The sequence below is a fragment of the Amblyomma americanum genome, chromosome 6, assembly GCF_052857255.1.
Source record: "Amblyomma americanum isolate KBUSLIRL-KWMA chromosome 6, ASM5285725v1, whole genome shotgun sequence".
Taxonomy (NCBI): Eukaryota; Metazoa; Arthropoda; class Arachnida; order Ixodida; family Ixodidae; genus Amblyomma; species Amblyomma americanum.
Window position 1 is genome coordinate 131,050,553 of NC_135502.1, and position 243,793 is coordinate 131,294,345.

Sequence of the window (243,793 nt, forward strand, 5' to 3'; positions counted from 1 at the left end):
GAAAGCTCTATCGCTTTTCGCAGTGACGCTGCCTCGAGTCGGGCCTCCTTTTCTGCAGGAGCTTCTCGCGAAGATGGTGGCTGAGAGAGATATTTCGGGCAGCCGGGAAACACACTCGGGACAGCAGCTGGCTTCAGGCGGACACGCTGCAGCGGAACTTCGATAACGTTTCCAGTGTTCTCGTCCGTGTACGTTGCAAACCTGACGAAGTCACTCGTTTGAAAGTGTTTTTCACACACCTAAAAACAAAGTAAAACCACAAGTCCATTAGGTTTGGGCGACAGGCTTACAAAATTCGGCAAGCGAAATAACTGGGAAATAAAACTCCGCAAGCGAAGTAATAAGAAAGTGAAGAAAAAGTCCCCTCTCCGAAGCAAGCCATAAAAAAAATGTCGTGTGAAGCACAAAACCAAGGAAAAGGAGCAGCGCAAAAGCATGCAACCACAAGAGAAGAAAGGACAAGACACGGCACAAAACGCGAAAACAGCGCTCGTGTCTTGTCCTTTCTTGCGTGGTTGCATGCTTTGGCGCTGCTCCTTTTCCTTGGTTCAAAATGCACTAACTAGGCTAAAAAGAAGTTTTACTGAACCAAAAAGTTTAAGGCAAGCATCCTGAAAAACAGCACCAAAAGCGACGCTTACCACAGTGTGCTTGGTTGGCACAAAATCTTCGCGAGAAATAGCCTTTGTCCATGCTGCCCTTTGAGTCTCGTCGGCAGGAAACTTGTAGACGCGGACATTCGGACCACCATCATAATTTGATCTGCAGCCTGGGGCGCAGCAGCAGCCAGGCATTTCAGAACTGAGGCTACGCAGGTTCAAACACGCAAACGAAGCCTCTGCAGATGAAAAAGCTTGCACAGTTCTTGAGCTCTTCCGTGAAAACGCGACACATTCACGTCAGCTAGCACCATGACCATGTGCGTACTGGTTGTCTCAGTGTTCCCAACCAACTTTGGATGCGGACTGGCATTAGCTTTCAAGCGCAAGTAGAGTTTGATATTAAACACTGTTAAAGCCGCAGATGACAGCAAGGATGCAAGGCTAAACACGACATTTATTTTTGCAATATTTCAAACTATAAACTCGTTAATCTAAGCGTGGCAAAAATAAGAAAAGAGCTTTCTTGAGTTTTATTTGAAGCGACAAGAAAATAGCGAAGTTCGAGCCAAGCCAGGATAATTCCAACAGAAAAATTCTGTTCCCTCGATCGGATTTGGAATTATCCTGGCTTGGGTCAAACTTGGCTATTTTATTGTCAGGTAATTCCAAATCCGATCGAGGGAACAGAATTTTTCGACGCGCCGCGGTGGCTCAGTGGTTAGGGCGCTCGACTACTGATCCGGAGTTCCCGGGTTCGAATCCGACCGCGGCGGCTGCGTTTTTATGGAGGAAAAACGCTAAGGCGCCTGTGTGCTGTGCGATGTCAGTGCACGTTAAAGATCCCCAGGTGGTCGAAATTATTCCGGAGCCCTCCACTACGGCACCTCCTTCTTCCTTTCTTCTTTCACTCCCTCCCTTATCCCTTCCCCAACGGCGCGGTTCAGGTGTCCAACGATATATGAGACAGATACTGCGCTATTTCCTTTCCCCAAACAACCAATTATTAGTATTAACAGAATTTTTCCGCTTTGTCAGTTTTCTCCCAGATGGCGCCCCGTCAACCTGCTGCGCGCTGCATCTCTTAGCAGTGACGTAGACGTTTGGCAAGGAGGTCATGCGGGGGACTTCTAAAGTTATTTAGGTGGTATTGGCTCAACTCGCGCGGTCGCCGCGCGGCCGCGACCAGCCAGGCTAACTCCCGCTCCTCCCGCTAGGGGCGCTGCAGCCGAGCACGTGGTCTGACGTCATGACAGCAGAGGAGAGACGGGGCTCAACCAACACCCTCTAAATACTTTCTTCAGGCCTCTCCAGGCCCTCCTTTCCACACGCGCTACGTCACGCCAAGTGTCCGGTCAGGCTGCTCACCAAGCGCGGCTCCGCTCCGCTCGGTTGTCTCCCTCGATGTGCTCGCGCTTGCCCGGGCAAGCACAGACACGAACGCAGTCTTGCAGTGAGCGTCTAGCTGCTGCTTGAGTCTTTCAGCCTGGCGTTGGGTGCATTTCCGTTCGCTCCTCGCACGGCTGTGTCTGTTTCGTGTGGCCGTTTTTTGTGTGGCGTGCGTACCTGTGCTAGCGCACGAATGGGAAACTGATTGCCTGCCGTGTAGCGAGTGCAACTTCGTGAAACATGGGCCGGTGCTGTGTTCCCGGGTGCCGCGGGAACTACCAGAATGGTCCCAAAGTACGTGTTTATTGCTTCCCAAGAGACGAAGTACGAAGAAAAGCCTGGTTGCGAGCCATTCCACGGAAGGATTTCACACCTACAGAGCATTCGAGGGTAAGACTCTGAAATATTGCTTAATAGGCGCTGGTAATTATCTTAGTTGTGAGCTGTCGCTCCCGGAAAGGCATGCTGTCTTTGTAGGCAATGATATCACTTCTTACACTTATGTATGAATTGTCCAGGAAGCATTTAGTTCTGTGGATGTGCATAAGGCTTGTGTAAAAGCTGTGTAAATATGTAAAAGCTGTTCACTATTCAGACTCTTTTTACTTAGTGTTTTAGGCAATGGAGAGTCATGGCGAATGGCCTTGCTTCATTTTCTCGTGCAGGTGTGTGAACTGCACTTCCACGCAGGCGACTTCATTACGACGTTGTCACACCAAGATGAACTGACAGGGAAAATAATAGAGGTGAAGCGTGACAGGCTACAGTTGAAGATTGATGCTGCGCCTTCTGTTTTTCCAAACTGCCCAAAATACTTGTCCTCAACGCCTGGACGGAGTGAATCGCCAGAGACGAAAAAAGCAAGAAGGGAAAACGCTGCTTTGCAGGAGGCTATGAGGAAGTCACTTCAGTCTAATGAGCTTGAACAGAAAAGAAACAAAGTTTCATCTTACGAGGAGTTCAAATCTAAGTTGCCTGGAATCTGCAACACGAAATTCTGGACCGTTTCTGTCGATGAGCAGTGCGTTAGGTTCCTTCTCATCGAGAATGATCCTTCACCTAATGTGAAATGCGCCTTGGTAGTTCTCCCTGATCTGTCACTTTCTGTTTTCTTGAATGGAGTGAAGCTTCTGTCGCTTCCTTCAGGCAGGATTCTGCCAGCTCAAGTATGCGACACCTCCAGCCTGTCCTTGCTGCTAGAAGAACTCGAGATAGGCTTGCATAATATACCTGAGGTGACGAAAGAGTCGAAACATACTAAAGTATTGCAGTTTGTCGGTTCACTGCTTGCAGACCTCATTGAGGACAGTGATACGACGAAAGAACAGTCTTCTTTGCTGAAATTTCTGGTTGAGCAGATAGAGCTTCTCCTCGCGAAACAGCATGTGTATAGCGCAGAGCTGCTGGTATTCGCCAGTATTTTGAATTCAATTTCTCCTCACGCATATCACTTCACAAGAGCTGCATCAAGAATCATTCTGCCCCATCCTTCCACACTGCGCCGTGTTTGCTCAAATTACAAAGCTGACCCTCTTGTGGAGCAAAATCAACCGCACTGTCTCTCCTACATCCGAGAACGAGTCAAATCAATGAAAGACCACGAGAAGACAGTGACCCTGATGATCGATGAGATCCACATAAAACCATACTTCGACTACAAAGGGGGCACAATAGTAGGATCGTCGGTTCATTCAACGGAACCAGCAACAACAGCCCATGTGTTCATGGTACAATCACTCCTTTCTGCAAACAAGGACGTCATTCACATATTACCTGTGAGCAAACTGAGCGCAGAAATTTTGCACGAGCATGCTAAGAACATAATCATTAATGTTGAGAAAATGGGGCTCAAAATTATCGCTGTGATAACGGACAACAATGCTCTGAACCGCAAGATGATGTCGTTATTTGCTACAAGTCCTCAGGTGAGCATTGTCTATCCCCATCCAGCCGATAACGCTCGCCCTCTTTTCTACGTGGTCGATCCTGTGCATCTCTTGAAGTGCATTAGGAACAATTGGATTAACCAGAAAAACCCTGGAACATGCCTCTATTTCCCTGAAATGGACTTGAGTGGAGCAATGCCCGAAGGGCCTCCTCGTATGAAAGCTGCTTCTTTCGCAGCTGTGCGGCAGCTTTATTCTTCAGAGAAGACGTCGCTTGTGAAGGCTGCTTACAGACTGAACGCAAAAGCCGTGAATCCAACCTCAATGGAGCGGCAAAATGTAAAGCTCGCTCTCGACGTCATTAATCAGTTTGTTTCAAATGCCCTCAGGACACATGGTTCCGCGTTCAAGATTCCTCAAGCTGAGTCGACTGCTCTTTTCATTGACGTTATCCTCACATGGTGGCAAATAGTCAATGTTAAGACCCCTTGCAAAGGCCAGAGGCTAAGGGACAGCATGCAAGACCCTGTAAGGTCTGTTGATGACACACAGTTAGCTTTCCTGAGCGGCGTTGTGGACTGGTTGGACGCTTGGGCAAGAATAAACATCACCAGTGGCTCGCTGACGAAAGAGACTCACAGTGCTTTGCGACTGACATGCTATTCTCTGGTAGAACTCTCGCGCTACTGCTTAGAAGAACTTCACTTCAAGTACGTACTGCTGGGCAAATTTCAGACGGATGCGCTAGAAGACCGGTTCGGCCGTTACCGCCAGCTGGCAGGATCACAGTACCACATTTCCGTGCGTCAGCTCTACGAATGTGAGAAGAAGCTTCGTCTTCAAAAACTTTTGACATTTCCACGCGAGGAAACAGAGTTTGAAGACGTAAGTGAGGATCTTGTCCCATGCAACTTTTCTGTGGCTGTCAGCGACGACGATATTACACACGCCCACTCTGACATGGATGCTATTGTCTACATTGCAGGATACGCTGCTCATGCTGCTTTAAAGAAGCTTTCATGTTCTGCTTGCTTCAGCACATTGGTGATTGAAAATCGAGAGATCGAAGCGGAAAATACTGCCATGATAGCTAACCTGTCGAGAGGAGGGCTGAAGTTTCCCCAGCCATGCACAGTTCACATGGTACTGATGACTAAACTAGTTGCAGAGAAGTTGTCTTTTGGAGCAACCGCGGAAGATTTTCTCTCCTGTAGAAATCAACGTGGTGTCGTGATTTCACAGACGATTTCCCTCCTGGACGAACACGACATTGAGACATGTGAAAATGGCCACACTGCACAAACTCTCCTGCGCTTGGTAGTACGCGTTGCAACCAACGTTGTTCTAAACAACTTTTGCAAACTAAGAAATGATGCCATACAAGACAATGCGCAGCAGAAGGCCGCAGCCCGGAAAGCAGCAACGCTTAAGAAGAAGTAAGTTTTATTCCCAAGCAATAAAAATGCTTTGCGCACACTTCATTGCTGGTGTCTCGTCGTTTTTTATTGTAAGGGTCAGATTAGCTGTACAAATACTCAACAGCGCAACATTATTGTGAGTGTCATTATTGCTGTGTGTGAAAGCTTTAAGCAAAACACAATACAGAATAAAACTAACACAATGCGCAGTAGACGGTGTTTTTTTTTTCAATGTTCACGAACTTCTACTTTAACAACTAGATATACGCATGTGCGGTCTGTGCGGATGGATTTTACCGCACGGCAGACATCATGTACGTGATAGAACCTAATAATTAGATGATTAATTGAAATTAACTAATCAATTTTTTATTATAATGACCAATAATGCGAAATTGGCGGCCGTATGCTAAATTGTTTATTATAAAAAACTGTATTAGCAGCTCGAACTTTCTTGACAATAAGGTGTTCTGCAATAAAAAAAATATATAAAGCAGATAAAATGATAGCCTAAGGCGCGCACAAACTAGCGAATTTCTTTTCTGCAGCAACGACAAAAATGAAAATGAAGGAATCACTTATAAGGCAGCTACGTACGGCAGTACCCGAATAGTGCAGACGGGCGCGGCGCGCTGAAATCGCGGAGCGCGGGGCCTGCACGGTCCCTTGGCGTGACGTCACGCGGCCGGTGGGGAGGCCTTAGCATTGAGAGGGTGTTGGCTCAACTCGCGCGGCCGCGACCACTAAGGCTAACTCCCGCTCCTCCCGCTAGGGGCGCTGCAGCCAAGCACGTGGTCTGACGTCACGACAGCTGAGGAGAGACGGGGCTCAACTCGCGCGGCCGCGACCACCAAGGGTAACTCCCGCTCCTCCCGCTAGGGGCGCTGCAGCCGAGCACGTGGTCTGACGTCACGCCAGCTGTGGAGAAACGGGGGTCAACTCGCGCGGTCGCCGCCACCAAGGCTAACTCCCGCTCCTCCCGCTAGGGGGCGATTGTCGTCGCGGTATTGTACAAAAGAGCCCCGCTCCTCACGCCGAGGCAGTCATACAGCATTACCAAGCACAAACCAAGTGTATCCAAGCATTACTAAGTATAACGAAGTGTCACCAGGCTATACCCTTTCACAAATCTATTATGCTTCGCATCCTAGGCTTAACCTTAGCTAAGCCAGGCCATTTTTTTTTCGTCGGCATCGTTCTGCTACGTTTTGCAGCGAACTTAGCATCGTTCGTAAGCATTCAGTTGAGACCGCTAACACCTGAGATGTCGCGGGTCCTTCACTGCGGTTTCAGGTCTGTCGACGGTCTCGACGGATACTTTCGGCCATCGATACTGCGTAAAGGACGCCGCTTGTTTGAAAGCGGCCATGTGTATGGTGTCCGCGAAGTGGAAGGAACTTAAATATCTGCAAAATGTTTTTCACAACAGAGCAAGCACGTGTACAGCGTTAGTCTCAAGGTAAGTAACACGTGGCCTAGCTGTACGTATGTGTGATATTAGCTTGCATTTAAACAAGGCTCGAGATAATCATTTGCAATCTCTTGCTGACGTTCAACATTTGTTACGACTTCATCTGTGTTTACTGGGTTTCGCGCTTTTTGTTACCGTCCTTTTCCGCCGATTTCAATTCACAGCTGACGATGCAGCCCCGAAAGATAGAAAGCGGCGAGTGCGCTTGTCGGTACGGCAGCATGGGCAACTACAAGCACTGCGCCGCAGTTGCTTTTTATTTATATGACTTTGACCCGCAATCTTGCACGAGTGCGCCACAGGCATGGGGCAAGCCGGCAGGGAAGCCGCTGCTAAATGATAAGGCCAGCATCGCAGAACTGTTCGGAGGTATGATCAACTTTGTTTTATGTTGTTACATTTTGCATATGCTACCGTTTTAGGGGACAGCACTGCTTGCATGAATCTGATGTAACCTTTTGCCTTCCTTGCAAAACCTAGTTATCTATTATTGCATCTGCTCTATCGCGTTTCTAGCTATCAGTTTTTATGTGGTTCTGCATTCAACCCAGAGTATCCATTACATTTTTATTGCCTAATATGTAGTGAATTTCGTCATTCTTGTTCCCAGACTACAACAGCCCCTTTGTAGGGAACAGAAAGCCTGCAGAACTCTCTCCATCTTATGCCTGGGAGTACTTTCCGGGCATCATTTCGCCGTTCACAGACACTCTGGCAGAGATGGCTAAGAGTAAGTTTGACTTAGTCACCATCGAAGCCGAAAAAAAGGCCAGGCAGTTGTTGCAGCTGCAAAAATTATGCAGCTGCTTCCAGCACCTAGCACGGCTTTGCACGAGCTGCAAGTATCGGGCACATACCCAAAGCAAACTATTAAGCCCAAAGGCCACATAGAGAGGATGACTCAGCAAGAGAAAACATTTTATGATGAAAATATTGCCTGTGGGTCAATGTCTGACCTGTGTGTGGGGACCATGGGCCAATCAAGCTGTGTCAGGTATGGAAACAGTGACAGCAGACATCGTTGCTCATCTGTTAAATAGGTACATGGGTACTTCATGCCTCTGATATGTATGTGAACTCTAATTTAGGTGGCACAAAGAAAAAGGGTTCAGAATCAGCAGCACCACTGGGCACACAGTACTGCATGCACGACGGATGCCTGACGAAGTTGCAAGCGCCATCTTGCATACGAGGCCATTTTCCTCCGAGGCTACAGCATATGGTACGTATGCAGTTGTGTATTTTTTCTTGCGGAATACAGAGCAGAACATTATAATGAGAGAAGCCATTCACCGATCCTTGCAATGGCTCCAATCGCCTTTGCTTCCTGCTTTAACTGCTGTATATTCAATGCAACACATTGACAAAGCTTGCAAACAATATTTTTATTTTATTTTCTCACATACAGGACTGCGCACAGAACCGCTGGCTCGGACGAAGTTTGAGAGTCAACAAGGTGTTGAAGTTGTGGAGGTGAGTGTGTATCTGTCCAGCCTTTACACTGTGCAATTATGGTTTAGAGAAAAAAGCACTGCCAAAGCTGAAAAAGCCTGAATATTGACAGTTGTTTGGAACTGCGCATTTCAGCATGGAACAGACATTTGTTTTTATTTGATGACTGAAAAGATATTCTTGTCCACGCCACTGAAATAAAACATACTTTGAGTAGCTGCCCTGCATTAAACTTTGAAGAGATTGATAGACCAGTGTCTTATTTGGCCTTAATTATGGAAGCCATTGACAAGCTAGATATTGCTCAAGCATCTGTTCTGTCTGACTGTAACATAACTGCTAACTATTTCAGATGGGTCTGGTCATCCACCCCGACCAGCCTTGGCTGCGTGGCAGCCCTGATGGCATATTTTCCTTGGATGGAGAAACGTGCCTCCTAGAGATAAAGTGTCCCCATAAATGCAAAGGTAGTGATATGTTTAGCAGCTCAGGGGAGAGCATCCTCGATTATATTCAAGGTACTTGCAAGGAGCCAAGACTGAAGAAGTCCCACAAATATTATACTCAAGTGCAAATTTTAATGTACCTTCTAAATGTAAAGAAATGCTTTTTTTTGTGTACTCCAAGAAAGAAGATGTAACAGTACATGTCGGCAGAGATGACTGCTTTCTACAAGAGGCAATACCAGGCCTTGAAAAGTTTTATTTCAGCTTCCTTCTGCCTGCTGCAGCCAAATAAAATGTTTACTGAGATTTCCTTGTAGTGCCAGGCTTCACTGCACCTCCCTGATGAAATAATTCAAGTTCTTTCTTTTATGCGACCGGAAAAGAAACCAATCATCTTCAGCACTGCAACTAATGAGAGTCAAAATGGCAAATGACACTACTGTAAAAAACCAAATTTGAAGAGCATAATTTAATTTATGAGCAAGGCTTATTATAATCCTCAGGCTCGTACTCATCACATGAAAGGAAGGCATGTCATATTGCATTCAAAAGCTACAGAAAAGTTCTTAGTGGCTAAAATTCTTCTGGTCGTCAACCGTGATGTCCCTCATAGCTTAAGTTGCTTCAGGATATTAAACATCACCAACTAAACAAAACAAATATTCCAATGTGAATACCCGTGGCAGACAAGCAGCAAAAAAATCCGTAACAACATGAAAAAAACATGAACAAATGTTGGGACGCTCAGTCCACTAGCAAACATTTCAACAAGATGACCTTTTCAACCTCGGGCAGCACAGATCAAGCCTGGTCTATGTGAGCCGCTGTGGGGCTCAGTGGCTATGGCACTCAGCTGCTGACCCGAAAGATGCGAGTTCGATCCTGGCCGTGGCGGTTGCATTTTGATGAAGGCGAAATGTTAAAGGCCCATGTACTGTACGGTGTCAGTACACATTAAAGAACCCCGAGTGGTCAAAAGTTTCCAGAGCCCTCCACTATGGTGTCCCTGATAGCCTGAGTCGATCGCTTTGGGCACACGCAGAACCCTAAAAACCAAACTAAATAAAGTCCTCTTGTTGAAGCAATGGCTAGTGGACTGATGCCTCTGAAGTGTATGGCTCGTGATGTGGACACTGCAGATGGCTGTGGATGCTCTTTGCGTTTAATTATCGGTAGCTGGAGGAGGTTAGCTAGCACGCAGCAGATATGAAAAACATCAGTCATGCATGGCATGAGCTCAGTTGGTATTTTGTTATTCAAGATATTATATATCTTAATTCTCTGAATCATTCTCTCGACATGTATCCTCACTTGAGCAATATTGTATGTGTCCCTAACTTCTTCTGGCATAAACTGAGAGCCATGGAGAAAGGGGGGCATGACAAGAACAACATTTTGATTCCCTAGAACTGGTTGTATGCCTGGGAAACCCTTGTCAGCTAGAATTGTATCCCCAGGCTGCACAAGGTCAAGGAAACCAGAATCTACTGTGATGTGGGCATCAGACAGTCTACCACCGTAAGCTTTAGAGCAAAAACAAATCATGCATCCCGGTGTTATTCCCACTAAAAAACTTTACAGTGTATGCCCCTTTATAGTTCGAATAGAGAACTCTCTCCTGCTGCACAGTTGCTGGCTGCTCTGTACGAATTTCTGTGCAGTCAATGATCATTGTGCATCCTGGATAGTGAGCTTTAAAACTTTCTGGCATCATGGCCTTGATCACATTTGAAGGGGGGCGAAAAATCCATTTTGTCGTTGCTACAGCAAGCGTCTTTAAAACACTTTTGAAGTGACGGGATGCTGATGTTTCACTGACAGTGAACAGGACAGCAAGTGAAGAATAGGTAATCCCGAGCTTTAACTTCATCAAGAACAACAGAAGCCTATTCTCGGAGGTCACATCACATTTTCTTTCCGATGAAGCGGACAACATGCTCAACAGCATTGCAAAGACTGTTGTGCTGACACTGCACAAATCCTGCAATGCATTTGTAGACTTCGTAACACTGTCATAGCCAGAAAAGTAGCTGGTTCTGTGGTCAGGGCCACAGTGCCTACTACTAACCTCTGGCTTGTGCTGAATGCTGCTGTCACACGACTCAAGATGGGTCACTTGGGTTGACGCACCAGATTCATTCACAAGGCACACGAACACTGAAAAGTTCTTTCTTGACATGCTTGGGTCTTCAGTTTGCGTTCCCTGTGTAAAATTGAAAAAAAAAGGCAGACATGCTGAGTTACAGTGGAAAGCTAATATTAATCGCTAATAATGTGCACAGTTACTGACAGTAGATGAACATTTTAAGCATGCAACTAAGAAACACATTTTTTTGCAGTAAGTGTTACACAGAATGAAAAGGGGAACAAGCAAGATAGAGTAATAACAGAGCTAACTTACTGCTTGTGCTACACACAGATGCACTGCTTAAAATGGGATGTTACAAAAGCACCACATTTTGCTGTAAAATTCCACACATTAAACTCAAATGCTTACCACCGAGGTTGCTGCAATCTTAAGCTCAGTAGCAACAGCTGACAGCAGTTCCAAATTAGAGCTTCCCTCCTGCAACTGGTCTGAGATAGTTGAGATATCAGCTGTGGCAAGGAAGTTGGTATTGCTGGCTTCTGCTGCATCAGATGAGTTGGTCGAAACACGGACGGGTACAGCAGATGACACCGTGGCAACAAATGATAAAGCCCCAACAGGTGTTGACATAGAATGCCGCTGTTTCCACCTGCACATTTAACAGAATTTAATGTTACTGATTCATATGAAAAACCTGACCACTGTGTTGGCCACATTTACAAGCATATGCTCATTTATTTGGCAGGGCCAAATGTTCCACGCTAAACGGGAAAGGAAATAGAGTATTGTTGTGTACCAAATTTCTCTGCAAATCAAAGCTCATGCAGTAACACAGCACATGAAAGGTTACCTTTTAAATCTAGCCACTTGACCAGTAGGCGAAGTGGGCCGCTTGTTGTAGACCTTTGGAAATAAGGTGGGCAAATAACCTGGGTGATTCTCAATTGTGCTTTTTTCTCCATTTACAAAATGTTTGGAGCACACCCTTGAGTCACGACTGGGCTGCCATGCTGAAGAATCTTCCGAACTGAAATAAGTAAAATATGAGCAATTTCATCCGTGGTGCTTTATGATGACGCTGTGTCAATCAACGAAAACGAGTGGTTAAAAAAAATTGGCTGCGCATACAGTTATTCGTCTAGGCTTTAATACCTTACGCGCTTTACGCATTTTCTTTCTTGCTTGGATGTCGCTACATTTTTTTCGTGTTTAAGAATAAACCACACATTCTGCACAAATGCTACAGTTCCGGTTAAACAGCATGAATGAAAAAGTAAGCCGCGGATAAGAAACGCGGGCGACTGCACTGGACCCTGTATTTATCTCGGCCGCAAACGCCAACCGTGTGCACCATGAAGAAAGAGCATGTAGTATCAGGTAAAATGATACTTGATCAAAACAAAGGATCGATAACATCAAACATGCATTTTTGCTAAGCACTTAAGGTGAGCACGTCTCGAGTAGCCGGGTCACCTTTCACAAAAACATCAACAAGCACACAAGCATGAGCAGAGAGAGTAGAACACATGGGGTAAAACATGATGTCTGCGAATCCGACAAGTTATTCAACTACAAACCGTTAAAAAATAACCAAACAGAATCAACTGCGACGTCGAGGCGATTGCCTCGGGCCAAATCCCGACTGCCGCTGAACAAGGAATGATTGGCGTCCTTGAACGTTTTCGTGAAACGAGGCGATTTCTGCTCACAGATAGATTTCACTTACTTCACTCGTCGCACGGCGACAATCCATTTCTGCCTCCGTGTCTTCTCCCACGGCTTCGAAGGGAAGCTGTAAAGCTTCAGTCCTGGCGTGCCTTCACGACTGTGACAGTCTTTGACGCAGCAATATCTGCGTCCACTTTTTTTCTTTGCGACTGTGGAGTCACTGCACGATTGCGATGACGCCATTGGGCCATAAACTCCAGAAAAGGGAACGCGAAAGACAAAAGTCAGGCAAATGCCGAAAACGTCCACGCTAACACAACGGCAGCAATGCGAGGAATGAGCGAGCGATCAGGAAGGCGCGCCTAGAAGCTTATTTCTTCAGCCGCTAGACGGCGCGACCTGCTCGTCAAACTTAGGGAGCCTACATACATGCCGCCTGCCGCCTGGCTTACCGGTAGGGGGCGCGACATGTAGGCTCCCTAGTCAAACTGCATTGCAGGGTGCCTATGGGCGGCTCCGTGCGCTGCAGATTGGCGCGCGCGAGTGGCGCCACCTGGTTAACAGCGGGGGCGAAAGGCGGACGCAGCCAACGCAGCTCTCTGGTTCAGTTTGCAGTGAGCGAGTCGAGCGGTGAGGTGTTTCGTCCAAAGGCGAAAACAAACTTGGATAATTATGGGTGCTCTACCTACTGCTGTGTTTACCCAATGTCATGACGGCTATAAAAACACTGCAGCCAAGGTACCGAATATATTTAAACGCTTTTCTTGGACATCGTGCATGCTAGCTCACGCACAGAGGGTATGCTGCAAATGAGTGCACTGTGGAATTAAATTCATGAGAGTGAACTGGGAAAGGGTTTACATTGACTGGGGTGTTTCGAACGTGACATCACTGGTAGGAGCTGCTTTGTCTTTATGTAGAGCGAAGGAATGCGGTCAGTGAGTCACAAGAAATGGTCTACGGTGAAGTTTTTGGAGCTAGCATCTGAAGTTTAAGTCTTCGTTTGTATGCTCATCTATGGTTCAGGGTGTCAATTTTGTTTCTAGTTTTTTTTTTCGTGCGTGTGTGTATGCAGTGGGAGCGACGTCGTACTTCTGAGAGTGCTTATGTCGTTTTTCACATTGTTTCACCTAAGCATTTGTGTATTTATTTGCATCATTTTATTTCCTTCAGTGGTTTAAAATTTTGTATCTTTATTTGTTGCATTTATGAGATCTCAAATCCTGTTCTAGACGAATAAACAGAAAAATAGAGAGTGGTTCAAATTTCTATATATATATATATATATATATATATATATATATATATATATATATATATATATATATATTGGATTTCACAACATCATTAAACCCTTAATTTCGGGAATTAATCTTTTGATTTTAATTAGGTTTATCGTCCCAATGCAACGAAGACTATAGGGGGCGCCACAGTAGGAGGTTCCAGATAATTGCAACCACTTGGAGTTCTTTAACGTGCACTGACATCGCGCAGTACGCGGGCCTCTAGAATTCTGCCTTCACCGAAATGCGACCGCCGCAACCAGGTTCGAACACGAGTCATTTTGGTCAGCAGCTGAGCACCATAACCACTGAGCCACCGCGGCGGCCTTTCTATAGTTAAGTATTTACCAAAAGAGCAATACGACCAAAATAATTCATGTAATTGGTGTCTTCATGAAATTCCTGAAATGAAAGTCCTGTGGAAGATACTTAGCAAGAAACCCATCGTCTTTTTGTATGCTTAGAGCTATGCTTCTCTGAGAGGAATACACAAAGTAAAGAAGTGTCGATCCTGCAGGATGTAGAGTACTATCATCTGATATATATGTGTAGTAAGTTTGTGTTTTTCGCATTTCTAGCCGACCATTCACGTAGTCGATGTCGCAGTGGATGTAAATTACATAGCTGATTTCATTATTTGGGTCAGAGCCTTGTTTCTCAAACTGTAAAGGTACTTAATTAATCTCAATAAGCTCAACTGCACTGCCAGATATTGCAGTGCCGTCGAGACTGCAACACAATCATGGTTGCTCGGAATCGGTGATCAGCCCAACCTGAAAGCAATTGAAACGAAATGCAGCAGTGGTGGCGTCAAAGCTTTCAATGCGTTGAAATCCGCAGAGAAGAAGGCGTTGACTTAGAATGGCATCGCGGTCAGTGCTCGTCTGCTATGCGGCTGGGCTGGCGCGAACGCATCGGGCATGGAGGAAGGCGCAGGGCCACCACGGCCAGTCTGGAAAGGGCGCGCGCGCTCTCCCTTCGAGAGACCGGCCGTGACTGAGCGTCCGGTTAACGCGGCGAGTGCCACGAGGTGGCGCTGACGATGTGGTCGCTGCTGGCGCCACCATACCAGCGCACGGAGCCCATATCAAACTGCGGTAAGTATCTTCGTTTCCTCTGTAAGTGTAAAAGGTCCGTGTAGAGTATTGAAAATACATTTAGCGCAACAGTTCGGCGGCCTAGTGGTTAAAACATCCGACCCCTATGCCGTAGGCGCGCAGTTCGGTCGCCAGTGCCGCCGGGTACCCACTATTATACAATGGGTACAGATGTACAGAGAGCCTTTCCCCCTGGTCTGGTGGTGGGCTTTTCTGCATTAATCTGCTTGGAAAATGTGCCTTTGACTGCACCTTGTGCAAAGAAGAATGCTCTGTCTCGTGGGGCTATTTCATCAATGGTTTCATAGCGTCTACACAGTGCAGTCACTTATAGGTCCCCTAACGACAGCGGACGTAATCTAGCTAACAAGTTAAAGCCACGCAACAGCAAATATTGCTGCATTTTGTGGTGCCGTGCAGTGGTACGTGCGGACGGAATTCTAGCAGCAGGTACATTCTCGGCTGTGCACTATGAAAAAGAAAAGTTCGCCGCTGTTGCAGCTGTGTCCAAAATGAATAGCAACTGCCACTCTGTGACAACGAACCAAAACTGAAACAAACATAACTGCTTGGATTTGAGGTGTAATGGTTAAGAAAAACAGCCAGCTACCAATACACCATCACACATGTTTTAATGTTCTGTAGAGGTATCCACACATACCGTTAACATAAGAAGTGACATTCAACAGCGAGAGTGGGTGGGAGGGGTTAGTGCCAAAAAGGAATGGAGGCTTTGGTAGAGGTGGAACTGCAGGACCAGTAATTGCTGTTTGATGGGACTAAAATAGCAGTCGTGTTCCATCTGAGCTGAATTCTAGGCACTTAGTGCATATATATATATATATATATATATATATATATATATATATATATATATATATATATATATATATATATATATATATATATATATATATATATATATATATATATATATATATAATTCAGAGAAAGAGACTTCTTGGCACGGTCAGCAGTAGTGAATAAACAGAGACCAACGTTTGAAAACAATGTAATTTGACGTTTCGGCCTTGGAACGGTCTTCATCAGAAGGATTCTGATGAAGGCCGTTCCACGGCCGAAACGTCAAATTACATTGTTTTCGAACGTTGGTCTCTGTTTATTCACTATATATATAAAATCTTGAAAGCGTTGAGTTCCACTTGGAGGCCAACTATCATCCACCATTGGAGATGTGAAGCAACTCTGATGAAGTACGCTCCAAAGTTCTTCGTTGCCAACAGAGATCACATAAAAAAGGCAAAGGAGTTTCACGTCAATGTACTCGAACATTGGCAACTGACGAATAAGCGCAGTCTTCGAAAGTTGGGGCTCCTCTCGGTGGTCTCCGGGGCACATCGCTATTGCAAAACAGTGTCAGGAGAACCAAGGGGCATGAAAAATTGGCTCCTTCTGCACTGCTCGTGCAGAAGTGTAGTGCCTGCATTTCAGAGATGCAACTTTGAAATAATAAAGCTAGTGAGGCAGAAGGGCAGCACTGACATTGACAAGATGCAGCTTTGAAAATGACTTCAATACCTCAGCTGGCATAAATAATATGCACACGCCGTCAGGTCGACAGGCCACAACTTTCACTTGTGCAATCAATGTCCCTTGAATGCTTCTTGTAGTGAAGCATTTAAGAAGTAAGCTTCTCTCCAATCAGAATAAACCTAGCATTTCAAGGCCCTTTGGACTTTAATAGCATCGTGATATCTCCATTATGCGGCTGAAACGAAAATCTTTGACCCTGAAGACTTTTCACAGACGCTGTACACAACAAGACTGCTTCATTCAGTCACAGAAACCACCCACAATAGTTCTGCTGTAATAGCGCATCGCAGTGTATTGCAGTCATGCTTTCTGGATTTTGCTTGTTGGCATAACAAACCACATATTTTGCCTCTACAGATGCATCGCATGCGTGAAGGTGACCATGAACATTTCCTAAAGTTTTTCCGGATGACGAAGTGCTGAGATTTCTTTTGCCAGACCTCACACGGCAGCATGTTGTGAGAGAGCTCCTGGAGCCAGGCGAGCGACTGGCAATAGCACTGAGGTTTGTAAAGCTTGAGTTCTACATTCTGAGAAGAAGCATTTCAACACATAGTTGTGTGATAGTTTGGCTAAATAAGGCTTGTAATGGTCCTCTCAAAAAAATAAAAAAATGAAAAGGCGACAGAGACCAGAGCAGCTGTTGCTTACAGCTGAAACCAATTAAGGCAAACGAAACAGTGCTAAATGCTCAAAAACCTATTCTGAAAATGCGAAGAAAAAAAATAAGTCAGATAAAAGCAATAAGTCACAACTGGTGAAACCAGAACAAAAACAAAATGGTTAAAACGTGGCCTAAAGAGTAGGGAACCCCCAGCAATGCAGATGCATGGCACAGGAAGGCTGGGTTGTAGCACCCAAGGACTTAAAAAGAAAAGAAAGCAAGCAAATGCAGCCAAGGACAGTCCGAATGTGACAAAAGTGAACTGAAAAAGAACAAAATAAAGCTAGTGAAGAGTGTCACTACAGTTAAACGGTAAAGTAACAGAAGCAATGCAGTAGAACAAATGAGACACGGGCAAAATTTGAATGCATGGAGGTGCTAAACCTGTAATCTAGCATTGCTAGAATCTAGGACCTTCACATCATGAAATGACTTTCCCTGCCATACCTCTACAAAAACTGCATATAAAACTGAGACACTGGTAGAATAATCGAAAATACATGAAAAACGGAGGCGCAAGGCAAGGTTACGTCATGTGTTGATCCTTTTGCTCTGTTTTCTAGCTATCTGGCTTCAGGGCAAGATATTTGCAATGTTGCTCTTGCGTTCCGCGTGGGCATCGAGACAACACAGTGGTGCATCCACGAAACATGTCGGGCCATTTGGGAACAACTGAAAGATCATTTCATGCAGGTGAGGTAGTCCTTTGCAATATTCTTCCACTCTGCTATGAGAGTTGGTGCTGGTTGTCTCTCAGAGGTGTACCCTTTCATGTGGCAGTTTTTCATGTTGAGAGCTTATAGCAGCTTTTCAACAGGCTTCATAGTCCCCTCGGGATTTTTAGGATTCGTCATGAAGTAGTGCTCTTGCACTGAAAGGAACTTAACAGGCGAAATATTACAAAAAAAATCGAATTCCACATGTCTGCCATTGGATGTTGGCTTTTGGTCATGTAACATTTTGCAGGGTTGCCGCTGTCTATCTCACTCAAACTGCTGCTGACTGCTTCCAGACACCTACAAAGGTGCAGTGGGAAGGAATTGCCAGGGATTTTGCCCTGCGATGCAGTTTCCGAACTGCTTGGGAGTGGTTGACGGCAAGCACGTGGCCATCGTCTGCCCTCCAAACTCCTGGAGCAAGTTTTACAACTACAAGGTGAAATTGTGCATGTTCTGTACACTACTTCCATTTAGATATGTTATGAAATGTCATGTCTAAATGAACTGGCATTGACTACGTGATTCTTGTATACACATTTGGAGCAACACATAATTGGACAAGTCATACTTCAAGTCATACCCTAAAAGTAGTTCACATTCAGTGAACATTACAGTAATGCTAGAGAGCCTGAACACTTGAATGCCCAACAGCATCTAATATGGTTTCGCGGCGGACGCACTATTTCCATAGGCTTCACAGCATCGCCTGCTATTTGTGAAATGGCATACAGTAAACGGGTGTCTCTTGTGTGCAAAGTTGTTAACATGGCAAACAGGGGAACCAACCAAACCATTCTCGCATGTCTCTTATAATGAGATTTTACTGTACCATGCTGTATAGCACGCAGTCATGCCTTGTCATTGTCACACTGAACATTTCAGACTAGGTGTGCTGCCACCTGTGCTAATTGTCTGATACACTTTTCATTTCAGGGCACATACTCTGTTGTGCTCATGGCTGTCGTCGACAGTGAATGCAAGTATATCCTTGTGGATGTCGGTGCTGAAGGCCGGCTTAGCGATGGTGGCACACTGAAAAAAAGTGACTTCGGGTGTGACCTTAGCGAGGGACGCCTGGACATTCCAAGAATTGGAAGACTGCCTGGGACGCAAGAGACTACGCCCTTCGCTTTCGTGGGCGACGAAGCCTTCAAGCTTCAAGTTGACTTTATGCGCCCTTATCCATCTAGTCAGCTAAACAATCAGAAGAGAATCTTCAACTGCCGGTTAAGCAGAGCACGGTATGATGTGGCATTATTTATTCACGGTTGCCAAGTTGTCGGTGCAAGAAGGTGGTAGAACACAGGCTTAATTCAAAACAGAGAATATGAAAATAACTGCAACAAATGTTGGAATTATACTGACATTGAAATAATGCAAGCTTTGTCAATACACTTTATATTCACAACACGGAAATGCCAGCTTGAATAAATGGAAAGCTCAATGTAAGCAGGTCTGGACAAATTGAATTCCATTGTATCTGTATCCCCATGCATGTGTTCATTAATAAACGCTCTGGATATGCCACAACCTTTGTTCATTGATTGTTATCGTTTTTTTCGCCAGACGCTGTGCTGAGAATTCCTTCGGAATTACAGCGGCCAGGTGGCGCATCGTACTGCGCACTATCCATCTGCACCCGAGTAATGTGGACTACATTGTCAAGGCTGCCTGCTTCCTCCACAACTTCCTGACTATCCGAAATCCACAGTCGCAGACCTTGACAGACAGGGAAGACATGTCTGGGAATGTTGTGGAAGAGTACTGGCGGCGAGGCAAGCAATGGGTGTTGGGGGAGAGCTGTGTGAAGCTTCAGTACTTCCCACTGGCTCCGACACGTGCACGAAACCACCACACTGATGCTGCTGCGGCCAGGGAGCAGTTTGCTGCGTACTTCTGCAGCAAGGCTGGTGAAGTTCCCTGGCAGTGGCAGCAGCCAGGAATATCAAAGGAGGCAGTTGAGCAGGGTGCAAGACCAGTAGTGTCATCCTAGACAGTGAGGGTAAGGTACTCTAGTGCTTAAGAGAAATGCATAGGAACTTCTTACTACGTTAGCTTTGGCCATGCATGAAGCTGTTTGCGGCCCTATGTATTCAGGAACGAAGACGACAGCACTGCACTGACAGGAAAGATGTACAGTCAGGCCCGCTTATAACGGCCACTGGTATAATGAACGCTCACGGCAAACAAGAGTGGGGCTACTGTAAAATTATGTATTTGGGTAATGGCGCTGTGTCTCAGATAAAACGCACAACCTTGGTAAGTGCTAGACTCACAGCGTCGAGAGTGAAATTTGTGCACACCGGCAATTTTGTGAGGCTTGCGCAACAGATTGACGCCTCTTTACGCATAATGTGCTTAGGCAATCAAAAGCCCGGCCTCTGTGGTGCCTGTTACAAATTCTTTCCTTGGGGTAAAGGAATTGTCTATACTCGTGAATCTCATAGCCTGTGTCAGGCACATAACCAAGCAGATGTTCCTGACCAAAATCTCTCGCGCATTGCAATTTCACATTGTGGCATAAATGTTACTATTTTGGTGTCACATTTTAAGCATATTCTAGAGCCAAAAGAAAGATGTCAAACAGTGCAACTTCATTCAAAAGTAAATTCATTAAAAACTTGTAGCAGCTTGACGCGCAGGTCAATCTGCTGATTCTTGTTCACGCGCTTCATCCTTCTGGCCATTGAAAGACAGAAGTGGTCGTACTCATCATGTCCGTCACAGGTCTGCAGTGCATCTGCGAGTTTTCTGACGTGTTCAGCCAGAGCATCATCAGCACATTCTCTTCTCCTTTTTCACTTGTTCTGTGTAGGCGCTGATGACTGCAGCACTGGTGCCTCTTGTTCCAGCAAGCCAACAGGTGCCTGGAGGGATGGCACCGACAGGCTCAACGCAGGTGACTCGTGGCGTGATGGCAGTGGCTCGTCAGTCAACACCTCGTGCACGAGAGACGCCTGCGATGCGCAGTCCAGGTGCCACTCCTCCAACTCAATGATGGTCTCTGATGGCTCTGGGGCACTGTTGTGCTGGTACGCCGGCGTACTGCTTGCCCCTGGCACGCCGTTTGGACCTGGCTCCCTGAATTGCTGCCTGTAGTTTCCTGAGGTTCTGTATTTGAGAGTGCACCATGAAGTTGCGTGTTTCAAGTCACTGTTTGCAAGAATGTTTCGATATATGCTTAACGAGTCTTTTTAATTCCATTCATCATGTTGACGTCATGCAATGATCTTTGCAGAACGGACTGAACCTATTCTGGCTCATGACAGCTGTACATACTGTAGCATCCTCATATGCTGTTCCCTCTTGTGTCTTGCATACCATTTTTGGAGCATACTGTCTTGTATATCCTAGCTTGATTTTTATCTTGTAAAGTCCTATATACATTATTGTGAAATCTTTATACTGCTCTAAGCTATTTGCCTACTTATGTGCCCAAATTTTTTGTTTTGTGCACTGCACCGCTTCATCTTTTGGCTGCTTTTGCTATGCATTACTACTACTTATCTCTTCATGAAGACTACCATAATAGTAGTATAAAGGTGACAAAGTGTTTGTGCTACCCTCTGAGGTTTTGGTGTGCAGTTAATGCAACAAAAGTGCGGCCATTTTTCAACTTCTTGGTTGCAGGAAGACGTTCCTGTCAACTGGAAGTTATATGAAACAAAATCTGACACATGTGAGTTACATATGCATAGTGGCGACCCAAAGAACTATATATGTGGAGTTGGTGCACATTGTATGGAAAATAAAATATGCAGGTTCATTGATTTCACTTAGTAGTCTCACACATTAAGCATATTATGCAGCTCCTTGGCTTGTCTATACAGTATCTGCATAGCTGCAGGAAATCTGCACTTTAACATAGCATTTCTGTCTGATTGATTAAGCAGTGAGTGTTTGAGTGAATAATGGCGAACAGCTGGTAACATTGTCTATGATCCTTAGCTTAGAAATGTGAGGGTTCAGGCTAGTGGGTAATTCACGTGCCGTTTCATAGCGCGAAACAAGGAAGGAAAGAGCACTTGTGCCTTGTCTCTTGTTTGGTTTACAACTCCTCGCCACGGAATCTCGCGTAGATCTTAGCCGCGACAGTTCACATGATAAAAAAATGGATTTTATCTGCAAAGCACATTGCAAACAGTGGTGTTCCTTTTGTCCCCATAAAGCGTCCAATTTTCTTAGATGAATATGCATAAACATGGAACCTTCATGAGGCCCTTTGGGTGCACACAGCATGTTGAGCATTTGTGTTGGAGTCGCATATTAGATGTGTTAAATGCTTCCAGTCAATGCAAAGCGGTGTTATTTTCTTTCAGTGCGCAATATATTTTGTATGTTACAGTGCCATTTGCTGTGTTTCTTTGTCTTAACTCATATGCTACTTCTTCATTTTAACACTATTTCACTGTGAGGGCTTTGTATTTGAAGTGTACAGGCAAGTAAGGCTGAAGGTGTTGATCTTATTTCTGGGCATGCTGCTTTGTGATATTTTGAACGTGATCTAAACTTACTGCTTAAGCAGCCAAGAGTCAAGCTGTGATCATTGCATCATAAAAGTGTCGTTGCGGATTCCAAATTGTCACATTTTCTTCATTAATAATGGAGCTGATATGCCCTCAAACCTATTTTCAGCACTTCTGTGTGGCTGAACGTATCCACACGGCCTGCCACGTGCATTTCATGGCGAGGGAACTGTTTCAATATAATTGGTTGGCATGTTAATTCCCACAACCACATAATAGCTACAAATAAGAAATGAAATCTGTGCATTTATTTCCGCCACCTGGTATTCTTGATCACGAACTGGAATCTGGCAACAGGGTATCTTTTTAAATAGAATGGCATGAGCTGCAGGTATGTCTTTACAAGCATCTACAAGGGTGAGATAGGACTGCAGTGAAAATGTCCAAACGGGATTCTTTATTGTCCCAGTTCAAATGGTTTATTGGTCCATTCCTTGTAGCTGCTGGAACCAGTAACTGCTGATAGCGCGAACATTTACTTGGATAAACCATCCGTGTAATATGTCCTTAGATTTCATCCCTTTCTGACAAGTTACAAAATGTTTTAGAGTTGCTTAATGACAATAAACACACTTCAAAAATGCAGAACAACAGAAACAACCTACACTAAAATGTGTTGCCCTGCAGGACCACGCAAATCTGCCTATAGTGAGAACACGCAGCTTTGATCGTAACAATTGAGTGCCAACAAGGCGAACAACATAGCACGGCAATACACATAAGTTATATGAAAAATATACACTCACATTGGTTGAAACTTACTATGTGCTCATGCTTATATACTCCCTCATTAAGGGCATCCCACAGGTGTTAGTGGGGAACAGCTAGTTAATGAGCATAGTTTTCTCATTAAATTTCAGCACTATTTTTGCAATGTGTAGCAGAAAACCTCGAAGAGGTTTTTATGAAAACTTTTGTGCGTTGAGGAACACCATTACAACATATACAACAAAAAAAAGTTGTAAATCCGACAACAAAAAGTTCAGTACGAGCCAGTAGATCTCACTTCAAAACCAGAAGCTCCCAGCAGGGACCATTTCAACCAGCAGCAAACCAGAGGCTTCCTTTTGGGACCAGTAGAATGAAGCCAAAAAATAGTTGGTGCCCTACAGGGGCTATTTCAACCAGCAGCAAACCAGAAGGCTTCCTTCTGGAACCAGATGAAACCATTAGAAAACAATCAAATTAACAGATTTTCACCTGGGGATGAAAATAATACCTCATATAAGTTATAAAAAAACACACGGAAAGGAAGAATTCATCCAATAACAGTAGCAAAAAATTCCACCTGTCATGTTGTAAACTTCCAACACTCTCGAGGCTGAAATAAATGCCGAGATTTCATTTTTAATGTGTGGATGTCAGTGGCATTCAATTTGCATGAAAAGCCCAGTAAGCAACACAAGATGCTTGTTTAAAATTCCTGTTTAAGAATACACATTACTGAGCAATTAAGACAGCATATGAAGTCTGCGTACTTTTAAAGTGCCTGATTTTCATACACCTATCGTTAGCTCCCGCCAGTGTCACGGCGGCTCGGCGTTCTGCTTGCTCAGCGGCGCAAGCAGCTGCAGGGTGGTTGTGTCGGGCGCATTTGCACACTTTGAGTTGGATTTATGACCTGGAGCAATTGCCAACAGCACGCTCAGCTGCAGCTTTGCCACAGAATATGCCGCATTTTCTTGCAACAAGTCCTGCATAAAGAACACGTTCGCTTCGGATGTAATCGCATCAGGTCAAATAGCGCTTGCTTCACGCATGCAGCGTTCCCGCCACGGCAAACGACGGCACTGCTTGTGTTCCTTAAAGCGAACAGCTCGTTATGGGAATAAAAATATTGATTAACTTACGGCCTGGTGACCATCGTACCTCTCAGGAACAACAGCTGCTCGTAATGTGCCCACACGAAGTCCGTGGGCTCGATGTCGTCCGCGCCAGCGCCGCTCTTCCGCCCCAACTGACGTGCCATGTACAGGCGGCGGAATATGTCGCGCAGCGATTTCCAGCGCTTTTGTACAAGGTCCACGCTTTCTGCACAATTGTAACGCGAAAAGTTTCAAGCACATTTCAACCATGAAGTGCTCATCATTATCCAAGTGTATGCCTACCTGGTGCTCCCGGTAGTACATCCTCCGCCACTTCACTCCTTAGTGCTGCTTTCACGTTCTTATTTTTATGCAGCCTGTCGCTTGCCAGCCAAAGCGAGCGCCGCCTCTGTACAGCAGCAATGAGTAGTTCGTTATTTATAACCTCAGACATTGCCGCAGCCATAGGTGAACCAAGCGAAAACGAGGAAACGGCGCGAAAAAGTCCGTACCGGATGTTGGGAGAGCTGCGCTCTCATTGGTGCACGTCGGTCAGAAACCGACGAGCCTCTTCCGGCGAGCGCGCGCCGGGGCGCAAATATCTGACATTGCCAGATATATGCGTCCCGCTCGCACCTCGCGCATGCGCAGACCGGTTTTCCAGACGCTCGTGCGCTTAGGCGCTTCGCGTGTACGCCTCGGAATTGTCCATCGAGTTGGGGCTTTACCTTTACCCGCCCCTGCGCGCTTAACCGCTAACCAACATATTCGGTGGCGGCATCTGTGGGAGCCACTGAAACCCCCGCACGCTCACTTAATAATAAAAAGAACCCTGTGTCGAGGCTGGGAACCGTACCGGGGCCTTTAGCGTTTGAGGCGGAGACGCTACCACTCCGCCACGAAGGGTTTCTTTTATTTATTGCCGACTTCAGCACGCCATTTACAAACCAATCCGCGCGAACAACACAATACAGATGCTAAAACTACGTCACCCGCACTTGCGGTCACGTAAACACATTAAAATTCGCGCATGTATAACAAAGCTTCCATTCTCGGAAGCCACTCAGGCACTGGGTCTTGTATATTGTGGCCTTCAATAACTCTTCCAACAGATTCACGAAAATGCTCTCTTTTCGGCCTCGCGTCAATGTCCACATGTCTTCCTGCCATCCTGGATCGCCAATTACTGTGCAGGCCCACTATCGTGATCATGTCGAAAGAAACCCCGTCTTCATTGTCAACAGGCAAAAATCTGATTCCGAAAGCATCCGCCGGTTTTTTTTTTAATCGTGCGTTGTAGAATGTCCCAAAAGAAAAAGGCTTCCCAACAATCTAAAAAGACGTGTTCAATAGTTTCCGGCTTTCGGCATATGAAACAATGATTTCCCCAAGGTACAAAAAACCCTTCTCTTCTAGATACGTCTTGACTTCAAGACTGTTCTAATGGAGCTTAAAAAAGAAACTTAACTCCACCTGGTACAGCCACGCTTTTCACTCGTTTTAGAACTATCTGCCGTGAACCTGCACAGTACAACGACCTGTACAATGGGAATGGAAGAAAGACATCACACAGGTCCTTAAAAGTTTCTTTATCGATAGAGCTGACACATATTCTATAGAAAATCGCACTTGCAAGACGCGACATGCCATGTACACCTCTCTAAGGAAGCCGAAAATGCCCCCTTGCATAGCCGCCGAACTAACAACTAAACTTGGCAAGACCCTACCCAACGTAACATGACACACAGTTCGCAGAAAGGGGTCATTCGTGCCCCGAAAAAACAAATAGATTCGCCAACTGGCGCAGATACCAATGCGCCAAACCTGCTCCCCCAGAGCGGACACGATGAAACAGATTGGTTCGCCGTGTCCGCTCCCAAGTGCTTTTTCATACAAAAACCGCAAAAACCCGGTGCAACCTCTGCACATCGACTCAAGAACAATGAATTGCTTGCATAACATACCAAAGCTTGGTTACAAAAACTTTGTTACATATTATGGCACGCAAGAAAATAGACCAACTGAACCCTTTTAGTCTGCCGGCTTTCTCACGCGCTTCAGCAACTTCGCGTTTCCAGTACGGCACACTGTCGTGATAATCCTCCAGCGGCACTCCTGAATACTTTACTGGGGTTACTGTCCAAGGCAAGTTCAAGAAAATTGTTGGAATTGTGGGCCAGTCGCCGTGCGAGAACCCCAAACATTTAATACAGTTACCAGCGCTCCCACTCACAGAACAATAGTTTTTCACAGTTTCAACCACAACACGAACGCTCTCGTAGTCAGCACAAAATACGGCAGTGTCATCTGCATACGCGAGGACGCGGAGCTCCGTCGCATGTAGACAAAAAAAATGAACACTGCTGCTTTGAATTATGCCCAAACAAAAGGGTTCAATATGCAAACAAAATAGCAATGGTGACAGGGGGCAACCTCGACGCACAGAGCGTTGCACTCGGATGCGCGTACCCACACCCTTATTCACTATCAACCGCATCGTGCATCCCCTGTACGCCATTGCTATGCCCTGAAAAATGACTGATCCGACATTCACGTGCTCTAACAGAGAGAACAAGAGGTCAGGTGGCACCCTGTCAAAGGCTTTCTCTAGATCAAACTAGAGCATTGCGATGCTTGCATGCATGGCGTCGCAACACTCGAGCACAGACCGAGCTGTGTGGATGTTGGTATATATGGTGCGACCTTTAATACCACATATCTGATGTGGCCCTACTAATTCTTGCATAACAGTTTGGAGTCGTTCAGCCAGTATTTTCATGAAGATTTTATAATCTACATTTGTCAGTGATATTGGTCGGTAAGCGGTAACTTGTCGCAGTCTAGTTTCATCGTCGCTTTTTGGTATTAAAATTGTGTGCACTGTTAGAAATGACGGGCGAAGCACATCCTTGTCATAAGCCTCGTTAAACAACGTAGCCAAAACTTGCGCAAAATCATTCTCGAATGCCTTATAGAGCGATGCTACTATAGCCCATCTGGTCCTGGAGACTTTCCAGGGTTGAGATCTTGTATGGCTTTCCGCCCTTCTGTTGAAATAGCCACATCTAACCGTTCTTTCGTTTCATCACTAAGCTTCCGCATTAAGGACAGGAAGTGTGTTTTAAGGTCTTCTGTTCTTACTTTCGTGTAACCAAAAATCCCGCTATAGTATTCATAAAAGGCCCTCACTATATTTGCTTTATCGCAGTAAATTACACCGTTCCATTCTATTTTCAGTATGTCGTTCTTGTAGGCATGACTCTTTTCCAAGCCGAGAGCACGTTTCGTGGACATTTCGTCCGCTATCAGGCGTTGTGCCCTCGCCCTCACGATCGCTCCTTGATACCGCACCGTCTATTGCCTCTAGTTTCCGCTTAACGGAGCTAATTTTTTCGATGCATGCTCATGGCTGCTTGCCCTGTTGCGCTGTCAAAAACGTCAAGGCATCTCTAAGCATGTTTTCCTTCACTCTTTGTTTTTGCTTTATATCGCACGATCTTTCAATAGCTGTCATTTTCATTGACTGCTTAAACATTTTCCACTTCACTCCTAGAAGTTCATTGTCCTCTATTTGCAGTTCGCGTATCACAGACGCTGCACGTTCCATAAAGATAACTTTCTGCAGCTTTTCATTAAGTTTCAAGTTTTCCCACACGAATTTGCTTTTCGTTCCTTTTCTTTTCCCTACATGGAAGACAACAATACAATAGTCATTAAACGGCACTGATTGTGCGAGGTATTCGCCGCAGAATGGTATCAGTTCGGCAGTTATGTACGCCCAATCCAAACGTGCGTGACTCGTTCCCTAGAATTGGGTAAAACGAACGCCAGAACCACACCCGAGACAATCGCCCCCATCTTCGAGATGACAGCGATCTGTTACGTCACTAAAACAGGCAGTACTCGCATCTCTATAGGAAGCCGAACTGGTCTTGTCGCGTGCCATGCTTACGCAGTTGAAATCACGAAGACAGACGACCAGACGGTCTGTATCACAATAGTTTCCAACGGTCTCAAAAAGTTTTCGCTTCTCTTCTACGTTAGTGTGCGCGTAAATACGGATGGCGCGCCATTCAAAACCAGCAAATGTCATGTCACAGAGAATACAACGGCTGAAGGTGCAAGTCTAAACTCTTTCCACAGTCGCTCCCAGAGACTGGCGGATGAAAAGCATGCACCCTGCCGATGTACCCACCGCATGAGACACGCAAACATCGTATCGGCTGCTGAACGGACGCACCATACTGTCGGTCTGGTCTTGACTGTCGATTTTGGTTTCTTGTACCGCTACAATATCCAATTCCAGCTCAGTCACGAGTCGTAACAGCTGATTTTGCTTCCTCCTGGATGAAAGACCTATGACATTGAGCGTGACTACGACGAGGTGTCTTTCAAAAGCCGCCATCGCTTAGCAAGACCAGGCCACCAGTACGGCGCTTAACTTTGTATGCACAACGTCGCGCCGTGTAGTGTCGTCCCGCAGTTATTAAGACTTTGAGTTGACGCGAGGAAACAACGACGATCGTTGCCCGCTGGTGACACGCTGTTTTTTCGCCTCGCCGGCGTCCCGCGGGCTTTGTAGCAGACGTTGCCTTTGCTGCGGGCTCATTGCATCGACGTCGTCACGGCGCCGTTTAGCAGCAGCAGGGTCGACCCCCATGGATTCCCCGTTGCCTTTTCAGCGGGGCTTGGGATATCCTGCGGTTGCTCGGTAACCTTGTTCATGACTGCCGCCTCGGGTGGGCTGAGCGTTGATTCAGCAGTTGGTGGCGTGTCGTTTTCCTTGTCGTCGCGCTTCAATGCAACCGTTAGGGTCTCGACCACTGGGTTGGAGGCGGCCTGCTCAGTTTCATCCTCGTCCATATGCAGCTCACTGTTTTCGCCAAGTGTTCCTCGCCCAGCCGCGCGGGCGTACGACTTCGTGCATTCAGCCTCTTCGCGCCCGTACGCGTGGCACTGGCTACACTTGGGCACCTTGCAGTCACGCCTAATGTGGCCTGCGTTGCGGCAGCGGAGACTATCGGCGCACGCCCAGGCACGACGACTAACACTGCCCCGCTTCCGGTACGCATCTGATGGGGTAGGCGCTCGAGGCTTGCACCTTCTCGAAGGTTCAGCCGCACAGCTCGAGTAGTCGAGTCAGCACTTTCAAACCCGCCGGTCTTCCATCTATCGCTCGAGACTTTCACTTCGCCCTACTAAGTGAACGCCCGCCTCAGAGTTTCGTTGCTCACGTTGAAGGCTCACCGGTGCACCTTCAGCCGCACTTCGTGCCTGTCAAGGCCAAAAGCCACGCAAGTCTTCCCTTTAACAGTGATATGCCCGGCGTCGAGCAGCTTTTTCTTGGCCTCCTCTCTGCGGAAGTTTACTAACCAGACGTGCGACATCTGGTATGCTCCGATACCACCCACCTGTTCGATGACGCCGGCTTCTTTCATCGGCTGGTGGAAATCTTCCATCTTGTAAGGCCTTCCAGCGGTGTCGCAGTGAAGAACAGCCATTGTTTTCAGTCCTTCTCTGGTAGGCAGGGGCGGCAGAACAGTCCAAAAACGATATTCCGCGGCCAGGATCGGCCGTTACCACAGCTCGCGAAGAGCCAGCCATCCTGCGTCCTTTCACGACCGTGGCCGGAAGCAGAATGACTCCGCCACGAAGGCTCTTTTTCTTTCTTTATTGCATGGAAATAGTGCAAAAAAGAAAAGTCTAAGCACGCTTATGCCACTAAACACCAGGCCACCATACCCCTGCATGGCTCCTCCTTCCAAAACATCAAAAGTCTGGGAGGCACACACATGCATCCAGATAAGGGAGCCAGCTAGGCGGCTCTTCCAGGCCAGCATATATTCCCCGCACCAAAGCGCATTGCTCACGTAACAAAGATTTCGACGACTGTGGTGATTCGGCGCGGCGGTCCATCACGCGGCTCTTCCAGAGACTAAATAGTCCCAGAAACATAGATCATATGACCCAACACAGTTTTTCTCCACAGACAAAAAAAACGGGTACTGTAGGGTGTGATGTCAATCTCCTTCTTAATTGTTCGTTGTAATATATCCCAGAAGAACACAGCATCAATGCACAGAACAAAACAATGGTATATTGTCTCTGGTGTACTGCACAGGCGGCAGTTCATCGACCATGGCGCAAGCATCTCCTTAGCATGAAGCCATGCCTTCACAGGCAGAGTAGACGTGTGTAGTTTAAAGAAGAATATTTTTTCAGCAGAAGAAATGCACATTCGCCTAACACGTTTTAAAACACTGATGCCAAGGAACTCCATAAAAGGTTGCCGACGCCACGACGGCTCAAGGTTTAATCACGAATAAAGGCGCATCTAGTGAATGCACTCTTCCGATCCAGAAGTCGCCGCGCTTTTCCTACGTATATCCTGGCCTAACAGTACTAGGTCATCAGTTATTTTTTGTTACTACCCAGGTACTAGCGCACTGAAGATAAATTCCAACTGTGCAGTGCGTGGGCGCCACGCTGTCCGCATTTTTTTATCGCACCTGTACATTTTCCTAAACCTCTGAAGCTCGTCAGCATTCATGCATGAGAGAAAAGGCGCAAGACTGCGCAAACACATTTGTAGGCAGGCCAACGCGTGCAAAGCACGTTCAGAACTGGACTTTTTCAGGAGAAAATGCGCTAGAGAAAGCGCGCTACTCGCGCAGCTACTCAAAGGGAGGGGTGACCGGTCTGCCCGGTCATTTGTGGGGAGTCGGCCGGAGAGGGCGCTTTTCACTCGCGCTACTCGCGCTTCCAGCACCCAACCTGCGCTGCCCAGGATACTATACCCCGGGGGGCGCGCCTAAATCTGGCACCCAGCGCCACCTGGTCCCAAAATGAGTAATCACATAGCAGGATGGAGCAGACGAGCCACTGGAGTGTGGTTGGCTTGGTCATTTGCTCCTCGGCTTTCTGTTGCATTCGTAGACTTCTGGCTGAGCCTTACTGCTCCGAAGAGCAAGAGCTTTCCGAGATTAGTTTAGCGACATGGCCTGATCGCCGCAGCTTTTTGCCAACGTCGATACCGGCCCTGCTGTAACTGCATTGCGGGAAGCATGCCAGTGTTGATGCTGCTCTAGGGGTTGCGATTTAACACTCCTGTTTAGCATTTTTTTTGCACCGGTTTTCCTGTGAACGGCGGAAGCATTTGCACAGCTAATTATTTTCACGCCGCTAAAGAATTCTCAAGCAAAACATATTTCATGCCAATGCTCGTGGTTAGCATCCAAGTGTGGCAAAGTGGTTGTTTGGGCATGTTAGCGAGACATTCCAAAAACTTGAGGCGGACAAACAGACGAGTGTAAAGAAAGAAGACCTGACACACACGACCGCTCGTGGGTGTCACATCTTTCTTCGTTCTCGCCTCTTTGCGTGCTTCAAGTTTTTGGAGTCCAAGTGTGCTTCCGCGCTCTAGACGCCCTACACACAGTAAACCTGTTTAACATTAGTTTTTTCTGCTTTCGAAAAACTGCGCCAGTATTTTAACAAGACAGAAATCTATCCACTTTAGTTGCACTTCGCGTGTCGCAATTTATAATACATGCGGCATTTTGCGGGAGTGAACCAGTGTAAGCATAGCTGAGCGTGAAGAAAGCGTCTGTCCTGGCTCCTAAATATACATGCGTACTACAATATAGCTTATGATCGTGTATGACCGCCTTTACGTGGGTGTCATGGAGGTTCCCACTCTTAACGCTTCCGAGATCACCAGCACGCGTGATTCCCGCAGGTGCATCATATATATCATGCATCTTCAAAGCTTGTTTTGGGGGCACTGCAGTCACGACACCGCTAAAACACCGATGCCATAATTCATTACGGCGGTAATTTGTGGCACGTTCCAACATGCCGCACAATGTATGGTACACATAGCCTAGGAAACACGCTACCCCGTCTTTTAAATAAGTTTCATGCTGCAAATGTTCACGTGTCCCGAGTATGCCGCAAATATATAAAGTGTATACGTGCTACATTTTAGATTGTAACATGCATATTTCACTGCTTCTTTCAAATTCTTTTCATGAAATGGCGTTCTTGAAGTAACCTCAAACGAGCTTTGTTTGCGATATTTTCTTTCTGTTCTTTTGTTTGTTATTATTGCTGTTTCATCCGCTATCTTTATTGCGTATGTTGCTCTTCATATGTTGTCTCGGTGCCTTGCTAGGCACGTCCGGTGGTTTGCAGACGTAGAAACGCACGGAAGTGACCACATCCCCACATATATTATTGTTCCTGGTCTCGCTGGATGCAGATCTGCCAAACATTTGCAACGAATATACTGGTCTATTTTTAAAACCTTTACGGAAGAAGCATGCAGAGAAGACATTGCAACATGCATTGAAGAGCGCATCATGGAGGCTATGAAACACGCGAGATGCTTCTTCACTCCAATGCCAAAGTACACAGACGTCGATGTGGAGCTGCAGCGCCTCCGATCACTTCGACGAAGAGCCGAGAGAAGATACAGGCGCACAAATTCGCTGCACAACCTAAGGGATGCGAGGCGCACACAGAAGAAAATTCAGTGCAGAATTCAAATCTTGCAGGCTTACTGTTGGAAATAATTCTGTGAATCACTGGATCCTCGAAAGCCTTTCTCACACATCTGGAGTGTGGTGCGTGGTTTGCGAACATCTCCTTAGCAGCTACAACCATTCAAGTCTCTCGCACTTCACCAAGGACGTAGTGAAGCGGAGATTGGTGAAGGTTTTTGCGCAAGGATAGCATGTCCCAGGAATCAATCCACAACTCTGAATTGCTGCGAAGTACCTAAATCTAGGGATTCACGAATGGACCTTCTTTTCTCCATGGAAGAACTAGACGCCGCCTTGGCCGGTTGCAGACGGTCTTCATCGCCGGGGCCCGATGGAGTAACATACTCTGCACTTTCAAACCTTGGTCACGAGGCTCGATGTGTTCTTTTAGACCACTTCAACTCATCACGGTGTGTGGGTACAGTTCCGAACGTGTGGAAATCAAGTCATCTGGTTCCAGTCCTTAAACCTGGAAAATCGACTCTTGACCTAGCATCGTACCTCCCAATAGCATTGGTTAGTTGCGTGGGCAAACTCATGGAAAGGATGGTTCCAACGCGAATTGAGTGGTATCTGGAGCGCTATCAAATATACCCAAATGTAATGTCCGGGTTTCGGCGGGGACGTTCTTGTACTGATAGCATGATTGACCTGGTTTCATCAGTTCAACATCAGAAACATCTGAAGCGCTTGACCGCGGCGTTGTTTCTGGATGTTAAAGGGGCGTATAACGTCACTCATCAAGCTATTTTGGACTATCTGGAAGCTGCATTCTTGCGGCCTACCTCCGCCTGCAAGGCCTGGAGATTTCTACTGAAAAATGTTCCGTTGTTGCCTTTACACGCAAGAGCATGTCCCATTACCCCGTATGCATAAATGGGTCAACAATACCCTTCGAAAGAACCCATAGCTTCCTCGGAGTAATCATCGATCTTAATCTAACATGGAGCCGACATGTCTCGTACATGAAAAGGCGACTGACATCGGTCGTTCACGCTCTCTCCTTTCTCGGAGGGAAGTCGTGGGGAGCATCAGTGCACTCGATGCTCCAGCTGTACACCGCATTACTCATGGGATTCCTTCGGTACAGTATCCCTGCGCTAGGAAACTTGAGGAAAACAAACATACGGTGCCTGCAAAGTGTTCAGGCTCAAGTTCTGCGGACCTGCCTAGGACTGCCAAAATGCGCGTCTACAGCCGCAACAGTACTCATCGCTCAGGAGAATCGAGTGACTGCCTATATCACAATCGGAGCCTTGAGAGCGCATATTCGTCACCTCTCTCGGATTCCCACGCACCATCTTGCCAGTTTTCCTGCTAACCGGCCGAGCACATCGTTTGCGAAAATTATTGATGCCCATCGCGACTTCCTACCAACCCAATTTACACCAGCCTCTAGACCGTCTTCTCCATTATGGAGTCTGCATCAACCTTGTGTGCTCCGTTCCATACCGGGCATCAAAAAGAAGGCTGATTTATCGACGGCAGCACTAAAACAGACAACTCTAGAATATTTGCATGAGAAACATGGACAGCGACTGCACGTATACACCGACGGCTCACTGACCCCTTCCAGTTCCTCGGGCTCCGTAGTCATCCCCGTAAGGGCCATAGTTGAGAAAACATCACACCGGACTTCATCGACTGGTGCAGAACTTACTGCTATTCGTGTCTCCATTGAGCATGCCAGTGAAGAACACCCCAGCAATGGTCTGTTTTCACCGATTCAAAGGCAACCCTCCAAGCGTTACAATCTGCTCTTCGTCATGGGTCCCATGAACAACTTGTCGCCGAAATCCGAGAGCTCCACCACACAGCCATCAACAATGGGCACGATATTGTTTATCAATGGCTTCCAGTAGACAGTGGCATCGCAGGCAACCACCGCGCGGACGAGGCCTCGCGAACTGCTCACCATGATGGTGATTGTGTGTCCATCCCCATCTCGAGAGCCGACGCAGCGGGTAGGCTTAGACCACTGTCGCGGGACATCACGCTTGCCGCGTGGAATTCAGGTCAGTTCTCGCATTCGCGTTTAAGAACCTCAGACCCAGATCTGAAGCTTCGGCTTCCATCCGGCCTACCACGACGTGAAGCAACTTTGTTGTGTCGCCTGTGGCTTGATGTAGCTTTCGCCAAGCGCTACTCCTTCTTAAATAGGTATGGCTGACAGCCCTGCATGTGCCATCTGCGGGTGTGATGAGACTATAGCCCACATTCTTTGTGAATGCCCTGCCTACAGCGCCGATAAACAGTCTCTCTGCCGTGCACTGGAGCATCTCGACCTGCGCCCACTGACGGAAACGAATATTCTCGGCCACTGGCCGCGGCGGTCATCGGCGGTGAAGGCCTCCAAGGCACTGCTCCGCTTTTTGAGGACTTCTGGCCCGCACGATATATATATTAGGCTGTGACTTTACATAGTGACTTTAATTTCCTGGAACTGTATTTTCTCCTTCATGTTTTTCTCCCCTTACCCCTTTCCCCCCGTGCAGGGTAGCAAACCGCCTATTCGTCTGGTTAACCTCTCTGCCTTTCCTCCTCCTCCTTGCTCTTCACGTTGCCTGCTGCCCTGTGTGTAGGGGCCGAGGGGCACGTCAAGCCACATCTTACTGGCTTTTTCCCCTCGACCCTCTCCATGTGTACATACAAACTAAAGAATTGAATTGAAGTACACGTTCGTTCCGCTATATATACTCCGACAACAACGGGCACCCATCCGGGGACAGTTGTGTACCGAATTTGGTAGGCAAAAAACCCCCTATGGGTAGTGGTATAGAAATAAAACCACAATTAAATAATAGATAAACATTGCATACACGCAATTACTAATTGAAGCGTAACCATATCGCACCGCAAGCCGAGCTCTAGGCCCACCTTGACCCCCAAACCAAGCAAATTCCGTTTGGGACGTATCCTGAGGGAGTGCAACTCGACAGTAGATAGATGTGCATCGAAATTTCTCTGACAGATGGAGCTAGACGGCGATCGTTCCGCTAGGCGGCGTGCGTACGCGTAGCCGAGCATGGTGGCAATGCACCCAGTTTCAAAGGGTGTTTATTACATTCCGTTTCTCGAAACTAGCGGCGCGTTCTTCTTCGCTTTCTTTATCTAGTAAACCAAACAGCTAACGCTCGTTACTTCAACGTCTTCCAGACGGTGGCGGCCTTTTTTGAAAATTCAGAATGTCTTGGCTATCCCGAAGGCCTAGTGCTTCGCGGATTCCTGTGGCGGCATCGTGCACTGAGGGTTGGAGGGTCTTACACTGGATAAGAATATGCTCCATCGTTTCCCTGTCTTGCATGCAGCCACATCAACTGTCGACCCTAATCCGCTCATGTCTGCCGTTAAAACGAACGGGATCGCAGCGCCCTTCGGTGTACTCCGCGACAGATGGAAACTTTCCGCCAGACAGACGAGTACCACCGCATGGAGACAGCATCATAACCACTGAGCCATCGCAGCGGCCCTTCTTTGAGCAGAGACACGCATTTTTGTGCAAGGCAATGCATAGACAAGTGTCGCTTCTTCTTTTATGCTCACGAGTGTGAATACTGATGCTAACAGCCTCACCCGAGATATCTGCACGCGGGCGGCCGTGGAATAAAATTTATCCGGGTCGAAGGACCCGCTCATCACGTACACGGAAATCACGGCTGGATACAGAAATGATAGACTAGACCTCCCACCTCCAGATCCATCTCTTACACCTAAGGAATGCAGAGACTGGAGATTACAAACCAACCGATTCTTTCCACCTTATATATATATACGGGGAGGGGGGAACCTCCAAAGTTCTGCACCAAATGCGGGATAACAGCTAATCCGGATCATCTGATTTGGAAATGCCCCGATTCTCCCGGGCATATTGATGGAATCACAGAGAAGGAAACCTGGGATGCTCTCCTCCTGACTCCTGAGCAGCAAGCTCGAGCAATCCGCCTGGCACGGGACGCTTTGCGAAAGACGTCTCCCCGGGGGCTCCTTCTCCCTTGGAGGACCCCTAGGGTATGATCGAGGAAGCGGAGGGGGCTCTACATCGACGGCAATAAAGTTACCTTGAACTTGAAAGCATAGAATTCGTAAATTCATTTTTTTTTCTGAGGAAAGAATATGGCGCAGTATTTCTCATCGTAGTGGACACGTCAACCGCGCCATAAAAAAAATATGAAAATGTAAATAGGTTTGGGGGAAAGGAAATGACGCAGTATAGTACGGGATACATGCGATGTTTTTTCGACGATGTTCGTCCGGCAGAAAACGTCATGGCGGCGCGACGCCCCGTGGGCCGGAGATACATGGAGCGAATAAGCGGCAGCCCGCCGCCGCGTATAGCCTGGACTCCATGTGCGCGAAAGAGCGAGCGACGCGACAAGGCGGCACGGCGACGCTCGCTCCGTCGCATGTGGGCAACCTCCATGCAAGCGAAGGCGGCAGGCGACGCGAACCCGCGACGTGCGCAGCGGACTCAAGCTTAGAAACACGCCCGTAACCTGTTCTCTCTCAAAATTTTGCGAGTGTGCCTCATAGTCAGGGCCAAAGGAATATTTCCTCTACGGCAGCGGTGTAGCGGCAGTGGAGATAGCCAACGGCGTGCTTACGGAGACGTAGTCACATCACGGGTTCACGGGGGAGGTGTGCTTTCGTTCGGTGCCTGTGCACTCCGGCTTAGTAAAAACACTACCATAAACTGTCACCGCAATCTGATTGTACGTGAGCAAACTATAACATACCAGTGAGAATGCGCGCCGCGAGTGTTTCTGCACAGTTGGAGTGCAGCGGCACGGTGGATCGAACGCCGGTACCCGCGGCTCGACACGCATCTTGCCCTGAAGTACGCCCGCTCGCGTGGCCCGCTCCAAATGCTGTTAGCCCTCCGCACCCAACAAGTAGATTGTTTTCATTATTTAAAACATGCGGGTCTGCCTCAGCTACAAAACCAAATATTTTCTCGACGGTGGGGCCCCGCCGCGGTGGCTCAGTGTTTAGGGCGCTGCGTTTTTATGGAGGAAAAACGCTAAGGCACCCGTGTGCTGTGCGATGTCAGTGCACGTTAAAGATCCCCAGGTGGTCGAAATTATTCCGGAGCCCTCCACTACGGCACCTCTCTCTTCCTTTCTCCTTTCACTCCCTCCTTTACCCTTCCCTTACGGCGCGGTTCAGGTATCCAACGATATATGAGACAGATACTGCGCCATTTCCTTTCCCCCCAAAACCAATTATTATTATTCTCGACGGTGGCGATGACCAAGACGACGGGCAGGTTTCGTGAGATTTACCCGTGAGAAACCGTAGACAAACCGGAAGGGGCTTTGGGGGGCTCTGATTGGCCAGTCGCGTGGGGGACATCCGGGGGACGAGCGAAATTTTCTGTGGGTGCAGATCCGAGCGACACGGCATGCGACAAGCCTGGACTCCATGTACGCGAACGCGAAGGCGACGGCGACGCCGTCGCGCTAAGCAAAATGCATGTGTCGCTTGCCGTGTCGCTCGGATCTGCACACACAGAGAATTTCGCTCGTCGCCCGGAAGTCCCCCACGCGACTGGCCAATCAGAGCCCCCCCAAAGCCGTTTCCGGTTTGTCCACGGTTTCTCACGGGTACATCTCACGAAACCCGCCCGTCGTCTTGGTCATCGCCACCGTCGATAAAATATTTGGTTTTGTAGCTGAGAGGCAGACCCGCATGATTTAAATAATTAAAACAATCTACTTGTTGAGTGCGGAGGGCTAACAGCATTTGGAGCAGGCTACGCGAGCGGGCGTACTGCAGGGAGAGATGCGTGTCGAGCCGCGGGTACCGGCGCTCGATCCACCGTGCCGCTGCGCTCCAACTGTGCAGTAACACTCGCGGCGCGCATTCTTACTGGTAAATTATAGTTTGCTCACTTACAATCAAACTGCGGTGACAGTTTATGGGAGTGTTTTTACTAAGCCGGAGTGCACAGGCACCGAACGAAAGCACACCTCCCCCTTGAACCCGTAATGTGACTTCGTCTCCGCAAGCACGCCTTTGGCTATCTCCACTGCCGCTACACCGCTGCCGTAGAGGAAATATTCCTTTGGCCCTGACTATGAGGCACACTCACAAAATTTTAAGACAGAGAACAGGTTACGGGCGTGTTTCTAAGCTTGAGTGCGCAAAGCACGGAGTCCGCTGCGCACGTCGCGGGTTCGCGTCGCCTGCCGCCTTCGCTTGCATGGAGGTTGCCCACAAGCGACGGAGCGAACGCCAGCCGTCGCCGCCGCCTTCGCGTTCGCGTGAGTTTTCGCGTACATACCATTGAGCGAGGAGCTCTTTGAGAGCAGCGACGCTGACTCCTCTGTTAGAATAACGAAATTGTTCATTTAGACACCACTGTACTGATTGCAGCACGCGTGCATAAATATCTACAAGGTTTGGCGTGCTCAAATGCATGCGGTCGCGTACCTTTCGATGCACGCTCAGCCGTGGCTACTAGAGTCACTAAATAAAGACTTTATTTAGTGACTCTAGTGGCTACAATCGGCTGCGGTTTTCTTCGGCACCTTCGCCTCAGGGAGGAAAGACGGGCATTTCGATCCAAGATTCGGTCGTGTTCTCCAAAAGAAGCGACCTTTTATGTCTGGTGAAGCGTTTATTTCCACGATAATAACATTTCCGGGCAATAAACAACAGTGCTCGTCGGCCATCGCGGCCATGTTGGCGAGGGCGGCGGCGGAGGCAGCCAAACCGGAAGAGCGGGCTTTCTGCGCTGCTATTGGCTTGCTCCGGCTGCCGCTTCCGGTCTCGCCGGACCAGATCGGCGGCGGCGAGCGTTTTTTTTTCCAGGACGGGCGTCAAATGCGCACCGACGGGCGAAAATCGCCGGCAAAAGCGCTCCATGTTCCCGGGTTCGAACCCGACCGCGGCGGCTGCGTTTTTATGGAGGAAAAACGCTAAGGCGCCCGTGTGCTGTGCGATGTCAGTGCACGTTAAAGATCCCCAGGTGGTCGAAATTATTCTGGAGCCCTCCACTACGGCACCTCTTCTTCCTTTCTTCTTTCACTCCCTCCTTTATCCCTTCCCTTACGGCGCGGTTCAGGTGTCCAACGATATATGAGACAGATACGGCGCCATTTCCTTTCCCCAAAAAACCAATTATATATATAAGCGCTCCATGTATCCCGGGCTTTTCACATATGGGCGGACACGAGAACCGCGCCGTAAGGGAAGGGATAAAGGAGGGAGTGAAAGAAGAAAGAGGTTCCGTATTGAAAGGCTCTGGAATAATTTCGACCACCTGGGGATCTTTAACGTACACAGACATCGCAAAGCACACGGACCCCTTTGCGTTTCGCCACCATCGAAACGCTGCCGCAGCGGTCGGTTTCGAACCCGGGTACGCCGCATCAGTAGCCCAGCGCCCTAACCCCTGAGCCACCGCGGCGGATTGCAAAAATTGAAAATTTCCTTTCCCAAAAACCAATTATTATTATTATTATTATTATTATTGTTGTTGTTGTTTTTGGCGAAAGGATTTAAAATTGGTTTTTGGGGAAATGAAGTGAAATGGTTATGGAGGCAAAACGCTAAGGCGTCCGTGTGCTGTGCGATGTCAGTGCACGTTAAAGATCCCCAGGTGGTCGAAATTATTCCCGAGCTCTCCACTACGGCACCTCTTTCTTCCTTTTTTCTTTCACTCCCTTTTTTATCCCTTCCCTTACGGCGCGGTTCAGGTGTCCAACGATATGTGAGACAGATACTGCGCCATTTCCATTGGCGCAGTATCTGTCTCACATATCGGCGAACACCTGAACCGCGCCGTAAGGGGAGGGATAAAGGAGGGAGTGAAAAAAGGAAGAGGTGCCGTATTGGAGGGCTCCGGAATAATTTCGAGCGGCAGGTGTGGTCAGGTTCGAACCCGGGAACTCCAGCCGAGCGCCCTGATCATGCACTGAGCCACGTACCCGCAGAGGGTCGCATGGAAATAATAATTAATAATTGGTTTTGGGGGAAAGGAAATGGCGCAGTATCTCTCTCATATATCGTTGGACACCTGAACCGCGCCGTAAGGGAAGGGATAAAGTAGGGAGTGAAAGAAGAAAGGAAGAATGAGGTGCCGTAGCGGAGGGCTCCGGAATAATTTCGACCACCCGGGGATCTTTAACCTGCACTGACATCGCACAGCACACGGGCGCCTTAGCGTTTTTCCTCCATCGTTGGGTTAGGTTAGGTTAGGTTAGGATTCCGCAAATTTTATATTCTGCCAAGACATGGGGGTACCTTACCAGGGACGGTTTGAAAGGAAACTCGGCTCCTAGTTTGTTAATGGACGTTACGTTCACAGCGGGCCTGACATACATTTCAGTGCATTTTGATGACCCATTTACTCTACATTTTGTGACATTCCGTGTATGCTACGAGGATCCACGTTCGACGGCGCGGCGTAGACGGAGACCCGTGACAGCGGCATCATCAATTACCCAGCCATGCTCTACAGTTGTGACGACCAGAAAAACCGGACCCGCCGCCGCCCCGGGGAAACAGGCTTTATCCTCCCCAATTTCCGGGCCACTGGGACAACATTCTTTCCCTCCCCCCCCTTTTGTCGTGGGCTATCGCCGGGAAGGCACCCACAGCTTCCCAGAAGGGCCGTGACGGACACCTGTCATGGCGGACAGGCAGTACTCGCCAAGAATGTGGAAAGACAGGCGCTAGTGAATTAGCTCCGAAGAGAGAGCCTGTGTATACTCTCACTTGAGAGAGAGTGGTGGCGTTTTTGTTGTTTATTTAGTTTGTATTGTTAACAGACTCTGGGTTCGAGGCTAAGCCCAACCCAAGGGGGTTGTCCCCATCTCGCATGTTATTTTGGATTGGAGAATTGATGCTTTGGGCGGGCCACTGGAAATGACCGCCCTTAGTCCTTTGTTAATCAAGTGCTTAAAAGCACATGTAAACGGATGCAGTCCAGTCTGAGCTGGGGCTCCATGCTTAGCATGTAATGTGATGCTACTTAGGCACTAACCTGCCCGGTCGATGAGTAAAGTAGTGCAAAGTTTGTTCTGTTGAAAAATTATGCTCTGCTGTCATCATCTACAAGCTCGCCTCCTGTTCATCTTCCAAGCCGAACGACACTAGAGGAAGGGTTTGGGAACCATCCTCGAAGAAACGGACGACTATTGAAATTCTACTGCATACACGCAAGCCGAGCAGGACGACATCGTACGCGAAGAGGGCCTTCAGCGCCGAAGCCCGACGGCGTGCAGCTTCTGCCAGCAACCGCTCGAGCCCAACTCCGGAGCCACTCCATCGCCCCCATGAAGTCGTCGGCACGTAAGCTCGGACGCCCCAGCCTCTGATGTATAATCCTAATCATGTGTAATTATTGAATATACCTGTTTGTTTAAACTGAGCCATACGGTGTCTCTTTGCCTCTCCGTCCCGTGTGGACCTGCGCATTATGGGGGTCATCACACTGGTGTCAGAAGTGGGGTCTCAAAAGCAAATGTCCTCTGAATGCTGTGACATTCATGACTTCAAAATTGTAATCAAAAGGGAATCACGGGACTGATTGTGGGACTTTTACCCCCATTTGAGAGGCTTGAGGCACTGGAGGGCTTGAAAAAAAAAATGACTGTATCTGAGGGAGCTCCCACTCCACAGCCGTCGCTCGGAGCAAGCATGCTGGCATTAGGAAGCGTCATTCCGACGTTTACGGGAGATAAGACAGGGGTTCCAATCTGCGATTTCTTTTCCATGCTAGAAGAGATTGGGAAAGTGGGGGGATGGTCCGATGCTCAAATGCTGGGAATGGCGAGGTGTAAGATGGCAGGAGCTGCTCATGATTTTGCATGGCGAGACGAAAAAGTAAAATCCACAAAATCATTTGCGGAATTTAAGAAGCTCGCGTTTGAGCATTTTGACACTGAACCACGTCACGTGCGAGTACAGAGGTTCCGTGACGCCGGACAGATGGTAGGGGAGGACGTGCGAACGTTTGCGTCGCGGCTTCAGCGCTTAGCGCGCGATACGTTAAGCAGGGAGGAGGAAGGAGACCAGCTTAAGAAGAAATACGCGGAGGATATACTTAAAGAGGAAATGACCGCTTTGTTCGTGGCTGGTCTGCAAGACCCCGTGCGCCGGTTCGTGCTCTCGCGCAAGCCGAGCAATTTCGACCAAGCCGTGGAGGCCGCATTGGATGAGGAACAAAATGAGGCGTTAACAACAGCCGCAGCGAGAGTACGCGTCATAGAGAGAGCGGTGCTCAACCCTGAGGTTGCTCTCTTGACAGAGCGGTTAGATCGCTTAGAACAGCTGCTATCTCAGCAGGTAGAATGCCAGGTTGAAGCGCGCGCTCAACAGCGCCCATTCGCTGGAAACCGGAGACCGCCACAAAGCTACAGGCGCGGTATGCGAGATTTTGAAGAAATCGTATGCTTCGCTTGCCAGGGTCGCGGACACATCGCCAGGTTCTGCCAAAACGTGCGCCGTGGGGAGCCACAAAGAGAAGCAGGCGAGACACGCCCTAAGCAAGCCTACAGCGGGGCTCCAGATACCGAGTCAAAAAACTAGTTAGTCCTCCCCAGCCTGAGGAGCGTGGGGAGGGAGCAGTAGATGATGAGGTGGTGGTAGTTTGTGTGGCCGACGAGGCATGCCCTGTTGTGCGTTGCAAGTTAAATGGTTGTTGTATGGAATTGTTGATAGATACGGGGTCAAAGGTGACATTGCTTAAGGAGAGCAGTTTTAACACGCTTCGAAGGAAGGGGGACCGCGAGGTGTTGGAAGCGTCTGGTGGTATGGCAACCAAATTTGTAGGCATAACGGGGGATCCTCTTGGCATAAGTGGACTCTACCGGTTACACTTCTCTCTCGGCGGAATTGCATTGGAGCACCCCTGCTACGTATGCCCGGACACGGTGTCTCTGCCAAACGGAGTGTCAGGTATATTAGGGCAGGATTTTTTGAGAAAAGGGAAGGTAGTAGTCTCATTCTCTGAGGAAGAGGTTAATGCGGGCGGCTCAAAAGTTCCGTTTCTGAACAGGAGAGGGGCTGAGATTCGCATTACCGATATTGACACCCGTCAAACAGTGGGATCATTGGAGAAGGTATAATCGCGGGTTGCCGTCCGGCTGGTCGAGGAGGCGGTCGTCCTTCCTTGGTCGGAGCACATTTTGTACGCGTTTGTGCCTTCAGATGTAGAGAGCGGCGCCGTGGGAGTGCTTGAGCCGGTCGACTCTCTAAGCAATGGCCTGAAGGCAGCCGCGTGCCTCGTGACAGTTAATGACGCCCACAGAGTGCCCCTACGAGTGGTTAACTGTAGCCAGCAGCCACTGAGCCTTCCCAAGAACAAAACATTGGCTTTCTTCACCTCTGCGATAGAGCAACGTGAGCCCACCGATACGGTACTCGCAACTGTAGAGCATGCTAGTCCTTCGGCTGCTCCAAAGGTGTCGTTCGATCTTTCTCACGTAAAATCCAGGGAGAGGGAGGCTCTGGCTGGTTTGCTGAACGACAACTCGGAAGTATTCGCCGCGTCCAACCTGGATTTGGGCTGCTGTGGCGTTATAAAGCACAGGATAGAAACCGGCACTTCATCGCCCGTTTACCAGCGTGCGTACAGGATTCCTTACTCCCAACGTGAGGAGATGGAGCGGCAGGTGCAGGACCTGATTGATCGCGGCATTGTCGAACACTCAAAGTCACCCTGGGGAGCACCAGCACTATTGGTGGAAAAGCCAGATGGCTCGTATCGATTGGTAGTGGACTACCGCAAACTAAATGCCGTAACTCGCATCGATCCATACCCCATCCCCAATATACAGGAGACGCTTTCTCAGCTGGGCTCTGCCAGGTACTTCACGGTAGTGGACATGGCGGCGGGATTCTGGCAGATAGCAATGGATCCGGCAGATGCCGAGAAAACGGCATTCAACACGCCCTCAGGGCACTATGAATGGAAAAGAATGCCGATGGGTCTGGCCAACAGCCCTGCTGTCTGGCAGAGAACCGCTGATGTTATCCTGGCAGGTCTTCTGGGGAGGCTGTGCTTCGTGTATATGGATGACATTATCATATACAGTGACAGTTTTGATAACCATTTGCGCGATATTGAGCAGGTTTTGGTACGACTAAGAGCAGCGGGTCTCAAGCTGAAGCCCTCTAAGTGCCAATTCCTCAAAAACGAGGTGAAATACCTCGGGCACGTTGTTTCAGCTGACGGCGTGCGACCGGACCCTGAGAAACTAAGGTGTGTCTCGGATTTTCCATCCCCGACTAGCGTCCGCCAGGTCCGGCAGTTTCTCGGCCTGATCGGTTACTACCGAAGGCACATAGAGGAGTTCGCCAAGCTCGCTAAGCCGCTCACCGCCTTAACAGCCAAAAATGTCGCCTTTCGCTGGGACGAAAACGCGGAGAATGCTTTTGGGGCCCTGAAAAGGAAGCTAATGAGTGCACCGCTGTTGCGCCACCCGGATTTTAATTTGCCCTTCGTTATGGCCACAGATGCGTCAAAGTTCGCAGTTGGTGCCGTGCTATCTCAGGTTATCGAGGGCAAAGAACATCCCGTTGCTTTTGCTAGCCGACAGCTGAGCCCCACAGAGCAAAAGTACGGAGCTACGGAAAGGGAGTGCCTCGCCGTTGTCTGGGCAGTAAAGCACTTCAGATGCTACCTTTACGGCCGCAAATTCAAGCTAGTCACAGACTGCCATCCTCTGAAATGGGTGATGAGTGTCAGGGACCCTAGCTCGCGACTCGCTAGATGGAATCTACACCTGCAGGAATACTGCTTTGAAGTTGAGCACAAGTCAGGAAAGACACATCTGAATGCTGATGCACTCAGCCGCACAGCTGCCGTGGCAGCTATAGATGAGTTTGTCCCCGTAGTCGACCCCGCCGAATTACGCACAGAGCAGTGCAAAGATCCTGACCTGAAGCGAATAATCGAAAGCTTAGAGGGCGCACCGTCTAACCCCGAACAGCTAGGTTATTTCATTGACAAAGACGGCACCCTGTGTCGGCGCACGAGGCCAACCAGGAAAGGGAGACCAGAGAAAACCGCTTGGGAGAGAGTCGTCATACCTCGGTCGTGGACAGAAAGGGTTCTTCGCGCGTTTCACGATGCGCCATGCGCCGGTCATTTTGGCGTAGCGAAGACACGCAGGCGTGTGGAGCGTTTGTACTTTTGGAGTGGCATGCGACAGGATGTTAGAGACTACTGTGCGAAGTGTCATTCCTGTCTCGAAAGAAAAACACCCAAGGGACGAAGACCAGCTCCAATTCAGCCGTTCCCTGAGGTTTCGGCTCCCTTCGAGCGGACAGGTATGGACATAATGGGCCCATTGCCCACGACCACTTCCGGAAACAAGTACATTTTAGTATTTGTCGACCACCTTTCAAAATACGCGGAAGCGGTAGCACTCCCAGATCAGAAGGCAGACACGGTTGCAAGAGCATTTGTCGAACAGATCGTGCTCCGACATGGACCCCCGAGGCAACTCTTGACAGATCGGGGAACGAACTTCGTGTCGCAGCTAATGAGGAGAGTTTGCGAGCTGCTTAAGATCGCTAAGAAGCAGACAACACCGTACCATCCGGCTTGCAACGGCGCGGTGGAGCGACTGAACCAAACCGTGGCCGGGTTCCTGTCGCATTTTGTTTCGCGCGACCAGCGGGACTGGGACTTGTGGCTCCCGTATGCAATGTTTGCCTACAATTCCGCAGCACACGAGAGCACGGGCGAATCGCCATTCTTTCTTCTCTACGGCCGAGACCCGGACCAGCCTAGTGAAGTGCCAGAGGGCCCCCGTCGTGTCCCATACGCTTCACTGGACGACTATAAGGTTGAGCTAGAATCGCGCTTGCAAGTGGCGAGGGACATCGCAAAGGAGTCCTTAAAGAAAGCGGCGAAGCGCAGGAAGGAGGTGCACGATCGCAGTGCTAGAGACGCGCCGTTTGATGTGGGGGACAGCGTGTACATTGAAAACTGCCAAAGGCAGATTGGGGTAGCTCGTAAGTTCCAGACGAAGTGGAGAGGACCGTGCGAGGTTGTCGAGAAGCTTTCTCCGGTAAACTTCAGAGTCCGAGACGTGAACCGGCGTTTGATAAGGATACACGCAAATCGCCTCAAGTCGGCACCGGTTCAGTATTCACGAAATGAGGAAAGGGAAAGCGCGGATTTTGATGGGGACAGAAGTGAAGCGGAGCGCGCAGATAGTTCGCAAGAAACGCCCTCTCCTGCATCTGTTCGGCAGGCGCCAGAGGTGACGGCCAGAATGCCACCGGATTTACTTCATGCATTGCTAGAAGAAGAAGCGCGCGAGGTTGCCGCGCAGATAACGCCAGGAGAGGCTCCTGCCACGAGCCCTCGCGAGTCCCAAAGCAGACAAAGGGGCACAGACTTACTTAGTATGACTCATGAAGGCCGATATCCGCTGCGAAATCGGAAAGCTAAGTCGGACTAATGGCGTAAACAGAGCGGAGTTTTGAACTGGTTAGAATTGTGTAATGCCACAGCTCATAACATTGCTATGTGCTTATGTGTTAAGTTATCGGAGTTGGTAGTTAAACCTTTCTGTCATTAAGTAACACCTTCACAGGAGAGCATGCGGAGCGCATGCAGAACCTGCCCTACTTCCTTTCGTTATCTATATTTTTGTCTGTGCCGTGATCGTGCTAGAAGTGGGAGCTCCTTTGTAACTGTGGTAAATTTATTTCGTCCAGTTTGGACTAGAAAGGAGAGGCTTGGGTGCTGAGTTTCATGTTTATCTGTAAAAGAAGATCAGTGCTGCCCCTGGAGACGCCAGTATTGACAGCGGAGGCATATGGTGTTGTGCAGTGGTGTTGAGTGCAGCGAAAAGTGTTTTGTCGGACGCACTGTGCGAGGCGATTCAGAAAGACAAGGGGAGCTGCGTGGACTCAAATGTTCGGAGAACATTCTTCTGGAGGGTGAGCGAGTGTGACATTCCGTGTATGCTACGAGGATCCACGTTCGACGGCGCGGCGTAGACGGAGACCCGTGTCAGCGGCATCATCAATTACCCAGCCATGCTCTACAGTTGTGACGACCAGAAAAACCGGACCCGCCGCCGCCCCGGGGAAACAGGCTTTATCCTCCCCAATTTCCGGGCCACTGGGACAACATTCTTTCCCTCCCCCCCCTTTTGTCGTGGGCTATCGCCGGGAAGGCACCCACAGCTTCCCAGAAGGGCCGTGACGGACACCTGTCATGGCGGACAGGCAGTACTCGCCAAGAATGTGGAAAGACAGGCGCTAGTGAATTAGCTCCGAAGAGAGAGCCTGTGTATACTCTCACTTGAGAGAGAGTGGTGGCGTTTTTGTTGTTTATTTAGTTTGTATTGTTAACAGACTCTGGGTTCGAGGCTAAGCCCAACCCAAGGGGGTTGTCCCCATCTCGCATGTTATTTTGGATTGGAGAATTGATGCTTTGGGCGGGCCACTGGAAATGACCGCCCTTAGTCCTTTGTTAATCAAGTGCTTAAAAGCACATGTAAACGGATGCAGTCCAGTCTGAGCTGGGGCTCCATGCTTAGCATGTAATGTGATGCTACTTAGGCACTAACCTGCCCGGTCGATGAGTAAAGTAGTGCAAAGTTTGTTCTGTTGAAAAATTATGCTCTGCTGTCATCATCTACAAGCTCGCCTCCTGTTCATCTTCCAAGCCGAACGACACTAGAGGAAGGGTTTGGGAACCATCCTCGAAGAAACGGACGACTATTGAAATTCTACTGCATACACGCAAGCCGAGCAGGACGACATCGTACGCGAAGAGGGCCTTCAGCGCCGAAGCCCGACGGCGTGCAGCTTCTGCCAGCAACCGCTCGAGCCCAACTCCGGAGCCACTCCATCGCCCCCATGAAGTCGTCGGCACGTAAGCTCGGACGCCCCAGCCTCTGATGTATAATCCTAATCATGTGTAATTATTGAATATACCTGTTTGTTTAAACTGAGCCATACGGTGTCTCTTTGCCTCTCCGTCCCGTGTGGACCTGCGCATTATGGTGGTCATCACAATTTCAATTACTTTTCCAATGGTCATGATTACGTATTTGGAGCTGCAGTTGCATATTCGCCAAAGAGTGCCATTCAGACAGCTGCTCGTTCGATTGCCATGAAATAAAGTGCAAGCTTTAGTCGCCTTTGACGGCCGCCAATTTGAGTAATTATGATGATGCAACACTGAAGTTGTACAATTATACCTACACCCCCCCGCCAAATTTGTTCTAATAATAATAATAATAATAATAATTGGTTTTTTGGGGAAAGGAAATGGCGCAGTATCTGTCTCACATATCTTTGGACACCTGAACCGCGCCGTAAGGGAAGGGATAAAGGAGGGAGTGAAAGAAGAAAGGAAGAGAGAGGTGCCGTAGTGGAGGGCTCCGGAATAATTTCGACCACCTGGGGATCTTTAACGTGCACTGACATCGCACAGCACACGGGCGCCTTAGCGTTTTTCCTCAATAAAAACGCAGCCGCCGCGGTCGGCTTCGAGCCCGGGAACTCCGGATCAGTAGTCGAGCGCCCTAACCACTGAGCCACCGCGGCGGGGCAACCAAATTTGTTCTCGAGTGCAAGCATTTCGCATGGCTTAGCTCGCATATGCTTTGCAGTTGTCGGCTTCCAGCCGTCTCGCTTGATCCGCAGTGTGAACTTCGACCTTTTTCTGTGCGTGCTACCTCGAGAAAAGCGAAAAGTCGCTGTCCTATGCTAGTGTTCGCAGAACAACGGAGAACGCTATAGCCCCTCATAGCTTGACCTCCGAGTGCTGCATCACGAACAACACAAGCTCACTTCAAGCAGCCGGATCTGTGGTGCCATGAGCGCAGCAGGCCCCATCTGCTTAATATTTCCCGTTGTGAACAACGTGCCGTCAAATGGGCATGGCCTGATGAGCAAAATTTCCCACTTTCGCCTTGGTTTTGCATGCTTCAAGCATTCCTCGCCGCCGTCTTTTCAGCAAAGTGGAGCTTTAGGCCAGTTGGTAAATCATGATTTGCAGGCAGCCTTAGGGCCGTTGTACGATCGTTTCGGAGCGCCTTCCGCCTCGTCCGCTTCGGGAGCGGTCCGCCAGTTTTCGGCCGCCAGGCGGACGTGAGGCGGAAAGGTGTTGTACGATCACTTTGGCGCTTGCGAGCGAGGCGGATGGTCCCAGCATGCCGATTGGCGCGCCGGGCATATCCGTCTGTCCAATAGCCTTCTCCGGCTGGTGGCAACCTAGCCGGCGCGAGCGCACCGCCAGCATCGCTCCACGCGCCGAAACGGGCTCCCGCATCCCAAGGGGCAGATCGGTATGCGCCCGACTACCTTCTCCCTTGCCTCCTTTCCTGCCCCCCTCTCCAAACCCTGATATCCCTGCACACTGCGCTCCCCCCCTTCCCTACCTACTTCCCGTACGAGCGCCCCCCCCCCCCAAATAATAACCTCTTTTCGTGGTCACGTGGTACTTTTTTCCGTTCCTCGGCGACCTGCACCTAGGCCTAGTAGGCTGCGCTTCGGCATCGCCATGGTGTGCGTGTTGAAGTTCCTGCTTTTGTCGGCGGCTCTCGTCAGCGACCCTTGTGTAGAGATTTTGCGCACTACGAGACGAAAAATGCAATGCTCTGGTTTCAGGCATGCACGTTAGGCAGAAACAGAACTTTGTTCCAGTGCAAAGTGGAGAATCTGTGAATGCTAATGACCACAACCATTTCAGCCGATCCAAGCAAAAAAGAAATGGGTTCAATTTATATCTGGTGTCAGCCTCAACTGATCCAGAGTTGCGTCAATACTGCAGGGCTCGCAGGAATGAGTGCAGACTGGTATTGCACAGCCAACCGCCACGCAACAGTGCATAGCACATTTCAAGGCATTAAAAAAGCCTTGTAACTGTTGTTTGATAACATGTGCAGGAATAGTGCTGTCATGACCATGAAACAGATGGGATCGGATAAGTGTTGCAGGCAACTTATATAAGTGAGGAATGTTCAATTATGAATTTACTGATGAGCAAATAAATTTCTGCTCGTGGAAAATGCGAGGAGGGCTAAGAAAATCCCGGAACATACTACATTGCCGACACAAGTTCTTGCAGGCCAACCAGGGTTATCATCACCCTGCAGGCAAATAATCGTGTTCATAGGCAGTCACAAACAAATGAAGGCAGCATATGAACATGCAAATGTGCATTGATTACATCTCTTGAAGGCTTCGATAATGCCTCATCAAATAAACTAATGCAGCTGATAGCATTAAGCGCTGCTGCTCAACAACTGCTCGGCACTGACAAAATCATGTTAGCAAACAGGCCTCCAACAAAAGCATAGAGACAGCTTAATTCACTTTGGTACCTTTGTTTGACGTGTGGCACACACACACACACACACACGTACAAAATGACGGTGCCCCCGAACTGACATTTGCACTGCGCACCGATTTTTTTTCACACAGGCTACATAATGCCGCTGGCACACTGTCTCAACCTGCGCACCCATGATCATAAAACGTACCACTGTATCGTGCACCAAGACGCACAAGACTGGCGACGCTGCTGTTGTCGCAGCAGAAAACACTGCGACGGCCGTGCAGCCAAGATCGTGTCAAGTCGCACACGCAGCAGTTTGCTATGTAGCAGAGACAACGTCGTGGGCTCGCCTCGGTCACGATCACTGCAGCCATCGCAACGGAAGCGACCAGCTGCACAGCTCCAAGTTCATTTCAACATTCGGAAAACGGCGGGCGTCGCGAGTTTTTCGCAGATGAACATATCGCTGATTTGACGGGAAAGCACTCGCACCGACCATAATCACTTTCACTACGCGGACACTTGTCGCTATGCTGTGAAACTTGCGCACGTACAGGAAAATAACTCGCAGCAGAAATTCAAAACGCTTGCCACAACCACAAACAGCTCGAAATAAACACTTCGTGACACCGCCATTGCACAGGTCTTGTGTCGGTTTGCAGAGCCGCAGCAGGAATTACAAACGCATGCAAAAACCAAAAACAGCTCGAAATAAACACTTCGTGACACCGCCACTGCACAGGTTTGCATCGGTTTGAAGAGGCGCTCTGTCAACTCCGTCAACGTAGATGATTACAGAATTCAACTAGTGGAACTATCGCTCGCCACTGCTGAACGCGGCGAAGTTTGCAGTCGCTCTGAACACTGGTAATATCAAGATGTGTACAATATAATATGCTTCGCGACATCGCTGCCACTGCCCAGGCCGCGCTCCCCAGTTCAGTCGACGGATGGCCATCTTGCCCCGGCAGGCCGGGGCAGAGCAGAACCGAGGCGGAGGGAGGAGGGGCTCGGACGTCACTGACGTCACGGGAAAAGCAGCCAATAGCTGCAATCCGGTCCCCGGCCGGATGCGCTCGTCCGCCAGAAAGTTGAAGTTCACCAACTTTCCATCCGTTCGCCGAACGAGGCGGATCCGCCAGCTCCGCTCCCGAAGCGGACGAGGCGGAAGGCGCTCCGAAACGATCGTACAACGGCCCTTAGTGCGAGGCACGGTGTAAGAAGTAGCTTAGGTGAGAGGGCGGCGGCGCGGGGCGCACGGCGGAAAGGCTCTGCTTCTAGAGAGCGCCTACAGATGGCGCGAGCAACTACGCCCCTTTGGCCCGGCCTCCCGCACGCCCCGTCAATGCGAAAACTGCGCCCCGCTCATGGTGCAAGAAGCACTTTGCTGAGGGCATCGGCATTTTCCGTTTTAACACAGTGCTTTCAAAGAACTTCGAGCTGTTTGTGCTTAATATGAGGTCTGCTCGTTTAACCCTGTTCATACTTAGTTGTGGGGTGCCGACAGAGTCCGACGCCCTGATTATAAACCGCGCGCAGTAAGAAATAAATCTGGCCGAGGAACGGTTTGGTTCAGTTTTGCGGGAGGCTGGATATAAATCATTACCATTCCTTAACAACAAAAGCCGAGGCCTGAGCAATTCGTTCGTATTGACAGGATGTTATAGGGTTATGGAACAGCTACTGTTGCGGCCGTGCTTGCTGTCGCAAACACGTAATGATACAAGCTAACACCGTTTTTTTTTCATTATGCATGTAGTATTTTAATCAACCTTATTTGGCGTCGCTAGCTAAAAAGCCACCGGCATTATTTCTTTGCTATTCCCCGCATATGTAGCATAGCATCGCATCAAAACACTTTTTTTCCACGGCATTTATTTACTGAATTTTAGAATTTTCAGGCAAGAAAGCATGTAATACAAAACGTCAATACAAATAACATGCTCTATAAAAGAAGCGAATGAAACGCGAATAAGCAAGAAAAGGCATGTTCAGTTCGTTGAAGCGGTCCTGCTTACACAAGCTTAGACATTTTGCGCAAGTCTTGGCTCTTCTTTTCATGCTTGTTCTTCAGTTGCCTGCAGTACTGACGCATGCGTAGGCATATGTAGTAATGTAGCAACTTGGCAAGCATTTCTTCTTTGTGCGTACCACAAGGAAACGTGAAGTGGAAATTCTCTAGCACGGCATCAGTAGTTTTGTCGTATGCATCCCTGTCATCTGCGTACTTAGCGAACCTTTCCTCAGTGTATTTGAACAAGTCAAAGAGGTGCATATTTGGATGCGTGAGCCAGCCCCTGGTTTTGCAGTTCACGAGATCGGCTTCGGGCACATTTGCGAGACCTTTCTGTCCTTCAAGAGCACCCTTGCAAACGGAGCAGGTTGTAACATTGCGAAGTTTTCTCGACACAAACCCTGTAACGTAGTAGACAATGCAGTCAACTACAGTTGCATCTGTGTCAGGGTCGTCGAAATCGAAGACATCGTCGCACTCCCAGTTTCCATCATCGATGAGCCCGTCAAGTCTTTGCTTCAGTTCATGCAACTTTCCCGCATGTTGCGCAGCTGAGCCCTTATATATTTCTCTGATGTCAGCCAAAGTCACAACAGCTGCTTGCCTTTTATCAAGCACCGTACAATTCCCAAACTTCGGCGGTTTTACCAAAGAATATAAGCTGAGCATGCGGTACAGCTGTAGGAAGGTGGGAAACGTCGGGTGCTCATTCTGCCCACCAGCTTGCCTGATTATGCCAAAGAAGCGCTCCAGCGGGTCTTGGTTCATCTTTGCCGTCAATACATACTTGAAGCCGCAGTTCTTCAGCAGGTGAATTGACAGCTCCCGCACAGATTGCAATGTTACGCGTAGGCCTTCGGCAGTTGACTGCGTCAGAAAGAGGTCCTTGTGGATTTCACCGCTCACGACCTGTTGCTCCCACGAGTCCAGCCACTCGGATGCAGATTCCAGGACACCAAAATCCTTGCACTCCAGTTTTAAACCTTCTGCCGGAAAGCGCCGGTTTAAAGCGTCAAACAAGTCATTTAAAAAAAGCGTGAATTCGACCGTCGGCTCCACATTGGTTAGACGAGGCGCACCTCTCTTTGCATAAAAAAGAATTCCTTTAGCCACAGAGTTGCTGAATATCTGCGTAGCAAGCTTTACCCTCATCCTGAGCATCTTGGAAGGGTTTATGTGGCTGTATGTTATTTTGGGACATACTTTGAGCTCTGTTTTGTTCTTGCTGTCTGCAACGAACAAGGCATCATAGCAGGACCACCTTATCAGCTTCCCGTCTCTTTTGAGAACCTTCTTGTCTAGTAGCCTGTTTCTGATGCACTTGAAAAGATGAGGTGTATCAGACAGTACGTACACATTTCTAGAACTGTCCATTGGGTGCTCAAAAGAATTACGAACGTGACCAAGAGAACCAGTGATACCGAGCTGCTTCCACATCGCTCGGTTGGTGGAAGCACCGTCACACACTACTCCGTCGACGAACAAGCCGGTGTTTTCTAGGTGTACGATACATTGGATCAGGAGTTGAGAAAGCAGCGTCCCCTTAGTTGGTCCTTTCGACGCAAATACGGCTACTGGCTGTAAGTATGTTTCACCAAACGGTGCAAAAGCAAATACGAGGCCATGATCTGCGATTTCATTGCTTTGATTATTTTTTTCTCCATGATCAACAAGACCGGTGTACGTCATTGTCTGCGAGTTGACGGCCACTTCTTTTCTTACTTGAATTTCGTCCAAGATAAGGATTCCCCTCCGCTGGAAAGCGGTCTTTGCGGCAACCTTTATCTTGAGGGCTTTGAAGAAGTTCTCATCAAAACCGCACTTCTGGCCAACCATGCTAATATATTTTCTCACGGTGGTGACGCACGGCAAAGGCAATATGTCATTGTTCCGTAAAAAAGAGTAGGTGGCCGGGCTCCGTATATGCAGCAAGAGGCACAACAGGATCCAGTCGTCCGTGTACCGTCTGCTTGATTTTGATGCGCACTTAGCCGCTGCTATACATTCTTCTAACAAAAGCAGCTGTGCTGGCGGTATATCAAGTCCCTTCAGTTTCTCCTTGATATCTTGTTCCTGCAAATCTGTTAGCTGCTTCATCGCCGCCTGCAACTGCCCCAGTAGAAGCTTGTTGCGCTTTGCCAGTCGTGCTCTTGAACGCTGAAGGGCTGACCTTGCACGTCGCAAAGCAGAAAGCTTCTGTTGCTGGACAGGCCCCACCGACAACCTGAAACGCTTGAAAGGTATTTGCTGCTTGGCTCGGGCAGCTCGGCGATCAGCATGTATCCTTAGGGTGTCAGCAAGGCCAGAACACAGACGACAGATGGCACCCCGAGATGTCACCAAAAGGCATTTGTTGTGTCTCCAGTTTTTTTTAGAGTCCACAAAAGCACATTCAGGGGACACATCAGGGAAGTCCTTCAAACTAGGTCCTCCCCCACAGACATCTGTGTTGTCAACAACTTTCAGCATGGTTTGAACTTCAAGGGGTGACGTGGCGACGGGACTTATGCCCACTGCAGTAGGGTCGATCAACTTGTCGAATATGTAGACTTGCACGGTCATGTCGCTTTTGATGTGCACCGCCTTCCTGTTAAACAGTACCGACGATCCGTCGCTGGTCCTATGCGCTACCGCGGCGTCAATAAACACGACGTCCCTCACTCCTGCTACATTGATGAGATGCGCTGCCCATGAAGGCTGCGGTAGGCTAATGCAAGATACTCCAATGAAAAGCTGCTCGAACGATGAGTGAGATGAGTCATTCTCACTGGATTTTGCAACACAAGCGTTGTCGTCAGAAGATGTTTCCATACTGTCCGCTGGAAAAACATCTATGTTGCTAGCTGACATCAGCGCGCTGCTGCTGTCACTGTTCCGGTCACTCACAAAAGCAGCCACAGGAAGCGCTAGCCGTTTCACATGCTTTCGAGGGCTTTTGATCTTTTTCGAGAGGTAGCTTGGAGCGCCTTCGAAAAGTGATGGCACAGCGTCTTTTGAAAGGCCCGCTCTTCTTGTTCCAGACATCAACACATGACCGTCGATTTCCGCAGACCATGTCTTCTGGATAAAATGAGAAGCGAAATGCTTTTCACAAACACGGTCCGTCCTTTGGAGTACGCGGTCTTTACGAGGTATAGCCCGTCTCCATGCTTCAAGTCTTGCTTCATCGTTTGGCGGCTTGAAAAGCGAGTACTTTTCTTTGCAAGACTTGTAACCAGTGTTACAAAACGGTACAAAGCACTTTCCCATTGTGCAGGCTCATGAAATAGTCCGAAGGTTCAGACGTACCTGACGGCCAAGTGAAAAATGCGTTGAGAAAACACGGTGGGCAGCAACCACGTGGCCACGCTGCACGTGGCAGCAACACAGCGGTAACCAGCCAATGATGTAGGCGCGCGCGAAGACGGCGCGCGGGGGTCTCAGCGGGCGCTAGGGTGCCTCGATGTGCGCCCGCTCTCCGTTTAGGGTGAGGACAACCGCGTCGTCTGCTAGCGCGGCAGCCATTTTCTTGCATCCGAGGGTCGCGAGGCGCGCGTTTGCTGCGTGACGCGCCTAGATAGAGATGGCCCCACTTGCAGTGGGAGCTTGAATTGGACATTACCTTTGGTAATCAATCCTTTTCTAGTTTGGATGAAGAGTAAGAGTGAAGATTCGTTGATGCTTTCGCTACTTCGAGACGATTAGCGAAATTATGGCGGGTATCTGTGCTTTGGTTGGGCAACTGCTCGCCGTCGTTGTCATACCTGCGCCGTGAACTTGCTGTCATTGCGCTTGTGCGTGGATATAGCGGAAAGAAAGTGAAGTACGCCAAATGAACAGCTGCATATTCAAGTACGAACGCATGGCATGCTTACGTCCATTTGCAGTATTATCCAATGGTGGCAAACTGTGTCATGCATACACTATGCAATTAAAACATAAAGACAGGCCCACGCAAGAACGATTATTTAATACCTTAAAGCACAGATACAATATCTACAAAATAATTACGAACGACGATTCACTGCAAGTATAACGCAGCTTATGATTCTTGCGCTTAAGTTTCTCTCGCCCTTATGTGCATGCGCGCGAAAAGTTCACACTCATTGCAGCGTCTTTAAGGAAGCCTGACACCAGCACAAGTTTTGCTTCCGTGACCACCAGCACGTGTGGCTGGGTAGTGACGTAAATGGATGCGTAGCCGCAGTCGTGGGTAGGTGGCTATCAGCATTTTGCTTATTGCTTCCTTGTGATTTGCGCATGTGTTCAGGCACGGGCGGTCTACCTTCGTAAAGTATTTTGTGAGAGATTTCAGCGGGGACTTCATCGTGTGTTTTTTGTTCTTACACCATGCGACAGCGCCTGTGAAGTATTCCTCATAGTTCTTGAGAGTGCGGATCACTTCACTGCTCAGATAAATCAAGTTCCGTCCATCACTCACATACTCCTTGAGAACTGTGAAAGCGACATATTCATTGCTTACAGTTCCGATGAGGGCATCCTTGCACTGGGAGCAAGATACGGACATTAAGATGCTTTTCAGTATGAAGCCTCCAAGGTAATATAAAATGGAACATTCCGTTGACGTCAGCTCTTCAATGAACAAAATCTCAGAGTCGTCTATTTCTTCAGGCAAATTTTCTGAGCACTGCTTCTTTGCTTGAGAAAGGAGGTCGACGAGGTACTCTGGATGATCAAGCTCATAGCTTGTTGTTCGCGGTGTATGCAGAAACTGGCTCACACTCAAAAGCCTCATATCGCAATTTAAATCATACGCCGTCGGCACCGGCTTCATTAGGCGTACAACCGAAAAAAAGATTTTCGAGGCAGTCTTGAAGCAGCCTGCTTGTTAAGAAAAACTCGTAGCGTTCACTGCCCAGGAAAACTTCTTGGAGGCGAAGAACAACTGTCGTGGAAATAAGCAGGCCAGCTTGGGATGGTTTCCATTGAGAGGTGGCGCCCATGTTCATCCCTTGTATTGTTTCTGCTGCCAGGCGCAAGGTTTTCAGAGCAGAGTAATATTTCTCCATGTTTCGGTGGCTTAAAGCTAAAGTGGGATGGCGTGATGACATGAGGGCATACCACTTTGATAACAGATCCAAGAACAACGCTGTTGTTTCGGCAGATGGGTCAAGCAGGCCTTCTTTCACCAAATAGCCGGTGCAGCTTCTCTGAACAATTGAAGAGCTACTCCAACCTTCATTTTTGTAAAGTGGCCGGAGCTGAAATGACTCTCCGATAGGACAGGGGCTACTTTAAGTTCCCTCTCTGCGTCATAGTCCACCACTGCCTGGACATGCTCCAGTTTCACGTTAGGTGATGAAAGGTTGTTTTCGAGCACGATGGCATCGCTCAGTGCAAAGACTTTGGAGCTTAAAAGTTGCCCTCGTAGGTTTTTAAACACATGTGCTGCATCAGCAGTGAAAAAAAGCTCTTTACCGTCCAAACGTGTATGCGGTATTGAGCACACTGTGGTAGAATTTCTGTGGCTCGAAAATCCTAATTCTCGCCACATTGCTCGATTCGCTGATCCCATGTCACATGTGACAGCACGGACTCTGAGGGAGATCTGGCCACAGCGGTGGACGATGTCGAGTACATAGTCTTTGAGCAGGGCACCTTCCACGTGATTGCCAGTGAATTCATAGCCGATGACCTGCTTCCACTGCTGATTGATTCCTCCCAACACGAATACCAAAGCGTGATTGGCGGGCTCATCAGGCTTCGAAGGAAGTGTTATACTTCCAAGGAGGGCATCTTCACCTCGGTACAGTTCAAACGCTGTAGCAATTTCCATCTCGTCTAGAAACAGCACGCAGTCTTTTTCCACGTTTTCTATAGTTTCAGCCTTACACTTCATGACGTCAAAAACTTTTTGAAGAATTCCTGGAAGGAACTTCAGTCCCTAGATCCTCTGTGCTAACGTTCTGCTGGACGAAAGAGGGCAACCCAACTTCCTCAATGTCTCATATCCGGTCGTTCCGAAAGCAAACTTAATTTGCAACCCTTGCTTAACCATCTCCGCAGACCACATGTGACCCTGGGTGCTATTTTTAGAAATAGCGTAAATTTGGTCTGCATTCAAGAACCGTGTATTTTTTGCGAAATTATCACCCTTGCTTTCATGCTTTTGAACTTGCTTTTTGAGCTTTTGGATTGTGTTCTTAGCAATTGTGTGATGTTCTTGAAGCGTGGCGTATTTTCTTTCCATGTCTAACAACTGCTTTTTCAACTCAGCAGAATCCGTTTGTGTCTCACTAGCTGTGGGTGTTTCGTCTGTCGAGCTTGGACTTCCGACGTTCAAAGATTCTACATCTGAGCTGTTGACTTGGAGGTTGACCGATGACGTATCCTGTGATACCATGTGAGTTGACTCGGCGAGGAAATCTGCCTCTGATGCGGTGTAGAATCCTTCAGCGGGGTTGTTCACCTCCTTATTGACGGATGTGGGCACAGGCTGCGTTCTGTCTCTAGGTGATTTTCGCTTCCTTGGAGCAACTGGAAGCAGAAAGATGTACAAACCAATGATCAAACTGAGCGTTAAGCAACGGGAAAATGCAGTAATCACGGAATATGGAAAATCAAGACAAAGAGCAAAGCGAAAACAAGGCGTGACCAGCGTCTCGGCATTTTTTTTTAGTTTTTAGTTTTCCACACGACAAAATATAAGGGTTGGGGCCAAAAGGTGCACATAGGTACTTTACTTGTTCTCCTCTCCCTGAATTATTTTGTGTCGCCTTGATTAATTACATTTGTATTAAATAAAGAAGGCGACCGAGTCTGTCTTTTCAAGTGGAAATGGGTGAAGTGGGTGTTTGAGATGAAGGTTGTTGCGTGAGCCGATCGACAGTAGAATTGAATAAGTGGAAGGTTTCTTCTCCATAAGAACTTGAGAAGCAGAATGGATACATACATACATGAGCACATAACGTGTTAAAGGCGAAATAAGTCACCCATGCCGGGCCAGCGGCTCAAATGCCATTCAAATGTTTCCGAGCGACCACCACTTTGTTAGCAACGAATGTATGCACTTATACAGAATCAGGCAGTGAATCGAATGGGAAACACCTACCCTTGAATGGGAAAACCGTTTGTACTGCATTCGGCTTCAGCTTCTTCCATCCATCTACCCGGTTTTGTTCAAAACAGGATTCTTCAAAGTGAGCCTGGACCAAAAAAAATGTGTTGCTAATTTAAATGCTTTATTCCCCGGCAAATAAGATTAAATTACGATAAATAAAGAAAATCAAACAAACGCACATCATCACTCATATAGGCTCATATCCGCACACATGCACAAAATAGAGATTACTTCACACTCATTTTTTTTTGTTTTCATTTCCATGAGCTCCTTCCGTGACATATGATAAACTAGAATAAATGTCTTGAATAACATAGTGCGAACAAAAGTATAAAAGATCTGAATTTGATGCAACGCGGAGAAACACAAGCTTAACCCGTCGTATGCTTTTTTGCACTCCGAGATTCACTTTTCGCACTGCTATATGCGCCTGTCAAATTAAGCGGGCAGCGATGGCTTTTTGTGAAGGAAGCGTGATGCACTGCTGTTCAAGCTTCGTGGCCGAGAAAGATCGTAATACTTTTGCAAGGCTGGGCCTTATTTCGTGATGCGAAGTGAAATGAACGGAGGCGTAAATGCGCCGGAGGTTCCATATCGCCCCAAGCTCTAATTAAGAGACTACGTCCGTTTGCAGCGATCAAATATCAAAAGGCTGAAAAAGCATGATATGGAGCCTCCGACAGGAACACAGAATCGCACGTCTGGTTATCAGAAAGAGTCACACAGACAAGCTGACATAAGCCCCAAAATAAATTCAGCCCTGCAGAGAAGTCCGGTACTTACGCTGCATATGCAGGAGTAGTTCGTCGGCTGCCACTTGTCCCGCTTCACTTTCACAGTTCATAGAAGTCGTTTTTGGTCTCCAGGAAACGAAAACATCCTCCAGCCATTTTTAGCGCTGTTAGTGCACTGGGGAACGCAGCACCCAGGCATTCTGCAAAGAGACTGTATGAAGAATGCCGCTTTCCGTGTCTAGCGTGGGAGTCAGCGGGACGGCGGGAGCGGAATGCAAGAAAATGGCGGCGGCGCCTCCCGCAAGAAAATGGCTGCCGCGCTAGCAGACGACGCGGTTGTCCTCACCCTAAACGGAGAGCGGGCGCACATCGAGGCACCCTAGCGGGCGCAAGTTGCTAGCGCCCTCTCTTGACGCGTGGAGAAAGGAGAACTCCACGCCTTCTCCTCCGCTTCGCGCACAGCCCGCGCCGCTCAGTCACCTAAGCTGGTGCGAGGCAAACGAGGACAAGTGAGGGACACAGGACGAGTGCTAACTTTGCTTCCGTTTCTTTCAGTTGCAAGCAGCGCTCGTCCGGCGTCCCTCTCTTGTCCTCGTTTGTCTTGCGCTAAGCCCACCGGCAAGTCAGCCTATATTTATACTTCGCACCTTGTGCACCGAGGACGCTGTCAAAAGTCACATGTTTCGTCAACCATGACCATGCACACGTGCCAATGACGTAGGCTGGGAAGCTTTAATCGTTCCGCAGTGAGTTTTTTGTTCGGCACATCGACACATGGCCAACGCTCTGCGCCTTCAGATAAAATGACTTGGCTGCCAGGCCACATCAAAATTTGTCGAACACTAAGGATGTTTCCAGGTAAGATAGCTGTATTGTTTAGGCGCTCTCGCTGATAATCGAATATGTGAAGCTCTCGTCACTGCATTTTGTTATTTATTTTATCTGTACACCATGAAAAAATTAAACTCCTCCCCCACTTCCTATACATCTTTGCGCCAGCTCACTACGAAAATATCCGGGCGTTGTACCTACCTTCTGCTTGATGCTTATGGATTTTTTTATGGCGCAAGGGCATCTATGGAAAGAGCGCCATGACACAAGGGATTTTCGACTTCTCAGGGTGTGGTCAAAGACCCATTTCCCAAGCTAGCACTTCACCCTAAATAAGCCGAGCACTAGACCAGAGTAAAGCTTGTACCCATTAGCTTAATTCGATTCAGAGCTGGTTCACGGCACCAGTCCTGAAAAAGTGTCGCTGGTGCCAGCGCAGTGCAGGACCAGTTCTGTGGTGCATGTGCAGCGCATCAGCAGCGCCGCACCTTATATGCGACCATTTTCGATCGAGCGCGTGCAAGCAGCTCTTGTCGTCTGCTCGCCGTGGAGGTGTTCAGTGGTGCAGTTCTCGTGTGTGTTTTTTGTGTGCGGTCGCTTTCGTGCATAACGAGACTTGCGTCGTCCATGGAGTTGGCCATGGTCGACGATGGGGACATCACATAGTTCCTTGTTATGGATCGAGTAGTTCTACTTTTGCGACAGTGAAAACCAGGAAACGGACTCCGTGCTGTCCTTGCTGCAACTCACTTGTGTAGACCGATTGCAGCCGAATTCCGAAGTACTGTAAAAGCGCGGTTGCAATTGCTACTTCAATATCGAATTCATGAGGCTCTTCAGACTATCTAGAGAGTCGTTCGAAGAACTTTCGGCTCACTTCAAGGCCCTGCATATTTTCCGGCGCCTATAGAAGGCCGCCCACAAATTACCGTCGAGAGCCCGCCTCGCTCATTTAGCGCTTTATAAGCAGTTTAAAAGCTACCTCGCTGTTTTGCGTGAGCCCCGGCATCCCCGTAGCCGCAGCAGAATTAATGTCCAGGAAGCGCTCGGCGAACCAGCAGCATCTGGCTAGCGCAGCAGGCAGAGGTACCGGCGCCGGCAAAAAACGCCCGCGATTCGCCCTGTGCGCATTTTTCCAACAGCCGACACACCATTGTTGCGCCGTCTCAAAAAAAAAAAAATGTTTCGTGTGAACTCGCACGCACACGGACGGCTTAGCTATCTGTTACAAGTAGCAGGTACAACAAAAAACAGAAAGTTACCTTTTGTCGCGTATATTTCAGCGTCATTTTCTCGCAAAATGACATAGGACCAGTCGACGACAGCGAAGACCTCCCTCAATTCACCTTCAATACTTACGAGCATGGTAGCGTCGTCTGCTCAAAGCCGTCTGCATGTGCGCAACTTTCCTGCACCTCCTTCGCGGACAGTGCCAAGGTTCCTTGCACCACAGCGACACCACGGCTGCACCCAAATCCATCGCAGACAGTGGTGCAGGGGCGCTTTGAATCGAGGGATTTGGTGCAGCGCACCGTGAACCGGTGCCGGAGGTGCAGTGAACCACGGCTGAATCGAACAAACCTATTGTTTCACCGTACCCGGCGGCACTGGGGATCGAACCCCGCACCTCCCGCGTGCGAGGCGGACGCTCGATCGACTAGGCCACCGCTGCGATACCTTCAGCGCGTCAGTATATAAGCAAAAGAAGTCATGCCTGCGTGGTGCAAACTGCGCCCTCATCCTGAAAGCGGAGGTGAGTGGGCATCCAGGCACCCTAATACTCCGTAGAATCACTGGACTCTGATACTCTGCAACATTTTCTTTTTTTTTTTGGCAATGAAGCGGCAGTTGAAACATGGCCCATCTTCCTACGCAGAGGAATATAGTCCCCACTTACAGTTATGAGTTTTTCCTTGAAAACATAACATATTGTGAATAGTTGAAAGACATATTTTAACAGAACTGTTAACTCTCAGCATTGAAAGCCAGAAAGATCCCAGCTTCCTTGATTGTAACAAATTTTTTGCCCTGGGTTCTCCTTTATCAGTAAAATAGTTTTCCTAGATGGCTTAATCTGTAACCATGTACAAGAAAAAGAACCTGCTTCAAGAGGCTTCACTGCAGAATTTGATGCTCATATGTAGTTTGGTTTGGCTTACGGGGGTTTAACGTCCCAAAGCGACTGAGGCTATGAGGGACGCCATTGTGAAGGTCTCCGGAAATTTCGACCACCTGGGGTTCTTTAACGTGCACTGACATCGCACAGTACACGAGCCTCTAGAATTTCGCCTCCATCGAAATTCGACCGGAAAGCCAAAGAATAGCATGACATGACCGATGATGATAATACGATTTCATGCCTGTCTCTTGCCACTGCCCACTTCGTAGTCTCTAGTTGCAACTATATTGCTAAAAATTGTTCAAAATTTAGTTCAAAATCACTTTTTATTCAGTATTTTATAGCGAGAGCTACACTTGGCTACCACTCGAGCATTCGCCGTGGTCCGGAGAGGAAAGTTGTGCGCATGCGCGGCGGCCGGAGAGGAGCAGCAGATGCGCCGCGCGTGATGTCAGAGCTTCGCCGCCGCCGAGCCCCGACTCCACGACGGCGTCACGCATGATGTCACGTTGAAGAGCGGTTGTGCAGATGCGCGACAACGAGAGAGGAGCAGCCGGCCGGCCTGCGCCGCTGGGGCCGCGCATGACAAACGAGGATGCCACGTACGTGCTAGCTATGTGCATAACTGCGCATGCACAGCTGCGTGTATAAAATGCAGAGGTGGCACTGCAGCTGTATCACAGTTGTTTCACATGGGTGACGAGAAGGAGAGTCCGGCGACTGTTCAGTGGCGGTATCGACAGATGAATTTCTCGCTACGTATAACCTGGCATAGCTGAGCGCTGCGATACCTTCAGCGTGTCAGTATATAAGCAAAAGGAGTCGTGCCTACGTGGTACAAACTGCGCCCCCATCCTGAAAGCGGAGGTGAGTGGGCATCCAGGCACCCTAATACTACGTAGAGTCACTGGACTGTACGTAGCACAGCAGTGCTGCTTTTGACACAGCAACACTTCAGAGCAGTGCTTTTGAGCAATATCTGGCCAAGCAGATATGTCACTCAAACTTTTGTACGCATTACTGATTATCAGCACAACACATTCTGATAAACCTTCTAATTATTTTGTGTTATTAAATCTGTATTGATTAAAATGAGACAACCTATATTCTCTATCAGTGCTCCCATCAATTAGAAAAGTGTGAAAAACAGTGTCTCAAACTAGCAAACAATCATGCAAACAGTCCTCCTCCAACCTGAATTGTATAGTGCAGCATTTCCCGTGCAGCTCTGATGCGCCCATGTAGCTCCGATTTGCAGACAATGCCATATGTGAAAATGTTTGTAAGGTCTCGTGGCCTCGTTGCCCAAAAATAGTGTCGCTACAAGCCTGAGGCGATGACAGCCTGGGTAAGTATTGCTCAGTCAGATGCGCACAGTTTTGGAGTTCTCAGCAGTTCTGGTCTTTTCAATTTCTCACCAAAAGGCGTCTGGCTGCTATTGCGCAGACGCATTTTTCCCTTCTCTTTTATCCCCCTGGTTTTCGCGCATTCGTCATATGTTGCTCATACTCTGTGTGATGAAGCGTCTTCACAAGTGAAGTCGCTCCACTACTTCCGCATTGCCCTATGAAGGAGGCCGCGAAGGCATTAACCATTCTGCAGCAGCTCTGTTTTGACATCCCCGACAGTGTGTATGCAGTAAAGAGTCCAACAGAACTGTGAAAAATTATTGTTGCCACGCATTTTCATCTCAAAAGCAGAACACCGAGGTTTTCACCAAACATGTTTTTCATGATATGCAAACAGTTTATTGAAGTTTTTAATTGGGTCATTCATTAATTAAGACATTTTCCCCGGTCCCTTGACGTCCAAAATAACGAGGTTTTTTGGATAAATAAACAGAGGCATAAACTTACGAGCACCTCATATTTAAAATTTGAAGACATCATGTGTGGGTCAATAAGAATGACAGGAGCTATGCACAGCCAAGGTGCACAGAAGGTGACGATAACAAAATCTTTAGTGAAAAAGACACTTGAAAGAGCTGGAGGACCAACTGTGTGGTGTTTTCTGGCAATAATGTGAGGCAGGAGTCTACAAAAATGCATTTTTATTGATGACAGCAGTCTACTAATTCAAACACACTCCACTGCACAGAACACTGCCTGTTATGTGACACTGATACATGCAGCCTCATAAAATCGAAGCCAAAACCAAAACAAGAATGACCCTTCCTTGCACACAAATGGCCGCTATAAAGAAATTATGCAACCTCTACAATTTTCTGCATAAAATTGTCTACCCTGGAAAATTCATATTGCCCCCAGCTGTCATACTCCACACCATGAGCATGGCACAAAAATCTGCTTCTGCATGAAATACATTACTTCAATAATCATGACAACATTATGCATCACTCACTTCATACAGGTGATGACCCTCAGCCATCTCTCATAGCTTAAAAACATATAAAGCACTTTACTTACTCTGACTGCATGACATTCTGTACCACTGAAAATATATAATCTAAGTCGGTACAAACTTGGCACATTTTCCTCCACACAGTATCGCCTGAAAAACCCTATCACAGGCCCGCAGCTGACAATAAGGTTCCAATGCCTATGCGCTTTGAGCTCTGTGGCGCCAATAAAATGTAAACGAAATGGTGCAACATGTGAACTACATAAATTGCACCACTATTCGTCGGCCACACACATCACACAGTTGACTGGCCACATATGCTTTTCAGGGAAATATACGTTTCTTTTTTAAATAAATATATCTCTCTTCATATCACTTGGTCAAAAAGATTGGGTTCCGGCTAGAAAATAAACTTCCACATGTGGTGCACCAGTAGTAAAAGGGCATCAGATCATTCGATTTACTCAATTTGACTCGTGAGCTTGCAAATGATCTATGAACAAATCATTTCAGTAAAAACATAAAAGCTCAATAAAATGGTAGACACAACAGATTGCTAGTTGTATATATAAGCTAAAAATGTATGAACTAGGAATGCAATACAAAAAAAAAGCATGCTTGCATAATGCATTCAGCACATGAAACACAAAAAGAACGCCCTTCCACAGCTTCCCGTAAATGCAAGCACCCAGCTTAGAGGATTGTTGAAATGAAACAACGTGGTCACATACAGTCGTTTACATGTAACTAGAGTGCTCTAACAGCGTGCTGTTATGCATTTATGACAATCGCTGCAGTATGACGGGACCAATACAGCTTTCAAAGACATAAGGAGTTAAACACGACCCATGAGAAGGTGCATGCATCATAAAGGTTGGTTTTGAGCCCTGGGCCACTCAGAAATGACACAAGTGTACTTCTCGGCGCGTCGTTCAAACGCCCTAGGCAGGTATGCGTACAACTGTACAAAATAAATCTCGTCAAGTTGAAGATTTTGACTCAGAAGAGCAGTCTTCCTGCCATGCCACTGCTGCCGAGTGAAACAATGATATGTAAAATAAAAAAAAACAACAAAATTATACACTCCTTACAGTACTTTATGCCTAATTTCAAGGCAGCTGCTAAAGATTGACGTTACTATTTGGGATTCAAAAACATTTTGAGAAAAAAAAAACAAGCAAAACAAACGGCACACATGCGGAAGGCATTAACTGTTTCTGCATGCCATCTACAGCATGCACTTGGTCGCTTTTGCTGCTTGTCAGGTCATGGCAAGACGCCATTGTTCTTCCACTGCAACACTTGACACAGCAGAAAGGTTAGAATCAATTCCCTGAGCCAGTCTTCCGGCTGATGAATGGATGAACGTGGCCCAAATTATGAGCAAGAACTAAGAGAAAGAGAAGACTCATATAACCTGAATACCTTTAGTATATGACTTCTTAAATATTAACCCTGCAATGCCCAGATGAATAAAAATGTGAAATTCCAGAAATGCAATGCATTTGGTCATTTAAAGGTTCCCAGATTGTAGGAATATAAAAGATGACCGCAGCAGGGACCGTGTGATTGAGTATCCACCTCACATGCGGGAGGTGCGGGGTTCGATCCCCAGTGCCGCCGGGTACCCACCGGTGATACAATGGGTACAAGCTTTCCCCTGGTCTGGTGCTCGGCTTATTTAGGGTGAAATGCTTGGGGAATGGGTCTTTGACCCCACCTTGAGAAGTCGAAAATACCTTGTGTCATGGCGCTCTTTGGCCATAGATGCCCTTGCGCCATAAAAATCCATAATCATCATCATCAGGAATATAAAAGATGATTAGTACATTAATTGATGAAGAAAAGTAATTCCTGATTTCTAAAGAGCAAAAGTTGGCACACACACAGTAGTAAACACTGCAAAGGGTACGGAAATATTATGACAATTTAATCATCTGATAATAATTTAGCAGCATGCCTGTTAAAGGTTAAAGTCACATCACCAGGACAGTAACCCATCCACGCAGGTCATCACACAGCACGTTTTATAGTCATGCCATTTCATTCTGCAACTGTGCTTTGAGAAAGATGCTGAAAACTGAGGTCTGCATAATGCGGTAACAATTTAATATATTTAATATATTCCTTTGCATGCTTCGAAGAAAGCAAGTGATGCCAGCCATGTCTGCACTGTGAATGATGCACTAAGCATTGCAGGGTTAACGCTCATTCATGTCTCAAATAAAGCTACACCTATGCTATAAAGGGTGCTGCAGTGGGAAGGATTCTAATTAATTCTTAGTACTCACTGTTCTTCAGCAGGCACCAGCATCACAAAGAGAACAGAGCAGAGGAAATATGCAGACAATGGAAAGAAATAACATGATGCGCTTCACGCTTTCATTTTCCTTGTCTCTGTGTATTTCCTGCGCTGCACCTGCTTTAGATGCTTTGGCATTTGGCAGCCAAGCCCAAGATCGCAGGATTGAATCCCAGCCACGGTGGCTGCATTTGCAACAACACCCACATGCTGCCCAATGTCAGTGCGAATTAAAAAACTCCAAGTAGTCGAAATTAATCCGGAGCACTCCATTACGATGTCCCATGGGCAGCACTGGGGTGTTAGGCCCTATATATGCAACCTTTCTCGCATTGAGTTCAATTTTTAAGCACAAGCTACCAACTGGCCGACAAAGTTTACCTTCAACACTAAGAGCTCAGAATGACAATCGGTACACTTGAGCTCCACAAAAAAAAAAAAATTGTATGCTCAGAAGGGCGCCACAGCTGCTGAATCACATCATGTTACACTTCGTGATCTCTAGCCAGTGGTGAAGACCAAAGCCACTTCTAAGACTGGGCTGATCGTTCAGTACATTGCAATTTTAAGCCACCAGCTGTTTCTGCAGTCAAACCTCGCTGTAACGAAAATGGTTTACAGTGAAATACTGGATATAATAGAAGCATAGCTGTTCCCCCTTAAAAGGAACAAAAGAAGTCCATGTACCTGATATCTGGGTTTTAAGAAGTAAAATTTTTGTACAAAAGGATATAATGAACCACAAATGAGCCATACTGGCCATTCTGCACTGAGCATGTATCAATCTGTTAGGGTACGCGCAAAATATTTTCAAAACCTTTCCCGTCTCTGTTGTGCCCACATACAGCGCTTCTCCCAGCTACTTGTCAGCTTCAGTGGGTCTAAATTTTAATGCCGGCGTGCAAGCCCACCTCCAAAACTTGAGTATGCAATTTTCTCTGTTCACGAAATCAGGATGCAGCAAAACACGTATCAGAAAACAATGTTGCTTTTTCTTGGGCGTGAACGCTATTACAGGCGCTACAGTATCGGGGCGGTATCACTGCCATACGTCCTGCGCATATCATAGGAATAGAGAGACGGAGAAACATTTTGCGCAGAACTGCAGGCAGCACATTGCCACGTTCTGCGTGCCATAATCTTCTTATCATCGCTAGCAGCTGTCGACACGCAATCAGCTGCCGTTTCGCAGCAACGTTAGCGAGACGGGAGTGCCAGGAGTTAGCGAAAGCACGGCGCCCTTTCCACTTTGTTTCGTACAGCGGCCGCCACATTTCGCTGCCAGTAGGGTTCGAGGCTATCGAGCACGCGCTCCTGTGTTCCTGCTCATATTGCTCACGATAGTACAGAACACTCTCCTGCATTGCTACCAAAGACATGAACGCAAGAAACGCGACTGTGAGTAGTGAGCTGTGGATTCGTGGCTGTAAACAAATTTTGTCAGCCATAAAGAGATCTGCATGAATGCATTTCTTGTGCTTCCACACGCGGATTTTATTGGTTATGGATAATACAAAGTTTTGGATGATATGAATATATTTCGAGAGCCCGTGAGATTCGAATCTTCGAGATTCTACTATTTGGCTCTGTTGGGGTTGCTTAGTACATATGCCCAAGGCTCACTTGGAGGAATAATGTTGTTGTTAAGGGCACAAAATGCCTTCTGAATTTTCGGCCACGTCTTCTAGGTGCCGAAATCAACACAGTCTGTGGTAAAAGTGGGCACGCGGCAGTGATTCCATCGCGAGAATTTGCTTCAGATGCCCAGCTGCGCTGGTCACACAGTGCCACCATACACTGGTTGCAAACTAAACGCCAGCTATGTTGTCTTCGGTTTGCACAGCACAAGGTAAGCTTGTTGGCATGTAACAGTTGCAGTGAAGGTTACGTATGGCTACGACGAAGCAATGGCCATAATGAATAAATAGCTGGGTCCCTTCCACTTCGTCATAATGAGGTTCAACTGCATCATGAACCGACAAGTTCATGCAATAGCGAGGATTTTCCAATCATGCACCTACCCCAAAAACAAGCACCATGAGTCAGACATTTCAAACTCTAAGCAAAAACTGCAGCACTGTCGCTAAAGCACACATAGTAGCTCACTTGGCATGGTGTTTTAGAAACACCAGCACGGACACGATCTGGAATGGCTTCAGCACCAGCTGAATGGTGCCACCACTGATGGGGAGCTCAGAGCCCTCGTCCTCGAGTGCATTGCAAGTGACTGCCCGGGCAACGGGCAGGAACGTGGTGACGGCCACTGCCGCTTCTCCGCTGTATGCCTCATAGAGCCGGAGTACAAGAGCATCGGGACGACGCTCGGCTCGCTTCACTGTCTCCAGTATCACCGCTGGACAGGACACCTGTTGGGAAAGGCACTCATGGCATACACTGAAACCTCATTATAGTGAACAGGTAAAAAATCTTAAAAGAGTTCAATATGGCAGAAATTTGTAACAAACATTTCACCACTTATTCATGCTGGAGAAGCAAAATTTACTCAGTGAAAGAATGGCAACTGGGAGGGGCCTTTCCCTTAACTTTAGGACCTTTTTGAAGCCACTTGCGGTGCTTGCAAATGCCACAAAAAATCGAGCAGCAGACGCCAGTCAGTTCCGCAAAGCACTGCAGCACGCAGAGGTGTCAGGCCCAATGCCAGCTAGGGTAGCTTTGTTGCATTAGAGCAGTGTAGTGTAATAACTGGACACCAGGATGAAAGCTATAACCATTTTCACCACCTACACTCCGTGAAAGTCGACGTGAGCAAAGGATGGCTGCTGGAAAGCTACAAAAATCGACCATGTCACTGGTTTAGGGGCACTATCAAAGGATGCGGGAGGCACAAACGGATGCTGACCACCTGGCTAAAGGCTTTTCTCACCGCTATATTTTCTGTGGCGATGTTGGCAAATGCAAGAAGTGTGAAGTGTGGTGCTAACGCTTGCCGCACCACCACTAGTCACCCATGTAGTGAGGCAAAGCCTGCCACCTGTCACCCGAGCGGGCATAGCTTGGCGCTTGTCAGTTCGAAATATCCGTTTTATAGGAAGTCACATTCGATATATAAAGCAAGAAATGCATGCTTTTGTTGAAAACAATAAGGAACAGTTCGATACTGCCAATGATTCTTAATACCCGTGTTGTTTATAAAGAGGTTTGACTGTATTGTATATTGAATGACCTGAAAAACAACACACCGATTAAGTTACCGTATGTTGTCTACAGAGGAGAGGAGAGGACAGAGGAGGTTACTGAGAATGGAATCAGGACAATGCCAGAAGACAGGCTTTTGGACGGAGTACTCAACTACAAATCACACTCACATCCTCAATGAAATTACCAACAAATCCCCCAGATATGGCACAATGTTTTACAGGGCCTTCACAGGCTACACAAAGCATTTGATTCCATGGAAAGGGCAGCAGTCATGAAGGCACTATGAACCAAGGCATTGAGGATTCACAGGTAAATTTGCTAGAAGAAACTCCGCTGATAAATTTGCTACAAAGATTGCACAGTGACCTTAGAGGAGCAATGCAACACCCATCAAAAGAAGCAGGCCGGGAGACAAGATCTTCGCATTACTATTCTCTGCATGTATACAGGCGGTATTGAGAGAGTTAAAGCAAGAATATTAATGAGCCATATGTCAGCAACCACTGATCTGCTGACAGTTTTTTAGTGGTAAGCAGGTCAGTGGATGCATTGGACCAACTAATCAAAGAACTTTATCAATAAAGTGCTATAGTAGGCCCAAAAATTTACCTCAGCAAACCAAAGTAACTTTCAACATTTGCAAAAGAGCAACAGTTTGCGATAGGCAATATGGGACTAGCGAAGAAATACATAATATCTAAGCCAGGTAATCAAAGCAGATCCAGATCATGAAGAAATTCGCAGGCAAATAAGAATGAGCTGATTTGGATTTGACTATCCTTCTAAACCCCAAGAAGCAGCTTATGAATATAATGCAATCCACTTATAACAATATTGAGAAACCCAGAAAATCGGATTGTTATAACTGATTATCATTATATCTGGACCGGCAAAAAAAAAAGCAAGAACACACCCACGTATTCCCATGTGCATGTAGGTATTACCCCATGCATGTAGCCGCTGTGCCACCACCACCCCCTCCAGAGCTCCCATCAAAAGATAAACACCCTGCGATGTTATCGGCGCACAGCATCTTGGCGCACTGCCAAGAACTGCGCTGCAGACAGTGTGAAACAGGACAACGCACAAGAAAAGCGAGCACTTAAAAAAAAAGTAAATTCTCAACCATTTCAGGAGCAAGCTGCATTTGTGTGAAAGCTCCCCCCCCCCCCCCCCCCCCTCAAGCGATTGTGCTGACGATAGCGCTTGGTACCCAAGGCCGTACGTAACACGCCCTCATGGATTTCGCTATGCCGGTCAGTCTGTTTGCGAAGTTTTTACATCATTCGCTTCAAAGTATTTTATTTGTTATCAAAGTTTCAGAAAAATTTTTGTGGTAAACGCCATCCAGGCAGCCAGAATCCTATCGTTGTATCTGTTATTTCGCCGATAATTGTATCGTTATATACAGTTTATTTTTACAAAGGGGCAATGGGAGAATTGATAAATCTAAAGAATTTGATCGTTATATCTGGTATTGTTATAAGTGGATTACACTGTATCCCTGAAAAAGAAGCCACAAGAATGATGTAGGTATCCTTCCAGTATTCACCCATAATAGTGCCAAAACTTTGAGGCTATGCAAAAGACATGACATTAGGCTAAGATCTTTACAGAGAATGATGAAAAGAAAATGATGAAAAGAAAGAAATAGGAGGCATTAGGAAGGCACTGTGGATTACACGGCAAATGTTAGTTCAAAATATTTATCTGAAAGAGAAAGAAATGGACAGGAATAGAACCATTACTGTGCACAACTAAAAACAGGGGTGATCAGATGGAACGATCCGAAGTGCAATAGAAAGAGCTAGGGCAGAACATATTGTTTTTAGGAGGGTGATGGTTCGGGCCAATGGGTAATTCACATGATGTTCCACAGCACGGAACAACGAATGCTCCGTGCTTATTTTGACACTCATAGGGTTTATAAAGGTACAAACAAGGTGCAAGAGGGGAAACACACGAAAAGTTATCAGGCTGACAGTATGAAATCTCAAAATCAAAAAAGCAAACTAAACCAAATGCAACCAAAAGACAGCCTAAAGACTGGTGTGCACATTTCACAAGTTCACACACTGCTCTGCATCCAAATAGGTAATGTCTTTCCTTGATAGTGGTAAGAAGGGCCTGCTCACACAATTTTCAATCCCAGCCTTCTCCATTGCAAAGGCTTTTTTATTTCCATTTTTGCCTATCACCAGGCATTCCTCGAAGCTAGGTTTGCAGCTGTGAAAACGGCAATGATGTAGGTGCACAAATATAATTTTGAATACGAATGAAATACACCTAAACCTTGATTTAATGAAGTCGGTAAAATTGGCAGTGTAGTTCGTAACAGTGAAATTTTGCTACAACGAAATTCGTCTCCTAGAATGCTTAGAATCCGCCAAAAATGCACTGCAGATAACTGGCCGGAAAAACCTTTATTTGCAGTGAGAGTGATCCTTCTGCCCTTTCTCTGCCAGAAGCAACAGCGGTACGCACGTCTTGATTATGTTAAGCTCGCGAGCCACCTCAGCACGTACCTCGTGGGTGACAGGAACAACGCATTTGTCTTGAGTTTTGATTTTGCTGTCATCCTAATCCTCTTGTATGTGCCCTGAGCAGACTGTCGACATGACAACATGCTCCGCCGCCGCCACCACTGCGAGTCCCAGAGTCCCACTGTCTGCCCCCCCCCCCCCCCCTACACTGCTTTCTTGCTCAATGTCGGCGAGTGCAAGAAGAGTGTCCTCCGTTCACCAAACAATGAAATGAAATTTCACTCCTCGTATTTTCTGCCATAAGCGCGAGTGTGTGTCTGCACATACACGTATCATCTGAGTGAGAAGCGAGGTTGTCAGGTGTGAAGTGCGTGACTGGCTCCACAGCTGACGGATGTGCCAATGGCACTGACCTTTCCAGTCCTCTTAACAAACTTTGGGGATCTGTAAAATGCGATAAAGCACCGATTTTAGGTGCAATGACAAGCGCCACGTGCTGACGTGGCAGACTGCCAAGGCTAAGCAGGCGCTCGTGCCAGCCTTGCCCGTACTACCTCAGATGGCGCAGCCGGCGGTGCACTCGCCGCTATGATTGTCGTATTTGCATCTGCCTACGCGCTCTGTATGTGAAAGCTGGGTGGCGCCCGTATTACCTACACGTTCCACTCCTGACACAATTTTTCCTTGCATTCATTTCCAGCCAGCCATGATATCTCGTTACACTGAAAGTGTTGCATAATAACTTTGTTATATTTAAGCTAAAAATACACGGTGTTCTATGGAAGCGAAGTTATGAAAACTGGAATACTTTGTTACATTGAGGATTTCATTACATTAAAGTTCTTTACATAAAGGTTTAAATGTACGTTTATTATTCGGTTCATATTAGATTCGAGAAAATGCTATTCATGAATTTTCGAATACTTGAAAATTTCCAAACATTTGGCAGCGATTGAATACTGCGATGACTTTCATAAATATTGGTGAGGCAAAACCACAGTATCTGTGCAAATTATTCAAAGAGAGAGTTCAAAGTCTCAGGAAAGCATTACACAGGCATCCAATTCGCTTTCTTCTCCACTGTTTATCGCGTGGGCCAGTCGCATTCGGACGGTTACAGGCTCAGACCTCGTCCTAAATTTCGCAAGTGGGCTTTTTCACAGTATCACATGGAATGAAAACAAGATGGCTGACTACCCACTTAAAGCAATCGCAAAGCGAAAGCACGTGGTTTTTTTGTTTGATCCTTCCAAAATGTGCCACATACATGCCAGCCATCATTCATGGCACTCGATCGTCCTATTGATTGCCTTCACAATTCTTCTAGGGCAAGTTCCGCCGCCACGTTTTGGTTAACTATGATATGCGGGAAAGCCCACCCGTGGAATTTCGCATGAGGCTGAGTCGAGGTGTCACCAGCAGGGTAAGCGATTGAGTGAAAATCCTGCATATTGGATTGTGCATTGTAACCTGCGCACGTCTGAAGTATGCACTAAGGCAGGCTTAACGACGATAGGAAGGCCCCTGTCCATAGCTAAAAAAATAGCCTGCCTGTGTAGTTTTGGTGTCTAAGATTCGCTGTTAGCCCGCAGTGGCGATGGCTATCGGCCATGCATTCGCAGCCGCCTAGACCCAGCTGCCCGCCCCTTTCAGGCACCAACTGACACATTGTTATAATTACTTTTTCTTTCTAGAAGTAGCCTCGCCGTTACGATGCCAATGTGCGTTTCGCTCACTTCCGCATTGTTCTTCCAGCTCGCCAAGACTGCGTGCTCGTCACAGACTGTTTGTGCGATGGGAGGCTGCATCGCATTTTTGCATTTTCAGCAGTCTTATTTTTTTCTGGTGGGTTGGGGCATTTAATAATTCGACCTTTGACAATTGGGAAATTTCTACCGAACCCTTGAAGTCCCAAATAATGAGATTTTACTACTTAGTTGCCAGCCGTGTCAATTCATGAATTTCATTTTGTTGCTAGTTTTGCATGACTACATTATTTCTGTTATGCTGTATGAGCAAGCAGTATATATTTCCGTGCATATAATGTTTTTTATTTTGTCTGTCTGTATAATATCAGTTGCAAAGTCTCTGACCTATTCTGAAAATATTAAGGACAACAACGTTTGCTTGTTTATCTTTTTGTGAAATTTTTTTCATGCTGATCTGATATTCAATTCGATATTTAAAGGCATTTTTTTCTTCATGTTCACATTCGATTCATATTAAAAATTTCAATACATTTAAATACCCCTAATTATTTTATAGCAGTCTGGATTAACATATGAATTAACTTTCAAACTTTTGATAAAACAGTGCAGTACTAACGTTAATGAAATGTAAACACGACACCAAGGAACAACAATGTCAAAACAAAACAAAAATATATAGCCCAAGCCACTGCTATCAACATCAAACAGTTTAATGAGGGCCGTTAGGTTACAATGCAAGTTCAGGTTGTCTTTGCAAACTGGAGAACGACCAGTGCCTGAGCTTAATTTCGATCACCTTTAATGCTTCCTCACTGCGAGGTACAACAGTTAAATATGATCACAGAAAAGTATGCTCATAAAGAACCGTACAGTAACATTTCACAACATGCTTGTTCACTGTTTCTCACTCTCTAAAATTCAGTGTGCAATAATCTGCACAAACAAGTTTAATGCGCCTCGATTCAAGAGGCTAAAATGGATGTCCAATAACCTGCAATGAAAGTGGCTGATCTGACACACTACAACTGCTTCTTTTCAACAACGGCATCTAACAGTCCACTACTACCAGCCATTCCGCCAATACGCAGTGTAGGCAAGGCGCTGTTATTCTTTCTTTTTCTAGCCCTCTCTAACTTATGTCCACTACTGCCTCACACCAGGTTATTCATTTATTTTTGGAATGTGTGAGTAAAGTCAGGTTGGAATGAAACGTGACCACACATATGCCATACTTTTATACCTTGCAGCGAGATATTTCCTTACAAATGGATTATGAATATGTACTTTTGTAGACCCTTTACTAAGACACATGAATCAGGCCAGATGCATAGGTACTTCAGATGAAAGTACATGGGTAAAACATTTTGTTTTGTTCACAGGCGCTGTTCGCGTTTCAGTCCTGCCTGACTGTACATAAGCAGAGTGCCAGTTGGTTGGTTTGTTGGGTACTGCAGAGCATAATCAGCTAAGGGTGTCATGCACCAAACATTAAAATTTGTGCTGTTGAGCTAAAGGACTGAAAGTCTTGAAAGGTTACAATTTAAAATACTTCTTTCTTTTAGGGACTTAAGGATACATGAGAGGTCTACAACTGCTTTATGCCCCAAAAGTAAGCTAGGGTGAAAGCGAATATGTGTTGGGACAACTTGAAATGCTTTCTTTTGGGCTGCTCAAGTTTTGCGCATGAGAAAAGAATGTGGTTTACTGCAAGCTCTTCTTCTCATGCTTTGCACAGATGTTTGTTCTGCTTCGCGAATACAGAGATGAGCATAAGGTGAGTGTTTACACCGTGAAGATAACATAAAATAGCTTCTGTAAAATGTTCTTGGTGTTTGGCATGACTTCCAATCTCCTACCAGTGTTTTCACAAGGTGCAGTTTTTCGTACTTCATTTATTCAACATGACCTGCCAATTACCGCATATGATCGTGTACAATCCGCAATTTTTTAACTCAAATTTTCTCAGGTGCGGTTTATGAAAGAATCAGGCCTATAGCTGCCCATTAACACATTGTGGTGCCCCTGCGATTACTGTGCCAGATAATTAGAAAGCTGGCGATAGATACGAGCATTTTATTTTACCATTCATCGCTGCTTTCATGCTAATCGCTATCGGGCGAGCTAAGCTTGTTGGCACATTCACCGCTTGCAGACGAGCTCGCCTCATTGGCGTGCTCCCAAAGCTGGTCATCCTCTGTGCCGTCCATGGTGTTTTCAGCCCCGTGGCTCAAAACCTCTTTGAGATGGCGTCCGCTGGCAACGAACGCCACGCGTGCAGAATTCAAGTGCACACTTGCTGGAGAGACGCTCAGTGTAGCACCGCCGAAATTCCGTCCTGAATGGCCGGTGAACGCAAACATCAAGCGGCTGCAGCACGCTTGTCGAGCCACCAGGAATTACGGCCAAGTCCGTTCGGCAGTCTGCTAGCCGAGTCTTCACTTTGTCTGTTAGGTGCCCTCTAAAGTTGTCGAGCACAAGAACGGCTTTGCGGCGCAGTACACCTCCTCGTCGGTTCTGCCACACTGTTTTCAGCCAGCCTATGACCAATTCATCAAACATCGAACCTTTTTCTTGCACCCGGACTTCGATACCCAGGGGGAACTTCTCTCTTGGCAGAGTCTTTCTCTTAAAGACATCGTAGGGTGGAAGCTTCCTTCCATCAGCAGTGATGCAAAGCATCGCTGTGCACCTTTGCTGTTCAGCACCAGTAGCGCGTACAGAGACACTTTTTGCCCCTTTGGCTTCCACCGCGCAATTTTCACGGGTATCGAACTAAACAGGGGTCTGATCAGCATTGCCTATCTATGAGAGGTCGTACTCATGCTCCCTCAGAAGTGCGTTGTCAAAGTGATGAAACTTCATTATTTGGTCCTCGTATTCGGCTGGCAGCTTCTGGCACAATGTTGTTCAACGGTGGATGGAAAGTTGGCGCCGTTTCATAAAACGAAGCCACCCTTGACTGGCTTTGAAGCCCGCAGGTCGAATATTCATGTGCTGAGTGATAGCGATTGATTGCTTTCATGCGGATGATTTCCGCAGACACCGCGAAGCTGTTGACACCATGAAGCCGTTGCTTCTAGTAGTGCAAATGTACTCGAAGAGGTCCTCTTCAAGTTTTAGGTACTTATACTGTTTCCCACGGAAAGCCTTCCGGTTCAGGTCGTCTCGGTGAGGTCTTGCATTTGCATACAACAGCAGCGAACACCCTTTTTGTCGATATCAAACTTGCACCCAGCCTCCTGTTTACCATGTTCCTCAGCGTAATTTTGCCACTTGAAGTTTGGAGCCTGCAGTGTAGGACTCTCTGTGCTTGCCCATTGCTTTTTGTTTGCATTCAAAAGCACGCAGCCTGCTACATGAGGGCACACACAACTCAACAGATTCCGCAAGCAGTCCACACACTTCCAAACAAAGCACCGGATAACACAGACCAAGTGGCGCTGGGCAAGCCATCGTGAAAACCGGAAACAGAAAGCCGTAGAAACGTCATGTTGCGCAACAATGGTAATAGATGTGGTGTGGGAAAAACTAACTGGCACCATCTTGTAGCACTCTGTCAGACTAGGTGCGCTTTTGGTGCGTTTAGTTTTTTTTTTTAATTTGTGCAGCTGAAAGTGGGGAGTGCGGGCTATACACGAGGGCGGATTATACACAAGTATATACGGTAAGTTTCAGCTCACTGTGCACTAACTTCATGCATTCCTATTAAGGTGATGTTCACTTTCTTGCAACTCACCTGGAACCAAGAGCCCGTCTCCATCAGTGACTTTTGTGAGCTGAGGACTCCGGAAGGCTTTGACTCTGCATTGCAGACAACCATTCTGAGTGGAGAGCCCAGTTCATACGCCTGCTGTACTACCCCTGCTTCCTGGAAGGTTCCTGGAACAGTAAAAAGGCAGGCCAATATGTCTGATGCTCGCTCTTGCCTAAAGGTTATTCAAAGTATTTGCCTTGGCATGAAACTTTGTAAGGCTTGTTTTTCCTCCTATATTTCTTGTTTATGATTGCACACCCATGATATCATTTTCAGCTTGCATGCAAAATGCGTGCTGACTAAATGCAATCAGATTACCCTGGAAGTATAATAGTAATAAAATGAAACAACTTCTATTGTGCTTGGCACTGTTTGTGGCATTGCACGTGCCATCTTTTAACAGAGCATCATTCTGATCCCGTTAACTGCCAAGTGCACGTGTCACTACATCACCACTGCTGAGCTTTTTTTCAAAAGAAATTTGCCCGATAAAGAGAGTTTGTTGTTAAGGGTGCCTGCATTGCTGCCTGAGTGCTGCTGTCATGGCTTCATGACAGTATCATTTGATTTCATATTATGAACAGTGTGGAACACAGCCTCTATAAACATTCCATGCTACGAGATTTGCAAATCTACAACAGATGCTAATGTTGCAAACAGAATTATGCACAGCCTTTCTCTTACCCACACCCTTTCTATCGAATGTGAAGATTTTGAAACAAAACCAGTTGGCACTCATGCCTTTGAAAATGTGACAGGACAGAACCCCATATCAACGTGTGAATGTTTCCCCAAATGAGTCAGTCAGCAATGCGGCACAAAATATATCCTTAGTGTCCCTGCCATGCTTCCATAATTCCAAGTTTTTTACCTCAAGAACAGATTGTACAGTCAATCGTGGATATACTGAACTTGAAGGGAATCAATAAGAAGTATGATATATCGGTAATTCAGTACATAAAACATTGCAGTACATAAGATTACCTGCAACCTAGAAGCAATAATACAGTACAACCACGCTAGTGATGCAATTTTTGTAGTGGTGTACCACTTGGCAGCGTATTGGCACTGTTCGTGTCAATGAGCTTAGTTTAGCCTACTTCACACTGAAGCCACAGCGGATGATGCTTCGGAACTAGCCACTGTTTATCACAAGAGGTCTTTCCTGTTACTGGTGCACTATAAACAGAATAATCTTCCATCAAAATTACAGTACTTTTGGTTTCTGCAATGCGTTAGGCAATGAAGCAAGTGTGCGACACCGAGCACTAGCCACTGCTAGCCATCAGTCAGAAAGTTTGGCCTCACCGCATGACAGGCAATGTGCCGAATGCCTGCTTCCCAGCATGATGGCAATGTCAGGTTAAAAATGAGTATGAGAGACCAAAGGCTACCTTCAGACAAACCCCACCAAATCGCTAGCTGCCAGCATGTGTCGATGATTGCTGTGCAGCCGACCCGGCTTCACATGCAAGAACTGAGGTAGTGGCGCTTTCCTTCGGCCACGCGTACCAAGTGATGACAAAGAAGGGGGCGTGAGGTGCAAGGCACGAGATGCCAGCTTGGCGTGGCATTTGACAATAAAATCAGCCATGTTGGGTTAGCGCTATATGGCTTGGCTGCATCTTCAAAATCTTTCATTGCACTGACTTTGGCAGTGTAAGGCCGCGCTTCATCAACGCGCATATTTTTTTTTATTCCCTTAGCTTGTGGTCACTGCGGGCCTCCGGTTTACGCTCCCTCCTCCTCCTCCTCCCCCCCCCCCCCCCCCCCCCACCCCCGCAAGCAGCGGCAAAGACGCAGGAGGCACTGGCTGCTTGACAGCACCGCTGTGAAGGCCGAGGACACCTGGCGCCAAGAAAGTATGCGAGGCGCGAACAATGAGCACGTGGTGCTGCTTGGCCTTAGACAGCATTCCCACGGCGGCAGAATGCGAACCACCTCGCAATCCGCGATGGGCCTTTTTTTTCTTTTTTTTGGCATTCTCGATGGCACCGAAGTGTCGCGGTTCTCCGCCGTCTGACATTCCTGCGGCGAGCCAGTGGGTCAGTGGTACCGCCAATTAGCTAAAAAAAAACACTTCATCCTTTGAGAGGCGATGCGCGGGTGCGGCAGGGAAAGGGAAAGCATCAAGCTCTAAGGCCGAGAACTCCCCTCGGGGAGAGGGTTTTCAAAATGTTTTCTGTATGCGTTTATTTTTCTTTATAGCCAAGCCCCGGGCTCGAAGTTGGGTCCAACCTTCAGGGGCTGTGGCTACCTCTATTGGTTACCGAAGCTTAGGGTGGGCCTCGATATATGACCGCCCTAATTTCTTTGTTTGCAAAAGCTTTAAAACTGCATGTAAAATCATTGGAGGGCAGTCCTGTCTAGTTGAGCTAGAGGCTCCGTGCAGTGGCACGTAATTCTGAAACCCTACACTCTAACCTTGCGTCGATGAGTAAGGGCTTGTAGAGGGTGTTTCTCTGTGTGAGAATTGTCTTTGTCAGTTACAGCTTGACCGTCTGTGTGACTCAACTTGTAACGCAGTTTGCCCTGTACATCCTGTAAATATATTCTCTCTTTGACCTTCATCTGCACATCTCCCTTCATCACCGCCGAACAACAACGTTTGGAAGGGTCTGCGCCCTTCCGAAGAATCCAACGGACCATCAAAGAATTACTGGCAGCACCTAAGCAGAAGCATCACTTGCAGGGGCGCGGTGTGCTGTTTGATATATCAAGTGTTCCGCTGAAAGGGAGTTCGATTAACGCAAACAGTAGTGCTAAACTTAAGGAGAGAAAACAGTCTTAAAAACAAATTTTTATGAATGAAATTACAGTTATGAAATATTCAGAGAACATGTATTTTTTGCGTGCCGATTCAAAATATGTCATTTCATTTTATGTACAACTAGTCCTTGCACACTTATGCAGTAGGTTATGTAACTTTATGCTGAAAGCTTTAAAGAAAATTTGCTGCAGGGAACTTGCTACATTTCATGCCATTGGTTTCTCTTGACATCGAGCTATGCAATAAAGGTAAAATTATCATCCTGCCTGTCATAGAAGTTGAGTTAAAGAGTTTTGAAGGTCTCACTACAGAAACAGGAAAACAAATTTTTCTTCCCGTTTGTGAAGTGGCAACTGAACCCTGTAACTCAACTTGTATGTTTGAGACAGCAAATAATAGTGCTAAAGGGAGACAAACACAAGTAAGACCGACACAGGACGAGCGCTATCCTACGCTTCCTGTGTAGTGCTATCCTGTGTAGCGCTTGTCCTGCGTCGGTCTTACTTGTTCTTGTTTCCTTTTAGCGCTATTATTTGCTGTCTCAAATAGTACGCACCATCTAGCCCAAACTGACATTCTTTTAAATCAACTTCTATGACAGGCAGGACAACAATTTTACCCTTATTGCATAGCTTGATGTCAAGAGAAGCGAATGGCATGCATTCTAACAAGTTCTCTGCAGCAAAACTTCCTGACAGCTCTTGGCAAAAAGTTACATAACACATTAAACAAGTGCACAAGGACTTGTTTAACATAAAATTCAATTCCAGTCTCTAGTCATCAGTAATGAATTTTTATGGCGCAAGGGCAGCTTGGGCCATAGAGCGGCATGGCACTAGGTAGTTTTCATTGCACAAGGTGGGGTCAAAGACCGATTTCCCAAGCATTTCACCCCAAAGAAGCCGAGCACCAGGCAGGAGAAAGCTTGTACCCAATGTACATATCACCGGTGGGTACCCAGCGGCACTGTAGATCGAACCCCGCACCTCCCGAGTGCGAGGCGGATGCTCAAACCGCTAGGCCACCGCTGCGGTAATGACGGTGGCTCAGCAGTGACAGCTGTTGCAACAGTAGCTTGGTTTGCTGCCAACACTGCCAGCTCCTCAGCGCAAGGATCACCCTGCCAGACCCACAGCCTCAGCCTTCAAAGGCATCGCACTCTCTGAGGGGTTGAGCTCACTGAAGTGCAGGCCGCAGTTCTTCGCAAGAACTTCGCTGTTGGGATCGGAAACGGGTCCAATGCAACACTGCTGGAAATGTTAACGAAGTGGCAGTAGTGCTGTCTAGCCAGCGCTAGTTTTCATTTCAGCTGCGCTGAGTGCCAGCAATCATCGAGTCATGTTAGTGCCAGTTTATGTCACTTTTCGGCTATTTTGTCATCAGAGACTCCTGAGTTTGAATCAGAGCGACAAGGAAAAGTTTTTCAACTTCGAATGCAAACTGCATAGCAATAAGTGCAGCTTTTGCCATAAAAGGAAAGACCTTTTATGTCAACCTCTGAGTAATCATGTCAGCCGTTGCCCTGTGTTGCTCTCTCCTTGTGTGTTCGTCTTTTTTTGGCTGGTATATTCTTTAACATTCCATACCAACAGGCCCACCTGCTTTAGTGTCCCTTTAAGGCAAAGCCTCCTAGAAATTGTGTTCTCCGTTTATAACGGTTCTTTCATGAAGAACAACAGCATCCTATGCAGCGGCTGGGTAGGGGGTACTGTTGTGTGTAGGGGGCACTGCATACATCTATGCATCCGTATACAGTAGAGCCCGCTTATAACCAACATGAACGTCACGTGTCGTCCGTTCATTATATCCCGAAGTTCGTAGTAAGTGGACCACAGCTTTAAAGACAGTTGCTTGTAAAAACTCAAAATTTTTTCTTTGCGAAAAAGTTCGTGATGGATGTCTGTTTTTGCAGCGCAGATCTGATGAGGGAGGTTTCCAATTTATTTAAAGCAGAAGTGTGCTTTTCGCCGAGGCCCTTGGCATAGACAAGTTGTCCGAGGCTCTCTATGTAGCCCATTGCTACCGGCGCGCTTATGGGCGCTGGCTCCGAAGTTTCATCCTCATCTGATTCCTCCGCGTCACTCTCGTCCTGCACACAGAAACGATGCCCTCGTCCGTGCACGGTTCCGCGTTGTCGGCGTCATCATCGACAGAAATAAAATCATTCCAACCAATTTCATGACCCCCCATGTCGGAGTCGACGACACGCACTGCCACAGATCCCCTGGTCATTTTCCGAATCATCAGGCTGGGTATCAGACACTGTGTCGACGAAGCCAGCCTTGCGGAAGTAGTTCCGCACGCAAGTGGCCGTCACCTCCGCCCTGGCCGCTTTCATCATCTCTACCGCTGAATACAATGGAAATGGGCATGGTGTTCCCGTCCGCCATCCCATATTACAACCAGGGCCCAAGAACCAACGAAACGTTTTCACCGCAAAATGAGTGACAAAAGTGCGCGACGGGGTAGATTTTCAACGTGCACAAGCAGCAATCGAGCTAAAGATATACAGATGCACAGCGCCAGCGGAGAGACCAATGAGGGGCGTCTGTGAGCGTCAGTGCAGCCACCTCTTGGCTTCCACGGAAGGCTTACTTCACGGAGTGTGGCCTCCGAGATCAGTGCGGTCGGTTCAGCTAATCACAGAGGCCACGCACGGATTTGCAAGAGAGTGAGGAGAGGGAAGCGGAGTTGTGAGGAGGGGCGCTAGGGCAATCTTGGAAGGCGCGTCGGCGAGGAAAGAGTAGCTCGCTTGAGAGCGGCAGGAAACGGGGCAGGCAGTTCGCCAGCGATGAGGCTAGGGAAAACATGCCGCACGCCAGACGCACAAAGGGGTCGGAGGCAGGTTATCTCGCATCGCGGTGCCAGGTATACTCCGTCCGTTCGCTGCAACCGATCAGCAGGGCTTAATGACATTCGTTATACATGTGATTTTGTGCCATTCAAATAATGTATATTTAGACGGTCGCACAGGTCTCATTCATTATAAGCGAAAGTTCATCTCAAGTGGGGCCTTTACATGTGGGCTCGACTGTATAATCACACCATCAGCCGAATAATGAGGATTCACTGTGGTGCCCCCATCTGAGGCTGTGTGCCATCATTTCGATACTACCACACTGTCTATACCTGTGTGAAAACTTGGGGGAGTTTTCACAAAGACTATGAAATGCGAAATGTAGAAAAAAATCACCTTGTGTGCCTGTCACACACTCACGCTGATAACATGTATAGTTTGCCCAGTTTTCGCTCTTCTCTTTTCAACTGAAGACTTCCCATGCAAATCCATGACTGATTTATGGACAGTAATCAAGTGAGATAAGCGGTAACCTACCCTGGTGCGGCATGAGGGCATACGTGAAGTGGTGGTGGCCCATGTCGGCATCTGGGTCAGGGCTCTTGGGTGCCCTGAGTAGCGACAGCCGCAGCACGTTGCCGTGAACTGCGTGGCCATACTTGCAGGTGTTGAGAAGTGCCAGGCCATGGCCGTGCTCACTGAGATCGGCCCACTTGTGACCGTACACCTGGGTAAACAGTGGTGGGGCAGAAAAAAATAGAGAGACAGAGGTGAGCCTCAGTGGTAATTCTCTGGCCTGTAACTCGGCACTGGGGAAGAGAAAGGGATATGACAGGTGATGAGGGTGAAAAAAAGAGGAGAGCAAATATACATATGAGCCCATCACAACTTTGTCAGATGACAGCTATAAGTCATGACCCGTGCTGCTCGAAAAGCGAAGTAAGGCCCAAAAAGAAGAGGAGCACCCAATTCGGGAGGGGTCAAAGTCTCTCTCGCAAGTGGAGGTTAGAGGAATGAACTGATGGATAGTGAATGGTTACATGTGAACAAAACTTCACTGACCTATATACAGTACACACTCTTATCACTTGCTGGCTTCGGCACAGTGATGGGCTGCCAATATTAACAGCATTCAATACTAATAATATTAATGGTATTAATGATATTAACATGACATTCACAGTGTCAATGACATTAATGGTATACTGATACAATAAGAATATTATGGGTCCAGAATAACAACAAGTTTGGCAATGCCAGGCAAGAGATGCCCATCGTGTGCAAGGCATTGTGCCAGATGTGGTCTTGCTGTGATGAGCAGGTTCTACAGTCCAGCCCACTTAAAATGGCCTCACTTATAATGAACGCTCGTTTAGCACAAACAAAGATGATGCAATTGTCACAATGTGCATTACAGCTATGGCGCCGAATCTCAGACAGAACGAACGTCCGTGGGCATTAAAGTTGGTTCAGAAAACATGTAGGTCCCAGGAACTCACGTGCCAGGGCATGCTGCACGGTCTTCATCGCATTCTTACAAGGGCATTGAAACCTCGTTCTTTCGCATGACGACTGTGAAAAAAGCACGGGTTACACAAAGAAAAAAATATTGACAGACGATTATGATACTTGGAAATGAGAAATTTGAGCGCAGCTCTTCACACGCCAACTTCCAGCGCTGGCAGGCGACGTGTTATACTGCTGGCCACCCTCCGGGACCTTCCCATGGCAGCCACCTGCTGGTCGTCCATTCCTCCGCTCTCACCGTGGCAGGTGGCACTTCACTTTGCTGCTACCTGCTGAACGGCTCTCAGGTTGTCAGTGTGTCATCATTAAACCCGGAAGGCCTGGCACATGATACACCTGGCACATACTGGGAGCCTAGCGCGACTTCTGAGTACTGTATTTACACTATTGTAAGTCGACCTGTTTTTTTTAATTTGAAAATCCGAAGTGGGGGAGTCGACTTACAATCAAAACTAAAACATCGCACTATAAGTAAAGGCGAGGCAAACGAGATATCAGGCATGCTACAGCGTGGTTGCATTTTTGATGCGCAGCTCCGTTGCATTGCTCTTGGGGCTGGCCTTGAGCAGCTGCTATGTCAACGTGCAGAACTGGCATACCCTCCCCGTGCGTGCAGGCAGCGGCCAATGGCGGCTATCAATAAGCAGCAAACTGGCACCCCACACGTGGCTGCTGACTGCGGTTGCTGATAAGCGGCGGCGCCCTGATAACACAATCGCGTTCTACGGGAAGCTCAAGCGTCCAACAAGTTTTCTTTTTACTTTCAAATGCGCGCTGCTTTCAAATGCTGGCCGCTGTTCCAATCGAGGTAGCACCCCCACTCGTAACGGCAGCGGTGCCGGGGAGTGTCGGTAGCCGACGGAAAAGCCGACGCCATTCACGCGTAGTTTCTCTTTGGCTCTGATGCATTTGACTGCTGATCGCCGCACTTCACAAGTTTTTAATATAGTGCTTCGTCAGTCGTCATTTGTGCTCCAGGTCCGGCAAGCGACCGGCACTCATTCATGGCTACATTCAAGATGGCTGCCATTTTTTACGCCAAAGAAATGAACAGCCACGCACCGGGCCGCAAGTTCAACATTCGCAACGGGTGATACAGATGTGGCAGCTGCAGCGAGGAAAATTTTCAGCTGTTCCACGTGATGTGATGTGGCTGTCTGCGAAGTGCGGGATTTCGCTTGATGACGACGTTAGAACGACATGCTGTGGGACCGCAGCAGCGATCACGACGGCAGCGCTAGTGAGGACGATGGCACAAGTGTGGACGAGTAGTCCAGTGACTAATACATTTTTGTTTTGGAATGTGCCAACAAGCGGCAGCTGATAGCGGCTGGCGATAAACGGTGGCCGCTAGATAATGCTATCATGTTCAACTATTCGAGGCAAAGCTTAAACAACCTCGGAATTTTTTTGAAGTTTTTTTTTTTTTGGAAATGTGATTTTGGGGGTCGACTTACAATTGTGTATATGTGCATAGCCATGAAAGAGTCTGTAAAGATGTAGATAGCCTGTGGCGTCGGCTCTTGTTGGATGTGGTCGGCTGCAGCCACTGCAGTAGCCCTCAGCAGTTGCCCAAGTGGCCAACGTGGGCATGTGGTGGTGGATGCATACATTTCTCTGATTCAGCGGTTCAGAAACACACCTGTTTCGAGCCATTCTGGGGGGGGGGGGGGGGTCACAAGAAATTGAAACAGATGAAGTCCTCTTGTTGCAGAACACATTTAGACTGGTGGGTATGATATTGATGGCGAAGAAACTGCCATTCTGTTGCAACTCATGAATTATTTGTTTTAAATACCCTTTCCAAGAACCATTACCCAGTGGAACAAACTAACTGCATTCTGACACAGAAATTGTTGCATTTAGATGAAGAACACCGTGATTGTTGTTATAATCAGCCTGCCTTTGTACCATTCTTGCTATGGATCTGCTCAACTCTGTATATTAGAAGACGACCCTCAAATGACAGTAAATTGAAATTGAGATACTAATATGCAATTTTTGTTTCGTTTTATGTGTGGCTTCAGTATTTTTTGATAGAGCTATGTTCTAACCTCCCATAATCTCGCAACAAGATCACAGCACCTATACATAAATAAATAAAAAATACTACTGTTTCCTCGCTAAGCTGAAAACTAAATTCACACATTTTAGCAGGGAGCGTAGGTGTGCTCCTATGATCTTTGCATAACAAAGTAGTTGGAGGTATCGAAAAATTTCTGTTACAGAGAAGTCATCTATTATTACCTTGGCATACCAGCTTTAGAGTACTGCTGACTAGAAGGAGCTGGCTGTTGATAAAAATCTTTGACCATTGTGAATTTGGACAGGCCTTCGGCAATTTGAATGAAGTTTTCTTAAGCTCAGCCAGTGGTGCCGACAGAAATGACACGTCATATTGGAATATGTTAGCTTTTTGATTTGACTTTTGGATATTCATGAGCACCCAAGGTGCCCACGTTATCCGCTTGCTGTCTGTTTATTTTGTCTATCTGTGTGAATGATTTTGCATCTCTTGGGAGGGGGGTATGTTACAATAAGAATCTTAATATAGTTTTGTGTAGGATTAGTGTTGCAGTAAACGGAGCTAATAGAAATGGGTCAAAAAGGAGGAACACAGACAAGGATTGTAATGTGCCAGCTGTGGCCATCTTACCCCCCAAGCTTCCGGATCCCCTCCTCTCGTCTGACTGTCTCCCGCTGCTAAATTTGCCTTCATACAGAATTAACTCTGCTACCCTATGTGGCCATCACATTTGTGCTTTTGGCATTACAAGCCCTGCCCAAGGCGTTATTATTTGGCAATACGTGACATATGCCAAATAAGCAGTTGGTATTCAGTGGCCAGTTGCAAGCTTTACATGCCTTCGCGCTGTGCATTTTACTTAGTTTACACTGCTGTTCTGAAGCTCGACCAACCTGCCCTTGCCATCATCCCAGCATGCAATTCCCACATCGAATACTCACCTCAAACTTTGCCCAGTCCCAGGAGGTGTTGAAATGAGTCGGCCTCTCCACGTGTCCAAACTGAATCTCATATGTGGCTTTTCGAGACAGGATGTTGGCCGGGAACTCCACCTGGGAAGGCAAACAACACACGTGGCAATCTGCTTTTCAGTTAAACCAAAAACTGGTCTGCTGTGATCTGACTGGCCAAGGTCACTTTGAGCAGCTTTTAGAGCAGCCAAAAGTGCTTTTTGATGCAGAAAAGAGCATTTGGCATACATGCATGCTTTATTTTCCAGTGTACAAGTGGCATTCTTTTTTTTGTGTGTGATTTAACCATGCGCCATTTCTTGCCGTCTCTGGTAACTATGTTTGAAAAGAAAATCGATGCATAAAAGAGAAAAAGAAGTTATCAAAGTTTTACCGCAGTGCGATCCGCTACCGTGACCTGCTTCCGCGGGTGCCCAACTGCACCTGTGCAGTGGCAGATGTGCATTTCTCAGGGCCATCTGCGCAATGCATAGTTAGGTTACCGTGGATGCAGTTCATGGCAGTGGAACGTAGATCGCGCTATGCTAAAACGGCATTTTCATATTTTATCCTATGGCAACACGAAGTGTGTGCCTCATCCAGTCCCGTCATACTATTCTCAAAAGCTTCGAATTCAGCGTTACATCTCTATGGCTTTGCACCACGTGTCATGCATTCTTCTTACTCAACATGACGCAGTCTGCGAGGTGAAGAAGGTACGATGCGTGCGGTTGAATTTGCGCTGGCGAATAGGAACTGCACAGCAGGGAGACAGTTTGACATGAGTAGAAAAAATTGTCCGGCACTATCTGCCTCTCATTGAAAGGGCAGTGAAGCAAGCCCCAAAATCGACACCCACTGAGAACTTCGCGGAAGCATGCCATTTCCCCAATTCGGCCATGCAAAGAAGTGCAAATCAACACCAGCGTTGTTTGTGAATGTTTGTGTGCATTTCCAGCATGTCCTCCACACCATGCTATGCCCAGTGTAAATCCCTGCGTGCTGTAGGCTTATTTCGCTTCTCTGTTTTCATTACGCGGGTTGACAACCTGCCCAGCCGGCATGGTGCCCACTCCAATATATATGTATACTAAGGTCTGATAGAAGGATTCTAAGAAATATTGTGGTTTCCACTAGTGCTGCTCAACGCAGAAGTAGGATAACACACGGTGCCCGAGAATCTTGTTTATAAGAAAATAAGGTTTTGTCGCAGGCTTGGTGCAGATTACTCATATTTTGTCGTAATGTAACAGCATGTAGTGGGCTTTGCCATTTGGCGCAGTTTGGCACAACTGGCGCAGCAATCACATCACTGGCTCAGTGCAAAACTGGCCAGAAGGATACTAAAGCTCTCCCTTCACAGCAATTTTTGACATTTTTTTCAGTAATACAGTAGAATATCCAATGACACAAACATCACAGGATAGCGAACAATGTTTATTATAATAATAAAAACAAACATCAGTATACTGAAGCCGTGGAAATGTGTTCATGCAAATCTGCTTATGGCTGATGGGACTGATTTACAGTCATGCAGCACAGCTCAATGCTTGTGGTGTGCACTGTGCAAATCGTGGTGTTGGCAATGCAAGGCCAGCACTTAGTGGGCGTTGTCCCAGACCCTGGGATCATATCATAGATATACAGTAGAATTTCAATGGTATGGATATCAAGGGGAGGCGAAAATATTCATTCCACCCGAAATTTCGTATCAACAAAAAACGAGAGAAATCCGTTCCCAAACAAAGAGACAAGCGCAAAACATTTATCTACGCGGAAAAAAGTCACGTATGTCCATCTGGGTTTTTTTTTTCCATGAGGTCGGCCAGCATAAAATTTTTGAAGCTGACGAATTGGGCTGTCGTGTTCTCCCGCACAGTCTTAAATGTCACACCACGCCGCAGAATATTGAGGGTGTGCATAAGTTCGGCTGCCGTCGGCATTGGTCATCACTACTTTGGTACTCATCTTCTTCTTCGTCATTGGTTGAAATTTCAGGCTGCGCCGATACTTCCTCCACAATGTCTTCCACTGTGCGCATATCACAGGTGGTGAGATCGTCGTCCATGGTGACGAAATCGTCACCACTACAGTCAATGCCAAGCTGGTTCCAGACATCAACAGGAATCGGATCTGGCACTTGCAAGGTGGTGGCCACTGTGGATTTAAAAATCCCACATTTTGCGAAACAATTGGCAATGGTTGCAGAGAAGATGCGATCCCAGGCCATTGCAATATAATGCATAGCGTCCAAAAGACTAATCTGCAGATTTGCGTCCTTCCGGTCAATCTTCGCAAGGAGGCGGCGCACCAAGAAACCTTTGAAACGGTGCTTGACATTTCCGATAATGCCAGCACCCAGTGGCTCAAATCACTCGTAGCGTTCAGGGGCAGGAGCACCACTTTGACACTATGTAGTGTCATCTGTTTTTGGGTTGGCCACGCACTGGTCCAGAAGCAAAACAATCTTTCTGTTCTGGCACGACATCCTATGGTGCAAGTACGTGATGAACTTAACGAACCCGCCACGATGTCATCCACACCTTTTTATGAGCCCTATAGATGCAGGGCAACCGACCGGCTGCCCTAAAGCATCAGAGATTTTGGTAGTTGCCAATGACGGTCAGCTTCATCTTTTCTGACCCGTCAGCATTGCAGCAAAACAAAAACGTAACACACTACTTGCTTTTGTCCGCCCTGGCAGTCTTCGCCCTTGAAGCACACTCTTCTCGGGCTGAAGGTTGTAAAAGAGCCCTGCCTCGTCTATGTTGAAAACATTGCGAGCGTCACATCCAGCGATGAAAGACAGTAGCGCGGCTACCATCCAATCTTCAAGGGCGGAGGCGTCAATCTTTTTTCCTTTGCTGCAAAAGGTTTTCTAGGAGAGGTAACGCAGTGCCTCGGTGAATTCAGCCACCAGAGGCCTGAAAATCTTTGATCCGTAGGGTGCGTGCAGTGTCCGCAGTTATCTCACGAAGAACTTTTTCGTCGACGACGACGACAGCCGCGGTGACTTCTTGAAACCTAGGAGAACTTCTTCTAACTTTATATGGTGAGCAGTCTTCGCTTCTTTGGCGTTTATGCCAAAGAGCTGCACAATTTGCATAATTTGGTCGCACTGACCGACGATCGTAGACAGCGTAGAAAGCAGCAGGCCTAATTCCATGGCCATGTCAATGTGCCTTTTCTTGGGCTCTTCGTCCACCTTCTTTAAAATATCCAATTTGTCCCTAAAAGACAGCACCTTCCCCTTTCACGAAACTGTACTGATTGCACTGAGTACCTTTTGGGCTGACGCAATTGATGCTCGTAAAACGACACACACAAACAACACGCGGCACTTCCGTAGTCTCTGTCTTCGCGTATGACGGAACAAAGAAGGAACTGCTGCTGCTGTGACGATCTGCGCGCTGGCTGTAGCAGAGAGCGGAGCAGAGTGGGGCTGCGAGAGGACAAACCGCACCCGAAAATGCCAGGTGGGTTGGCTGGTTCGCAGAATGAACGGACCAATAAGCGGCGGTGTTAGCCTCAGGCAACAACGAAGTGAAAAAAAGAAAGGCGAAGAGGCCGCCACCAAATACAAAAGAGAGGAAAAGCTTGCGCTTGCACGACGCTTGCTTTTCCAGCCTCCCTGTAACCGCGGAATACCAAAGCAGTACTGGCACATGCTGCGCCAGCTGTCCTTGACGGTCACGGTGCCCAAGTTTGTATCACCCGGCACGAAGCGGGGAAGTGTTCGGAACATCCGAATTTCGGCCACACGCGAGGGCGTCATTTTATTGCCTATGATCTCCATTTGCCTCTGACGGCTGGCTTTGCAATAGTATCGTAGTGCCTTGAGCTGCACATGTAACGTCAACCACCCTGCAAGGAACTACATGCAAGCCGGGTGGAAGGGCTATGCTTCTTATATTTGGTGTCAACTTTTTTTTGGCCAATGAGGGGGGCGTGAGTTTGGCGATCAATGTCCAGGCGGTAATATACAGTACGTAATGAGCGTTATGACCTTTGTAGAGTTTCTTTAGGAAGTGTTTGCAAAATTTTCGCATAATTTGTGCACCCACTTTTTGAAGCTTTAATTTCAAGAAAAAAAGTGCACAAATTACACGAGTAAACAAGGTACTTCTCAGTCATGACTACAAATCTCAAGTGAGATCACCTTGAGGAACTTGTGGTCTTCTATCCACTCGACCTGTGTGTCAAACTTGAGGTATGGGTGCACGGCATCGATGATCACAGTCTGTGTGACAATGCTACGGCTTCCCACGGCGAACTTCACCCTGACTGCTGCCTGCAGGGGCCCTTGCTCCAAGATGGTGGCCGCCTCAAGCAACTGGACAAACGGACAGCTGCAGTTGACACAATGATAAAAGCACTGCACGTTCGATGCCTACAGGGTGCGGGGCCAAGCTTTGTTTCACAGTCCACAGTTTTCAAGAGCAAAAGCATAATTGCTGAATACAAGTTACACAGAGTTCTCTCGTGAGACATCAAGCAGTGTTATTATGCCTCGTAATAGGGCTTGGTTCTGCAAGTTTATTATGGTCCCAACAAGACACGTACTGTACAGCCTCAGTCAAAAGTACATACACCACTAGGCAAGTGACCAAGTATTAGTTACTTTAGGGTTATGAAAAGATCACCATACAGTGCTCAAAGGAACAAGTTAATTCAGACAATATAACTTTAAATTTGTAACTCCTGGCGTATCACGTACATACGAGAGCAAAAATGCACAGTCGAGCCCGCTTAATTATAACGTACTTAACCGGCACGTGCCGTTCGTTCATTATATCCGGATGTTCGCAGTAAGTAAAAACTACAAGGCGGGCGCCCGTGGTGTACTGTCTATGCGGTATGTGAGAATTGTGATCGACTTGCCGAATTTTGATGCTGGTTGGCACATTTTCATGCATTGTGATAGACTCCACTCGCACCAAGCATTTAGGCCTCGTGCGTCTTGCAATGAAAGGCCACTTTTAATTATGGGCACAATGTATATCAACCAGACACGAAACCTGTACCGCAGATATAGTAACTTCTTAGTTTACGACATTTACGGTTTGTAAGGACTCCATCTTTGCTGAGCGCTAACCACCACTCCACCTGATGTGCTGGGTGCGGGTGCAGTGGTGGCAGCCGGTCTTTGCGCACAAGAACATTCCACACCACCCAAGTGTAGCCTTAGACAGACTAAATTTGTGGCCACAACAAAGCACAGAGGCATTTGTTGAGCTTAGCATACACGGACACAGTGCAAAAGAAAGTGCCTTTTCGAGAAGCTCTTATGCAGCACTAATGTCACAAGGCACAGCCTCCGTGGTCTTGGCCAGGAGTCATACAAGCGCGCAGATTTGACAAAGTAGTCACTCGAGCTCCATCAGCTCATAGCATTTAATTTTACTTCTAACGATTTGGTGATCAGTGCATGAGGCCCAGGCAATGACTGGCGCAACTGACGAACACACTCCAGCTTAGCATGATGCCACGTCTCTTTCTGTAGTTCTGTTCAAGTGCGATAAGATTTCTTACCCACCATAAAAAGATTCGTGGGGTCCCGTGTTTGAAAGGAAGGCAGGTACTCAGTGCTTAAAGTCTGGCTCCCTTGAAGGGTGCTCTCAAAAGAATGGAGCCCAGGTGGAGAGGGAAATAAGGAGGGAAAGAGAGAAAGCAGCTGGCAGCCTGTTTTACACTTTGTTTTATACAAAGCTGAGAAATCATTTTGAAAGGTCGTTGTTTGCTCAGTTTATGTCACAGACCTAGCTGAAACAAATGACTGCCCCACGCACTGCCAGTGTGCTCGCTGCTGAGAGCTGAGTGGACAGCTCTCGACTGACTCGTGGTGTCACAGCACGGGTTTCCCTTTTTCTTCCACCTTTTACGCAGCACTGCCAACTCTGTATTTTTCTCCGTCCCTAGTTTTAGAAATCACATATGTTAATGATTCTTATGAAATCACAGCAAAATTTTCGGAACGACAGAGAAGAAATGTTTCGAAACCCACTGACAAGAAGAATAAAAAATTGTGGCTTGCTTCGGATTCATGCAGTCTCTACATTTTAGCAAGGAGGAGTCTCAGATCTATTGCCAATATTGGTGGCGGGGTCTGAGACCCCCGAGACCCCCTGACTGTAGGTACTGCAGGTACCGTTGACTACTTACGAGTGTGCCTCTCCTCCTCTGCCACGAGGTCACGTCCCAAAGTGGGCTAGCCCCACAGTTAAGTGTGCAGAAGTTGAGGTGCAGTTGTGCACCAGTGGCAGTTTTTTTTCTTCCTTTGTGTAACCCACACTCTATTCATGGTCCTTGCATGAAAAGCGAATGCAGTATTGATATTTATGTCGCACTGCGCACGATGAAGGATCACGCGAGTTCCTAGCGCCTGCGTGTTCACTGTAACCAAATTTTGTGTCCACGGACATTCGCCCTATCTGAATTATGGTGCCATAGCCCAAATGTAAATTGCGACGGTCATGTCGTCATTGTTTGCACTAAGCGAGTGTTTGTTATAAGTGGGCCCTTTGTAAGTAGGCTGGACTGTAGTCTTTATTTACGCTTATAGAGGTATATACAAGTATAAATTCCTCACATGAATGCAAAAACAGCCTCTTCCAACATATTTATCAAAGCAGGGTCAATGTGCCAGCTGCGAGAGGTGCAAGAGGCCTGCAGACGAAAGGTTAGTCACAGGAAAACCTAACACTAACAGAAACACAGCCTAATATTTCTGTGGTTCTATTTCTACCCTGGTTGGCGATGGAACAGTTTAATGTTTTGCTATTCATGCATATTATGTGCCTGAGCATTGGTGCACAGTTGTAATCGTTTTAAAATATTTAAAAATTGTCATAATTTGCTGCCTTTAATTAAGCAGTAATCATACTCTTTTTAATGAAGACAATGATGACAATGAAACTGCTTATTGTGTAATAAACTAACCAGTTTTTTTTTTAACCGTATGGTTTAGTTCCACGGCCAAACAGGGTTAATTTGAGTGCCACAGGCGTTTCCGAAATAAAACAAATTTGTAATTTCGTCGAAATGCATGACTAGGCAGAGTACCGACAATTGCATCACACTGTACCTGTTTGACAGCAGGTTTCCGTGTCTCCAGGTGGTAGTCCATGACATCCCAGGCATCCCAGTACAGGGGAATGTCATCAAACATGACAAACACATTGGCCAGTGTGTCTGAAGCCACAAACTCCTTGGAGCCCCCCAGTAGTTTGAGTGAAGACAGCTCACACTGGCTGTTCAGTCTGGCCTCCAGAAACTGGTTTCGTAACCGAATCACGCCAGGCACGGTCTCCACTGCAAAGAGCAAAGGAGCACTCTCAAGGAAAACAAGGAAAAAATGGAAATAGGCTGACACGAAGTTTCAATGCGAAGATGATTACAGTCAAACTTCGACGTAATGAACCTCTACGCAGTGAATTCCCTGAAGCTACAATGTTTCTCAATTCCCCACTGACGCCCTCACTGAAGTGTGTGTATTTTCAAACTCTAAGTAACGAAGGTGTTACTGTGGTCGACCTTGATATAATGAACTAGTCTTGCCAACTATCCATTAACTAGTGCTGCATTAGGTTGAATCACGTAAAAGTTTCATGATGATAAAACACAAACCACCATGAGAGGAACATTTAGGACTGCTACGAGCAAATGCAGTTGACACACCGCGTTGTGCTACGGTGTGATCGATGGCTCTCCATGCTAAAATGAAGCAGTCTCCACAGCTTTCGGTTTTGCAGCCTCACACCGTAACACCAAGTGGCATTACAATAGTTCATGTCCAAAAGCAGCATAAAACAACTGAGAGTGGCAAAGAAGGCTAGAGACAAGCAGTGCACGGTCATCACCGCCACTCAGTTCGAGCGCGGTTATGGCGCTGACAGCAGGTGCACGGCGAGAGTGGGGCCAGCAAACAGTGCCTGCAACGCGAGACGAACAGTCAGTTTCCTATGGCAAGAGTGAACCACGCCGAGACTAGCACGTGAAAAAGGGCAGATGCTTCTGACCTGCCCACTTTTCCTGCCCCATTCTGCTATGCATGGGGCGAAGACAATGGTGGTTGCTGCCGTATGCACGCTATCAACAGGATCGCCAAATGTCTCTCCCTGTCCGCGACTTCGAGTCGCTGCAGTTTAGTGTGAACGTCTGTTTGGCCATTTAATCTACATTTTTCACTTCAGTTTCCATCCTGCCCAGTACTTTTGACATGCACTAGAAGCCTGCATGTTACGGAAAATTGAGTACTTTCTTTATTTTGTGCTATCAAGGTTTAACTGAATTTTTCCTTAATTTGGAAAGTTGATTTTGAAATTCTTAAAAGGTACCTATACAGTAAATAAGACTGGGGTTGTTGAGAGGAAACTGATGCCAACCGATATTTTATCTTTGCCCAAGAAGAAAAGGGGAAGATCTAAAGTTCGGTGTGCATAGTAAGCCAACCCATACCGGCCGATACCTAAATTTTAATTCCAGCCACCCTACTAGCCACAAGGCATCTGTCGTCTCCTCTCTTCTGAGAAGAGCAAAAGTCAGTCTGCTCCTCCGAAGCGGAGAAAAAAGAAGAAGAAGCCACCGTTTTTGCCGACCTACAGAAGAATGGCTACACACGTGGCTTTATTCAACGCGTTGGTCGCTGTCAGGCTTGGAGGACAGGGGGACCAGCCAACAGTGAAAGAACGAAATGCGCGCGTGTTGTGCTTCCATATGTGAGGGGAGCCAGTGAGGCACTTGCATGCATTCTGGGAAAACATGAAATCTACGTGGCTCACAAACCTGTTTCGACAATAAGCCGCTTCTTACCATGACCGAAGGCCGCGTCCCCAGAGAAAGACAACCGGGTGTCGTTAACAAAATCCCATGCTCAAAGTGCCCGGCTTCATACATCAGCGAAACAAAAAACCTCCGCCAAAGAATAAGACAACACAAAAATGACATCCGGCTAATGAATTCAGAATTCAACCCCTCGCCGAACACTGCGAGCGCGCCGACCATCGGATAGCCTTCGAGAAAGTGAGCGTCTTGGCTGTGGAGCCAAACCTGTTCAAGAGGCGACATGTCGAGTCATGGCACATCGGGCTCACAAAGGAGGCGATGAATAGGACTCCAGGAACGCTCCCCTCTGCGTACGTTAGTGGACTGCGCCATGTGCTAACAAAGGGAGAGCGAAGGCAGGAACCGGCTGCTGCTGCTGCTGGCACACTTTAGTCACCCCTGAAGAAGGGAGACAGTTGGTCCCGAAATGTTGGGCAAAGATAAAATATTGGTTGGTGTCAGTTTTCTCTCAAGAGAAGCTATCTCAAACATCTAAAGAACCCAACCAGAAGAACTTCCGTCGAAGATGCTTTCGTTTAAGACGGGCTGCACTATAACTGGAGTTGCAGTGTGTGTCAAATTCCAATTCCTTTATTCAGCACCATACATGATGCTTGGAGCATGGTGAAAAAGCAAGCAGGAACGCTGGCTTGAAAAGTATCACACCCCTACTTACAATGGCCACAGCAACGGCGTTATCCCAGGAATGAATACACACATAAAAAATCTTCTTAAAAAAAAAGAAAAGAAAGGAATAAACAAATGAAGAAGACAGTGTTGTCTGGATTAAACTGTCCTGATAATTAAAAGGTCAGTAAAAAGTTGTGAAGCATTTGCGATAACAGTATAAATGTCTGGTGTGTGCCAAAGTTCAAAACGTAGCATATCTGACAAATTGAAGATACAAGTACGGAAAAAGGAGAAAAAAGGAACAGCAAAGATAAATGCACAGTGCATTGTGCTTTGCGAAGATAATTACAATACATCACGTCAATACAGCAGTGCATAAGATGGAAGTATGTAGTACAAATCGTAGTTCCAAAGGCCCTCTAATATGTACAGTGAATATTCCATGAACGAGGTAAAAGTGAATAAACATGAATAACCAATAAATATAATTAGTTTAACATAAGAGGTAACTGGTGCTTTAATCTTTGCATCTACTGAATGGAAGATGCCATGGTGGAATGTATTGCAGCGGTCTGTATGTGACAGAAACAAGAAAAAAACCTTAATAAAATGGAGGGGTTTCTCTCAATTTACTCCAATTCAGTTTATTTTCCAACACTGACAAGAAAAGGGGCTGTATGCCGGCGCGGTGGCTGAGTGGTTACGGCGCTCGGCTGCTGACCCGAAAGACCCGGGTTTGATCCTGGCCACAGTGGTTGCATTTCGATGGAGACGAAATTCTAGAGGCCCGTGTAGTGTGTGATGTCAGTGCACGTTAAAGAACCCCAGGTGGTTGAAAGTTCCGGAGCCTTTTACTGCGGCGTCTCTCCCAGCCTGAGTCACTTCGGAACGTTAAACCCCCATAAACCATAAACCAAACGAAAAGGGGCTGTGTGAAAAAAAGCTGCAAAGTGCAGCTTGACATGCCCCTCGTCCTTTACATTGCAAAGCAGCGGGTAGCAGACAGGGCATACAAACAACAGCAACACAACTATGCACGAAGCATATAAACAATTGTTGCAAAATAGCCGATGTAATAGCACACGAAAAGAAAATGAACCGTAACATGCAAAAAACAAAAAGACAATTGAACCACACATATCGAGCAAGCAACACAGGAGAAAAATTGTAAAAAGGGCAAAATGCAAAAAACTAAGTGGTCTGCGGTTCTGTATATCATGTCAGACTCAATGAAGTTAATGAAAAACCTAAACAGCAACACATAAGCTCTGCATCACTTTCCGGAAAATTTGTGACACATCAATGTTCTCAGAATTAAACTCATTTATTTTACCTTAACTGAAAACATGTTTAAATCCATCTACACACTGCCATATATGCATCAAGAAGGAAGAAAATTGCAAAAAATTATGTAAACAGTGGAGGAAAGGAAATAGAAATAGAAGAAAACTTAGTAAGATAAACTACAATCATGAAATTTGGAGGCAAGGCACTTCGCGACTACAGAGCAAACCCAGTCTCAAGCTTCTCAAGGAGGTCAATGCCACAAAGTTAAGGCAGGAAAGTTAAATGCTTGCTGCAGCTTCAAATCGTTGGACAAGGGACCCAGTATGCTGCACAGTTTCAGTGGCAGGCCCACATTTCAAGCTAATAATACCATATAAACGCCTGTAAGGGCCGCACCCGTGTATGGGCCACGCCCTGTTTTTCAGAAGGAAATATTAGAAAAAATAATATCCCTGTAAAAGCCACACCCAACCTTTTTACATAACCCATGAGGGAATAGCCTTCGAAATGAACGCGCCATAGCCTCCGCGATCAGCTCCGGCTACGAGCAACGGTGCGCTTCATTGCGGAAGCGACGCATGCGCACAGGAGCTTCCAGGTGCCGCCCACGGATGGCGCCAGAGGCTGCGGCTTATTATCATCATCGTCAACATTTTCCTCCGCCGCGAGTTCCGCCAGCTCCCGCTATCCATATCGGCATCAGTATCACCAGCTCTAGCGTTTTGTTGCTGTCAAAGGTACGGGTGTTAGCTGTGGCTTTCACACCTTAATAGCTACACAACTGGGAGTTTGCTGTTGAACGCGGCAAGCGTGCGGCGGGCAGGAAATTCGATGTGGCCGAGAAGTGCGTCCGACGATGGTGCAACCAAAATGATGCATTGAGGAACACAAGCTGCAAAAAGCGCGCTTTCCGAGGCAAGCCGTGCAAGTTTCCTGAACTGATAGAAGAGCTGCTTTGCTAAGTGATGGAAGCGCGGAACAACGGCTACGCGTTGACAGCGGACGTGCTGCATGACTTCTTGTGGGATGAGCGTGCACCGGAGCACAGCAACAGCTCGGAGTGGGAATACACCGCGAGTGGTGACTGAACATAGAATAAATGCAGCTGATTTCCTGATTGGTGCATTTTTACTTAAAAATAAAAGCTTTTTATTTCGTAAATCGCGTGTATGGGCCACACCTCAAAAAATTGGCCCTCAAATCTGGAAAAAAAGGTGCGGCCCTTACACGCGTTTATACGGTAGGTTCTCTCAAGTTCTCAACTGCATATACCAGGTGCCCAGCTAAAAATAACCAAGCTTTTAAAATAGATGAGGAGTGTCCTAGCCCAGCAAAACCAACTGAGCAACCAACTGGCCAACTGAGTCATGTGGCCTAGTCTGTAGAGTTCTTTTGTTCTCCAAAGTTAATTAGTAAAGAATAATCAGCTAACTTATAAATTATTGGCTTCAGGAACAAAGTGTAAATGCAGAAATTGCACATTGTCTTTAAAAACAGCTGGTTGAAATGTTTGCACCAAGGTACCATCTAAGCAGTTTTATTTACCGGCCTTAAAAGAAACCTACCATATGAGTGCTGCTGGCGCATCTCTCTTGCACAGTGCCCATGCAAAGCCCCGTTGGTGGCATTGCTCCAAAAAAAACTGGAGTCTATTCTCTGAGACGTGTACTGGGATGCTGAAGCACCATGTGCCACTGTCACATGGCACTTTTGTATTTTAAGGCGCTAGCCTTTAATGGCTCATACTCGCGCCCGTCTGTTACATTTTAGGTCACAAGACCTTAAGATCACATGACATCACAAGGTCACGTGACATCACAACACAGCGCGTTGTGATGTAACGTGACCTTGTGATGTCATGTGATCTCTCTGCCACGCTCGCGCCAGCCGCTCTTCTCCTCTGTCGTGAAATGAATTCAAGCGCGGAAAATTCAAATCACTGCAATGAGTCGCAAACAGCTTTCGCCTTCCCGCAGTTAAGAGATATCTAATATCCAACGAATTTTTGTGAGCCATCTTTTAAGGCCAGTAAACAAAGCTGGTTTATGTAAGTAGTGGGGACAATTCAGCCAGTTGCTTTTCAAAACGGTCTACAACTTCCGAATTGACGCTTTATTCCTGAAGCCAGTAATTAACAGTTAGCTAATGACTCTTTATCAATTATTAACTTCGGAGAACAAAAAAATACTGCTGACCAAGCCACGCAACTCTCAACAACACTCAGGTGGTTTTACGGGGCTAGAACACTCAGTCTATTTTACGATCTTGGTTACCTTTTCCTGGGACATCCGGTGTACATGACAAACTGCAACAAAGTGCTGTGTATCCTTTTTTCAGATCAGAGCCTTCACAGTCGATACCTATGCGCTGTCTTTGAACGGACACAGAAAGTGCTTTAATGCAGTGAAAACTGAATGAGAATTTTTTCCCTCCCACAACTTAATTCAAATTTATCATTTAAAGAGTGAAGAGGGATTTGTACACTGTTTTGAAGTGAACAGCAAGTTTGCCTAGCCTCAGGGATCCATACAAAAAATGCACTCCTGACACACTGTATTTTGCTGGTGAAAACGCAATGTGGTAGTGATAAATGTATTAATGCTATTAATGCGATAGCATTTACGTTGTCACCATCCAAAAAAATTTCCGGTTTTTCTGTCACAAAATTTCCTGATTGGCCCAGAGGGTCGCACCGTCATCAGCACGGCCAAATTTGAAACTTTGAGGGCTAGAATGTCCTAGTACCTTCCGCTGAATTGCCATATGAGAATACACTAATCCACCCTAATCCACACACCAATCCCCCTTAATCTATCTTAATCCACTGACTAATCCACCACATCCGTTTAATCCATTTACTGTGGTGAGCCTACATCCAAGATTTTGGGGTTTTTTTGGATTTTTTTTCGGGGGGAGGCCAACTTCCAAATGCTATGACATTTTTTTCTTTAAGGATGCAATGAAGATGGCCTCAAGTTTTCAGTTTTCGAGCTTTCCTTACTTATAAAAGGTCTGTTTTCAGTGGAGTACTGTATCTGCAATTCAGTCTATCAACACAGGTAAACTTAGATTTGTTCTCAATGTCACTTTAGCAGCTGTGAAAATAAATTCTGCAGCATAACAGATTACAAGGTGAGAGTGGCCTCACTAATGAGGAGTGAAAACCTACCAGCCAAGACGGACACCTTGTGGGATGAGATTCCTCGCAGGACCTTGTAGCCAGCTGGTGCAGCGACCAGTGAGACCAGAGTGCCATGCTCAGCCTGCTGCATGGCATTGTCGTCCACACCCTCGATCCAGCACCGCTTGGAGAGGTCATCTCGGTTCCAAGGCACCTGAACAATCTCCGACCGGCTCCAAGGCAGACTGTTCACAAACACCAGGTCGCCGGTCGCATAATCATTGCAGGTCCCTGTGTGTGCAAAAAACAAGAAAAAAAAGAAAAAGAGCTCCCAGAGTTCTCTCCTTTCTCCTGAACTGAAGAACTACCATATTCCCTCTCCTTGCGAGTGCACCCTTTCTCAGGCAGGATCATGGGTCATGTGACCAAAGATGGCACGTTCTTGAGCCCCATGCCCTTTGCAAAAGGCTTGGTAACATTGATGAAATTTCTGAAGGGCACCTGGTGATGAGGGAGTTTTATTGTGTGGTACATGAAATAAAATTGAAATTCAATCCCTCTAACTGCCTGCATAGAACTCTTCATACATGGAGCAATACAAGCCAAATCACTGAAAACAATAAGCATCCTAGCCTACTCTCTCCCATCAGTGCTCACTGGTCCAACCAGCCCATAAATACCAGAGTTCCTGTCATTACACGGACTGATGAATTATTATGTTAAAGGAAAGCTATTACTGCTTATGGGGAGGCCAAATTGCTGTGCCTGTGTTAAGAGCTCCAATCTCAGTTGGGGAGAAACACAGCTCTCAGGTTTGTTGCATGTCACGCTCAGTTATGCATTGTCTAACTAAGTAGACTCTCGTTAAGATGAGCTCAGTCAAGATGAATCCTCAGATAAGATGAACAAGTGAGACGTTGGTTTCCCATGGGACTCAATATTAAATAAATCCGCTTAATATGAAACCGTTTTGCGTGTCCGTCGGTTAAGACAAACTTTGCAGGGACCGCTAACAACAGTGACTCTGCGTAATGGCACTCACGAGGTGTCTGCATGGCACTAAGGGAAGCAAAAATTGTACAAAATGCTTGTACGCAAGAAAGCGAACCCCCACAAGATGGCTTCCGTGCACCTTTGTGCAAAGCTGCGGCGAAGCCACCTTGCTAGAGCTTGCTTTCTTGGTGAGAGCTCTCATGCCTGTGCGGAAAAAGGGGCACCATCATGCCTAAGCTGATGCAGATCTCACCATTGTGCGTGCGTCACGTGCCGAGTGTTGCCCCCATCGACTAAAAGGTACCTAAGCTCAAAGCGCACCCGCTTGTTGACTTGGGGCTTGAAAACTCCGGGGCTGCATTTTCAACAGATGCAGTGCCGCAACATGTGTTACCGCTGCGCAGAGATGGCCAGATATCGATGCTCGCACACATTGCCAGCAGCGTATTTGGAAAGACAAATGGTGTGCCTGCTCGTGACGTTGGTAACAGTTATGCCGCAGAAGGAGCAAGGTAAGAGAGAGACGCACGACTGTCCTGCCGGGCACCTTCGGAGCGCTCGGAGCAGGATGGAAAATAAAAATCAGGACGCAGAAATAGCAGCCACTATGGGATACAGTGAGTGGAATGCCATTTTCAAGCAGGATAATAAAAGCTAATTTCATGCTCTGTCTACAGCTCACTTCATGCATAGTGAAATTCATAGTGCAATAAACGCTCTACTTGCATTTATCCTCTTTCTGAAAGGCTATCATATTCACTGTTTTCATATAACATATATCTGGACCCACCTAGCATGCTCACACACCTTATTTAGGGAAAATTCTGTTAAGACAGACTTCTGATAAGATAAACAAATTTTCTGCCCCCTGCAAGTTCGTCTTAAAGGGAGTCGACTTGTTTACAATGCATTCATGCGCCTTCAGTCAAAAGATTTACCACTATGCATGATAAAAATTAATCCTCCCATGCATGTCACATGTCTTTTATTACTGTCACTGTATTTTTGCCTATCTTGCAGTTGGGTAAAAAGTTCATGCTGCCAGAGGACAATGGCAATGGTGGGGTGTCGCGCGAAATGCTCCCTCTCCTGCCCGCTTCTCGTAAAATGGAGCAAGTGTAAGCACACAATTCTTTACAACGTGCCAGTGTAGTATACAGCTCCACCAAGTGCCACACGAGCAAACTTAGCAACGTTGCAGCTGACGTCTCATCATCATCATAATCATCATCATCATCATCTGCCGTGCCCTGATGCGCTTGCCTTCTCTTGGAATCCACTCCGTTACCCTCAAGGACCAGTGGTTATCTTGCCTTCGCATTACATGCCCTGCCCAAGCCCATTTCTTCCTCTTGATTTCGACTAGGATGTCATTAACACGCGTTTGTTCCCTCACCCATTCCGCCCTCTTCCGGTCTCTTAACATTACACCTATCATTTTCCTTTCCATGGCTTGCTGTGTTGTCTTTAAGTTAAGCTGAGCCCTTTTCATTAGTTCGACGTTTCTGCCTTGTAGGTGAGTACCGGTAAGATACAGCTGTTGTACACTTTGCTCTTGAGGGACGTCACAGATGCACTAATATCAGAGCAGCCATAATTAAAATTTGTCTCTAGGATAGGCACATCGGCACATCAGGTTTCTACTGCAAAAGCTGCCATTTTGCATGCCACCAGTGGGAACCTTCTTCAGCACAGCTCAGAAGACTCTCAAGGTGAGTTTGAGAGAAACATTTGTTTCTGCTCCATTAAATTCTTGCTCTTAGAGACAGTAGGGTGCTGCCTGTAAGCATTTCACGACTGAAAAGAATATAATCTAAGTCCGCAGGACATGCACACAAGAAATGGCATGTCTTAGCCAGCCTGACAGAAATGGCTGTGGCCCTGTTCATGTCTCCAATGACGTAATATCTGCCGATGACTCATAACCTCACATGACTATCATGGCAGCCCGTAATCTTGAGGCAAAAGTAACCAACTCCACTGCCTTGTCGCCTTCATTAACATGCTTCAGAAGCAACCAGCAAGCAGAAATCATGGCACGCAGCAGCTAGCATACAACAGTGTTAGTTCTGTTAGCGCAAATTTCGAGAGGCTCATGCAGGAGATGAACTGAAGCAACTTCAGAGGCAACGATGGTGGGACGCCAGGCAGGCAAAGACGGCTTATGGAACAAATGAAGAGAGACAATGCTGGCCATGACACTACCAGCATGGCATTCTTCCGGGCTAGTTGATGAGATTCCATCTGTGGCGGTCAGCTTGAACAGTGGGACCCACGCAGGAAGACGCACAGAATGCATTGCAGAACAGAGAACACACAACCCCTTTGAAGCACATGAGGACAAAGCATGGCTCTTGGAACACCGCCCCAGCCACCTTACAGTATGGGCAATGAGGCGCATACTTCATGAACTGCCGCCCTTTTAGCTCGGATCTGCTGTACTGCAAGCCCCTTAGTGCACAATTGCCGTTGCATTTAAACAAGAATCAGCACTGTGATTTCAGCAACTCTTGTCACAACTCACCAAAGAGTTTCTCCAACGCTCCATCGCTAAGTTGTCGGACCCGCTTGAGTACTCGGGTGTTGATCTTCTCGGCATCGTCACGTGCCTCAGCGATGCAGCTCCCCGGCAGAACGTCATGGAACTGGTTCAGCAGCATGTCCTTCCAGCAGGCCTCAAACTCTTGACCAGGGTAGGGTGCCTCTTTTGGTGCGAGGGCAAACACCACGGAACAGATCATCTCTGCGTCTCTCAATGCCTGCTCACACATGCGGTTAAGCTGCTTGGTCCGTGCATGCGTGGTGTACGTTCCGTTGTGGAGTTCCAAAAAAAGTTCACCCGTCCAATGGCAGAGGTTGCGAGACTCAGCTTCCAAACTTGAAAAGAAGGAGTCGGGGGTGGACAGGGCAACCCTGCGAACAGCAGGCATTGGTTCTTAGCACCCTCTCTGTTCCTCTTTGGTTTGCAGGCTTGAACTCCAAAACAGTGCTTGTACTCAGGGACTCCAGAACTTTTTTTTGAGTGGGGAGGCAGGACATCGAGTTTTAGTTATTTGTTTCTCTATTCCATGCTTTATATGAATAATTATTAAATTTTATTTACTTCTTTGTTTACATTTTTCTATTCCACTGTTAAAAGTGCATTTGTTAACGAATATAAAACGTAAATTAAAATGGGCAACTTTAAAAAGATGTACACATGAGGAGTGATTGACTGCATTAAAAAAAGTTTGCGCCTAGTATGTTTCAATTCTGCAAACCGTGCTCATAAACAGGGGTCAGTCCATCGACTTCTGCTGGGACATGATTGGTCAAGGTTACTGAAATTAAATGATTACGACTGGCTATAAAGCCAACTAGCTCAGCCTCACTGTCCTTTAAATTAACAACGTTCTACAATTGCACCGTTTGTAAGAAATTCAATACGAGTTGGAGACTGGAGCAGTTCGACAAGGTAAGTTGTTGGGCGAGTTGGTTCCGATATTTTATGACTACAGCGCAACGAACGGGACGTAGAAGAAGGACACAGGCAGGGACACAACAGGCAGGGACACAGGCAGGGACTGGAGCAGTGCTGTCCTCTCTGGAGAAATGTTAAGGGGGTGGCGGGGGGGGGGGGGGGGGGGGGGGGGGGGGCGATTCCCTCAGACCCTTGTTCCGGAGTCCCTGTCGGTACTTGCTGTTGTTGCAATGAATCATCACTAGAAAGACCAAAGACCAGTTACAAGAGAGAGACAAGTAGAGTATGCTGCCAACTCTAAAGTGAAGGGCATTGGCAGCTGTAGCCTAGGCTCTTAAAGGACACAGTTAAGAGATTGTGCTCTGCTAGATGCTGGCCACTTGCCTCATAAAGTATCATTCTATATATTTATGCTTCTGGGGGTAAATCTTCCTCTCAGATGCCTTTAGCATCTAAAGTAAACCTTAAATCCTTTCTTACCCCTGGAAATTTATAAATAACAATTTTGCGGCAGTGAGCTTAAAAATTTTTATGCCCACAAATTACACCATTCTAGTTTATCGCAACATATTAAAATGTAACTAACATACCTGTCATTTTACTAAAAAGTATCCCCTTCAGACATGCATTATGTTCTACTATATTGTGAAAAACCTGAACATTTATGTATACCTAGAACCTCAGTTTCACAAAACTAACATAAACGGCTCAAAAACTTCATGAATTCACACACACCACACACTTCCACACCCACAAGATCACAGCCTTACTAAAAAAAAAGTTTAATTATTTTCTTTATTATTAAAAGTTATTTCCGCATTGAAAAGTCAGCTGCAGTGTCCTTTAGTAAAAAATTTCACAGTGTGAGGACAAAGAAGTGACAGCACCAGGCAGCAAGCAGTTTCTAGGCCTGCCGTGCAACTTGGCAACGCCCATCTCTATTTCTTGCTTTTGAAAAGTGATCCTTATTTCCAGGCATGAAATGACCCCCACATACCGTTGAGCAGAGATTTCAAACGTAGCTGGCATCAATGTCTTCGTAAAACCATGTTAGATATTTTGAGAAAAATTTTTTAATCCACAAATGTGTACTCCATGCTGCAAGGGGATAAACAAAATGGTCCTCTACGCATTAAAAAAAATTGAAGGGGACACTTAATTTATTTATTAGTTATTTATTTATTAGTTACCTGCATCGCCCCGCAGGGCATTACAGCAGGGGGGTACAGACTTCATTTATAGGTATAAAGCAATTATTGCAGTGCATGGAAAAATGCTTCGTTAGATGTAATACATACAATGCTCGATGGCAAACTGTTCTAACAAAAAAAGAATAACGCAAGACGTCACCCTTGCAAGAAAATTCTCTGACCTTCAAGCAGTGGTCCAGTCGCTTTGATATATAATGAGGTGCCTGGATATATTGTTCGCGATTTATGCCAGTTTTTGAATAATAAATCTCATGGAAAAATTTCAATCTGATGTACCTTCTACGGTCCTTCAACTCTTGCCAGTTAAGTTTTCGTTTGCTTTCCGTCATACTAACTGGCCAATTATAATTACCAAGAACAAATCTAACTGCCCTATTCTGAATTTTCTCTAATTTTCCTACACACTCAGATGTGTGTGGGTCCCAGCAAACACATCCATATTCAAGTATGGAGCGTACATAACTGAAATACAGCTGTGTTTTTAAGTTACATGGTAAATGGCTAAAATTCCGCCGTAGAAAACCCAAACGTGACGCTGCCTTATTCGCAATATAATTAATGTGCTTATTCCATCGTAAGTCCGATGTAAAAAAGACGCCTAGATATTTAAATGACTTGCTTATGTTGAGAGTAAAATCATTAATTCTATACCTATACTGATGATTAGCACGTTTTCTTGTGAAGATGACGTGAACAGTTTTGTTTATATTTAAGGACATGTCCCCACGTACACACCAGTCTGCCACAGTATCTAAATCAGTTTGCAGGATTTGTGAATCAGAAGTGGAATTTACTACTCTGTAAACAACACAATCATCGGCAAACATCCTGAATGAAGACTGTATGCCAACTGAAATATCATGTATGCCAACTGAAGCTCTGCTTTAAGGGTAAGACGCGATAGCATAATGGGTTAATGCCCATATGTGCAGAACTGGTCATTCTTGACTTTATATTCATAGATCCCTGGGAGTCCTCATACAACAACTGGCGCTGAAGTGCAACAGTTAAGCTCTGCGCCGCTGCCCTACCACCGATGGCGCTTGAGCGACACATCATTAATTTAACTGCTGACTGCCAAGGTGGTCCGTTTGCTCACAATCTGGTGGTCACAAAGTGGGTACGCCACAAGTCATGTGGCCTAGGTGGCCCATTTAGGTTGCAGAAATACTTGCTGTTGGGATAGTTGGTTCATCATAAATTTGAATGGCGCAATGAAACAAACACAGGAAGACACGGAGATAGAAAGAGCGCTCTTTCTGTCTCTGTGTCTTCCTGTGTTTGTCCCATTGCGCATTCAAATTTATCATTTAGGTTGTTTCTCCAAAGATTTTTTGCTCACAATGCCGATGCCGGTGTTTCTGCCTTAATGCTGTTGTGTTAAAAAAAACAACATTGATGACATTCTTCAAACGCGTACATCAGAATATCAGTGCATGGTGTAAGGGGGTTTTTGCATTTCACCGCCATAGCAATGCAGCGACCAAGGACTGGATCAAACCCACAAACTCAAGCTGAGCAGCAGAGTGCTACAGCCACGGAGGCAGCCCAGCTGCTCCTACGTGAGGGACAGAACAGAAATGAGATCACATCCCTCCTCTGCCCGTTGTTGGCACACCCCGGCATCATGAGGGGTGGCTCACTCACACTCATGTCCACTCTGACTCACAACCACTCACTCACACTCATGTTCACTCATACTCACAACTGCTCACTTGCACTCACAGCCACTCATACTCACAACTGCTCACTTGCACTCACAGTCACACCAACTTGCACTCACAACTACTCACACTCATGTCCACTCACAACCACTCACTTACATTCCCACTTCGGCAGTCTTGCACTCACAACTACTCACACTCATGTCCACTCACAACCACTAACTTACATTCCCACTTAGGCAGTCTTGCACTCACAACCAATCACTCACACTCATGTCCACTCATACATGCATCCACTCACTCACACTCGCATCCACCCATACAAACTCACATTCACTCACTGTGAAGTTTGAATGAGATTTACTGCCATGAACGAAGACGCTCATGGCTCCCCTAGCATAGAGTGGTCAGCACAGATGTAGTGATAAGCCACGTGCGGCGTTGTCAGGCTGGTTCTTCAATTTTTAGTTTTGCTGCTCGAAGGAGGTGGTCACTTATTATGCGTCTTGCATTGCCCGAACCAATGTAACGCAATTGTGCTCCATGCTTCCCGCTGAGATGATGAGTGCCTGTTTAGTGACAGCACATAGGGTGCCTATGGTGATTACGAATACTTTTCGTGGCATGGGAAATCAAGTGTTTCTGAGCAGATCAAGTGCATTCCTTCACAGAACGAAAATGTCTGGAATGGGTCACAAGTACAGATTTGCCCCATGGAAAATGGGGTGCATGGGGGAGTGGCCATTATCAATCCCTTTGCAACAACCTCTTGGGCTTACTTTGGGGTATAATAGCTAAGAGTAAGGCTGGTTTCGTCTAACCAGAGCATGTATGCGTCACTGATCTGCGGACATGCTTGCCGTTTAGTACGTCCTGAAGAATGCTTGAGAAACCAGCGCGGTGTACTCGCTCGAAGCCGGTGCGTGCGGTGGCCACATGCACATCTGCCTTGGCATAGGATGTGCTAACACTGCACTTAATTATTGTCCCGCAGTCCGTTGCATCGTTGGTATAGGAAATGTGGTTAGGGAAGACATTTAGCAGTGCACGCCCTTCGGAAACGGTGACAAGGAGGCTTTGCCCTCGCGCAGGATTTTACTGGAAAAAGGCCCATTTTACTGCAAAAAGGCCAAATCCAGAAGTTCTTCGATGAAATCGTAGTATCCGGTTCAAGGGTTCCCCATGCTGTCTAGATATTGTTATGGTGTGGGATGCCACGGGGTGGCCACGGGCCCGCCCAGAGAAATATAGCAGCAGTACGGAGGAGAGCCGGCGAAGCACGACTGGCGGCGGCCAAGCTTTTTCGTTCTATATCCCTCGTGCTAGAGCCGCGCGCTCGCCGCTCGCGCTCGCTCTCCGCCTCTTCTTTTATTCCCGTATCACCTTTCCACCGGGGGGGGGGGGGGGGGGGCGGAGAAGTCAGGCCGTGCTTTGATGCAGGGTTTCCTGGGGCGATGCAATGTGGGCTCGCAGATAGGAAACGGTCACAGTCTTCGTTGAATTCGAAGTGTGTGAGCTGGGCGAAGGTGTCTGCAGTCGCCGAAGAAGGTCCCACACCGGTTAGGCTAACTTCAGGGAGTTTTATGCATATTGAGCGGCGATCCGTTTATGGGACTGCATTGCGTGGGGAAGGCATGGAGCCAGCAGGCGACGACGGCACTGATGAGGACCCGGTAGCTAAGTCGGAGTCACCGCAGGCGCCGTAGACATATCGCTTCATGTTTGAAACATGCTCTGGGAAAATGTGGTGCACACCGCATGGTCGATGCTCTGGCAGGTCTTCGAGGCGGTATGTCACGGGGCCGAGTCGGGCAACGACACGGTAAGGGCCGCGGTATCGGGGCAAGAGCTTTGCGGCACGGCCAGTCGCACGGATGGTGCGGCGAACGAGGACCAAGTCACCGGGCCGGAAGGGGGGATGTGGTGGTGCTGCCGCGTTGGCCGCTTGCACACGCGCGTGAGCCGTGAGGAGGTTGCGCTGGGCGTCGAGGCGGGCGGAATGAAGTCGTTGAGCAGATTCAGTTGGTGACGCAGTAGGATGGGGAAGGCCCAACTGCGCGTCGAGACGGATGGAGGGCGTTCTGCCATAGACGACTGAGAACGGCGTCACATGCGTTGTTTCTTGCGCTGCAGTGTTGACTGCAAAAGCTGCAGCAGAAACAAAACGATCCCAGTTTGTGCGGGACGGAGCGACGTAGGATGCGAGTATATCCGTGAGGGTACGGTTAACACGCTACACGAGGCCATTGCACTGCGGATGATTGACGGATGTAGTGGAATGCGCAATGCCGAAGGAGCGGAGGGCTCGCTCGAATTCATGGGACATAAAGCAGCTCCCACGGTCCGTGATGAGGCGCCGGGGAACACCGTGCCGAAGAACGAGATGCTGTTCCACAAACGCGACGGCATGAGCGGACGACGTGTCTGGAACGGGCAGTGCTTCGACCCACTTGGAGAAGTAGTCGATCGCAACCAGAACGTACCGGTTGCCGGCACGCGTCTTCGGAAACGGGCCCAAATGATCCAGTCCAACCAGCTCGAAAGGTGAACTTGGTGGCGAAAAAGCCTGTGGGGGTGGCTTGGTTACACCTGTGGACGGTTTTCTGTACTGGCATGTCTGGCAGGACGCCACGTATTCCTTGACATCTCTGGACATATTAGGCCACCAAAACCGCTCCGACACTCGTGCGTAGGTCTTGCCGCGACCAAGGTGACCAGCCGTGGGAGCGTCGTGTAAGCCGCGCAAGATTTGCGACCGCAGTGTTGCCGGCACAACTGGCAACCAGATGGGTGGTCGACCACGGAGCCGCTTCACATGACACAAGAGGTTGTCCCTCATTCGATAGACCCGGCGTAGTTGGCGGAGGCCTGCGCCGGCGGCGGTGCCAAGGGAGTGGATTATGGCAGCAATGGCGGGATCTTGCGTTTGTGCAGTCCTCAGGTCCGTCAAAGCCGTCACGGAACAAGGGTGGCGAGAAAGGAAATCGGCATCTTGATGGGCAGAGCCGCGCCGATGCACTATTGTGAAATTGTACTCTTGAAGTTGCAGGGACCAGCGTGCAATCTTGGCATTCAAATGTTTGGCGGACTGCAGCCAAGTGAGAGCGCTATTGTCCGTGACTATGGTGAAGTGACGGCCGTACAGGTAGGGACGGAACTTCTCGACGGCCCAGACAACGGCGAGGCACTCGAGTTCTGAAGAGTGGCGGCGGCGCTCAACGTCGGAAAGCTGGCGGCTGGCATAAGCTAGGACTTTGTGGTCACCAGACTCGTCTTCTTGCAGGAGGACAGCGCCGAGCCCATCTTGGCTGGCATCCGTGTGGAGGACGATGGGGGCCGATTCGTCGTAATGGGCCAATGTAGGAGGCTCGAGGAGGGCGTGCTTGACGTCAAGAAACGCGAGCTGTTGGGCCTGCGTCCAACTCCACGGTGCATTCTTCTTCAGCAGGGCGGTCAATGGAGCGCTGCGCTTGGCAAAGTCCGGAATGAAACGACGGAAATACGAAGCAAATCCAAGGAAACTTTTGAGCTCCTTGGCGGTGGTGGGAGCTTCGTAAGCTGTAAGCGCTTTTAGCTTTTCAGGGTCGGGACGGATGCCATGCCGGCTCACAACGTGACCCAAGTACGTCACCTCCGCGAAACCGAAGAAACATTTTTTTGGTTTTAAGCGAAGCCCAGCAGAGGTAAGGGCTTCGAGGACGAGTTTGAGGCGTCTCTGGTGTTCTTCAAATGTAGCCGCGTAGACAATTACGTCATCCAGGTAGACCAACGCCATAGTCCACTTCAAATGGCCTAAGACCCGGTCCATGAGACGCTGGAAGGTGGCTGGAGCGTTCGAGAGACCGAAGGGCATACGGTTGAACTGGTAAAGGCCGTCGGGAGTCACGAAAGCCGTCTTTTCCGCATCATCGGGGTGAACAGGCACCTGCCAGTAGCCCGAGAGCAGATCTAGCGTGGAAAAATAACGGGCCCCCTTCAGGCGGTCAAGCGCATCGTCGAGGCGAGGCAGCGGGTACACGTCGCAATTAGTAATAGCATTTAGCTTCCGATAGTCAACGCAGAAGCGGAGTGTTCCATCCTTCTTGCGCACAAGGACGACAGGGGAGGACCAAGGGCTACAAGAAGGGGCAATGATTCCCTGGTCAAGCATGTCGCACACGTGCTGCTGGATGACTCTCCGTTCGGCTGGCGCTACACGGCGAGGTTGGTGATGAACGGGCCCGCGGTTTTCGGTGTTGATCCGGTGTTGAGCCCAGGAAGTGCACCCGAGTTCACCGGCGCTGAGAGCAAGGCAACTGCGATGCTCGAGCAGCAAGGCCTTCAGAGAGGCGAGCTCCGCGCAGGTCAGGCTGGGTCCAAAGTTAAATTCTTCCCATGATAGGATCGCCGGCGCTGGAGGGTGGCGAGGCGGGGCTTCAGGTTGCAGAGACGCCACTGGTGACCCGGGGTCCAAAACTGAGGCTGTACCCAATTGCGTGCCGGGAGTCAGCGCGAGAGGTACGCTGCTGATGTTGAGTATAAATACGTGGGCCTCTCCTTTGAGCACAGGCAGAAGGCTTCGAGGGGAGGTCATCTGACGGGCTGGAGCTGAACACCGGATGGGTTCGAACAGCACGTCTGCTGTGACCGGACTGTCGAGCTTGGCATACACCCACGTTGCCGCACCCGGTGGCAGGGTCACAGCGGACGCCACAGTCACGGTAGTGACGTCGAACGGCTTGACTCGACACGGCCACTTCGTCGCGAGGTCACGCAGAGATGCTGAGGCACGCTTGGTCGCCGACACCAGGGACTGCCACAGGGCGACATTGAGGCTGGAAACCCGGCTAAGCCAGCCCGGCCCACAGAGAGTTCGGCTCGCCCGTGGTTTGGTTCTAGTAAAATTAAGGACGACTCCGGCTTGCTGGCACCACCCGCACCCGAGGACCACTGGCCAAATAGGGCTGTCTGCGACAACAAACTCGGTGGAGATGGTATTTCCGAGTGCTGTCAGGTTGACGACGACACGTCCGACATGCTCCACAGGGGTGCCGTTAAAAGTTAAGAGCCGGGTTTTGGCGGCTGGCAGAAGCAGGTGGGGCGCGTTAGCAACAAACGATTTGTGCAGTACATTGACAGCCGCTCCAGTGTCAACCAAGGCCTTTACGTGCCGGTCAAGCAGGGCGACGTCGACGAGCACGTAAGGAGCATCAGTGGTAATCGGAGCCGACGAAAGGAGGGGACGCGGAGAACGAAGGAGTGTGGGGACGGACGCCAAATCGTTTCCCGACGTTGGAGGGCCGGCACAGTCCCTCGCGTAGTGTCCCCGCAGGCCGCAGCGGAAGCAGGTCATGCGGACGTCGTTACGCAGGCGTCGGATAGAGGCCGCAGTTGGGGCTGCGGACCGAGGAGCCTGCACCCGGACGCTGCGCTCGGCAGACGGTGGCGACCCCCGCGTGGCCAGCAAAGTCAATTCCGCCTCGATGGCGAGCGCCATGGCGGCGCGGACGGAATCAGGACGGCCAGAGCGGACCAAGCGCTGCACCTCGGGGAGTCGGATGGCGTTGACAAACGCCTCGGTGCCGACCAGGGCCACGGCGTTCTGAGGCGCTCCCGGCAGCGACTGCAGAGCCAGGCGCTCAATGGCGGCGGCGAGGTCCTGGTACGTCTCCCCGGGCTCTTGACGGCGGGCTCGCAGGCGGTGGTACTGCACACGGGGTTGACCTGAGGCACCATAGTGGTCGGCGAGGAGGCCCGCCAGAACAGTGTAAGAGCCCAGCTGGTCGGGCGGCACGTTCTGCAGCAGCTCGGTGGCGCGGCCCCTCAGTTTTGCAACGAGCATCCATGCCTTCATTTGCTCGTCCCAGCCTCTCGCTGCCGCAATACCGTCCAGCTGGATGCGGTAAGCATCCCACGAGATGGTGCCGTCAAATGTGGGCAATTCCACAACGTCCAACGAACACTGCGGCGAGGACGCACCCGCGCCGAGCACGCCATTGGCGGCCACGACCGCAGGCCCAGCGACGGCAGTGCCGTAAACAGCGGCGGCGGGGACGCTCAAAGGCACCTGACCTGTGCTCGGCTCGGCTGGCACCAGGCGACGGAGTTCGCGCCGGAGAGCTTCCATCTCCCCAGCCTGGGCAGTCAGACGGGCCTCCCATGCGTCCATCCGTTGGGTGACTGTATCCAGGAGGCGCTCAACACCGGCGTCCGGCTGCTGCGAAGAGCCGAGCCTCTCCGAGCGCCTAGGTCTAGCGGCGCCGGCCGCCGCGTCGTCGGCGCTATCGGCTGGTGGTGGACTCCTGTCGTCTGGCACGTCGGGTGCTTGATTCTGGGAGCGGGTGAGCGGCATGATCCCACCGCTGCCACCAAAATGTTACGGTGTGGGATGCCACGGGGTGCCACGGGGTGGCCACGGGCCCGCCCAGAGAAATATAGCAGCAGTACGGAGGAGAGCCGGCGAAGCACGACCGGCGGCGGCCAAGCTTTTCGTTCTATATCCCTCGTGCTAGAGCCGCGCGCTCGCCGCTCGCGCTCGCTCTCCGCCTCTTCTTTTATTCCCGTATCAATATCAATGTGGAAAGAACTGCCAACATCAGAATGTGCAAACGAAAGTTATTATACTTACAATATTAAAAATACAAAGATCAAACAAAATCGCATTTCATACACCCATTTCCCTCCCAATGCCGAAGACAGGGCACCACAAATCAGAATCGCACCTTGCACACATGCAGTGGAAGCTTGCACGCGGTTAATGACCTGCTTGCCCAGTCCAAAAAAAAAAACAATTGGAACCAAATGGGTTCCCAACTGGATCCAAATGGTTCCAATTGGACTAAATGAGTTTCCAAATGGCTCTATATGAAATGGCATTCCAATTGGACCATCAAAATGAGCTCCCAATTGGACCAATTTATTTCCCAACTGGTTCCAATTGGACAGTCCAAGTTGAGTGCCAGGTGAACATAGTTTAATATTGGTAGGTCACGTTCCAATTGTATACTCAGTTGGATCAGTCTTTGCCAACTGGTGAGCCCCATTGGTCTTACCAACTGCATCCAAATGGTCTGTGAAACTGCACCTAGTGTATCCATGTGAACACTTGAATATTTGATAAACACAGCAAAACTAATATGGTTCCTATAGTAAGACCTATCTGTTGCTTAATTTCCTTAATTGTTTACATCATTTGTGCTACGTCTGCAGTCAAAATTAATTTAAATAACTGCACTTATCTGGTATGTGCCGCTAGCCCATTTATAAGAGTCCCACATACAGGGTATATAAGTGGGAGCAAAAACTTGTTTTGCATACGTGGATGCGTGTTGGGCTTATGTTAAGTGTGTGGCTATACTGTTACTTGAGTGTGATGTGTGATTGATTTGATTTCCGTAAAAGCATGTATAGTTGTCATATTTAAATTGCTTTGCAAAAACTTGGTATAAGACAGAATGCCTTTCAGCATGCAGACCTCACAAATCAGTTTTTCTTTTGCACCTTAATATCTCTCACATTGTGTATTTTGTACAGCTTAATTGAGAGGTTCATTTTCTAAAAGTTTTCTGGATGCAATAACTGCCTGAATGAGACCTAATGAGTGCTATTGCTCACATTCCAATTGGCCTAACTAGTCCAAATGAGTACTAATTTACGATCGGAAATTTGCAATTGGTACCAACTGGAAATTTTTCGATTTAAGTCAATTGTTTTTTTTTTTTTGTTTTTTGCTGGGAGGGCAGTGTGCAGCAGCACAAATTGCCAGCGTCGTCGTTCCGCGTGCATGCTGCAAACAAGAGAGGTGCGACAAAAAGGTGGGACCACAATAGGGGGAGCCACCCTCAGTCTCCCGTTCTCTGCTTGTCACATTTTTAGCTATGGCGTCCGTCGGACGGCTTTTCATTAGCTGCCTTGTCAGCATCAGCAGTTTGAACAGCAGTGCTCGCTTCCACGACACTTTTTAAGCGAAATGAAAACTGTCGCCGCTAGCTTGATTTTTATTTGATTTCATTAAGTTCGAACTGTACGTCCAACCAAACAAAATGGGAGAAGCCGATTTGGTTGCCCCTCATATCCACTACCGAAAATCGCCACTACGTTTCGTCACCACTGGCACAAAACAAGCACTTCTGGAGCAGACTAAAACATTAAATATCGCCATTTTAGCTATCTCCTTGGGCGTCCAAGCATCACCATGCCCCATGCTATGTATAAAAAAAAAATAAAAACCACATGCCTGATTTGCACCATAGAGCTCCTTCAAATAAATGATTAAAACAACCTCTGGTTTTACTGGAAAGCACGCTTGATTTTCATGCCGTTTCGAGGCTTGAGCCAAGCCGGTGTAGTTCGGGAAGCCATGCCAAGCAGGTCACTTTCCTCGGGCGGGCAATGGAAGGCCCTGCTGGCTCCAGGTCAGGTTCAATCAAATAATTACGGCCAGTGTGGAGCTCTACCATGCACGCACCCGGGCACAGAAAAAAACCTAAGCGTCCTCTGCAATACTCGAGATCCCACCTTGCGCTAATTACAGCTGATAAGCAGACATTCATTTCAGCAGCAAGCATTGGACCTCTGCATATATGAGCTCAAGCTGTGTAGGAGGCGTGACAAGAGACATGCATCTTACTGGCGGTGGCAATGCGAATGTTGATCAAAGGACCCGACATAACCCATAGCGGCTCATTGCAGCCATGAAAGGCATGCGCCCATGGTGAACAGGAACGAAAGACTGCTGTTCCCGTACAAGTGAAATCCTCTGCTTCGATTGTCCAAAGATACCATCATGCTACCCCGCCCTCACGCGCCCTTGGCAGTGAATATCTGCGTCCCTCAGCTGTCAACAACATGAAAAAAGCTAAGCAGATACAGTCATCACAAAGAACATATGGCGAACTTCGCTGTCACGTCTACCCACCATCCACATCCTCTCGCCACTCACAAAAACTCACATCCACTCACCACTCATCTCTACTCAGACTCACATCCGCTCACTCACACTCACTTGCACTTGTGTCACTCACATACGTGAGTGTGAGTGATGCGATAAGAGTGCACCCATGAGTGCGTGTGCTGACGTATGGTGGCTGGTCAAAAGCTGCGTGACAGGGGAACGACAGCTCACCTAGGAAGCCCACTGACGTCTTGCAGTCTTTCGCGACGCCGAAGCATGCCCTCAGTCGGACCACCACCTCCGTCTCCGTGGCCAAAGAGAAGCACGCTGTGTGACACCCTCCCTTTATCCTCCAGGTTTGTAACGGACTTCAGCACCTGGTCGGTTGATGGAGGACAAAAAAGTTGCATTCTACAGAGGCAGGTGCTCAAGAGGACAGAGAAGCCTTCTTGGCAACTAGATTTCTCCATGCAAGGCTACAAGCACTGGATTTCTGTGGTGCTACATAGTGAAATGCACTAGTCCCTGCCGGCATAAACAAGCATTCACAGTGGAGGCAGTTTCGTCACTTGCACAAATTCTGACACAAAGAGGAATATTAAAGGATATGCACATGATAAACTAGTGAGAAAACTTGTCTGTATTAATCAATAAAGGAGAACAAAACGACATGGAGACCAAGAAAAGCAGTCACATAGGTGTGCCTGCTGTTGTCATCCTCGTATTGTTTGCAGCTGCACCTCTTGTACAGACAATTACCCCGTTACCTCAACTACATGATATCGTTAAATAATGCATTAGTCCTATGCAGCTACGACATACACATAGCAATTCACACATGGCTTCAAACTCGCAATGCTAAGAGATGACATAGACATGATGCCATCCTCTTAATGACCTGTAATATACCATATTTACTCGCGTAATGAGCCCACTCGCATAATGTATCCACCCTCACTTTTTCTGGTAAGAGGTTACTGTTTTTAACCCCGTGTAAAAAAAGCACACCTGACCTGAAGGGCCGGTGTTCAGCATGTTCACTTTACCTCACCGCGATTGCACCGTGATTGGCCGGTGCCGTCAATCATCAAAATCATCACATCACATTGTGATACAGTAAGCACTTTTGAAAAGAACAATGCTGAACACCGGCAACGGGCCCACTGGTGACATGGTGACGACACTTGTCGACTGTGCGCTTTGTTGAAGGAAGCACGGACGGGAAGGTGAGCAAGCAGATGAACAGATGGACAGGTGGGCAGGCGGACATATATGAAATTTCAACTCTTACAAAAAAATCTTTCTAAACTTTTTTTCCCCGTGTAATAAACTCTGCCCCCAAACTGATATCAACTTTTGTGGAAAAAAAGTGGGTTCATTACACAAATGTATACAGTAAATTCCACTGCCCTACTCTGCATCGCCTTCTAAGCAGTCAAAGAGAAAACAAGAAGCTCCATAGATGAAAGCAAGACATACTACCAGACATGAAAAATGCTCATGAGACAATGAGGGCTCAAGCGGTTACAAAATGTGCATGAAAATCATGCAGTTATCACCTCAGCCACCCGCACTTCAGCCCCATAAGTATCGGCAGGTGCAAAGTGTGCGAGGACAGTGCTGCCGTCCAAGCCTTCCCAGAGGAAGCTATGATGGGGGAACTTGTTCACCAGGTTCCAGCTCAGCTTCTGGGTGAGAAACCGGGAGACACCACAGATCCTGCACAGCATGAGAAGCACTGACCAGTCAAAGGTCATGCATGGGTTCTTTCAGGTCAGTCGACGGACAGCAATGACAGCAAAACTTAGATTAGATTATGTACAGCAAGCTCCCACAAAGACACCCGTCACCAAACATCTATGATATACCGTATTGGCATGAATATAACGTTAGGGGGAGTTCGAGGCACCAGAAAAATGAAAGAATACATATATACGATTACTATGATTATTACTAGCAGTACTAGTATTATTATGATCGTAACGTGGCCTCAAACCATTCAGGCCAACCTCACATTAAGAGCTCAAGAAAACGGAAAATGCACGCAAAAATACGGAAGCTAAGGATACGTCGATATCTGCCAAGGCAACATCTAAAAAAAGAAATTGGAGGGGCCACTAAAGCTTCGCTTTAAAGATATGACACAACAGTGTTAAGGGGTTAATGCCCATATATGCAGTCATTCTCTACTTTACACTCATAGATTGCTGGGAGTCCTCATACCATTACTGGCATAGTGATGCATGCAGCGGTTAAGCAATAAGCCACTGCCCTGCAATGGCAGGTGCTGCCACTGGTAGGGCTTGTGAGATACAGGTTGCTCTTTCTGAATAACCAATCATTTATTTTATTGCCACCTACCACAATGGGCAGGTGATGATGATGTCCCAAGGTAACGTCTAGGGATTTCTCTAACCCGGATTTTTCGCTCATGCCGCCGCCAGTTTTTCCGCTGAACAGGACCATTAATGCTATTGGCTTAACACGCCAACATCGTCAACACGCCAACACACCAAACATCGCCAAACACACTAACAAACACATCACTGAGAACAACAAAGCTTCTTACAGCCCCCCATGTACCTGCAGCCACCATCACTGCCATGCTGCCACAGCTTTGTGTTTGCCGAGTCCAGTGCTGTTCACACACTTTTCTGTCCCTGCCAAACTCAGCTTTTTCAGTGCCTTCGTGTTCAAAAAGGCTCGTACCACCATTTTTCTGTGTCCGAAAACCACCCTCTCCTTCGCCAGCGTGAGCTGTGGGCCTTGCCCCTAGGTCATCAGAAAATTGGCGTTTCCTCATAGCTCACAAGCCTGGTGGTGAATGAAATGAACGGTCGCGCAAACAAGGACACTAACGAGAAAGAGACACTCGTTATTCTGGTGGTAAATGTCAACATAGAGCCAAAAAAAAAAAATGCACTTATTCTACGAATATACGCGGGGTGTGCTCTGAAGCACATAATCTGAAAAAGAGAAACTCTCGTTATATTCATGTAAATACAATTTCTAATTTCTCTGCTAATTTCTCATTTATTTATTTACACATTCCATGCTATTTAAAACCCTTCGTATAAATTTTCACGCTGCTTTAAACAGTTCGTCAAAATTGGCAGCTGTAGCCAATGGCATTTAAAGCATGCTCTCACACTTACAGGCAGCTTCAGTTTGCAATGTTTTACAGAAATTCTCCACATACGATGCTCCCAATGTTTATTGGCCAGACTCGGACTGAGACAGTTTGGGAGGCACGAGGATGAGGGCAAGGGAAAAGGATGAGGACATGCAAAAGCACAGTGAAGGCCATATAGTAAGTGATACTGGTCTGGAAAACTGGCTTAGCACCCCAGCACCACTGGCTAGTCCCAATTCAGGAGCTAAAAGAGGCAGTGAATTCTTCACTTTTGATAAAACTCAGATAATCCCACCGACAATGCATGCACTACTGAACAACAAGGTTAAACAGAAAAGAAAAACAACAAAGGCATGCATTATCCTTCTCCTGATGCCTGTTTTTAAATTTTTTGAGACATCCTAAACACAATAACGTTACCTCGTCAGTCACATGTTGGGAGCTTCATCGCGAATGAGTGCTACCAGTTTACTGAAGGCCATTTGTGCATACTATTTACTTCGATTTGTAAACAGCCCATGTAAACAGCCCAGTACTGTAGATTTACATCACAGTGGAAAACCTTGATTTGGAAGGAATGCACTATGAAAATGTTACCTCATGATCTGAGGAAGTTGCGCTGAGTAGCCAAAGGTGTCCGGGAGCCAGAACTCCTTGCACTGGCTGCCAAACTCTTTCTCAAAGAAAAGCTGTCCGTACAGGAACTGCCGCACAAAGCTCTCTCCACTGCAATGTAAGTGAGTTACGGTCATTGGCATGACCACGTTCACTGTTATGCCGCTATTACACTACTACATCATGTTAAGGAAAAGAAATTGCAGAAATAAATGCTGTACCCTATATACAAGATTTGTTTGTGGTACTAACAGCTACAGCAAAACATAAATCAATCAGTTTGTAGTGGACTCAAAAAACTTGAGCTGAATGTGCATTTCAAGAATCATGAAATCGTCACCATCAGCCTGACTACGCCCACTGCAGGACAACGGCCTCTCCCATATCTCCCCAATTAACATTGTCCTGGACCAGCTGCGGCCACCTCATCCTCGTAGACTTATCCGCCCACCTAGCTTGCTGCTGCCCCCTGCAGTGCTTGCCTTGTTTTGGAATCCAGTACGATACCCTTAACAACCTACAATTCTCTTGCTTCACATTACATGCCCTGCTCAAGCTCATCTGTTCTTCTTGATCTCTTCTAGGACGTTATTAGCCCGTTTGTTCCCTCGCCCACCCACTCTGCTCTCTCCTGTCCCTTAACACTACGCCTATCATTTTCCGTTCCATAACTGGCTGTGTTGTCCTCAATTCATGAAATGTGCACTGACATACCAGAAATATGTAAGCATTGAAGACATGGACGGTCGCTGATCACATAGTCAATGAACGTGTACGATCATACCCATCTCGTGAAAACAGGCACAAGTGGCTGCTTTGTTGCCTCTCATGCCACCTCTCACAACACCATCATTTACCAGCACATATGCGTAGCAGTTTTCAGGAGCACTATAACACAGCACCATTTACCCACGCGAACATTCGTATCCAGCTCCCACTGCAATAATTGACTCTTTTGCTTCCCTCTCCATGGATTTCAAGCAGGCAGAAATTGCACCGCACACTCTTCCACAAGTGATCAGAGACAGCCTTGATCATCTCACGCAATGCACCAACCACATAGTACAGTGCTATTCATCTTCAGCTGGAGGATTAAAAATAATCCACGTGAACTACTGGCCTATTTGCACCCAAATATTGTACATGAAGTAGTATATTAAGGTCTGTTTGGCTTGAGAAGCAACTCGATGCTGATCATGGCCTATACTGTCTGGAACCGTCTAGAAACTGCTATCGACCAACTCCTGCTTGTTACAAAAGCAAGCCAAGTGGTGAATTTGACAGGTGATGCCGTCTGCAAAGGAACGCAGCAACCGACACACAGAAAAGCTCTCCCCTTGTTGTAGGACCAAGATCCATGGCATGGATGCATGGTTGACATCGGCAGGTGACGCCACCTACCAAATTCATACTTTGGCTCACTTTTGTACAAACAGGAGTCATAGTCGGCAGCAATGTCTCAACGATTCTGGACAATCAAAGGAATCGTCAACAATGAAGTGATTCTCAAGAAAAATAGAGCACAGTATGTTGCATCTTGCACAGTCAGCAGAGTCCTTTAAGAAAAACTTATTTGTTTGTCTTATACCTAAATAATCTGCGGTTCGCTGAGTACATTGCCATGCTGAGTCACTCAGGAGGCGAACTGCAGATACAATAAGTTAGGCAGAGCCAAACGGTGGGTCTAAAAATTAACATGCAGAAAACCAAAGTAATGTTCAATAGTCTAGCAAGGGAACAGCAGTTCACAATTGGAAGCGAGGTGCTGGAAGTGGTAAGGGAATGCGTCTACTTAGGGCAGGTAGTGACTGCTGATCCGGATCATGAGAGGGAAATAACTAGAAGGATAAGAATGGGGTGGAGTGCATATTGCAGGTTATCTCAGATCATCAATAGCAGGTTGCCAATATCCGTCAAGAGAAAAGTGTACAACAGCTGTATCTTACCGGTGCTCACCTACGGGGAAGAAACGTGGAGGCTAACGAAAAGGGTTCAGCTTAAGTTAAGGGCAACGCAGCGAGCCATGGAAAGAAGAATGATAGGCGTAACCTTAAGAGACCGGAAGTGGGCAGAGTGGGTGAGGGAACAAACACGGGTTAATGACATCTTAGTCGGAACCAAGAGGAAGAAATGGGCTTGGGCAGGGCATGTGATGCGAAGGCAAGATAGCCGCTGCTCCTTAAGGGTAACGGAGTGGATTCCAAGAGAAAGTAAGCGTAGCAGGGGGTGGCAGAAGATTAGGTGGGTGGATGAGATTAAGAAGTTTGCAGGCATACGGTGGGAGCTGTTGGCAAAAGACAAGGTTAATTGGAGAAACATGGGAGAGGCCTTTGCCCTGCAGTGGCCATAGTCAGGCTGATGATGATGATGATCAGAAGCTCATCTTAACGGAAGTGCCCCTACAAAAGAAATGTGAGCATGCTAGGTGTGTCCATATAATTTTACATGAAAACAATGAATAAGCCTTTGTGAGAGAGAGTACACTTACAAATACAGCATGTATTGCACTATGCATGAAGTGAGCTGAAGACACGAGTATGAAACAAGCTCTTGTCCTCGTACTTCACATAACATTGGCCCAGTTTTCTTTCTGCGTGGCATATTTTTTTCCAACTGTATCCTACAGCAGCTGCTATCTGAGTGTGTGTGCATTTTTTTTCAACATTTTTGCTTCCCGCCTTGCTCCAAATGCGAGCTACGGAGGTGCCCAGCAGTGTAGCAGTGCGTCTCTCTTTTATCTCGCTCCTTCTGCTGAATAGCTGCTACCAACTCCATGAGCAGGCACACTATGCACCTTTCCTTATACCGCAGGCAATGCACATGGGGCCAACATCTGGCCAGCTCTGTGCTACGATAACAAGCGCTATAGCAAAAAATGGCCCTAGAGCTTTTCCCAGTATAGTTCATCTTAAGCAGACTTTTTGACATTGAGTCCTGTGGGAAACCAATCAAATGGTCTCACATTGCTCATCTTACCTGAGAGTTCGTCTTAACGAGAGTCTACTGTATTCTGGCGGAAATCAACGAGCAGTTTGCAAGTAGAAATTTTTTTAATCCTCCAGCCAAACTGTACATTACAGTTCAACCTCGTTATAATGAAGTTTAAGGGGTCTGGCGATTACTTCGTTATAGCGATAACTTCGTTATAGCCCGGATTGACAGAGCTTCCAAGGGGACTGGTCACTTCTTCGTTGTATCCATTATTTCGTTATATGCCGTTTCGTTATAACAAGGTTCAACTGTACAGGCAAAATGGCTATAAGAAAACAAAGACCAAGATCAGCAGCTTGCCCACCTGGGCAGGTTTCCATCCATTTCAACCCAGGTGCCACCAACCGGAATGAACTGCCCTTTCTTTGCGTACTGCTGAATTCTCTCAAACAGTGACGGGTAGTCTTCTTTCACCCAGGAAAGCTGCTGAGCCTGCAACGTAAAATGATGCTCGATTGGTAAAACTCTATAGAATGATGCGTGAAACGCAACAAGACATCCAAAAGACTGTTCATTAATAATGTCGGCTAAGCGATTTCTGCCACACAAAGCTGTGAAAGTAAGCAGCAATAAAAACACAACAAAAGTATTTTGCTATGGTGTAGGCCCAACATCTGCGCATTCCTCCCTGATATATAGAATAAGATAGAATAGATAGAATAAGATAGAATAAGCAAAAGGGGCGGCGGAGTATTAATTGCAGTTAATAATAACATTTTGTCTTTCCTTGTGGATATTCCATGTGAACTGGAAATCATATGGGTAGCAATAGCATCCCGCCTCGGTAACACTGTCTTAGGCATCTGCTACAGGCCCCTGGACTCCCCTGCCACGTTTGTCGCTGACCTACATGACAATATCACGGCTATTCGAACCAGATTTCCTAAATCTGGCATTTTCTTGTTCGGGGATTTTAATTACCCAGACATTGATTGGCTGAACCTATGTTCACATTCATCTGCCTCTAATGAGTTCATGCAGCTAACACTCGACTTTTCCTTTGTTCAACTAGTCAATGCTCCAACACGCGATGCTAATATTTTAGACCTTATTTTATCATCTGCTCCCGAGAGGGCTAGTGATATATCTTATAATGACAAGTTCAGTGATCATCAGCTTCTTCAGTTATCGATTAATGCCCCTTATTACTCACGCCGCACCCAACCAAAACAGATTCTAAATTACAGGAAGGCTGACTTTGATGCTATTAATCGTTGTCTCGAGCATTTCTCCGAAATTTTTGTGCGTGATTTTTCATCCCGGTCTGTTAACGAAAACTGGACTTTGTTCAAAGAAAAAATAGCGAAACTGGTGCGCAAACACATTCCGAGAATAACATTACGGGTCAACATATCTAAACCTTGGTATAACAATTCCTTACGAGCATTGAAAAACAAGAAAAAACGCCTTTTCAGAGCGGCGAAACGATTGCGCACTGATTCTGCGCATGCTGAGCACAGACTGTGTGAAGCATCATACTGCCATGCCATCCGGAAGGCCAAACATAAATTTTTATCACAGGACCTTCAATCGCTCATAAAAAATAACCCCGCAAAATTTTGGAAAACAATTTCCCCGTCACCCATGTCGGACACCATTTCATTGCTTGATGAAAACAAATGTCCAATACCCCAAGAGAACTGTCCAGTCACGTTTAATGACTACTTCACATCAGTATTCACTACCGAAGACTATTCCAACCTACCTCAACCCCAAGAACTCAATTACCCATTCATGACTACAATAGATATAACAGCAGAAGGCATAGCGTCTCTAATTAACAGTCTTAAGGTATCAACTTCCTCAGGGGTAGACGGAATAAATACAAAAATTCTCAAACACACCATACATCCCTCTAGTATCATTCTGTGTCATATTTTCAGGCAATCTTTAGCAACCGGCGAAATTCCTTATGACTGGAAGATTGGCAAAATAATCCCTGTTTACAAATCTGGCGACAAAAACACAGTTATAACTACCGCCCCATATCACTAACGAGTATTCCATGTAAGTTACTTGAACACATCGTTGCATCTAACGTCGCGCGCCATCTCGAGAACAATGATTTCTTTTTCCCATGCCAGCAAGGATTCAGAAAAGGGTTTTCCTGTGATACACAACTAATTGAACTTACCAGTGATTTATTCAAGAACATGGATGAAAACTACCAGACTGACTGCATATTCATTGACTTTTCCAGAGCGTTTGACCGTGTTGCCCATTGTCGCCTTATAGCTAAAATATCGTCGCTTAATTTAGATTCGCTAACTGTCTCCTGGATCCGGAACTTCATATCTTTTCGTAAGCAGTTCACGGTAACAAACAACTTTTCATCACCCCTTAGTGACGTCACTTCTGGCGTCCCTCAGGGAAGTGTTCTCGGTCCCTTATTATTTTCAATTTTCATAAATGACCTGCCATCGCATCTTACATCATCGGTCCGACTGTTTGCCGATGACTGCATAATTTATCGCCAAATCCGCTCAACCACTGACCATGCAATTCTTCAGCAGGACCTTGAATGTGTAACTAACTGGTGCACATCATGGGAAATGACACTTAATACTGACAAATGTAAAATCATGACAGCTAGCCGGAAGCATTCAAACTCGCTATTCACTTATTCCCTTAACAGTGTCACACTATCCCGCACGTCTTCCTATAAATACCTTGGCGTTTATCTGACTTCAAATCTTTCTTGGGCGGAACATATTCAATGCATAACTGCTAAAGCATCGCGCACGCTTGGCTACCTGATAAGAAATCTTCATAGCGCACCTGTTTCTACACGCAAGCTAGCATACTTAACATTTGTCCGTCCCCAACTCGAATATGCATCAGCCATCTGGTCACCACATCAGGCTTATTTAATTCATTCACTCGAAGCAATTCAGAACCGTGCAGCGCATTTTATTTCTCACGACTACAACCGTCATTCCAGCGTAACAAGCATCAAGTTATCTTTATCGCTAACAAGTTTACAGACACGTAGGGATATCGCACTTCTTTGCTTACTACAGAAACTAATATACAGTCGTCACGCGTCCACACTGCCACTTACACGCCCAATGCGCACTTCACGTCGCCTACATAATAATCTTAGCTTCCAACGTCTATTCGGCCGAACACTCGCGTTTAATTCTTCTGCTTTGCCACGTGCTATCAAGTGTTGGAATGGCCTTCCGGATTGCATTGCTACCATACGTGACCCATTAATCTTCAAAAACGAATTGACCACCTTCATGCATCCATGATATTGTACATAAATTGTTTTCGTATGTGTTGCCAAATCCATGCAGTGCCACTATTTGTTTGCTGTTTTTCCTCTGTGTCAATATATTACGGTTTTTTTTTCATGTACGGTGTAATCATTGTTTGCAGTCCAATGTATTTAATATTGTTTATTTTTTGTTCTTTCCACTTTGTACCATCTTTTGTCTGCTAAATATTGTAACCCCTCCCCTCACACAATGTTCCAAGTGTGGAACCTGTGAGGTATTTGTATAAATAAATAAATAAATAAATAAATAAATAAATAAATAAATAAATAAATAAATAAATAAATAAATAAATAAATAAATATAAGGCCTAAGGAAGCAATAAATTCAGCAGCTTTCACAATAGAAATTATTCGCAGACACCAGCCGAAAATACCAAACTTGCAATAAGATGTCACCACAACCGTGCCTGCAAGGCACTGTGCAAAAGTAACCTTGAAATGTCACTTTGTTATGGACACACAGTATAGCAGCTGTTAGGCACCACCAATTCTTAAGGCAGCTTTGTTGAAAAAAAAAAAAATCTAGAGACAGCATTCTACTGGTTTCAAGGAGAGAATTCATCACAACCAAAGCAACATTCACAGCAGAAACCAAAAGTCTGCCTCTTCCTGGGGATCTGAAAGTTATGCTAAACAAGGTTGTGTGTCGTGGATAAAATCAGGGCCCTGTCCAGCCCCTTTTCGCTTGTTTTGAGAGGTCAGAACAACACTCTCCTACTCAGTAAAGTACTGGTGTGGCACCCTGTCTTTCTCCACTTTCCTGCAATATTCAAGCTGAAACAGATGCTTCAAAGTCAATAAATTAAAGGGCTATTAGGCTTGACTCAGCCTGAATGACGGCCGTTTTCATAATACGTTTCTGTGGCCTATCTCACAAAGAGAAATGTTCTTACAAAAGAGCAAAGCAAAAGATGCATATAGTGATTTCCACTGCAACTAATAAGTGCGCAAGTAACTGCGTGAAAGAGGCTTGCAAATTATTTAATTACAATGACAGAAGAGCAAGAAGTGTAAATGTCCAAGCAAGCTGCTTTCAACAAAGCAAACTACGCAGCACTAAAAACTTGCGTCTGCATGAGTGAAAAGCTTTTTAATTTATGTGTGGTAGAAGCAATCCTTAATGTCGCAACTGAAACATTCTTTGAGGCCACACAGGCAGGGAAAACAACAGCAGTGACACCAGTTGCAAGCTAATGTAGCCCAAGAACTGATGGGGACACAATGTATAAAAAATATACACAAAATATGCATAATGGGTACATAAAATGCAGGAGGCTACAGTAACACCTGTTAATAAGACTAATATTGCAGCTTCTCCAATACTACTTAAATATAATAAAGCACCAACCGACAAAAAGACAAGAATAATGTTAAACCAATTGGTCCTACTCTAATATAAATGATTTCGGCCAACAGAGTTTTGCATTTAGGCCAAGAGGCTAGGAAGTTACGGCTGTATTGAAATCTACGTTAAACTGGTTGATTCTCATTGACGATGACCTTTCAGGCATAAAAATGACGCTAATTCACCAAAATATACAAGACAAGAACTTTCTAATTGGCATTCGGCTGCTAAGCATAAGCACAAGTTTGTGGGGTCAAATCTTGGCACTAGTTGCTGAAATTTCAAAAGCGATGAAATTAATGCAACAGACGCCTGTCGGCTGTGCCATGTCAATGTACAGTCGGCCAAACCCTTAGCTATCTGGTGCGACCGCAGACTTTTCTGTGCTCCTGCACCTTGTGAGAGAGCGAGCTTGCAAAAAGGTTAAGATTAAGCACAACAGTGAGCCCATGCTTAATCTTGACCATTTTTGCAAGCTCTCTCTGTCACAAGATGCAGGAGAACAGAAAAGTCTGCGGTCGCACCAGATAGCTAAGGGTTTGGCCGACTGTACATTAAATGACCCCAAACAGAAATTAATCCGAAGCACTCCCCAACGGTGACTCTTTCCCTCTTTCCGCTTTCATTTCCTTACAGCATGGTTACGATGTCCCCCGAGTAAACAAAGTACCCCACCTTTCTTTTCCTCATTACCATTATTAATACGTTTGTCAGCTGTCCGAGGGGTCGGTTTGTCAATTCAAACATCACAGCACTGGCTGCTACATCATCTCAGCTATACATACTGCTGCAAACATGAAAGCTCTTCAAACAAACCTTGCACTATTTTATATGCAGCTTTTAAGGCTCGAGAAAAGCAAGCTGCCAAAGAGCACCAGCCTGTGAGCAAGCAAAGGTGTACTCCGGGAATTTCTCCATCAGCAGCAGCGCAGACGCAAAGCTTCGTGCACACTTTCGCCTCGTTTCTGCATAAGGCCACAGCCAGGCCGTGTCAATGTGGCAGTTCCCAATGGCCGCCACCGTGTGCTGGCCTTCTGCATTGCGCTGTCCAAAGAAGCGGTCGGCCATCTCCTTTGCTGCCTTCAGTGAGCCCCTGGGAGGAGCAAGGAAGCAAGCAAACAGAGGGCTCAGAAATGAACGAAATAAGACTCAACACAAGGAGTTGAAAATGCCACGACTGTCTGTAACGTTTACGTGTTGATGTTAAAAGCTGTTGGCATGCTGCTTTATTACTTTCTTTCTGATGGGAGTTGCGACCAGATTCATCTTGAATGATTGCGGTTATCCGCCGCTGTTTCTACGTTGTTAGAGACTGTAGAGGTTGCTTTGCGTGCCATATCTCAAATTCTCTGTCAGTTTTAAATTGAGCGTGATCAAGAGCAGCAATGATTTTGTCCCTTTACGACCGCTGAGCATGCTCATTGCTATCACTGCCACCGATTTATTTAGCTGTTTGTGGGCGCAAGTGAGCCCAATAGAGCATTTCTTTCAGAAGCATTTCTTCTTCTGCCTGACTGCACGACTGCCGTCAGCACTATGTGACAGTACAATAAAGCAAATGATGACGCATTCAATGAATCCAATATAACCTTCTTTCTGAACATGCAAACACTGCATCACAGAAGCATAGTCCAGAAGTACGGCCTGCATCTTCTGCAGGACGGAGTTTCTATAGACTAAGTACTCCTACAAACTGCACACGAAAGCTGTTACCTTGCCAGACCAAGTGTGAAAAGCAGACATGTATTTTGGAGTAAAGGCAATTGTTCAAACACGAAAGAACTGCTTCAGTCCCTGGAAGCATCGGTGCACAAAGCTTTACAAGAACATGAAAATTGAAAAGACTAACTGATCTTCATCAAACCTACTGTCATTCAGATCTTGCAACCATTCCCTTATTGCAACCATTCTCAAAATTTAGGAGAATGATTTCTTGCGAGTACTCACATTTACCTAAAGTAAGAACTGCATGTTGCAACTCGTAAAGATTCAGCCCTTGCCGATTTCAATCTCCACCAGATTATGCTTCCCGAGTTGACCAACCTGTCATTGATGTCAATGCAGTTGACCATTTCGTTGGCAGTGTACATGGCCTCGTATGAACGGATGCTGTCTTTGGGCAACTCTCTTGCCATCTCTGTCAAAAGCTGTAAGTCAGTGATCAAGCTGTCGGCCTACACAAAACACCACAAGCAAGATCTCATTAGCCGTGTGCTGCATGCTGCGAAGAAAGCATTGTTTTATCCCAGACTCAACTTATGAATCAGTATAGCAAACTAAGCTGCTGCAAAGCACCATATAAAGCATAACAATCATGGGTAATTGCAAAATCTCTCCAGACTACTGACAAGCGGTCTGAGATATCTAATCCGTGACACTATTTTCATGTGAGCCTGCTGCTGTGACTGCCTAAACAGTTGCTCCAAACAAGACAAATACACTTTCGATATGCAGCCACAAACTCTGAAGATGGAAGCAGGCGGTGGCGTGGGCACAGCGCTCATGGTAGGCCCGCAGCCATTAAATTATACCAACGCCATCAGTGATCACATTTCGTTTTTCAGCTTGCCACCACATAACAATATCAGCACACCGTGCTCACGTTCAGGAGAGATAAATGCCCTGCATACTGCATCCCAGTAAAAAAAGACCATTTACAACTGGACAAAACACAATTTGAACTAATTAAGAGCCAATTGGAATCAATCAGTATCCACGTGGTCTGCTTTGACCGGGATGGTAGCTAGGTTCCCATAAATCATTGCTTACCTCTCTGTCATAAACAGCAATGTCAGCTTTCTTCAGAGTGAACATTTTTTTGGGGTCAGGCGGACTAATCATGGTGGGACTTCCAGCGCCAAAAAGGTGGTTGCATGCCATCTCAATAAAAAACTCATGGTGAAGGCAGGAAATGCTAGCTGATGGCGTGATTGTGAAGGAAAGGCGTTCCTGATGACTCACACCACCTGAAAAGTAGCCAAGGTTCCACATGAGCCCTTTTGGTGCCTCTCAGTGAGGCGAGTATGAAGCCTAGGCAGGGTATAGCTTTCCAAGAGCCCGAGCTCTCTGTAGTCCATTTAATAAAATCCTCCTCCTCAGCTGTTTTTGCAAACAAACTGCAGTGCATCGAGGCAGTTTGTTTTCATGGGTCCACTGAGGTTATGCTGCACTGCCATTTACTTCCAAACAGTGATCATCGTGTCTTTTCCAGTCTTGACGTCATGAGTTTGAATCGAGAGATGGGCAGATATTTAAATCCAATTTTCTCAGCAATAAATTTCAGAATTAACGTTTATTTCACAAAAAATAATACAGAAGGTACTGAATATAACCATCTGGATCCTAAGCCGATATGGGTAGTAAAAGATCTATGACATATATTATAATATTATCAGATTATAAAACAATCCTTTTCACAAGCAATGCTGTGAACAACAGTATTTATACTTTTGTGTTACATTCCTTGCTTAAATAGTAGCGTTTTAATGAGAACACAAAGTTCGGTTGGTGCTTTAGGTTACACAAAAAGTTGCTCCATATTTTAGCCCTGATGAAAGACAATAAGTGCCGTCCACGCATGTTATGAGCTAAGGTAAGTTAAGATTATTTTGTTGTGCCTGCCTAGTGTCATGTTTGGAAAAGATGAATATGGACTAGCGGTGCGGAGTGTCTATAGTAATTAGTTCGTGGACTCAAATGGCAGTTTTGTAGTAGTGGACAATGTTGAAGGGCATTATATTTAATTCACTAAACAGTGGTTTAGACGATGCAGTGTTGCTCTGGGCACAGATGACATTATTACGACTGCCTTTTTCTGCGGGATACTAACTTTTGTCAGGTATGATGCGAAGGTGAAACCCAGAAGTTCAAAGAAATATATAAGATGATTATGGAAAACACTGAAGTATATCATGTGGAACGAGTACTTGTTGAAATGTTCCTGCACTTTAATTAGCACATAGAAGCCAGAGGTTAACTTCTTATATAGGTCATATCCATATGAGGTGCCCAGTGAAGTGTTTCATAAAGGGTTATTCCCAAGTATTTGTAGTTTTGTACACTTTCAATAAGTTTTCAATCCAAGATGCAGGTAGCATGTTCCAGGCATTGTTATTCGACGAGAGGCAAAAATTTTAAACGTTTTTTTTTCACATTCAGTGCTAGTTTGTTAGTATCAAACAAGGTTACCGCTCTACGAAGGCTATTATTCACAAGTGCTTCGGTCTCTTCGGCTAACTGGCGCGATATTAGTAGAGCCGTGTCATCTATGTACAAGACTGCTTCCCCATGTTAAGGTTGCCGGGAAACTTGTTAATAAATAGGGAAGAAAGTAGACAGCCTAGTACTGACCCTTGTATAACATCAGTCTTTATTTCACCCACTGAACATCTTTTGTCAGATATTTACATGAACTGCATGATAACATCGGATAAACTTTGCTGGCTGGTCCTTGAAATCCATAATTCTCAAGTATCCATGTTATGGTTGACAGAGTCACAATTAACTCTTTCTGTAACTGAATGCACTACTGTTCCAGTAGAATTACCCCTGCAGAAACCATGCTGCTCTGGGGCTAGGATTTTGTTTTTTCCAATAAAGTCCATTATTCTCTTCTTTATTAGTTTCTCAAATAGTGTGTTATGCAACTTAGTAACTAGAGTACTCGGGCTGCAATATTAAATGTGATTAGGATTATCACTTTTGTAGGTTGGACTACCCTCCCAATGAAGCTTAGCAAGGTGAGGGTGCGGGCTAGTTGGTAATGCATTGTAAGACGAAAAGTGCGAAAAAAACACACGGACTTTTTTTTTGTCCTTCGTCTTTCTATGCGTCTGTGTGTTTTTTTAGCGCTTTTCGTCTCAAAATACCCTCCTAATCTTGAGCTTTTCTGGGCAAACTCCCAATAAAAATAACCAATTAAATTTATTTTTGAAAAGGGTGCATAAATGCACTTATTTCTGTCAGACAACTGCCAATACAGCCAGAAAAATACATAGAATCAATTTTTGCAAAGAACAAAGATTTGATGGAGATGTGCTCAGTGCCCTTTTAAAGAAGCCACACACACTATAAACCTACACTGCACTTCCACAATCTGTGGTTTATAGGTGTTTAACGTCCCAAAGCGACTAAGGCCGTGAGGGACGCCGTAGTGAAGGGCTCCGGAAATTTCGACCACCTGGGGGTTCTTTAACGTGCACTGACATCGCACAGTACATGGGCCTCTAGAATTTCGCCTCCAACGAAATTCGACCGCCGCTGCCGGGATCGAACCCGTGTCTTTCGGGTCCGCAGCCAAGAGCCCTAACCACTGAGCCACCGCGGTGGCTATTTCCACAATCTGAATGCTCAGTTCCATAGGTGGCAGTTAGATGGAGCAGTTGCTAGCACTTCTTAGCAAGGTCAGACATGCCCGCAAAAAAACTCCTGCAGCTCCTTTGTCTCTGGATACTGGATACTTTCCAGATTCGGTGGCATTAAGTATATTTACAACTTCTTGCACGTGATGCCATGGGCATCATGATGGAGGTTTGGTTTGGTTGGTTTATAGGGGTTTAACGTCCCAAAGCAACTCAGGCTATGAGAGACGCCGTAGTGAAGGGCTCCGGAAATTTCGACCACCTGGGGTTCTTTAACGTGCACCGACATCGCACAGTACACGGGCCTCTAGAATTTCGCCTCCATCGAAATTCGACCGCTGCGGCCGGGATCGAACCCGCGTCTTTCAGATTGGCAGCCAAGCGCCATAGCCACTCAGCCACCGCGGCGGCTGCATCATGATGGAGCACTGGACAGCTTTCACATGCAGTTTGGAAGAGGTGGTGGCAAGCGGATTACAAGAATATGCAGGTTTTCACTGTGTTGGTGGCCTCCAACACAGCACCCACTATGATGTGAGTGTAAGCTGTCCATGATGACACTTACGATGACACCACAGATGAAAGTGGTCAATGAGTGAACAATGAAAAACTGTTGGACACTTAAACTATCTCGGCACACAAAACCCAGGCTGTTTGGCTGTGCCGGTATGACAGACTATGTGATGTTCATGCGTGTACTGTATCATACAAATATGCATGACATTCATAACCCAGGCACGTATGATCAAATACCTTTTGAGTAATATATGAACACTACCTGACAACCCCTGCAAAGGCTTTCCATCTGTCGTGAATATAAGTGCTTCACTTTCACAGTCCCATCGCAGGTGAACTTCCCTGCCACACCACTTGTTTGGGATGTCAATCACGACCTGTGAATGAAAGGAAAAAAAAAATGGAGGAGATACAAGAGAGAGAGGGAAGGTTTCTTTTCTACATTCGCGTGCTCTGTTCATGTGATAACTGGAATTTGATAACTGACAACTTGAAACAAGTAACACGCCGTCAGTAAGAAAATGTTGCTGCATGCATTGTTTTTAACAAGTAGCTGCAACACTGATTACCTTAAACCAACAAGTCGCCCACGTAGGTCCGAACTGAGCACCAACAGACGTCTTGACATATTCAGACTGCTTGGATGCTTCATCGAACGACACGCGATGAGGCGTCGACCACACGGACAGGCTGGTTAAATCTTTCGATTCTGGGTAGATTTTCCCGTAGAGATTAACATCGGTGAAATACAAAGGACTGATGAACTTCTCTACCCTCTCAAGTGTGGTTCTCTTGTTCTTGAAGAGAGAAGCCATGGCTTGTAAGTCACTTAACTTATTTCAACGAAGCGACCTCCGGCGTCTCAGGCAAACCATAGAAACACTATCGTTGCAAGCAAATGACACGGCTCAGAGCAGCACAAACGAGGCTCAAGCAGCAGTCGCCTGATCTGTGACGCGAAACCAAGACCGGCGCGCATGAAACAGGAAACACCGCGACGCGCTGCACTGCGTTGCCCATGGGCGGCAAAAACCGCTACAGAGTAGTTACAGGGTATTAGCGATGCTAGTCGCTAGCATCTTAGCACCAGTACAAGCATATTTTAAAAAACCAAATGCACTTCAGCCGCTTTATATAGCTAACAATTTTAACCATTTTAATTCTGTTGTTTCGTCTTTCGCCGCCCGTCGTTTTGCTAAAAAGTTTTGTAAAAACTGAAAAGTATATTTATTTTCAGTTTGAAGATGACAAAACACTCTCAAACTAGAATAATTTTTTAATGTTGGTTTGTTATTTGTTTATAATTTATGACTGCATGTGGAGCGTCGTGAGGAGTAACTATGGCAACAGCGGCAACAGCCACAACCATGCGTATGCATCGAACGTGCGAACCGCCACTGACAACCTGCCCTGTTTGAAATCAGAATGGTCAGAATACTTGGACTTCGAAGTCCTTCCTCGAGTGTAGCGTTGTTGTAGTAGGATTTTGCCGAACCGCACGTGCTGTTTTCTTAAAGCTGACTGCAGGCCTGATACCACGCTTCTTTCCTCCATGCCTGACACGCATGGATGCTGATACGCCACTGGATCCCAGGGGCCCTATTCTCGACATTTCGCCATTTTATTCAAATTGTGACGTAGGCGTGACGTAACCATCAAGGCGGTGCCAGGTTACGTACCCACAAAATCTGATTACGTGAAGAGAGAAAAAAAAAGTAAAAACTGATCTAGAAATAAATACCGTCGTCTGCTACTATTGGCGCCAAGTACGGAACAGAACGCCGCTCCGGGAGCTTGCGCTGAGCCTCTGCGTTGCAATCTTCGGTGCATACGCGTCGAGGGGCAGTGCGAAGGAGTGAAATATGTTGCGGCCTCTTGAGTATCATGTCGGATGTCCGGCAGCAGCTAAGGGCAGACTTAGGCTACTCAGTGCGAAAGACTCGCACGTCGGTTGTCAAAGGATTCATCGAGTTCGATGCGGCGGTGCGAGCGAGGGCGCAGCCTAGACGACTTTTCAGTCGAGGTGAACTGATGGCGTACCCGCGAGTCACGAGCGGCGCTACACGCGTGCGTACTGTTGCCCAGAGAAGCTGGCGAACATCAGGAACGGGGCCAGGGTATTCGTAATGGCGTACGTGCCGAATGGGAGCGGAAAGTGAAAGCTTTGGCCGGCATGATGCCTTTGTGGCATTGCTCCTTATAACGATCGACGACAGCTTCGCACATTTGCTTACCAGCCACAGTTGAATGCAGGAACTGAGACTAAGGCAGTTTTCTGGGGGAAAAGTCATCTCGTCCGGGCCAGGAAAGGAAGCAACGAGAGCTATATTTTTACAGTGGTGCCGCCACTGCTGAAAAGGCGCCCAAAACGGCGCCTAAATACGCGCAGGCCAGCAGTCCCTGTCTGAGGACAACGCTCGCATACTTAGCGTTGTAAACTCTGCGGAAACCCACTGTTTCCTAGGCGCCGCGTCAGCTACTGTCAGGTCAGCAAAGGTGCTAAAGCTTTTAATCGCTACGTATCGGCTTTAACAGAGAGCGGGGTGCAGCGGAGTTGTATCTGTGTGCGCTTGGAAGACCTCCAAGATGTGTTTAGTGCTGAAATGCATGCTTGGCAAGGCAAGCCGATGTGCACATTTTAGGCAACGCGTTGCACCAGACTCTGTTGTTAGTCATGTTTGCATGCACCCGCGCACGAAACGAAACTGCAAAGCGCGGAATATCGGAGTAAATCGCGTCAAGGAGAACACACCGAGAGCGCATCCCTTATTATCAACTTAAATGTGCAAAGCCGGGGAAAAAAGATTCTTTTCTGGCATTAATAACAAACAACATAAAACAAAGCTAACCCCCCCCCCCCCCCCACACACACACACACACACACAACATAATTTGAATAGAGCGTACCCTCACAAAATTCAGTGATGTACTCATATTTTGCTTCGCAAGCCTGCACGCATGCACTTTTGTGATGTAAGTGGCACATATATTACTTCATAAAAATTACAAATGTTGTCAGCAATTTTGCTTGTTTTTCCCTTCCTAGAAAGGCATAAATTTTTTCTACTTGTTCAGGTGAATGCGTAACACTCACGACCACCACACAGAAGCAGCTACACTATATGTGCGATGCAAGTAAGTGCAACATTCTGTGAGGTGGGGCAAAATTATTTTCTTGAGCACTTACAGGCCGCCTCACCTCCTTGCTGTCCACACAAGCAACACGAGTCAGGCAGCGTCTTGAAGTTTCTTCGTTGTAGAATAACAGTTATGCACCTACCATAAAATCAAGCAGCTCCTTTAGATGCCTGATCAAGTACAGTACAGCAAGCTTCCAAGTAAGAGAGAAAGATATATGCCAGAAAAGGTGGAGAGGTCGGATAAGGAAAAGTTCCTTCACCTGTTATTCCACAAAGGGGCAGGGGAGGAACATAAAGGCAGAGAGTAAATATCGGTGACGACACCATATTACGGTAAGACACATGCAATGTGCAAGATACTTGCTTTATTTGCTTTGTTTTATGCGGTTTATGATCCCAAAGCGACTCAAGCTATGAGAGATGCTGTAGTAGAGAGCTCTCGATAATTTCGACCCCCTCGGCAGGAACATGGCAGGAAAAACAAAAACGTAAGATTAGACAGAAAATAGGCAAGACATTCAATGTTGATGTCGCCCTCAGGACAACATATGGGAGGCACCAATACAGACAGCGGTAGTGTTCTGGTTAGGGTACTATTAAGATAAAAGTCTCCAGGATGCACAAAAAGCAATCTAGCCAGCGACGGTAGCCACTGGCTTTCGGTAGGTTTTTTAATGTGTGCACCACATAGGATGTATTCATGATAATTAATAAACCACAGGAGATTGTTCAACACGAAATAAATTATCCTCACAGCACCATACCATACACAGCTAAAAGGAGAAGTCAGCAGTAGGAATTGCAACGATACAGTGCATGTAGACCCCTACGTAAAGACTTCACGCCACAGGGTTCACTTTTTAGCTGTGTAGTGGAGTATTCAAGGCACCCATCATCCTATAAACTTCTGCAAGGTGAGGAAAACCCTTGTTTTAGCCTTTCAAGGCCCTTTAAGCTTCAAGAATACTGAGTTTTGCACTTCGGGGATCAAAAGCAGACCATGTGGCCTGAAGACTTGACTACAACCCTGCAATTCATTACAATTGAAGACAGCTGGCGCACCATTAAAAACCAAAACAGAAATGCCAAATACAAAGCAGAACAAGCATTCCAATTATTGATCTAGGCATTGTTTACAAACATACATACTGGAGCAGTTGCTATGCTGTTGTATTCTGCCAGAAAAATATGTGCTGCAACCACAAAAAGCACCCTATTTAGAGGACGATGGTTGCTAAATGGGATTGAAATGAATAAATCAGTGACAACTAAAGCAAACCACGAGAAAAATTATTTCGCAATGTACGCAGTTGTGTACAAAGTGCCCTAAAGGGTTGAATGCAATTTTCTCATGCATTTAGTCATTTGCATCTTTTTTTTGCTGAACATCAGCACAGCCACGCATGCATAGATAATTTTACAAAGAGGTGGGATTAGACATTGGTGGCACTGACACAGTTAATCGCAAGGGAAGGCCTGAGTACTGGGTAAAGTAGACAATAAACTGGTGATCAGGATAGATGTAAGTGAAACTGGTGTATTTTATTGACTAAACAAATCAACTGTAATACAAAGGCAGAGAAAACTGCAATCTGTTAGTGGAAATTGAGTGCACTGGAAGATATATTGCACAAAATTTGAGCCCCCTGAAATATTAGCTTGTTTTAAAAAAAATAATTGCTTTGCTTCCAATTTTCTTTTGAAGCTCAAGCAAAATTTCGGAGCAAGTCAGCTGTAGAACAAACTTCCTTTCTGCAAAGTATCACAACAAACACATTTGTTTTTGATACAAAAGAAAATTTCATGACTGCTGCAGGACATGTGATGGCAATGACAGTAATGAGCCGATTGCTGCTGCCACACAGAAAAAGTGGTAAAATCCCGCACACATCAGGGTCACAGAGGCAGATTTCTCCGGTAACAAGACAAGTTGCAATGTGTGAAAGAAGTGTGATGCGGTATATGTGCACATTAATAATGCCCATTTCACGAAGTGCCAAATCCAATAGATTCCTGTGTTGAATCCAAAAATAGCAATGCATCCATTGATGCCCCAGTTTTACCAAAGAAACAGGTTGAACAGATTGTCTGGAATGTTTGTCAAATTCGCCTAACAGCATTAGCAGCAGCCAAGAAGCAAAGTGCCAGCAACAAGGTTGGTAAAAGCGGGGCGTTACACAGCGAAACTGGTCGAACTAGCAGACAGCTGCCTTGTCTTTCATTCATACAAGCTTGGCAGATGGCAAACATGAAAGAGTTGCCTCACTTTTTGCTCAGAGAAAAACTAGTGGATTGCTGTATCACTACACATAGCATTTAAAAGCAACAGTAGAAAACAGGCACAGAGGCAAAGAAATGTCAGGAGACAAAGCTTGCTTTGCTCTGTGAGCACACACAGATGACACATTAGGGACCTCCTATCGGACGAACAGTTGCCTACAAAATCAGACTGCGCCCTGAGCAAGATGTGATAAATGACTGCATACACATCCCTATGTTTCGTGCATGTCAAGAAATTTCAGTGAAGCAGTAATCACGTCATGGAGCACAAACTTTTAACAGAAATCAAAGAGAAGTACTGGTTCAAAGCTCTGCTGGCAGGAGAAAAACATTTTGGTGACTTCCTCTGTTTCACTGCACTAAAGCACCAACATGCACATTCTGCATAAAGAGAGCACACAGCATTGCAGTACATTAAGAATTAGCAACTGTTCAGTAGCGTTAAAGCATGTGTATAAGCACACATCCGGCCAATTTGCAGATGGTAGGATTAAAGTTTCTTCTACGCTTCCTGTCACGTGAAGAACTGCAGTATTAGAGAAAAGCCTAGTCTACACATCAAACACACCTGTCATTACACACTCTAGTGACAAACTGAAAGGAAAATTTGGTCCTGTTTAAAGAGCAGCACAAAAATCACAGACTTGAACAGCTTTCTTGCTGTGTGCAATGAAACTTGAAGCACAAAAAATGTTTACATAGACTGATCACAGCATGACTAGAGCTGAAAACTATGCCAGTGAGTCCTGCAGCTAAGTGCGGATGCATGCAATGTGTCGCACAGTGCAAGTTGTGATTGCCTTTGAAAAGAATCCTGTTCCATATGTACAGCACTTGACACCTGTGAATACATCCAATGCAACCCTTCCAAAGAATGATTCTTTGCTTGAGAAGCACTCTAGCTGAGAGGTGAACGATGTTGAACCTTGCAGCAGCATTCCTCAGCACATGACTTCCTAGGATAGCAGTGATGCATCGAAGAGGCACACTATACACATGTCACCTGGAAGGCAATCAACACTGTCTTTAGTGCGTGAGCTTGAGTGCAATGCAAGTTTCATACACACAAGAGAAAAGACTTTCAAATACGAGACATCACAGGGCTGTAATTATCAAACTAAAGTTTCATGTATGACTGTAACTACTACTCAAATAAACTGCTTTTGTAACAGTTATATTTTGTTGGTCATCTCTATCAAAATGATGGAGGAAGTAAAACAAAACTGTGAAAACAGCTTGACTACAGCCAGACTGATGGGTATAAATAATTATTACATATTTATTTTTATTGTGTTGCAGTGAAGGCAACTGCTACAAGGCACATTGTAGGGGAAGTCCAAGGTTAACTTTACCTGAGAATATTGAACTGCATTAAAATCTCACTACACGAATGCTTTTGCAACTGCATTTATCAAAATGCAGATACCAAGCCATTGCATTTGTGTGCAACGAAAGAAAACCATAGACATGCAGACGCCCTACGAGTCACCCACATCCGCATATTGTAGTAATCTGAAAACTCGTTGTGCGTTTTACTTTACAGACAAGACTATTTTGAAATGCTGTTTTTATTTGCGCAAGGCTTCCTCGCTTAATAGGCTACAAATAAATGTGCCACGAGATTCACAGCTGTTTCCATGTGACCAAAACAGGGTAGGAACATAAGGGACTTGTTATTACACACCCGAAGAAAGCCACCAGCCATCAATATGAACTTTGCATGCAGCCATCTGAAGAAAGTCAAAAGCAATTTTTCGTTGCTGTTTCCCTTACCTCATCGATACTCGAGACGATGTACCTGGCACATGTACGCTGCCTTGCTGACACCGCTGTCTTCAGAAACTGCCCTTATGCACACAGACACTGATGCACACAAATTAAGCACACAGATGATGCACTCATGAGGGCAATTTCCTGATGAGCACAGTCCCGCCGACAAGCCGAGCACATTCTGGAAGTATGTTGCTCGGCCGGCAGACAACCCTTTGTGCCACCCTCTCATCACTCACGCAGTTGAATATCAGGTCAGCGACAGCGTGTAAATAGAGGCAAACACTGAATTGGTGTCCAGACGTTCACAGCTACCGATCGCGCCTTGAAACACAGGATCAGAGTAACGGCCGGAGCATCTACAATACCATGTTTAAGGCAGACCAGTGTGCTCACGCGCTGCCTCTTGCCGCAAATCTTCTTGCACAGCCACCACACCATATATCGCTGGCCAGGCAGTCACACTCCCGAACCGGGCAGTCCTTCGAAAACACTGAGGCGCACTCACAAATGCTTCGCTTCTCGCAGCCTGTGACAACAAACGGCAGCTACGGACGCCGCCACATCCGTGCTGTAGCAACCGCGACCGCGCGGACCGATAATTTCTTATCATGAGAGAAGCGTTTGAAACGGGAGCGCAGCCAGAGTCCTCACGCGGGTGTAAAATTACGCTCTGATAATTAAGGCTCTAAAAGGCTGCTTAATTAAGAGGTACCATTATAACGCCGTTTCAATCCTTCTACATTCAAAACAACCAAGTTTCGGAACAGTTTATTACTTCAAATAAGCGCCTACCAAACTACGGTGAGCTAACAGGCATATAAATCAGTGTGGTCATATTCGGTCGTTCCAGCGACGGTGGCGGCGCCACGCGGCCTCTTCCTGAAGCGGCGAGCCGGTGATCGCTCTGCGCGGCGCGTGCAATCGCAGTGGTTTGCAGCGTAGATACGAGTCAAAAATGAGCATATTCTGTTATTCTGTTGACGCCACGACACCATGTCGTCAATGCATTCCTATTCGGTGTTTTGTTCATCGGACCAACGTAGCGCATTACAGCTGCATGAAAGCAGTGCAGTGCTTATGCACTGAGCTGATATGCAGTATATTGGTTATGTTTTAAGGCAGACGTTTGCAGAAAACTAAGATTTTTCATCAAGCTTCAGTCCAGTCTGGTCTAGATTAAACACGGGTTTCTGGCCACAATATGATTGCTAAACAGCGATATGAATGGCAAGAACTTCTCCATTATACCTTCATTTCTCGAATATAATGCGCAATGCGGATAATTACCGCAAACGCTTCTTGGCTATGCAGTCATCTGCTCACTCGATCAAAGTGTTTTCCCCCGCTAGTCAAAAACACATTTTCAGCGCTAATTTAGACTGTATTATAGAGCTCTTACGACCCCATGGCTGCCGCTTCAAACAACAGCTGCGTTGCCTATTCTATTACCGCATATACAGTATTGTGCGTTTTTATCGCTGACACTTTCAAAAATTTCCCCGCCTCGACTGCTGGCTCGTTTGCGGTGAAACTGCACACAGAGCTTGCGTATTATGGTAACTTTTGTATCGTAGCAAGTTAGACAACGGTACTTACTGAGTTGAGCCGTGCATGATGCGAAAACGTAATCGTCTACGTAGAGATCGGCAAACAAAAACCCGCAGGCGTTTTTTTTCGCTGAATGGTGGCAGTGGTGCCATCTGTTTTCGGCAGTGGAAAGCGTTACGACAAGGCCGACGAGATGAGCGTTCTATGAAGCGCGGGCCCTTTGAATATGCCGTTCCGGCCATTTCGTCTGCTTCAACTGAAGCGCTTACAACATCTTCAGCTAACTGAGCGGGAAAAAATATCAGAACAGCTGATTTAACGAGACTTTGCCTTCCAAAGAATATTGTTTGTAACGCTGTCTCGGCGACCTTGTCGTAACGCTTTCCACTGCCGAAAACAGATCGCGCCACTGCCGCCCTTCAGCGAAAAAACGTCTGTGGGTTTTGGTTCGCCGAACTCTACGTAGACGATTACGTTTTCGCGTCATGCACGGCTCAACTCGGTAAGTACCGTTGTCAAACTTGGTACGATACAAAAGTTACCATAATACGCAAGCTCTGTGTGAAGTTTCACAGCAAATGAGCCAGCGGGTGAGGCGGGGAAATTTTTGAAAGTCTTCACGATAAAAACGCACAATACTGTATGTGACCAATGTACGCTGCAGATGGACTATAGTAGGACACAAGTACTCTATATTTGGTGCCTACATGTGTGCGGCCTTACCCGCATAAATACGGTATGTGTATTGATTGCGCGCTGATCTTATAAGGACACAATTGAAAAGAAAATCAGCCGTTGGTAACACTGGTCATGATTCGAGGCGTAATATAACTGCACTTACCATTTACTACAGAGATCAAAATCACCCTTTTAATGTTGGGCTGCATCAAACATGCCAGAAAGGTCGAAATCCTTGAGTCTATACCCTTTCGACTCGTGATTGGCTGCTTGTTTAGGTAAACAGAAAAGTTTTACCGCCGGTCTACATTTTCTCACGAAGAAATTCTGTTCGGTTCTCCATAATGTGGGCGGAGCTTTACTGCAGACTTGGACATTCCATCCTTTCTGGGCGCACCTGGGGATCGAGGTACGTTGTTTGCTGGGGTCAGACTGTCTGCGTTATTAAAGTAGTTCCTTTCCGCTTTCGGGTGAGTGCCGAAAGAACAAGAAAATGAACGCGCAAAAAATCACAGTTCAGTGTTTGTCGCACTTTACAATGCTGATCAGTTTGCAAGTTTCAACGGAGTTTTTGCGGCACTTACGAACTGGCGATTCCATGCTCATATCGATAAAAATTTATATCAAGCCTGTAATGCAGCCAAACTCAAGCATAGGATCTTATTAATAACCAAGAATCATTTACTGCTGCTTATCTAGACTCTAAAAATCACACGAAATGTGCCACGACGTGAAGAAGCCGCTTTGCTTCTATAGAGACGCACGCTATGGCATCAGCGCCATCACCGCCTCGTCCGCCATATCGCTCTGCCGCCGCGCCACTTATAGGAGCTGGAATGACCGAATCGCCTAGCTAACAGGGTCCGCCACAAACTGATCTTCGCTGCCTTTTCTACTAGTATGTCTTTCTCCTCGTCCGGATGGCCTGCGTAAACCCGGCCGCGGCGGCCGCGTTTCGATGGAGGCAAAACTGGCGAAACCCAAAAGGCGCCCGAATGCTGTGCGACGCCAGGTGGTCGAGTAGTTGTTCGCCCGCGAGGTGAACTACGACTGCAAGACATCCCAACACCTCGACTCTTGAAGGCAGTGCAGACCCAGCTGAAAATCATCCCACCGGACGACTTCTGCCTGCGTATCCACCCGACCAACAATACTTTCACCATGGCAACAACCCACTTCCCAGCAGCCGAGGTTCTCAAGACGCTGACCTCCCTTACCATTGGAGACCACACCAACCCGTGTACAGCTTACGTGGCTCCCCCACCGGGGGTTACCAGAGGAGTGATCACGAATGCTTATGACAATGAGACCCCAACGCAACTCTACTAAGACCTGGTCTGGAGAAATCCGGAGTGCAGCATACTAGCAGCACGCCGCATGAGAAAGACGTACTCCATCTTAATCACCTTCGACGCAACTATGGTCCCTTGCTCCATCAAATACATGGGAGCCATCCACCGCTGCACCCCACACCGCGGCAGTCCGGATGCCTGCACTAACTGCAGACAGCTGGGTCACCGCCACAACGTATGCCCAAGCCCCAAGACCATTCTTTGCCCCCGCTGTGGAGCGCAACATTTGGAACAAGACCCTCCTTGCACGCCCAAGTGCATTCTGTGCGAGGGCCCTCACCTTACCAGCATGGGATCCTGCAAGGGACGAAACCTTCACCAGCCATGGAAACAGCCCAGCCACCCACAAATGCAGAAGCGAGAAGTGGTCGCAGCCAAGGACACTTTTCCCCAGTTGTCCGGCTTCATCCAGCCCAACCAACACAAGCAAGCTTGGGCAGTGCCGTTGAAACAAGCCTGGAACACCTCCCCCTCTTCACACGGCCACATGACATCCATGACAGCGACTCCCAATCTACAACACGCCCTGGCAAAATCCCAGGCGGAGGCAGCGGCAGCTAAAGCAGAGGCTACAGCAGCCCGAGCAGAAGCCGCTGCCCTTGGACAACACATCGCAAGATTGCTCATGTTCTGCCCAGGCACTCCGAACACTACTTCTTCTCCTGAGCTGCTCGCAATGTAGGCTGACACTGAACCCTCTACAGATTCATCTCCATGCACAACGCCCCCTCCCTCCGCGCCCATTTCACTAGACAGCATACCAACCCTGCTTGAGTCCTTTGCTGCTCGCTTTGAGGCAAAATTTCAGGACGCTATAGGTCATATCAACCAGGAATGTGCAACCCTCAAAGGCGTGGTAATCCGCATAACACAAGATAATGCTATTCTTAGCAACCGATTCAGCGTACTAACCCAAGGATTCTCTGACCACTATAACGATCTTGAATCCTGGCTCAGCACTTAAGAAACCAGCCTCCCAAAGCGCGATCCCGCCCCAAACAGACGAAAGAAGCCCAAAGTACCGGAAGGACCGGACAACCCTATCCCTGCCGTAGCTCAGGACCCCCACGCCCTCGTTACAGCTCCCCTAACCACCATCCCTAACCACTATCGACACATATGTACGGGAGCATGGCCTGACCTGCTTCCCTTCAGAATCTGAGCTCTTTCTCTACTGGCCCAAACAACACGATTCAGTTAATCCACCCATCTTCCTCACCATAGGTACCCACCCCATCCCACTAGTAGGCAAAATCCGCGTGCTTGGGCTTGTTCTTTACTCCCATGGTGTGCACGGAGAAGTCATACACTCCAAACACACGGTCAACAGACCACTCGACTGATTCGCCACATAGCGAACCGCCGGGCTGGCCTCTGCGAGCGACACACGGCTCGCCTCACCCAGGCTTACGTCATAAGCCGTTGCACATATGCCCTTCCATACCTACACCTCAAACAGAAGGAGAGAGACCGGGTAAATGCGCTTCTGCGCTTCACGGAACTCACGGAGGCTACCTTTATGACACAAATATCCCATCTATCCAACTCAGAGGCTGGCTGCACTTTATTATCCCAATTAAACCTCACCCCAACTACACACCCTACCGAGGGGGTCTCCCTTTCTCCTATCCTCCACTGTAACCTCAACGTACCCCCCGTCCCCAAGAACATGCACCCTGAGTGGGACAGGGACCGCAGTGTAGCAACTCGGCTCGCCTCACCCAGGCTTACGTCATAAGCCGTTGCACATATGCCCTTCCATACCTACACCTCAAACAGAAGGAGAGAGACCGGGTAAATGCGCTTCTGCGAAGTTGCACGAAAACGACTCTGTGGCTTCCCCCCAGCTCATCAAATGCCCGACTCTTCAAACTCAGTTTTCAGAACACCTTTGAGGAACTCACAGAAGCTACCTTTATGGCACAAATATCCCATCTATCCAACTCAGAGGCTGGCTGCACTTTATTATCCCAATTAAACCTCACCCCAACTACACACTCTACCGAGGGGGTCTCCCTTTCTCCTATCCTCCACTGTAACCTCAACGTACCCCCCGTCCCCAAGAACATGCACCCTGAGCGGGACAGGGACCGCAGTGTAGCAAGGGCTCGGGCCCTCCACAAACAGTATGGCGATGACCATGAGGTGGTCTACGTGGACGCAGCGGAGTACACGTCACGCTCCCGTATGACCCTGGCGGTAGCCGACAATCAAGGAAAGCTGACCTCCAGCTCAATCATCACCAATTCTACCACAGAGGCAGAAGAGACAGACATCGTGCTCGCTCTCATTTCTACATCTGCCACAAAAATTATCTCTGACTCTAAATCTGCCATTCTCAACTATGCCAATGGCTACATATCCTGCACTGCTGTTTGTTTACTATGCTTCTGGCAGCCCTGGTGCCCTATAACCCTCATCTGGACGCCAGCACATGCCTGCCTCCCTGGCAACGAGGAGGCTCATTCCTTAGCCCGAGGTCTCGCATTCCGGGCAGAAGTCGAGCCCCTTGTACGGGCCGAGGAGCGCCTGCTCTCCTTCCGTGATATTCTCTCATGCTACCGGGAACAACGAAGGGAGTACGCACCCCCAGCCTCATCCCTCACCATAGCGCAGGCCGCACATGGGCGACGCCTACAAACTCTGACTGCTCCATACCCCATACTACTATATGCCCGATACCCAGACCAATTCCCCTCGTCGTGCAAACTTTGCCTCAAACAAGGAGACTTTCTACACACCCTGCTCAAATGCCCCACCTTCCCTCAACCCCCATCACCGACCGTGGTGGAGTCTTACGGGGAGACTCTTATGACCGAAATTTCTCCTCAAGGCCAGCGCCGGCTCATCTCCAGCGCTCTGAGAAGGATTGCTCTCCAAGGGCTATCCTTCGCTTTGTAGAGGTGCCTCCTCACAGTGAGGGAGCATCCAAGTGCCATGTAGGGGGCTTCACCCCCACCATTTACATCGTTGGCAATAAAAGTTTCCACCACCACCAAATTATTCCGGAGCCCTCCTACGGTACCTCTCTCTCTTCCTTCTGTCACTCCCATCTTCCTCCCTTCCCTTACGGTTGCGAGAGAGAGAACAACTTTATTAGCCACTTGAGGGTTGGGAGTTAGGGCAGGTGGGCTGAGTGTGGCCCCCGGGTGGGGGTGACAACTTGAGCCCATGAGTTGTGTCTTCTAGCATGGTCTCGCAAGAAGCTCCAACCCTCACTCCAACCCAACCCTCCGTGGAGGGACCTGGCAGTAATGTTTGTAGGGGCAGGTTACCCTCGCATCCCCAGAGGATATGTGCCTGAGTGGCAAACACTCCGTGGTCGCAATTACGACAGACGGGGTCATATTCCCCGTCAGTGATGAGGTATAGTCTAGAATGACTTAGAAGACGCCATAATGGATGCATCGGCCGCTTTACGATGGAGGCAAAAAGCATGAGGCGCTCTGTCAGTGCATGTTAAAGACCCCCAGGTGGACGAAATGATTCCGAAGCCCTCCACTATATGACACATTTTCCTCTTCTTTCATTCACACCTTCCTCGAGCCCTACCCTTCTCGAAATAAAGCAAATGCCCTTATTTGTGTGGCCCAACATTCGTACAATAGAAACTGCTTTCATCAATCCCATAAAAATGGCAAGAAAACGTGATCAAATGAGGTGAGAGGTTTACCTTCAAACTCTGCTAATGATATTTAGAACAATTTTTATTCAGGTTTATCAACAGCTGTTAACACTTCAACTAATTTTTCAATCAGTATTCTCGGGAATCCAATCGATCATACGTCGCACTGCTAGCACAACTAATCCGGTTATTGAATCCGTTTTCCTTCCCACTGTCACGGAATTACTTCACTATTTATTTGGCAGCATTGGCAGGTGTCAATCAACAGGAATTGATAAATTTTCAGGTTTGATCTTTACAAGAATTTCGGCATTCTGAAGAATATTTTATTAGAAATCCTAAATTGGATGGTGGCAAGGGAAAGCAATCCTACACTGTTAAAAACAGTGATAGTTTGGCCACTTCCCAAAGGTGGTGATGCTAAGTGTGTGCAGAATTATCTCCCCGTTTTCGTCCTGCCTAGTTTAACGGAAGTTTTTGAAAAACATATATTCTTAGTAATGGACAGCTTTGCTTACAAATGGGCGGGAGGGGGGGGCCTTTTCCAAATGTCAATATGGTTTTATCGAAAAAGGACCACTCAAGCTTACGAAATGAGTGACCATTTGTTTACTTCACTTGAAAGAAATCTTGTATCATGTGAGCCTTTTCTAGATATTGCAAAAGCATTTGACAGTGTATGCCAGGCTTTATTGCTAAATAAGCTGTACGATTTAGGTTTTGTGCTCCTTTTCTTCAGTTGTTACATAATTTCCTTGCAGATCATTCCCAGCTTGTTTCCATTTCAAACATTTGCAGCTCCCACGTTTTTCTTGAGGCTGATGTACCACAAGGCTCCATATAGTCTTCCTTGCTTTTTAATGTGTACATTAAGGACGTGTGTAGCATTACCCACCTGCAAGCTATTTCAATATGCAGATGATACTGCTCTTGTAGCTACGAATATAAATTTTTCAAATGCATTCTCAATCGTTCAGACGACGATGTCTGAAAATTAAAGGAATGGTCTGAAATGAATTTGATTGACACTAATCATTCTAAAACAAGTTTTGTTTGCTTCCATAGCACACTCGAGACTGCCTCACTTTCTTGCTCACTTTATTTGCACACACCTAGATGTATCAGTTGTTCATGCCCTCCAATAAATTTTTCGGATTCAGTAAAGTATGTAGGCATGTGGTTAGATTCCGGTCTTCTTTTTTCTATTCACATATCCAACATACAGCATGGTTCATCTTTGACTTTACACAATTAAAAAAAAATAGGCTCTGATTTAGAGGAGCACCTTTTCATCGCATTGTCAGCAATGTAGTACATCAGACTACAGCTAAGATGTGTTAACTAATATTGAATAGTTAACTTTCTAATGATTAATGTTAGGCTCCTTAATTATTTAGAGGCGAGTAGCACACTATAAGTAGTATCCATATCAGTTTTTAGAATTTTGAAAACTTGCTTACCCTCGGCGCTGTGACCCAACAAAGTTTGGCAATTTTGACGAGTGCTGTGCACTTGAGAGGTTGCTTTGCTTGCAAGCTTCTCGAAAGCGCATATATTTTGGAGCACTATATCCAAAATTTGTTGTGCCACAGCAGCAAGAGTAACCGAGTTTTCGAAATTCTAAAAACTGCTATGGGTACTACTTACGGTGGGGTACACACCTTGCAATAAATAAGTGCCCTAACGATAATAGTTAAAAAGTTACCCATTCAGTAATAGTTAACCAGCCTGCTATTTAACACATCATGACTCTATTCAGATGTACTACACCGCTGACAGTGGTATCCTGAAAAAAGCGGTATTCTAACTAAAGAAGCTATGTTAAATATTGTGCAATTCTGTATATGCCGAACTTCGGAATGTTTATTTTATTAAATCAAAATGTTTTTACCTCAAACTGTTGGTTCATTTTTGAGCCTACAGTGTACTCAGGAATGGAATTACAACAATTGTTCATTGTTTTGGTATCTGGCATCAACATGTAAAAAGTGTTACTTATAGAGTACAGACTCCACAGGACGTGAACTTTTTTTATGACCTTTACATCATGTACCTGCATTTTCAGTTCTCACACAGGTACCAGATTTGGCAAATCTACTCATGCCTATTATATAAGAGACATAGTTAATGCTGTTCCCTTGGAAATTAATTCCTGCGAGTCTGTACGCAACACTCAATGACTGAATAAATGAACATTTAAAACCGAAAGGAATTATATGTGGAATAATTATGGGCTGCATAGTTTTTCTGTATTATTGTGAAACATGTTCTTGGTTTCCACCTGTTTTGTGCTCTTTTTTTTAACTGCTCAAAATTAGCTTCGTTTCAATGTCACTTTTTTTTTCTCTAAAATAATCAATTTTTGTGGCTGAATCCTGTTGACTGTCAGGCTTGACAAGCCACTTAGGCAAACCCGATTTCTGGAATTGTACTGGTATGTGTGTAAATAAAATTATTAATTGTATTGTGCACATCCATCCGCTAAGATGATAGCGTTTTTTTCTCCTTGATGACATGCAGTCTTCATCATCATCAGCCCGAGTACAAATTGTTACAATTGCGCCAAGCTTGCCGACAAGCGTCCCCATGCTGCAAAGAAGGAATGGTGTACAACTGGTACCATGAAGCTTGGTGATATCAGATGTGATGCAGTCTCCTAGTGTCTGCTACTTAGTGTGCTGCTGCACAATCCGTTCTCAATAAAAGCTGTTCTTTTCCTACAGCGAGCATCTGAATTAATGCTTCCTGCCTTTTCCTTTGTTGCCTTAAGTAAGCAGTCACGGTAGACTGATTTCATATTTTCTTTGGAAGTGCTTTTCCAAGAAGAAACAGACTTCGTGGTGCTTCCAAGGTTGATGCAGCCTCTCTCCCTACACAAGAAATATTTTAATGCCCTGCCATACACCAGGGGCCAAATCCATGAGACTGTTCGCTTTGGAACCGACTCACTCGCGCCACCCGACGTCACGCGGTGACACGGCCAATCTCGTGTGGTGGTGGCCTACGAAGAAGTGAGCTGGTTCCAAACTGAACCATCTCGTGGATTCAACCCCAGGAGCATTGACATCTGCTACAACTGCTGGCTGAAGGCAGAGATGAACTGCCAAGAACACAACATGCAGAGCTTGATGTGCAGTTATAAATATTTATTTGCTAACAGTCTTGCTTTCATATATATATATATTACAGGCAGCAACAATGTATCAAGCAGCTGCAGCAGGGCACGGTTTATCCAGTCACAGAAAATGCAGTCCCTGCCAATGCACTGCAGCATCACTGAACATTGGTATGTCAAAGCTCTCAAGTCTGTATGCAGCGGAAAATAAAGGAAACAAGACGGCATGCACACTGGATTTCTGAACCTGCACAACATACAGCTGCAACAACCTGCTGCTGTTCGCTGCAAACACGCTTTTAAGCAGTACACTGCAACATTCTTAACCAGTCTTGCAATGATTCCAATCTAGTCGAATAAATAAAAAAAAAAAAGATGACAGCTGTACAGGGCTTAAAACGTCAGTCACTGCAGTGTATGCACAGGAGTTCATTTTGACGCAGTATGTATATATACATGAAATATACGACCACAAAAGACCAACAGACGTAACAAATTGGGGGACATTTGCAGCAGTGAACAGGGTGAGCCTTGCAGTCCACTTCAAATATAGATCATAAAGTTTAAAACAACAAAACGCTGGCAGCAGAGAGGACACAAGTACCCTGAGCCAATGTCCTCTAAATCGATTCGGGTCTGCAACAGTCTGCAGGCACGAAAACAAAACAAAAAAACAGGGAGAGAGGTCACTGAAGTCTTTAGCGGAAAGCAGGGAAACCATAGAGCAAAAAAATGACAGACAGAAGACCATTATACACTGCCACAGATGAAAGAGCCACCACCAGAAGCAAAAAATGCACATTCCCTATCTCGTTTTCAACGTCAGTTTCGTAATGCACACGAAAATGGAGAATCTCCGAACCTCCACCACACATCACACAGCTGCCACCTCGCCTGACAGCAGCCACAACAGAAAGAGCGCACGGCAAAGACGATGACGACGATGTTCACTTCGGACAACAGACCGGGCCGGAAGGGTGTTCACACGCACGCCACACGCACCCAGCGTCACTTCCTGTATGCATCCATATACAATAGTTATATATTTCTGTATGCTCAAGAAAATCACAGTTTGGTTTACTTGCTTCAGTCCTGCCCTGCATGACATGACTATTCTTCTTCAAGGAGAGGAGAACGAAACGGAGCTGGGAGCATGTGCTAGATGAGATGGACAACACACACACACATGCACACCACACACACAAAAAGAAATTTCATTGCACAGGGGTGGCTGTCGAGCAAAGACTTGAAAAGAGCAAGAATTCCGAGCAGTCAGATGTTAAAAGAAGGTTCGGAGGGCATCTAGGAGGCAAAGCACAAAACTTGCAAGCACTGGACACAGTCACCCACCTCTGGCAACTTGTGTCAACCTAGACATAGCACTTCATGCAAGAAAGAGAAACACAGAAAAAACAAAAAAGAGAACAGGAATGGGATGAGGCTCTAAGTTGAGAAATGTGGAACAAATCCCACAACGTATCTGGGCTGCTTTCGAGCTTGCGGAGGAACGGCAGAAGAAGACGATGACGCATTCAGATGATGTTGAGGAGCCTTATTGTTGCACGCAATGTTGAGATGTCGTGGAGGAGAGGTACTGAAGGAAGAATGGCATGGTTGCAGCTTTCTTTTTTCATGCTGTACACCACCACAAAGCAGCATGGCAGAGTTGAGCGCGATGCTAAGACCAGGACTTGTTGTAGCCTTTCCAGTCAGCTGGAGGTGCCACATACACCCGGCGGCCCTTGTAGAGGACAGACACTACCCCACGGTAACCAGTCCGGGGTACGCCAGACTGCACGAGAAAACGAGTTTATGACAAACTGGTCGAAAGATCAGAGCAAGATTACAGCAGTTTAGTTTTAGCTGCTCCTTACAGAAATTATGAAATTCTTGCGTTACTCTGTCTAAACCTCGAAACTCCGCGGGAGCAGATACTCCAGAGAACAGCACGAGCACCACATGTTGGTTCATCAGCATGAACAGTAGCCTTTATTGTACTTACTCTTACCCACGCCAAGTACAGATACAATCTTAATCCCAGTAGATCTACCTCGCTTCCCCTCACATGTACAAACATTTGGCCCTGTTGACATATACAGCTAAGCTTTGACTGCGCTTCACCTTCGCCGCAGTACTCTCCCCTCCTCCCTCGCTGCACTCTCCCTCACTCACCTGACACATGGCGTCATGGTCACGCGGTGAGTGCATGATGTGAAGCACCTGCACTACGTAATCCGTGCACTGAAGGCGACTGAGTTCACTGAGAGTGCAGCGGCACCATCCATCAGCACAGCGCAAGAACTCAGCAGTGTCGACAGCGTTATGCATGCCAGCGTTGGAAGGCTAGCAGAAATTGTTCTCACTGCAGAACCACAAGAAGTTTTCTGGGAGAAGATGTTCAGCATGCACCAAAAACCAAGAAACTGTTGGATGATATGTCTACAAGCACTGCCAACAGTACATAAAACCTGTTAGGTTTTAAATGGGGTGCATTACGTGCACTGCGCAACAGCAGGTCAGCCACCAACAGAGCTTTCATTGTGCACATATGCTTTACAAGTGAACATCTTTCACATTTTGCTTGGCTTATGTTTAGATGTTTGACTTTTCGGCTTTTTTTTTTTTGAAAATTTCGTGGACTTTTTTCAGAGTTTATTTCAGAGTGCATTTTTCAGTTTTTTTTCTGCAAATGCCATTTCATCTGGATGCAATGTTTTTTTGTTCTTTTTTTTTCTTCAGTGATACGTCTTATTCCTGTGTGGTCAAAAGCCACTTGAAGTTTCTCTTGGCTTTTTGTGACCTTGAGCATTTGATATACCAGAAATTAACTCACTAGTGGCTGTTAATTACTAGTAAGGCACTTGCAGTAGTGCTTAATTGTAGAAGGAAGTGCCGTCAGCAATGAAAACTGTCGTCAATAGAAAAAAGTAATGGAAATGAAATGACAGGTGGAAGTTGATTTCTAAAGCTTGGGTTGCCATGTTAGCACTGGGCATAAGCACGTGAGGACAGTGAAACAGCCCTGCGCTAGGAGATGACTGGCGGTAAAATGGAACTTCCTAGTCTGCAGAGGCATGTAAGGTAGTGAAGCAAGACTTCAAGATGCACGACTGCGCTACTTAATCCGACGATACATCGTCTCACCACGTCCCTGACTTCCATGCATTATTCCTCTCTGCTGACAGAGTAGCCTTCTGAATACTGGCCTTTTTCGGTTAAAACCAAATTTCAAAAATTGAATTCGGTGTAATTATATCGTTTTTTCTCGGTTTGAAGCAAAAGTCCAACTCATAATTATGGTTTATGGTTTCTGGGGTTAAACCCCCAAAGTGACTCAGGCTATGAGGGATGCCGTAGTGAAGGGCTCCGGAAATTTCAACCACCTGGGGTTCTTTAGCGTGCACTGACATCGCACAGTACATAGGCCTCTAGAATTTCGCCTCCATCGATATACAACCGCCGCAGCCGGGATCGAACCTGCGTCTTTCGGGTACTTGTGTCACAACTATAATTCATTTTTTCAAGCTTGGCTTATAGACTGCCTAGGAGGTCTACACTTTTCAATTTTAAAATAAGATTTTAGAAGATGGGTCCCTCGGATCGTAGTCATGCCTGCCATCGGGCATGCATTGCAGCCTGAGCTGGCATGATGTACCAGGCAATTCAGGCTTCAGGAAGGATGTTCAAACAATCACTTGCCATGCCGCTCATACCTAAAATGGGGAAGCCCGCCCGGACCAACATGCGTGAAACTGGCAGTATCCAAATTCGCAAGTGTCGGATACCACAGACTTGCATGGGTAACACGGAAAGCCGAACTAGGTAGGACATTATGTGGAAATGGCGCAAAACACAGCAGAAAAGAAGATGGGACGAGCGCTTTTAGTGAGAACCAGGTTGACAGTCCAAATTATCCCAATTTCTTCATAACAATGTTTCCTTAATGGTCAAAGATAACAGGCCTCTGCTGTCTTCTCTTAATGTGCTAGCACTAGAACCACCATATTGAAAAAATCTGTTAATCCACCTGTGCGTCTCAAGCATCGGTAAGACCATGAGGTAGAGTCCCTCTCCACACGGAGAGGGAATCCACCTTGCCACTTTCAAAGGAGACCGGGAGGGCGAATGAAAGTGGGTGGGAAGACAAAAAGGGCATGGCTAGGGAATGCAGCCCGACAAAAACAAGGATAAACGAAGAAGTTGACATGACGTGCTGACCATTACCAACACATTTAGTATTCATAGCAAAGAGCAGCTTTTATAATGCCATCCATAACCCATGTGACCTGATAAAACATCAAGTGTGGGAAAACTATTTAAAAAAAAACACATTGCACAGAACACCATGGAAGCCCAATGAGAACAATACAAGGCAGATTTCATGCAAAGTCAAGTCGACATTACAACGTTCTAAAAAACTTCGACTCCTTGTCTGAAGGTAAAATTGAAGGAGTGCTGATGCACTGGTCTCCAGCTTTGGCAATCAGCCGTGCCTCAATGATGACCCTTTCGATTTCAGTCCTTGAACGTGCTTTATTAACTGTGCTCCTGTAGAATGGTTCACTCCCTTCGGAGCTCTTGCAATAGTCGTCCAGGTGCCCGCCGCTTTTATTACGTACGAACCAGCAGTATTCAAGCAGTCCCTCATTGAGGCACCTACCGGTTTGCCCGATATACACTCTCCCACGCTTCAAAGAAAGAAAGAAGGGGCGTGATATTGGTTCAGCCAATCAGCGGGTACTGCCCGCCTTGTGCTGGTGCCGGTTCATGCCATGATTCGTGATCTCCATGTGTAAAAAGAAATTGTCAATTTGTGCACAAGTCGGCGCCGCAAACGAAAAAAGAAACTGCATGCCATAAATTTGGCTTACTCATGCAGGCAGGTAGTGCAACAGCAAAGTTCCGGTTCTTGAGGTAACCTCTGCAGTGTGCACACCACTAGGATCCAAAATTACAGGACTGTTGGCAGTTCAGTTTGCCTCTTAGTTAACTGGGCCATACACAAGTGGAAAACATGGAAGTTGTGCCGTTTTATTGCCTCTGATCACCATCTGCCTCTGACTGTAGATCTTAATTGCAATTACATCATTAAGTGGCTGCTACATTTAGCTGCACCCCGACGCCACCAGCAGGAAGCATATCGAACCAAAAACACACAAACTGAGTGTACCCGAAACGTTACTTGCTTCAGATGAATACCGTGAAAACGCATGTAAAGGCCGCACTTTTTTTGCCAGATTCGAAGGAAAAAATCAAGACTAAAACTTTTCTTTCAAATAATTCAAGGGCACTTCAAGATAAAATCAGATAGATATGTTCAGCCTCCGGGAAGACGGAGCGCGAGAACAAGCCACACTCGATCGATCAAGCCTTACGACTCACGTATTGATGTTTTTCGTTACTCTTCTTTTCCTGATGTGATCGAAATTTGGAATGCTTTGCCTGTTGAAGTTGTCGAACAATCGGAAGTGCACAAGTTCGAACGTTCTATTGATATTTTGTGTCGGGGGCACCCAACTTGATGTTATGAGACATGAATTTTTTCTGTTGTACATTGCATTGTATTCCCTCCCTGTAACGACCCTCAAGCGAGGGTCAACAGTATCAATAAAAAAAAAAAAGATTCGAGGGCCAATTTTAGGGGTGCGGCCCATACACGCGATGTGTGAAAAAAGTTTTTTTTTTTTAAGTAAAAACACACCATTCAGGGAATGAGTGGCATTTATTCTCATTCTAAGTTCAATCGTCACTCGCGGACTCCTCTGACCTCGTGCTGTGCTCTGCTGCACGCGCTTCCCATAAGAAATCACGCAGCGCATCCGCTGCCAGTGTGTAGCCGTTGTTCCGCACTTCCATCACATAGCAGAGCAGCTCTTCTTACAGTTCAGGAAACTTGCACTGCTTGCCACAGAAAGTGGGCATTTTGCAGCTTGTGTCCCTCAATGCATCCTTCTGGTTGCACCATCGTCGGACGCACTTCTCGGCCATATCGAATTTCCTGCCCGCTGCACGCTTGCCGTGTTCGAGAGCAAACTGCCAGCCGTGTAGCTATTAAGGTGCTTGCCCATCGTGCTAAAACTGAAATGCTCGACGGCAGCACACGAAAGCCACAACTACAGTGAACTAACACGCTACCGCAACTCCCATGCCCGTGCCTTTGACAGCCACAAAAAGCTGGAGCTGTTGACATTGATGCCGATATAGAAAGCGTGAACTCGCGGGGGAGGAGAAAGTTGACGATGATGATTATGAGCCGCGGCCTCGGGCGCCATACGTGGGCGGCACCTGGAAGCTCATATGCACGTGTGCAGTCTCCGCTATCAAGTGCTGCTCACTGCCGGAGCTGATTGCAGAGGCCACGGTGCATGCATTTCGAAGGCTATTCCCACGTGGGTCGTGGAAAGTTCAGGTGTGGCCCTTACACGCGTTTATATGGTACTTCACTTGAGATAAGATTTCGAATACCAAAAACTCACATCGAATCAAATATCGAGCACTTTAGTATTCGACCGAATTTTCGAAATGTTTGAATATTTGCACAAGCTTAGCATTTTCACATTGATTTCGACTCCACAGAAATGCAGCTGTAGTGGCAAGGGTCTGACCCCCCGTCCCTGGACTCAACAGCCGAATGCCATGGCCACTAAGCCAGTGTGGTAGGTTGCCGAGCATTCACCATGCACTTAAAAATTTGCGAATGAAGCATTTGATGGTCATGGCAGGAAGAAGCGTCATATATACCTTGAAGTCGTCCATGATGGAGAGCTTCTTGGCAATGGTCTTGAACTGCTCCTTGGAAGTGTAGGTGATGCGGATGGCCCCTTTGGCCTCCAGACTGCCCCGCATGAGCTGAGTCAGCGTCACCGGTGGGGAGCCGTACACCTCTTTCACAAAGGCTACGTCGTAGTTATCCTGCATGCAAACACACAAAGAAAAGAAGGACCATCGATGAAAGGATGATAGAGAATACTGCACTGCCCACACCTTACACACAGGCAGAAGCTACATGGTAGCATTACCGGAGACATGAAGTTCAGGCATTGCTCCCAGCACCACTGCGACACAAGTGCACAAAACGACTAAAGCATATGCACCAAAAAAGGTCTTCACCTTAATGGGTGGGTCAACACTGATCAATAGATAATGCTAACTGAGCAGTCATATTACCGGTAAAATGCAATTTTGACCACAAAAATTTTCAATTTAGAACACTTTGGAGCAGAGGAAAGTCAATTTAGGAGCAGTCTGGGACACTAAAATTTCTAATCTGGAGCCCTCCGGGGTAATAAAAACATTGATTTAGAAGCACTCTGGAGCATGTAGCTTTTAGTTTCCGCATCTGTTTGGCAAACAACGCTAGAAAAGTTTGAGTGCGATGCAAAGATGTCCTACACCATTAAGATTGTTACTACTGGCACAAAGTGGCACCTGAGAGGTCTCCAATTCTATGTTTTTATGCTTGTACACTTGAAGAGGAAATACCTTTGCAAAATACATCATATAATGTTTAGTTGAACAGCACATACACCGCATGTACTCTCGAGCACAGTAGCTCAAATGTGTGGCTCTTTCCTTTTCTTTTCAAAGCTTAAAACGCTGTCACATCTTCACACTCCTCTCAGATCTCCTTCTCGACATGTATGCTGTTCGTGGTTTGTAAGTGAAAGAGAAACGGGCAGCGGCTTGAAAACGTATGCCAAAACTTCACCAAACTTTAGAATGCACGTGCGTGCATACAACATGAAACATACACCAAGCAAGTTTGCTTTGCAACAGTTATTTCTGTCCATTTACTGCAAACTTTGGGACATAAGAAAAGAATGTTGTGTGACAGTCATGTTCGTTATAAGTGGGCTTCAACCAACCTGAACCTTTTGAAATGGCGGTGACAACTAAGGCTGTCTGCCTGGAAAGCCAGCACATGGTGCCGCCCAATTCAAAAGTACCAAGTTTGGAGCAGTTTGTTGCATTTTTCCCAGTTTTTATCAGGATGGTGCAGCTTATCTGGTTTGGCACAGTTTGGTGCATTTGGCGCAATGGTGGTGTAACTGAGTGAGCATGTCTTGTCATCACTGTGTGATCAAGATAAGTGACCATGCAATGTACCATGCAGTGTCCACTGTAGTGCAAGAAAGAAAAAAGAAACGGAAACAACATAACAAAGTACTAATATGATGCTCTGTTTCCCAGCCTGAGAACTTTGTGCTCCATGGCTATGGTACCTTTTATAAACGAGACCTTTCACACAAATCAAAGGTACAATAAGGTTCTATTTTCTTTTTGTTTTGCTCTGCTTTTTCAAAACTAACATGCCATTTAAGCTTAACACTAACGAGAATACTATAGATATGTGCGCCTTCAAAAAGCAGCATCACGTTACGGCACCAATCTTCAAAATGATAGCTACCCAAACAATGTATGCCCTTTTAGTTCTTGTGTGCTATTGTGCACACTGTTCTCCGACAATAAATTTAATTCCCTGTGCCGATGCCCTCTGTTGACAGCTAGTGGAATTATGTAACACAAACATGAAACCGATACAATTTCATGAGATCACAACATTCATTAAGGATAACATTACTTGTTTTAGGACATTCCATGTTTTAGAAGCGCTGGACTCTGTAACGCCAATTTTCATACAATTTTCCTACCAGGAAGCAAAATATTTGAGTCATTCAATATTCATGCAACCTAAAAGAAAAGAGGCCAAAACACCATCCTCGGAGTAAAAGAAACCTATTCACGTATTTAATGCAGAAATGTGTTTTGGGACCTGTTTGCCAGAATTTCGTGACACCACTTTTGCACCTACCCTCTCAAGTTTAAATTTTTATTAGAGAGCAACATCACATTTTGAATAGAGAGCAATATGCTATATTTTTAATAGGGAGCAATGGATAGAGAGAGGAATAGATGGCAGAAAAAAAAATCCGGCAGAATCACATCCCCACACAAATACTCATCCATAGTCTCAAATAAGTAGTTTTGCACACATTCAGAGAATTATGTGCAACTGACGGGTAAGTCTAAACCACACTGGCAGCAGAAATGACCTTGAGTGCAATCACTGTTTGATGCAGATTATCGATCACCCACTGACCTTCTTCAGGTAGCTGAGATCCTTGCTAGTGAAAGGCACAAACTTTTTGTTGAGTTGGATGAACTTGAGGTGCTTCTCGTAGAAGAGCCCACTGGAAGGGAGGGAAGGAAGGAAGTAGCCATATTTAGATAGCACACAGAACAGTATCGTTAAAGGGTCCCTGTAAGTGGACTTTTGCCAGTCCCCTCTTGGATTTTTACTTTACTACATGCATGGATAGTGCGTATATACATGTATGCATAAGAGAGAAAGAAAGAGAAAGAGAGAAAGAGGAAGAGAGAAAGAGAAAGACAAAGAGAGAAAGAGAGAGCAAAAGAGAGAGTGAGTGAGTGAGTGAGTGTCTGTGTGTGTTACACAAGAACACAAATTTTTGAAGCCTCTTGCCATCCTCAGAAGCTTTTCCTCCTACATGAATAATTTTGTTGCGTCACTGAAAAAACTCCACAGGCCAGCTGTCAGAAACGAAGATGGAAACCTTTAGTACATTCCTGTGTGGAAGAACTAGGCCCTATAAAATTTTTTTTTTCAGAAAGGAAATGACTGTGCACGCACGCGTGGGATTAAAAGACAGAAGAGAAAAGGTGAAACACAGGACATTCTGATGACAGTGCACACTTGCAGAACATGTATGTAACTGATTCTTATGTAACTGTGATAATTTTGTGGCGTTATGTACACCATACTTACTCGTGTAATACCCCTCTCTCCACACTTTTGCCGCAATTTTTTTTTTTTAAAGCGTTCACTGTGCTCCTCAGTTTCGAGATGTCCACTGTGCGGACCTTGGCAGCATGCCACGCTCCTGTGAGGGTGTAGTGCTTAAGTGAAGTTGGCAAAGCTCCAAGACACTGTGTGCCCTTGACAGGAGTACCGGCGGCTTCCTCAGCGCGTGGCTGCACAACTGTATGCTCAGAAAGTCGCCAAGCGCTCAGAGTGCAGCAGTTTAAACCGGAACACTACAAGACATCCTCTACACTGAAATGTTATGGAGAAAGTGGGATCTACAGAACCCCCAAGCGAACTGGCAAGATCGGGAGTGAAAATGCCTAACCCATTTCACACCACAGCCGACGCTTAAGTATTCCCGTTAAACACTCACAACCATTCTGCGAGTTTTTTAACCTACCACAAGAAACGCGCACCTGACCCTCAAGGCCAGTGTTCAGCAAGTTCGCTTTATGTCGCCACGACTGGCCGGTGCTGTCGATGTCAAAGCTCGTCGGATGGCAATGCAATACAGCAAACACCTTTCGAAGTGAACGATGCTAAAACACAAGAATGCGGCCGACCGCATGCCTTTGTTGATGATGGACGGACAGACAGGTGGACACACAAAAAGAAATTTCGAGTCATGTAAAAAAAATCCAACACAACTTTTTTCCCTCATGTAATGAACACTCCCCCCAAATTGACGTCAACTTTTTGGAAAAGAGTGAATTCATTACGCAAGTGAATACAGTTTTTGCAAAAAAGCATTTTTGCATACTGTGGGTTAACTTTACATAACGTATGACTTACAAAAATGTAGTATTTTGACTGAGTAGTTCTAGTCTAGAATTTTAATTATTCATGAAAAAACGTGCTGATGCAACTGCAAAACAAACAGATAACAATGAGGCAACCAAATTGCTGATTCAATCAATAAACCCATTCTGAATTCTTTTGCTAATTAAGTGTGGTATTCCTGTTAGTTGAACACTGGCAAGACTTGTTCAGAAGGGTAGCCGCCACAGGAACTTGCCTTGTGAAATAGCATGGACAAACATCGAGAGGTAAAACCTGTAAACCTAGCCATGAACAACATACTGGAGAAAGTTCTGCACTGCCCCTTGCGCTTGTTTCATCTGTCTCCCTCCTGTGTTGTCTGTTTTGAGCATAGTCTTTTTTTTTTTCAACACCATGCACCAACTAGCCCCCCAGAATGTATTACTAGGAAGCCCTCTTAAAGTTTAGTTTCTCAAAATCTATTCTTTCAAATCTTTGCTGCCGTGCATGCTACTAATTTTCCATCGTGCAAAAAAAAAAAAAAACGAAGGCTGGTGAAATGAAGACGAATTTCTCTGCATTCAGTTTAGAAACAGATGCTGCTTACTTGCTGACGCCAATTTTGCCAAAGGTCTTGGTACGAGAGATCTCTGGTCTGATGCAGGCTCGGTCTCTCCTCTGATCGGGCTGCCGTATCCAGTCGTCCCAAAACCTGCACAAACAGCACACATAGTACATGTGACAGGGTACTGCTTATTCATTTACACCACACGAAACCAAACCTTATCTCTTAAATCTTTTCCGTCTGCCTTTTCCTTCACACACAGAAAACACATGCACAGTAATGTGTCAAATGCAGGGTTGATGCAAACCATGGTTCCTCTATTTGTAGTCAACACCCTTAGTGTACGCCATGCACCTGTCACTTAAAATACGCGAAGCTGAAAAGCTCCCCTCAGGTACTAACCAAAAAGTTGATCAAAAAACACAACCATGAAGTTTCATAAAGATGGTATTTCCCGTAACCCCGCTCCTGTTACACAAAGAAATGCACTTTGCTGTGTCGCGGTTTCTCGACTAGATATAGAGCAGCAAGACGCTGCATGTACATCGCAAATTTATTTAAAGGGCCACAGAAAGGAGTATTTGAGATTGGCTTTAAAACGCTATGTAGAGTACAGGCCACCGAGCGTCCATGCCGCGTACGGGACCTTAAAAGCGAGCGGGAAATTTACAATCAATTTTTTAAAATTCCCGCTTTCACACCTCGCCACGACGCGCGGTTCCCGGGCTTTTGCGCGAAAACCTACGTCACGTCTTGCAAATGACGTTAACAGCCAGGGGTTATCATTGGTTCACAGCGCCATATTCTTTCAGACATCATGCGCTACAGCGGCCGTGGCCACTCCGCGCGTGCCGAAGATGGCGGAGGTAGGGGAGGGGCCGAGTGAATGGGGCCGGTGGAGGAGCGCCGCCGTTTTGGCGTGCGAAAGGAGAAGGAAAGGCACAAAGATGCGGAAGTTCAAATTTTGTCTGCATATAACTCAGTTTCCACAAAACGCATTAAAGTAATTCTTGCTGGGAGATAATTATGAACCGCCGTCTTTTATTGAGACCTTTATTGAGACCCCCTTTCCGGGTCCCTTTAATAATTTTCCAGATGATGTTTCTGAGGAGTCGCATTCTAAATTGGAGTACAGTTATCCCTCGTTATAACAAAATCGCTTTACTCAAAATACGTATCGCTTTATTCGAAATTTCTTCCAGTCTTGACCCAAACGCATTCATTTTAAGCCGCATTACTCGAAGCGCATGAACAGCTTGACCCGCTTAGAGCGAAGTGGCAAGCGGAGACATTGCCGCCGCCGAGCGGCAATGACCCTTTTGCGCATGGAGTGTCAAATTAATACCACCGACGAATTAGACTCATGCAGGTACAGAAGCCACAAAAGTACCAAACCTACGACTAATGACCTGCCTACTAGCGGGTACCAAGCAAGTGCCAAGAGCCCCCAGCTGTTTACAGCAGAGCGAACGGACGCTGTCAAATTCCATGATGCAGCGCGCCCAAACCGTTAATCTTGGTCGCAATCACACCGCTAGTGTCCCCCGTGATAGAATCCACACGAAAATAAAGTTTTCCTGATGCTTTGCGATGCTAGAAAACCGCGGTCTCTTGGATGCCGAAAAGTGGCTTAAAGACCGTGGGCCGACCTGCGCCGTAGCATTCCATGAGGTGCGCTCAATGAGCAAAGTTGTACCGCTCTAAAGAGTGCTTCTGGTGCTGAAACGTGCCAAAAAGCACAAAAGAAGTGTCCCTCCGATTATGGGCCCATTCACACTTGCAAGTCGCAGAGGTTGTGCAACTGTTTTGGTCAAAAAGCGATAGTCGCAAATGGTCGCATTGGCTGAGAAGTGACAGTCGCAGGCCAGTCGCTCGGCACTCGATTTTCCAGCATTGCGACTGCGAGCCGCAAACCGCTAAACTAATCAGCAAGCGAGCCAAGCTTTCGGCAACGATGCCGACCGCAGACACGCATGGCAACAAACTAAGCTGCTCCCCGGCTCCTGTAATCGTCACTAAGCCTAACTGTTTCGCATCGGCCAAAGCAGACGAAACTCTCGAAAGCGGGCGAACATCATTCCCGAGAGTTTTCGCTTCAAACTAGAAGGCGACCCACAGGTCACGCTTGCAAGTGTGAACAACGGTGTTTGTCGAGCGGCTGCCTGGTCACAAGCGACTTCTGGTCACATGCCCGTTGCCATGTTCGATGCGAGGAGATACGTTAACAAATCGGGAAGACAACTTTGGGTAACGCGGTCTAGAAATTTGCTTGCCACTCTCCATAATCGGCCTGTATAACAGTAAAACACAGATCCTAGCTTCGCTGTACTTTTGACGGTGCAAATTGACCGATAACTTGCCGAAAACATGAAAAATCCGAGCGTCGCCAGCGGCGAGTCAGGCTGTCAACATGGCAGGTCAACGCAACCATGGTGTTTCCCCAGCGATTTTCTCGAGCTGGCCATGCTTGATTCACACCATCCGATTAGACAAACGGTCAAAATCTGTGGTAGGGTCATTGAATATTGTTCCTAGACATTTGTCAACAGCATGTATGCGACGCTGCACGAACACCGACACTCGAACTGTAGAATTGGCACAGTGTCGTCGACAACGATGCGCCGAATAACTCTCGTTTTGCAAACTTCACGGCTACACACCTTGGGAAAAAAAATTGCCCAGTAATCATGCAAAGCCCCTACTTCAAAGCCATTTGGTTTTCACAATCGTGCTGTGTACCCGCAATGAGCGGCTAATCGTTTTTTGAGCACAACAAGCACAACCTCGGACTCTAGCCACGGCATTTGCGGCGCCTTCCAGCGTGATACTCTTGTAGCCTTCCATGACCCCCCCCGCTCACTGCCTTTTTTGCACCTGAATAAAGTTCTGCTTCACTGAATACATTGTATTTTGACATCCTCGCAGTTGCAGAGCATTTAAAATTTAAAGCTTGACTGCTTCCGCTTTTCTCGGGTGGTCGCTTATATCGAATTACCACTTAATGAATTTTTTTTGCCGTCCCGCTGACTTCGTTATAACGAGGGATTACTGCACTTATTAGACTACAATATACATGCACTCTCGGTTTGCAGCAGTTTAGTACTGGTGTCGCAACTCCTTATTGCAACTACTACTCCTTTGATTTTGTTTCGGTGCTTAGTGAAACGTTTTCCACATGTATTACTGTTACTTTTCCCTTTATTGTTGGTATTCAAATTGAACAAGTATGCTCACTGTAACCACATTGCATAGGCTACGTCCCACAAGCCACCATTGGCTTAGATGAGCCCGTTCTGCTGTTTTCAATTTCTCAGCTTCTGAAAAAAGATTATCTTTTAGCTGCAAGCAAACCTCACTGGCTTTCAAAAAGTTCCAAGTAACTTCATGTGTCTCTTAGCTTCTGCCTCTTCTTCACCCCCCCCCCCCCCCCCGCACACACACACACAAAACAGACGCACAACTAAACAAAATGCCCAGATTCAAATAATAATGACTGGCTGTATAATGTAACAGTTGGCTATGAGCAATGATAAAACAATTAGTCCAAAAAAAAGCTAGGTAAGGGAAAGGTCGAGGAATGCATGGACTCCAGTGCTTGGGGAACCAAAAAAGCACTCAAGGGAACCCAGCTAGAGAGAACTCCTACGCATAGCATACTTGTGAAAAACAACACATCTGGTGTAAGACACAGCTACTGCAATGATTTAATAGAGATCAGTCAGGCGGCGGTGCTGCATGAGAGACACCTCGCCCACTGGTGTCCGAATAGCCCAGTGTGGTCCCAGCCGGAGTCAAAAGCAAAGTTCCTAACCTCACCTGATCACCTGCCAGCTGTTTCCATTCTACGACAGTATCCACTCTGTCTCCACAACATACCACACATCACTGGTCTAGTCCCATGCGAATATTTGATAATTTCGAACGTTCTGTCGAATAGTAAAGTATTTGAAATTCGATTTGATCTGAATGTTTGCTAATCGAAATCCCGACGTATTTGGCTCGAGTGAATAATGTTTCTTGTTTGTTTGGTTTCTACCATCTCCTGTATGGCACCATGGCACGTGCACAACCGAAGCCCCGACTCCGCGCCATGTGACTGCACATATGCTGGAGCTGGTCCACTCATACTCGCGGCAACAGATGCGAGCAGGAGGAAGCGTGGCGCCCATATCTGTACCTGCCAGGTACAGATGGCAAAACTTTTGTCTAGAACACATTCTGGCCGTGTTTCGGGCTGAACACATGATATCTAGCGATAACGTTTGGCTAACAATGGTCTGCTAGCATGTGCAGTTAAACTCGTAGGATTTAACTGTCATTTTTTGCCTTCCTGGTCGCAGCGGCTTTGGGAGCTGTGGAACTCACAGTTCGGCTGTTCTTGACATGTGCTTTGCCCTCTGTTCTGTACCTGCGGCCGCACTCTCTGCGGTGTGCACGCGCCATAACCGGCACGGCGACAGATATTTAACATAGCGCGATCGGCTTCTGCACCCCCAATGCAGACGCGCCGAATGGTCCCGACGGTGCAGGCCGCAAACAACTGGCCGGTGCCTAGTGCCTTGTGACGTCCTCAGAGTGATCTGCGCATGTGCAGTGGCTCCCCGTGGAAGCGGATCCCGATAGCAGCCGCGGATCGCGCCATGCTAAATCTCTCCAACCAGAGGACATGCAGCTCTCTTGACTTCCTTGAAACGAGTCTGAGCTGACTGCAGGTGCCGCAGGCAACCTTCTGCACGTGAAATTTGCAAATCAAGCACGACGGCACAAGCTCAAGAGGAAGCTAGCATGAGGCACATGGAGGTGGGTGCCCCTTTCCGATGCCTGGTGCAGGGTGGTGCTGGGCATGCGGTACACATGCCTATTAGCTGTTTGTGGAGTCATCACTTAAAAGGAGCAGCTAGCTGCGCAATGATGTGATCGCAATTAAGACCAACAGTCAGGGGTGTCATAGTCCCACACCCCACAAATGCATCAGCCCTGCATGTAGGTCAACTCCCCCAGTTTCCAATGGCAGTTATTGTAGGACATCGTCACAGCTTCAATTAGTGTGACAAAACTTCAATGTGTTCTTTCTTTTTCTGTGTGGCCTTGCATGTTAAAAAAAATACATGATTTTGAATATGCCTATTATGACGTTCAACCTTTTTTTTGTGTGCCAAAAGTATTCGAAATATTCACTTCAAAATTATTCGAAGAAAATTACCATTCGCTTCGGACCAAAAAAAGAAACACTATTCGCACATGCCTACACTGGTCCTCGGCACAATACTGCCTGCATATGGCCATTGATTTCAGCCAGGGTATCACTGGCTTGAATCTTTCCTTTAATCTATGTTGCCGTCTATTTATTTATTTTTTGATTCCTCAAAGGCCCCATTACGGGGTATTACATGAGGTGTGGGCGTGGATAAAGGTTACAGGTGAGTTTACCGGAGATTTTCGATGGCGGTCTTGAATTGATGACGGTCTGTTAACAAGGCGATGTGGGCGGGAAGGGCGCTCCTGTCCTGGGCTGTTCGTAGGAAAAATGATTTCTGGAATGTTGTAGTATGGGCGCACTTGGGAAAAACGGCTTTTGGGTGGCTGTGGCAGGATAAATGATGTGCAGGACGGATGAAGATGTTGTCCGGAGGCAAGGTATGAAAAAATCTGTGATGTGCTAGTTTACGGCAGGAAGCAAAGGGGTGGAGATCAAGTTGGGACTTCAATTCAGGGACGCTGGTGTGATAGGAGTAATTGGAAAGTGTGAATCTAGCCGCACGATTCTGAACACATTCGAGCAAGTTGGTTACGTTAGCTTGATGAGGATCGAATATGGAATGAGCATACTCTAGTTTTGATGTCACCCCTATCGTACCACTAGGTGTTATGGAAGTGGAATGCTCGCCGTATTACAAGGTCATTGCTGGCATGAAAAGGCCAGCACAATGTACAGCGAGTAACATACGTTTTCGGCCACCTTTGGTGCATCTCCAGCCACATGTTCTTGGTCAGCATCCAACCGAGGCCGGGGAAAAAGTCCGACCGATGAAGCATCTCTGGGATATAAAAGAAGGAAGAAAACAAAAAACAACACAGGTGAACCTATCTGTGAAAATTGCCCCCTCAACACAAGCCATCCTTATTTGTATTCAGGTTCAGTTCACTACAGGGCACAGGCCTATCCCAGTTATTTTCACCTGTATCATGTGCAAAGGGTACGACAGCCATCACAGTAAACCGTTCTCCTTTCCCTCAAGTCAAGGAAACCACATTGCAAATACTGAAGTGTGTAAGGTGTGGCAAGAAACGATGTCAGAAACCTGCCTTCTTGAGGTAGAAGAACCTACTGCAGAGTAAAAGTCACCACCCACACATACCAGTTTGTAATGAAAAGAAAAACAGAATTTATAACACGCTGTTCCTCCCTCATTTAAATTACTGTTTCTTAGTATGGGGCAACACAATGCAGGACAACACAAATAAAATGTTCATGCTCCAAAAGAAAGCCGTCCGGCACATAGCAAATGTGGATTACCGTGCGCACACAGATGAATTTTTCACGCGCTTTCAAATTACACCAGCTCATGGCCTATATGAATATCATTTAGCACTGAGATATAAAAAACGTATACGCTACCCCCAGAATACGTTCCTAGAACTATCCTGTCTGAAAGCCACCATTCCAATATATGCATTTCGAAATCAGTCATTCTGGTGCGTTCCTTTCTGTCGTACAGAATACGGACGTTCCACGTTCCACATGTATTAAATAAGCTGCTGAGTAGAGGCTGGAAAAAAGTAGCCCGCGTGACATTCTTGTCACTTTGAGGCGGTGACTTTCAGTTCTGTTGATAAATGTGCTAACATAGCGATCATGTGATCGCAGTGATCATGTTTGTGGGCATATATGTTCTTGTCTTTGTCTTTTAACAATATATGCCCGCAGTGCCTTTAATTTTTTTCACCTACCCTGTATATCGCAATCACTGTTAACCGCGCTCTGTTGTCTTCGTTGTATTTTGCCTTGTACAAGGGGGCCCTGACTCCTTCAAGTGAATTTTGTTTCACTTTTCTGTCTGGGCCTAGCTAATCATTTTGATGCAAATAAAGACAAACTTGAACTTGACCTTGACACTGCTCTAGGGTTTGCAATGATAATGTTGGCACACAAGATTGCACATGAAGACAAACGCACAGAATATTTTCTTGGCTCTGAGCACCCCCAAATAATTTCAAAAAGACAAGCAGCACAGAAAGAGATCGTTACCATATTTACTTGCATAACAAGCACTCATACCACAAATGGCATGGTATGGTATATGGGCTTTTAACGTGCCAAAGCAACATGGGCTATGAGGAACGCCATAGCAGAGGGCTCCGGATTAATTTCAAACGCCTGTGGTTTTTAACGTATGCTGATATCACACAGTGCACGGCTGCTCTAAATTTCACAATCATCGACACACAGCCACAGTAGCTGCCGGGATTGAACTTGAGTCCTCGGGCTCAGCAGCTGAGCGCCCTAATTACTGAGCGACCATGGCAGGGTAACACACCCCAAATGTGCCCCAAATTAGCCATTAAAATTTCAAAAAATTATAATTTTATTGTACCACACAATAAACATATCTCCCAAATTAGCAGTTGATAAAGATTCTGGGCAGGATCAGATACTAAGGCATAGGAGGTATTAGAAGCTTTTCATTAAGAAACGGAGAGAAAAAGACTCCACTAGCGATGCATCTGCGACTGTTTTTAAGACCGAGATATCGTATCTTGAATAGTTTGGTTGATTGTGTACCACTTGTCCTGCATTGTTCTTCCATTGTGTTCATTTCTGTAGGCGCTATTATTTCCTACCTCAAACATACACTATGCACCACCTAGCCTAAATTGAAGTTCTTCTAAATAGCAGCCATTGCTGGTGCACAAAGGTGCATTCATAATGTGCGTAAACACGGCATACACAAATGCCATCGCAGCCCTCTTCAAAGCTGACATTGATGTGTTAAATTTAGTTCTTCTCCAAGGGTGCCGATCAGAAGTTGCTTTAGGTATTTGATATATTTACTTAAACTTACTTCATTATATTGATTTGTGATTAATGCTTTAAGCGATGCCAGGAGCAGAATCGGAAGCTTAAAGGGGCGCATAAAAAGCTAAAGAAAGTCTGGCGACCGTGGCTGCACATGTGACAAGCAGACTTAAGTTGTCTGTGTGAAAATTTTGTTCAAGGCAAAATTGACAGACAACTGATGCACACTACCCATAATGCCTTAAATCTACTTTACATCTAGGCACTTTGCCTCGCACCCATAACACCCTGAATGACCGTTTCCAGTTGTAACAATTCCTTCTGCTGACTTCACATGGCTGTCACTGCTTAAAGGTGCACAAAAGAGGAATCTAAACTCGTCTTTTTACCGCGGGAAGTCGATCTACACGTTCCGAGCATTTTTAGAAATTTAGAATTTATGTCCTATGCGGCCGATTGCCCTAATCAAATCAGATTAAACGTCCCGGCTCCCGCCTTTTTTTGAACTCAACACAGTAGGTAGGCGGAGTCAACCAATGCGTGGAATGCCTTTCAGCCAGTCCAGTGGGAGCTTCGCTTTTGCTTTTATTTTGTTTTTTAGGTTTCTGTGAATAAACAGTTTCGGTCACGCACAATATAGCCACAAATTAGGCCCCCGGAAATAAAGATACACGTGGACTCTGATTTATGCATCATTCCGCCGATGGCAGAGCGGCAAGCCACCACTGGACTGGCTGACGCTTTGGTTGACTCCTCCTACCTACCCCGTTGAGTTAAAAAAAAGGCGGGAGCCAGGATGTTTAATCCGATTTAATTAGGGCAATCAGCCACACATGACAATAATTCAAAGTTTCTAAGAATGCCCGGAGCGTGTACACAGAGTTCCCACAGTAAAAAGAGGAGTTCAGATTCCTCTTTAGTGCACCTTTAAGCCATGGTACACTGCTGCAACCTTATAGGCCACAGGAGATTTGAAGCCACTGTTGACATCATTACCCTATAGCGCAGCCAGAAACAATAAAAAGAAGAGAAAGAGAGAAAAGGATGTGTACCTGAGTCATCTGCCACAAGCCCTGCCTTGCCATTATCATTCCAAGCCGAAATGCAGAAGAGCGTCGGGTCACTCTTCAGGATTGGTTGCAGTGCAAGGAAGTATTCAAAAAAGTCCACCGACAGCTCCAGGTCATCTGAAGACACAGAGTGTGTGGCCCCCAAAACGCTTTAGGAATGGCCATTGTGCTATCATCAACAAGGTGACACGTCTGCATCTCAATACTGCTAAACAATAGGAACAAAAGGAAAGAAGGCACCAGGTTTTGACACAGCTCAATTTCGAGGGTGCACCACCCATGTTCAGGCAGCACAATCATTACACTGCAAATAGGAAGGTGATAGTAGCATACTTCACAAGATGTACAGCTGGCCTTGATGGCAAAGCATGAAAAACATGACTGCCTTCAATTCAGCACTTATTTTGCTGGATGGTGCCAACTTAATCATTAACTGCTGAAATGACAATAGCTGCTAACTGAACAAAGGCATAAGAAAGAGAAGATGAAATCGTCAAGTACATCCTCCTGTATGCTGCTTATTAATGACTGGGTTGAATTGGAGATGAGATGAACTGCGAGATGAAAAAGCATGCTTTTCTAGTGAATGCACTGTACTTTTGTAGCGATAGCTACATTATGGTAGCATTTTGAGCCTTCAGCATGGCGGCGTTGCCACCCTGTGGCTGCGCCGTTATGCTGTCACATGGTGCGGAGCAGCTGCCGACGGCGCAGCGCCGTGGCTGATCACATGGTTCGTCACGTGACCAAGTTCCACTCCAGGTTCAACCAGAGCTAAACCACCACCAATTTTTTTTTATTATTTATTCTGAGACTAAATTTAAACTGTGCTAACAGGTGAGGTGAAGTACATGAAGTGCTGACAGACAAGGTTCCAATTGCTGTCATCGACATGCAAATAAATTCCTATGCTATGCTCACCACGCTGCTCATCAGCCAGTAACTACAACTGCACAAGCTTGCAAAAATGGTAATAATGTTTTATGATATTGCCACATGCAAGAAGACGCCAAAGATGAACACTTGGTCTACGAGCGCAAGGCAAGAAGAAGAAGAAGCTGAAGTGCACAGGGACTTTTTCTGGTTAACCAGTAAACCGTTTTACCTTCAACTCTCCTCGGGGTTCTACCGAGTCCTGACACTGGTGGAGCGTACTGGGTATGCACAGGACTCCTTCCGGCAGTCCACAGCGAGTCCCGGACATCAACACGCCTGTCCATTGCGCTAGCCGCCGACGTCTAGGCCTTTCCCCGGAGTACAACCATCTACCGGGCGACTCTTCAAACGTCAAAGTTCGCCGGGTCTTCCAAGCCATGGCACCTCCCACCCCTACGTCGGCGACTCTTCACAACACCAAGGTACCAGAGTGCTTCCACGGGAACGCGTTTGAAGATGTGGAAGACTGGCTCGACCAGTTTGAACGAGTGGCCAACTTCAACCAGTGGAGCGTGGACCAGAAGCTTTGCAATGTTTATTTTGCACTTCAGGATACTGCTAGAACTTGGTATGAAAACCACGAGGCCAGCTTGTCCACATGGAATGACTTCCGCCGCCAGCTGGTGGACACTTTTGCCACTACTGATCGACGAGAGAATGCGCTGCGCCTGCTTGAAGTGCACGTCCGGAAGCCAAATGAAAGCGTAGCTATGTTTGCGGAAGACATGGCTCGACTTTTTCGCCGTGCCGACCCCGATATGGCTGAGCAAAGGAAGCTACGACATCTCATGCATGGCGTCAAGGAGCAGGTGTTTGCCAGCTTGGTGCGCAACCCACCTCAAACCGTCAGTGAGTTCGTCAAGGACGCTACAGCTATAGAGCGAGCCCTCCAAGAACGGTGCCGCCAGTACGACCGACCCTTCACCCTGGTGTTCCACTGACTGCGGCGGCACTCACTGCAACCGATGGGAACACTCTTCGAGACCTCATTCGAGAAATTGTCCTTGAGGAGCTGCAGCGAATTACTGCTACGAGCGTTCAGTCACCAGAGGCCGTCGCAGCAGCCGTTAGGAAAGAGCTCCGGCATGCTCTGTCACCGTCTGCACCATACCACGAGTCTCATCCGGTTGACAGCGCAGCAGCCGTTTGCGAACCATACCACGTGCCCCAACCCAACAGCAACATGGCCGTCAACACGGTGCCTTACTATGAGCCGGAGCCGCAACCCGCGAGCTATGCGGAAGTCCTTCGTCGTCCGCCGCCAGACCACGCCCCACCGAGCTCAGCAAGCCGTCAGCAGATGCGGTTCTTCCAGGAGCCTCAGTGGGCACGTCCCGGCCGCCCTCAGCCGCGCCGAACTGACCTGTGGCGCTCTTATGACAGCCGACCACTCTTCTTTTGCGGACAACCTGGCCATGTGTATCGGTACTGCCGCTACCGCCAAGAGGGGCAGGCCTTTCCGCCTGGTTCTGCTCGACACCATTTCGATGCTGGCCGTGCCCAACACGAGGACCCGCCGCTCAGCAGGGAAGCCGACTCACCGGCCTTCCGCCGCCGCTCCCCATCTCCACGGCGTTGTTCTTCACCGACGCGTCGTAGCGATGCTGACGTTAGCGGACAGCGGACCCCGGGCCTTCGCCGGGGAAACTAACCGCCGCAACCTCGCGAGGGGAGGTTGCTACCAGTCGAAAAGTTTCAAAGCCCTCACTATCGCCGCAACTTCCGACCACAACCCATGACTATGACGCCTCTGTTCACGTTGACGCTGCCACACTACCACCGAAAATGGCGCCTACATTAGCGCCGAACATGCCGAACCAGATAAGCAGCCCCGACGACGAAAATGACAGCGCCAACCTTACCGCACTTCCGCCGCAAATGCCGAGAGAGACGAGCAACCCAGACGACGTTGTTAGCGCTGACCTCACCGTTTGCATTGATGGGCTGGAGGTACACGCTCTGGTGGATACCAGGGCGGATTTTTCAATCATTAGTCAAAAACTGGCTGACAAGCTGCGCAAAGTAAAAACCAAATGGACTGGGCCAGTAATAAGTGCTGGGGGTCAGCTACTGGCACCGACTGGGAAGTGTACTGCCCGCATAGGAATTTGGAAACTCAGTGTTCGTTGGCAGCTTCGTTATCCTCTCAGACTGTTGCAAAGACCTCATCTTGGGCATGGACTTCCTGCACCTTCATGGGGCTGTGATCAGCTTTCGGGACAACGTCGTGGCCTTCACCAAAAATCATGGAGACCTTGGTTATGCGCAAGTACCACTGATGCCATTACGAGTTGACAATGAGGGGGTGACATTACCTCCGCGATCGTGCTCTCTTGTTGAAGTGAAGTGCGACGTGGCGCATACCGGCGATGGCGTCGCCGAACGGGTCGTCACCCTGATACTCAGCCGAGGTGTTTCTATAGCTCGAGGACTAGTCAGTTTGGCCAAAGGGCAAACCGAAGTGCTGCTGATAAACTTCAGCGACGAGCGTCGGCAAATTCCGAAAGGCACAACTGTGGCCTTCTTCGATAGCGTCCCAAGTGACCAAGACTATTTGGTGCTGCAACTGGAAGGATCAGTGAGCGAGGCGCCCGCACCCATAGTCGATGTGAGCCCAAATCTGTCATCTTCAGAACGGGAACGTCTTTTGGATCTCATAGATCACTTTCGAGACTGTTTTGCTTCAGAATCGCGGGTCGGCCAAACACCTTTGACCAAACATCGCATTATCACGGATGACGCGATTCGCCCGATTCGACAAAATCCTTACTGTGTGGCTCCGAAAGAGCGCGAGGCTATTCAGCATCAGGTGGCTGAAATGCTTCGAGATGACGTTATCCAGCCATCACAGAGTCCCTGGGCTTCCCCCGTGGTACTTGTTAAAAAAAAAGGACGGCAGCTTACGATTTTGCATTGACTACCGCAAGCTCAATCAAGTGACCAAAAAAGACGTGTACCCCCTCCCTCACATCGATGATTCCCTTGATAGGCTACGAAATGCACGTTACTTCTCTTCAATGGATTTGAAAAGTGGATATTGGCAAATTGAAGTAGATGAGAGGGATCGGGAGAAGACAGCATTCATCACTCCTGACGGATTGTATGAGTTTAAGGTTCTTCCATTCGGTTTATGCTCGGCACCACCAACATTTCAGAGGCTGATGGACACTGTGCTCTCAGGACTCAAGTGACAAACATGCCTGGTGTATCTTGACGACATGATCGTGTTTTTGGCAACCTTCGAGGAGCATCTGCGCCGTTTGGTAGCCGTTTTTCAGGCCATACGATCTGCGGGCCTCACACTAAAACCCGAGAAGTGCCACTTTGGTTACGAGGAGCTGCAATTCTTAGGACACGTTGTTAGCCAAGAAGGTGTCCGGCCTTACCCCGAAAAACTCTCCGCAGTCGCCAAGTTCCCAACACCTACGGACAAAAAGACGCTTAGGCGCTTCCTGAGGCTTTGCGCCTATTAATGTCGATTTATTGATGGCTTCTCACGAGTTGCCTGGCCATTAACTTCACTGACACGCGACAACGCTGTCTTTTGCTGGGGTGAAGAAGAGCACCAAGCTTTTAATGAACTCCGGAGACGCCTACAGACGCCACCTGTCCTGGCGCACTTTGATGACGACGCCCCTACCCTGCTTCATACCGATGCAAGCAATCTGGGTTTAGGTGCTGTATTGGTGCAGCGCCAGGATGGTGTGAAAAAAGTGATTGCTTATGCCAGCAGGACTCTGTCTAAAGCTGAAGCGAACCACTCGGCAACAGAAAAGGAATGCCTTGCGGTTGTATGGGCGGTTATGAAATTCCGCCCTTACTTGAACGCTCGCCCCTTTCAAGTCGTTAGCGACCATCACTCTCTCTGTTGGCTGACGAACTTAAAGGACCCTTCAGGGAGACTCGCGCGTTGGAGCCTTCGGTTACAAGAGTTCGACATGACGGTTATTTACAAATCCGGAAAGAAGCATGCGGATGCTGACTGCCTTTAGCGAGCACCAGTCGGACCCTCCACAACGACCGATGAAGACACTGCTTTTTTTAGGAGTCATAGATGATGCAACTCTTGCCCAACAGCAGAGAGAGGACCAGGAATTGCTCCCTCTTATTGGTTTCTTGGAGAAGCGAACTACGGATGTGCCTAAGATTTTCGCCCGCAGCCTCTCGTCATTCTTTCTTCGCAACGACGTAATTTACAAGAAGAACTTCCGTCCTGGGGGGAACAGTCATCTACTCGTCGTCCCAACAGCTCTTCGCACGGAAGTCTTGCAAGCGTGTCACGACGAGCCAACCGCCGGCCACCTAGGCTACACCCGCACGTTGGCCAGAGTACAGCGCGGATACTACTGGCCGAAACTACCGGCGGCAGTGAAGCACTATGTACGGACGTGCGTAGACTGCCAACGTCGTAAATCACCCCCTGAAAAACCAGCCGGTCTACTCCACCCTCTTCAAGTGCCAGACACCTTTCAAGCAAATTGGCATGGATCTCCTGGGACCATTTCCGACGTCTACTGCCGGGAATAAATGGATGATTGTCGCCACCGATTATCTAACTCGCTACGCGGAGACAAAGGCTCTGCCCAGGGGTACCGCCGCCGAAGCAGCTCGGTTCTTCGTTGAGAACATTGTCCTCAGGCATGGCGCTCCGGCACTCATTATAACTGACCGAGGAACAGCCTTTACGGCCGAGCTTTTGGAAACCGTTCTCAGCCTCAGCGGTACCAGTCATCGTAAAGCGATGGCCTATCACCCCCAAACCAATGGATTGACGGAACGCCTCAATAAGACAATCGCCGACATGCTCTGTATGTACGTGGACGTAGACCACAAGAATTGGGACGAAATTCTTCCCTACGTCACGTTCACCTACAATACGGCACAACAAGACACCACTCGCATGACACCTTTCAGCCTTCTTCATGGCCGACCAGTGACAACTATGCTAGATGCCATGCTGCTCCCGAATGCCAACGGCGACGATGTCGATCAGGACGTCGAGGAATTCGCACAGCGTGCAGAGGAAGCTCGGCAACTAGCGCGTGTACGCATCAGAACTCAGCAGGAGGCTGACGCACGACGCTATAATCTTCGCCACAGACATGTCATGTATGAACCTGGTGACAAAGTGTCGGTCTGGACGCCTATTCGCCGTCGTGGACTCTCCGAAAAATTATTACGGCGGTACTTCGGGCCCTATGTTGTGCTGCGACGTCACGTATGAGGTGGTGCCGGACGGGTTATCGACATCCAAGAGATGCCAGCAAGTCGACGTCGTCCATGTTGTACGTATGAAGCCGTGCTACCCAGACCGATCTTGACCTCCTACTTCCTTTTGTTACCATCGAGACGATGCTTCCTGAGGAGGGGGGCAAATGCCGCATGCAAGAAGACGCCAAAGATGAAGACTTGGTCTACGAGCGCGAGGTAAGAAGAAGAAGCTGAAGTGCGCAGGGACTTTTTCTGGTTAACCTGTAAACCGTTTTACCTTCAGCTCTCCTCGGGGTTCTACCGAGTCCTGACAATATTCAGAGCCACTCCAACAGAAACCTTGCTAGACAAATGCAAGGTGACCAAAAAGAACCTGTGCTAAACTAAATCAATTGCACTAAGAAAAGAAACCTTGATCAGTCACTGAGAACCATGTAGCACATACCGTATTTACTCGAATCTAGGCCGGCCACGATTCTAAGCCGAGACCCGAAAGTTGAAGGCCACAGAAAAAAAAAAAACTTACCTCGATTGTAGGCCGGCCGAAAAAACAACACTGTTTATACCTCATTATCACAATTATTTTTATGACGCGACACGACTGTTCTTACGTCGCCGCGCACGTGAAAGTGCGTGGCGTGAAACGACTGCACCATGTGTCTGCGCATAGGCGACTTGGTGTAGAGAGAGGAACTCGAGTGAGACACAGCGGGAAGCATCGTGCCTGCATGCTCTGCCGAAGCGTGATTGATGGCCCCGAGAGGGACCGTTGAAAAAAAAAAGCTGCCAAAGGAGCTTTGAGAGAAGAGGAGGAGGAGAGGCAGCGTTGGGCGAGGAGACATATGCAACGCCAGCCCGGGATCAGCCCCCGCTCATTCGTCATCATCATCGCTGACTTCTTTATCGCTGGCCTCCTCGAACAGTGCACTATCTTCACTGCCATCAAGTGCATTAGAGATGCAGCACTTGCGGAATGAGCATGCAACCAAGCTTTCTGGGATGTCATCCCAGGCTGCAGCTATCCAAGTGGCTACAACTCCCAGTGAGGCGCGCTTTATTCGGCCTGTTGGTGTAAGCTCGCGCCGCTCTTCACTAAGCCAGTCCACGTAGTACTTGCGCAGCCGATCCTTGAAAGGCTTATTGAGGCACACATCAAGAGGCTACAGCTGGCCTGTCATGCCGCCGGGTATGATGGCGACGTCAGTACCGGCTTCGGAAAGCGCAGCTTTTACGCCGTCAGTGAGGTGTCCACGGTAAGAGTCCAGGACGAGGAGGGAACGTTTGGCCAAGAGGGCCCCTGGACGCCGCTTCCAAACCATTCTGATCCACTGCTCAACCATATCGCTCGCCATCCATCCATTTTCGTTAGCGCGGACGATCACATTTCTTGGAAACACTTCCCGAGCTGGTAGAGTCTTCCTCTTAAAAATTATATACGCCGGCAGCTTGTGGCCATCCGCCGTGCAGGCCAGCATTACAGTCATGCGCTGCTTTTCGTATCCGGCCGAGCGCACTTTCACTTCCTTGGCACCTTTTTCGTTCACGGTGCACGCCACTGGCATGTCAAACCATACCGGCGTCTGGTCAGCGTTTCCCATTTGTCCTACGGCGTAGCCGTGCTCCATCCTCTTCCTTATTACGAATCGCTGAAATGAGATCGGCTTCTCTTCGAAGTCGCCCGGCAGCTTTTGACAAATGGACGTGCGACGTCGGAGGCTGAAGCCAAAGCGCTTCATGAACTTCTGCAACCAGCCCCGGCTGGCTTTGAACAGTTCCCGGGGGACGCCTCGCTCTCTCGCCAGCTCTCTTGCTTTGGCTTGCAGCACTTCCGTGGTCACTGGAAGTGCCGCTGACCTCTGCGTCTCCACAAACTCGGCCAGAGCTACCTCCACTTCTGGATGGCGGCCTTTCTTGGGGCCCGTGAAAGCCGTTCTCATTGCCGCGCAAGCAAAAATTTCGTTACGCTGCCCCCTCCAACGGCGAACATTCTTCTCATCCTCGCCGAAGTCCCGCCCGGCTTGAAGATTTGACGACTGCTCTGCAGCGACTATAACTTTCCGCTTGAAGGCGGCACTATAATGGCACCGCCTGTTTGGTGCCATGGTGTTGGTGATAAAAACTACGCACGAAAACTTCACTGCTGCGAATGTGCTCACGCCACCGCACGAGAACAGAACAAGGCCAAAATGGCAGCCAGTGCTCATGTGTGCTTTGATCAGTATCGGCTACGGATAGCAACGGCTACGGATAGCAACGGCTACAGTGCTGTCTTTCGTTGGCGCTTTGTGGGGGCGCCACCTGCGTGCTACATTTATTCGTATTTTACGAATACGAAACCTTGAAACGAAATCCTCGAATCTAAGCCGACATAAGAGTTCTACATCTCGTTTTTTTTGAAAAAACTATCGGCCTAGATTCGAATAAATACGGTAAGTAAATAAAGCAGAAGACAAATAAATTACTCAGAAAAAAAAAAAATTCTTGCTCCAAAAAACATCTGAAACAAGCAATTCAATAGCTATTACAGAAAGAGAAAAAAAAAATTTTATGCGGAAGTAAACTGCTGCAGTTCGTAATTTGAACTAGGCATGCCTTAAAGTTCAAATTTTCCGCTGCCTCTCAGTTCGAACTACTGAGGGTTGACTGTAGCATGACTTTTGTGGTGTGCGCTGGGCACTTTTATTTTTATTTTTTCTTCTTGCCTATTCAAACATATGTAGCATGACATGGAAAACAGTGATTTCCGAACATTTTGTAAACACAATTCCCTATGTCCTTCCGCCATCCTAACACCTACCAAATGACTAATAGTCTGTTTATGAGCTAAACATGTACCCTTGCATTGCTATTATTTAGCACAAACAGTAAAGCTGAGGAATTATTTTGGGCGATGACAAAGTAACTACCACTGTAAGCATGTGTACAAGTCAGAAAAAGGAGACTGGCAACTCAAGGAATGAGATGCAGAGAAAATGCTGACAAAAGGAGCTAAGTGGACAAGTGCTGGTTGATACCTTCGACAATGAGTACCGTGTCATAGTTGAATTCAAAAAAGGTCTTGTTGAGTGCCCAGCCATAGTGGCGTGCAATCTTGTAGTAGCCCTTGAATTTCTTTTCCTTGCCAACCAGTGGAATGTCGCTTTGGTCAGGTTGCTGCAGGAAGAACAAAAAAAAGATCTTCACCTCACTGATCACATACAAACCCTGTTCACAAGGATTTTGCATGATCTAATGCCATCCAAACAAACACAAAGCATTTGACTGTCCATTTTTTTGCCATGAAAGAGGTCTACGGGCCTAGTAATCATGAATATAAGCTCAAAACATCAGTGTACAGTGTTAATAATTAATTACAAACAATTCTATAACTGGCAGTCTTGGTCGGTGTCAGGACTGATGTGCACCTTGATGTCACGGTCGACCAGCCAACGTGGACTATTACAATACTGGTGACGTCGGCGTCACTGGCAAGCACTGGTTGTTCCTGTGAACAACCACTAGGTTCGGTACATCGCAAAAATTGGGGCAAGTGCATTATGACGTCACTCGATATGGAAATCCCGAGCAGCTGCTCGGACAATAATCAAAATCATACTAAATTATGTTCCACTCAATGTCTGCAACTGAAACATGCTAGAAGGCATCCTCTATGCGCATGAAACTAATCCTATCTTTTGCTTGCATTCGAAATTTTGTACCTGTATCCCTTAAAGGGGACCCTGCAACACCTTCTGAAGAGTCCACAAACTTGCTCAATCACTTCATTCTCATTATGAACAACGGAACCCAATAATACACTTCTACATGCACCAGAGAGCCCACAATCGTGCGCGTAAGTTTGTGAGCCCTTTCCAGTGACTTTGTCATGCTCGTGCCCTCCTCCGTCGCGCTACTACGCAATTCTGTTCAGAGATGGCTATTGCTCAGATTCTTTCAGGCATTACACAGCAGCCATAGCTGTAGCCAGTCAGCCACTCCAGTTAAATTCAAAACAATAAAAAACCACAAATAACTATAGGTGCAGGTATTGAAATTTTCTAATACTAATCGAATACGAATATGAAGAAAAAATGGCTTTGAATATCAAATCGAATATCTGCTCAGTACAAAAAAAATTTCAGAAAAATGATAAACAAGCAAATGTTGTTGCCCTTACTTTTTTCAAAATAATGCATGGTCTTTGTAACTAAAATAAACAAAACTAGACTGCCTCAGTACCGTATAAAAAAACATGCGCACAGAAATGTATACTATTGATGAGACATAGCAGTACCCAAAACCAGTTGTTGAGTGAGCTGGTTATGGACCACCGGATAACAGTATCCAAACTGTAACAGTATCCAAACTGTAGAACTTGCCGCTTGCTCGAGGCTTCGATGTTGCTTCGCTGCGCTTGCCTCTGCGCTGACAGACCTTCCCCCAGAGGGGTGGTCTTCGCGCTCGTTTGGTCAATACCACCGAGACAAACTGAGGCCTCGGCGTTCCCGCCATGACTTCAGGTTAGTCATGCAGGTTTCGAGGCCCGCGCACGCCGCAGAAAGATTCGCGCGCAAAAATCCTTTTAGTAGAATATTAAAAGGGTCTTCAACTGACCTATAGTTGGTACATACTTCACGAAGGTAGCAGCAGAAAGGTTATAACGAGAACACAGAAGGGTACGAAGCTGCACTGTCAACTGATTTCGCCGCCGGTGTCTCTTCATTTTATCGTCCAGGAGCTTCGCGCAAAAAAGCGGCCTTTTTTCTTGACATGGAGACGCTGTGTTTGCACACTGCTCTCCTTTTTGACTAATCGCGCATGCTTCGAGGACCTTCCGAGTTAGCTTATCGCCATTCATTTTTTTGGGGTACTTGCAGGAGCTAATGGCTGGACGTGCAACAGCATTTTTTTAAGGCCTTACTACTCCGTTAGACGAAATGTCGTCGGAGACCGTCGTTGTTGAAGCAGAAAAATGGCCCCAAAAAGATGGCGTCGCAGCAGCCACCGTCTAGTCACCGAAACGGCGAGTGCGACGACGGCATGCGCAACAGACACCAGGAGCAGCCCCCCCCCCCCCATAATACTTTTTTGTTCGCAGTAAAGCTCGAATCTTTATATGGGTGTGTGATGCTCGTACAGCAGCAGAAGACGTGTTGATTGCTCGGGAAATTGCATTTAAATGTTTTTCCGCCACTGGATTCAAACTCGTCTCGTCTACTCCGAAATTACCCCGTTGTCACTATTTTGAAGGAAATGACTGTTTAGCCTAACCTCCGGGATCTGTACCCAAAACCAGTTGTTGAGTGAGCTGGTTATGGACCACCGGATAACAGTATCCAAACTGTAATGAGGTCACGCAAAACAAAAGCCATAAAATGACAAGACTGGCAATAAAAAATAGCATGACGACTAGTAAAACCTCATTCATTCGGAGTTCAAGGGACCCGGAAGAAATACCCACTTTATCCGAAGGCCTAGGTTTATAAACTTCCCCGCGCCTCGCCCCCCCCCCCCCCCCCCCCAAAAAAAAACTGCTGAAAATGCGGAGATGCAGTAAGGCCTTACGAGGTGGCTCCATCGCGCTAACACCCGTAAGCCCGTGACGAGCTGCCCGTTTTGGAGAACAACACAAATGGAAGCAAGCGGCTGAGGAACACACACTGACGTCCGAATGGCCACACAGCTTCTAAAAAAGGCAAAATAAATCACCTGCGACGCACCAGTCGGCGCCCAAAAGCCGCGCGAAGCTGGGATTGGACTACCGGCGAAAGCGCGGGCCGACAGTTGCAGTTTCCGCGGGGCAGCTGAGAAGCTCAGAAACCGAAACTATGCAGCCAGGCTATTTTTTTACCTAGCGACAGGAGCCTTCCGATCGTTGCCACGCTTGCCGTTACGCCCACTAAAGAGGTGCGCGGGTTACATTGTACCATGCTATAGGCGGAGATTTTTACAGGATCGCTTGCCCTACTGTGACAACTCGACGTGCCCCTTCAGGAGGCTCCCGCGAAATTCCGCAAGTAGGCTTTCCCGCATAGCTTAGTTTACAAAACAGGATGGCGGAGGTCACGCTCGGAGAGTTATGAAGGCCACAGGACGCATTCTTCGGATTTGGGCATTAAATGTGTAACGTATTACGGAAGGATTAAAAAAAAAAAAACGCGATCTCTCGTTGCGATTGTTCGAAGCGGGCCGTCGGCCATCTTGTTCGCAGCACGGGTGATATGTGGGAAAGCCCACTTGCGGAAATTCTCACGAGGTCAAGCCTAGCGGCGTCGGAATGCGATCGGTCCGCGTGAAAAACGGTGGTGAAGGAAGGGAATAGGACCTCTGAATCGTTTTCCTGGAATTTTTAACTGGATTATCAACTAATTTGCCCAGATATTGTGCTTTTGCCACAGTAGAATTTATGAAAGTCTGCGCAGTATATGATCGCTGGGTTCGGGAATTTTCGAACATTCGGAAATTCCACCCCTTATGAAATGCCAACCCTTATGTAATACCCCAGTCATGGGGCCTTTAAGGGAATAAAATGAAATGAAATGAAATTCTCGAATATGAATTTTTCAAATACGAATAGAATCGAATATCAAAGATATTCGATTCGTATTCAAAATTTCGAATATTCGCACACCCCTACAAATAACATATTTACTCATGTAATAAACATACTACTTTTCCAGAAAAGTTGACATCAATTTGAGGAGAGGGAAAAAACTGTTGACAGATTTTTTCACAAGAGCAGAAATTTCACATTTTAGGTCTGTTTGCCTGCCCCCTTTCTGCATGCCCACTGGTTGTGAACAAAAGCGTGTGGGTGACATCCAGGTTACCCATGTTTTTGTTCGCTTCAAAGGGTGCTTGCTGTGTCATGGCGTGATCAGAGGATTTTGTGATAGTTGACGCCGGCCAATCGCAGCAAGAAAAAGCAAACATGCTGAACCCTAAAGGTCAGGTGCGCATTTTTTATGCAAGTTAAAAGAATTGAATTCTAAACGACAAAAGTAGAAGGCAAGGAAGGGGGGGGGGGGTCATTATGCAAGTAAATACCGCAACTACCCTATCAAGAAAGCGCTTTTGAAAAAGGTTTCGTACTCTGCATTTCGTAGATATGCACCCATAGCAACACTAGTTTTCAATATGTCTTTACAAACAACGAGAAGTTCTTTAATTATCTAGAATTCATTTACTAATCAGAATCATAGCGAGGAAATCAATCAGGTTACTTGAGTTTATATAATTTCAATCAAGAAATAGCATATGCGGTCCTATGATCAGTGGTCCCTTCCTGGAAGCTTTAAACATTAAAAAGCCATTCAAATGCATGTTGAAAACCGTGACAACACGAGGCAAATATCAATGCAGCAAAGAATTTGTGTGAAGACCATGCATGAAAATGCTTTCTGCATTTTAAATGAGTGCAACAACCTTAACATCTGACTTGGGTCCCCTTGCACAAAGCAAAGTAGGAGAGTCTAGTTCCCAGTCCTCTCTGCTGCTTTTGAGGAAAGGAAAGGGGAACAACTGGGTCATTATATTGGTGGACACCTGAACAGCTCAGGGCTACCTGGCAACAGAGGCTTTTATTCAGGGAGGGGGTTTTCTTTCTCAGTGAAAGCTTGAGATATCCATCCATGAAGTGAGCTAGTTATGCCCCTTTCCTTCCCTCAAATCCAGCAGACTTCGAATAAGGCTAGATTGGGAACTAGACTGCCTTATTTGCTTCCTGCAAGTAGAACCCGATTCCTTGTAGCTTTTGAATAATCATTCTCCCCAAGTTCATACACTGCACTGTCAATTCCCATTATCACATCTCGGAACATAACAGTTATCCAACATTTGAAAAACCAACCTCATCATCAAGAAGCTAAGATCCACTAAACATTTGTCCTTTCTATTCACAGATTAACTTATTTAAATGCAGCTTTTCCCCGTGAATGACAGATGACTAAAGCTCACTTTCTGGCATTAGCCATGCCCTTCTATTTTTAGGCCGTACTGAAGGTAATTAGCATTGTAAAGTTCAGTCAGTATTGAAACTATTAGGGTACTAGGTATGATGTCAGTGTGCGCTTGTTTTCTCGTTATCATGTAAGTGACCGGTTCTATATTCTCTGGCACCCAACTCCTGCTATAGACCTGCAAGGGCTTCAGAACGTATAAAATAATATAAAATGAATGTGTTTGTTGACGTTAAACTTTCAACATGCTACATGTACTTTATATGTAATTGTAATTACATATGTAATTTAGTGACAGTGTGAAAGTGCCCAGAAAAGTTTAAAAAGCACAAAAGCTTATACAAAACTGAATACCTTGGCAGTCTAAGCATGCAGCCATGAAATGAAGGGTGTGTTTTGCACATCTCAGTTTGACCTGCACAATGAACACCTGAATGCCTGTCTGCACCTCTAGGCGGCAAGGAATTAACGTTTTAGAGGTATCAATGCCCTGAAAACTTTTGTGGGCACCTGTACATTCCAGCTCTTTTGTAACCACCGCAGCACGTGACTGTCACCACGCACCTTGATGAGGGTGAGTTGGTCGCCATAGTCCTGGATGGCCTTGGTGGTCAGGGCGTGGTTGCAGTCTTGGCTCACAATGATGGGGAACTGCTTCTTGGAGGGCCGGTACCTGGGAGACAGCACAGCACAGTTTTTGCGACTCTGAGGATGACCAAATTTCACCAGCCGTCTCCTCAGACAACACTGCAGTGGCACACCTCACGCTGATTAAACAGTGCAATAACTCTGCCTGGCTCTCTCCAGCACATCTATGTCTCAACACTGTGGTTTGCAGGCACAAACTCAACAAGCTGCAGGAACACAAATTTTTGCCTGCAAATTGCAGCATGCACAAACTTTGGTGCACATTGTGCTAACACGATAGATAAGCGGGCGAGTTGGTGATACAATTTTTAAAAATAACAGCGCGGAAAACGGGGATTTCAAGAGTAGAAAACACAGGACAAGTGCTGACTCTCAACTAAAGTTTAATCACAGGAAACAGGCAAATATAAGGGAACACGCAACAACCGAACAACAAAACCACAAGGCACGTGCACTATGTTGGGCCAAGATAGGCAACCTCACTATCATGCAGGAGCAGGGATGATTTGCTGATGCAGAATCTTGGTTTTCTTCTCATTTGGTGGGCTTCTACGATTTCCCTGGTAAATTGGTCGGGGTGTTTATACAATATGCCAGTATAGTATAAGGAAGGAAAACATGATTGACACTCTCAACAATGATCAACTAAATTCGTGGAGCGGTTAGAATCTAATGAGTTTAGATGTTCTCCGAGTTGTGTGTTAAACCACTGTCCCGTTCGACCAATGTAAATTTGACCACGGGACAGAAGTATTTTATACACTACGGCCTCAGAGCACGGCAAAAATTTCTTATCATGCTTAATGCCACAAGACGCTACAGATGTGTTAATATTGCGAGCCTTATTTTCAACAATTGAACAAATTTTATTGAGCTTATAAGGTGCTGAAAAAACAGCACCACCTTCATACATGGGCCACATTTTTTAAGGCCATGTGAAAGGCGGTGTACATAGGGAAGGACTGCGAACTTTTTCCGTTTCTGTTCTTTCTGTGAAGATGGCGGCAAAGCCGAGGTTTTCAGCTTTTTAACTATTTTATTGCAACCCAAAGTGATGAGCTCATCCGGATAACCTGCATCCCTAAGCCTCTTAGCCTGATCATCGAAGCTTTGTTAGGATTTTGACAACGCTGATGACAAAGATGAAACAACAATTCCGCTTTTTACTACCTTTGAATGATGCGATTTATAGTTCAGTAACAGTTTTTCGGCCCGTGGTGAGTATTTCCAACGCATGTGTCCTTCCTCTATAGTCAAACACAAATCTAAAAACTTAATCTTGTTATCAACCGAAACCTCAGTGCGTCAGCAAACCATCCCTGCTCCTGCGTGACAGTGAGGTTGCCTATCTTGACCCAACGTAGTGCATGTGCCTTGTGGTTTTGTTGTTCGGTTGTTGCCTGTTCCCTTATATTTGCCTGTTTCGTGTGATTAAACTTTAGTTGAGAGTCAGTGCTTGTCCTGTGTTTTCTACCCTTGAAGTCCCTGTTTTCCGCGCTGTTATATTTAAAAACATTGTGCTAGCTGCAGATGAGATGAATTGTATTTTACAATTCATCACATGTGTGTGCATGGTGCAATTTCCAGGCACAAATTTGTGTCTTATATTTCATGAAATCTGCAGCTGGCCAATGTGCATCAGTGTGTGCATGCCGCAATTTACAGGCACAAATTTGTATTTGTTACAATTCATCACATCTGCAGCTAGCACAATGTGCGCCAAAGTGTGCACATACTGCAATTCACAGGCATGAATCTGTGTTCCTGCAGCTTATGTATTCAGACCCATGCGTGCATACTACAGCGTGGAGAAATTGTCGAGAAGTACAAGTATCCTTGCAGCCGTGAGATCACGGCAAGTCTACTGCAATACGTCAGGTGGTGACTGTCGCATGTGTGTCAGTGCACAAGGAATGGCCCTTAGAGATAAAGACACAGAAAGGTTAGCAAAAGTTCAAGTAAAACTCATCTTTCCTTTTCACTGCCTTCTTCTTGCACTTTTGGTTTTCTTTCTTTCTCCCATTTTTTCTTGTCCTTCTTTTGCTACAAATAGCAACCCATACACATTGCATGCTCCAAAAAAGCCGCTGAAGTCGTGCAGTTTGTGTCAGACATTCTTACCCGTTTGAAAATGAATGTCACCCGTCATTTCAGTCACTTGCCAATGTAATATTTGGTCTCCATGGGCTCAGATTTAGTTTTCATTTCAGGTTAGTTCTCACATTTGAGAGAGAACTGCCTGCTACAGTTGATTTCTTCCGAGAGCTTTTTCTGATGACACCGATATCAGCATCGTTGTCGTGTGCGCCGATAATGAGTAAGAGGGGAAATTGGCAAACTGACCAAACCACAGATGACCAGAGCGCTGCCAGTGCAGTACAGCGATAGCAATCACAACACGAGAAACTCCATCTGAGCACCGCAGAAGAATAAAAATCAAGAGACAGCCATCCAATCTTGTGCTTTCATTAATTCAAAGTCTTGAGTTTGTGACAACTGTTGACACAGAGCAACTAGATATAAATGCTATATTCATTCACAAAACTTCTTTACAATTGGTTTACAATTAGGTCGTACATCAGCACACAAATTCACAATATTAGTTCCCTTGCTCTCACTCAGCACAACTTCTGGGCTTTTTTTTCTAAGCTTTTCTTTCCAGCTAACATTTGCGCACACTACGGGAACACACACACAGGCACACGTGCTGGCTTGCTTCAACGTTGCAAATGGTCTGGGGCTAGTTCAAGAAATTTCACTAACTTGAAGACAACTGTGCAGAATCTGTACGACACCGAAACCCTCACTTCTCTGGCTTTGAACAGAGATCTCGTGCTGTAACACTTGCTTTGTACTTCACTTCTGTATCACAATTTTGTGAATAAATGAAATTAAATTGAAAAAGAAAACACAAGAAAATGCTTGCTTACACCAAAATGCTATAAGCTAATGCAATAGGTTTGGTTTTGGTTTATGGGGGCTTAACGTCCCAAAGTGACTCAGGCTATGAGAGATGTCATAGTGAAGGGCTCCTGAAATTTCAACCACTTGGGGCTCTGTCACGTGCACTGACATCGCACAGTACACGGGCCTCTAGAATTTTGCCTCCATCAACATTTGACTTCCGTGGCCAGGATCGAACCTGTGTCTTTCAGGTCAGCAGCCGAACACCATAACCACTGAGCCACCGTGGCAGTGCTAATGCAATAGGGTATGCATTGTATACCACATCTTTTAATGGTATACACATTCATTTTTACATACAAAGGAAGCCAACAGTCACCGAAACCGAAAAAGCATAGGAAAATGTTTCAATGTTTTTTTTTAATTTGAGGCGTTGAACAAAGGAAAATTAAGCATAATTATTAAAAGAAAGAACAACTACATGCCATCGCTGTAATTCTTTCGTGAAATTTTTGCGTACAACTCAACTGACACAGCACACCTGTCTTGTGTTAGTGTCTCATATTTGTGTCATATTGTGAAACTATTTCCTTATTCCTGACAACCTGAAGCAGAGAGCAGATGGTGTCTTCTTTGGAAGGGCTGGGTAGTTTCGAAATCTTAGAACAGATGTAAGCTTAGAAGACCCATTGTACCCAAAAAGATTATGCTTGTCATGACATTGCAGTGTTTAACATCAGCAGTTCTGTATGAATTACACCTTAAGAAATAGGCAATGTAATAAAGTAATAAATTTTTTTTTTCTAACAGAGGACCACTGATTGCCAATGGGGACCACATTCAGCTGTGCTAGTAGAGAGGACATGTCTTGATTCTGCAGTTTTGGCAGCACAACTAAGAAAAATGGCTGACGAGTGTAGCCTGCAACCAAGCTTTTTCAAAAGGAGGTCGTTACACTTCATGACGTGAGAGCTAAGGCAACAATTCTTTGTGTTCTTCGCATATACTGGGTGTCTCAACTAAGATGTCCTGCTATTTTAAAAAGTAGGCTTTTTTGAGTTAGAAGAGCACTTCACAATTATACAGCTAAGACATGCTAAATAATAGGCTGGTTAACTAATATTGAGTACTTAATTTTTTAACTAGTACTCTTAGTATCCTTATTTACTGAGAGGCATGTAGCCCACAGTAAGTGATATCCATATCAGTTTCTAGAATTTCAAAAACTCAGTTACCTTGGGTGCTGTGGCCCAACAAATTCTGCGTACATGGCACCAAAATACTTGCGCTTTCAAAAAGCTTGCAGGCAAAGCATCCCCTGCAGTGCAGCAAGCTCACGTTGAAATAGGCAGAATTTGTTGGGCTACAGAGCTGAGGGTAACTGCGCTTTCAAAGTTCTAAAAACTGATATAGATATTAATTACGGTGGGCTATACACCTCTCAATAAATAAGGAAACTAACAGTAATAGTAGAAAAGGTTACTCAATATTAGATAACCAGCCTACTAGCTAGCACGTTTCCGCCATATTCTGATGCACTAGCTGACAATGCTACACCAAAAGAAACACTCTTCCAACTGAAAGATCCTATTTTTAAAAACTGTAGCACATTTAAAGGTGTATCATCTGGCACATGTGCACAGGCTTCCTGATCATGCAAGAGCACTGCCACTCACTGCAGCAGCTGGTCGATGGGGCGCTTCACTGTGACCCTGTTGCAGGCGAACAGGAGGACCGCAATGACGGGGGTGTCCTTAGGAGGCTGGCCTTGACTGTCATTCTGGGCTTGAAGCAGCTCTGGCAGCAGAGAGAGGAATGAAAGCAAGCACACGCAAGTGAGAGTGAGAAAACTCGCACACTCTGCCCCACAAGAGTAGCACACCCAATTTTCGTGCAATTTCTGAATTCACATCTTGCACGAGATGCCAGCCAATAGGCTGCTCCAATTTTCTAAGCATGCATTAAAGGACAAGTACAAGGCTTCCATTGCAGACACTGACCATGCCTATTCAGCTGTACAACTACAAATACAGTAACAAACACATAAAATAATTGAATCTTACAGAAACAGATATAAATTCGAAACACATTTTCCCCCTGCATTCTAACAATTGCCTCAAGCTACTCTATAACAGGGCTCTCCAACATGTGTCACACATCTGGCCACATAATTAGTGCGCAGCCCTCCACACTCCGACCAAGGACAGGGGGAAAAACAGGTCAACAGATGGAACACTTGTTATATGTGCGTGATGCAGAAACGGTTCAACAAGCTCAATAAGCAAATTCAGGCTCATTTGAGCCAAAAGAGGAAGAGGTGCACTCAAGTACACATAAAAAGAAAAGATGTGCACACATTTTTTAACTCGTATTGTAATACAATTGCTTTTCCTTTCTAAAAAATAACTGTTCTTAGTGTCAAACGTTACTGTTACATTGTACGACTTTTTTTTTTGTATGTGCCCTACGTGTCAAAATCCTCCAGGGGACTGATAGCTACTTCCAGTGCTCAAGCAACATGCTTTCCATTAAAGCAGGACATCAAGGGCAGCTAAGTGCCTCCATTTGCTACCAGTATGTCCTGGAAATAGAAAGAAACTACAGGCTTACAATGCTAACAATAAGATTCATAATGGTCTGTTTACTTGAGATCAATAGACAGAAGCCGTCAGGTCAAGTTTAATATATATTCTGTACAAGTAACCACTAACTTGCGACTTAAGTTTCACTAGAAGGAGGAGGGTGACGCTTCCCAGCACCATTAATTTTACCCGATATAAGTAAAAGAAGTGCAACTAATCAATTAACTGATAAAAGGATGGAAATTGCATGGGTGAATTTATTTTACCTGCAGACCTCGTGACAATCTTTCTTGTTAGAAACTCGCAGGAATAGAGCCCAAAAACATCCTAAAATTTTGGCTTCAGTGCCACAGCTTTGCTGTTACTCGACCAACTAGTGGATGCCAAAATAAGATGGCAACTATATACCAACGTAGGCAGATAAGGCCAGTGATCAAAGCATGCAAATAACCAGCAACTCAGGGTTTACAGATGAGCTAAGAAAAAGTTTACAGGGACTGCGCAGTAGACTTCATCAGCTACACCATACTTCTGATAAATGCTCTGAAGTGTCAGGTGAAATAGAAAACTGTTCAGTAAAGTGGTAATGCCTTTAAAACACAGTTTTCAAGCATAGTTGCCTTGCTGAACACAACATACCTTAATTTTTCTCTACATTTCAAACATGTCGATGCTTCTACACTACTGCACACATGCTGCAGTCTAAGATTCACGTTTTTTTCTTTAACTAACGCATATATACTTTCTTTTTCACTATATTTGATGAGAAATTTTGTTTTCATGATACCCTGTGAATAACATGTTGAGACAGTTTCAACACAAACATTTCACTTCCTTCGTTGAGTTCTGCCAGAAAATCTTCAACTGCAACTAAACAGCCAGCAGATGAAAGGTTTGGTCTAAAGTCCCAAAGTGACTCAGGCTATGAGGGCTGCCGCAGTGAGGGGTTCCAGTAATTTCAACCACATGGGGGTTCTTTAATGTGCAAAGACGTTGCACAGTACGCGGGCCTCTAAAATTTCGCCTCCATTGCAATTTGATCGCCGCGGCAGGGATCGAGCCCGGGTCTTTCGTGTCAGCAGCCAAGCACCATAACCACTAGGCCACCGCGGTGGCAACAGATGAAAGCAAGCCTGGAGTGGTTACAGGCATTTCACGCCTTTTTGAATGAAAAAACTACATATTCAGAGACATTACCATCCCTAGGCATTATTATTGCAGAAGAAAGATTGCACACTACATGTAACTAGATCTCAAAATAATCTTCATTGGTACAAAGCTTCAAGTTAAAAAAAAACAGTGAGAAATTAGAGAACTAACTCCGGTTGGCAATTAATTATCCTTTTACAATTTTAGATAAATCTGCGGACCAGAAGTTCAAAGAAGGCTGCAAACCCTCAAGTGCCATCGGCTGTTTTTAGCCAGTCAAGACGAACATATCACTTGCAGCAAGGAGCAGCAAGGAGCGATAAAACCAGATAATTTTCAGCCAGCTGCCAGGGAATTCGCCACGCAAGCACAAGGAAAGAAACACCGAATTCAGACAAGGAAGTCTGGCAATGTCAGCCAGCTATCAAGCCACAACGCAAATGTGCACTTACTGGTGTCTCTGCAATGCCTGAAGCAGCGAAAATGCTGCTTTCTGAAGTGGATTAGTTAACCATGCAATGCTGGCAGCCAAGGAGTGAAAAATCTCGTGCAGCCTGGTAGCACATACAGTTCGACATTTTTTTCTTTTTAATTGCACGAAGAAGCTGAGAACATTTAGGCAGATTATAAAACTTGAGACTGCACATACATGTTTCACTGGCTTTATACAACTGATACAGTCAAGAAAGGCCAGGTGACAATGTCCAATAGCACACCTACTTAGCACTAACACTACTATATTTACTCGAACTGAAGCTAAAGGTTTTTACAATAGCAAGAGATTCAAAAATTGCACGCTAGCTTAAATGCAAAGAATGGTCCTGTCAACGTAATTTCTGCACCACTGTTGAGCACGGTGGCGGTATGATACATAACATGTTTTGTTCTATGACACGATGGCTCTGAATAAGTAGTGTCACTAGACTGCAACTTTCGAGCTTAGAAAAGCCTTATCAGCAGTGAACAATACATTGAATCTTCAAGTGCAAACAAAAGAACAGCATGGACAAAATAAATGTACATTATTAAAGGCAATCAGGGCCCCTGTTCTGTGCTACAACACGAGCAGCATTTTCAGGACAGCAAAGAAGTAGCCATCATGTTGTAGAATCCAAACAATGAAAGTGGATGGCATCGAGAACAGCACACTGTGATGTGAGAAAAGTGAATGAGAAATACCTAATGTTAACAGTGAATGAACATTCCACCAGGCTCACAACGAGCAGTTACATGACACAATAAACACATCACTGCAGTTTCCGCTCATCTTTTTCAGCCAGCCTGCATACGTTTCCACCACTTCTTTATGGTTTTCTGAGGTTCCCCTATAAAGCAAGCTGCCTCAGGTTCAAGCAAATACAATATCTCGCTTAATATAAAGTTTTATACATGCACATAATATTAGCAGTAGCACTCATCACAACTATTCCTGGCTTCCTAAGCATTTTTCTCAACAGCAAGGACTAGAGAACACAGATGTTTTCCTTGCGACCACTGCGGCCATAAACAACAGCCCGAGACATGTAACCTGCCCACCTGCATCATTAGACAATCCGGTATAGTGTACACTTCCCGGTCTACAACTCGACGCCAGTGAGACACCGCCATGCCTTCAAAAAGGTTGTGCCCTTGCTAACCGGTCACGTCAAAATGGAAATAATTAACTTGTTGTACAATAAAGCATGAATGATCTGCCATCAGGAGCTACAGATATGCACACCAAGACATCCACCGCTCTAATTCATTGGTGGAAAATAAAAACAAGAACATGTCAGTAGACAAACAACACTGTACTCACTTTCTTTTAGCTCGCGCAAGCTGCCGAGGAGCTTTGCGTTTGCTCGACCTTGTTCGGCAAGCTCTTGTTCTAACTGCTCCAACTGCGCTTGAACTTTCCCAGGGCGGAAAACCTGAATTAGGAGCAGCACAATAACACAAAACAAAATTGTTAACTGTAAACTATGTCGTGCTTGGATCTTATGACCACGAGTATGCAGGAAATGCTTGCGGCAGTTTTAGTGCTCTAACTACAAGAAAGTTTCATGTTCAAATGTCATTAGAAAGAAAGAATGGCACCTTGCGCCCCTTTGACAACACAGGCAAATGCAGAAAAGATGTGCAAAAAACAACGAAGAAAGTAGTTTTAACATATAAGCATGTTCGGGAGGGAAGCAACAAGGGAACTCACCTTCCCTGTCAATGGTCGCTGAAGGAAAAGAAGGTACGTAACGCCTCCCCATGTTAGAAATGCAAGTGAAACAAATAAAAAGAAGTTTCTTTTACGCATTGCAACATAGCAATTTTCTCCAGGTCATAGCTGCAAGAGACAAAAAATAAGAACAGTTCAGTCAGCCATAGCATCAAAAAAGAAAAATTTAAACATGCCCAGCATCAAGAAAAGCATTAGAAAGCCAACGAGTAAAAACACTGCTCACTGCAGTGCATAGGCGAGTTTAGGCGAATCCACTTTACGAAAGCAACAGTACACAGCCCCCAGAAAACTGCGCAGCTCAACTGTCAACACAGCTGAAATCAGTTTAGGATAAATATGACACCGATACCGTGAACCACCGATGTGACACGTGAGCCAGCCTTACAGAAAATCTAAGACGCGGTGCGAAAGATCGAGGCGGTCGAATCGACGGCACAGGCAGCAGTCGGAAGTAACCGCTAAACCACAACACCAACGTCGTCCGGCTTCGTCCCGTGCGACGGCATGCAACAGTTATTCCCGCATGTCTTTGTCAAGGCCGCTTGGAGACGATCGAAATTGCCACGTCCAATGTGCCACAAGGGTTGCGAAAGATAAGGGGCTTGAGGAAGTCAGTCCCATGCCGGTCACGATAGGGAAGCTTCGTGGGTTCAAGGGCAATAGGCGAATCTTAAACACTGATCAACAGTCCGCGACGAGGCCGGTCGACCCGACCAGTCCTTAAGAGACTGCGCAGCACTTCCCCGCCGGCTATGATTTACACAGATGCGACTGCACGAGCACATCAGTCCACGGAGGCACAACGTAAATAAGTGGCTACGTGAGCCTGCGAGCAGCACTGCTCGGCCGAGCTTACCGATACTCGGGAGTCGCTCTGGTCGGCAGCCTCACCTAGAACAAGCAAGGCCGCCTCGCGGACTTGTAGCGGCTCACACTAGCTCCATTGCGCAAACGAATCCAGCAGCTCTGACTTTGTAAAACTATCCGAGAAAGAGGCACATTAAAAAAACAGAAACCGCTCGCATCGGCCTCGCCGCTACGACAAAATCATGATGACGAGTAACGCCCCCTATCCCCGGCTGACTACACGTAGAAGAAATTTCATTGTTGCTTGCCGGTCAAGACGCGATCGACCGCTTTCAGCGGGGACATTGGTGGCTGAGAGCGTGCGCACACTGGCGAGAGGAGCGTGCGAAAGCTAGTACTAGCTGCTGGTTTCCCAACACTAAAGTTGACGCCGAAATTAATCTTATTTGTTAATAAACGTCCTACGGCAAAATAACAGTCAGTAGTGAGCAGGCATGCATGCGCTTGTAGCACGGGTAGAGTTTTCGCTGCAGGGTATAGTGTACTAGAATACTCTCTAGTGGCGCGAGCGGCGAGGCGCAGGCGAGCCGTTTTCTAACAGACGCCATGAGATGGCGCCACCGCAACTTTTCATAGGCACAGGAATTCGCGTAGTTTTGAAAAGGTCGTCTGTCATCTTGCGTTTTTCATCTCATTTACTAATAAGAATCGCTCATTTATTACTTCTTGCTGTTCTCCGCCTGTCAGTTACAGTGACTAGTCTTGTTACTTATTGAAACACGTCCGAAAACCACGTACCTAAGCTAAACTCTGCTAAACTCCGACTTGCAGAGTGATTTTTTTGGCGCAAAACACCATCGCAGAATGACAAGCGGTCAGCATGACATACAGAGCAAATTATTTGCGCGACCATTGCTGTGGTTTGAAGATCAAGACCCGAAAGCAATGCCATTTAGTGTGTGTACTCACAGCCATTTATTGTCCACACACTTTCAGAAGTAAACCGTTTAAGCTAAATTTTATGCGGCATTTTGAGCTCATATATGGCTCAGAGAAGTCAATGGTCTTGTAAATATGATCGATTTACCGCTATGATGTGAGTTTTGGTGTTGTTTTTGATGTAGTAATAACTATAAAATTGATGTCACAGCTATGTACACATGAACACCATATGAAGCTTTTATTTACAACTGACTTCAGTGCAGAAATGATCAGAAAAAAATCTTGTTTGCAAAAATCCACAACTTCCCTGCCATTGCCTTGTTCAGCACCTACTCAATTTAAGGTGCTTTGACGCCTGCCGCTTGCTGTCGCTGGCTCGATTAATGCTCTTCGTGAAAAAATGCAGACGAGTAGTTAGGTAAAATGCAGTTATTTGTGCAGCTATGGTATGAGCGTGCTCAGGGCATCCAAGCTCAGTTTGCTGCTTTTGCTTAGCAAGGTCCAAAACATCAAGCACACTTTCAGAGTGCAGCTCTGAAAGGCTAAAGCAGGTTGTGAATGACTCTTCGAGGTCAGCCACAAATTTAAACAACTTGCTTGAAGGGTAAAGTAACCCACCATTGTCCTTTAAACGGACAAGCTTGGCCATGTTTAAATTGTCCGCTGCCTCCTTGGTGAGCAAAAGAAGGTTAAGACACCTTTCACAACCCGTTTTTAGAACGCATTTTCGCGCGACGTAACCAGCAATGTAAAAGGTTAGCCTGCAGTCGCTTCATGCCAGAACAATGGAAGAATGGTCAGGCACAGCTTTTGTGAGCAGGGCGTCGGCTGCATCCAAGTTTCTGGCATCGAGAAATCTGTCAATGAGTTTCTCCCTCCCAGTGCAAGTGTCCTGCTCACCAGCATCTGCATTCAAGAGTGAACTTAAAACAGCAGGCTCGCAGTTTCCTCTTGACACAGAGTGTGCAAGATTGCTGAAGCTGAGACAGTTCACTTTAGCAATGAACTGCTGAGGTGTAGGATGAGTATTGCATCCCGATGACTGTCTGACGATGCCAAAAAGATGTTCCACGGGGTCTTGGCTCACCCTGCTTGTCATTACATACTTGAAACCAATGTGTTGAGTCAAGTACTTCAACAGCGACAAGGTACTGCATAGAGTTACACGCAGTCCAGTTACTGTGGACTGGCTTAGAAAGCCCCGCTGCCAATTTGTGTGGCTTTCCCACTCTGACAGAAACGACAGAAAAGAATTCAACTTGTCGGCCGATGCAGAGTTGGGACGCAGTGCTTCAGCTGGAAAGCGTGACGTCATGACTTGTATAACACCATGAATGATCCGTCGTCCCTTCGCATGTTCCGCTCCCACTTCCCTCGCAACTCGTCGTCTCTTGGTGCGGCAAACAACGATGCTTTAGGCGCGCCCGGGTAGCCGGTGCGGCAGCCTGGCGCAAAACAGTGGGAATCAGTTCTTCTTTTCGCCATAACTTCGTTAAATTCCCTGACACTGATGCTACATAGTTCCTGCTCACTGCTATCCCTACTTAACAGCAAGATACGAACGCTAAAGTAAAATTAACTGCGTGACAGCGCGCGCGCGAAGCGAGCTAAACCACACCGCATTGCCATGTGCTGCCAACGCGCGCGCCGGAGGCTAGGAAAAGGCGCAGCAGCGCCCCTGGCGGCCGTCAGTGTCAACTCGCTTCAGCCGAGCTGGCCCCAGCAGCCACCGGTCGCGCCACTAGAAAGTATTCTAGTTCACTATACTGCAGGGAAATTTGAGCGGAGAGCCATCGCGCTCTTGAAAGAGAGAGCGGTTCACGCTGCCCACTCTAGGCCAGTTGTTTTGACCCGTGTGATTTTAATAGTTGGCAGTGTTCGAAGACGTAATCTAGCCCTTTCTTTCAAAATGCCGCGGGTTCACCGAGTCATCGGAGAATTCCCAGGATTTCGAAACCATTACCATCGCCACCTGGAGGGAAATGGCGGAAACGGGGGAGGGTCTTGACCTCCCAGGAGCATCACCATCATCATCCTTAATTATTAGCTGCAGGTATTCCTGTTTACCTGCACAATAATTGTCTTCGATTGCTGGGTAATGTAGAATAAATAATCAATATTCTGGCAACTTTTAATTTGGTAGCGCTATATCAGACTTCCCCGGGCTCATAAGGATACACTGTTAGCATCATGGTCATCGCCATCATATCGAAAGTCAAAGGCATGTGCAACAACAAACAACAAAGGCATGTGTCGTTACCTGATCTTTGCAATATGTCCTATATGAGGACTGGCGCGTTTACCTGCTGGACAATCCGCATGTCATTAATGTGTACCGGGTTGTGGGCACTCTTTGTAATGCGTAATGTGCGCATGTGTAGTAATGAGGGATCCATATGGATCTTGAAATGGGGGTGGAAGGGGGGTGGATGGGGCCTGGTATGACGAGAAATTACATCGTCACGGGAGTAGGTGCGATGTCATATTACAGCATCGTCACGTGACTAGGTTTGATGGCACACTACATCGCTGTCACGTGACCTGGTATGACGTCACACTCACATGATGTCATCACTAATTATATTAATTAGTCTCAGCGTTACCTGATTACATTAGTATTACTTAATTATGTGACGTCATTATCTTCGTCGCGTGACTCGTCGGCTCGTGGTGTCGCATGGTGCCGTTTCTTGCGGACACTATTTTGCGGATATGACCTTGAAAGTGAGCCATCTAATGCTTTCCCATTAATAAAAGAAGCCGCTCGCTTCGACACAGACATAAATACAACGCGGCTCTGTTTGTGTACTACGGTCGCAGCTTGTTAAGTGTTTTCGAAGGCAACATATAGAGGACTGAAAAGAGCAGTCTCGCTTTGCCGGATGGAGCTAGAAAATCGAAATATACTGGTATGCGTTGCATAACCGCCCCATTAAAAAGTACATCGACGACCAGTTTCTTTATATTCAGTAACCATTCTCAAGACTTAAAAGAATATCATGAATACCTCCTCCTCCTCCAAATTTCTGGTAGATGGCGTAGAAGGGCTGTGTTTGTCATTGCCAGTTCGTGCATGAATGAGCGAGAGGCTTCCAATACGAACAAGTATACACGAAGCAGGTTGAAAAATACTGACACATATAAAGTACTCACCGACGTACGGCAGTAACCGCGTATGGGACACGCCTGCCAGCGGGCCATATGCTCTATGAGGGTTCATCCCAGATTATAAGCTTCTCCTATTGCGTCACATCAATAGTGTCTGTACACACCTTATTAAATAATGCCTTCATCATTTTGGCACGTCAACTGATGAGGTTGAGTGAGGTCGGTAAATTCTTTTTGAGGTTGAGGTGAGTTCCGGATTGTCGAGGTCAAACGCCCACCTCTGTTGATATGGCTGACTCAATTTGCGTTTAGCAGTTCTGTGCTAGATCTCACGCAGATTCGAACGCAACCAGTCCCACACTTGTGTGCTGTGCGCGCCTAGCCTATATGGCGTACAGTGCGGACCACATGTGCATAAGCGTTTGTGGTGGCGTGAGTGCATGCGCGTTTCTGCCGGGATATGAGAGTGTGCAGAGATCTTCTCAAGCGACGTGCGCTGCGCGGATTGCGTGCAATGAGAACCGGTATGTGTACAAGACACGCTATATGCAGAAGACGTCGCTGCATGTGGTACATGTCATCTACGCGAGATGAGTGCCACCGGGTGTGTGCGTGGCAAGCAGTTCATTGTACGTATTATGACATGATCACTCTCCACTCGCCACCCTAACTCTCCTTTCACTTTCCTCTTCCCTTTCCCCAGTGTGGAGTAGCAGCTAGGCCAGGGTTACCTTACCGCCGGCCAACATCATCACATGTCCTTTCATTAAAAGGCTTTCTTCTCTCATGTCTTGGCGCGCACCGTTGGATCAGCCGATGACTCGCACTCGCGTTAGCGAGCACGCCTTCGGTGCCTCTTTCCATTTCTCAGAACTTGCCGCTTGCTCGAGGCTTCGATGTTGCTTCGCTGCGCTTGCCTCTGCGCTGACAGACCTTCCCCCAGAGGGGTGGTCTTCGCGCTCGTTTGGCCAATACCACCGAGACAAACTGAGGCCTCGGCGTTCCCGCCATGACTTCAGGTTAGTCATGCAGGTTTCGAGGCCCGCGCACGCCGCAGAAAGATTCGCGCGCAAAAATCCTTTTAGTAGAATATTAAAAGGGTCTTCAACTGACCTATAGTTGGTACATACTTCACGAAGGTAGCAGCAGAAAGGTTATAACGAGAACACAGAAGGGTACGAAGCTGCACTGTCAACTGATTTCGCCGCCGGTGTCTCTTCATTTTATCGTCCAGGAGCTTCGCGCAAAAAAGCGGCCTTTTTTCTTGACATGGAGACGCTGTGTTTGCACACTGCTCTCCTTTTTGACTAATCGCGCATGCTTCGAGGACCTTCCGAGTTAGCTTATCGCCATTCATTTTTTTGGGGTACTTGCAGGAGCTAATGGCTGGACGTGCAACAGCATTTTTTTAAGGCCTTACTACTCCGTTAGACGAAATGTCGTCGGCGACCGTCGTTGTTGAAGCAGAAAAATGGCCCCAAAAAGATGGCGTCGCAGCAGCCACCGTCTAGTCACCGAAACGGCGAGTGCGACGACGGCATGCGCAACAGACACCAGGAGCAGCCCCCCCCCCCATAATACTTTTTTGTTCGCAGTAAAGCTCGAATCTTTATATGGGTGTGTGATGCTCGTACAGCAGCAGAAGACGTGTTGATTGCTCGGGAAATTGCATTTAAATGTTTTTCCGCCACTGGATTCAAACTCGTCTCGTCTACTCCGAAATTACCCCGTTGTCACTATTTTGAAGGAAATGACTGTTTAGCCTAACCTCCGGGATCTGCACCCAAAAAAACGGGCGAAGCACTGTTCAGTTTCGAAATCGGCCGATGATAGCTACACCTGTTTTTCTTTTCTTTTTCGCCTTTTCTAGCTTATAAGAGCTCCGTTCTCAGTGAAAGCCTTTATAGTTAGAATGAAGTAATCTGTCGATACAGGCCAACTGCTCACTCCTCCTGTCTTTTTAATTAAACATTTTAGGAAGCAGTGAAGCGCGTGGTACATGCTTGGCAAGTTCGAGACCATGAGTGGAGGAAATGGCGCTGTTCCTTGAGTCAGAGGCCATGCATGCGCGACAAAATGCTTCGCCACGAGAAGCACGGTCATATTGGAGTGAAGGAAAATTACCTGTGCTATAGGGCGTGGCTAACTAGGGTGGCTTTGATGGCTACCATAGCGAGAGCACTCCTCTGCAGCATCGTAATGCTACCAAAGTGTCCGCGCTCATCCCGGAACGATAGCTGTGACCAATGCTGTGACATGGTGGTGGCCTCTTTATTAATTGCGGCTTTCTGTAACCGATCTCCTTCAATCAGAGCAGGTTTGAGATGCCATTTAAAATTGCGATGAGGGAGTGAATAGTCACGTGACAGTTTTAAAATATCGCAGGCATTATTTTAAGCTGAAATAAATAAAGCGCTAAATTTAAACTGAACAAAACTGAAATGGGCATTTCTGAACTTTCTTTTCAGCTTCCACAATTAAAATTTTACATTAGCGTTAACAATAAAAATATTAGCCAATTATCTTTGTTGAGCAAATGGTAAGTTAGGTGCAGAGAAAATTATTCAGACCTGGCCAAGACGACTGCCTGCAAACCTGCATTACTGATTCAGATCTGCAGGCAGTGCGTTGTCATTTTTTTTAAACATTGGCACCAGTTAGATTACCCGCCGCGGTGGCTCAGTGGTTAGGGCTGTCGGCTACTGAACCGGAGTTCCTGGGTTTGAACCAAGTTGCGGCGGCCGCATTTCTATGGAGGCGAAGCCCGTGTGCTGTGCGATGTCAGCGCATGTTAAAGATCCCCAGGTGGTCGAAATTATTCCGGAGCCCTACACTAGGGCACCTCTTTCCTCCTTTATTCTTTCACTCCCTCCTTTATCCCTTCCCTTACGGCGCGGTTCAGCTAGGTGTCCAACGATATATGAGACAGATACTGTACCATTTCCTTTCCCCAAAAAATCAATTATTATTAATATTATTGATGAAGAAGGATGTGAAGGAAGAAGGATAGGAAGAGGCATCGTAGTGGAAGGAGGGCTCCCAGATAATTTCGTTGGTCTTATTTTGTTGGCCCTTTTCAATTGCGTACCTCGCTTCGACAGCATAAAAAAAAATTAAATGCCCAGCATACGATATGCTGCGACAAACCTGTGTTAGCAGTATCGGTTTTTCATTTTGCTTTTACATTTTATTCTTACTATGATCGCCTTCCTATTGCGCTTTTAAATTTGATTTCGCCGTCGCTTATAACATTGTGTGGGTGTTCTATGGGTTCGAGAACCTCGTGATGAAGCTGTAAAAGTATGTCTTGTGCGGACTTATGGGGTCGGAAGCCGAACATGGTGTCGGCGAAGGTGTTCTTGCTCTCGAGATATTCCGAGAGGCGGTCACGGACCATCGTTTCCATCAGTTTCTCTACGCATGAAGTGAGGCAGATGGGCCGGAGGTTGTCTGTGTTTACCGGTTTTTCCACCTTCGGGATAAAGGTTACCAATGATGTCTTCCAAACGGGTGGCAACGAACACCTACACAAAGACAAGATAATCCTGGCACTCGATTTCAAGGGTGAGTTTGACAATGTTAAACACGGCGTCATACTAAAGCATCTTAGCGAGACCAACTGCGGCCCTAGTACATTCAACTGCATCAAACAATTCTTAACAGACTGCTTGGCCTATATATGCATACAAGAGACTGTGTACGGCCCGTTTCAGATGGGAACGTGCGGCACACCACAAGGCGCTGCGTTGTCCCCGCTTGTCTTTAACATTGCCGTGATCAGAGGTGGGCATTTGACCTCGACAATCCGGACCTCACCTCTACCTCAAAAAGAATATACCGACCTCACTCGACCTCAACCTCATCAGTTGAGGTTGAGGTCTCCTTAGACGACCTCACCTCACTTTTCCTGAGGCCATTGCTGACATCACTCAACCTCACCTGAACCTCAAATTGTGAAGTTGAGGTCGGCTGCTTGACATCAGAAAACAAACGAAAAACAAAACAAAGATCGATTAAGAAGTTTTTCAGTTACAAATTCTTAGAATCCATTGAGACAGGAAACCCAAAATGATGAAGGCATTATTTAATAAGGTGTGTATAGACACTATTGATGTGCACGCAATAGGAGAAGCTTATAATCTGCGATGAACCCCCAGAGAGTATATGGCCAGTGGGCAGGGGTGTTCAATACGCGGTTACCACCAGTACGTCGGTGAGTACTTTATATGTGTCATTATTTGGCAACCTGTTTCGTGTATACTTGTTCGTGTTGCATGAACCGGCAATTGACAAACACAGCACTTCTACACCATCTACCAGAAATTGGGAGGAGGGGGAGGTATTCATGATATTCTTTTCAGGCTTGAGAATGGTTACCGAATATAAAGAAACTGGTCGTCGATGTACTTTCCAAAGTGCCGGTTATGCAGACGCGTATCAGTTTATATCGATTTTCTAGTGCTATCCGGCATAGCGAGAATGCTCTTTTCAGTCCTCTGTACGTTGCCTTCGAAAACACTTAACAAGCTGCGACTATACGTAGTACACCAACAGAGGCACGTTGTATTTATGTCTGTGTAGAAGCGAGCGGCTTCTTTTATTAATGCGAAAGCATTCGATGGCTCACTTTCAAGGTCATATCCGCAAAATAGGTTCCGCAAGAAACGGCGCCATGCGACGTCACGAGCCGACGAGTCACGCGACGAAGATGATGACGTCTCATAATTAAATAATGGTAATCAATCTAGTTTGGTAACGCTAAGACTAATTAGTATAATTAACGATGACAACATGTGAGTATGACGTCATACCAGGTCACGTGACAGCGATGTAATGTGCCATCAAACCTTGTCACGTGACGACGCTGCAATGACATCACACCTACTCACGTGACAACGATGTAATTTCTCGTCATACCAGGCCCCCATCCACCCCCCTTCAATATCCATATGGATCCCACATCACTACATATGGGCACGTGACGCATTACAAAGAGTGCCCACAACCCGGTCCACATTAATGACACTCGGATTCTCCAGCAGGTAAACGCGCCAGTTCTCATGTATGACATACTGCAAAGATCATGCAACGACACACAAATGGACATTACCGCCACACAAATGGACAATATTCTGCGATTCGAAGGCGGCACTGCAGTCTCTACTGTCACCTCTACGACGCGGACCGCACGAACAACTAATCTTCCATATTACAGAGACGTTACACCATATAAGTGATGCCGGCCATGAAATAACGTTCCAGTGGCTTCCAAGTCACTGCGGGATTATCGGCAATGAACGGGCGGATCACGCTGCCCGCTCAGCCCATACTGAGGAGCGCCACGCCACGTCCCAATTCCTCTTTCTAGAACTGACGCGGCACGGAAGCTCCGCCTACTTGCTCGGCAGTGCACCGAGTCGCAATTGAATGAGCCACATTTAAGAAATACGCGACTGTACTCACTTGATCCAACATGAAGTCTTCGAGCGCCATGCCATCACAGCTTCGCCGTAGAGACGCCACGCTTTTACATCGACTTTGGTTGGGTGTTGCCTTTACTAAAGCCTATGCCTTCCGCACAGGGATGACCGACACCCCAACCTGTGACCACTGCTGCCATGAAGAATCAATTGGCCATATATTGTTCTCCTGCCCGCAGTACAGTCCACAGAGGGCATGCCTTAGCCACGAACTTGACCAACTGGACGACCAACCGCTATCCGAAAACAGAATTCTACAACATCGAAAGGACCTATCGTCGCAGAAGAAGGCCGTGCAAACGCTTTTGCGCTCCTTACAATCTACCGGCCTGTGTGAAAGACTTTAACTGGAACGCCTTGTGTGTGTGTGTCTCCATGTGTGCACGTTCCTTTTTTTTTGCGTTTTCCTCTCTGTCATCTTTCTAACCCCTATCCCCCATCCCCAGTGTAGGGTAGCAAACCGGAGACTCACATCATGGTTAACCTCCCTGCGTTTCCTTTTCATTCTCTCTCTCTCTCATGCAACGACACATGCTTTTGACTCTCGAGATGATGGCGATGATGATGATGCGAACAGTGTATCCTTATGAGCCAAGGGAAGTCAGATAAACCGCTGTCACGTATATTAAGGAGCCTAAATTAAATTTTAACGGAAAGAGGTGTGAAGAAGACGACGTGGATTAACCGAAGAATAAAGAAGAGGAAGAGGAAGCATTCGGTGAGGTGGATAGTGATGATTGGTGGAGAAGAGAAGAAGACGACGACAAGGCTTACGTGGACTAACACCGAGGCTATAAAAGAGCGAGCGAGAGCGAAGCACGGGGGGGGGGGGAAGGGGAGCGGCGCGAGTCCGGGACACATCGGCTGGAAGAGAGCGACGCCGGCTACTGCTCCGGTGAGCTCGCGTTCTACGACTCCGTATCGTGGACTTACTGCCGTGCCCGAGCCCGTTCCGGGGAGTCAACGGAGGACGCTACCACCTGCTCCGGCCAGGGGTGTCTCCAGCGCTGTTGCCACCCATCCGGGTGGTGCCCCCAACGCCAACAACACCGGCATCACCTCCACGGGCGCTTGGACCGGGAGCTTATACGACGCAGCCAGCGACGCCAGATCAAGCGCGTCGAACGCCGCCAGCGACACCAGCCCAAGCACGTCGAACGCCGCCTCGACGCCGGCTACTGGATCCACACAACGCCGCAGCCGCACCGAACAAACCGTGAGCACGAACGCCGACCGCTAATAGTAGAACGGTAGTTGTAGACGCTGGTAGCAGTGTGCCCGGGTCGTGTGTATTTATAGTCTTTGTGTTTTGTGTTAGTTTTGTTGGTTTTGTGTTCTAGTGTGTGTGTCACGTAGGGTGTATTAAATGTGCGTTTGTGTGGGTACAGCTGTCGCCTAGTCCATTATTTCGGTCCGAGTGTTCCCCGGGGAGATCCGTGACAACCGCTACCAAATTAAATGTTTCCAGAATATTGATTAAATACTGTACATTACCCATACACCGGAGACAATTATTGTGCGGGAAAATAGGAATGCCTGAAGCTAGATGATGGCGTTGATGTTCCTGGGAGGTCAAGACCCTGCCCCGTTTCCGCCACTTCCCTCCAGGTTTCGAAATCCTGGGAATTCTCCGATAACTCGGTGAACCCGCGGCATTTTACAAGAAAGGGCTAGATTATGTCTTCGTACACTGTGCCTACTACTAAAATCACACGGGTCAAAACGACTGGCCTAGAGTGGGCAGCGTGAATCGAACTCTCTCTCAAGAGCACGATGGCTCTCCGCTCATATTTCCACGCAGCGAAATCTTTTCCCGAAACCCCCCATACCGGGGAAAAAAGACTCCTAAGTACTCATACGCCTCAACAGAATTTTGGGTACCATTTTGTCAACCAGTCTGAGATAAGCTGCTTTAAGTCAATCACTTGTTTTCCTTCAAAACTGAACTAATCAATGGTACGCCAACATCCTCGACGTTTTTTACCCGCGAGCACCGCGCGAGCATTCTGCGAAGCCGTTTAAGGTGAACGATGCATGGGTCTCTGCAAAATACTTAAAGGAAAGATAACGTGTAGTGCGTCGTCGTTTCCAAGGCAGTCCGCCAACCTAACTGATCTCATACGAGAAAAGAAAAAAAAAACAGAGAATGATTAGAAAGATGCAAAGAAAAATCGCACACTAAAAACAGAAGGGAACAACACTGCCATTAAACGTGTTATTAGAAGGTTTGAAAGAGCGACTAAGCAGCACAGCGCGAGCATGTAATCAGTTCTATTCCCACATTTTCATTAAAAAAAAGGAAAAGGAATCAGCCACCACATCACCATATATTCATTATATTTTTGCATTTTTTTGCCGCTGTAACACCGCTATGCTGGCACGTTCGCTTCGTGTTGCGGTTTTCCGGCAAAACAAGTGAATTTGCGAGAAGGAACAAGGAACCGGAGGCCAAAGAGAGGTTATTATGAAGGATATAAAAGTGAAATTATGTTTGCATCTGCTTGCATTACGGAACGGGAATACACAGAAGTAGTGTGAGATTCAAAAGGGGAAGTTCCCGATCAAGAGCTTCGACGGTATTATACAGGTTTTTCCGGCTGCGGGCTTTTTTAATAAAATCAGCAGGTGTCCTTGTTAGGAACCACCTGTATCAAATTCTCTCGCCTGTGGCGATAGCTCCAGTTTCTGTTAAGTCAGCTTGTAATGTACAGCAGGATCCCCTTTATTCGACTGCAAGACAAGAGCCTTGACGTGAGCGCCGGCAACGAGCATGAACACGAAGCAGACTTGCTTGGGGCCATCCGCGCTGCTACGAATTTACTGCGTGCTTGTTGGACTGAACTTATTTGCTTGCGGCATCAAACAAAGCTACCGCGGGTCAACGTGAGTTACGTGTTTGCGCGCTCCCGGGAGTTTGAGCCGACCGGCAGGCCAGCGGGGCAAGGGGGAGGGAGAGTGTCGTCCTTTGAGTGTAACGCTCCTTCCGGGAAGACCAGAGGGGTGCGTCTTCCTGTAGGCTCGGAGTGAACGGACATTACAGCGCAGCACCGGAAGCTAAGAGGGAACTGTGGCATTCGGTTGTCCAAACAGTGGAAACCGAACGCCAAGCGTCATTGCATGAACACTGCGGTGATGCGCTACAACTCCACTTCGGAAGCGGCACTCGTCGGAGTAAGACGTGGCAACTGCAAAAAGTCTCGACCTCAAAATTTCAACCTCACTGAATGACGACCTCACTCAACCTCAACTCACGCGTGAGGTTGAGGTCTGGTTTGCTGATCTTACAAAATTTCGAGCCGTCGTCGACCTCACCTCAACATCACCTCACTATGTAATGTTGAGGTCTATATCATGAGGTCGAAACCTCGTGAGGTTTTCCACTTCTGTAATGAGGAGTGAAGCAATAAGACGCAACTGCCGCGCGTTTATAGGCACGGGCACTTGCGCTGCAAAAATAACAAATGATCTTTCTTCAGTACTTAATACAAATTACACGAGGAAATTTATTTCTTTCCGATGGGAACTAGAAATGACGCCTGAAAGTATTAAAGCTCTCTTTTCTCCTGAGATTGCATCATCATCATCATCAGCCTGACTACACCTACTGCAGGGCAAAAGCCTCTCCCATGTCTCTCCAATTAACCCTGTCCTTTGCCAGCTACGCCCACCATATGCCTGCAAACTGCTTAATCTCGTCCGCCCACCTAACCTTCTGTCGCCCCCTCCTACGTTTACTTTCTCTTGGAATCCACTCCGTTACCCTTATCGACCAGCGGTTATCTTGCCTTCGCATTACATGCCCTGCCCAAGCCCATTTCTTCCTCTTGATTTCGACTAGGATGTCATTAACCCGCGTTTGTTCCCTCTCCTACTCTTCCCGCTTCCGGTCTCTTAACGTTACGCATATCCTTTTTCTCTCCATGGCTTGCTGCGTTGCCCTTAACTTGAGCTGAACCCTGTTCGTAGTATTCCTTTACCACTTCCAGCTACTCGCTGCCAGTTGTGAACTGATGTTCTCTTGCTAGACTGTTGAACATTACTTTGGTTTTCTGCATGTTATTTTTTAGACCCAGCGTTATGCTCTGCCTGATCATGATTTTTAGTTCACCTTCTGAGTGACTCAGCAAGGCAATGATGTCATCAGCGAATCGCAGATTATTTAGGTATTCTTCATTAATTCTTATTCCCAATTAAGGCCTCGGAATACCTCCTGTAAACAGGCCGTGAATAGCATTGGCGAGATCGTGTCTCCTTGCCTGACGCCCTTCCTTATTGGAATTTTATTGCGGACTTTATGGAGGACTATAGTAGCTTTGCAGTTGCTATATATATCTTCTAGTATTTTGACATAAGGCTCTTCTACCCTCTGATTACGCAATGCGTGTATGACTGCTGAGGTTTCCACTGAGTCGAATGCTTTCTCGTTATCAATGAAGGTTATATATAGAGGTTGGTTATATTCTGCGCATTTCTCTATCACCTGATTGATAGTCTAAGGTTGCCCTGACTCTATAGCGATTAGCTTAGTAAATCCTTTGTAGGCAACGGATAGTAAGCTGATCGGTGTGTAATTTTTTAAGTCCTTGGCGTCTCTTTTCCTAAATATTTTAGGTAATGCTAGCGTCCTTCCAAGCTTCTGGTACGGTCAAGGTCATAAGGCATTGCGTATACAGGCTGGCTAGTTTTTATAGCACGATCTCTCTTCCGTCCTTCAACAGATCTGCTGTTACCTGATCCTCCCCAGCTGCTTTTCCCCTTTCCATTGCTCCTATAAGGCTGTCTTTACTTCCTCTTTTGTTACTGGCGGGATGACGCATTGTTGTGCACTACTGTCTCTCTCATTAACGTTCTGATTACATTGGCTACTGAATACCCTTGTGTAGAACTGTTCGGCTACTTTAAGTATCTTATCCATGTTGCTAACGACATTGCCTTCCTCGTATCTTAACGCATACATCTGGTTTTTACCTACGCCTAGTTTCCTCTTCACCGCTTTTAGGCTACCTCCGCTCTTTACAGCATGCTCGATTCTCTCCATATTAAACTTCCTTATGTCGGCTACCTTGCGCTTATTTATTAACTTCGATAGCTCTGTCAGTTCTATTCTGTCGGTAAGGTTAGACGCCCTCATGCTTTTCAGTTTCTTAATCAGATCTTTCATCTCCTGAGATAGCTTGCCGGCATCCTGTCGAACCGTCCTACCGCCTACTTCTACTGCGCACTCCGTAATTATAGCTGTCAGATTATCGTTCGTTGCATGAACATCAAGATCGTCTTCCTCAGTTAAAGTCGAGTATCTCTTCTGCAGCGATATCCTGAATTCCTGTATTTTCCCTCTTACCTCTAACCCGTTAATAGATTTCATGCATGCTGGGATATATTGTGGTATCATTTTCGCGGTATTTATGTTCCTTTCGGGAGGCGCCATTCTGCTGTTGCTCGCTTCGGCAACCATCCGCCTTTAGTATTCTCGTGATGCCTGTTCAGTTTCATCATCGTCAGCAGCAGCAGTTAAATGTTTTGTGCAGGACGAGACATATCCGAATGGTCTCAGATTGGCCTTGCTCAACACCGACCGCAGCTTGCTATATCCCTGCGAGTTTCCTAATCTTATATTCCCGTCACCCCTGACTAAGCTTCGCTTACCTCGGTATCTGTACTTTGTTACTTGTTCGTGCCTGTATACATTGGCTGCCTGAGTTCACTTCTTCTCGCCTCTTTACTTCAGTTGCAATGTTCCTGCCTGCATTTGCTGCGTGATTAGCGCTGATCTTTTTCCATTCATTGCCTTTCTGGTCTCAGTCTACCTTCTGCTTCTTAATGCTATCTCCAAATTTGTTGGCATAGCTCATTGTCCTGTCTTTAATCTGATCTGCAGCTTCTTTCGTTACTGTTCAGGCTTCGATCTTGCTGGTGAGCAGTGACAGGTCACGTCGATCATTCGCCCTTCCCAGAAATATTGCCAAGCCGCAGCCCACACCCTGATAATGCATGCTTGTTGCAGGCTTACTCATTCTTAGTAGTATTCGTTTGGAATTTGCTACTACTCTTCGCTTAGATTCATGAACTCCCTCGCTGCTTTCCTGCACCCAGTTTCGTTGGCTTTGTGGGCTCATCCGTTCCTAAGAATCAGTGGCTAATTGCCAGCGTTCATCTTTATGCCGCTAGCGAACCCAGCATGACATCTAATGGACGCCTAATGAGCCCGTTCTGCAAGGCTCAATATATATTGTAGCAGAGAAGAAACCCGTTCTCTGCAACGTGCATGAAAAGCCGCCCTTCTTCTTTTAGAAGCGCATTTAAGAGTTAAATAAACAAACAACATATTATGTGTAGAACCCATAATTTGCGCAGTAAATTAAAGCAGCGCCAAGACGGATAACCGAGGTTTTAGTTACCGCGATGCATGCGGGGACATTCACATTTATTCCGCTGAAAACGAGACCCGCCGAGGTGGCTCAGTGGTTAGGGCGCTCGGCTACTGAGCCGGAGTACCCGGGTTCGAACCCGACCGCGGCGGTCTCGTTTCGATGGAGGCGAAACGCGAAGGCGTGTGCTGCGCGATGTCAGTGCACGTTTAAGGTGCCAAGGTGGTCCAGATTATTCCAGAGCCCTCCACTACGGCACCTCTTTCTTCTCTCAGTCCCTCCTTTATCCCTCCCCTTACAGCGCGGTTCAGGTGTCCGCCGATATGTGAGACAGATACTGCGCCATTTCCTATCCCAAAAAAAACAATCATCAAATTTTTTTTCTTAACTCCTTCTCGCTTTGAGTAACAAATCACGCCTTGTCGCACACTTTCTCACCGATTGAGCAAGCTGTTCGCTGAGGCAAGGGCTCTAAATTTTTTCGGTCGTGCCAGAAATATCGCTATGCCTCTTCTACAGGCAGAATGTTCAGTATAGCCTGGTTTGGTTTCCGTGCAGATATTGCATATCGTTTTTAAGGCTATCCTGTTAGTATGGCTTTAAACGGGGCACAAGTTTTCGTTTTCCAATCCACCGTCAAGACAAACCTGCGCGATGTGTGGAAAACTGCATCGGTCTACTGAGTTTCTCACAGTGTTACCGAGAAAATGACACCTTTTTCTATTCCCAGGACACAAGATTTCACGAATGACGACACTTGAGAGATAGCCAATTGACCTAATCGCTTATCACTTAGGGGCACTGCTCACGGAATCTCTTCTGCTGTGACCAGGAATATGCCCTGACACAACACAGAAGTGATAGCGCATATGTACCTACTAGAGCTCTGAACACTCGGCGGCTTCGCGTCCAGGGGCGTTTTTTTTTCTTTTCTTTTATTTCAGCAAAGACGCGTGGGTTCTAAGGTTACTTTCAACACTGCCTGTAGTCTCTCAAGTATCCGATGAAACTCTCAGCCGTCCCCGTTACGTCTCCTGCCTTCTTTTTTTATTGCGCGTGCATAGCTTTGCTGCGCCCTTACCGCTGAGGCTTATTTTACCAATAATACGTATTTGAAACACGACTGAACTTAATAAAAAAAGGCATCTGCAGAAAAAAGATTAATTAGTGGGCTGTCAGCGGAGGACATAAGCGTCCAAGCTTTACGTTCTCAGCAGGGTACAAAGTCAATTTAATGCTTGCATGGTGACATAATTCCTCTCTCTGCTATCACACTCGGGACTGGCCAGAAAACACAAGTGGAACTAACTGCAATACAGTGCGGTCTGCTTGACTTCCAGTTAATACCAGTTGTATTTTGGCCAGTTCGAAACAATCTTTTTTCAATAAACCAGAAGGTTGAGCTACTTGGCACTAGTTCTGCATGTTTTGAGCACAAACAGACAAAGACTGAGGAAGTATGAGGACACACGCGCTTTCTTTTTTACTAGGACATGCGATAAAAATGGCCTTCGGTGATTCGCTACGCCATAACACTGCGCAGCGCGCTAATGCTTCTCAAAAGCCTCATTTCTGACTCTGGACCAATGATGCGCTGACCTTAATAATGGCTGCTCTTTGACGGCAAATGTACTGTCTTCGTTGAGCGTGACATACCGTATTTACTGTCCTATAACCCGCACCCCTAACTTTGAGCTCCAAACACACAAAAAAGTTGCGTATAACCCGCACGTTTACCCGAAACAAAAAAAAAAATAACGCTAGATAGATACAACTGCACACTCTGTGATCATTTTGTTTTCAGAACATTTATTCAAATGACCCCCACCACGTCACTGGTTATCCGATTCTCAATAGTCGCTGCTCTCACTGCTGCCATCCGAGGCTTCATCGACACTCTCAAAGACGTAGTCGTCCTTGGAACCATCCAAGCTGTTACCGATGGCACATTTTTTACAACGTTCATGCACCAAGTCGACCGGTATCGCATTCCACGCATCCACGGTCAACTGGCACATCAATGGAATATCAGGTCTTTGCATGCGTCCCGTCGGTGTGAGGGCGTAAAAGCCGTCGGCCATCCACTGGGCACACAACCGCTTCACGTGTGCCTTGAACGGCTTGTTCAGGCGCACATCGAGTGGCTGTGGCATGGACGTCATGCCACCAGGTATTATTATAACGAGGTCGGTGTCGGTCTCGGCGAGACGAACCTTCACCGCATCAGTGCAGTGGCCTCGGAAGGAATCCAGAGGCGCGATTACGGATCAGTCTCAAAAAACTGTCTCAATATTGAGACAGTGACGTCAAAATGACGACACCGAGAAATGCCGACCGCCGAATCGGCCAATGCGGAGCAAGGAGGCGGTGGGCTCCGCCCCGAAACCACTAATCGCACGACAAGGGACCGTAGACTAATGTTTTGCAGTAAAAACGCAGTGAATAAAAACGAGTAATGTTTTATTTTGCTAAGTAACTGTATTTCAAACCCAACAGCACCAAGCAAAAAAAGCAGTGTTTTCATTTTTGCAATTAAGTTTGCTGTTCAGTCACTTTTTTTGCCGCGAAGGTGTGCTGTCAGCGGTATAGCGTGAACATGTTAGTCTGAAAATGAACAAAAACGCAATGAAGAAAACAAGCAATGTTTTATTTTGGTAGTAAACTGTGTTGCAATCTCAACAACACGAGGGAAAATTAGAAGCATTCTCAGTTTTGCAATGAAATTTGCTGCAGGTTAACTTCTCTTGCCATGAGGGCGCGCTGGCAGTGGCATAACGTGAACATGGCGGCCTGCAAGAAAACAGCTGATTCCATGGCTAGTTCCTGTTTTTTCGCGTGTCGTCTAAAATCAAGGTACTTTGCGGATGTCTTAAGTGCGCAGAAAAATCTGATTGAAGGCAGTGAATGCTACGGGCCTGCCGAGATCAACTTACAAGCAGCGCTCGGCTCGAAAATCGACGAAGACAACTTTAGTCTGTGTTCTCGGTCGGCGCCTATCGATCACCGAGTGACGTGTGGTTCTGTTTATTTTCTTTAGAAAATACCAGAAAACCATGAATCATCACATAGAAGCAACTGCCGACAGACAGGTGCAGCTGCTGATAGCTTGCAATCTCGGTGCGGGAAATGAGAGCCGACACGGCCTGCCTCTGTGGCAGCACTCTTCTGCCTCGTAACCAAGTGTTGCCGCCCACATCGGGCTAAGCACTTGATGTTCCGTTTGTATTTTTGTAGCTCCGTTCGGTTTATGTTCAGTTGTTGCCGTAGTTTCTTTTTTTAAATTGTGATGTTTATGCTCCACTTTGTTTAGAGAGAAAGGAAGCACTTGACTTGATAAGTTTGCTATTGTCACCGAGGAGAGAACGAGCTTGTTCCATTAACGTTATTTACTGATCATGTAGTAGATCCAGGGTCAACCAGGAAAGAAGTAGTTTGCTTGTATAGAGGCTAATTGCAACTGGGCAGAAAGTTGAGCAAGTTTGTTCATGTTTGCTGGTACGCAGCGCTTGAATTGCACATGATCCAGGGCAGTGAGGTAGGTAGGACAGGGCAGTGATGTGTAATATTGTATTTTGCTCAGCAGGCGGAGTGATGTTGGTATAACTGGGTTTGGTGAGGGCAGTGTTTGAAGGGCTTTAAATACTTTGCATAGCTTCCAACATGCACTTCCTTTCAGGTCGGAAGACCACTTGTTTTTTTTTTTTTTAAATTATGGTCCATCATATCTGAGACACCCTGTATACAGGCCACTCCAGTTTGAAAGGGAACAGCCAGTTGAAAATGACTAGGACATTAAATACCTAGGCGAAAAGTAGCTTGAAAGCAGTTGCACTTATCACACATATTATATGATAGCACAAGGAGCTTGTCCGGCCATTCGGCATTGTCACCGTCTCGTGTCATCATGGACAAGACTTCATAGCCCTGTGTTACGCAAACCAAGCTAGGTGTCAGTTATGGGGCAATAACCGAGTGCTCAAAATTTCCCACAATGGAGCTGCCTGTATATTCTTAGAGCTGTAGAGCATTTCCAGTAACGGTGTTGCATGATGTGTGATTGTAAACTAACCTCTAATCACACACCATCTCCTTGATGATGTGTCTGTTACACATCTTTGTCTATCAGTGAAGATGTTCTAGTCATTCAGCAGTCATTGTAGCCACTGCACCTTACAATCTTTATTATGCATTGTTGTACAGCGGTTTCCTTGCAGTAGGTACAGCTTTTAGCACAGAGCGAAACCCCTAGCCACACACCATTACGCTAAAAGCTTAGCTTTGGTATTTACACTACTTATATGTGCCAAAATGTTTTGTAGTCCGGAAAATGCATCATGTACACTGTACTATGACATATTTATTGTACAGGTAGCCTCTGTATGAAAGAAAACATGCACTTTTAACTCAGTTTTTCAGATTTTTTTTCTTAACTGCACTCAGAAATGCCATACGGTAAATGTACATTAAGGTAAAGTATGCTTGTATGTACACTGCCTTTTCTGCAATAGAAACACTCGTGTCAAATGCTGTGCCTAAAAAAATAAACGCGCTTACTGAATGTATGATGCAATAAAAAACAGCTTTTTGATTCCAACAAGCATCACAAATATTTCATGCCTTATTCCAGCACTACACGTTTGGTTCATGCATGTTCGTCACACAGGTAATGACCACAGGCACTCCACCAAGCTGGAAGGAGGCAGCAGAGAAGGGGCAGGTGGGCTGACATAAGCATTGACAAAAGAGAGTTCAAAATGATGCTTTTCAGAAATTGAGCGAGCTGCTTCAACACCTTTTCCGTCTTCAGGAAGAGACTGTGCAACACGCTGCTGAGGGACTGGAAGATATACTAGCAAACACACTGAAAATGAAGTGGCAGCCGGTGGCGGGCACTTGTTTGTCACTGCTGGCTTCTCGCTGCACACAGGTTGGCCAAGGGCACAACCACATCACACAATTGCTCACACACTTGCAGATGTGTGTTGTGCAATGACACAAGGAAATGACAGTGGCAACAGGGGAAGAGTGCCTGATATGACTCTCTATGCCAGCATGGTGAGTCGTCTCTGGACGCTAGATTTTCCATCGCAACTGCCGCTGCACCATCCCTCGGTACGCCTTCCTCTGGAGACGGGTCGTCCTAGAGAGGCCAAAAGTACAGCACCGCATGCTCTTCGCAGGAGGCAGGTGAGGAGGGATCCTGTCTGTACGAGGCAGCCACCATTTAGAGGTGGCCCGTTGTTATCTGGGTCAGAGGTAGTGTCGCCTGCACCCTCTGCTGATATGGGCACATCCAAACAGAGGCTGTGAAGTGCAGCACGTGCGGTGATGATGCGCACTGTCCACTTCCACTGGCACTGGTGCATCCGGTGTCCTTGAAAGCAACGGAAGCAGCTCTTCGGCACACCAATACAGCGCTCAGCCACAAATTGTGTGCAAGCATGTGGCGTGTTGTACAGGCCTTCTGCTGAGTCAGGTCTGTAATGTCATGCAACTGGTGCAGGCAGCCATGGCTCCAGTGGGTAGACATAGTCTCCTGCATAACAAAAAATGATGCAGCTAAGCATGTCCTTTCTCAGTGATCTCAACAGCATTACAGGACACTCTGCTATACAGTAGAAAACTCACGCCAAGTAGCCCACATCCAGGCTTTGCTGAATATGACATTCAAGAGCATACATACATGCAGGATTTAGATGTATAAGTGAGCACTACTGTAAGGTCAGTCTTTTACCACCATATTCATATAAATGATGCGCTATGATTGCCTACAAAACACAAGTGCTGTCAGGTGCATTTTGCTTTGGTTTCTTCAACAGGAAAGGCTATGCATTTCAACAATGTAATATGTGTCCTGTGTTTCTGCTGCAATTATATTTAACAAAAGGAAAGGGTGGCAATACACTATCATACTGTAAAGTGTCTGCATTTGTGTAACTGTCCAGACTGATTCTTGTAGCTTTAGCAGATCCGGCCAAATGCATAGTGCTGGAGCTCAATAGATGTGACTGAGTTCGCCCGACGGGTGACACGGCTATTTTACTGCTTACCCAGAAAAAAAAATCACCGTCGTCCAGCAGGCCTTCCTCCGCCTCGGAATGCCGCCAGACAAACGCGTCGCGGAAGGATCCGGGTCAGCGCGAGTCCACGGATGCACATGTTCGCGCCACAGATCTGAGAAAAAACAAGCACAGCCCGTACTCACTCTCGCTGCCGAGGCCCGCACTTGTAGCTCATGCACTTGTAGCACTTGAACTCATGCGGTCAAAAACAGTGGCCGAGGTATACTCACTATTACGTCCGCAGCGTAGAACCGCTTGCGGCTCGTTCGCAGCACTGCCCCCAGACTCCTTGATAGTGATGAGTGCCCAATCGACACACCCGACGACGCCGGAGATGCTGCCGCGGCGAACGTTAGGCAAAGGACGCCCTCCTTCGCCGCCGCCTTCTCCTCGGGTCTCCTCGGAAAGCAAACACCCCCCTTCTGTTACCCAACGTTGACATTGGTCTCCGCTGCCCGCCGCAAAGGCTTGTTCACAGTCGGTTGGGCTGCGCCGACGTTTTCTTCATTTCCAACGGCGCCTTGAAACCCACCGGAGGCGAAGAAGCGCAGCGCGCACAGCACCTGCCGCTCCACTGACAGCGCACTCACCCGCGCACTTCCCAGTTCAACGGCGAGTTCGTCGCACAGACACTGCGCAGTCTCCTCGAAATAACTCTCCCGCGCGTCAAAGTCGTCTTCATGCACCCTCCGACACCGTTGCTCGCGCGGTCACCCGCGCATACGACGATGTAAACAGCCGCCATTTTCTGTCTCAAACGTGTTGATACTACTTTTTCCAGTCTCAAAAAATCGTCTCAATCTGCCCGCATAATTAGATGGCCAACGTCACCACTTCTGCGCCATTTACGACGTCAGTCAGTGACGAAAAAAATCAAAATGGCCGCCGACCAATAGGAGAGCGGCAAATGATATACTTTTTGAGACAGTTTCGATTGAGACTGATCCGTAATCGCGCCCCAGTACGACCAGCAGCTCTGTTGCCGATTTCTTCGGCAGTGGCTATAATCTTTAGCTTCTCTTTCACTGTGAAACGCTGCCGTCAAGTCGCACTCATGACGCCAAAACAAAGCAGGAAAACAGTGCAAGCTGGTGTGCAGTACACGTAACAGCGCCTGACACTAGGCTCAACAATGCTTGCTGAAGAAAACGTGGCCAATGGCGTGGGGAAGTATAAACAGGCTATGAATGTGGATTTGGCTTTGCCTTTCATGGGCCCCTCATCGGCTTGACAAGCGTCGATGACGATGGGGATGGCGGACTACACGGGGGAAGCCGCCTCGCGTTTCTGTGAAGCCGACACCCCCGTACCCCCCACACCAAAAGAAAAAAAATTCGCAGATAACCCGCACCCCCGCTTTTTATACGCGTTTTTTGAAATTTTATTGCAGGTTATACGCGAGTAAATATATTATATTATCTGCTAACCCACCCGTTGCTTTGAGGTCTCCTCGATTTGGTTGCACTTTCTGCACCAGTTCAGGAAGTGCGGCTCTCTCGCACTCGATTTGACAGTGCAGCTAGTGCCACCTGCACTTCGGCACTCGATTTGGCCTCGTGCTGCACGAGTTCTTCTGCACTGCTGCACTAGCCTCCCGGCGAGTTCTCTTCTCGTGCAAGAAGTGCAAGGTGCTTGGCGCGCTCCATAGCAGACGGCTCCACGGCCGCTTGTTTTGTGAGCGGCGTTGAGAGCATGTTTGAGACGGCCGCGTACCCGTGAAAGACGCGGCATCTGCGCCGGGCCCTCATCACGCAGCTGATATGACAGTGCGCGTATACATGTGTGTACGCGCGTAAGCCACTGGCTGGCATGGCGCACGTACGTAAGTACGTACTGCGTATGGGTTCGCATCTTTCTGTCCAGCCTCGCACGTTGCTTACACCATTTCTCTTTTGTGTGCAATTATTATTATAGACGCAGCACGATGGAGCGCTTCCATAAGAGGCAGATTGTGAGATGTTTTATAATACGTGGGCGATCGCAACGTTTGTGGCTCGCTGCGACATCAGTACCTCCGCTTACGACAGCGACTGGGCTTTAGGTCGCCGTCTGCCCGCACCTTCGCCTGCCACTTAATTAGCCTCTGACCGTCACGTCGCCGTCACCGTCCGCCGAAAGTGAACGCGATTGAGTTCAAATATAGATCAGGCAACTCTTGGCGGACAACCGTAGTCACTTTTCGATAGAGCGGAAGCAGCCTGAATCACGCGTATGGACTGTAAAAGATCGTATCGAGCGGTAGTCTGAATAACATGTCTAATTAATTGTTGCCTCTTCGAAGTACCCGTTGAATCAGTGACGGTCGACCGGCCTGCGCCCCTTTACACAACGCAACGGAAAGAACAGTGTCAAATTCTTCACCACTTTTGGAATTAACAAAGTTCATAGCCGCTCCACGAGATGTGCCACTTGGAGCAAATACACAGCGTTCAGTGCAGCTAGCACAATCTCGCGCATATGTGAAAACACGCGACAAACACCAACACGTACATGGCCGCAGCAGACGAAAGTTTCTGCACTTTTGCACTCGATTTGGCCGCTGCACCGACAGCACTAGTGTCGGGCTACACTCGCGCCGCAAGAACTGGCGCTGCACTGACACGGCACTTTTGTGAACTGGTGCAGAAAGTGCAGCCAAATCGAGGAGACCTTTGGTTAGCCCTCGGGGATGCTGCTGCAATCCGTTACTGCTGAAAGAGTATCATCCATCAGGCTTCCGGCACCCGAAACGCTGTTCAACATTTCCCGGCCATTAAAAAAGATAAAAAAGATAAAAGTGTCATGAAAGGCAACTTCGCATAAAATACGGCATGAAAGCCCGAGAAGACACGGTCTATGGCAACATTCCAAACTGGAATGCTTGAACTCCGAGGGTTTCGGCGGCAGCGCGTACTGAACGTGCATCAGTACTCTAACACATTGTTGCGCAGATAACTAAAATACCCCCAGACCTTCAATCCTCTGCTTTGGAGGAAGTAACAAAGGGATTATTGTCCTCACCAGGCAAGTATGCAAGGCCCCCTCCTCCCGAAATCAAGTTCAGCCCCCCCCCCCCCCTTCCCCGTTCTCTTCGCAGTGCTCAAGCAGCTGCCAGCGCCCCCCCCCCCCCCCTCCCCACCCCGCCAGCTCGAAAATTACCTCGGGCCCCTACCGAAAAAAAAAATTCCTGGCAACGTGCCTGGTCCTCACCCCCACCCCCAGCTTTGAAAGACGAAATCCACTGCTTTCGAAAGCCATAGTAGAAAAGCCACAAGCTGGCTCATGATGCCCTATACGTTGCTTGTCACGTCACGTGTAAGCAACGATGCCGCCGGTGGGATCCCGGACCACGACCTCCCAATTTCGCGTCCTGTGCTCTACCAACTGAACTATGGGGACGGCTGTCCAATCTTCTGCTTTCGGGGATATTTATGTTTGCGTGTAGCCGAACCTGCAGAGTGTTCACCAGGGTAACCCTCGTCCATATATCCGCGGACATAGCATGCCCTGTTTTGCCGCGAGTGTGACGTGGAACGTCATCGAACGGTGAGGGCGCAGGCTGCGCGAGAACCCTCTAATGCTACCCATGGCACCAGGACTGCCAAAATGTATAAATTTCATGTCCTCTCATCCTGCCAAAAGCGCGGTTTTCGTCGTCCGCAGTGTTCCTAATATGAAGCTGCTAGTTCAAGCTGGGGTAGTACAGGTACTGTGCGGACCAAACATGTGCGATCGATATAGAGCGACGCACCATGCTCAGCCCCAGTAAATGGCCTTTCGTAGGAAGCGCAAAGCTAAGTTCCATTTGCCATGGAACTCTTTATGCTGACACTGGCTGTGTCGGTAACGTAGTGGAATTACATGCCTCCAATGCGAGATCGAGACACGGCAGCCGTTACTTCTGTCTGAGAGTAATAGTGGAACACACTCCTGCCCCATAGTGTGGCACCATGTTTGGTCGTGTACCTTTCGCAACAGCAGCGGTCCACACACTTGTCTAGAGCGCTTTAACGGCGTGCTCTGTTGTGCATTTATGACAGCCGACGCTGCCTTGGAGACCAAATATAGCTTTTAAAGAAATGGTGAGTTGAACAGGATCAATGGGAATGTGTCCGCACGATAATGTCTTCTTTCGCGTCTTAGGCCACCCGCAAATGTCGCAAGTGTACCCCCAGCGCGCCTTTCCAGTGCTCTAGAAAGGTGCGCGGACAAGTTGGATTCGGAACACCTTTCACTTCCACTGAGCACGAGCCCTGTAGGTTTTTGCGCAGCGACATCAACTATCCCTATTAATGGACGCACTTGTCGTGACGGTGTGGATTCAGGACTTGAGCATGTGCACCTAGCTCACCGTGTAACTTTTGTGCCAGGAAATTGGCTGCACATAGCAGTATCAAAGTAAGCGCGCTTGTTAAAGGCGATGATTAGCTCCCTGGCGATGTCAACAGGACATTCTTTTGCCGTTTGCGCATGTGCACAATATGAATATCCTTCTCTAACCGTTGCAATGAAACGCAAAAGAAAAGCGTGACTTTTGCCTGGCGCGCGTTGTGGGGGCGGGCTGAGCGCCAGCGGAGCGCGGAAGAGAAATTTGTGTTCGGTTAACACGCGACACCACATATCACAAAGCCCAAAAACAAAACAAAACCCTAGCTTGTTTTTAAAGCGAGTACAGCTAGTCGCTCAAGGAAAGAGCGAACACCTGCTTCCTGCGAAACATGAAACACGGATTCGGCGCTAGCAAATAAAATGGAATGAGAGCGAGCCATGCGTCGGAGCTTGTGTATATGGTAACGGTGGCCCACGTGTCAGGCGTACACGACAGAGTGGATTTCAATTCTAGTGAAAAATGGAGCGCGAATAAAGCGAGCTGTATACAGCGGTACAGTGAGGGGCAAACACTCATCAGGCAGCACACGTGGCAAGCGATACGCGTATTCTTGCTAGGCTTAACGAAACTTAATTGTAGACGGGACACATTGTTCATCGTTTCATGAAGCACCCAGCCTCAATGTTTGTCTTGGCAGTGCGCTTTACTAGCTTCGGAAATCTAGTTGGGAATGCGCGGGTCACGCTGAGAAAGGAGCTTTTCACGAACACACATCACCAAAGAAATGTTAGGAAGCATAAGCGACATAGGCGCTGTATCGTCTATACGTCGCGTTGTATTCCTTTCAGGGTGTGCGTTTATGCGCCACGCCCGCTTTAAAGCTTAGAAACGCACGTTCATTTGAAATGCTCGTGTTGCGACCGGTACGAACTTACCGTGTGCGCTCAACTGCATGTTCAGTGTCAGGTGCATGTGCGGTGACGCTCCACACAACGCCGCCGTTGCAGGATTCGAATACATTCGAAGGCTCGCGCACCACTAACAGCGCCGTGTTCTTGTAGGTGCCTCAGCGGAGTCGCACTTGTATGGCTAAATTTACCTCTTACCAGCCGTGGTCGCTCAGTGGTTATAACATTCGGCGGCTGATCCCAAGGACGTGGGATCGAATCCAGCCGCACCGGCCGCATTTCAGTGGATGCGAAGCGCAGAAACGCTCGAGTGCTGTGCGATGCCAGTGCACCTTGAAGAACCATATAGGTGGCTTTAATTAATCCGGAGTCATCCACTACGGCTTCTCTTATAGCCCCTCTGCAGCTGTGTGTGTAAACACGACGTATTGGGTGTATGCTTACGACTTCTTTATCTGAACATCAGGAAGAACACCGCGCTTTCCTAAGGCTACTCCTCATTTAGACTTAAAATGCTGTAAATGAAAAAGAAAGCCTGAATTTCTTGCGGTTGTATAAAAGAAGTCCTTGATTTAAATTATGACTGTGGGGAAATGTCGAAAGAATCTAGTCGGAGAGACGAATACTGCGAGGCTATAGACATATTTAAGAACAAAGATCACGGCTAAGTTTTCAACAGAGGCGCTGGGGATTGAAATGAGAGCAATGGTTAAGTTATTTACGACACTTTTTTTACCAGGGTTTACGAAAGGAACTAATCTCATTCAATTAGTCGCGGTGGTTGTCCGTTAAGAGGCTTATGCATTCCGCGATTTAAACAGCAAACTCGAAGTAAAGCCAGAATTAAAGCAGGCAGCACGAGTATAGTTTACACGTTCTCTAACAGCCCTGTGCAACTAGATCCCCCGAGCGAGTTCAGCATCCCGAAAGCCCGTTGGAAGGGAGAGAAAAAAAAGAACTGATGGGCTATCAGGAGCAGTGCCTTGGCTTTTTCTTCATGCCAAAAAACGTTGCCACGCTTCGGCTACTGGGCAAGACGCGCTTGTGACATTATAAGGATGCTTTTCACAATGCTCGCTTAGCACGAAATCTGATAGAAAATAACTGGCAAGTCGGAGGTCCCTTAGCAGACAATCGCGACTGTCCATTCCAAGGGCGGCCAATCATGTGGTGATGTGATGCAGTAATAAGCTCGGTTGTGCAAAGCGCTGCGAACATCGTAGTATACAGGTATACGCTACAGATCCGTCACGATATCTATCATGCTAGCTGTTACTTGCGCACTATGGGGGCAAAAGCCTCCAGGAAGATCTAGGCGCCTATGCGCAATGTCTGCGAAGAATAGCCTCGTTTGAATACTAAACGTGAATCCCACTTTCACTTGTACAGGTGTGGTCTGAATTCATGGGCTACTAACAAAGCTACCGGGTCCACTTGCCGCCCCCACAGCGTCCTGGAAACCTTTGTCGTCGATGCTAGATTCGTGTGTTTTGTCTCCGATACTAGATCCGTTCGGGGTGCAAGAATCGGAAAAACTAAGAACCATACTTATAATAATGCGTAGATTATAAGTAGTTGTATTGCTTTTTGCAGTCAATATTTTATGCTGTTATGCTATCCCTTTCAAGGCTACAGTTTACCCCTATTCGTAATAAACGTCGCTTTTTGCATCTGGAGGTTCAAACGCTCACCATGCCATGATTGATATCGCTGCTTCATTAGTCGTACCGTTACGTGCACTTAACAGAAGCCTGCCGGCTGTCACCTGCTTTGCTTCTTCTGTCGCGCCCTGTTGTGTTGAAGACGTCGTATGTATTGAGAAGCCAGATCGCAGTGGTAGACGCCTATTCCCCTCAAGTGCAAAAATGGCTCGGAAATTTTTGAAAGACACTGCCTTTACTATTAGGCGTCTTCTGTCTTGATCGAATTGTATCGAATACGCCGCAGCTAATATAACGCGTGTGTACTCAATATTCCTGGAATCACTATTCCGCCTTTCAATTTTTTTTTTGTTAGGTCACAGTAGCCCGCACCTTTTGAAGCAGCCAAAGCCTTTTACTATAAGTGCTTTCGTGATGAAACAAATGTGCTTAAGGTGCCATGCACACTGCATCGAATGGGCAGCGCTCGCTGATTGTCGGTGGCCACCTTAATATACAGTACACACAGCCGGCATGAAACGCGAACAGGCATTGCATGTTTTGACTGGAGCCCGCGATGCGATATCGACGAGCAACCGGTAGTCCAACCTAAGCGCGGCATCTCAGCCAGAGATAAATCTCGCCAATTAAGAATGAGCCTAAGCGTATATGAAATGGATGCGTTCCGTTCATAAAACCTATTCGCGTTTCGTTTCGGTCTGGCACCACAGCGCTGCACAGTCCATTTCTTGCGGGCAAGAAGAGCGCTCCACCGCTCCGCCACTCACAGGAAAACTGGCCAAGCATACCACCTATGGTTCGTGTAGCGCAACAACAACAAAGAACGAAAACAAAAACGTGCGTCTACATAGCTGGCGTTGATCAGCAAACATGAAAATTGAGTTCAGCGCGTTTGAAGGCTCATGTCCTCCGTTGCCAGTTATATATCGCTCGAAGGAGCCACAAGAGAGAATTTTGTTCCAGAATTTTTTTTTTGTTAAACAGAGAAACCAAAGAAGTTCACTTATCGCATGATAGGCAGCGGTGATAACCACTAGTTTCCCTGGGAGGCATACAATGTGCGACAAAGAAAAATATCAGGAAATAAAACCGGCTGTCAACAGGGGCCCCAGAGGGCGCGCCGCTGTTCCATCCAGTGATGAAGTATTATCTAATGTGGGTAAAATTTTAAGAGCATGCTAAGAATGGAAAGAAAAAAGTTGTCATTTCTGCCTAGTCCTCACATGTCCACATTGTAAGCAAACGCTACTTGTAGGACATCAATTACAATTCTTTTGATGCACTACTTTTAGGTAAAGAAATCAGCTCAGAGCAGGCCTTTTAAAGCAGTCGTGTTTCCGAAACAAAGAAATGAAAATACACATTCGCGGGAGTCGCATCAAAGCCGTCGTCAAACGCAATGGTGGTCATCTCAAACACGATTACTTGACCTATTTTCGAATGCCTGGCTCAAACCGGTTTTGTACAACTTGTAGCGAAAGATTCTCAGTAAAACCCCGAGACATTCGTTGCGCATTATATCCAATCAGTAACTGAAGCCTACAAGAAACAAGTTACGTGTACACTATACAGTTACGTGTACACTATACATGAAGGAGACAGTTTGATCGAAGGGGCTATGAAAGAAAGTGCGATGGAAAAATGTGAAGCACACGACACGGATTCCTTTCTACTACGTAGGCGAAGTGAAATGATGGAGGGGAACAGCAAAGAAAAAGAACTGCGAGTCAAGACAACGCAAAGGGCATGCCGAGGCGAGTAACCGCGGGAGACCATTAAGAGCGCTCTGGACTGTCAGCAAAGGAGGCCGAAGTGTCGTAACGGGACACGGAACTCCCTTTCTTTACCGCTTTGTTCTTCATCTCTGTTTTCTGCGTGTGTCGTCAGCGCCTACATGTAGCGGATTCTACAGGTCCCTTCGCGCGCTGTTCAGCGTAACAGGCATTTTTCTTCCGGAATTAACACGTAAAGGGTTCGCACTCAGGTCGGAGCACGATGAGCGTTACTCCTCGAGGGCAACACTCATTGCCAAACACCTAGTCGCTATAGCACACGACAGAATAGCCGACACGGACGTGGAACACGTCATTACCGAAATTATTCCAAAGAAGAAAAGGCAGGGTAGCAGCACCTTCGTGGTCAACATCTACAGCTCTCCGGATCAGAAAACTGCAAAATTCCAAGAACTCTTTCACGGTGTTAGCAGACTAGCGCGAGGAAACAAACTAGTTGTGGTAGGAGATTTCAATGCCAAGGACCCAAGCTGGGGGTACAAGCTATCTGACAAAAAGGGCAAACACATAAAGGAAGCGCCGGAGGTATTGGGATGTCAGCTAGTGATAGACCCCAGCACCCCCACCAGAACCGGGAACAGCGTCAGCATGGACACCTGCCTAGACTTAAGCTACGTCAAAAGAACAGGACGGGCGGCATGGTAAAACCTCTTTGAAAATTTAGGGAGCGATCACTACATTATTCGCACGCAAATCACATCGGCAAAACTTCAACGCCGAATTGGAATCACGAAAATTATGGACTGGAACGCGTTCAGAGAGGCATGCAAAGAGAGCCAGCGCGAGAGCATAGACTCAATTGAGGCATGGGGGAACATGCTCAAAGAGAAGCATCGCAAATACACCAAAGAAATAGACAGAACACAGCAGACACCCGAGGTAGACTCCAGGCTCCTCAAATTATGGGAAGCACGCAGAGGCCTAACCAAACGGTGGAAAAGACAGAGGTGCAATAGGAAACTCAAAATCAAAATAGCAGAAATAACAAAGAAAGCGGAGGCCTACGCGGAACAGTTGGCTAGAACAAATTGGCAGCAGTTCAGCAATTCCTTTAGCGGATCGAACACTGAGTACAGCCAAAACATGGCACATACTGAAAGCTCTCCTGGACCCAACGAGAACGAAAAGCGAAAACAACAAGACCATACATAGACTGGTCCATCAGTTCCAGGGACCGGACTCGGAGCTCATAAAACAAGTCAAGTATAAATGTTTCGGAGACGACAACCCAGCAGCCTACACGGGCCATTACCAAGGACAAGAAAATCTTGAGTTAGACAGGCCAATAACAAGGGAGGAAGTCTACGCGGCCATAAGAAGCTCGACCAGAAACACGGCTGCGGGAGCAGACAAAATCAATAACGCAATCATCCGCAACCTAAGCGACGGGATGGTCGAGGAATTAACAGAATACCTAAATAAGCTATGGGCAATGAGACTGTCCCGGATGACTGGAAACACGCGGAGATAGTAATGATCCCAAAACCAGGGAAAAAGTTGCAGGTCGAAAATCTCAGACCGATATCCCTTACATCGTGCCTTGGCAAACTATATGAAAGGATAATAACGAGACGCCTACAAGACCATATGGAAGACAACGAGCTATACCCACATAGCATGTTTGGCTTTAGAAGCAAGTTATCAACGCAAGACGTACTACTACAAATTAGAGACGAGGTTTTAACCGACGTTCCGAGATGAGGAGAGCACGTAATTATGGCGCTAGACATTAAAGGGGCGTTCGACAACGTCAGCCATAAGGCAATACTAACAGGCCTCAGCAACTTGGATTGCGGCAAGAAAATATACGGGTATGTCAAGGCATTTCTAACAAACCGCACAGCAACGATTGGACTGGGTGAAATTCGCTCCGAGCGTTTCCACACGCCCAATAAAGAAACGCCGCAGTGACCAGTAATATCCCCAATCCTCTTCAACATCTCGATGATTGGCTTAGCAAAACAGTTGGAAAATGTAGAAGGCGTACGACACGCAATATATGCCGACGAAATCACAGTGTGGGTCACGAAGGGCTCGCTCGGTGAGAAAGAGGGAAAGTTACAGGAAGCAGCCACATGCGTAGAGAACTATGTCAGAGATAGCGGCCTTGCCTACTCAACAGAAAAATCGGAGCTCTTAAGAATCTGGAGAAGCAGACAAAATCACACAGTACCGGAGGAGGAGGAACTCAGGATAAACGTCTATCTAGAAGGACAACCGATTCCGGAAAAAACGATCATTAGAATACTGGGAATGTGGATCCAATCGAACCAAAGATGCACACACACCCTAAAATTAATCAAAGCCTCGGCGACGCAAGTGGCGCGCATGATAACCAGGGTCTCCAGAAGGAGGCACGGCCTGCGGGAAAATGACACTTTAACACTCGTCAGAAGCCTCGTAGTAAGCAGAATAACATGCAGTCTCGCATACAACTGCACTAAGGGAGAAATACTTCGGGCAGACACAATAATAAGGAAAGCATATAAGTTAGCGCTCCACCTACCGCAAGCAACCTCAACGGAGAAACTCCTAGCCCTGGGTTTGCATAACACCTTTGAAGAGCTGAGAGAAGCCCAACTTGCGGCGCAGCTACAAAGGCTAAAACAAACCAAAGCTGGGATAGCGCTCCTAAATAGGTGTGGCTACGAAGGCGCGCTGAAAGAAACAAGAAGAACAGAGCGGATACCTGACGAATATCGCAACACACTCAGGATAGCCCCGATACCGAAAAACATGGATCCAAACCTGCATAAAGGACGCAGGGAAGCTAGGGCAAAATACGTTCAACAAATCCTAGCCGAAAAAGAAAACACACTGTACACAGACGCGGCTGCGTACCCGAGAGATTCTCGAGAAATCAGAAACAGAATGGAAGCAACGGCAATAAACTCTGCTCACAGGGAAATAGCCAGCGCATCATTCAAGGATTGTGCGGCCGAGGAAGCCGAAGAGGCTGCCATCGCCCTGGCGGCGGCGGAGGGCTACCGTATCGGAAGGTCTCTAACAATATTAACAGACTCGCAAGCAGCATGCCGAAATTACATGAATGGCAAAATAGGACGGAAAGCTCTACATATCCTTAAATCGGCCAAAATGCCGCAAACCGAGTAACAACAACTGCAACACGTAATCATGTGGGTACCAGGACACACCGGGATCGCCGGGAACGTAGAGGCAGATAGGATTGCTCAAGAACACACAAACCGAGCCTCCACTCAAACTGACCTCGACAACCCAGCAGCAGACCCGGTACCCCTGAGCTACTCAGACATTCTAAACTATCACAGGGGAACGCGACTCAAATATCCGCCACCCCATAACAGCCTACACCAACAAGATGCAGTAGGCTGGAGGCTGCTGCAAACGGGGACTTTCCCCAATCTAAATACCTTAAGTAAAATCTAGCCCACGCAATACAGCAGCAAATGTCCGTGGTGTGGAGAAAAACCCACGTTAATGCACATAATGTGGGTGTGTCAGAAAAACAAGCATCTAGCTGCAATAAACAAAAACCCGAGTGCGGAACAGTGGGAGGGGATGCTCTCCAGCGAGGACTCGGCCGTCCAGCGCGGATGGGTGCGGGGAGCCTACCTGGCGGCATACCTCAGTGGAGCCCTGGACCAGGGGCCCCAACCCTGTTAAGACGGGCTGCAATAACTCATCGGAAGATGAAGAAGACAGCCCGCGACCGCTAATAACACATTTTAATATAAAATATAAATAAAGTTTTTCCTCCTGCTCCTCCTCCTCGAGGGCATTCGTTAAATCGCTGTTGGAGGGACTTAACGCGTCATTAAAAACCGCCGTTATTTTAATTTTTTTTGAAACAGTGATCGTGTATGGCGAAACAGAAACACACGCGAAATCCAAACGCACGCACGCACGCACGCACGCGTATAGGTATACAGAGAGGGGTAGGAGTGCTGATATTTACTTCATTTTTTGTAAACTCAGTACTGGGCATAAAGCCCTGACTCTTTAGTATGCGGCCCTGCAGATGAAGTTTCGAGACACTTACTCACACTCTGCCTTTGTTGCGCTCAGCAAATATTGAGACCTTTGACACGGTTTCGATTCGGACTCTAACGTTCACCTTGAGTTCAGAACTGCGCCTAGAGCACGGGGCAAGACTATATAGGAGGTGAAACTCCCGTCAGCGCGAGCGAGCGCAGGCGACCAGATAAAGTCGCAATTGTATGCGACGACGGGGCCGTATGCAGTGGCGGCGCCATGCGACGCCTCGTAGAAGCAGCAGGGGGAAAAAAATGCAGCTCCGGGGCAGGCGGCTCCGACGCGCGCTCAAAGCAAACAAGCAGACGACACTGGTGCTTGCTTCAGCGGGCACGCCGTGACGTTGTATTTCAGTAGTTTCTTTCCAGGCCGCCAGGCGCCGCCAGCTTGATAGTGGCGCAGCGGGCTTGTGACCTTTTCTGGTCGCTGCAGAGAGCGGAGTTTCCACTCCTATATCGTCTTCCTCCGTGGCCTAGAGTCACGACTTTAAAAAGAGCAGAACGGAAGAAAAGAAAGCTTTCTCCATATTACAAACAGGAAAATAAAAACGGGAGGAATCTGTGGCATCGAAATGCATCAAGGGGCACTGACAAAAACAGAACTATAAAAATCCTGCGGAAATGTTGCAGCTGTGTTGTGGAGTGAGAGAAATAGTCTAAAAAGGTCACTTGTGCCGTCTGAGGTAACGTGGCCGGAAGACATACAAGGGCTCATGACCTTTGCACAACTGCTGGTCGCCTTGATACTCGCGCCGCCACTGCGGAGAGGTGGCTCCAAATGTGTGGCGTTAGTTTCATGCTTCATGTCGTCACAAACCAGGATGCAGCGCTGCTCAAGAGGGCGAGGGTAAAGCTGAAGATCTTGCCAATTTTCTCGCAGGTTTAGCATGCACGTCCTAGCAATGCCAAGCTGTATACTCAGGGTCCCACAAGTCAGCGATTACGGAATAATATTTTGTCTTTCTTGTTTTTTCAAGCGTACAAAAGCGAGGTTTAGAGTAAGCATGGAGACCATTCAGAGTTCAAAGCCCAGTGGTTATGAGTGAAAAGACGGTGTTGCTCCCTTCACCCACCGCGGCCAGCCTATGCGCGAGGATGTGGATACAAAATCGTCAAGGCATCGTCGAAGTGTGTGAAGAAGACAGCAATCACCCTGTGTGATAAAGAAATTTCATACGTATATGAGACCTATAGTTACTTCGCTTTACAGCGATAGCTGTTAGGCGCTCGTCCCTGGCTTGCGCGCCGTAGTTGTGCGCCGTCGTCGCGGTCAACCTGGGTCTCATAAGCCTACGGGTGGCTCTGTTTGGAACAGCCGCCTTCCAGTGCAGGGGTGCATCACTGAACATCGTGTTACAAAGTCGTAGCCATTCTCTGAGTTTTTAAAAAAATTATGTTGCTCTTTCTGATCAAAGGTTGACTGGGGACAAACAGAGATTGGCCTGTGTCGACAGATTGCCGCGCAACAGATAGGTTACTTTCGCTGAAAGCGAAGCTTTTATAAGCTCGAACAGGTCTGCAAATGAAATACAGGTTTCGCCACCAGCGGACGTTTCCCCAAGCAGATTGCGGTGACGTCACTTTCTTTTTTTCTAGGATCCCTGAGGCCATCCAGTTTATTAACGGTGGCCACGGAGACTCTCGGTGTTGAGTTTCACTCGAGTGGCAGGGAAAAAAATGTTCCTTTTTTAAGTCAAATTTTTCTCTGCAACAAATTTGCGTCTTCTGACCTTTACTAAAGAGTATTTTGGGTGCAACGCGTCGAGCGCAAATACCGTTAATAGCGCTTGTCGTGCTCGTCGAGCGGGGGGGGGGGGGGGGGGGCGCTTTTACTCGTTACAAGCCCCACTTGTGCACGTCCAACGGATGGGTGTCATTTGGCGCCTGACACAGACAGACGGGCGTTTCACTTCCGTTACAAATTGGGTCAAAAAGAAAAGACAAGACTAAAAAAGCTGGGGATTTGTCATGCGTGATGGAATTCGCGTACTAATAGCGCACGCGAAAGCATGATAACGCAGAAAGTAAAAAAAAAAATCTGAGGTCACTTAAGTCTGCTTACGTGCAGGAGGGCGAAAGCACGAAACTTTCTAGAACGCGTTTTTTTTTTTATGGCGCCTGTAGGCATTGCCTTTTTTCCTGTTCTTTTTATTTTTCATTCCAAATTCATTTATTTATTTTATTACCATTTTGTTTCTCGTTTTTTTAAATTGTTTATTTTTGTTTTTAACTGCTTGGTTTCTTTTTATTTTCGTTAAGGTTCTTAATTCTGTTTTAACTTTTATTTCTAGTTTTGTTTTCTAATTTTTACTAATTACCACTTATAGACTAATTAACTAATTACTACCCACCCATTACTTAGTAATTGCTAAGGGTATATGAGTTATAGCAGTCATGTCCCTGATGACGTCATAGTGCGACAGATTTCGCGGATGGACGGACAAAGATGAGCGACTAAAGGCTTCCGCCTTTATATTAGAACGGTGAAGCGCCTTAGATGTATCTATAATTTGCGTTCAATCGCACTTCGAATCCGGGACTAATGCTTCCGCATCGCGTTACTATGTGAACGATTTCAGCACAACGTTGAAGGGGCTAGGAAGGAGCGGAGTCTTATTCTACAGCCTACCTCACTGCGCCGCTTAAGTGTATACATAACCGCCGCAGGAAGAAAAGGAAAAAAAAAAATGGTGGTCTATTTGCGCAGTTAGGAAAATTGAAAATTGGTTTTTGAGGAAAGGAAATGGCGCAGTAATTGTCTCACATATATTACGGAACCACGCCGTAAGGGAAGGCAGGAAGGTGGGAGTCAACGAATGAAGAGTTTGGGTCAGGCTTTACCGCCTTTTTCGCAGTTCCCTGTTTCATCTTTGAAGGAAAATAAACCTCAACCTCATATATGGGTTTGACGTCCCAAAGCGACTCAGGCTATGAGGGACGCCGTAGTGAAGGCTCCGGGAATTTTGACCACCTGAGGATCTTTAACATGCACCGACATCTCACAGTACACGCGTGCCACTAGAATTTCGCCTCTATCGAAATTCGACCGCCGCGGCCGGGATCGAACCCGCGTCTTTCGGGTCAGCAGCCGAGCGCCGTAACCACTGAGCCACCGCGGTGCCTTGAAAGAATAAAAAGAGAAAGAGGTGCCGTAGTGGAGGGCTCCAGAATAATTACAACCACCTGGGGATCTTTAAAGCGCACTGACATCGCACAGCACACGAGCACCTTTTGCGTGTCGCTGCGACAGCGCGGCCGCGTTTCGATGGGGGCGAGCAGATGAGCAGCAGATGGGCAGATCAGCAGCATGCAACAGAACAGGCTTGAGACAAATAGACAGACAAACCGAGAAGTACACAACGGCTAGATGCGAGGAATGGCCACTTAAGTGTTAGCGCACTAAAAAAAAAATTTACGCACGTTAAACAGACAACGCTCTGACGTTAACAGCGATCCGCATGAATTTTTCGCAGGCGGCTTCACTGTATGCTGAATATTGGCCAACCGCGCCGCTTGTATAGACGCTCCTCAACGACCGTCGTGAAGCGCGAGCACTTCCACATCACAAGCAGGACAAAGTCGGCACTACCGCAAGCATGGCGCAACGAGTAGGATCACGTGACATCTCGTCGTGGCAGCGGAAGTGAGCGAAAAGTTTGAGTACAGCCTTCAACCCATTTTGTTTGTCCATGGACTACTAATCATTAATTAATGCCGTTCATAAGCGCTATTGTGACAGCTTCGGGGCGAAAAGAGGGCTAAGGTTTTCAGGACCGCGATGTTGAGCGATGGCGGAATAGTCAAGAAACAACCAGTGACTAATTCAAGGTGTATTACGGCATTTGAAAACTCGCGAGAGTTGCCTGATCGCAATTATTCGGCCCGATAACGAGCTCGTGAAGTTTAAATGTGAACTTTGTGTCTCATAGACAGTTTGTAAACAAGTGGCATGATTCGGGACAAGCGGTTTACGGTATCCATCGTCGTTTAGATATTATTAGTGATTGAAGCAAAAGGCATGTCGTCAAGCTTCGTTAAGAGCGGAGCCTCGCTTCAGTCAACCCGATGGCCGTATTTATGCGCATAGTCTCCGAGCGCATTTGATGCATGATTGTTGTTATTGACATCCACGCTGACGTTATTTCAGACGCCTCGGGATGCCACCTGCCTCGACGATGAATGTTGGCCCCGTCTCGTGAATTAAGGCTACGCTGTCAGCTCACTGAAGCGTGAAGATTACTATCTCCACGTTTCTTGAAGCTGCAGGCCTGCTTTGATGCCGTCCTGCACCAGCAATCAAATGACTTTCGGGGTAAAGGGAAGGTGTGGCTACGGTCCAAGAATCCTGGCCACTGAGGCAGCCTGGCTTCCAGCTGTTCGCGGCGCCCCCTAACGACAAAGGAAGTCGCCGATATCGGCGATGGCTTCCCCACATCCGTATCTATGGCAGGACAGACCGTATGCCATTTCAGTAGAGTATAAACACGGCTTTATGAATGCGACCCCAGGCCGCAGGTGGTTGAAGAAAATCGCGTCACAGCGAGCAAGGCAAGGCCGGGTGGCAAGCCGTATAGTTTCCCAAGAGTCAAGAATACAGAATGCGCTCAGTCTCCGCGGCCGAAGTGTAACTCCACGCGAGAAGAACAAGCACTCTGACAGCAACAGTTCTCGGCAATAAGGTCAGAACGGTCGGCACTGCGGCATGGCCTAATTGGGCAACTTCTTCGGCTAAGCAGTTGCCAGCGACGTATAGCACTGGGCTGCTAGCCACTGAAGGATTAAGTCGTCATGGTTATCGAGGCTGTGTCGGTGTAGTAGTACACACGGTGCTTAATAATGCCCAGTAAGTATCTGCGCATTACTGTGTAATAGAATACACCTTATTTTTTGTGCAAGCGTGACATAAACAGAAACGTCAAAGCGATCCCTTGGGGACGCGAACATTCGAAGCCCCAAACCAACAAAATGACAACGCCAGGGCACCATCACGGTCCTTCAGGTTACAGATAAACGTATTACACGAAACTCACATTTGGCATGTGCTGCACCTCAAAACATCTATTTGTCCCACAGTTCGGACCCTAGAGCACGGTTCTTAGCCACATCTGGAAAGGATGTCACTTCCTGGCGCTCGCCGTTGTATAGAGCACATATTAGCGGTCTGTAATGTGGGATAAAGCGCGCGCCGCTTTTTTTACAGGTATTGCACACAAAAATAAGAAATCAGCAGTAAATCAGCTCAGGGGCAATGGTTTACCCTCAGTGCGTGTCGTGCTCTTTATGCTAGCGTGCATTAAAAGCATGTTTGCGTGCGGAGTGCACCTTGACGGGAAAAACTTGGCTTGACAGACACAAAGGACGGCGATTCTGTCCAGTTTTTCTCAGTTTTGGCATCTAGTCGCGCTGACGGGCTTCTTTCCAGCACCACCTGGCCGAGCTTCGGTACTCATGAGAGAAAAAAGGCTGTATGAGCTCCAGGACGCTCGAAAACGTTAAGATTATCTTCCGTAAAAAAGAAATTGATTACGCTACTAATTTACCACCTGGATCAACACCACAGTTAAAAAATAACACAATGCAGTCCCCTACACTTTTCTTTGTGTGGATTACTGTTGGCTTCTTTCATATTTCCCACACTTTAAAGCATGCAAGCCGGACTTTCACTTCCACAAGTGAATTCTCTAGCCAGGGTCCTGAAGAGTCTGCGTCCGCTAATGTTACGTTCACAGGCGTGGCGTTTGAAAAGCGAGCGAAATTCGCCGTTGCCGAAATGCTGCGTGACTTACATACGCGGGCTGTTTTGTTTCTGTACCCCTCACGGCCACTTTTTTACGTGAATGAGGGATTCTCGCACCATAAAATATTTGTATCAATCGACACGCACAGATGTGATCACCTTCTTATTGACGTTGACTGTACAATAAAGCCTTTCTTTTCGTCTACTGGTGCGTTGCTTTTGCGTTTCTTGTCTTTCTCTGTGGCTGATGTTGCGTATAGGATGAAATGTGTCACGTTAGTGAATGCAAGTTACCGCAGTTAGCCTACTTGTCTCCACAGTGGGAGAGCAGGGCACGTGACAAAAGCAACCTCGGTCAAGGTGCTGCGCAGGAAATGGCCACCATTGTTCGTGAATCGCTGTTCAGTTCCCTCCACTCCCGTGCTTCATCAAAAAAAGGCCACAGTGCTTGAACGCGTGAATGGCCCAGTATTTTCCCGCTTTCCTTTTGCACCTGGACTGTCCTGTAGACTCTGGGACTGCCGAGGGTAGTGGGAAAGTTTTCCAACAGAAGAGACCGGTGGGGCCAATGCAGAGCTTAGAAAGGAGCGGTGGACCCTTGAAGTCTGAAAACTAGCCGAATTTCTCCATAGTTGTCCGCGGTCAGTGGAAGCCAACTTCATCGCAGACCGACGCGAAGCGCATACCGTCCAGTGACCTTGGCCGGCTTTGTGTTCGTGACCGAGTAGCTATTTTCGCGGGTAAAAAGAAGTGCAACCCAACAGATACGTAGCTTTTCGCTACAGGATCATTTAGTACAGAGTTTATCATCCGCCGAGCAGCGCTGCCACGCCGTCGCTGCCTCCAGGAGACGCTGCAGCCGCGACCAGGGAGCGCATATATGCCACATGGCAATGGCTAGCAAGCCTTTTTTTCAGCTCGAGGTGTATTACGAGCAACGTGATTCGTGTTCGCGTGAAACTAGGGGAATCGCGGTGGCGATGGCAGCTGAGCTCCTAGCTAGTTTCTCAACAGCTTTACTCGTGGGACTTTCGTGCGTAAAGGTATGCACGTGGATAACAGACTAGGCAAGGAAAACCGTTTAGGGATGCCCAGGTGAATCGCGTCACGTCACCGCTGCCACCGCACCGTGTGCGCCCCCACAGCAGAAGCCGCCACATCACCACCACCACCACGATGCCGGATACGTACACTGTTTTTGCGGGCCCAGCCGTCGTCCCCGAGCGTGTCGCGCGTGTGATGCCAGTCAACACGTGCACCGGGCGAGAGGATCGCGCACTGCGCTCCGGCGGCAGCGGCTACGTGCCGGCGTCGATGAGGCCGACTACGTACGCACGTGCGTCTCGCACACGCAGTGACGAGCTACAACAGCTGTGCCTTCGGCCGGTATGCCGGCGCGTTGTCCTTTGCCTCCGATGCCGCCGCACGCGGACGCAGCTGCGTGGCAGCACCAGCAGCACAGCAGCAGCGCGCGCGGCGTGCGCGTTTCGCCAACGGCTCCTGGCGCGATCGGCTGGTGAGCTCGCCGGGCAGGAGGGAGGAGACAGCGCGGCATCCATCGGCCTGACGGCATTCGCCCCATGAACGACGCGGCGCATGCCGGAGAGCCACGTGTAATAAGAGATGGGATGCGCACGCGTCCTCGCTAAAATGGAGACGCCGACGTCGGCAACGGCCGTCGGCTTTCGGGGAAGGCCGAGGTTCCCGTTACTCGTGGGGTCCACGCTCTTCCGCTGCTTGCTTTTATTGTTCTGTTTCGAAAGGCACGTCTGCCGCTCGGGATGAGTTGTAGTGATACCAGGGCCACTGGGCATTCTGCCTGGAAACGGGCATTTCTACAACTGCTGTTCGCCCTCCTCGGGGTGCAACGAAACGAAACGCGCCTGAGGACCATTCATGCGTTATGCCTTTCCTGTGACAATTCGACTGCCCTTCGCCGCGTATCTAAAAATTGGACTGTACTGATTCTCCGGAAAGAAAAAAAAAATCTGGAGGGAACAGCTCCGTCTTAAGCGCTAATGGGCCAATGCACATATTTGGTAATTTTCACTTTACACCCATAGAAACCTGGGAGTCCTCATATCACTGCTGGCGCAGTAGTGCGGCGGTTAATCGGTGCGCCACTGCCGTGCGATGGCGGGTGCTGCCATCGATGGGGCTTGTGAGACCCAGGTTGCTCTCCAGGGCTGCCGCGATGGCTCAGTTATGGCGCTTGGCTGCTGATCCGAGAGACGCAGGTTCGAACCCGGTCGCAGCGGTCGAATTTCGATGGAGGCGAAATGTTAGAGGCCCTCGTACTGTGCAGTGTCAGTGCACGTTAAAGAGCCCCTCGTCGTCGAAGCACCAACCACGAAGCACGAACCACAACTCAGGGCACTGTTCCCGAGTAACCTCTCGCTACGAAACATCATCTGACACGTGCCATGGTGGTCAGTTTTCTCGCAATTCGGTGGCAGGTTGTGATGACCACACAAGGTAACATGACCTAGGTGGCCCACCTAGGTTGTCGGTGCGGCCAGAGCAACCGGCGGGAGCAACCGTCGGCGTTGGAGGCCGCTTGAAGCCTCGCAGCCGGAGCAACCGGCAGCTACGGCTGCGAGGCTTCAAGCGGCCTCCAACGCCAACACCGCCGACGCCGGACAGTTTTTTCGACATAGGGGCACCGACGCTCTCGCGTTCAAAGAAAGAAGCAGCTAACAACTAGCGCCATGGCACATGCCAGAAAGCTGGTGATCAAGAAATGCGATTTCCTTCGGAAGAGATTTAGTGCAAGAAAACGAAAGACATCCGTGAAGAATAGACGAAGCGTTGTCTATTCTTCGCTATCCTTCGTTTTAGTTGCACTGAACTCCAAGATCGCCAACTAGCCCATCATACCCAAAACTTCTGGACAAAAGCATTTTTGAGCGGGAAACGGTTTAAGAACGCGATCTTTTCATATAATGCAAGGTTTCACTATAACAATCAATATATCCGCTGACACCCGAAGGCAGTCTTGAATTTTTTTTCTATAATGTTTTTGCTCTTGTAAAAAGCGCACTCCATTGATTTTTTTTTTTATGGGAGTCCCAACTTTTCGATGGTATCGATGGAAACGGTTTAAAAGAAAGACTTTGCTGCATATAAAAAAAGATGGATCATTACCTTCAATATTTCCGTGAACGTATCTTACAATTTTCAAATCTTCTAAATTTTTGTCCGAAATTGTTGGACATGGCTGTACTTTTGAATTACAGCCTCCCATAAAGTTGGCGTGCTCTCACAAACTTTCAGTGGTGCATCTTCCATTCATCCTACGTATCAGTCCCCACAAGCCAGCTGTATTTCATAAATATTTCTCTTACATTGGGTAAGTTTTTGCTTGTGTTTCTTACCACACGCTCTACAGTGATCTTCATCACCTTTTGCAGATTTCATTTCTCGCCCCTTGGCAGCCCGTCTGGGCACGCGCCTTTCTCGTTTAGGCATGCCTCGTTGCGCACCTCCTCCTGCTTTTGGTTTGCCTTCACGCCGTTCGAGGCTATGTTTTCGGGCTTCCTGAACTAATACCGGCAGCTGATATGGCCGTAAGGTAATAGGTCTAACTTACAACACATTTGCAGTCCGTCCTCGTTTAGAACAATTTAGTTCCGGACATGTAAATCAGCCTTGAAGGAGACTCTTCCTCCTTCCGCCGCGGTCGGCTGCTGACCCGAAAGGCGCGGGTTCGATCCCGTTCGCGGCTGTCGAATTCCGATGGAAGCGAAATTCTAGAGGCCCATGTAGTATGCGATGTCAGTGCACGCTAAAGAACCCCAGGTGGTCGAAATTTTCGGAGCCCTTCGCTACGGCGTCCCTCATAGCCTGAGTCGCTTTGGGACGTTAAACCACCATGAAAGCAAACTGAACCTAATTCTCTCTCCTTCTCCAAGCGTACTTTTTCCTCAGCTTGCACCCTGGTGATGCTCGGATCGCCACTAGCGGCCAGCGTATAGTCAGCAGCACAATGTGTAGCTGAACTTTCGAAAACTTCTTTGTCTTTCAAATCTGACGGCAGCTGCAAAACAAAAGCCCACTCGTGCGCTAAACGCACTCTTAGCAGGAAAATAGAGCGTGCCTTTTTTACCGACGTCTCGTTTCGAGACTTTTTTTTTTTTCCGGTATTGCTAGCGCACGACTGTCACCGAATCTGTCATGACATGAGGCTGACACATAGTAAAACAACTGCTCTCTTTCTTCCACATTTTCATTTCTTCCGTCGCTCCGTGTGGCAAATTCCGAGGTAATCGGCGAAGACGTGGCGGCACTTGAGCCCATGACGGAGAGTTGTAGCGGAAGGAATTACAGGGGATTCGTGTGAGCTGGTGCGTGGTGCGTGAACAGTGTGCGTGCATGCGTGAGTTGCAACCTCAGGAAGCAACCAGAAATACAGATCCTAGAAGAGAGATATTACGGCTCCGAACGGGACGCCGTGCGGCTAGAACGCAACCTGAACGGGCGATGAAACTGTCGCTGCCGTGGTGGTACACACTCA

General features: G+C 47.0%; 2 protein-coding genes, 2 long non-coding RNA genes and 3 pseudogenes across 9 annotated transcripts; 3 read left to right on the forward strand and 4 right to left on the reverse strand.

Annotated features, from left to right (window-relative positions):
* Positions 1–6,556: 6,556 nt before the first annotated feature.
* On the forward strand, positions 6,557–8,953 carry LOC144095509 (uncharacterized; annotated as a pseudogene).
* Positions 8,954–9,057: 104 nt separating this feature from the next.
* LOC144095510 (uncharacterized) lies at positions 9,058–12,727 on the reverse strand (annotated as a pseudogene). Its single transcript, XR_013306737.1, has 5 exons — positions 12,477–12,727; positions 11,601–11,777; positions 11,159–11,399; positions 9,796–10,864; positions 9,058–9,069 (listed from the first exon to the last, which is right to left on the reverse strand). The product of XR_013306737.1 is annotated as an uncharacterized LOC144095510 (transcript).
* A 52,932-nt stretch (positions 12,728–65,659) lies between these two features.
* LOC144094105 (alpha-mannosidase 2C1-like) lies at positions 65,660–138,626 on the reverse strand. Of its 2 annotated transcripts, none has more exons than XM_077628016.1 (17): positions 137,335–138,626; positions 137,028–137,142; positions 133,659–133,855; positions 132,933–133,036; positions 131,769–131,982; positions 126,569–126,696; positions 123,256–123,384; positions 121,085–121,244; positions 119,757–119,902; positions 106,843–107,231; positions 103,374–103,616; positions 96,549–96,775; positions 93,624–93,797; positions 89,456–89,566; positions 85,499–85,688; positions 79,377–79,519; positions 65,660–70,655 (listed from the first exon to the last, which is right to left on the reverse strand). In XM_077628016.1, exons 1-17 carry the CDS (start codon positions 137,578–137,580, stop codon positions 70,392–70,394), a joined length of 3,180 nt encoding a protein of 1,059 aa, XP_077484142.1. In that variant the 5' UTR covers positions 137,581–138,626; the 3' UTR covers positions 65,660–70,391. The 2 variants fall into 2 exon arrangements, with proteins under 2 accessions (XP_077484142.1, XP_077484141.1); XM_077628015.1 differs by having other exon boundaries at positions 132,933–133,063; positions 137,335–138,618.
* Positions 138,627–140,233: 1,607 nt separating this feature from the next.
* LOC144094104 (uncharacterized) lies at positions 140,234–145,404 on the reverse strand. Its single transcript, XR_013306403.1, has 2 exons — positions 143,959–145,404; positions 140,234–143,188 (listed from the first exon to the last, which is right to left on the reverse strand). It is a non-coding gene; the product is annotated as an uncharacterized LOC144094104 (long non-coding RNA).
* An 809-nt stretch (positions 145,405–146,213) lies between these two features.
* LOC144095511 (uncharacterized) lies at positions 146,214–148,656 on the forward strand (annotated as a pseudogene).
* A 5,630-nt stretch (positions 148,657–154,286) lies between these two features.
* LOC144094106 (alpha-1,3-mannosyl-glycoprotein 2-beta-N-acetylglucosaminyltransferase-like) lies at positions 154,287–240,782 on the reverse strand. 4 transcript variants are annotated; one of them, XM_077628018.1, is made up of 12 exons: positions 240,472–240,782; positions 198,069–198,197; positions 197,679–197,790; positions 193,826–193,946; positions 189,162–189,270; positions 183,675–183,813; positions 174,496–174,630; positions 171,374–171,464; positions 165,469–165,573; positions 163,377–163,467; positions 161,018–161,188; positions 154,287–156,068 (listed from the first exon to the last, which is right to left on the reverse strand). In XM_077628018.1, exons 2-12 carry the CDS (start codon positions 198,165–198,167, stop codon positions 155,955–155,957), a joined length of 1,287 nt encoding a protein of 428 aa, XP_077484144.1. In that variant the 5' UTR covers positions 198,168–198,197; positions 240,472–240,782; the 3' UTR covers positions 154,287–155,954. The 4 variants fall into 4 exon arrangements, with proteins under 4 accessions (XP_077484144.1, XP_077484145.1, XP_077484143.1 ...); XM_077628019.1 differs by lacking the exon at positions 240,472–240,782 and adding an exon at positions 198,984–199,162; XM_077628017.1 differs by lacking the exon at positions 240,472–240,782 and adding an exon at positions 198,949–199,162.
* LOC144094107 (uncharacterized) lies at positions 209,295–238,698 on the forward strand. Its single transcript, XR_013306405.1, has 3 exons — positions 209,295–209,645; positions 237,017–237,186; positions 237,691–238,698. It is a non-coding gene; the product is annotated as an uncharacterized LOC144094107 (long non-coding RNA).
* Positions 240,783–243,793: the final 3,011 nt, after the last annotated feature.

Coding starts and splice junctions, on each gene's coding strand:
- LOC144094105 (XM_077628015.1), bottom strand. CDS start 137,580: ATGGCTTCTCTCTTCAAGAACAAGAGAACCACACTTGAGAGGGTAGAG. Junction 131,983..132,932: donor TGCATTGACATCAATGACAG/GTTGGTCAACTC, acceptor TGCTCCTCCCAG/GGGCTCACTGAAGGCAGCAA. Junction 121,245..123,255: donor CAACTTCCTCAGATCATGAG/GTAACATTTTCA, acceptor CATGCTGTGCAG/GATCTGTGGTGTCTCCCGGT.
- LOC144094106 (XM_077628018.1), bottom strand. CDS start 198,167: ATGCGTAAAAGAAACTTCTTTTTATTTGTTTCACTTGCATTTCTAACA. Junction 197,791..198,068: donor AGCGACCATTGACAGGGAAG/GTGAGTTCCCTT, acceptor CTCCTAATTCAG/GTTTTCCGCCCTGGGAAAGT. Junction 163,468..165,468: donor GGCAAAATTGGCGTCAGCAA/GTAAGCAGCATC, acceptor CCTCCCTTCCAG/TGGGCTCTTCTACGAGAAGC.